Source organism: Artemia sp. Qi Xiang Cuo, chromosome 4 (genome assembly GCF_049724085.1).
Source record: "Artemia sp. Qi Xiang Cuo chromosome 4, ASM4972408v1, whole genome shotgun sequence".
Taxonomy (NCBI): domain Eukaryota; kingdom Metazoa; phylum Arthropoda; class Branchiopoda; order Anostraca; family Artemiidae; genus Artemia; species Artemia sp. Qi Xiang Cuo.
Genome location: NC_142797.1, coordinates 20,000,270 through 20,288,627, shown reverse-complemented (window position 1 = coordinate 20,288,627; position 288,358 = coordinate 20,000,270). Strand labels below are relative to the sequence as shown.

The 288,358-nt window shown below is 34.2% G+C and overlaps 3 protein-coding genes and 1 pseudogene across 6 annotated transcripts in view; 3 read left to right on the top strand and 1 right to left on the bottom strand.

Moving 5' to 3' along the window:
* Window positions 1-76,111, top strand: part of LOC148952867 (phospholipase A and acyltransferase 3-like) — a 161,639-nt gene extending 85,528 nt beyond the window's left edge. For 2 of the 3 annotated variants that reach the window (XM_089087453.1, XM_089087455.1), the window contains 3 exons: window positions 19,306-19,432; window positions 65,043-65,176; window positions 75,838-76,111. In XM_089087453.1, the coding sequence (XP_088943579.1) occupies window positions 19,306-19,432; window positions 65,043-65,176; window positions 75,838-75,966 (390 nt within the window). In that variant the 3' untranslated portion in view covers window positions 75,967-76,111. The remainder of the gene's footprint in view (window positions 1-19,305; window positions 19,433-65,042; window positions 65,177-75,837) is intronic. The other variant, XM_089087454.1, reaches the window with a different exon arrangement.
* A 19,702-nt stretch (window positions 76,112-95,813) lies between these two features.
* Window positions 95,814-233,248, top strand: LOC148952866 (phospholipase A and acyltransferase 3-like). 2 transcript variants are annotated; one of them, XM_089088134.1, is made up of 6 exons: window positions 95,814-95,961; window positions 157,244-157,341; window positions 167,938-168,119; window positions 183,794-183,920; window positions 188,827-188,960; window positions 233,016-233,248. In XM_089088134.1, exons 1-6 carry the CDS (start codon window positions 95,897-95,899, stop codon window positions 233,127-233,129), a joined length of 720 nt encoding a protein of 239 aa, XP_088944260.1. In that variant the 5' UTR covers window positions 95,814-95,896; the 3' UTR covers window positions 233,130-233,248. The 2 variants fall into 2 exon arrangements, with proteins under 2 accessions (XP_088944260.1, XP_088944259.1); XM_089088133.1 differs by lacking the exon at window positions 233,016-233,248 and adding an exon at window positions 221,141-221,546.
* Window positions 233,249-245,004: 11,756 nt separating this feature from the next.
* LOC148952865 (U1 spliceosomal RNA) lies at window positions 245,005-245,152 on the top strand (annotated as a pseudogene).
* Window positions 245,153-248,764: 3,612 nt separating this feature from the next.
* LOC148952864 (tubulin alpha-1 chain-like) lies at window positions 248,765-276,948 on the bottom strand. The gene is made up of 8 exons (XM_089088132.1): window positions 276,790-276,948; window positions 269,480-269,637; window positions 261,524-261,645; window positions 258,482-258,726; window positions 257,096-257,335; window positions 255,580-255,723; window positions 251,452-251,649; window positions 248,765-249,083 (listed from the first exon to the last, which is right to left on the bottom strand). The coding sequence occupies exons 1-8, from the start codon at window positions 276,790-276,792 to the stop codon at window positions 248,841-248,843; spliced, it is 1,353 nt and encodes a 450-aa protein (XP_088944258.1). The 5' UTR covers window positions 276,793-276,948; the 3' UTR covers window positions 248,765-248,840.
* Window positions 276,949-288,358: the final 11,410 nt, after the last annotated feature.

The following is a 288,358-nucleotide window of genomic DNA, read 5'->3' as shown; positions in this document are numbered from 1 at the left end:
AGGGATGACTCAACCCCCCCCCCCCCCCCCAACGCCCTGGGGATAGGGTTATAAGTTATTTTATGAGGACATATACGGTTTTTATTGAATGGGCGGTAGTATAAAAAACAGATGGGGCTTATTTGATTCGAAATTGGAAGTTGTAGGGCCGTTTTTAAGAGTCAAAGCGATTTGAGAGCAAACGATGCCCCCCCCTCCTCCATGGTCAGCATTTGCCTTAACGCCTCCAATATCAAAATTTGGAGATAATAATTTTATTCATCGTAGTTGAAGGTTCCGGAAATTATGTCTATGAGAAAGACGCCTCCCCCCTATAGCTCTCGGGGAAAGGGTTGTAAGTTCTGCCCTTGGAGCATATAAGGTTCTTATAAAAAAGGTGATCGTATTTGCTTTGGAGGGGACTCATTGGATTGGTAATCATAAGTGCTAATGCCCTTTTTAAGAGTCAAAGCGATCGGAGCGCAGATACCCCCCCCCCCCATACGCTTAAAAACGTCGTATATTCCAGAGATGTATCCAATAGATATTTTGAGACAGTTCTTTTATTCAAAATAGTCCAAATATCATGTAACAAGGCTTTTGACGTTGATCCAAACCACCAGAGCCTGAGGGCGAGGGTTGTAAGTTATGCCCTGAGTTATGACATTTAAGATTCTTATGAAAGGAATGGTTGTACAACCTTTAGAGGTGGCTCATTTGGTTGAAATTGGAAGTTCCAGTCCCTTTTGAGAGTCAATATTGATGGATGTCAAGTAGCACCCCACCCAATTACCCCTCTTTTCACCAAATGCATTTGATTGAAATTGTGCGATGGCAACTTTGTTTAAAATAGTCCAAAGAACATATAACAATGCTTTCAGGGTTGGGAAAAAACCCCAGAGCACTGGGGCAAAGGCTTTAAGTTATGCCCTGGTGGCATATAAGGTTTTTATGGAATGGGTGGTCGTGTTAAATTCAGATGGATCTCATTTGATTTCAAATTGGAAGTTATAGTCCCCTTTTGAAGAGTCAAAGTGATTTGAGAGAAACGTCCCCCATCCCACGCCCATCATTTCCCATAAAAAATATCCGAACAAAATTTGAGACATCGATTTTTTTCAGCATCGTTGAATGGTTCAGTAATTATACGCAGCAATAGTTGTAGTAGCATTAGTAGGAGTATGCAAATAGCGCATTTTTTTCCAACACACGATGAAATTTTACACACGTGTGTTACCCCTTTAACACACGATGAAATTTTTAGCTTAATACCATCAACCGGTCCTGAAGCATTGCTTATACGTCCTCTTGACAACCTATATGGACATAGTGTGTTTCGATTTATTTCAATACAGTTACAATATTGCCCAAAATTTTTGCCTTAATATCCTCAGGTTTATTAGTTGTAGCAGTAGTACCATTAAATATAGTAGTAGCATCGAAACACACTACGAATATCAGGTACAAGAGAGGACCAAGAACTGAAGCTTGTGGAACACCGCACTATATTGGAAACGGCTGAAAAGATTTATTGCTCAAACTCACTCGTAGCTTCCTTTACTTAAATATGATTCAAACCAACCTAAAACACTACCCTTTATGCCTAAAAAACAGCCTTTCCAATAAAATCTTAAAATCAACAGTGTCGAAAGCCTTTCTAAAATCAATAAAAATACCCATGCACTGCTCACCTTTCTCAAGTGCTGAGTTAATGTTCTACAGAAGATGCTGGACTGCCTGTGTAGTCGAATGTCCTTTCCGGAAGCCAAATTGACCTTCGCGTAAACGATTTTTATCAAATACTCGTAAAGCCGGTGATGAACAATCTTTTTATAAATTTTTGAATAAATCGGGAGAATTGATATTGGTCTCCAATTACATATGTCAGTTTTGACGCCACCTTTTTGCAACAGTATAACTTTAGCTATTTTAAACGCAGTCGGAAACACCCCCTTTTCATAGGCAGCGCAATAGCGCTGCCTAAGTAAAGAACGATGTTGGCACAATGTATTATTTATTATTTATTTATTTTTTTTTTACCAGGACACTTCGTATCGAAGGAGTTGTCGTAGAAACTTCGAAAAGGGCTCATCCGATTGAAAATTAGAAGGGCTTGTGTCCTTTATAATAGCCGAAAGTGATTGGAAGGCAACTAACACCCCTTCTACGCTCACCATTTCCCTAAACACATTTAATCAAAATTTTGAGATAGCCATTGTGTTCAACGTAGTTGATTTCCTAAGCGAAATTATGTTTTTGAGGAGGACACTCCCCCCACAGCCCTCAGGGCAAGGGTTGTAAGTGCCCTGGGGCATATAAGGTTTTTATAGAAAGCTTTGTCGTAAAAACTTCAAAAAGGGCTCACTAGATTGGAAATTGAAAGGACTAGTGCCCTTTGAATAGTTGAGAGTAATTTGAGGAGAACTAACCCCCCTTTCACGCCCACCATTCCCACAAAGATATCCCATCAAAATTAAGAAACAGCTATTTTTTTCAGCGTTGTCGCAAATTCTAGATATTAGGTCTTTTAGGAGGATAAACCCCCCACACCCCTCAGGACGGGGGTTATAAGTTATGCCCTGGGGATATAGAAGGTTTTTATAGAAAGTATTGTCGTAGAAACTTCAAAAAGGGCTCATTGGATTGGAAATTGAAAGGGCCTGTGCCCTTTTTAATAGTCGAAAGTGATTGGAGGGCAACTAACCCGCCTCTCATGCCCAAAATTTCGCCAAACACATCCATTCAAAATTTTGAGATAGCCATATATTTATGGCTATCTCAAGAGGTCTAAAAAAAACCTCTTTTCCATACTACCCAAGAGATAAAGATCTTAGTACTTTTTTAAAAGGTTTCGACAGTTTTTTTTTCTCGTTAAGATTAGTCAAATATTACTTGCAAATTGTAGCAGAAATTAATCTGAGTAGGGCTCTAAACCCTATGTTTTTTAAAAGTCAGAATGTAATTTGCACTTAACTGAAAAAAAAATTCTTTTAAATGTTTTCACTGTTATAACTTAAAGAAATAAAAAATAATTAAGATTTTAAGGGATAAATATCAGCATATGTATATTAAACTGAAAATGCACATTTTTTTCTAGTAAATTCATATGAATTTTTTTCAGTAAAGTACTAATTATATTTTAGCTTTTAGAAACCATAGGGTTTAGAACCCTGCTTTCTGCTCGTTTTGAGTTTGACTTATTTGATTTCCGTTTGTTTTGGGTTTAATTTATTTATTGATACTGATATGTGGTAGTTGTATGCTTGGTAGATTATTTTATTCTATTTTTGTTCATTTTTGGTTTAATGGAGTTCTTTACTTTTTTTTGAAAACTTATTTTGTGTAAAAAGTTTTTGATGAATTTATAGAAATATTGACAAGGTATACGATGACATAAAGAAAATAAACCACCACCGACTTGAGCGTTCTAAGGCTCATTCCTTCGACTCCTGCACTGTTTGACTTAATCGTGCTAACAATTTTGCGTACCTCCTTTTCAGTACAAGGCTGGAAATTCACTCCGAAATCTCTTTCTCGCTCATCCACAAAACTGCTTGATTCGGAAATATGGGAGATCCTTGTTTCTTCTTGGATCTCGCAGCCAATTTCAGAGAAACGTTGTCCAAATGCGTTGCAGATTTCCTCAGTTTCTTCCAAGGTCCTATTATTTAGCATGATTTTTGGCTCCGATGGCTTCGTAGGACCTTTTAGAAGATCATTCACAACTTGCTATGTTGCTGAACACATCCTAAGTAAAGAAAGTAAAGGGGTTACCTTTACTTTCTTCAAATAAATTTGCAAAATATGCTTTCTTTTTTGCCTTCTTAGGGCATTTGCCCTATTCCTGAGCTCTTTATACATCACATGAGCTCATTATTCTGCGGATGATTCAGATGCTCCTCACACGCCCGATTTCTCATATCAAACAGTTTAAGCAGCTCATCATCACACCATGGCTTTCTCGTTTTATTCTTTCTGGGGTTTATTTTCTTAAGCGGACACGTGCTATCATAAATATTCGACACTATTTGGTTAAACTTTTCAAATGCTTCCGACGGATGATCTTCATTCAGTACTGTTTCCCAATCAATAACACTAATTTGTTCTTCAAAATTTTTCAGATTAACTGGCTTCAGTTCCCACATTGGTATTTTATTCTTTCTATTATTTTTCTTCACTTCAGAATTAAAATGCAATACAACAGGAAGATGGTCGGAGGCTGGGCTTATAACAACAGAGCAGCACGCTTTACTTAGTATCTCCGAAGACATAAGCACATTATCGATGAGTGTTTCCGAATGATCCGTGATTCTCGTTGGAATGCTCATGGTCAGGCATAAATCATTTGACATCATCAGGCTAAAAACAAATCCAAATTCGGCCCACGCATATTTAGCAAATCAAAATTAAAGTCTCCCATACATATAAACTCTTGACTAGATCTATTTACCTTTGCACCGAGACATTCAAATCCTTCAGCAAACTCATCAAATGATGCACTTGATGGTTTGTAAACAACAGTAAAAATCGAAGGTCGGTTTTCAAACTAAATTTGTATACTATCTGTACATTTCTCTATACTTTCTATACTATACTATCTATTTCTATACTAATCGCGCTAGAAGGTAAGGGTTTCTATCTTACCTTCCTTCCAAATGTCCAAATCCTTTCTAATTTTCCAATTCAAATCCAAGAAATCAACTTCAAATAATCTCATTTGATTGAAAATTGAAAGGGCTACTGCCCTTTTTAATAGTCAAAGTGATTGGAGAGCAACTAACCCCCCACTCACGACCACCATTTCCCCAAACTCATCCAATTAAAATTTTGAGACAGGTATTTTCTTCAAAGTACTTGAATGCTCTGGAAATTATGTCTTTGAGACTGACAAACCCCCCAAACCCCTCACGGCTAGGGCTGTAAGTTATGCCCTGGGGACATATAAGGTTTTTGTAGAAAGCATTTTCGTAGAAACTTCAAAAAAGGGCTCATTCGACTGGAAATTCAAAGGGCTAGTGACCTTTTGTGGCAATAAAGTCTGACTGTGCCAGTTCTGCCGGGTGAATTTTGCTTAATTCTGCCGAGGAATTTGCTTAATTAGCTTCAGATACCGCCAGTTCTGCCGGGGGAATTTTATTGGTTCGTGAATTTCAATGGTTGTCGGCCCTGTGCCGCTTATGACTATGCCAACTGTAATGGGGGATGGAAAGAACCGCACCACTTGTACCATTAAGTATCACGCCACTTGTGCCGTTAAGTTTTATTGCGCTGTTACTATTTTAAACTTGTGCCGCTAAAAATTACACTACTTGTAAGGGACAGTAGGATAAACGGGTGACAGCACCCCTTCCTATGGAAGAAAATAAAAATAGATTAAACTTCTATGTTTGAATTGCCTCAGGAGGCAATAAATTTGTTTGGAGAGCTGTGAGATCAGGATTATATTCTAACTTTGTAGAGTTATCACATCCCTTAGGTGTGCTGCCTATGGAGTGCAATTGAACTAGTTATCTACTGTGCAATGAGATACAGGCACATAATAGGAACAAACACAAATAGAAAAGTAATAGTTTTACTGTGACTTAAATTTCAGGTGTACAACAATGTATGTATATGACCAAGGCTTCATTTCAGTCAGAATAATAATTTCATAATTGCTCGCAGAATGGTAGGAACATAATGTCTGTAATCATAATGCCCATAATAATAATGACGCGAAAAACACTTTTCGTCACAATATATCATACTCCTATGATAACTTGAAACTTCCTGAATAAGACATTGTCTAATGGTTTTTTATTGCCAGGTGTTTTCGCGAAATTCAAAACCGTCTTCATTGATTTAATAGTCGATCTGTAAGATAAAACGTCAAGATTGCTGCGAGGCATTTATATCGGAAGTATCTTTAGAAGGAAGGAATTTTATTATTTTTTATATATTTTAAATACATCACATATTACTCACGGTACATATTACCCTTCCCATTATTTAATGACGTTCCGTCATTAGGATTTGCTTGCCCTTGGGTTTTTGAAATATTTGCGATTTATTTACTATTTGTCCTGCATCATTTTAATTGACATTGTATTATTTTATACTTTTATTAAGCTTAATCAAGAGTGCTTAAAAATTTTCTGTATTAGTTTTATTATTTTATTATATATCCCTTTTTAAAGTTCCTCTACCGGACTAAGATTATCAATGGTTATGGCCTAGCTACTATACTAAAGATTTTTTTTTTTACATCTAACACTGATGACTCCTACATTTCCAACAGTATCAAAGATTTTCATGGGAAATGTTTTATATGGTTGGGACTATTCTACTATTACTACAAGATTTTTTTGAAAATTCATCTTTTATAAGTTTTTATCCTTCGCGAACTATAGGATAATTATGCTTCCTATCTACACTAAATTAATGGGGAAATACATCAATTTTACATAAACTCTGTCTAAGTAACTAGCAATTCATATATATATATATATATATATATATATATATATATATATATATATATATATATATATATATATACATATATATATATGAACGACTTAAAGCATATAATAATATTTTCACTACATTCCCTGGTAATCATTAAAACATTTTCACTGGGTTTGTTCGTTATATAGTTCTGATAATAAGTTACTGAAGTTTTTAATTTATCAAAACTATTAAAATGTGATATGTGTAAATTCACACCTATATCACCACCTTACGTGTGTCTTAGCGTACTCACTCCTTCTGTTGTAAATTGTGGTCCTTCACTCTTTTCGTCTTGGCAAAAATTTTAAAAACACTTACAATATAGTTTCTTCACAGAATAGTTCGAACATGGTTGGGTTCATCTTGGACGAAGTGCTTTCTCTAATTATCAAACGGAAAATGATACTTCCAACTAAAGGTGTGTGGAATTTTGCTATCAGAGTTCATTCTCACATGCTGTTTTGGATAGTTCATAAGGTGCTTTATCGTTAAGGGGTTGAACACTGGGACTACGTTGGTAATAGATGGGTTGACTGTCTTCTCAGAATATCGTTTTTGGGATATGTTAAAGTACGAAGAGAATGTATTTCTCGTATACAATTTTTCGTTCGTGCACTTAGAGATTAAGTTCTCTTATAAAATTGTTCGTGCATGGCTTGCATCTATTAGCTTTTGCAGTGATTCTTTGGTTAATCACAGGGGAATTGATGTTTGGATTTGGGATGGTTAGACATCAAACTTAAGTGACTCCTTCAACGTATCGTCTTTAACTTGTGGGAGGAGTATATTGTCACTGAGGGGTTCGTCAATGCGGTTAATTTTGGTTTCTGTAATTCAGTGGTTGGTTTCCTGGTCCATTTTTCAGAAATTATCTCGTAACATTTATGGGATAACAGAGATAGTTACTTTTTGCATTTGATAGAGGTGATAGGAGGGATTCCGAGACATAGTCGAAAGGGATTTGACGCGCGAATATTCGACACGTACACAATTTGGGTTCATTAATTATCACAACTATATAGTTGTATAGTGCATTGGTCCCTAAGGATTATCAAGGGTGATATTTATGTACTTTTATCTTGTACTGGTCGATGGGGTTCTCAGGATTGATGTGTTTATATAGTTCGATAATGCACTGGATACTGAGATTTATTAGATAATGCTACCTGGTACATAATATGGTTCGTGATCGAGGAACAATGATCAAAAAGGTAACCGTAATTTTCGTCCTAGCTTCGTTGCTTGGAATTTTTGTCAAGAACTTTCTATTTGTTGAGGTATAATGAAATTAGGTGCTCTTGGGTTTTACCCATGCTATTATATGTACTCTATTGAGTGAATTCAAATAAAACATCCCATCTCCTTCAACAAAAATAGCGAGGCGAGACTACACTTTCTTTACAACGTTATTTCGTAATACAAAATAAGGAATACGATTGAGTACATTTATGGCAAGGTTTGCGCTACAAGACAATATTGAACAAATACATTAATATTATTACACATATATTGATTTTAACAAAACCACATTATTATCATGTTGGTTTCAAATATATAGAATTTCGATTTGGAAACCTAAAACATAGGAATTTCTTCTAAGTTTTGTTATAGAATAACGACGATATAAGAGATTAACTCCTTTAACTTTAAGTAAGTCCTCTTATTATGCTCCTTAGTATACGCTATTACCCACACTTTATTTTAATTTCCTTCAACACTTATTTAATTCTACCTTAGATTTAAAATAATCATTTTAACATAAGTTACGCTACGTCATTAAGTTTGAGGTCTCAGTTTACAACATATTTCATGCCTTCATTGTTCACGCACGTCCGTGCTGTTTAATAAACGCATGTTGCAGCGTCACAACTGCACGGTTTTACGTAAACGACACTTACAATGAGGGAACTAGACATAGGACGGACGAGAGAACACTTTTATACCAACTGGTCTTCCAATAGCTTTTCCCGCTCTGGCTGTAGACATTTCCATGGGACCCTGAGCTTGAGTTTTGTAGTTAAGTAATATCTACTCTTTCTTCTTTTGTGTCTTATTTTCTTGGCCAAATACTGGTTCATAAATGAAAGTTAATAGATCTTTAACAGTCAGAAATATTGCGAATGCAACATTTACGGTGAATAATATTGTCAACCTAGCATTGTTCGAGCATAATCCGTTTTTATTATCTACGTAATTTAGTCTTTAGTCCTCATTAGTAAAAAGGGGAATCTGGGAGAATAATGGCTCTCTTATTTTTGTAAGCCGTAATGTTCCTTTATTTTTTTCTATTTTGGACCATATTGAGGTTTTCATTTCCTCACTTTCTATTTTCGGAATAGAACACGACAGCTTGATTGCCTTAAAGTTGGTAATTTTAGGACTTATTATATTTGTGCTCGTGGAAATTAACAGCGTTTGAACTGTTGACTCTTTGGTTACAAGTCGACATCCTTGTTTTATGGTTATCGTACCCTCATCTTGTAACAGTAATTCGGTCGTGTATCTTGGATCGATTCTTTCAGTATTATTATAACAAGACAAAGTTCCAACAGTTTCCTTTGGAACAGAAAATAACCAAAGATCATATTTAAGGTGTATGAATATTTCTCGTTTAGTACTCCCTATCAAAATATCGCACGAATAAGGTATTTCTTCTTGTTGCGTGTCTTTTAAAAATATATCTAACATACAAAATCCGGAGTTGACGCTGTAATTAGGTAACGCAAGCTGGCATAATAGGTTTTTGAATGATACGAACTCCTTTAAGTCTCCTGGATTAGCTAGGGCATATTTTCGTCTATCTTGATCAAAAAGTAAATACTCTGCTTCAGGTGTGATAGTCATAAATGAATTTGCCTTCTTAATATTAGCAGGGAAGGTCGAAATTTTGTACAAGTCGTATACGGATTGTTGGTTTATCAATGGAATCGTTACTACTGCGAATAATTGTTCATTTATTTCCGTGATGTGGACTTTTAATTTGGTATAGTAAAGAAATAAATTTGATACTTCTGGCTCTATGGGTAAATGTAAACCAAACGTTATGTGCGTTTTTATTTCGTCTAAAATACTTTTTAGGCTAGAGAGGTCTACCAGGTCGTATGACAAGGTTCCTCCCGTGAGGGCAAATAATGCGAATTCGAACTTACTAACATCTGTCGCTAGATTTAGTAATGACATGGTAATTATATCGAATGATACCATGGCAAGGCGCGCGTCTGTCACAACGCGATCCACTTCGTTCCTTAAATAATTCATTACGTTTACAGTTTATGAGATTTTCTTAGATATCATTTCAACTTTATCTTTCTGGTAATTTGCAATACTGGCTTGTATCTTCTGGACGTGTAATGTTACGTTCATGGCATTATTCTACTTTTTTACATTTTCCCTCAGGATGTTTATGTCTTCCTCTGTTGTCAAACCAAAAAGGTGGGAGGCGAGTTCTCCGATGATGGGAATTAGGCTTGTAGACCTACGGTATTTATTTCTTCGAAAGAATGCTTCAAAAATCTTCGTGGTACTTTGTTTTAATTTTTGTATTTCTTTATTAAATAGTTCAAATAATGCTTGTAGTCTTTCTCTGCATAATATTAAGAAGGCTTGATGAGTTGACACTTTTTGGGCGTTTTTCTCATTTAGATTAGGTAGTGATTCGATACCTTCTTTTGTCGGATCGGCGGCCATGGCTAGCCTAGCACAAGTATGTTTATCGTCTATTTTCCAACATTTATTATGTGCGTAATTATCTTCTTCCTCTTTCTGATGGCAATTTTTGTTCTCTTCTGGTCTAAGCCCTGGCACTCCAATCTTTTGTATTTTGGTATGCCCTACAAATATTATTGACTTTGTGCCTATAAAGAAGTCTTCAATAAAGTTGGTGTGTATAGACGTGTCTTCTGTTGACCCAGTACATTCTATAAATGTCGTGGGTTTTAGATGAGTTAATATAGTTAAATTTCCAGGTGATTCTTTGCTATTTGCGATCAATTCTGGCACTGTGTTTGCCGTGGTTTCCAATATAGATGATTTTATCTCTTTGGTTGGGGTCTCATATGTAGGTGTGGTTAATGTGATTTCTTTTTCATTTCCTTCTGTGGGATTTGCATATTCATGATCTTGTTGGGTGCTTGAGAACTTTTTTCTTGATTTGTCTAATTCCCTTAGGTTAGTATCTTGTCTGTTGTCATTTTCCTTTCTTAGTTTGGAAGATATCCGTTTCGTGACATTTTTCTCAGCATGATTTTGCCTTAATTATTTGAGAAAAGTCCATAGGCTTGGTAGTTCATTTATCATTGCGTAATTTCCATCATAAGGTTTTCCTTTTCTTGTAGTCAGTAATTTAGGGTTTTCTATAGATTTCATTGCAGTAAAGTCTCTCGACAAGTATTCACTATTATTCGCTGATCTTTTCCTTCTGTCTTCCTTAGTGCTCGTTCCAAGTGCCAAGTCAATTTCTGCCATTTCCTTATCACAGTCATCTATTACGAATTTTGATTTTTGTTTGGGGATAACTGGAATTGGAAACTTTTTATTATCTTTATTATGCATTATTTTACTCGTTTGTAATCCTTTATCCGACCTCATGAATTGAAATATCGATTCTTTGAGTTCATTCATGTTTTTCTCTAGTCTTGTTACTTGTTGAAACAAGGTTTCGAAGGGTTTGGGGTCCAGTTTCATAAAAATTTTCAAAGCATTATGGCTAGCAAGTAATGAATTTTCATGCTTGAATATTACTCCATGCTTTACAATATGTTGGGCGGCTGCGTGAACAACGAGGATAATGATGATATTCTTAAGCCTCATCTTTTTGTTTGTTTCTAGAATCAATTTGTTATTAATTTTATCTATTTTTGCGGAATTTGTTTTTTTTCAAAATAGTTTGGGCGTTTTAACTTTTAACTTGGGCTATTTTATTATAATAGTTTATATCAATTCAATTTTTGAATTGCTTTATGGCATTGCTCGAACAAAACTAAATTGTGAACACAAAACAGAATTTCGGTTTATGAATTATATCTTTGGACCACATGAATTATAAACAGAATTTCTGTTCATGAATTATATCTTGGGATTAGAATGGTAAGTCTTATCTTTATTCTGGTTATGCATTAAAGGCTTAGTTAATAATTACTACACAACTTAATTTTATATTATATTTTTCGAGTAAGTAACATATGAATAAGTAAGCAAGCAACATATAAATACGCTGGTAACCTATTTTCATTATAAGCCTTTTAATAAAATTATCGTTGTTATCGCAACTAGAATTATTGGAATCTACACTAAGACAGAATAATTTATATATACGAGATTGTTTTATTCCATAGTTACATATGCCTATTATTGATAACTAATGGGTAGTTATCTAGATGCTAAGTAGATGCTAGGTAGTTATCAATCTCGTAAGGTTATTACTCCTCTAGGCACTGAGGTAAATGTATGGTTTAACTTTGAGTAGAGTACACGCTGTTTCATTAATTTTGATTCACTTGATTCATTATTATTACTATTTTTAGCGAAAAAAAATTCGAAAACAGAGGTTATGAAGTTTTTTTTTGTTAGGTTTAGAGTTTAGAATCTTCTTTTAGTTTTCTTGCTATTATTTTTATAGGCGTCTCTTTTTCTTTGGTGTGTTTTAATTCGTTTTAGAAATAATTTACTACCCAGGAATTTGTATTTCTCAGATTCAGGGTCGAATAAAATTTGTTTATAATATTGAATTTCTGATAAAGGATGATGTATGCCTTCATGTTTGGCACATTGGGGATTTTTATCTAGATTATAGCAAATTTTGGGGGCTTTGCATTTATCAAGGAGTAAAAGGTCTGTTTGAATGGGTTCTTTAGAGTAGAAATATTTGGTATTGAGGTTCTTTTGTAAACGTCTTATTAACAATTGTAAGCAACCAAGTTGTTTCGCGCTTCTTTTTCTATATTTTGTTCTGACTTTCCCTCTAGCCGGGCGATATTTGGGGGTATTCGCGTTTGCTAATCCATACTTATAAGTGTGGGGTGCATACCCTTTAAGATTGTAGGTTAAATCCCGTTCTTTCGCATATATCTGATTTCCTTTTTCGTCAACCACCAACATAGCTGCCGAATATATAACGTTTTCCTTCGCATTCGTTATTGTGATATATTCAGTATCGATTATCGCCTTACGGATAGGCTTTGATTACGTTGCCATGATCTGAAAATGATCAGTTCATAATTAGACGCTTTTGTACTGTTAATTTTTGTTTTTGATAATATCAGCCTTTGTTAGAACGAGGGTTGATTTTTCATAGAAAATCCGAGGTAGAGAAAGGCCTCAACAAACCAAACGCTGCTTGAGGGCGAACTCCACCCCAGGTTTCCTACAATACGTGGCTCATCACTTCATTTTTCGATATCATCCTATAATTCGGAAGGGGGAAATGGATTTAAAGGGCCACTTTATAGGAATACAAGTTGACTGTCATGGAGGAGTCTAGGAACTGTGTCGCCTACGAACTAAACAAAACACCGTTTATAGGCGAAACAGAGCCGGAACTTCCCACGATATAAAATCCGTCATTAATCTCAATAACTGGGTCTAGTTTGGTTTGTTCAATTGATTAGTTCACTTTTGTAGACGTACAGTTGATTCTCGCAAGGGAGCTACCCAGTAGGCAGAATGTGCCAAATAGGACATAAAACACTACATGTCATCATCGGCCGACCACGAGCTTCCTACTTTGGCCTTTTTCATTGGTCACTAATGTTTTGACATCACTTGTATCACTATACATTCACCAATATTGACTTGTTTGATTTTATTCGCATACTTTTAAATTTATTACTGTGGATTATAAGTTGATTCTTCATAAGGGATTTGAAATCCACCTCCATCAACTAATAAAAAAACTACTAGTTGATGGTTGTGGGCACAACCTCCCTACGACAAGGATATTTGATTTTACATTAACTATGGATATTTCCACCTATCAGGTTTTTTAACCGTTCTACCCGATTGTGTCGTTACTTTTTCCTCGGGTTCTTGCAGTTTTTTCTTCTTAGGTTTTGCTAGTGATATAAGATTAAATTTCTTGTATTGTTTTTTAAAAAATTCTTGAACTTTAAATTTTTATTCTTACGCGTGCGCGGCCACTGAAGTCGGTTTTGCTGTCCCGATTTCATGAACTATCTTGTGATCTTATTTGCCGTCACATTCTTCAGAACTGTTTTCCGATGGTCCCACATTAGAACTTTTAGAAGTGGCACTTTGCGTTTTTGAGGTATCACCTGCCCTTCCTTCGTAAATTTCTACTCCTCTGGAAGTCGAGGGTTTATTTTCTACATCCTCGCCTTGAGCTTTCAACTCGGGAGATTTGAAAGATTCTTGAGACCTTTGAGAGGAATTAAAAGTTTTCGCGGGGTTCCTCCACTGTTTAAATGCTATGTCTTAAGGGGATGGGGCATTTTTTGCACCAGTGTGTCCCTCCATGAAGTCCATTGCTTAGGCTTGGTCTTAGACACGGTTATATCATGATACTGTCCTTCCTGGGCGTCCGTGGGTGTTTGATTCCAATGCAACCTACTTTGCCTTGTTTTTATGGGGAAATTTATTAAATCCATAGCTTCTCGCAGATTTGTTTTAATTGAATCTTTGGGAGGAGTTTGCTTTACAGTAATATCCGGATTTTCTACAGCTCTGTTCAATTCCTCCTGTAGCGACAGGGGTCTCTCTATTGGGGTTGCTGGGGAAACCATATTGTCTGGAAATATTTTGGGGGGACAAGGGGTCAAAATTTTATTAGGTAAAAATTGGGTTTTCGGAGATATCGTATAATCTAATTCTCCTGCGCTCTCCGATGATGAACTTTTTGGACTACTCGGTGGTTTTATTCTTACTGGTATTAGGGATTTTCTTGTGGCAATAAAGACTTACCGCGCCAGTTCTGCCGGGTGAATTTTGCTTAATTCTGCCGAGGAATTTGCTTAATTAGCTTCAGATACCGCCAGTTCTGCCGTGGGAATTTTATATGGTTCATAGTTTCAATGGTTGTCGGCCCTGTGCCGCTTATGACTGTGCCAACTTTAATGGGGGATGGAAAGGACCACACCACTCGTATCATTAAGTATCACGTCACTTGTGCCGTTAAGTTTTATTACGCCGTTACTATGTTAAATTTGTGCTGCTAAAGCTTGCGCCACCTGTAAGTGAGATTAAGATAAATGGATGACCACGCCACTTCCTATGGAAAAAAATAAAAAATGGATTAAAGCTCTAGGTTTGAATTTCCTTGTGAGGCGATTAATTAGGCTGGAGAGCCGTCAATCCAGGAGCGTATTCAAACTTCGTAGGATTATCAGATCCCTTAGGAGCGCTGCCTATGGAGTACAATTGAACTAGTTATCTACTGTGCGATGAGATACAGGCATATAATAAGAACAAACACAAATAGAAAAGTAATGGTTTTATTGGGACTTACATTTCAGGTGTACAACAATGTATGTATATGAGCAAGGCTTCACTTCAGTCAGAATAATAATTTCATAATTGCTCGCAAAATGGTAGGAACATAATGTCTGTAATCATAATGCCCATAATAATGATAATGACGCGAAAAACACTTTTCATTACCATTTATCCGAATTCCTGATTCTTTGCCGTGAGAGCTATTTCACGATTGGCCCAACTCCTGTGGAGGGGCCGCTACTTTGTCATTATGTTTACGAACTAGACTCATTATGCTAACTGCCCATCCAATAATTTATGTTCAATAATTTGATGATTAAATATTCATACTCTAATGATAACTTGAAACTTCCTGAATAAGACATTGTCTCGTGGTTTTTTATTGCCAAGTATTTTCGCGAAATTCCAAACCGTCTTCCTTGATTTAATAGTCGGTCTGTAAAACAAAACGTCTAGAATGCTGCGAGGCATTTATATTGGAAGCATCCTTAGAAGGAAAGAATTTTATTATTTTTTTTATATTTTAAATATATCACATATTACTCACGGTACACTTTTTAATAGTCAAAAGTTGGAGTAATAAACTGATTTACTCATCAGTAATAAACTGGTTGGAGGCCAACTAACCCCCCTTTCACGCCCACTATTTTCCCAAATGTCTTCAGGGGGATGGGGCATTTTTTGCACTAGTGTTTCCCTCCATGAAGTCCATTGTTTAGGCTTGGCCTTAGAACCGGTTATATCATGATACTGTCCTTCCTGGGCGTCCTTGGGAGTTTGATTCCAATGCAACCTACTTTGCCTCGTTCTTATGGGTAAAGTTATTAAATCCATAGCTTTTCGCAGATTTGTTTTAATTGAATCTCTGGGAAGAGTTTTCTTTACGGTAATACCCGGAGTCTCTACAGCTCTGTTCAATTCCTCCTGTAGCGATAGGGGTCTCTCTATTGGGGTTGCTGGGGAAACCATATCGTCTGTAAATCTTTTGGGGGGACAAGGGGTCGAAATTCTATCAGGAAAAAATTGGGTTTTCGGAGATATCGTATAATCTAATTCTCCTGCGCTCTCCGATGATGAACTTTTTGGACTATTCGGTGGTTTTATTCTTACTGGTATTAGGGATTTTCTTGTGGCAATAAAGACTGACCACGCCAGTTCTGCCGGGTGAATTTTGCTTAATTCTGCCGAGGAATTTGCTTAATTAGCTTCAGATACCGCCAGTTCTGCCGTGGGAATTTTATTGGTTCGTGAATTTCAATGGTTGTCGGCCCTGTGCCGTTTATGACTGTGCCAACTGTAATGGGGGTGGAAAGGACCGCACCACTCGTACCTCTAAGTATCACGCCACTTGTGCCGTTAAGTTTTATTACGCCGTTACTATTTTAAACTTGTGCCGCTAAAGATTACATTACTTGTAATGGGGAGTAAGATAAATGGGTGACCGCGCCACTTCCTATGGAAGAAAATAAAAAATGGATTAAAGTTCTAGGTTTGAATTGCCTCAGGAGCCGATAAATTTGGCTGGAGAGCTGTCAGTCCAGGATTGTAATCAAACTTTGTAGAATCATGATATCCCTTAGGTGTGCTGCCTATGGAGTGCAATTGAACTAGTTATCTACTTTGCAATGAGATACAGGCATATAATAAGAACAAACACAAATAGAAAAGTAATGATTTTGTTGAAACTTAAATTTCAGGCGTACAACAATGTATGTATATGATCAAGGCTTTACTTCGGTCAAACAATAATTTTATAATCACTCGTTGAATGATAGGAGCAAAAAGTCTGTCATAACAATGCCCATAATAATAAAGACGAGGCAAAAAACACTCTTTTTCACTATATATCCTAAGTCGTGATTATTTGCTGTGAGAGCTATGTCACAATTAGCTCAACTCCTGTGGTGGGGCTACTACCTTGTCATTATGTTTACGAACTAGGCTCATTATGCTAACTGCCCATCCAATAATTTATGTTCAATATTTTGATGATTAAACATTCATACTCCTATGATAACTTGAAACTTCCTGAATAAGACATTGTCTCGTGGTTTTTTATTGCCAAGTATTTTTGCGAAACTCAAAACAGTCTTCCTTGATTTAATAGTCGGTCTGTAAAATGAAACGTCTAAAATGCTGCGAGGCATTTATATTGGAAGCATACTTAGAAGGAAAGAGTTTTATTTTTTTATATTTTAAATATATCACATATTACTCACGGTACACTTTTTAATAGTCAAAAGTTGGAGTAATAAACTGATTTACTCATCAGTAATAAACTGGTTGGAGGCCAACTAACCCCCCTTTCACGCCCACCATTTCCCCAAACACATCCAATCAAAATTTTGAGATAGCCATTTTTTTCAGCGTAGTTGAAAGTTCTGGATATTATGTCTTTGAGGATGATAAACCCCACACACCCCTCAGTGCAAGGGTTGTAAGTTATACCTTGTTGATATAGAAGGTTTTTGTAGATTATTTGATTCTGTTTTTGTTCATTTTTGGTTTAATGGAGTTCTTTACTTAAAAAAACAACTTATTCTGTGTAAAAATTTTTTTGATTAATTTATAGAAATATTGACAAGGTATACGAGGACATGAAGCAAATAAACCAGCACCGACTTGAGCGTTCTAAGGCTCATTCCATCGACTCCTGCACTGTTTGACTTAATCGTGCTAAGGCTTCCTTTTAAGGCTTCCACGTCCCATTGACGAGCGACTTCGAGCAATCAGTTCATAACCTGGAAAGTTAAGGGACGAGAGAAGGGTATCTTGACCAAAAAATGTTTCACATAATGTCATTATATTTAAATTATTAGATCGCGAAATAAAATTAAATATATCTTAGTAAGAAGACGTTAAATGACCATTCCATGTACATGCATGAAATCCAGACCGGTCTAACTCCTCCAAAGCTGATAACTGGCGATATTTACTATCAAGAGATGGACGAAAACTAATTTACGACCCATCATTTCCAATATCCTTTAACAAATAATCATCAACATTAAATGGATTATTTTGCAAATCACTCAATCTTCCACGTATACTAAACTATAATTCATCCCTTTTCCGCCCTCAAACGGGACGATATTTATACTCATAAGAAAGAGAAGAAGATAACCAACAAAATAACAATAAAGAGCAATATATAGCATCTAAACGAGCTAAATACTACCGAACTGCTCATAAACAACAAACTAGACGCAATCTGAAAGCAAGTTCATTCGACGAGCAGCTCGCTCACCCGGAAGCATTGCGAGGACCTGGCCACGATTTGACCATACATTTTTCACGCCAAACTTGTCTCTCGTGGGACTCATAATATCGCGACGGTGCTTAGTTAGAGACTCAGAAAAAAACGTATTTTCAAACCAGCCAATTTTGATTTACTCGTAAACACTCTACCGGCCGTCGCATAGGTAGAAAATCTCACGAACACTGGGCAGCTTTATCATTTGCCGACCCTAAATTATTCAATTTCGACCTGTAAACCATAGCAAAATCATAACCGGAGATACCGGAAAGCCCCAGCTTTTGCGAGGCTATATTCAGAATGGTCGACTTCAAGTCAACACCCGGCTGCTGCTTAACACCATGAAAAACTAGAGTTCCAAGCTATTTTCTTGCTCATAACCATCAATTTTCACTTCTAATTTTGTAATTCGGTTCTCTAAATTTTCAATCAGTCCTTTGATATTCTTTACTGACACCTAAAATTGCTCTAGCTTTGGATTGAACTCAAGTGACACTGACGATTATTATTCACTCACGATAGTCTCAACAGAAGTTTTCAGAGCTTAGTCGTTTCCGCACTTATCGTGAACTTTTTTTGTAATCACGCTCATCATTGATTCGTTTGTCTTTGCGATTTCTTCCTCAGTTACGACTATTTTAGATAGCAAATCCGCGGTAAATGGTTCAGAAGAAACTGCTTTCAGCGATGCAAAAGTTTTGGAAGCCGTCTTAAAAATGTCCGGGTTTTGGTTAACCTCTTTAAACGCACTTCAAACATTTTTATCAGTTTTTTTAGATGCTTCACGGTAATTGTCCTCAAACGAGATGAGACTATTCTCTGTGAGGCGCGACTCTGTGTGATCTCCATACGCAAAAATTAAGTAGTTGAAAATTTCTTTTTTATCCTTTAAAACTTGGATAATTCTTACGGGCCACAGCGGGAATCTTTTGAAATATGCTAATGCAAGCTGGAATTGTTGGAATTGTGACATTACTTGGCTACTACGAGAATAATATTATTTCTGCAATTTCGTTTTATATATATATATATATATATATATATATATATATATATATATATATATATATATATATATATATATATATATATATATATATATATATATATATATATGCACCTTGTTTTTATTTTAGGATTTATATGAAGTTTGGTCTGATAGCCATTGCAGGATCAACAATTTGTTTGATGAAAAGTCTCCTCCATTTCCATGGCATGAGATTTACAACAGGGCTGTACTTTACAGCGTGGCTCCCGACAAAGGTAGGGATTCTAATTTCACTTGAGGAAATGTTTTTAAAATTAGTTTTTATCGTAAAAGCTATAATGCAAAAGGTTTTTTAGGGAAAGCTGTCAATCACCCATGTGTTATCCACAGTTCCATTTTTGAAGTCTGTGGAAACAGTTTGACGTGTTCGGTGAGATTACGTTCCTTGGCGTTTGACAGACATTTGCAAAAAAAAGGGGTAATTAGTGATTGGATAATTTTTAACTAGAAATGACAGAAAAGTGTTTTGGAGGAGATGGGATGATTGTGTACTGTGTAATACACAAGTGATGGTTTGCACAGTGTTGTCAATTTTAAATAGTTTAGAAAAAAAGAAAATAACAAGAAATGTCTGAAAAGTGTTTTGAGGGAGTTGAGTTGCACAAGGGTTCAGTTGCATGGGGGGTTCAGTTACATGCGGATTCAGTTACACGGGGATTAGTTAAATGGGGTCGAGTTGCACGAGGGTTCAGTAGCACGAGGGTTCAGTAGCACGGGGGTTCAGTTGTATGGGGTTTTGGTTATACAGGGGTTCAGTTACATGGGGGGTTCAGTTGCACGGAGGTTTAGTTAAATGGGGTCGAGTTGCACGAGGGTTCAGTAGAACGAGGGTTCAGTAGCACGAGGGTTGAGTGGCACGAGGGGTTCAGTTACATGCGGATTCAGTTACACGGGGATTAGTTAAATGGGGTCGAGTTGCACGAGGGGGGTTCAGTTGCACGGGGGTTTAGTTAAATGGGGTCGAGTTGCACGAGGGTTCACTAGCACGAGGGTTCAGTAGCACGAGGGTTCAGTAGCACGGGGGTTCAGTTGTATGGGGTTTCGGTTATACAGGGGTTCAGTTACATGGGGGGTTCAGTTGCACGGGGGTTTTGTTAAATGGGGTCGAGTTGCACGAGGGTTGAGTGGCACTAGGGTTCAGGTTGGAATATTTCAGTAGTGTTTTGTTGTGCTTTACCTTGTCACAGTTACATTCTATTGATTTTCATAGTTCATTTTGAATTTCCTTCATTGAAATGCAAGATTTGGAATATTTCAGTAGTGTTTTGTTGTGCTTTACCTTGTCATAGTTACATTCTCTTGATTTTTCGAAGTTCATTTTGAATTTCTTTCGTGAAATGCAAGATTTGGAATATTTCAGTAGTGTTTTTTTGTGCTTTAACTTGTCACAGTTACATTCTATTGATTTTTCGAAGTTCATTTTGAATTTCTTTCATAAAATGCAAGATTTGGAATATTTCAGTAGTGTTTTGTTGTGCTTTACCTTGTCACAGTTACATTCTGTTGATTTTGATAGTTCATTTGAATTTCTTTCATTGGAATGCAAGAATTGGAATATTTCAGTAGTGTTTTGTTGTGCTTTACCTTGTCACAGTTACATTCTGTTGATTTTCATAGTTCATTTTGAATTTCTTTCATTGAAATGCAAGAGTTGGAATATTTCAGTAATGTTTTATTGTGCTTTACCTTGTCACAGTTACATTCTCTTAATTTTTCAAAGTTCATTTTGAATTTCTTTCGTGAAATGCAAGAATTGGAATATTTCAGTAGTGTCTTGTCATGGTTTACCTTGTCACAGCTACATTCTCATGATTTTTCAAAGTTCATTTTGTATTTCTGTCGTGAAATGCAAGATTTGGAATATTTCAGTAGTGTTTTGTTGTGCTTTACCTTGTCATAGTTACATTCTGTTGATTTTCATAGTTTATTTTGAATTTCTTTCATTGAAATGCAAGAGTTGGAATATTTCAGTAGTGTTTTATTGTGCTTTACCTTGTCACAGTTACATTCTGTTGATTTTGATAGTTCATTTTGAATTTCTTTCATTGAAATGCAAGAATTGGAATATTTCAGTAGTGTCTTGTTGTCCTTTACCTTGTCACAGTTACATTCTCTTGATTTTTCGAAGTTCATTTTGAATTTCTGTCGTGAAATGCAAGAGTTGGAATATTTCAGTAGTGTTTTATTGTCCTTTACCTTGTCACAGTTACATTCTCTTGATTTTTCGAATTTCATTTTGAATTTCTGTCGTGAAATGCAAGAGTTAGAATATTTCAGTAGTGTTTTGTTGTGCTTTACCTTGTCACAGTTACATTCTCTTGATTTTTCGAAGTTCATTTTGAATTTCTGTCGTGAAATGCAAGAGTTGGAATATTTCAGTAGTGTTTTATTGTGCTTTACCTTGTCATAGTTACATTCTCTTGATTTTCATAGTTCATTTTGAATTTCTTTCATTGAAATGCAAGAGTTGGAATATTTCAGTAGTGTTTTGTTGTGCTTTACCTTGTCACAGTTACATTCTCTTGATTTTTCGAAGTTCATTTCGAATTTCTGTCGTGAAATGCAAGATTTAGAATATTTCAGTAGTGTCTTGTCATGGTTTACCTTGTCACAGCTACATTCTCATAATTTTTCGAAGTTCATTTTGAATTTCTTTCGTGAAATGCAAGAATTGGAATATTTCAGTAGTGTTTTGTGGTACGAATTGCTTGAGAAAAACCCAAATGAATTAGTTGAAAATAAAGTTTTAACAAGAAATGTCTGAAAGGTATTTTTTGGGGGATGGAGCGATGACAGATTGGATGTCTCAGACTAGTGATAGTGCTGTACTGTGGTACGAATTGCTTGTGAAAAACCCAAATGAATTAGTTGAAAATAAAGTTTTAACAAGAAATGTCTGAAAAGTATTTTTTTTTGGGGGGGGGGGGTAGGGGCGATGACAGAGTGGATGTCTTAGACTAGTTATAGTGCTGTACTCTGGCATGAATTGCTTTCGAAAACCCGGATGAATTAGTTGAAAATAAAGTTTTAACAAGAAATGTCTGAAAAGTATTTTTTGGGGGGATGGGGCGATGACAGAGTGGATGTCTTAGATGTGGATGTCTTAGACTAGTGATAGTGCTGCACTGTGGTACGAATTGCTTGTGAAAAACCCAAATGAATTAGTTGAAAATAAAGTTTTAACAAGAAATATCTGAAAAGTATTTTTTGGGGGGTGGGGGCGATGACAGAGTGGATGTCTTAGACTAGTTATAGTGCTGTACTCTGGCATGAATTGCTTTCGAAAACCCGGATGAATTAGTTGAAAATAAAGTTTTAACAAGAAATGTCTGAAAAGTATTTTTTGGGGGGGGGGGGGGGGAATCTGAGCTAATTAGGGTTTTTGACCGTAAACTCTAGTTTTTTTTGCAAGAAAATTATGGAAAATACAATTCTCTGGTTCAAATTTGAAACTTTAGTCCTTTTTAGGATCGAAAAAATTAACTATTTCTGTAAAATCTGAGCTAATAAGGGGTTTTGACCTTACACTCTAGTTTTTGCAAAAAAAATTATGGAAAATACAATTCTCTGGTTCATAGGTGAAACTTAAGTCCATTTTTGGATCGAAAAAATAAACTATTTCCGTAAAATCTGAGCTAATAAGGATTTTTGACCGTAAACTATAGTTTTTTGCAAGAAAATTATGGAAAATACAATTCTCTGGTTCATAGGTGAAACTTAAGTCCATTTTTGGATCGAAAAATAAAACTATTTCTGTAAAATCTGAGCTAATAAGGGTTTTTGACTGTAAACTCTAGTTTGTTGTAAGAAAATTATGGAAAATACAATTCTCTGGTTCAAATGTGAAACTTAAGTCCTTTTTTGGATTGAAAAATAAAACTATATCCGTAAAATCTGAACTAATAATTCAATATTTTTTTCATAAAAACAAACTGTTTTTTAAACTTCGAAATTTTTCAACTTTATTTATTTTTTTCTTTTTGTACGTATCTTAAAATGTCAAAGTATGCTTATGGTTCTAACAATTGTGCTCTATGATTGGTCAGAGACACGATGTGGCTTTCCCACTGGGATTCTATGACCGCTTATCGTCACTACCTAGTCTACTGCATGTATTAAATCAGTATTTTTTACACAGTGGAACGATAAACACATAAGTCATATCTTTTAAAAAAGAAAGTGAAAATGGAATATTTTAATAGAGGGTGTTCACATAAAAAGGTTATTGTAGCATTGAATGCCGACAAGGAGAAGTATTCAAACTATGAAACAAGTACACGCGGTAGCACTATTGGAAATGTATGCATGCATTGTCATGACAGTAAGGAATTAAATTTCTTTGGGATACCGAAAAATTTCACCTCTTATGATGGTGGTTATGCAAGATTGAGATCTCCAGAGATGATTGCACTCAAAGAGAATGCTAACATAAAAATAATTGTTGGTGATAGAGGACAACTCCTCTATCAAAAATTAAAAATTAAATAATTCCATTGTTTTTTTTTGTTAAACACGATTGGTTGAAATAAAAGAGGAACTTTTAAAATCACAACAACTGAAGGTCAGTAAATAAAAAAAACCTAAAATAATGTCATGAAATCAACATGCAAAGTCGACATAGCTTTATTTCATTTTTTTAAGGTTCATTTAGACGAGGTTACGTGCGCGCAGATTTTACGGAAATAGTGTGTCTGACAATAGATGTACGCAAATTCCTTTTCTTACATCTCCGATGTTTTAATATACATTCTAAACGCTTGATATGCTAGCTTACTCTAAAAAATAATGAACACATAACAATGTAATATTTTTAATGAAATAATGCTATGTAGAAAAAACTATAGTTTACGATCAAAAACCCTTATTAGCTCAGATTTTACGGAAATAGTTTATTTTTTCGATCCAAGAATGGACTTAAATTTCACATTTGAACCAGAGAATTGTATTTTCCATAATTTTCTTGCAAAAAAAACTAGAGTTTACGGTCAAAAACTCTTATTAACTCAGATTTTACAGAAATAGTTTGTTTTTTCGATCCTAAAAAGGACTTAAGTTTCACATTTGAACCAGAGAACTGTATTTTCCATAATTTTCTTGCAAAAACAAACTATAGTTTACGGTCAAAAACCCTAAATAGCTCAGATTCCCCCCCCCTAAAAAAAATACTTTTCAGACATTTCTTGTTAAAACTTTATTTTCAACTAATTCATCCGTGTTTTCGAAAGCAATTCATGCCAGAGTACAGCTCTATAACTAGTCTAAGACATCCACTCTGTCATCGCCCCCACCCCCATAAAAATACTTTTCAGACATTTCTTGTTAAAACTTTATTTTCAACTAATTCATTTGGGTTTTTCGCAAGCAATTCGTACCACAGTACAGCACTATCACTAGTCTAAGACATCCACATCTAAGACATCCACTCTGTCATCGCCCCATCCCCCCCAAAAAAATACTTTTCAGACATTTCTTGTTAAAACTTTATTTTTAACTATTTCTTCCGGGTTTTCGAAAGCAATTCATGCCAGAGTACAGCACTATAACTAGTCTAAGACATCCCCTCTGTCATCGCCCCTACCCCCCCCCCCCCAAAAAAAAATACTTTTCAGACATTTCTTGTTAAAACTTTATTTTCAACTAATTCATTTAGGTTTTTACAAGCAATTCGTACCGCAGTACAGCACTATCACTAGTCTGAGAAATCCAATCTGTCATCGCTCCATCCCCCAAAAAAGTACCTTTCAGACATTTCTTGTTAAAACTGTATTTTCAACTAATTCATTTGGGTTTTTCTCAAGCAATTCGTACCACAAAACACTACTGAAATATTCCAATTCTTGCATTTCACGAGAGAAATTCAAAATGAACTTCGAAAAATTATGATAATGTAGCTGTGACAAGGTAAACCATGACAAGACACTACTGAAATATTCTAAATCTTGCATTTCACGACAGAAATTCGAAATGAACTTCGAAAAATCAAGAGAATGTAACTGTGACAAGGTAAAGCACAACAAAACACTACTGAAATATTCCAACTCTTGCATTTCAATGAATGAAATTCAAAATGAACTATGAAAATCAAGAGAATGTAACTATGACAAGGTAAAGCACAATAAAACACTACTGAAATATTCCAACGCTTGCATTTTACGACAGAAATTCAAAGTGAACTTCGAAAAATCAAGAGAATGTAACTGTGACAAGGTAAAGCACAACAAAACACTACTGAAATATTCCAACTCTTGCATTTCACGACAGAAATTCAAAATGAAATTCGAAAAATCAAGAGAATGTAACTGCGACAAGGTAAAGCACAACAAAACACTACTGAAATATTCCAGCTCTTGCATTTCAATGAAAGAAATTCAAAATGAACTATGAAAATCAATAGAATGTAACTGTGACAAGGTAAAGCACAACAAAACACTACTGAAATATTCCAACTCTTGCATTTCACGACAGAAATTCAAAATGAATTTTGAAAAATCATGAGAATGTAGCTGTGACAAGGTAAACCACGACAAGACACTACTGAAATATTCCAATTCTTGCATTTCAATGAAAGAAATTCAAAATGAACTATCAAAATCAACAGAATGTAACTGTGACAAGGTAAAGCACAACAAAACACTACTGAAATATTCCAACTCTTGCATTTCAATGAAAGAAATTCAAAATAAACAATGAAAATCAACAGAATGTAACTATGACAAGGTAATGCACAACAAAACACTACTGAAATATTCAAACTCTTGCATTTCACAAAGAAAATCAAAATGAACTTCGAAAAATCAAGAGAATGTAACTGTGACAAGGTAAAGCACAACAAACACTACTGAAATACTCCAACTCTTGCATTTCAATGAAGGAAATTCAAAATGAACTATGAAAATCAATAGAATGTAACTGTGACAAGGTAAAGCACAACAAAACACTACTGAAATATTCCAACCTGAACCCTCATGCCACTCAACCCTCGTGCACCTCGACCCCATTTAACTAATCCCCGATGCACCTGAACCCCCCATTTACCTGACCCCCGGTATAACCGAAACCCCATACAACTGAACCCCCGTGCTACTGAACCCTCGTGCTACTGAACCCTCGTGCAACTCGGCCCCATTTAACTAAACCCCCGTGCAACTGAACCCCCCTCGTACAACTCGCCCCCATTTAACTAATCCCAGTGTACCTGAATCCGCATGCAACTGAACCCCTCGTGCCACTCAACCCTCGTGCTACTGAACCCTCGTGCTACTGAACCCTCTTGCAACTCGACCCCATTCAACTAAACCCCCGTGCAACTGAACCCCCTATGTAACTGAACCCCTGTATAACCGAAACCCCATACAACTGAACCCCCGTGCTACTGAACCCTCGTGCTACTGAACCCTCCTGCTACTGAACCCTCATGCAACTCGACCCCATTTAACTAATCCCCGTGTAACTGAATCCGCATGTAACTGAACCCCCCGTGCAACTGAACCCTCGTGCAACTCAACTCCCTCAAAACACTTTTCAGCCATTTCTTGTTAATTTTTTTTTATTTCTAAACTATTTTAAATTGACAATACTCTCCAAAACCTCACTTGTGTATTATACAGTACACAATCACCCCATCTCCTCCAAAACACTTTTCAGTCATTTCTTGTTAAAAATTATCCAATCACTAATTACCCCCTTTTTTTTTGCAAATGTCTATCAAACGCCAAGGAACGTAATCTCACCGAACACGTCAAACTGTTTCCATAGACTTCAAAAATGGAACTGTGGATAACACATGGGTGATTGACAGCTTTCCCTAAAAAACCTTTGAGAAAAATGTCTCAAGCATGGGTTTTTCTTGCGCAATTGAAACTGTAGTGTATATTCTTGTGCTCGTCAATGTACTCGTGAAATCTATTACACTTTTGAGCAAATTCTTGTAGGGTTCTTGTGTAATTCCAATGTACCGTTCATATTGTATACACTTTTGACCATGGGTTTTTCTTGCGCAATTCAATGTATTTTTTCATGTATTTTTGAAACTGTACTGTATATTCTTGTGCTCGTCAATGTGCTCGTCAAATCTTATACACTTTTGAGCAAATTCTTGTAGGGTTCTTGTGTAATTCCAATGTACCGTTCATATTGTATACACTTTTGACCATGCGTTTTTCTTGCGCAATTTAATGTATTTTCTCATGTATTTTTGAAACTGTAGTGTATATTCTTGTGCTCGTCAATGTGCTCGTCAAATCTTATACACTTTTGAGCAAATTCTTGTAGGGTTCTTGTGTAATTCCAATGTACCGTTCATATTGTATACACTTTTGACCATGGGTTTTTCTTGCGCCATTCAATATATTTTTTCATGTATTTTTGAAACTGTACTGTATATTCTTGTGCTCGTCAATGTGATCGTGAAATCTTATACAAGCACACTACTAGTACAGGTAGAAATGTATGAATTTTAACTAACAACCAAGGGTACCTTAAGGCTCTGAAGAATGTAAGGGGTCGCCAAAAATTTGTTAGAATGTTATGAAACTTTCCAAAGGAACAATTTCTATGATGCGAGTCCCAAGACACACTGGGATAGAAGGTAATGAGACGTCAGATGAAGCGACCAAGACTGGATCGTAAATGACAGGATACGGACTAGAATCTTCCATCCCCACTTGTGAGAGGTGCTGGAAAGCGGCAAGGGAAAGGTGAGCATAGAAAGAATGGGGCAAAATCAACGTGGGATGCAATGAAAAAAAAGAACTGCTTCAGAAGCTTACCCTACGGTGACTGAATTTACTGCGACAAATCAGAGATAAGAATAGTAATTGAAGGCATAGCTGAAACTGGGAATTTTTTGGAAGCAAGTTACCCCAATAGGGAGGGATGATTCTCCTTTATGCCAAAAGTATATAATGACCGTGGAAGCAAGGATACGTCAGGTTGAAGAATGTCTAGCTAGGAGTAGACACCGGTTGAAGATATTCCATGCATTGAATATTAATATAAAGGACCTAGTGAGGGAAGGAACAGCCTGATAAGTGTTAAAATGTGTAGCAAGATGGTAGGGCGAAGGATCATCATTGGTTGACCAGTCAATAGTGAGTTTTTATTATTATTTCAAGTTGGATGTTGATTCAATGGGCTTTCTAGTCAATGGACTTTTTATGGGTGCGGATTTTCGCCAACGTTGGGTGCTTGCCCCATCGGCAAGGTCGAATCATGCTAACAGCCTCTCGGAAACAGAAGGGCAAGAGGCCTTTTGCCGGGGGGGGGGGGGGGTTAGGCGTTTACCCCCTCCCCTCCGTCCCAGCACAAAATAAGCCATCCCCCGGAAAATACCCTTCGCGGGTATTTTCTGGAACAAAGACTTCATAAGCATTAGGGCCTTTTCATTAGAATAAAAAGCTTTTTCAAAGAAATAGAGACTTTAGTGTAACGAGTAAGGGATTGAGGAGGGGGTAGCCCCCCTCATATATGGGATTATTTTTATTTGTTCAATGTTATTCTGTACTTTCAGCTGAATAACTCATTTTTTCACATTTTAATTTCTGGTCGTTAATCAGATCATTCCAGGAAATCCGGCTCCCCCTGAGGTGATTTCAGGCACCTATCCCCTCTCCCCACTCTGCGCCTACCGACACTCCTTCATAATAGATTATGCAGAATTATACCTCACTGCACAAAATTTCGTCAAACATAACCTAAATCAACTTGGTCACTACTAGGGCACTACTAATCCCCCTCCCCCTAGCACCAATAATAAAGGTGTAGACTGAAAATATACGGGGGAACATTAGAAAACAAGTCCATGTAACTCATTTAGTTTTCATCTGAAGGCTCAATAAGGCTTAGAGAATTAGGCCGTTGAAACGTACTTCTTTGGGTATCTTACCCCCTCCCTACACAAAAATCTAACACCCCTTCTTAATAAAACACCACTGTATTATGAAGCAAAACACTCCAGCTAATTAGAGGATTAATGCAATAAGAAGGGAAATGTCACCTTACATCACCCTTTTGAACATTACTCACATTTTTCCACGGAAAATTCTTGCCAGACAATTTGATCCCCGCTGAAAGGAAATTATTCCCCCGCGAAAAATGTCCATACGTTTCCCAATAGCAAATACTATTTGTAAGCAATGGACAAATTACAAAATTTAAAAAGGTACTTAAACTTCTACTATGGGGTTCTCTGCTTGTTTTTTATTTGGGGAGGGAGGGAAATACCTCAAAGGGTGCATTTTAGTTCCAAAACATCCGAGCTCTCCTTGAGCCTTCAGATAAATACAGGAGTAGTTCTAAGGAAGAGACAGGGGAAGGGTGGAAATAGAAATTGATATGTAATCCCCATGGCCGTAACCAGGACTTTTGTTGGGGGGGGGGGGGGCTACAAAAAAAGTTAAAATAAATGAATCAAAACGTGAATTTGATATTTACTCCCTTATACTTTCTGGGAATATTTCTGGTCTAAAGTAAAGAGTAACATAAAGACTAAAGAGTCTAACACTAAAGAGTAACATTTAACCCCAAAATGAGAAGAATTTATTCAGAATAGGAGGGGACTGCCCCTTTTTTATCCACACCTCTACCTCATGATTCAGAAACTTCGGAGGATGCTGACTAGATCAAAAATTGGGATTTCTAGCCCTTTTTTAAAAGTTGAAAGTGATTGGAGACCTACCACCGTGGGTGGTGTATTTTACGCGGGTGTATTTTCTGGGGAGAGGGGTAAACGCCGGCTACGTTTTGACAAAGACCTTTTGTATTGTTTTGAATTTTCTCCTCAGGTACTTCTTATGGATGGGTGATAGTACACATTTTGAAGGTGGTTAAGAATCAATAGTGATTGGATGGTAGCCTCTCCTCCTCTTTTTCTGCCCAATCCCTCATGACCATCAAGCGATTGAAAATTTTGAGATAAATATTCTGATCAAAATATATCGGAAGGTTCTGTAAATGTGCCTCCGAGTGTGACATGACCCCCACAATCCTTGGGACAAAAGCCTTAAATGACGCAAATTTCTATTTGCTTACTGATAAGTTTTATATTACTGAAATGGGGCATGTTTGCTTTTGGGTGTTCCGTTGCTTGTAGGCATAGTTCTCTCAATCAAAAGTCTCGCAATTTCTTATGGTGGGGGGGGGGGGGGTGTTCCTGATCCGTTAAAATGCCGGTGCGTAATTACTTGGACTTGGAAGAACCTAATACACAAAAATTTGTTTCAGGTTACGTTCCCCCCACCCGACCCCCCAACCCCCAAAAAAAGGATGGCCCAAAAAGGGGTAAAATATTTTTACCGGCTACTTTGTATGGAAGGTGTGGTCATTGTAGAAACCTCAAAGAAGGCTATTTTGATTGGGAATTTATAGCGCCATTTTTAAGTGCCAAAAGTGACTGGAGGACCGCTAGTCTTCTCCCATGCCTTTTCTGCTACCCAGCTCACTTATAACCAAATGTTATAAGGTCAAAACGTGGTGACAGCGACAGCCATTTTGATAAAAAGAAAAAAAAATATTTTTTGATTCCATTTCTGCTCGTCTTAGGTTTTAGTATGGCTCTACTTTTCTTCCGAAAATTAGTTCTTTAAAAATTTGTTTTTATTAATTTAAGTCAAAGCCTCAATTGGCTCCATGTTTTTTAAGTCAAAGCAGAAACGTTTTTTAGAAAAAGCGATATTTTCTAAACAACTCTCCCACAGGTCTATCACGTATGGAAGGGGTATGCCCCCCCCCCCATGTTTTTCGTCACTCGGTAAAAAAGAAGTTGGTAAAATCGTGGCCCTTCGTGCCACGATTTTTCCAATGCCCCTAAAATTCTTTGTTCGGTTCAATAAAGACCACGAAAATACTGACATATCATTTACAGAAATTTTCAACCTGGTCGGTAAACGTAGCAGTTTTACCGACTCTTTTCGTGATTTTACACATGGTGTCACAATTTTCCATTTGGTTAAATAAACAGCATTAAAATAACGACGTGACATGTACCGAAATCTGAACCTCGGTCGGGAAATACAGTGATTATACCGACTCGGAGCAGTGATTTTTACGTATTTTATTCAAAACGGGTATTATACTAATTTTAACAAAAACAGTCGGTAAAAATGACCAGCCAGTCGGTAAAATCTCTTGCTCCCCCCCCTCCTAAACATTTTGGCTAGTAACTACCCTGGTCTCCCATAGTTTCTTGTTTCTTTTTTTTTTCAGGGATCATCATTTATAAAAGATGATCCTTGATAGTTAGAAAAGACCCCACTTGATATTAATTTTGAATTACAACGCCCCTTTTAAAAACCAAATCTTTGAGAAAAGGCTGACGCTCCTGTGAGTAGTAAGGGTGTATAAGATTGAAACTACACATGGAATTACACAAGGAATTGCACAAGAATATGCGGTGTCATTTGACGTATGCATTGTAAAAAGCGACCAATCCTTTACCTACAAAGTGGCCAAGCATGTTTTGAAACTATAGTCTTGGTTATATAAGAAAACCAGACTGGTTTTTTTTTGTTATTGATATGAATTGCACAAGAATGTGCAGCATAGCTTCACGTGGACATTTTTTTTTAAAAAAAGCTTGCAATCTATAAACTGGTCCAACAGGATTTGAGAGTATAGTCGAAATTATATAACTCAACCAGACTGTTATTTGAGGCAACATCCGTTTTTTAGGGGTTCAATCAGAAACATCGAAGGTTGTTCAATATATGATAACTCGACTGGTGATTGGTTACAAATAAAAGGACTGATTTTTTATTCATCCTTAAGATTTTTTATAAAATGCTCATACCTTACGATTAAATTTTCATAAAGATTTGATATATCAAGGATAGAAGACTAAATATTATTGAAAGTAAAGTTATGGATATATCAATTTACAATGTGAGTACAGTTTACTAAAATTTTCTTAATTTATTTCCAAATAAAATCATTTTACGACCACACTAATAACTTCAAATTTCAGGGGCATAGCCCCCCTCCCCCAACAATATGATGACTATAATCGCTAGAAAACGTAAAGTACGCTCTTTTTTCTATTATGTAAATAAAATACCTTTTCTTCTGCTCTGTTTACGAGCTTAATTCCTTAAAAATAGTTATTTCGTTCCTAATATTACTTTTCCCATTATCAAAATAGATTGTCTGCTCTAAAAGTATATGTGTCTAATCCTCTTAATAAGAGTGACAATTTCCAAACAGCCTTTTACATGCGTTATCTGAAATTATTAATACCACATGTTGAAGGATAGCGGCACGGCTCTCCTTGACAAATAGATTCTTTTTATGGTCAAATCAAACGTGAGTAAAGCCGTTGAAATGCGAAGCATAAGAGATGCTTGAATAACGTTGTCAATTTAAAATAGGGTCTAGCGTTATGGTATACTAAAAAAAAATTGATATTAAAATCATTAATTACAGATTACTACATTAAACTCAGAATTGACTTGAGGGTATAATTTATATCATGGAAAGATGTTTTTGAATCCCCCTTCCCCCCAAGCTCAAAATTTTTCAAAATTTTACTTTCGAGGCTTTTTTAAATATTTCTAAGTCACTAAGACACATAGCGCTACACACACCATAATCAACTTTAGAGGACAATTCATGTTATGTGAAGATGTTCTTGAAATCCCCCTTCCTCCCAAACTCAAAATTTTCCAAAATTTTACTTTAGAAGCTTTTTTTTAAATATTTTTAAAGCGCTAAGACATAGAGCGCTACAAACATCATAATCAACTTTAGAGGACGAATTATGTTATGGGAAGATGTTTTTGAAATCCCCTTCCCCCCAAACTCAAAATTTTACTTTAGAAGCTTTTTTAAATATTTGTAAAGCGCTAAGACATAGAGTGCTACAAACATCAGAATTAACTTTAGAGGACAATTTATGTTATGGGAAGATGTTTTTGAAATCCCCCTTCGCCCCAAACTCAAAATTTTACTTTAGAAGTTTTTTTAAATATTTCTAAAGCGCTAAGACATAGAGTGCTACAAACATAAGGATCAACTTTAGAGGACGATTTATCTGTAAAAGAGGGGTTATTATTTCCTTACTAAGTTTTTCTTCTTTTTTAAGGAGGAGGAAGATTCCTACAATTACTCCTCCCCCCTGAAAAGAGAACAAGATGGAACGATTCCACATTGATGCAAGCTACAAGGCCTTCTATTATCAGATATGCTAGCTCCATTACAAGTTCTCTGGACCAGCCAGGAGCCTCTCAAGCCAGTCTCAGCTCTGCAAAAACCTCTATACAACCTGGCAGAAAATTCAAGAGGGAGTGGATGGATTCTCATAATGCATCAGCCTCATCTAGTCAAGATCGGGAGGGCACCCCCTTCGTGATTTTCCAGGGGCTTCAGGCGTACACGTGCACTCTGAATTTGGAAATGTGGGTATTTTACCTCTACCTTATACATGATTATTTACTTAAAAAATGCTAGGAGGAATTGAGTTTTGTGAGTGGGGTGAAAATGGAACTTACTAAATATCCTGGTAAACATACGACTAAAAAAAATGCCTCAGGGTAAATAGGGTATTGTGTCTTTCTGAACTTTCTGTGGGAGGTAGGGGGCGGGGCTAAGTCTTTAGTTTAAATAATTCTAGGAGGAATTGAGTTTTGTGGGTAGGGTGAAAATGGTACTTATTAAACATCCAGGTAAACATACGACTTGAAATGCTTCACCAAAAATATGGCTTTTTGTCTTTCTGAACTTTCTGGGGAGGGGGATGGAGCCAAGTATTTAGTTTAAATAATTCTAGGAGGAAGTGAGTTTTGTGGGTTGGGGGAAAAATGGTACTTATTAAATATCCAGGTAAACATACGACTAAAAAAAATGCTTCAGGGTATATAGGGTATTGTGTCTTTCTGAACTTTCTGTGGGAGATGGGGGGGGGGTAAGTATTTATTTTAAATAATTCTAGAAGGAATTGAGTTTTGTGGGTTGGGAGGAAAAATGGTACTTATTAAATATCCAGGTAAACATGCGATTAGAAATGCTTCAGCATAAATAAGGGTATTGCATCTTTCTGAACTTTCTGTGGGAGGGGAATGGAGCCAAGTATTTAGTTTAAATAATTCTAATAGGAATTGAGTTTTGTGGGTGGGGGGGTGAAAAATGGTGCGTATTAAATATCCTGGTAAACATACGACTAAAAAATAGGCTTCAGGGTAAATAGGGTATTGTGTTTTTATGAAATTTTTGTGGGAGGGGGGGGGTGGGGGTAAGTATTTAGTTTAAATAATTCTAGGAGGAATTGAGTTTTGTGGGTTGGGGGAAAAATGGTATTTATTAAATATTCAGGTAAACATACGACTAAAAAAAATGCTTCAGGGTAAATCGGGTATTGTGTCTTTCTGAACTTTCTGTGGGAGGGGGGGGGCGGGGGTAATTATTTAGTTTAAATGATTCTAGAAGGAATTGAGTTTTGTGGGTTGGGAGGAAAAATGGTACTTATTAAATAAACAGGTAAACATGCGATTAGAAATGCTTCAGCATAAATAAGGGTATTGCATCTTTCTGAACTTTCTGTGGGAGGGGAATGGGTGCAAGTATTTAGTTTTAATAATTCTAGGAGGAGTTGAGTTTTTTTGGGTGGGCTGGAAAAATGAACATTTTTTTATCTTTATAAAATAATGGTTATTTCACATAGAAAATAAACCTTTTTTCTACAGATTAATGAAATAGCAGCGCAATCTTCATTGAGTCATGAAACACCAACATTTAATGAACGTGAACCAGCTCTAGCACCACCAATGGAGTTTAGAGATAAACCTACGTTAGTTCTAGACAATTTGGAATGGCATAGGGGTTTTCTAAATGATTGTTTTGGGGACATGGCCAGCCTAGACGACTTAACATGTGACATTGACATGATGTAGGACCCGTAATGGACAGATAGATTTATGTGTGAGCATTTAGGCGATATTACTAGTGCATCTTAACCGGGTCCTAACAAAGAAAATTCGTCAAAGGACAATACCGGCTGGCTAGATCAGCTATCCCCTAATTCCTTGGAATACATACTAACTGACTTAGAGGACTTCATGCCATCTCCATCCATTGCAATTGAACAGACTGGGGGTGGTGATATTGACAATTCTATGTCACCCCCCCCCCCATTCCGGTTAATGATACAGCCAGTAGTAGTAGTAGTAACGATACAGTGACAACACAAGTACCCCCTCTTCGAGATTGTTTTCTTTCCAACTCTGCCTTGCACCACGAAAAGGTCTACAGCGCCAAATTCGGTGATCCCTTTAACTCTCTTATGTCAGGTAATATCATAAAAGATCCCCAGGCAATTACGCTTTTATATAATAATGGTATTTAATAAAATCTTGAACCAAAACTGCTTGTGTGGGGGGTGGGGGTCAGGTTAAAAGGATCAATAGCACTAAAAATATTTGTTGCTAATAAAAATGAAGGTACGGTGTATTCGAAATACTGGCTCACAGAGATGTTATTAATCTACCCACATTTATAAAATTACGAGGAGATTTTTATTAATGATTCTAATATCATTCAATCTACGGGATAAAATTATAACGAGGGGTAGAGGGCCTGTGGTTTTTTATATTGAAAGTTCAAACTTTAATATATGTATATTCAAAAACGTTTTTATGGTAAGAGGTGGGCATAGGGAGAGGGCTATAGTTTTAAAATATCATTCAGATTTAGAGGGATGTAAGGGGGTACAAGGAATCTGTTTGGATACGAGGCTACAGTGTTTCAAGTATACATTTTTAATTGCCGCATACAGACCTCTTCAAATAGATGCATCTAAGAAAAAGTTGGATGAAATGGTAGTTAATGGTAGGGAGGGTTCAAAGTTCCCCAAAGTAGATTTTAATTGTTTAAATGGTCAATTTCCCGTGACACTAAAAGGAATAGATACTTTCGAGCGGGCTAATGCACATTTAAAGATTGGTGTCACGGTGTTACAGTATGAAACAGAATTTGAGGAGGGTCACCGTTCCGATAAGAAGGGCGTATTATTTCCAGAGCCGGCTCCTTTAATTGAATCAGTGGAATATTGGGTGTTGCTTCTATACACGCCAACCACAGACCCTGATTCAATTGGTCATTTTAATCCAATTACCGATATTAGTAGAGTTTTGGGGGATGGTAAAAAGGGGAATGTGTGTTATTACTGTCCAACATACTTCTCAAGATTTCGCTCTGATTTAAAGTTAAAGCATCACATGAAACACTGTAAACGTCATGGATACCAGGCTGCGGAGACGGTAAGCGGAGATAGAGCGATCTTACGTTTTAAAAATTTTCCAAACATGCTCCTGCAGAGCAATAAGATCGCTTTAGACTGCAAAACGAGATTCACAGAAATGTACGAACCGTCAAATTCAAATCGTGTTAAAATACATGAATCCATCGGAAACCCTTACGCTAACGCGCAACGAAATGCCAATAATACTATGCATATAGTGGAGATGTTGGGAGATAGTGAAGACTACATGCGCTCGGCTATGGTCAGTTTAATCAAAACAGCGAACAGTGCGATTTCGCGCCTTCGTTACACAAACTATCCTATGATCCTATCACCAGATGACAGATTGGCCATTAAAAATCGTAAAATTTGTTGGGTTTGCAAGGGAGAATTTGATGATGGTGTTTGGAATGGGGGGGAGGAGGAAGGTGATCGACCATTATCATTTGTGGCAGGAAATTACATCGGGGGGGAGTAACTTTGGGGGGGTAGCACGTCAGTCCTGCAATTTATAAGTTAGACAAGAGTATTTCATACCTGTTTTTATACACAATTCCAATTGTGACTTAAAGCTTGCTCCACCAGCATTGGCCCGTATTGCAAATGGTGGAGTTGTAGATGACGCATGGATAGATGGTTCTTTTTCATATAATATCATACCCAAATCATCGGAGAAGCTGCTGCTGCTAGAATTCATGTGGAAAACAGTTGACAAGGGTAACACGTGCTTGAATAAAATCCGTTTTTTAGACTCTTTCAGCTTCTTCCCCAAATCTTTAAGTCAATTTATTCAGGTACAGAAAAGTGACAATTTTGATAGCTTCCCTCTCCTCATACAGAGCGTCCCCGATGATGAAATGTATGATTTACTAACGTGTAAGGGTATATATCCATATGATTATTACAACTCTGGCTCGAGGCTAGATGAGGTTTCACTACCGCCCATTGAAGCTTTTTACAATTCTCTTACTGAGAGTGAGTGCACCACTAGCGACTACGAATTTGCTAAGAGGGTTTGGGCAAAGGGCGGATGTAAAAATGGGTGGGATTATTGTAAAATATACTTGGCCAGTGACGTACTCTCTTTTCTGGACATTGTCTGCAAAAATACGGATAAAATCTGAGGAATTTGGGTTGGATTTAGGTTATTATTTTTCCACTCCTCATCTGGTGATGGACTTGATACTTAAAATCAGCAAAGAAGAAATAGGTCTGATCGCCGAAGTGGATCAGCATCTGTTTGTCGAGATATCAATGAGGGGTGGGTATGTTTTCACGGGGACCGTATCATGAAAAATGATCGGACCGGACAGCACACCGATGAAAAGTCAGACGCAGTTTTTTTGGATATGAATTCCCTTTACCCATCGGCAATGTCTCACTACTGTTTGCCGTGTGGCAATTATAAATGGCTTGACAATCCATGTGCTTCGAATTTCCCCGACATTGCTAGTGTTGAGGAGAATGGGGCACAGGGATGGTTTTTTGAAATTGACGGTGAAATACCCATGGAAATCCATGACTCGGTAAAAGACTGTTTTTCCGTGCATAAATAGACCGGTGGGTAGGAATTCTCTGAGCCCCTACAAGTTATCTTTAGAAGAGGATGGGAGTATGCACTGGGTACCTTCAAAACAAAAACTAATTGCCGACCTCAACCCGAAACAGAATATCGTTGTTCATCACGTGCTATTGAAATGGATGGTGTCCAATGGTTTCAAAGTCAGAAAGATTCAAAGAGCCCTCCAATTTGATCAAAAGCCTTACATGAAAACGTTTATTGACACCTTTGTCAGTAAGCGTTCACAAGCGAAAACGAAAGTTGAAAAAGAAATCTATAAACTCATTTTGAGCTCAGCTTTCGGTAAAATGTGCGAAAGCGTAAGAAACAGAAGTCGATGTGATATTGTAACCAAAGATTGTGCTCGAATCATTGCGGATCCAAACTTCACATCGTTCACAATCATAGACTCTGATATGGTGCTCCTACACCGTAAGAAAAGAAATATTGTTTTAAAAAAAAATGTTGCAGATGGGAGTGCCAAAGCTGAAATATCCAAAAAAACAATGGTGTCGACCAATTGTACTTTATGCAATGTAGATTAGCCGATCGAAGGCTGAATTGATGCGTATTATAAGGACACCGAAACACTCCTTTTAAAAGTAGAAAGTAAAAACTTTTTGAATAATTTGGAAAATGGCGAGTACACTAGCTCACGAATGTACTACACTAATTGGGATGAATCCCTCTACCCAGAGCTAGTAAAACGCCAGGCCCCAAATCAATTGTTAATTTTAAAATCTGAAACGGGTAGCGATCTGATATCCAGTGGTGTGTTTCCTGGGCCGAAGGTAAACCGTGTGGAAACGCAAAACAAGGATATCAAACAAGTTTGCATGGGGGTACCTACACCCTTTGTAAAAAATAATTTCGACACGAGTGTGTATAGAAACTGTGTGGAACGTGGTTAATTGCCAGGAGTAAAATGAAAGTTAACTTACTCTTTAAAATTTAAAGACAACACAGTCAGATTGTACAAAAAAAACATATTTGCAGTGTCGAACAACGTCATTATACTTGATAACAGTGTGAAGGTATAGCCACATGTTCACTGTTTAATCTCAGACCGAGTTGAATGTATAGAGTACAGAAAACAACTCGGTCTAGAAAAATTAACTTAAATTCATTAAAAAAAAGTATAAATTGGGTGTCCCTACCGCCCATTGAAGCTTTTTACAATTCTCTTACTGAGAGTGAGTGCACCACTAGCGATTACAAATTTGCTAAGAGGGTTTGGGCAAAGGGCGGTTGTAAAAATGGTTGGGATTATTGTAAACTATACTTGGCCAATGGCGTACTTACTCTTCCGGACATTGTATTCAAAATACTGATTAAATCTATGGGGAATTTGGGTTGGATATAGGTTATTATTTTTCCACTCCTCATCTGGTAATGGACTTGATACTTAAAATCAGCAAAGAAGAAATAGGTCTGATTACCGTTGTAGATCAGCATCTGTTTGTAGAGACATCAATGAGGGGTGGGTATGTTTTTCATGGGGACCGTATCATGAAAACTTATCCGACCGGACAGCACACCGATGAAAAGTCGGCCGCAGTTTTTTTGGATATGAATTCTCTTTACCCATCGGCAATGTCTCACTACTGTTTGCCGTGTGGCAATTATAAACGGCTTGACAATCCCTGTTCTTCGAATTTCCCCGACATTGCCAGTGTTGAGGATAATGAGGCACAGGGATGGTTTTTTGAAATTGACGGTTAAATACTCATGGAAAGCCATGACTTGGTAAAACACTTTGTTTTTCCGTTCATAAAAAGACTGGTGGGTAGGGACTCTTTGAGCCCCTACAATTTATCTTTATTAGAGGATAGAAGTATGCACTGGGTACGTTGAAAGCAAAAACTTATTGCCGACCTTACCTTGAAACAGAATATCGTTGTTCATCACGTGCTATTGAAATGGATGGTGTCCTATGGTTTGAAAGTCACAAAGGTTCATATAGCCCTCCAATTTGATCAAAATCTATACATGAAAACATTCACTGACACCTTTTTCAGTAAGCGTTCACAAGCGAAAACTAAAGTTGAGATAGTAGTGTATAGAGTTATTTTGAATACAGCTTTAGGTATATTAAGCAAAATCGTACGACACAGAAGTCTATTTAACATTGTAACCAATTCCAAGGATTGTGTTAGAATCATTACAGATTCTAACTTCACATCGTTCACAATCATAGACTCTGATATGGTGCTCCTACACCGCAAGAAAAGAAACATTGTTTTAGATAAAAATATTGCAGGCGGAAGTGCAATAACTGAAATATCTAAGAAACTCATGCTGTCATTTTAATAGATTTTCAATTTTTCTTTATAACAAACAATTTTCAATGTGTGTGTGTGTGTGTGTGTGTGCAAGGCAGATCAATTTCCACTATTTAATGCCAGCCCGGCCCCGCGGCGCTTCCCGCTCCGCTTCCCATGGTACGTATCAACCTATAACAGTGGGTCCTGACGTTGCCACAATGGTTACCCCCGGGGAAATCCAATATAAAATGCAGTAAATAAAAGTGATATTATTTTAAGTGTATTATTCTATTAAATGTTGCAGTTTTTATAAATAAAAAAGAAAAAAAAGTGTATCTATTAAAGTGTTTTTTCTAGTGCCTATGTAAATTCTGTATTTTTTTATTATAAATAAATTAAAAAAGTGTATTTTTTCATATTTAATGTGCTTTTTTCAATATAGTATTTTTAAAGTGTTGTTACTTTCTATGTGTATATAATAAAAGAAAATATTATTCTTTATTAGTCTTTTTCTCATTATTATTCTTGAATGGAGTAGTAGTAGTAGTAGTAGTAGTAGTAGGGAAATGATTTAGTCATTAGACTGCTATAGTCTACCGTTGGCTGTCTAGGTGAACTCTTGAAGGGAACATGTATCAATTTAAAACACCATTCAGATCGTTTCTGTGTGGCCCGTCAATGTCGGGCAAAACAATGCTCTTAAGTAAAATAATAAAAAATTGGGAAAAAATGTTTATGGAAAAGCTGAAAAGAATCTACTATTGTTACAGTATTAGGCAGGAGTCAAAAGATAAAATAAATGCAATTGCCACGACAGGATTGGTGCAGATACAATTCATACAGGGACTTGATATTTTCATCATTATTGAACCAACTCTTGGCTGATTATTGACGATCTTGCTGAATCTATTGAACAATAGTCCCAGGAAATGCTACAACTCTTCACTGTTCGCTCTCATCATGAACAGATTTCCGTTACTCTGGTTCTACACTATCTCTTTTATCAGAGTAAATATATGCGAACACTTGCTTTGAATTGCACCTTCTATATCATCTACGAAGTTGTTCGTGATTCTAGCTCGCTAATAACTCTCAATAGACAGTTATAGCCCGGCGCCCCTAAATTTCTGCTCTCAGCAATCAATCAGGCAACTATTAAATCCTACGGCTATATCCTATTGGATCTTAATCAAAATACACCCGAGGATCTACGTGTGGTCATATATATTTTTGACAATGAAATTACAGTATATCTCCCCGTGCACTAAAAAGACCTATTAGTTGCTATCATGACACTGAAGAAACTACATAAAAATAGACATTTATTTTCAGTTCTAAGCCCTTCAAAACCCTCGCTTAGGAAAGCCATACTCAAAAATGGTATTGACAATGATTTCATTAATCTAATATCTGAACTTTGTTTAAATTTGGTCGAAGGTAATGTTCAACTGTCAGAAGTAGTTAAGCAACAGGCAAAGCAACATCGTTCCATTGTACGTACATAAGCCTCTAAAAAGAAAGGAAAGAATTTTAAAAAGAAACGACTTCTTCAGGCGGGCGGTAGCTTTTTCACACTTTTACTGCCAATAAATTGCAGGACTTGTAAACAGTTTTCTCTAGAGAGAGAGAGAGAATGGAAATAGAACTCGCTCTCTCACCCGTGGAACACTTTGAGAACAATTGGAGTAAATTCATTGACAACGAGAATATTGAGGATGATAAAAACTGCTTTAACTACAAGTTGTAGTTCGCCGAGTGGATAAACATAAGTTCTATTCTGTGAAAACCAGTGGTATTGATAACAAAAAAAGAATCATGTCCTCAAGATTCTGATGCTGCTGCTGGAACACAATTAAAGAAGGAGGAATTGTATTCGATTGTTTTGAAAACCGTAAATCTAAGGCCCCACTCATATCGTTAAAAAAGAAAACGACTCCTAACCTATCTCATGGAAAGTGGTCAAGATCATATTCAAGTTGATGGCAATAGGAAAGGGATTATAATTCAGGGCAAGTGCTATAATCTACTTGATTTAATATATGATATGGTTACAAATCCTAAAGGACTGTTATCATTTGACACTTATCTATACAACTTTTTAAATACATTAAACTTCTCCAAAAGCCTTACTAGCAATAGACAAATTCTAAAAAAATTAAATGTACATGCACCATCATCATCATCATCAAGAATGTCATCAAAACATGAAGAGGAAAAGGAAGAAGAAGAAGATTTGATATCAATCTTGGAAAATACTAGCACACCTAGTGGAAACTTGACAATGGTGGTGAGGAAAAAGCGAATACGTATAATGTCACCATCACCCCCAGCACCAACCGCGACTAGCATACAAATAACTGACAGACGTTAAACTAAGTGTTTACGTTCAGAAGCGTTGAAGCTCGGAAAGGTGTTTATGAAAATATTGGCGAAGTAGAGAATTCCAGTTCCACCACCACTCTTTCCAAGGTCACTGGTGTTCACACTAAAAGTGTACAAGACTATCTACAAAATGAATCAAGTTACACTCTGCATATAAATCATAGACTTCGTGCTAATGATTATCGAAAAACTAAAGCCTTTTACCCATTGCATATAATGCAAGCAGATCTCCTAACTCTAAATGAGATTAAACAACGCCACAATACACCGTACAAGTACATTCTACTTGCAATCAGTTTTTTCATTCTTTATGCATATGCAATTCCATTGCGGTCAAAGATAGACATTGTAGTTTTTCAGGCTATAGAAAGTATGCTAAAACAAGATTTGTTTAAAAAAAATCAAACGGATCATGGTAGTGAATTTGTTAATCCCCAAATTGCAAAAGTACTAGTGAAATATAATACACTGCTCTATCATAGTCATAGTCCTATAAAGGCCACATTGGCCGAACGATTGATAAGAACTATTCGGCTTTTAATTTCAAGATATTGTACATTGAGAAATACACTCAACCCCAACGGAAGTTCATCGTTTGATCAAGATTCAATTGCCACTTTTCTTAAACAATATTCCAATGAATGGATTGTCAAAAAGAAAAATAAATTCAATGCTGGTGATACTGTTCGAATTAATAGAACAACTAATGTTTTTGAAAAGGGGACTTACTTGTGGTCCACAGAACTTTTTAAAGTGGCAAAATTACTAGACACTAAACCCATAACTTATCGTTTGCGCAATACCAAAGATGAGGTGATTCTCGGCGGCTTTTATGAATATGACCTACATAAGGTTAAAAATAATAGTGAAATCTATCAAATTGAAAAGATATTAAAGACTCGTACTCGCAGGGGTAGGAAACAGTTACTTGTTCGGTGGCTAGGATGATACAACTCTGATTTTGATTTTTGGATCGGTGTTGAAGATATTGACAATGCCCAATGATTTCTATGTAACATTTATGTCCAACGTTTCCGATCCTCTACAACGACTTGAATAAGACAAGTGATTTTCGGACGAAACTCTCCCCCGCCATCAAATTTGACGGTGCATATGAAGTGGCTCTTGTCGATTGTATTCTCAAAAATACCTATGACATCCTGAGAAAGGATCCTGTGTATTATATAAAAGTTATACCATTCGATTGGTCACTCTTTGTCGACTATGAATTGTTTGAAGCACCTAAATCTAGTAAACATCCACATGTTAGATGTAAATATATTGAATACGATAATATGACAGATTTCTGTCGTAGAATCAATAGAAAAATCTCATATCGTAGGAATGGTACATTCCATTTTAATTATTCATTGGAACACGATAGGATTTACATTACCTCAGCTGTTGACACCAAAATAATTATTCTTAATGATAATCTGAAAGATGTTCTTGGCTTTAAACAGAATATGATCAATGGGAAAAATGCTGGCATCGTTTACGGGATGGATCAAGTTATTTTTGCTGATTATCCACCTGGTTTCGCCTTGGACTCTTGCATATTTCTCAAATGTCCCACTCCTACGTGTTCTTGAACGAAAAACAACTCATGAACTTGTTCATCAGTATAATATAAAGCATCTTCAGTATGTTCCTGTAAGCACTTCGTATTTGGAACTCTGTCAGTTAACACTAAGAAGTGAATTGGGTGATCCTCTAGCAATAACAAAAGGCTTAGCAGTAATTATATGTCATTTTCGACCCATTGTCGGCGACAGCACAATCACCTAAAATGAACAATAGAAGAATTCCATTTTTCAGTCCCGATATCGATTGCTATGTTGGTGCTTTGAGTCCACGTCAAATAGGTAATGGATTGGACTACTACAAGTGGCGTACTACAATGTCTGGCTATGGTCTTGGTAGCTGGTTCGCTAGGCTGTTTCGTTCTGCACTACCCCTTGCCAGAAAATATCTTGTACCTGTTGCATCAAATTTTGCTGCCTTAACACTACAGGATTGGGGGTCGGGCAAGAATTTCAAGGAGTGTGTTAAGGAAAATATTAGATCTTCAGCAAGAGCCGTTGGTGAGCAATTAAAATCCCGACAAAATGGGGAATGATTGAAAAGGATGCGTGCGCGTCATTCACTCATCAGTCTCCACCCAGGCCGGAAGCGAAGGACATCAACAAGGACTTTGAGGAATAAAACAAGGAAGACAAATAAGCAGAAGAAGAAAAAGAAAAAGACTGTTAGATCAAAGAAGGATTTCTTCTCTTAAGATGATCTCCCCCACAAGGAATCATATCCATCAATCAGTTCCTCATTAAATCTATTCAATGCTGAAAATGTTGATGTCAGTGTCAAGTACGGCTACTATGAACAATTTTACCCCCAACAACCCCTCTCGGAAAATATACACTTTCAAATATTTTGTAATGAAGACTATTTCATTGATTTGTCATCAACATTTGTTGATTTAAATGTTGCGGTGAAGAAAAAGTCAGATAATACAACTCCAACTGTTGCCGATGGTCTCTTCTACGAAAACTGTATTCTACACAATCTTTTCAAACAAATTAATGTATTTATTAATGGAACATTAGTGAGCACTAGCAATAATTTATCCAACTATGCAGGCTACATACAATTTATGATGATGACACCAAAGGCATACAAGGATTTGAAAGGATAATCATTGGGTTAAGAATATCGATTAGGTATTGATACTAACGACGAGTTGACTATTGCAGTGAGTCAGGAGCTTCATCTGGTTAGAAAATTAAACCATGCAATATTCAATATATCTCAATGACTACCCCCCAATATCAAGAGTGACATAAAGTTACAGCTGGCTCCGTCAAATTTCTTTTTGAGGCAAACATTTCCTGCAGCACCCGATGCAAATGTCATTATGAAATTGGTAATTCTCCACGTCCGAAAACAACAGGTTATGAGCTCTGTTGCATTGGCAGTGGAAAAGCTAAGAGCCAATGGCAAAAACATTAAACTTCTTGTCCCCCATACGATCACCAATCAACGTCACATTTCGACCGGCTCTCGTAGCTATAGCGATACATCATTTATCAATGGAGAAATCCCATCAAAATTGGCTTTGGCCTTTGTAAAGAGTGGCAGTACCATTGGTTCCTGGACTGCATCCCCCCATGATTTTAATTTTTTTGGTCTATCTAGCCTTGTGTGCAAAGTGAATGGTATTCCACTGTACACTCCATCTTTTGATAAAAAATCCTATAGAAATCTGTATGAGTTGACCATGCAATCCCTAGATCATGACTCTCAACTATGTGAAAATGGAATAACCGATTCAATTTTTTTAAAAGATCATGGGTAATTGTTTTGGACTTGTCGGGGACTCAGGATATGAGCATACTACGAACTGGGACTGTACGTTTAGAGTGTACATTTGCTGATGCTTTGACTGAGAGTATCACGCTAATATCATTGAATCAATTTGAAACCTATTGGGAAATCACACCCGACGGCAGTGTTCTACTAGACCTAGCACCATGAAAACAAACCAAATAATCAACGTATTTAGTATTGATCAATACATGTCCCAGCTCAAGTCCTGTTGCATACCTTCGGACTTTATTTAAAAAATTCTAAGTGTTAAAAATACACTAATCGTGGCTAATAGCAGTCCGTCGAATTTGAAGACCGGCCATTGCCTATGCATCTTTCAAACAGCAAAGAATATTGAATTTTTTGATCCTCTTGGCCTATCGTATAAATTCTATACTCCATACATCAGCAAATTTATTGAGAGCAGTGGGAAAACTATTATTCAAAATCAACGAAGAGTACAGGATTTAATGACTAAGACATATGGCTTTCATGCACTACTCTTTTTCATGTTCAGATGTCGTGGCTATACCTACAAGCAGTTTCTCAACATCTACGTTGACTTACCTCGATTGAACGACTTTCTAGTGGAAAATATACTTACAAGCGTGTTTAATATTGATTTTAGTGCCCTACGAATAAAATGTTCTAAAAATGTATGTGAAATAATTAATTAATAAATGAAATTAATAAATGAAAAAATGTATATACATGATAAAAATGACTTTTCTACTCTTTAGATTTCATCTTCTACTAGGTATTTGTCGACAACAACTAATGCAGGTAGATTTTCCGAATTCACAGTATACTGATCCTGATGTACTGCAATTTCGGGGTCACATTTTCTACAATAGAGTGTAACTTCACTCTTTTCATATCTTTTTGCATAGTCAATGATACTTTTCTCATTCATTCTATAGAATTCACATGTTTCAATTTGCTTATTTGAAGTAATTGCACAAACAGTGTCCTCAAGTGTCGAATCACACTCCATCACAGCCAAATAAAAATCAGTAGGCTTATAATCATGAGATCCATTGTCTTCACAAACATGACGTATAAACTATATTCTTGTGTTGTTCGAACAGTTGAATTGGTGACCCGGCTCTTCCTCCCAGAACAATCTAAAACCACGACGATACCAATCTCTTAGCAATAAACTAAAATCACGCTTAGGATTCTTTCCAATTATACCGGGATATGTATTCTCCCACTGATTACATTTATCATAGTGGCAATTGGAGCATAGGTGGCCTCTAGGATGAGTCACACACCTCTTCAAGACAGGAATTACATTCTTTAATTTGTACAACATATCCTCTATGCAATTTACACGGGTTGCATAATCTACACTTTTCCTCATACTCATCAATCATTGTGCAATTCTCACATGATGACCAGCTGCCCAGTGTGTACATGCATAGCGGGCATGTATGGAACATTTTTTCATGTGTTGACACTCTCACTGCCACAATGAAACTGAGCTACCAACAAAAAAATTGACTGGGATAGAGAGAGAGGAGTAAATCATCCTTGAACGCCATCTTTCTCATGAAAAAAGTCCTAAATTTCTAAACTAATTTTTAAAAGCATATCCACAATATCATTTTGCCGTGTTGTGATCAATATATCAATAAATTTTGTAAATGCATTTGGACCCCGACGTAAAAGCTTCATACAATAGTCTAATGATGGAGAATCAGTTTTCATTATATCGACAAGCATTCCCTGAGAAAATATCTTCCTTTGAATAATCTGTTCTAAAAAGTCATCAACTTGAATCAAACGTTTTTTCATAGGCACAAGATTCTCAATGATTGACTCTTTCTCAAATCTATCCCTTCTTTAGAGTCCTAACACTCTCACAACCAACTTCAGACTAACCAGAATTTTTTCTACTCTAAAAAATATATGCTAGTCTACTATAAAAAGAAAAATACCTTTGATTTAGAAACAATTTTATTGAGCATAATTACAACAATAATATTCACTGATGTATTTTGTTCTCATCAATATATTTCGCTAGCACATCTAATGCTGCCCGAAGTCTATTTATATGCACAATATTCAGTTTCGCAGCAAAACATAGTTGCTCCTCCATTTTAAATCTGCTTAATGATATCACGTATCTAGCATACATATCGTCCCATTCAAGGCATAGTCAGCAGCCTTCGGTTATATCCATAGCACATTGGACACTCGTATATCGTTGCTGCTGCCGGCTCCATCATTAATCTCCAATAACGTAAATGCACCACTCATTTTCTCTACTAATATCCTCTCAAATAAACTATTCTCTCTGAATTCAATTCTCTTACTAATATGAATTGTAATGAAAACCATTCCTTCTATTCAAATCCAATCACCAATCCAGTTATCGTATATTGAGCAACCTTCGCTGTCTCTGATTGGCTCCTAGAAAACGGATGTTGCCTCAAAAACCACTCTGGTTGTCTTATATAACCTTGACTATAGTTTCAAAACATGCTTGGCCACTTTGTAGGTAAAGGATTGGTCGCTTTATACAATGCATACGTCAAATGACACTACATATTCTTGTGCAATTCCTTATGTAATTCCATGTGTAGTTTCAATCTTATACACCCTTACTACTCCTATGGCACCGCCTAGCTCCGTGGGCCCCAAATCCCATGTGGCATCGGATATCCGTTTAGATAAAAATGGGCAAGAAAATATGCGTCTAAGGGATGCTATGATGGTAAGGACAGCCCCAGGGATAAGAGCCAAAAAATTGGCAAACAGACTGTATAAAATTACGGCTTTATTGGTTGATTTAAACCAATAGAAAGGTTTGCATCTTAAGCCTCTCTGAAATCAGGTCCATGCAAGAATCTGCAGTCTCTAAGATCTTCAGTACAGCCAGGTGAGGTTCTTTGGTCCACCTCACTCCAGTTTCATAAACATAAGTGTGTTGCCCTGTTTCTGTACTAACGATCGCATGAACGAATAATGCTAAATATTTTTATATTTATTTTTAAATTACCAAGGACATTTAAAATGAAAATATTCTTTGCCTCCTGGCTCCATCTTAGGTATACTCATACCAGAAAACTGGGATTTCCTACCATTTTTCTTTTGGTTATTACAAGATTATGGGTAAAATCTTGATCGCGCAAGTTTCACGATTGTTGTCACATTGCAGGGTTGACACTCAACAGGTTTTTTTTTATACCACTTTGGGTGGCAACATAGTGTCATCTTCGTATAAACAGTGTCATTTTCCAAAAACTTTCCGCTCACGACGCTTTGCGTCACCCGCGCTGGTATCAACCAGCTTTTCAAATTGAAAATATTGGCCAATCCGCTTGGAATGACCTCCCCGTGGTTTTCCGCATCTTTAAATTCTCCAACCTGAAAAGTCGGCTCTAATGCCATCTATCAACTATAAAAAGGTAATATTGATTTTACTTAGGTACTACTGATTCTCCGCTATGTGCAGCACTTCCACTCTTGTCAACTTTCCAGCCCCCCCTAAAAACCCATTAAAACACAAATGGTGCTTACTGTATAAAATGGGAATTCGTCCCACAGAGTACTTTCTTCTATTTTTTTCCGAGTAGTCTTTGCTCATAGTGTGAAAAAGGAACGAAAAAAGAAAAGAGGAAAAGCCGTCAGCCTTTTTTCTTTTGAAAAAAACGGAAAAAAGGGACCGCAATACTCGTCTACATTGAGACTTTTTCATCCAGTTTTTCCACAAAACGGACTATCTGGATTATTACAGTGCGTTTGGGTACTTGAAACTTTTTTTTTCTCCGAAAATTCTAAAGAGAAAGCCACGAACATAGATCGTAGCTATTGATGACACTTTGATAAATACAACTAATAGTCGATCAGACACTAACTCTTTCAAATAATTTATTTGGCAAAAACTTTAGGATATCCTCCTGCTGAGGTATATGGGAGACAAAATTTAAGGAAATTATGATTTAATACACTCTGAACTTCGTGACCAGGATAAAGCTAAAAGGAGGAAGTGCATCCAAATTCAATTTATGAAACAATGCAACAAACATTTAACATCGCCAAGGTTTTAAAAAAGAAATATGACAAATCAAAATGGGAATGTTGCTTTTCTTATTCTTTCCTTCTTTGAATTGCGGTCGATCCTCAACTTGTACTACATAAAAACTGGATTTGGACCCGCTCAAGAACTGTGAGCTGCTTGGCTGTTTCATCATCTACGAGCCTACAAATTATTGCAAAATTACGAAATAGTTGACAAAAATGACTTCAATAAGACAGCTATATCATATAATCTGTTTATCAGAACCTAAATAGAATTAGTTTCTCGAGAACTCCCGCCACTGCCGGTAAATTTTTATTTCCGACGTTTCCAGAGACTAGAGCGTAGGAATAGTCAACGAGCATTTTAAGTATCAATATGAAAGCACCTTTCGAATAAAAAAACGAGCATGTAGAGTATCAGTGTGAAAACACATTTACAATCAAAAATTAATGGGAATGAAATAACTAAAATGAGAAAGTGCGTCCGAATTCAGTTTATGTAACGATTCAACATAAATTTAAGTAAGAAAAAAAGTGAAATTAGATTGTGATTTTGCTAATGATTGCATTGGATTTAAGATAGTGGATTTTTTTTCATCATTTTGCTTTTAGTATGATGGGTATGTATGTCCATTCATTCGTTCATTTCCAAGGGTTGAAAGAAGAAATATGAAAAATATGAACGGAAATGTTAGAGCGCATTTTTGTGTCGCTGGTCACTGGATATTCTTGCGGGACACCAGTGAGCTCAGTGGATATTAGTAGAATGCATCTATGGAATTTGCATAAAGCTATAGGAATTCCCATACTATTTGCGTGAAGCTAGACACCTTTTTGAAGAGAGTGAGTATCCTCTCACATGGCCTTCCATTTTGCGTGAAGCTATAGGAATTACCATGCTATTTGCGTGAAGCTATAGGAAAACATTTCCAGAGCACGTATCTATGGAATTTGGGTAGATTACGTTCCTTCCAATGTTATTGGGACCTCTGCACGTGATTAAAAATATGTTTTCAAACTATAGTCAAGGTTGTATAAGAGAATTAGACTGATTTTTTTTGCTATTAATATCAATTGCACATGGAATTACACAAGAACCATACAAGAAAACCCACGTCTGAGGCACTACAGTATCACATGGACATTGCAAAAAAGCTGGCAAGGTATAATGTGGTCTAATATGATTTGACAGTATATTCGAAATTATATATCTCAATCAGACTGTTATTTGAGGCAACATCTGTTTTTCTGGGGTCCAATCTGAGACAGCGGAGGTTCCTTAATATACGATAACTCGACTGGTGATTGGTTAAAAATAAAAGGAGTGATTTTTTATTCGTCCTTGAGATTTTGTATAAAATGCTCGTGCATTACAATTAAATTTTCATTATGATTTAACACACTATGGATAGTACACTAAATATTATTAACTTTGAAGCAACGGATACATCAATTTACAATGTGAATACAGTTTACTAAATTTCTTAATTTATTTCCAAATAAAATCATTTTACCACTCCACTAGTAAATTCAAATTTCAGTGGGACATAGCCCCCCTCCCCTCCAACAATACAAACCCTACAATATGATGAGTATAGTCGTTAGAAAACGTAAAATACGCACTTTTTTCCACTATGTAAACCTACATCCCCCCCTCCTATGTTTACGAGTTTATTTCCTTAGTTTTAGTTATTTCGTTCAAAAATATCCGTTTTCCCATTATCAAAAATCTTTTTTCCGGTCTAAAGCCACCTGTGTTTATAACTACAGAAAGGGTCCTTTTTGGAACCAGACTTCAAACGTGTCTTATCTGAATTAAGAAAACAAAAGCTTGGTGATTAAGACGGGGTTTGTGTAATTCTAGCCAGAAACTTAGAATTTATATACAGCCAAATCGTATTCAAATATTTTCTTGGGGAGAAATTTTAAGTTTCGCATTAATTTGGATTTTAGCTCACATTTAACAAACTTAGTCGTAGTTAGATGAAAGTATGCATAAATATCTTAATTTATAGTCTAATTGCGTGGCTACTAAAGGAACAATGAGCATTTTTTTCTGTTTTTTTTGGCAATTGACATTTTTTCTGATAACAAGTATCATTCATTACGATCTTAGCTCTCAAATGTGAAACTTAAGTCCATTTTAGGATCGAAAAATAAAACTATTTCCGTAAAATCTGAGCTAATAAGGGTTTTTGACCTTAAACTCGTTTTTTTTAAGAAAATTTTGGAAAATAAAATACTCTGGTTCAAATGTGAAACTTAAGTCCATTTTTAGATCGAAAAATAAAACCATTTTCGTAAATTCTGAGCTAATAAGGGTTTTCGACATTAAAATCTAGTTTTTGTAAGAAAATTATGGAAAATACAATTCTATGGTTCAAATCTGAAACTTGATTCCATTTATGGATCGAAATATAAAACTATTTCCGTAAAATCTGAGCTACTTGGGGTTTTTGACCGTAAACTCTAGTTTTTTGTAAGTAAATTATGGAAAATACAATTTACTGATTCAAATTTGAATCTTAAATCCTTTTTTGGATCGAAAAATATAAACTATTTCTGTTAAATCTGAAATGACAAGTGTTTTTGACCGCAAACTCTAGGTTTATGTAATAAAATTAGGGAAAATACAATTCTGTGGTTCAAATGTGAAACTGCAGTCCATTTATGGATCGAAAAATAAAACTTTTTCCGTAAAATCTTAGCTAATAAGGGTTTTTGACCGTAAACTCTAGTTTTTTGTAAGAAAATTATGGAAAATACAATTCTCTGGTTCAAATGTGAAACTTAAGTCCTTTTTTGGATCGAAAAATAAAACTATTTGACTTTTCTGAGCTGGATTTCTTAGCCTTTCATTGGTGTGTGTTGTCCGAAACCTATGATTTGGGATGGCTGGTTTCTATTTCTGACTTTTCTGAGCTAGATTTCTTAACCTTTCATAGGTGTTTGTTGTCAGAAACTTATGACTTGGAGTGTTCAATTTGCTATTTCCAACTTTTCATAGTCTGATTTCTTAGTATATCGTAGGTGTGTGTTGTCTAAAACCTATGATTTGGGATGGTTAGTTTGCTATTTCCGGCTTTTATTTGCTAGGTTTCTTAGTCTTTCGTAGGTATGTGTTGTCTGAAACCTATAAAAATAAACTTTTTCTGTAAAATCTGAGCTAATAAGGGTTTTTGACCGCAAACTCTAGTTTTGTGTAAGAAAATTATTGAAAATACATTTCGTTGACTCATAGGTGAAACTTAAGTCCAGTTATGAATAGAAAAATAAACTAGTTCTGTAAAATCTGAGTTAATAGGGGTTTTTGACCGTAAACTCTAGTTTTTTTTGTAAGAAAATTATGGAAAATACAATTCGCTGGTTCAAATGTGAAAATTAAGTCCAGTTATGGATCGAAAAATAAACTATTTCTGTAAAATTTGAGCTAATAAGGGTTTTGACCGTAAACTCTAGTTTTTTGTAAGAAAATTATGAAGAGTACAATTCTCTGATTCAAATGTGAAACTTAAAGTCTAATTTTGGATAGAAAAATAAAATTATTTCCAAAAAATATGAGCTATTAAGGTTTTTGGACCGTTAACTCTAGTTTCTTATACGAAAACTATTGAAAATACAGGTCTCTTGTTCAAATGTGAAACTTAAGTCCAGTTTTGGATACTCATAATGATCAGGACTGATAGTTCTAATTCAATATTTTTTTCATAAAAACAAACTATTTTTTTTAAACTTTTAAATTATTTAACTTTATTTTTTTATTTTTTTTACGTATCGTAAATGAAGAAATATTTTTACGATTCCAAAAATTCAACTCTATGATTGCTCAGAGAAAAGATGTGGTTTTCCCACGAGTATCCTTTGTCTGGTTACTGACACGACCTAGTATATTGCACGTATTAAATCAGTATTTTTTACGCAGTGGAACGATAAACACATAAGTCATATCTTTTAAAAAAAAGTGAAGATGGAACATTTTAATAAAGTGTGTTCACATAACAAGGTTATTATAGCATTGAATGCCGACAAGGAGAAGTATTTTAACTATGAAACAAGTACAAGTGGTAACACTATTGGAAATGTATGCATGCATTATTATGACAGTAAGGAATTAAATTTCTTTGGAATTCCGAAAAAATTCAACTCTTATGTTGGTGGTTATGCGAGATTGAGATCTCCAGAGATGATTGCACTCAAAGGGAATGCCAACATAAAAATAATTGTTGATGATAGAGGACAATTCCTTGCTACTCTTGCAGGTAACACATTACCTACTAATACATCCAATCGTCACCTGTCGGGTATTAGCATTCAACGGAAGATCAATAAAAGAAAGGCCTACTCTTCTACTAATATAGTAAACCACATCTCGTCTACGTGCCGAAACTGTTACCTGTGTAAAAATAATGTGATAATAGACAGTGAAATTGCCAGAAAAATAAAAAGGACATTGTCAGAAAATATCACTATGGAATATAAAGATGAATCGATGAACAACAAAGCACCAGCAAACGTTACTGCCATTGATCAAACAATCAATGAACCAAATAATACCAAAGACGAAATGTATATTGAGCCTGTTGATGACACACCAGTAAAAATTGTGTATGACTCAAAATGAAATAATGATTATTCTACTGATTATGAACTAAGAGAAGAAAATAACTATAATATCAAGAGAGAGCATGGTGAACTATTTTATGGAACAGATTCAAAATGTTTAAAGTTAATCATTGATATTAATAATGTATCGTAATATATTTTTTGTATTAATATTCTACATAGCATTATTTCATTAAAAATATATTTTGCATTACATTGTTATGTGTTCATTATTTTTAGAGTAAGCTAGCATATCAAACGTTTAGAATGTCTAATAAAATGTCGGAGATGTAAGAAAAGGAATTTGCATACATCTATTGTCAGACACATGGGATAACATTCACAAAATCTTCGTATTAGAATGAATAAATTAATTATCAACATCCGTTGTTGGATATGTCATTATGAAAAAATTTAAGTAAGTATGTAACAAACTTTTTTCAATTCACCTCTTGGATACACAATACAGAAATTTAATTCAAGAAATTATGAAAAAAAAATTGTAAGTAAGTAACAAACTCTTTATTGCAGTCACCTCGTGGATACAAAATGCAGAAATTTCATTTAAGAAATTATAAAAAAAATTATAAGTAAGTAAGAAATTATTTCTAGAATTCGGCTCCTGGATAAACAGAAAAGACATTTCATTCAAGAAATTATGACAAAATTCTAAGTAAGTAACAAAATCTTTCTTGAAGTCACCTCTTGGATACGCAATACGATACGGAAATATCATTCAAGAAATTATGAGAAAATTCCAGGTAAGTAACAATCTCTTTCTTGAAGTCCCCTCTTGGATACACAATACGGAAATTTCATTCAAGAAACTATTTAAAAAAACATGGAAAGTAAGTAACAAACTCTTTATTGATTTCACCTCTTGGATACAAAAAAAAACATTTCATTCAAGAAATTATGACAAAATTCTAAGTAAGTAACAAACTCATTCTTGAATTCACCGTTTGCATGCACAATACAGAAATTTCATTCTATGGGACCTCTACACGTGATCAAACACGTTTTGAAACTACATGCTATTTGCTTGCCTTTCCTTGGTACCTTTCCAAACGAGCGGGGATTCCCCACTGGTTCCTACACATTGCAAAAAAGTGAGTAGTACGAACGGGGATTCCCCACACAAGTTTGTTTCAACTCCACGTTTTGTCGCCCTCGCGGTGTGTAACCAATAACCAATCAAGTTATCATATATTGAGCAACCTCCTCTGTCTCTGATTGGCCCCAAAAAATGGGTGTTCTCTAAAAAAACAGTCTGGTTTTACACGTGGAGTAGATACAAACTTGTGTGGGGAATCCCCGTTCGTACTGCTCACTTTTTTGCAATGTGTAGGAACCAGTGGGGAATCCCCGCTCGTTTGGAAAGGTACCAAGGAAAGGCAAGCAAATAGTATGTAGATTCAAAACGTATTTGATCACGTGTAGTGGTTCCATAGAATGAAATTTCTGTATTGTGCATGCAAACGGCGATTTCAAGAATGAGTTTGTTACTTACTTAGAATTTTGTCATAATTTCTTGAATGAAATGTTTTTTTTTTGTATCCAAGAGGTGAAATCAATAAAGAGTTTGTTACTTACTGTCCATTTTTTTTTAATAATTTCTCGAATGAAATTTCCGTATTGCGTATCCAAGAGGGGACTTCAAGAAAGAGATTGTTACTTACCTGGGATTTTCTCATAATTTCTTGAATGATATTTCCGTATCGTATTGCGTATCCAAGAGGAGACTTCAAGAAAGATATTGTTACTTACTTAGAATTTTCTCATAATTTCTTTAATGAAATGTCTTTTTTATTTATCCAAGAGGTGAATTCAAGAAAGAATTTGTTACTTACTTACAATTTTTTATAATTTCTTAAATGAAATTTCTGCATTGTGCATCCAAGAGGTGACTTCAAGAAAGAATTTGTTACTCACTTACAATTATTTTTTTCATAATTTCCTTAATTAAATTTCTGTAATGTACATCCAAGAGGTGAATTTAAGAAAGAGTTTGTTACTTACTTAATTACAATTTTTTCATAATGACATATCCAATAACAGATGGTGATATTTAATTTTTTCATTCTAATACCAAGATTTTGTGTATGTTACCCCATGTGTTTGACAATAGATGTATGCAAATTCCTTTTCTTACATCTCCGACGTTTTATTTTAGACATTCTAAACGTTTGATATGCTAGCTTACTCTAAAAATAATGAACACATAACAATGTAATGCATAGTATATTTTTAATGAAATAATGCTATGTAGAATATTAATACAAAAAATATATTATGATACATTATTAATATCAATGATTAACTTTAAACATTTTGAATCTGCTCCATAAAATAGTTCACCATGTTCTCTCTTGGTATTGTAGCTATAGTTTTTACTTAGTTCATTATCATAAGAACTATTCCTATTCGATTTTGATTCGTAAACGATTTTCACTGGGGTCTTCTGGACAACCTCAATATGCTTCTTCGTCCTGGTTATTAGTTGATTAATTGGTTTTTTGATGATTGGCAATATCGTTTTCTGGTGCTTTGTTTTTCATCGATTCATCTTAATATTCCATAGTGATATTTTCTGACAATGCCCTTTTTATTTTTCTGGCAATTTCACTGTCTATTATCACATTATTTTTACATAGGTAACAGTTTCGGCACGTAGACAAGATATGGTTTACTATATTAGTAGAAGAGTAGGCCTTTCTTTTATTGACCTTCCGTTGAATGCTAATACCCGACAGGTGACGATTGGATGTATTAGTAGGTACTGTGTTACATGCAAGAGTAGCAAGGCGTTGTCCTCTATCATCAACGATTATTTTTATGTTGGCATTCTCTTTGAGTGCAATCATCTCTGAAGATCTCAATCTCGCATAACCACAAACATAAGAATTGAATTTTTTCGGTATTCCAAAGAAATTTAATTCCTTACTGTCATGACAATGCATGCATACATTTCCAATAGTGCTACCACTTGTACTTGTTTCATAGTTTAAATACTTCTCCTTGTCGGCATTCAATGCTATAATAAGCTTGTTATGTGAACACACTTTATTCAATTGCTCCATCTTCACTTTTTAAAGATATGACTAATGTGTTAATCGTTCTACTGTGTTAAAAATACTTATTTATTGCATACAATAGACTAGTTCATGCCGATATCCGGACAAGGAATACCAGTTGGAAAGCTAAATCATGTCTCTGAGCAATCATAGAGTACAATTTTTACAGCCGTAAGCATATTTTGTCATTTTAAGATAACTACAAAAAAAATAAAGTTGAATAATTTCGAAGTTTAAAAAAAATTCGTTTGTTTTTATGAAAAAAAAATTGAATTATAACCATCAGTCCTGATCATTATGAGTATCCAAAACTGGACTTGAGTTTCACATTTGAACTAGAGAATTGTATTTTCCAAAATTTTCTTACAAGAAACTAGAGTTTACGGCCAAAAACCCTTATTAGCTCAGATTTTATGGAAATAGTTTTATTTTTCGATCCAAAATAAGACTTAGGTTTTCAATTTTAATCAGAGAATTGTATTCTTCATTATTGTCTTACACAAAACTAGTTTTTACGGTCAAAAAACCCTTATTATATCAAATTATACGGAAACGGTTTATTTTTCGATAAATAACTTAAACTAATTTTAACATTTGGACCATAGAATTGTATTTTCCATAATTTTTTTACAAAAAAAACTAGAGTTTACGGTCAAAAACCCCTATTAACTCAGATTTTACAGAACTAGTTTATTTTTCGATTCATAACTGGACTTAAGTTCCACCTATGAGTCAAAGAAATGTATTTTCCATTATTTTCTTACACAAAACTAGAGTTTGCGGTCAAAAACCATTGTTGGCTCAGATTTAACTGAAATAGTTTATTTTTATAGATTTCAGACAACACATACCTACGAAAGACTAAGAAAACTAGCTAATAAAAACCAGAAATAGCAAACTAACCATCCCAAATCATAGGTTTTAGACAACACACGCCAACAAAATACTAAGATATCTGGCTAAGAAAAGTCGAAATAGCAAATTACACACCCCAAATCATAATGTTCTGACAACACACACCTATTAAAGGTTAAGAAATCTAGCTCAGAAAAGTCAGAAATAGAAACCAGCCATCCCAAATCATAGGTTTCAGACAACACACCTATGAAAGGCTAAGAAATCCAGCTCAGAAAAGTCAAATATTTTTATTTTTCGATCCAAAAAAGGACTTGAGTTTCACATTTGAACCAGGGAATTGTATTTTCCATAATTTTCTTACAAAAAACTAGAGTTTACGGTCAAAAACCCTTATTAGCTCAGATTTTACAGAAATAGTTTTTTTTTCGATCCAAAAATGGACTTAAGTTTCACATTTGAACCAGAGAATTGTATTTTCCGTAATTTTCTTACAAAAAAAACTATAGTTCATGGTCAAAAACCCTAATTAGCTCAGATTTTACGGAAATAGTTTTATTTTTCGATCCATAAATGGACTTAAGTTTCACATTTGAACCAGAGAATTGTATTTTCCATAATTTTCTTACAACAAATAAGGTCTATGGTCAAAAACCCTAATTAGCTAAGATTATACGGATAGAGTTTTTATTTTTCGATCCAAAAATGGACTTAAGTTTCACATTTGAATCAGAAAATTGTATTTTCCATAATTTTCTTACAAGAAACTAGAGTTTACAGTCAGAAACACTTATTAACTCAGATTTTTCGGGAATAATTTTATTTTTCGATCATAAAAAGGACTTAAGTTTCAAATTTGAACAAAAGAATTGTATTTTTCATAATTTTCTTACAAAACAAATAGACTTCACGGTCAAAGACCCTAATTAGCTCAGATTTTACAGAAATAGTTTTATTTTTCGATCCATAAATGGACTTAAGTTTCACATTTGAACCAGGGAATTGTATTTTCCATAATTTTCTTACAAAAAACTAGAGTTTATGGTCAAAAACCCTTATTAGCTCAGATTTTACGGAAATAGTTTTATTTTTCGATCCAAAAATGGACTTAAGTTTCAAATTTGAACCAGAGAATTGTATTTTCCATAATTTTCTTACAAAAAACTAGAGTTTACTGTCAAAAACCCTTATTAGCTCAGATTTTACAGTAATAGTTTATTTTTCGATCCAAAAATGGACTTAAGTTTCACATTTGAAAGCTACGATCGTAATGAATGATACTTGTTATCAGAAAAAATGTCAATTGCCAAAAAAAAAAAGAAAAGAAAAACAGAAAAAAATGCTCATTGTTCCTTTAGTAGCCACGCAATTAGACTATAAATTAAGATATTTATGATGGATTAATATGATGGATTAATATGATGGAGCATTAACATAGCAATAGAGCGGAGCATTAACATAGCAATCCATCATTAATATGATGGATTAATATGATGGAGCATTAACATAGCAATAGAGCGTTTCTGAATTTGAAAACAGAGAGATGGAAAAATGAAAGAAAAAAGGATATCGATGCATATCTACATTGACAGTTTTTCTTCCGGTTTTTGTCTGAAAATTTTTTTTTTTGTAAAAATGTGCTACTTAGAAAAAAAGTGCCAATTTTGCTAAAAAGTGTTACAATATTGTCACGTTTCCCGAAAACTGCCGTTTAAAAAAAAGTACCAAAAGTGGCACGAAATTGTCACCGATAGCAACCCTGCCACACTGATTAAGTTTTTGTTCCATATCCTTTGAGGAGTTTGTTCCACCTCGCCAAATTTTAAGAATTAGGTCCCGCCCATTAGCAATTTCTGTTCCGTGTTTGTAAAGTTGTTAGTTATTTTAAATTTTAGTTGCTAATAGAATTAAAAATGGGTAGGACATAAGTCTTATCCCTATAGAAAGTTGACAGAATTCTGCGAAATTAATACACTTGAAATTAATTAGTAAGAATTTCATTTCTTATGGATTTTGCTTGACATTTCTTACTCGTGGAAGATAGTTAAAATTTAAGCTTTCATAGGGGTATGTGCTGTGCAAAGCGCTGCACTCAAAGTGAGTTTGTTAGCGTACCTCAATCAACATTTTCTAATATTAGCCTACTAGTGACTGAAGTTTGATTGAACTATAAGGATCTGCGTTCAATTGGGCAAAGACACATTTTGAGGTATGCTCATTTATCACATTATGAATGAGGGACTGTTTGCTAGACCTAGTCCTATCTTAGAAAGAAAATTTAAGGTTAAGGTAGGCTATTTGGTAAGCCTGGTAAATTTCGCGTTTTTTCTTGGCTTCTTGGCTTGGTATGCCTACTAGGTTAACACACTGCTAAATAGGTTGGTTACTTTGATTGATTTATTGTAGGTCACCTTGTGAATTGTTACCAATGTTCTGAATTTTCAAAATACACACCTAAATGGGCCATTTCCCGTCCGTAATTATGATTAAATACATAAAAAAAACGTCACGAAGCTCTGTCTCTTATCATTGTTAACTATAATAATCCGACGTGGAATCTGCCGTAAAACTATTTGATGGCGTTATGAGTTTCTAATGAAACATTCAATGCCTGTGTGTTCTTCATTGTTTGAGACATGTATGGCTGTGAGTTTCCAATCCGCCAATTTAAAGAACTATATTTCATTTTTCGTGGTTTGAATGCTTTAAAACTTAAATATGTCTTTTCAAAGTCAAAACACGTCAAAAACAATTTGCAAGTTTTACCTTATTTGACTCGTGATTGTTCAAAAATTTTCCAAAATGATGGATTATTTAATCATTGAAGCAAAAACTTAATCAGTTATAAAAGACTGCTAAATCAAAGTTTACTGCGCACATTTTTCCAATTTCGTGTCTAATTTCCTCTATAGTTGGTATTTTAGGAGCTTGAGCTTCTTGGTTACTAATTTTTGCCTAACAATGCAATTGAGAAGCAACTTCCAAAACACATTAAGTAGATATGTCACAAATAGTGTTTGGCAGTAGATTCCTAGGTTCCATTTTTATAGAGGCCGGTTCCTTGGCATCTTTCCAAGGCACTTGTCAAGGATATTTCCTAAGGCACTCTTGAGGTTGAACGAACTTTATCAAGGCCATCCCCTAAAGCACTCTTGAGATTGAATGAGCTTTATCATGGCCATCCCCTAAGGAACTCTTGAGGTTGAACGAACTCTATAAAGGCCATTCCCTAAGGCACTCTTGAGTCACTGAACTCTTACAGTGGCATGCAATTAGAAGATAATTGCATTGTGGAAATCTAAAGCGTTTAAATTAGATTGCTTTTATAATTACAGTTTTAAATAAAAGGTAACTATTTCCGGTTTTGGATTGTTCAATCATCTGAGAGGTCAATCATCAAAGAGCATTAGAGGGGGGGAGTCAATTGGAAGACAGACAACTTCTATAGTTTTAAATAAAAGGTAACTATTTCCGGTTTTGGATTGTTCTATCATCTGCGGACACATTGTCATGAGTATTAGTAGTACACCCTTTATGCATACAACAGATCCGCCCTTCCTCATTTTTTGTGAATGTTCTAGAAATGAAAACATGCATTTACCATAATTATCACGACTGGGTCTACATCTCCCCCCCCCCCCATATTTGCTCCAAATTTTTGAACCCAAGGTTTAACATGATTATTAGTAGAAAATGTATTGTGAGTATGACATGGTCTATACCCCCATTTAAAAAAAATTCTGATTGTGAACAAGAAATGGATAGACATGGTATTGTAATGAATATGACTTGGCTGCATACTCCCCCATCACTTAAAAAAAAGTCAAAAAAATGTCTCGAAGTAAAAAAATGAATAGATACAGTATCGTGATGAATATGAATTGGCCACATACCCCCCCCCCCCATTAAAAAACGTCAAAAAAACTTCTCAAAGTTAAAAAAGCTCACATATCACCTTATGAATTAACAATTAAATGCTTTGCTTTCAAGCCAGATTGCATTTAAATGTAGCATTATACTTATTATGGATACTTCAGCTTCGCCCTTCCTCAATTTTTTTGTGAATGTTCAAGAATTGGGAACAACCATTATCGTAATTATCGTGACCCGATTTATATGTTGATAAAGGTACTAGTAATTTTTCTCTAGCAAAGCCAAGATTTCAAGCGGGGCCCTATCCCCATCTCAAGCGAATGTTTTGATTGCGTAATGGTCTAAGATGTTTGCTAAGCAATTGTCAAATGATTTCGGAAGTACTGGTAGTAGGGTGTTACTGTAATTATAAAAGCAATTTAATTTAAGTGCTTTAGATTTTCACTACGTAATTATTTTCTAATTGCAAGTCACTCTAAGAGTTCAGTGACTCAGGAGTGCCTTAGGGAGTGACCTTGATAGTTTGTTAAACCTCAAGAGTGCCTTAGGGGATATCCTTCATGAAGTTCGTTCAACCTCAAGAGTGCCTTAGGGGATTGCCTTGATAAAGTTCGTTTAACCTCAAGAGTGTCTTAGGTAATAGCCTTGGCAAGTACCTAAAGGTGCCAAGGAACCGGCCTCTTTAGAAATGGAACCCAGAACTCTACTTTTGGCTCTCATAAAAACTGGTAAATCAAAATCAGTGTGGTTGTTGATTACAAAATGAGACTGGTGTTGCGCCTGATCGAGTCTTACAAAGTTTTTTTCATGTGTTTGCCTGGTGGGTCCAATGAGAGACGTTAGTCTGTACCCCTCCAATCTATCCTACACAAATAAGAAAAATAAAAAAGCACACATTTCATTGGACATGCTATAGTGCTTGAAGATAAAAGATGTCAATTTGTACGATTGAAGGCCCCAAAGGGAGCCCTGGGTCTGTGCACTCTCCAATATCCCCGCCCTTATCTCGCCATTTCCGACTTTGCTTATATGTAAAATAGATAAGGTTTACCTCTTTTGACTCTTCATCGGTCAGAAACTATTTAAGAAATCTTTCTGAGGTGTTGAAGGTTTTTATTAGCAACTAATAAAAAAACTTTCCGAAAACGAAGTTTTTCAAAGAAAAGTTAAGGTCATGTTAAACTCTATATAGGCGAAAATAAAAATCTATAATAATTCAAACTCAAAACGATAAAAATTTCTATTAAAGAATAATGGAAAGCCAAAACGAATAGAAATTAAATACACAATCATAGAAAACAAACATACAAAAGGTACTAATATAAATGAATGAATAAATGTTAAGACAACTTTAAAGTTATAAATTTTTCGCGGGTGAGTTTTATGCAGGGAGGGAGGAGGATTGTTGTGGGGGAATTTTCAGAGGAGACAACGTTTTTGAAAAGAATTTCCTTTAAGCGGGGATCAAATTGTCTGGCAAGATTTTTCCGTGTAGAAATGTCAGTAATGTCCACAACGTTACTGCAACGTGAACATCTTACTTCTTATAGAAAAAAATGTTTTGGGCGTCTATTTTAATCCTGTATTTAACTGAAGTGATTTACTTCATAATGCAGTTATGCAATATTAAGTAGGGGTGATAGATCTGTGTGTAGGGAGGGGGTAAGATACCAAAAGGAGTACGTTTCAATGGCCTAATTTTCTAAACCTTACTGAGCCTTCAGATGAAAACTAATTGAGTTTTGGGACTTGTTGTCAAGTTCTTCTTAGTTCCCACATATATTTTCAGTCTACACCTTTATTATTTGTGCTTAGACGGGGGGGGGGGGGGAGAGGGAGTAGTAGTGTCCTAGTAGTGACCATGTTTATTTAGGTTATTTTTGATGAAATTGTGTACAGTGAGGTATAATTTTGAATCATCTGTTATGAAAGAGTGTCAGTGGGTGCAGAGTTGGGAGAGGGGGTGGGTGCAGAGTTGTTAGAGGCGGCGGGGGCCTCAAACCACCTCGGATTTCCCAGCATGATCTGACTAACGATTAGAAATTAAAATTAAAAAAAAATTTTCGACTGTAAGTAAAGAACAACATTGAACAACACAAAAATTATATTATATATTAGGGGGGAGGGGGCTACCCCTTTCTCAATTTGCTTTTAAAAAGTTTTTTATTCTAATGAAACGGCCCTAATGCTACACGGGATCTGTGTCCTGTCATTCTTTTCTCAACACCTTGGAAGGGGTCTGTATTATAGGACTTGAATATGCTGCTATTTTCATATCGCAAGAGGAATCGGCATATGAACCTGGTACATCTATTTAGCTGTATTCCCTTAGAGGTACCCGGCTTAGAGGAGTAAAGAAGAAAATGAAAATTATGAAATCTTTAAAAAAATAAAAACTTCTAAAACGATAAGTGGAATTGTACAAGAACTTGACACATCTAGAAAGTAGGCTTTGTATGGTCCTTTTTATGTGTTGTCAGGACAACTTTTGTATATTGCCCGACACTCAATTGGCACTAAGGTGACTTTTCAATGGTCAGTGGTTAACTGTTCAATGGTTAACTGTCTAGACACCGTCCTGACAAATTCCTTTTTTTAATTTAGGATTTGAAGAGTACAGCCTTCTGAAAATGAATTGTGAACATTTTGCTCATTGGATTCGAAATCACCATGCAGATAGCCAGCAGGTGAAAGATTTTTTCCTGAGCGTATATGAAAAGGGTCTTTTTGCTGTCAGTGTAAGTCTATTTTTGTGGTGTTGTAATAAGTAACTATTAGTCTCTCTTGTAAGTCTTCATTATTTATAGGCAATACTATTTTTTAGGAACAATTTGATTTTCCTAAAATATTTATCATTGAAAAAAAATGCTTTTAGGTGCACTAGCAGAGGAGATAAAGAGGGACTTTGGCTCTTTTGAAAATCTTAAAACAAAAATGGCGGCAACAACTGTTGCCATTCAAGGCTCTGGATGGGGATGGCTTGGATACAATAAGACCACCAACAGTCTAAACATTGCAGCCTGCGGTAACCAAGATCCTTCTGAACCAACAACTGGTGATAAAAAGGATTAGATTAGACTGTTTACACGTTTAGAACCAGTTTCACTCCGAATGTTATCACAAAAAAAAGAGTGATAAAAGTAAAGACAAAACAAACACAAAGCTGGATTTCTTTTCTATTTTTAAAATTACTGTGTTTTATGATTTTATTTAACTGAACCGAGTCATTAGGGAAATTAATAAGACTAGAACAGTTAATTAGTTAGTGACGCCATACACGGTTATATACTGTTGTACATACTAGCCCGTAAAACAAAGGTGACCAGCATGGTCTCTGGACCTCTGGGTGAAATAAAACACTCTAAAAGGTACATCTCAATGCTATGATTGTACAAATAGCATAAGGAATGAACACCAGTAAAAATAGTTAATACCAACTGAAATTATGTTTGTCTCCAATTTACTGTCCCAAACAAATACAGAGTGGACATTAGTTTCAAGTACTGAATTCGCAAGGGCTGCTACTGGTTTTGTAATATTTGCTCTGGTGGAGAAACCTACCGTTTTATTTCTAGTTTCTAACCTTTTTGGGGAGCTTTTGATTGAAAGATGTTTCGAACATTATTATCTCTTACATATTATATCTTCACCCATCCCTCCATATTGGAACTGGTTGCTCTCATGAAATTAAGATATATTTATCGAGAAAAGGTAAAGATCAAACTCATATTGCCTGGACGTTTACATGGTGGAAGGGCGGAAGAGTGGGCTTTTTTCTCTGCAAGCAGGCAAAAGCCCACTACCTCAGCTATAAATTTTCAGTGTCAATCCAAAAAACAAAAAAAAATGTAAAAACATATCGTGTATAACAAGAAGAAAGGTAAATAGATTACCGCAAGTATATAAGATTAAGATTATATGCAAGAGGGGGTTCACGTCCAGATAGTCAATGGGCATTGGCTATTCTTCAGGGTAAAGCAGTGGCGGTTCTGGCCACTTCAATTTGCTCATGTTTACAGTATTATGTATTATTATATAAATATTACAGTAAGTAAGTAACTTACTGCCAACTACGGCCTCTACTTTATTTTAATAAAGATAAAATTTCAAAAACTGCATACTGATTATAAATGTTAGATTATTTATTTCAAATTTGCGCCCCTGAAATTTCTACGTCCGGGGTGATTGCCCCCTCTACCCCCTCTTCTAAAACCGCCTGCGGTGAAAAGGGTGTTGGAAAACTTGTGAAAAACACAAGCTTAAATTTGTTTTAAAGATGTCTGAAAATTCTGGTGATTCTGTTCCAAATTATCTCCTTTTAGTGTCAGGGAAAATCAAGTCTCATTGTTGAAAGAAGCCTTCCCAAATATGAGCCAAGGTTGAGACTAGACCATAAATTGAATCACGTTTGTTAATTAATTTGATCGAAGTTGAGCTAATTTTACTGTTAAGATTGTCTTCACTTTTTGTTATTGTGTTACTTTAAGAAGACTTAGATTGGAATCAAATCCCTTTTAATACCTTCTTCAACATGAAGAAGGTATTAATACCCCTATTTAATACCCCTCCTATATTATTTCATTTTAGAGCTATCCTATTTACTATTTTATTTGTTTTTATTATCCTTATTTTATTTGCTTAAATTCTTATACCTGGAAGTAGGTGACAGGTTTTAACGTAAAAATATATTATTTATTATAATTGTGTTCTGTGATAAATAAGAAGAATAATTTGTATCTGCGATATAAATGAGCGGATTTTTAAGAGTTATCAGTAGAACCCTATCATGAACTCGTGACATTACCACGTGGTGTATGGTCCTAATATGGGCATGGAACCCATAGGGGAGATGGATTTCTGAGAAATTGATTGCGTAATCAAAGTGTGTCAATGACCTCTTTTTCCAAGGTCGATTTATTTGATTTTTCTATGTGTAATAGCCTAACCGGGACGAAGGTTGCACATGCGCATTGAATTCTAACAGGAACAATGTTATTGATCTAGGACTCGAGGGGGAAGTGAATTTCCGAGAACTTGATTGTGTAATCGAAGAGGAAGTGGATTTCCGAGAACTTGATTGCGTAATCGAATTTACATAATCGATGGGGGAATTATTGATTCACGAAGGGGAATTAAGAAACAAACATGGCTTCTTTGTTGTTTGGCTAGTCTAACCTGAGAAATTGTTTTACATAATCGGCGGGGGAATGTATTGATTCACGAAGGGGGAATTAAGAAACATTAAGGCTTCTTTAATCTTAGGTCTGTGGGATAAACGTTCATTAGGTCAGAGAGAAAAATTAATATTCTATTTTTAAATAGGGCTTCACGAAGGGGGAATTAAGAAACATTAAGGCTTCTTTAATCTTAGGTCTGAGGGATAAACGTTCTTTAGGTCAGAGAGAAAAATTAATATTCTATTTTTAAATAGGGCTTCATTAATCTATAGTGTCAGGAATTATAAATGACATCACTTGTTATCTTGGAATTATGTGGGAGTCTAAAGAGATAGAAATTCTATTTTTAAATACGCCTTCACGGAGCTTTAAGTCGGAGAGATAAATTGATATTCTAACGAAACCATAATAGTTTAGCTAGGAAAATTTATGAGATGAAGAGATTAACGTAGGAAAGGGTTTCCTAGAAATTTGAAATGTGAAAGCACAGAGATGCCAAACAAAAGGAACACGATGAAATTACTTTTAGGGATTATTTGGGCGAAACGGTTTTAGACAGCTTATGGGATTATTTCGGCGAAACCGTTAGAGACATTGATTTAAAAGAAGATTTAAAAGATGATTTTTGAGGGTGGTCTTTATAATACACAAGTTCCATTGAACAGTGTTGTGAGGTCCCCTAACCCAACCCCAAAGGGTTCCAAACCCCCTACCCCAACCCCGAAGGAAGCCACCGGTCCTCAAAGGTCCACTGGGCTCCCAAAGGGCCCCCCGGCCCTCAAGGTTCCACCAGACCCCCCCCCGGGCCCAAAGGGCCCCGCCCCTCCTCCCCCTCCCCTCCCCTCTTCCCTCTCCCCCTCCTCCTCCTCCCCTCCTCCTCCCTCCTCCTCCCTCGTCCCCTCCCCTCCTCCCCTCCCCTTCCCTCCCCCATTTTTTATACATTTTTTTGTGCATTGAGACACAGAATGACCCCCTCCCCCGGCCCCTCCCCCTCCAAAGGTCTGATTTTTCAAAGTTCATTTTGAATTTCCTTCGTTGAAATGCAAGAGTTGGAATGTTTCAGCAGTGTTTTGTTGTGGTTTACCTTGTCACAGTTACATTTTCTTGATTTTTCAAAGTTCATTTTGAATTTCTTTCGTTGAAATGCAAGAGTTGGAATATTTCAGTAGTGTTTGGTTGTGATTTACCTTGTCACAGTTACATTTTCTTTATTTTTCAAATTTCATTTTGAATTTCCTTCATTGAAATGCAAGAGTTGGAATATTTCAGTAGTGTTTGGTTGTGGTTTACCTTGTCACAGTTACATTTTATTGATTTTTCAAAGTTCATTTTGAATTTCTTTTGTTGAAATGCAAGAGTTGGAATATTTTAGTAGTGTTTGGTTTACCTTGTCAGAGTTACATTCTCTGGATTTTCCATAGTTTATTTTGAATTTCTTTCGTTGAAATGCAAGAGTTGGAATATCTCAGTAGTGTGTGGTTGTAGTTTACCTTGTCACAGTTACATTTTCATGATTTTTCAAAGTTCGTTTTGAATTTCTTTTGTTGAAATGCAAGAGTTGGAATGTTACAATAGTGTGTTGTTGTAGTTTACCTTGACACAGTAACATTTTTTTGATTTTTCAAAGTTCATTTTGAATTTCTTTTGTTGAAATGCAAGAGTTGGAATATTTCAGTAGTGTTTGGTTGTGGTTTACCTTGTCACAGTTACATTTTCTTGATTTTTCAAAGTTTATTTAGAATTTCTTTCGTTGAAATGCAAGAGTTGGAATATTTCAGTAGTGTTTGGTTGTGGTTTAATGTGTCACAGTTACATTTTCTAGATTTTTCAAAGTTCATTTCGAATTTCTTTCGTTGAAATGCAAGAGTTGGAATATTTCAGTAGTGTTTGGTTGTGGTTTACCTTGTCACAGTTACATTTTCTGGATTTTTCAAAGTTCATTTTGAAATTCCTTCGTTGAAATGTAAGAGTTGGAATATTTCAGTAGTGTTTGGTTGTGGTTTACCTTGTCACAGTTACATTTTCCTGATTTTTCAAAGTTCATTTTGAATTTCTTTCATTGAAATGCAAGAGTTGGAATATTACAATAGTGTTTGGTTGTGGTTTACCTTGTCACAGTTACATCTTGATTTTTCAAAGTTCATTTTGAATTTCTTTCGTTGAAATGCAAGAGTTGGAATATTTCAGTAGTGTTTGGTTGTGGTTTACCGTGTCACAGTTACATGTTCTTGATTTTTCAAAGTTTATTTCGAATTTCATTCATTGAAATGCAAGAGTTTGTATATTTCAGTAGTGTTTATTTTCGGTAGGACTTGTCAATGGTTCATTGTTCTGAATTTTTAAAGTTCATTTTGATTTTCTTTCCTTGAAATGCAAGAGCTGTAATATTTCAGTCGTGTATGGTTTTGGTTTACATTGTCACAGTTACATATTCTCGATTTTTTAAAGTTCATTCTGAATTTCATTCATTGAAATGCAAGAGTCGGAATATTTCAGTAGTGTTTGGTTGTGGTTTACCTTGTCACAGTTAAATTTTCTTGATTTTTCAAAGTTCATTTCGAATTTCTTTTGTTGAAATGCAAGAGTTGGAATATTTAAGTAGTGCTTGGTTGTGGTTTACCTTGTCAAAGTTAAATTTTCCTGATTTTTCAAAGTTCATTTTGAATTTCTTTCGTTGAAATGCAAGAGATGGTATATTTCAGTAGTGTTTGGTTGTGGTATACCTTGTCACAGTTACATTTTCTTTATTTTTCAAAGTTCATTTTGAATTTCTTTCATTGAAATGCAAGAGTTGGAATATTACATTAGTGTTTGGTTGTGGTTTACCTTGTCACAGTTACATCTTGATTTTTCAAAGTTCATTTTGAATTTCTTTCGTTGAAATGCAAGAGTTGGAATATTTCAGTAGTGTTTGGTTGTGGTTTACCTTGTCACAGTTACATTTTCTTGATTTTTCAAAGTTCATTTCGAATTTCATTCGTTGAAATGTAAGAGTTGGAATATTTCAGTAGTGTTTGGTTGTGGTTTACCTTGTCAAAGTTACATTTTCCTGATTTTTCATAGTTTATTTTGATTTTCTTTCCTTGAAATGCAAGAGTTGGAATATTTCAGTAGTGTTTGTTTGTGGTTTACCTAGTCACAGTTACATTTTCCTGATTTTTCAAAGTTCATTTCGAATTTCTTTCGTTGAAATGCAAGAGTTGGAATATTTCAATAGTGTTTGGTTGCGGTTTACTTTGTCACAGTTACATCTTCTTGATTTTTCAAAGTTCATTTTGAATTTCTTTCGTTGAAATGCAAGAGTTGGAATATTTCAGTAGTGTTTGGTTGTGGTTTACCTTGTCACAGTTACATTTTCTTGATTTTTCAAACTAAGTTCATTTTGAATTTTTTTTCGTTGAAATGCAAGAGTTGGAATATTTAAGTAGTGTTTTTTTTTTGTTTACCTTTTCACATTTACATTTTCCTGATTGTTCATAATTCATTTTGAATTTCTATCGTTGAAATGCAAGAGTTGGAATATTTCAGTAGTGTTTGGTTGTGGTTTACCATGTTACAGCTACATTTTCTTGATTTTCCAAAGTTCATTTTGAATTTCTTTCGTTGAAATGCAAGAGTTGGAATATTCCAGTAATGTTTGGTTGTGGTTTACCTTGTCACAATTATATTTTCCTGATTTTTCAAAGTTTATTTTGAATTTCTATCACTGAAATTCAAGATTTGTAATATTTATGTAGTTTTTGGTTGTGTTTTACCTTGTCAAAGTTACATTTTCTTGATTTTTCAATGTTCATTTTGAATTTCTTTCACTGAAATGCAAGAGTTAGAATATTTCAATAGTGTTTGGGTGTGGTTTACCTTGTCAAAGTTACATTTTCAAGATATTTCAAAGTTAATTTTGAATTTCTTTCGTTGAAATGCAAGAGTTGGAAATATTTCAGTAGTGTTTGGTTATGGTTTACCTTTTCACAGTTACAGTCTCCTGTTTTTTCAAAGTTTATTTAGAATTTCTTTCGTTGAAATGCAAGTGTTGGAATATTTCAGTAGTGTCTGCTTGTGGTTTAACTTGTCACAGTTACATTTTCTTGATTTTTCAAAGTTCATTTTGAATTTCTTTCATTGAAATGCAAGAGTTGGAATATTTCAGTAGTGTTTGGTTGTGGTTTACCTTATCACAGTTACATTTTCTCGATTTTTCAAAGTTCATTTTGAATTTCTTTCGTTGAAATGAAAGAGTTGGAATATTTCAATAGTGTATGGTTATGGTATACCTTGTCACAGTTACATTTTCTTGATTTTTCAATGTTGATTTTGAATTTCTTTCGTTGAATTTTTAGCCTACGTACGCGCGCGTACGTAGGCTAACCTAGCCTAACCTAACTTAACCTAACCTAACTTAATCTAACCTAACCTAATCATACACCTAACTTTCGCATGTCTCTCACCTAACCTAAGCTAACCTAAGTGAAGCGTACGTAGGCTAACCTAACCTAACCTAATCTAACCTAACTTAATCTAGTCTAACCTAACCATACTCACCGAAAAAGGACCAACTCTTGCATTTCAACAAATGAAATTCAAATGAACTTTGAAAAATCAAGAAAATGTAACTGTGACAAGGTAAACCACAAGCAAACACTACTGAAATATTCCAACTCTTGCTTTTCAATGAAAGAAACCAAACACTACTGAAATATTCCAACTCTTGCATTTCAACGAAAGAAATTCAAAATGAACTTTGAAAAATCAAGAAAATGTAACTGTGACAAGTTAAACCACAACCGATCGCTACTGAAATATTCCAACTCTTGCATTTCAAAGAAAAAAATTCAAAATGAACTTTGAAAAATCAAGAAAATGTAACTGTGATAAGGTAAACCACGACCAAACACTACAGAAATATTCCCACTCTTGCATTTCAACGAAAGAAATTCAAAATAAACTTTGAAAAATCAAGAGAGTATAACTGTGACAGGGTAAACCACGACGAAACACTGCTGAAATAATCCAAGTCTTGCATTTCAACGAAAGAAAATCAAAATGAACTTAGAAAAATCATGAAAATGTAACTCTGACAAGGTAAACCACAACCAAACACAACTGAAATATTCCAACTCTAGCATTTCAACGAATGAAAATCAAAATTAACTTTGAAAAATCAAGAAAATATAACTGTGACAAGGTAATCCACAACCAAACACTACTTAAATATTCCAACTCTTGCATTTCAAAGAACGAAATTCAAAATGAACTTAGAAAAATAAAGAAAATGTAACTTTTACAAGGTAAAACACAACGAAACAAAACTGAAATATTCCAACTCTTGCATTTCAACGAAAGAAATACAAAATGAACATTGAAAAATAAAGAAAATGTAACTGTGACAAGGTAAACCATAAACATACACTACTGAAATATTCAAACTCTTGCATTTCAACGAAAGAAATTCAAAATGAACTTAGAAAAATCAATAAATTGTATCTGTGAATATTTATACCAAACAACACCTATACTTACCGAGTAAAAATATTTATTTACAAATATATACATTATAACTTAAATTTGAAATATCAATATATTGTTACTGTGACAAGGTAAACCACAACCAAACACTACTGAAATATTCCAACTCTTTCATTTCAAGGAAAGAAATTCAGAATGAACTTTGAAAAATCAAGAAAATGTAACTGGGACAAGGTACACCATAAGCAAACACTACTGAAATATTCCAACTCTTGCTTTTCAACGAAAAAAATTCGAAATGAGCTTTGAAAAATCAAGAAAATGCAACTGTGACAAGGTATACCATAACAATACAATACTTAAATATTCCAACTCTTGAATTTCAACTGAATAAATTAAAATGAACTTTGAAAAATCATGAAAATGTAACTGTGACAAGGTAAACCATAACCAAACACTACCGAAATAGTCCAACTATTGCATTTCAACGAAAGAAATTCAAAATGATCTTTGAAAAAGCAAGAAAATGTAACTGTGACAATGTTTACCACAACCAAACACTTCTGAAATAGTCCATCTCTTGCATTTCAATGAAAGAAATTCAAAATGAACTTTGAAAAATCAAGAAAATGTAACTGTGACAAGGTAAACCACGACCAAACACTACTGAAATAGTCCAACTCATGCATTTCAACGAAAGAAATTCAAAATGAACTTTGAAAAATCAAGAAAATGTAACTTTGACAAGGTAAACCACAACCAAACACTTCTGAAATATTCCAACTCTTGCATTTCAATGAAAGAAATTCAAAATGAACTTTGAAAAATCAAGAAAATGTAACTGTGACAAGGTAAACCACAACCAAACACTACTGAAGTATTCCAACTCTTGCATTTCAACGAAAGAAATTCAAATGAACTTTGAAAAATCAAGAAAATGTAACTGTGACAAGGTAAACCACAAGCAAACACTACTGAAATATTCCAACTCTTGATTTTCAACGAAATAAAATCAAAATGAACTTTGAAAAATCATGAAAATGTAACTGTGACAAGGTAAACCACAACCAAACACTACTGAAATATTCCAACTCTTGCATTTCAACGAAAGAAATTCAAAATGAACTTTGAAAAATCAAGAAAATGTAACTGTGACAAGGTAAACCACACCCAAACGCTACTGAAATATTCAAACTCTTGCATTTCAAAGAAAGAAATTAAAAATGAACTTTGAAAAATCAAGAAAATGTAACTGTGGCAAGGTAAACCACAACCAAACACTACTGAAATATTCCAACTCTTGCATTTCAACGAAAGAAATTCAAAATGAACTTTGAAAAAGCAAGAAAATGTAACTGTGTCAAGGTCAACCACACACGAACGCTACTGAAATATTCCAACTCTTGCATTTCAATGAAAGAAATTCAAAATTAACTTTGAAAAATCAAGAAAATGTAACTGTGACAAGGTAAACCACGACCAAACACTACTGAAATATTCCAACTCTTGCATTTCAACGATAGAAATTCAAAGTGAACTTTGAAAAATCAAGAAAATGTAACTGTGACAAGGTGAACCACAACCAAACACTGCTGAAATAGTCCAACTCTTGCATTTCAAAGAAAGAAATTCAAAATGAACTTTGAAAAATCATGAAAATGTAACTGTGGCAAGGTAAACCACAACCAAACACTACTGAAATATTCCAACTCTTGCATTTCAACGAATGAAATTCAAAATGAACTTTGAAAAATCAAGAAAATGCAACTGTGACAAGGTAAACCATAACCAGACACTACTGAAATATTCCAACTCTTGCATTTCAAAGAAAGAAATTCAAAATGAAGTTTGAAAAATCTAGAAAATGTAACTGTGACAAGGTATACCACAAGCACACACTTCTGAAATATTCCAACTCTTGCTTTTCAACGAAAGAAATTCAAAATGAACTTTGAATAATCAAGAAAATTTAACTGTGACAATGTAAACCACAACCAAACACTACTGAAATAGTCCAACTCTTGCATTTCAACGAAAGAAATTCAAAATGAACTTTGAAAAATCAAGAAAATGTAACGATGACAAGGTAATCCACAACCAAACGATACTGACATATTCCAACTCTTGCATTTCAACGAAAGAAATTCCAAATGAACTTTGAAAAATCGAGAAAATGTAACTGTGACAAGGTAAACCACAACCAAGCACTACTGAAATATTCCAACTCTTGCATTTCAACGAAAGAAATTCAAAATGAAATTTGCAAAATCAAGAAAATGTACGTGTAACAAGGTAAACAACAACAAAACACTATTGAAATATTCCAACTCTTGCATTTCAACGAAAGAAAATCAAAATGAACATTGAAAAATCAAGAAAATGTAACTGTGACAAGGTATACCATAACCAAACACTACTGAAATATTCCAACTCTTGCATTTCAACGAAAGAAATTCAAAATGAACTTTGAAAAATCGAGAAAATGTAACTGTGATAAGGTAAACCACAACCAAACACACTGTGACTTTAATTTTCTTTTGAACTATTCGTCTTCTTCTTTATTTCCTTGTTTATTTGGAATGACTGCATTTCGTAAATCAAACAAACTATGTTAAAAGATCAGCATAATGACTAATTTCACCCAAAATTAAACATTTTGTAAAAGAAAATATTTGTTGCGCAGGGGAATATGGGAAATATTATATGATTCAAACTAACGATTTCCGTCAGTTATTTGTTAATTTTTTTCTCTTTCACAGGATATTATATTTCCTGTTCTTCATGCTTTTGGAATTGGTGGCTCAGTTACTGGACCTTCGGCCCAAAATGCAATCAGATTAGCTACTAAAGTGGGACGCGAACCTTTTGCTCGTTCACTGGAGAACTGAAGTAGCATGTGCTCTTCAGCTGATTGAGAAGAACCTCAATCATTTTGTGTTCTTGGATTCTTATGTCCACACCTGTTAATTGTTCGTCATGGTTTGTCATTTTATCTTAATGGAATACAGGAAATTAGTACAATTTCGTTTCTTAGTCGCATATGTTTGTTTTCTATTATTTCTTGGCTATTAAAATGAAGCTAAGACGAAACAATAAAACTTTCAGGGCATGTTAGTAGGGATGTTGAACTAACCAAATAGACCTACTAAGATGAATAGGGCTGACGCCCACCACGCCTTCTAAAGACCAGAACATCATCTGCGCTTTAGTGAAAACAAAATGCATTTTAGATGTTTCTTTTTTTTTACTTTAATAAATTCAAAATTATTAAAACTCAGGAATGAATGTCAGTATATTTATATATTAAACTGTCAATCAACGTTCATTTGTTGTTGTTTTCTTTAGTAGTCTTGGTAATGATGGTAGTTTTTTCAATTTACTTTACTTCTCATTGAAAACTTCTTTGGTGGAATAAGTTTTCTTTTTAAGTTAATTTAAGCTAACAGCAGCAATGTTTTAAACTGTTTAAAGTAAGTGCAATCGATACTAAGAACCAGGATTGCCACAGTTACTTCTATATCTAGCATTATCAACAGACTTTTCGTGCTTATAGTGTTGCCTACAATTGATTTAATGTTAGCCATCCTAAACCTTTCTTAATAATAATACCCATTTAAGACTGTGATCAGACTGGCTCTGTCGTATAGAGTAGTGGCATGGGTAAGTTCGATTCAGATAAAAAGCCACATTACCTCTTTGACAATAAAGATAGACACATAACCCATCGTACCTAATGATAATGTCAACATACGACTATCTTACATATGGAGCTAATTCTGTGACCTCAAACCATAGAAAATCTTCTAGAGGAAGAAGCAGTGAAAAGTATTATCAGACTCCAGTTTCGTGACTGACGCCTAAGAATAACTTAATTCCTTTTGTCAAACATGAGAGGCTATTCCTTATTGCCTTAAAGGACAGAAAAAGAAACGGAGCAGAATATAGAACTGCTCCTTAGAAGCAACACAATATCTTACTTTAAGGATGGTTGGCGACTTAATGGGAAATTGAGAACTGAAATAGTAATATACCAGATTACGCCCGGTCCAAATAATGAGATAATGAGTTGTTTAGCCGTACAGGGTCCTTTTATTTTGAATTTTCTACTTAAATACTCTAAATATATTGTCGATATTTTACAAATCAAACGCCCGCCCAGCTGACAGAGAATCAAATAAAATGCCAAAATCACAATCTTCAAGTCAGAAATGAACATTATGTCGCTATATAATGCAAAGCAGCGTCACACAGCCAAAATAAGACGAAGTTAGACGAAACAAGGTTTAAAATAATGGTACAAAATATTCAGAGATTACTGATCACTGGGTATCTTAAGAGCATGATTTTCCAAAAATTAGGGGATGTTTTCCTAAATCACGTCTCTAATGATCTGAAATTAAGCCGATGGGGGCTCTTCAGCATGGGAAATCTAAAAGTTAATCTTTGATTTTCTAGTTGGACCAGTTTCTGAAGAAAAAAGGTTTTTGCCATTGCAGTGCCGCCATCTGTGATAACTAATTCTTTTTAGGTAAAAATTTACAGAAATCAATATTTGCTTCGAAATAAAAATTTGGCTAAGTTTTAAACTGTGTTAAGAACAGCGCAAGAATTAAAAAAAGAGGAATTACATTTCACTAAAATGAGGGGCAAAGTAGATGAGATTCTTCTAGTAGAAGTTTTTTGACGAGCATTGTAGGATCTTAAAGATACAAAATATTTTCATGTTTTGCAAGCCTGCTATCATCATCACTTAAAATATTATTTCCACTAATGTCATACATTCACAGCTTGAACACACGATCTTAATCGGACTTTCATCTACCTCTGACACCGACGGCTAGGTCAGAACTTTCACCTAGGATTACATGTGCTTTGGCATAAAAATTGCTTTATACAGAATGTGTGTCTGAACGATTCTGCAATGTCTGAATAATATTAATTCACTTATATTGATTATAAATTACCGTTATTTTGTTTTTGTGGAAATATTGTATTAGTATTGTTTAATTACTTTATTTTATATTTACACTCGAGGGACACAAGCGGAGGAGATGTCTTATTCAATTTATTGTTAATAAAGAAATGCTCTTAATAGAGCCTGGAAAACAGAGAAGACCGCAGTATATTTTGAGTCTGTTATTGTTATTAACACTAATAGATTATCAAACAGTTCGTGGTAACGAACTGTAAGTAAGGAGCGACCCGGCTCAATAGTAACTGAAACTCTAAAAAACGGAATTTTGATACCAATAGATGCAAATATATAAGTTTCATCAGGTTTAGTCTTACCCATCAAAAGTTGAGCGCCTGAGAAAATTTGCCTGATTTTCGAAAAAAGGGGGAAACACCCCCTAACAGTCATAGAAACTTAATGATTATCACACCATCGGATTCAGAGGATCAGAGAACCCTACTGTAGAGGTTTCAAGCTCCTATCTGCAAAAATGTGGAATTTTGTAGTTTTTGCCAGAAGAAAGATCACGGATACGTGTTTACTGGTTTTTTTTCCAGGGGTGATCGTATAGACCCAGGGGTCCTAGAATATCGTAGGAGGGCTCATTCGAACGGAAATTAAAAGTTCTAGTGCCTTTTTTAAGTGATCAAAAAAAGGAGGGCAACTAGGCCCCCTCCCATGCTCATTATTTCCCAAACTCACCCGATCAAAGTTTTGAGATAGCCATTTTGTTCAGCATGGTCGAAAATATAATAACTATGTTTTTTAGGATAACTTAATCCCCAAAGTCCCCGGGGAGAGGGCTGAAAGCTATGAACTTTACCTAATGTTTGCATATAATATTGGTTATCGGGAAGTATACAGACGTTTTCAGGGGTGATTTTTTCTGGTAGTGGGGGAGGATGTGTCGGGGGTCATGTGGGAGCATGACCCCCGACATCTTCCCATGGAGGAAATGTTCATGGGGAAGGGACATGCCATGAAGGGGGTGCCGGATTTCCCAGAATTATTTAAAAACGATCAGAAATTAAATTTAAAAAAAGTTTTCCAACTGAAAGTAAGGAGCAACATCAGAACTTAAAACGAACAGAAATTATTACGTATATGATTGCGTTAACCTCCTAGTCAATACCTCGCTCTTTAAGATTTTTTAGTACTTTCATAAGAGGTATTTATTCTAATTAACGGCCTTTGTGATTGAGGGGTCATTTTTAAAGAATTGGAACAAAATTCGAAATTTAGCGTAAAGAGCGAGGTATTGAATAGGGGCGAACCCCCTAATATACGTATTAAAAATATGGTTATGGAAGAGTTGGGGAGTAATTCATCTCAGCTAGTCATTTCACAGTGCTACTTCTACTGATAGCTTAGCACACTAAAGAAAAGAAAATCTAGGGAAAATTAGAGAAAATCTAGGAAAAAAGTCAGTTTAAAAAAAAAAAAAAACCTACTGACAAAGCACCTCCCAATATACTGGTTTAAACTTGACCCGGCAACAGACCGAGTTCTAGAGCAGTGGTCAGCTATCAGGTACTGTTTCCTAAAATTTATTCCCAACAGAAATCATAGGCTACTCTTATGAAGTCACCCGCATAATTTAAAGTCATAATTTTAAGTCACCCGCTTATTCACTTGTTTTATGACAAGTTGAAGTCACTCGTGGCGGTGCTTGCCGAGAGGCTTCTTAAAAAAGGAGGCATCTCTACGTTTGCTGAATATTGGACTATTTCAACATTCGATGGCCGAAATCTGTAAGCTCCACTTTTAAACAATCTCGTCAGTAAAGTAGTATAGAAATGCATCAGAAGCATAAACGAAACTCTTAAGCAGAGTTTTTTTTGCTAAGAATAAGGGATCGCTTCAAGACTGTAGCCCAATATTTGCTAAAAGAAACCTTGAGGGGCGAAAAGGCTTTGAACTCGTTCCTATTTGGTTCTCTGATGCCAGAAAAAGGTCCAGCTACCTCAGTGACACATATACATTTGGTCTGGCAAAACCGTACCCGTGAGGGCTGAAGTCAGACATTGCAAGCGATAGACTTGATCTGCTGAACTTAGAAAAAATAGGTCTCCTATCGTCAGGGTTGCCACCGAGGTTACGTTCGTACTATTTTTAGTACGTTTTAAATACAACAGTACGTTTTACGTTATGGTCCTAAAAACGTTACATTTTTGTTACGTTTTTGAATTTATGTTACGCTTTTGAATAATGAGGAAGTTTTACATTTTTTGAGCAATCTGTTTTTTACGCCGTGAAAAAATCCGCTGTTCCTATTTTAATTACATTGACATGAGTATCGACATTTTTTCACGTCGCGGTCATTTAATCTTATCAAACAATCACTCAGTTATTAGGATGAGAAAATACCCAATTCGCTTGCTCGCATAGTAAGTTAATATAAAATTCCTCTCATGAGCATACGATTATCATTTGTTTAGTGACAAGTGACAAAAGTCAGTTAGTCACCTCATCAACTTTCAATTTCATCAGTTGACTTTGAATCTTGTTCTGTCGACAGTCATACTAAAATTATATGGAGAAGGAGCTAGTTTCATTTGTTAATGCTAATGAAATAAAACAAAATATGATGAAAATATAAAAGTTTAGAACCAAATTTGGGCTATATATTTGCACATTAGGGGGGGGGGGGTAAAGTATAGTATATATTAGATACGTAACCTAATCTAGGTACCTTTTCCCCCCTAAACCCCAAAAAACAATAGTTTAAATATTGTAAACGCAATGACAAACCACGCTTTGCGATCCAATTCTCTACTGACTGATACCCGTTTGACTAGTTTTCCTTAGCATCTATCTTGCGTGTGTATCAGCTAATTGACAAGTACCGATGATATATGTATTATTCTTTCCGTAACAACCTTCCCCCCCTTCTGATTGGTTTGACATAATATCAGGTTATATACAAAAGTTTCTCTCTTTATATGGGATTATGAATAGCTGGTATTGACAAAATACATGAAACTGTAAAAATGAGCCATTTTTGGTTATATCTAAGCATTGAGGGGGGGGGGGGTAGTTGAGCCGGAATTTTCGATTTTATGCTAAAATTTTTCCAAATATCATGGTCACTTTTTTGAAATTATACCCCCCTCCCCATCTACGGTCCCATATATAACTGTATAAATACATTTCATCGTTGTGTCGAATCTTGTGATGACATTCTTTCTTGTTATATTCTTTCGTGTTCTTTCATATTGTAAAGTAAGAATTTTATTGGTTGATTTTTTTTAAATATATTCCTAGGGCTATATCCCAGACCTCCAGGGGGGTGGGTGTGCTTTAAGAAAAGAGGCCATGAAATTTGGACAAAGTATAAAATAAATAATTCAATGGTACAATTTATGCGTTTAACCTGTTTTCTTCAGAAAAGGACACTACGTCAATAATTGGATTAAGACAACAACAACTAGACTAATGTCTATTTTTATAAAGAAGATAAACAGTCTTGTATCTGTATAGCGTAGGCTTACAGTTTACTTAAAAACTGATTCATAGGGACCACGCAAGCTGTACTGGGGCCCCAACCCCATGAAAAAGTAAATTTGTCGGCATTTTTTATGAAATTGTAGATTTTTTACTATTCCCCTTCATTTTTTTAATTAAATCATTTCCAGTTGATTTGTATTACCTCACTGATCCTTTTGTTCTGTCTTCCCTTTATTTCTTTGTAACACAATTTTTTTTTTATTTGTGAATTATTTTTCAACCACTTCCAAATGTTCAGTTACTTCCCACTTTTCAAACAGTTCGTGGTAACGAACTGTAAGTAAGGAGCGATCCGGCTCAATTGTAACCGAAACTCTAAAAAACGGTATATTGATACCAATACATACATCAAAAGAATCAAATTTTAATGCTGATTTCAAATATATAAGCTTCATCAAGTTTAGTCTTACCCATCAGAAGTTACGGGCCTGAGAAAATTTGGCAGATTTTCGAAAAAAAGGGGAAAGACTCACTAAAAAGCTATTGAACCTTATTGAAAGTCACACCATCATATTCAGCGTATAAAAGAACCCTACTGTAGAGGTTTCAAGCACCTATCTACAAAAATGTGGAATTTCGCATTTTTTGCCAGAAGAAAGATCACGGGTGCGTCTTTTTGTTTTTTTGTTTTTTTGTTGTTTTTTTCCCCAGGGGTGATCGTATCGACCCAGTGGTCCTAGAATATCGTGGGAGGGCTCATTCGAACGGAAATTAAAAGTTCTAGTGCCATTTTTAAGTGACCAAAAAAATGGAGGGCAACTAGGCCCCCTCCCACGCTCATTTTTTTCCCAAAGTCATCTGATAAAAATTTTGAGATAGCAATTTTGTTCAGTATAGTCAACAATGTGATAAATATGTATTTTAGGATGACTTTGTCCCCCGAAGTCCCTGGGTGGAGGGCTGGAAATTATGGGGTTTACCCGATGTTAACATATTGGCTTATGGGAAGTATACCGACGTTTTCAGGGGGGATTTTTTCTTGTAGGGGAGGGGGGGGAGGGGTAGGGGTTATATGGGAGGATATTTCCATGAAGGAATTTTCATAGGGGAAGGAACATTACTATGAAGGGGGCGCCGGATTTCCCATCATTATTAAAGAAAAAGGTCAGAAATTAAATAAAAAAAAGTTTTTCAACTGAAAGTAAGGAGCAACATCAAAACTTAAAACGAACAGAAAATATTACGCATATGATTTGGTACACCCCTTATTCAATACCTCGCTCTTAAGCCAAAGATTTTTTAGTACTTTCATAAGAGCTATTAATTCTGAATAACGGTATTTTTGATAAAGGTGTCATTTTTAAAGAATTGGAACAAAACACTAACTTTAGCTTAAATCGCAAGGTATTTACTAGGGGCGAACCCCCTAAAATACGCACTGAAAATCTTTCAATATAGAATTTTGTTATGTAAGTTAATTCGTAAGTTACGTATATTTATTACTAATAAAAACGTTCGTAAATAAAATTAAACAAGTTTCGAGAAAGCCATTTAACCAAATAAAAGTAAAATTTTGTTTTTGTTTTAATTATTCACGTACGGTGAACCAAAACCTGCATTAATTCAAAAACTTTCAAAAATTAAATATAAAAAAACAAGTTTTTTTTAACTGAAAGTAAGGAACGACGTTAAAACTTAAAACGAACAGAAATTATTCCGTATATGAAATGGGCTGTCCCCTCCTCAGCGCCTTGCTTTTTACGCTAAAGTTTTTTATTGCTTAAAAAAATAGGGTTGTGAGAAAGTCAAACTTTAGCGTAAAGAGCGAGGTGTTGAGGAGGGGACAGCCCCTTTCATATACGGAATAATTTCTGTTCGTTTTAAGTTTTAACGTGGCTGTGTTAACTTAGGTTGTAATCTTAGATGATACATTATATATTTTTTTTTTTTAATTTGAAAATTAAAAATTTGAAAATATTAAATATAAGTGTAAATTCGGGGCATAAAATCGATTCGTTTTTGCATAATTTGATCTTTTTTATTTGTTTTCCTCAACTCATCGACTTATTTCCTTTATGCATTTAAAACTTAGATAAATTTGGTGTTTGAAAATTAAATTTAATTTGAAAATTAAAAATTTGAAAATATTAAATATAAGTGTAAATTCGGGGCATAAAATCGATTCGTTTTTGCATAATTTGATCTTTTTTATTTGTTTTCCTCAACTCATCGAATTTTTCCGTTTATGCATTTTAAACTTAGATAAGGTTGGTGTTTTTGTTTTGTAAAATCCAATACTTTTGTGCCCTTCGTTTTCGATTATATTCATATGTTCCGGAGAAAAAAAAATAATTCTCTACTCTCTGGTTCATTTTGAAAATGAATTTAATATTTGTTTATTGTTTTACCTCCTCCCCTAAGAATTCTTTGTACGTGCCTGGACCTGTGAGACCCATCAAAACAGCTTTAGGGTAATATTCTTGGGGTTGAATTTTGTGAACCCTTCTTTTATTTCTGACTTTTTGGTTGGGATTTACGATTCAAATTACAAACGGTAAAATGCATATCATATAAAATAACTGTTGTTTTGCGTAGGAGTTGATGACAACGACTGAAATATTTTTTGTTCTATAAAAAAAAAAACAAAAAAAAAACTCTCTCACTCGGAATTGTTTAGATTATCATGTTAGAACGATGCAAATTTGAAGCTAGAGGAGGTGAGACTGAGACAGAGCCAATATAAAATATTAGACGGGAAGGTAGCGATTAAAATGATTTTTTGGGTCTTTTTAAGAAGCTGGATTTATTAAGATCGTTTTTATTGAAATTTAACAATAAATAAAATAAAAAAACTAGTTAGTTTTCTTCTTTTCTTCAAAACTCTAAACTGTCCTGTGTTTATTGATTTGCCTTTTATTTTGTACGTATTACTCATCAACTTTTGGTTTAAAACACCAGTAATGGCATTAAAAACAACAACAACAAGATAAGCAGAATAGTAGCCTGGTGTTTTATACACGCATCGGGGGGGGGGGGGTGTCTTTCTTTTGTGCAGGTAAACTGGAAGCAGCACTTACAGATTAATAAATAATAATTTCCTGAAGGTAAAGAAGCATGAATTGTTGTTATTCTATAATTTTTAGGCACCTTTTAAAAGTTGGAGGGAGGATTTTTAATGAGATTACGTTAAAATATATTTTTAAAATTATAAAGTCAGCAAATCTCTCTTCCCCTCTTTAAGGACCGCAAGTGAGGTATAAATTAAAGCACCCTGCCTTGAAAAGAGACTGTCTATAAAAAGTTACAATTTCAATAGGTGGAAGGGATGATATTGGTCGATCTGGCGGTAACCCAGCCTATAGTTTTCAAGAAAGATTGATGAGCATTGGAATAGTCTACTCAGTACTATCAACGTTGCCACCCCTTGTAAAATTTTATTAGATCTTGTAAAAAGCATACCCACCTTGTAAATCTAGTAAAATGGGTGTCAGATCTAGTAAAATCGAACAAATCTAGTAAATTTTTTCCAAAACCTAGTAAATATTTTTGCCCTCTCATCTGAATGCATTTTGTTGGGAAAACGTACCAGAGGTAGTTGACTGTTGTCTCACTCTTCCTATAGCATTTATTCTGCGGTCCAAAACACGACAAACTGCTCAAGTCCTTTGGCATGAAATTCAACACTTTTGAAATATGTTTTCATAGGCAGCGCTGCCTAAGTAAAGAACGATGTGGGCACAATGTGTTTTTTTTTTCTCCATACCCGGGCACTTCGGATCGAAGGAGTTGTCGTAGAAACTTCGAAAAGGGCTCATTCGATTGGAAATTGGAGTGACTAGTGCCCTTTTTAATAGTCGAAAGTGATTGGAGGGCAACTAGCTCCCCCCACGCCCATCATTCCCCCAAACACATCCAACCAAAATTTTGAGATATCCATTTTGTTCAGCGTAGTTGATATCCAGATAGAATTTTTTTTTTTTAGGAGGACACTCCCCCACAACCCTCGGGGCAAGGGTTTTAAGTTATGCCCTGAGGGCATATAAGATCAATGTTGACACAATGTACAGTTTATTATTTTTTTTTTCTTTAAAGCGGGGCACTTTATGTAGAAGGGGTCGTCGTAGAGACTTTAAAAGGGGCTCATTCGATTGGAAATCGCGAGTTCTAGTGTCCTTTTTAATAGTCGAAAGTGATTGGAGGGCAACTAGCCCCTCCCCCCTTACGTCAATCAGTCCCCCAAACACATCCAATCGAAATTTTGAGATAGCCATTTTTTTCAGCGTAGTTGACTTCCAGATAGAAAATGTGTTGATTTTCAGATAGAAAACCCTTGCCTCAGGGCAAGGGTTTTAAGTTATGCCCTGGGGGCATATAAGGTTTTTTATAGAAAGCATTGTCGTAGAAACTTTAAAACATGCTCATTCGATTGGAAATTCAAAGGGCTAGTGACCTTTTTAATAGTCAAAAGTGATTGGAGGGCAACTAGCCCCCCCCCCACTCCCATCATTCCCCCGAACACATCCAATCAAAATTGTGAGATAGCCATTTTGTTCTGCGTAGTTGATTTCCAGATAGAAAATATGTTTTTGAGGAGGACACTCCCCCACAGCCCTCAGAGCAAGGGTTTTAAGTTATGCCCTGGGGGCATATAAGGTTTTTATTGAAGGCGTTGTCTTAGAAACTTTAACACAGGATCATTCGATAGGAAATTCAAAGGGCTAGTGCCCTTTTTAATAGTCGAAAGGGATTGGAGGGAAACTAGCCCCCCCCCACGCCCATCATCCCCCAAACACATCCAATCAAAATTGTGAGATAGCCATTTTGTTCAACGTAGTTGGTTTCCAGATAGAAAATAGGGTTTTGAGGTGGACACTCCCCCAAAACCCTCAGGGCAAGGGTTTTAAGTTATGCCCTGGGGGCATATAAGGCTTTTATAGAAGGCGGTGTCGTAGAAACTTCAAAACAGGCTCATTCAATTGGAAATTAGAAGGGCTAGTGCCCTTTTTAATAGTCAAAAGTGATTGGATGGCAACTAGCTCCCCCCCCCCTCTTCACGCCCATCATTCACCCAAACACATCAAATCAAAATTTTGAGATAGGTATTTTGTTCAGCGTAGTTGATTTCCTGATAGAAAATATGTTTTTGAGGAGGACACAACCCTAAGGGCAAGGGTTTTAAGTTATGCCCTGGGGGCATATAAGGTTTTTATAGAAGGTGTTGTAGTAGGAACTTCAAAAAAAGGCTAATTGGATTGAAAATTCAAAGGGCTAGTGCCCTTTTTAATAGTTGAAAGTGATTGGATGGCACCTAGCCCCCCCCCCCACGCCCATTATTCCCCAAAACACATCCAATCAAAATTTTTATATACCCATTATGTTCAGCGTAGGCAAGTTGATTTACAGATAGAAAATATGTTTTTGAGGAGGACACTCCCTTGCAACCCTCAGGGCAAAGGTTTTAAGTTATGCCCTGGGGGCATTTAAGGTTTTTATAGAAGGCGTTGTCGTAGAAACTTCAAAACAGGCTAATTCAATTGGAAATTCAAAGGTCTAGTGCCCTTTTTAAAATTCGAAAGTGATTGGAGGGCAACTAGCCCCCCCCCCCCCGCCCAAAATTCCCCCAAACACAACCAATCAAAATTTTGAGATATCAATTTTTTTCAGCGTAATTGATTTTCAGATAGAAAATATGTTTTTGAGGAGGACACTACCCCAAAAACCTCAGGGCCAGGGTTTTAAGTTATGCCCTGGGGGCATATAAGAAGGCGTTTTTATAGAAGATGTTGTCGTAGAAACTTCAAAACAGTCTCATTCGATTGGGAATTCAAAGGGCTAGTGCCCTTTATAATAGTTGAAAGTGATTGGAGGGCAACTAGCCCCCCACGCCCCTCATTCCCCCAAACACAAAAAGTCAAAATTTTTAAGTGGCCATATTGTTTAGCGTATTCTATTTTTTTTCCAGATCTACAATATGCTTATGATAAGGATATTCCCCCACAACCCTCAGGACAAGGGTTGTAATTTTTGCTCTGGGGGCATATAAGGTTTTTATAAGTAAGTGAGTTCGCATATAAATCAATGGAGGCACATTTAGTTGTGGATCCAATGGGCTAGTTCCCTTCTTAATAGTCAAAAGTCATTGGAGGGAAACTAGCCCCCCTCCCCACGCCCATCATTCCCCCAAACACATCCAATAAAAATTTTGAGATAGCCATTTTGTTCAGCGTAGTTGATTTACAGATAGAAAATATTTTTTTGAGTAGGACACTCCCCCACAACCCTCAAGGCAAGGGTTTTAAGTTATACCCAAGGGACACATAATGTTTTTATAGAAAACATTATCTTAGAAATTTCAGAAAAGGGCTCATTTGATTTGAAATTTAAAGGGCTAGTTCTCTTTTTAATAGTCAAAAGTGATTAGTAATATTTTTTGTTGTTGTTGTTGTTTAGACCAGGGTACTTTGTATCAAAGCAGTTGTTGTGGGAACTTCGAAAGGGGCTCATTCGATTGAAAATTTAAATAGTCAAAAGTGACTGGAGGGCAACTAATCCCCCTTCCACACCCACCCTCCCATTTGTCCATTATGTTTAAAAAATAAATGTTGCCTCAAGATTAAATCAAAATGCACTTAGATAGTGCTAATTCCCAATAAGGCATCTCAGTAGTATCCCAAAAACGACTGAGGGTATTATGTTCAAACTTTCGAGGCTACTTCTGCTCTTAAAATTTAACCAAATCAAAATAGTGTAAGTGTATCAAAGCTATCAAAGAAAGTAAACAGATTTTTTTGCGACTGATATCAAGTTTTCCATTTCAGGTCAACTATAGGAGGTATGAAACTAAGTTAAACAGTACTATTTGTGTCCAGATTTTTAAAATGGTGTCTGTTGTTAATAGTTGCTGAAAATTTTTCTCCAGCATACAAATAGCAGGCCAAACTATAAAGTCTTAAAAAACGAAAAGATTTAAAGTGTTATTTTCTTTTTCCCTGAAGAGACTATGTCAATATAAAACGAACAGAAATTAATTAAAAAAACTTTTTCCACACAATAAGTTTTTCAAAGAAAAGTAAAGAACTCCATTAAACAAAAAAAGAGCAAAAATAAAATCAAATGATCTACCAAGCTCGAAACTACCACACATCAGAAACGATAGATAAATGAAACTCAAAATGAACAGAAATTACAATAAATAACCGATTCAAACTCAAAACGAGCAGAAATTAACATAAGTTGGGGGCAAAACCCCTATGCCTTCCCAAGGCCAGAACAAAATTTGTACTTTACTGAACAAAATATAAATGTATATATATATATATATATATATATATATATATATATATATATATATATATATATATATATATATATATATATATACATATATATATATATATATATATATATATATATATATATATATATATATATATATATATATATATATGTATATATATATATATATATATATATATATATATATATATATATATATATATATATATATATATATATATATATATATATATATATATATATATATATATATATTATATATATATATATATGTATATATATATATATATATATATATATATATATATATATATATATATATATATATATATATATATATATATATATATATATTTTTTATATATATATATATATATATATATATATATATATATATATATATATATATATATATATATATATATATATATATATATATATATATATATATATATATCGGCGCGTACAAACAGCTCCTCTCATTTGATCTGCCATCAGCGGTCCAATTACCCTGGAACACGTATTTTGGCAGAAAGTTTCTCAAAATGCCTTTGAAACCAACTTGAGACTTCGAAACCTATTTTTAATTCCTAAAAACATCTAATAATAACATTACACTACTAACTACCGATTTTCATATATGTATTGGAATAAATTAATTTAAAATTAGTTTCTTCAAAATTAGTGTTCCAACGTTGAAGCCAAGTTTCGCGTTCAAGAGAAATCTGACTTGTCTACCCGTGAAAAGATCTGATGCCGCTTATGTTTATATCTGCAAAAACGTTCTCTGGAGCACTCGCACCCCGGTCCGGGTTTTTATAATGGGTGAGATAGGGAATGATCATACTGCTAATTCTATAAACTCTGGTGCTTATCCTTCTCTTAAGTCACCTCTAGTTGTGTTTCCTTGTAATGCTCACTACTGCTACATCTCATTTAGAGCTTGTACCTTTGAGTTTTTGCCACTGCTAACACTGGTGGGTATAGGTGCAGGTTAGCTACCCCTGATAAAAATTGTAAATTTGAAATTTAGGACCATAATGAGATAGCTAGGAAACAAACTTGCCATTCAATTTAGAGTTCAATCCTCTATCCAAATGTAACAATCATTTCTGGTAGGAATTAATCCCAAAAATTTCGAAAAGTCTGGAATTTCCAGATTCTCGGATAGTAAACCCCTATTTTCAGTTTAGTTTTTGGCTTACTTGAAGTTCAGGGTCTAGGTCACCTCACCTACCACCCTGCAGCCCAGCCTTGAATCCCTTTGTATCCCCAAAAAGCTTGATTTATAGAATCTAGAGGAAGTGTTCCCACTGAAAATGATTCCTTTGTTTGGATATAGCCTTAAACTCTGAGTCAAATGGTATACTTATTTCCTAAATATCTCATTATCATCCTATATTCGAAATTAACCGAAAACAACTCATTTCTCAATCTATGTTATTCAGTAAATTGTACTGTAAGGTTACAAAGATGCTGCCCAGTAGATGCAGGATATGAACAACTCATTTTTTACACTCTGTTCTGGTTCTATCAGGCACCCTATACTATAGGGGTAGCTAATCTTGCTAATCTGCACCATTATCAAAACAACATGCTGGGTAAACATGCAGAACTGCTACCCATGCAGTAAAGGTGAAGAGTTGCTGTGCAATGGACTAATTAATGCATAAGTGGTCGCATATCCTGCTTCTATTGAGCTGCACCGCTGCATTTTTACTGCATGGGGAGCACCTCTGCATCTTTACCATCATATCACAATACTTTTTCAAAGACTGGTTATAACTGAGAATGCTCCGCCAAGACAAGCATTTTTCTAAAAAATACTCTGATATCCTTCTATTGGCTGATTCATGACCCCCATATCTCCTCTATTTTGAACTCTTTTTCTTATTTACTTTTCTTATAATTTCTAATATCAACAATGATTATTTCAATAATTAATCTGTATTTTAATGTTAAATACTAACCACTTCAATTGTATGTTGGCAAATAATAGTTCTTTGCCTTTATTTTCTTTTTTTGAGGTGAAAATGTCAAAATACCTCTACTACTCAAGGGAAATGCTAAGTTTCTATAATGATCACCATCTTCGTACTTTTGTTTCTTAGTGACAGTATGTCTGTTTGCTATTTCATCTAGCTTTTATCATAAATATAGTCATTGTTTAGCTGATGAATGAGGGAAAACATTTTGATATTCTGGGCTTTTCATTCCAAGTCCAATACTAACATAGTTAAATATTATAGTTCTATACTAAATACTTTTTGGAGTCAAAGTTTTTAAATTCAGCAAAATTTGTTTATATACCATATCAAATAAATGAGTGTGAGGCTCCCTAAAGATGAAGTAACCAACAGGATCTCAAGCAAGCCAAAAACTAAACCAAAACTAGGTTTTCTAAATTCTGAAACCTGGAAAATTCCTAAATTTCCCAAATTTATGAAAGGAACTTCCAGTAGACATGTTTGCTATATTCAGATAATGGATTGAACTCTGAACCCAATGGTATGTTTATTTCTTAGCTATCTTTGTAAAGGTACAGATTAGCAGGTCAATGATTTGTCCGTCAAAAAATCAGAAAAAATTCAACTATTAAACTTGTCCACGTAGAGTCCATTTATTTTAATGCTAGAGCTTACCTTTAAGCTAGTATGTCTAACTTACATTGTTACTTTGCTTGGAAACCCTGATTCACCATTTGCCAGGAACTAGTTCTGGAAGTGATGGATATTCGGTGATTGATTTTTGTTTCGGTTTTTCAGAATGTCTGGAAAGAGGAAAGCTCCACTTGTCAGCCAGCAGCAAACATTAGACAGCTTCTTATCAACATTGAACAAGCAGAAAACGCGTGCCAATCAGCAAACTTCGTACCATATAGCTTCTGCTAAAAAGACCGGCCCTTACCACAGACTAGAGATTGCTAACGCTGAGACGGACAATGCTGCCCCAAAAGATGCTGGGCTGGACTGTGTTTAAGAATCAATAGAAATTTGGAAACCAGCGTTTAGCAGGAATCCGATGAAATTGCATCTACATATGCCACAATCGATCTGGCTGAGGACTCAGAGACTCATGTGAAGTCTGTTGGTCACATGTCTAAAAGGACACACTATTCACAGAAGTTTCGAGCAGAGTAATTGACTGATACAGTACTTAAATCTTTCCTTATTCAATCGTCAGACAGAAACAAAAACGCCTATTGCAGATACTGTCAACAAAAGCTGACAGGAAGTTTGGCTGTCATTAAGATTCACGCGACTAATGAGCTTCATAAGAAGAATGTAAAAGCAGCATTGGGACAACTGACAGTTGAGGGAGCAGTCGGAAATGAGCAAAGGTAGGAAAATAGAAGTGAAAGGATGGCGTCAGCTGCTGAATTACGCCTTGCAGCATGGGTTGCAGCTGAAGATATTTCTTTGAGAAAAACTGGTACTCTCGCTCCCGTTTTGAAAAAGTCTTTTGGGGATTCAGCTACAGCCAAGATGTTGAAATGAAGCGAACTAAATTGACATTGTTAAAAATGTTATAGGATCTCATGGCGAGGACACTTTAGCATCTGTTTCCAATAATTACCGACGAAAGCACGGACAGATCAAATACAAAGTCCTTAGTTGTTATTCTGAAGTATGTAGGCAGTGAGAATATCGTGAGGGAAGAATTCCTGGCACTACTAGTGGTGGACGACGCAACTGCAAGTGGGCAAATGAATCTTCTGACGAAGTACTTTAAGAAATTTAACGTTCCATTAGAAAATATGATTGGGCTTGATCTTGATAATGAGTCGGTCAATATGGGGAGTGAAAACGGCCTCGCAGCCCAGCTGCTGTTTGAAAATCCGAAGCTGTTTGTCCTTGGTTGCACTTTCCATAATGCTGCATTGTGTGCTTCGGCTGCAGCGAAGCACTTACCTGCTGAAATCAAAACTTTCGTGAAGGAACTCATCAACTTCATAAGCGCAAACCCTAAGAAACAGTTGGAACGGAAGGTTTTCCAGGATTTTTGTGAAATTGCCAACCACCGACTACTGCAGATTAGCAGCAAACACTGATTGTCTCTTGAAGCCGGAATTAACACATTACTTGAACAGTGGCCACTGGCCAGCCTTGCATTTGTATCTGACAGACGTGTCCCTAACATCGTCGGACAGCTCTACAAGGGATAAAGTCAAAAAGCCGCTAAGTGCGATGGATGTAGGCGTGAATAAGGTCTACCTGTACTTCCTATCGTATATACTGGGAAAGATTAATAAGTTCAACCTTGAGTTCCAGTCACGTGGAACAAGGATTCATTGCCTTCTGAGACGTTCCCGTGAGCTTTACTTGTCTAGTCTGCAGTGTTTCCTTCGTCCTGAGAAGCTCAAAGGTAACTTTACTTCCCTGAACGTGAGCAGTCCTGAAAACTTGTTGAAACTTGAAAATGTCACACTTGGGATGAATACCGAGTTGCACCTTGAAAGCTTGTCAGTGGAAGACCGACGTCACTGGTTGCAAGCCATTTGAAAAGCCTGCCTTGATTATGTTATTGAACTTGCTAAGCAGATCCGTACTAGGATAAGACTGAATTACCCTGTTCTTACATCTTTAGAAGTCCTCGATCCAAGCTATGAGCAACGAAACTTTGTCACTTTTCCCTTTTCTACAGAGGTTTAAACATGTTGCTGTTAGAGACTGCAGAACGGAAGGGGAGAGGATGAAGATGCCGGAGGACCTTAATATTGAGTATGAAGAAATTCAAATCCGAAGCGAATTTATTTCATAAATAGTATCAGAATCAGATTTAGAGTTCAAATTCAAGTTCTTTATTAATCAATAAAAAATTTTTTTTTGACAAAACTATCAAATTAATTACCCACAGTGAGAATAACTCTTGTGTGGGTTTATATACACTCAACAATAAATAACTAATACTATCTCCAGATACCGGAATAAAAAGATTGTTCTTCAACTCTCCGTACGGTAACAACAAACAAAATCCGCAAAAAATTAAAGTAACCAAATAAATAAAGTGAAATGAGGAGCATCCACCCCAGAAAATAAATCAAATTAATAATTACTGATTAAATGATTCATTAATCTAATTTTATTATTAACCAATGAATTATTCAAATCTATAAAACTATGAAATTTATTCCAATTATATATAATACTATGCCTTGGTGAAAAACGGGATCTTTCAGATTTTATTAAAGCCTGACGGACTACAGAACTGCCAAGGGTCCAATATGCATGCAAAACCTGATTATCATCCTGAAAAAAATTATTATGCAAATAAAAATACTCAGGCAAAAGACCTTGAATGTGTTTAATCATATACAGAACAGAATGGAAAGAAGAGAAAAGTCCCAGTGGAAGGATATTTAAATTTTGATACATACTTTTTGTTGACGATTTATCAGGGTAAGAAAACGCGCTAGGCAGGCAATTTTTCAATAAACGCAGAGCTTAATTTTGTTGCCTTTGAAAAGGAAGAATATGATTTTCAAAAGTATTCAAAAAAATAATGGGACAATAATTTATATATGAATGCACTAGAGATTGATGAAGAGATTTCAAGACAAAAAATGGCAGAACAGATTTCAGATGATTCATCATACAAATATTTCTTGCCAGTTTCATGCGAAGATAAATTGCATGGCTTTTAAATGATAAACTTGAATCCAGTATTATCCCGAGATATTTAATATCATCAACTCTTTCAATTTCAATGGGTAGGCCTTGAATATTAATCATCATAATTTCCGGTGTGTCCTCCTTAATTCTGGAAGAGGCTTACCAAACTGAAAGATGGTAGTGGGAAAGCCATTTTCCGAGTGCTCCCTAAGTTTATGTTGACCCTCTGGGCCTTGCCTCATGCTTCGGCCGGTGCAGAGCGGCAGTTTTCCAGTTTAAATATTATCAAGACGACTGGCCAAAACCGATTAAATATCAACACAGTTGGAGCTCTCGTGCACTCCAAGCAACTCTTCCTCAGAGACACAAAATGCGTTTCGGAGTGGGAGATTCCGCCCACTCTGATTGATAGATGCAGAAAATGGAAGACGACGGTGAACAAACCTGGTTCCTGGGAAACAGAAGAGGCTGCAGGACCGGCGGTTAAGCTTGGAAAAATTCAAATTTGTCTTTCAAATCGGACTTAATTATTTTTTTTTACTTTGAATTTCATTTTTCGTGGTCTTTTGTTTTTTTTTTGTGTACCTGAAATTTTTGTGAAGCCTAGTCGTAAGTATATACTGAAACTACATACTTTCCAAAAAGTTGGTTAAACTATGGAGTAAGGCCGAGTCTGTCAAAAATTAGGAGGCTGGAAGAAACTGTTTGGACCTAATGAATAACTGGGAACACATTTCCTACATATTTGAAGGCAAATAAGCCACCAAAAGAAATCATATTAAGATGCTACACAAGCGGAAAGAAAATGCGTACTAGCTACTTTTTAGTTTTGTTTTCATTTTGAAGACCGTTTTACTAGATGTTTTGACAACATCTAGTAAAACGGAAGCCAATCTAGTAAATTTTGTCGCCCAAAACTAGAAAATCCCAAATCGCCAGAGTGGCAACGCTAAGTACTACAAATGCATCGTAAAATGAATCCAAACATATCGATCCATAAACGAATTCAAATTAGTTTAAGTTAGTCTTTGCCTTTTCATGGGAGTGCTGCCGTTGAGCTTGGTTTTTCAAAGTTGACGTTCCAGCAGACAAAAGAAAAAAAATGCATGAGATGTCACTGAATGCTAAATTTACTTTTGTTAATGACACAAAGATCTTTGGAGGACAGGACAATATCCACACTACAGAAAATACACTTAGTTTAGCCAGAGAGACAAGGGCTAGCTACTGGCTTTTCTTCGATTAAGAAGTGGAGGAAAAAGGAAAAGATGCAGCAAGAAACAATTTAGAAAGAGGAAACTATTGTCAGACACAGAGAAACTGAAAAAAGAAACGGACAAAAGAACTCGGGAGAGCAAAAATCTGATTTTTCTGCTAAGCAATAATTTTTCGCATCAGTAAACACTGCTTTATCATTCTTCGTTAATATCACCATCAAAACAAAACAAAAGAACTGGGTCACAAACTCAAGCTGGGAAGACTATCCAACTTCATTTTAGCTTTACTTCAATGGGTTCTTTAGAATCTCCTGATTTTGAGGCTGCAGATGCCTCTGAAGTTTGTACCACGGAAAGGTAAAAAAAGAATTAATGATAATATACCTGTTAAAAACAGGTTAGCCTACATCTAAAAATTTGGTAAAATTCTAGGCTACTTTTGGCTATCTTGGAAAGGCATTAAGTTAGGAAAATGAAACTTTCAGGGATAGGTCAACAGGCTAAATATATAGGCTATCCTGGTGAGGTATTTTGAATTACCTGCTCCACTCCTTCTCCCTCTAGAGGGTCCTGAGATTTGTTTACATAATATTTTGACCCATTGAAATTTTGACAAAACAACATTTGGTGTTTTTTTAGCCTTGTGTCACCTGATAAGGAGACATGTTAAGAAAGCAATTCTTACATTAAAATATGTATAATGATCCTAGTTCTTATATTATCCAAGGGAAGAATCTTTATCATCAAGTCTTTCCTCTAAAAATCCTTCTTTTTCCTGTTTAAAATAAAAAATTTCCAAAACCTAAGCTGCTGAGATTCAATGCTTAAGTCTTTTTAAATTGCTGCCTAATAAGTTCTTTTATAGATAGCGTTCATGCCAGTCTTTAGCGTTCATATTTTGATATTCGCCCTTTGCCACTGCTCTTTTAAAAAAAAGTATTAAAAAGACCAGCATGAACACTATCTATAAAACAAATTATTAGGTAGCAATTTAAAAAGACTTGAGCATTGAATATCAGCAGCATAAGTTTTGGAAACTTTTTATTTTAAGCTGGAAAAATAAGAATTTTTAGAGGAAAGACTTGATGATAAAGGTTCTCCCGTTGAATAATATAAGAACTAGGATCATTATACATATTTTAAAGTAAGAATTGTTTTCTTAACATGTCTCCTTATCAGGTGACACAAGGCTAAACAAATACCCAACATTTTACCTTAATTTTCAGTTATCAGTTTCTTTTTTTTCTTGCTTTAGTGCTGAAAATGCAATTTCTGTTATTTGAGTAGAATTTTAATTCATATCAATGTTTTTTTTTCTTCAAAATTTTGGAAATGTATTTGCATAGGACATCCACCATATGGCTAATATGGGAGTAAAGTTCACATGTGATGCAAATGGATGTTATATTTAGATTGAGGATGGCAATTCTAGGTATATATTTGCACATAGGGGGGTGGGGTATATATTCTGTGAATATATAGGTCCTAAGAAATTCATTAATTTCTTAGAAAAACTGGAAAAACAAGGAAGTTGAAACTTTTTTTTCACAAAAAGCACTGTAATGAACTATAAAATTTATGTTCTTAGTATGGTAAGTTTTTTTCTGTTCATTGCAAGGCATTTTTATGATAGGACTATGGAATATATGATTTATAGGACCAATACCCAGATAATCAATTCTTGTTTATTGTGAAGTTTGCTTTATATAACAATCAAAAGTGTTTTGCCATTATTTCATTTTTATTTTGTGACAAGCTTATAGGACTGTAACATCTATTTTGTTGATGTATTCTTATATCATTTTTTAAAAGAGAAAATACTTTAGCTAACTCAGCTTTTGTCTAAAATAAATAAATAAATAATCATTTATAGTATTAGTTTTGTAAAAGTGAAATCTTAAGAAATAAATGTTCTATGCAAATGTTCCACAAAGAAAATATTTAGAGCCTCATACCTTTGCTCTAAGCTTAGAAAATCTATTTCTTAAATCATAGGCACAGCACAATAGTTCTGCCTAAGTAAAGAACAATGTTGGCACAATATATAATTTTTTTGTTTAGACCAGGAAACTTTGTATCAAAAGAGTTGTCATAGAAACTTCAAGAAGGGCTCATTCAATTGGAAATTCAAAGGGCTTTTGCCATTTTCATAGTCAAAAGTGATTGGAGGAAAACCAATACCACTCTCACACCCACCATCTCCCCAAACAAATCCAATCAAAATTTTGAGATAGCCATTTTATTCAATATTGTTGAAAGAACTGGAAATTATGTCTTTAAGGACAACACTCCCCCCAGAGCCCTCAGGCCAAGGGTTGTAAGTGATGCCCTAGGGACATAAGATTTTTATAGAAAGCATTGTTGTAGAAACTTCAAAAACAGCTCATTTGATTGGAAATTGAAATGGCTAGTGTCCTTTTAATTGTCAAAAGTGATTGGAGGGCAACTAACCCCCCCCTTCTCACACCCACCATTTCCCAAAAAGGTCTGGAAATTCTGTCTTTGAGGATGACAACCTCCTTACAGCCCTTAGGGCAAGGGTTGTGAGTTATGCCCTGGCAGCATATAAGGTTTTTATAAGAAGCATTGTTGTAGAAACTTCAAAAAGGGCTCATTTGATTAGAAATTCAAATGGCTAGTGCCTTTTTTAATGGTCGAAAGTGATTGGAGAGCAACTAACCCCACTCTCATGCCCACCATTTCCCCAAACACATCCAATCACAATTTTGAGATAGGCATTTTGTTCAACAGAGTTGTAAGTTCTGGAAATTAGGTCTTTGAGGATGACAACCCCCCCCCCCCAACCCTCAGGGCAAGGGTTGTAAGTTATGCCCTGGGGGGCATCTAAGGTTTTTATTGAAAGTGTTGTCATAGAAACTTCAAAAAGGGCTCATTTGATAGGAAATGGAAATGGATAGTGCCTTTTGTAATAGTTGAAAGTGATTGGAGGGCAACTAACCCTCCTCTCATGCCCACCACTTCCCCAAACACATCCAATCAAAATTTTGAGACAGCCATTTGGTTCTTTGTAGTTGTAAGGTCTGGAAGTTATGTCTGTGAGGATGTCACTCCCCCCACAACCCTTAGGGCAAGGGTTGTAAGTTATGCCCTGGTGGCATAAAAGGTTTTTATAGAAAGTATTGTCATAAAAACTTCAAAGAGGACTCACTTGATAGGAAACTGAAAGGGCTAGTGCCCTTTTTAATAGCCAAAAGTGATTTGGAGGCAAGTAACACCTATCTCATGCCCACCACTTCCCCAAACACATCCAATCAAAATTTTGAGATAGCCTTTTTGTTCAACATAGTTGAAAGGTGTGCAAATTATGTCTTTGAGGATGACACACCCTTCACAGCTATCAGGGCAAGGGTTGTCATTTATGCCCTGGAGGCATATAAGGGTTTTATAGAAAACATTGTTGTAGAAACTTAAAAAAGGGCTCACTTGATTGGAAATTGAAAGGGCTAGTGCCCTTTTTAAAAGTCGAAAGTGATTGGAGGGCAACTAACCCCTCTCTCATGCCCACCATTTCCCTAAACACATCCAATCAAAATTTTGAGATAGCTATTTTGTTCAACGTAGTTGAAAGTTCGCGAAATTAGGCCTTTGAGGATGATGGCTCCCTCAAAGCCCTCAGGGCAAGGGTTGTAAGTTATGCCCTGGGGCATATAAGGTTTTTATAGAAAGCATTGTTGTAGAAACTTCAAAAAGGGCTCATTCAATTGGAAATAGAAAAGGAGAGTGCCCTTTTTAATAGTCAAAAGTGATTGGAGGGTCAACAGCCCCCCTCCCATGCCCATTACTTCCTCAAACACATCCAATCAGAATTTTGAGATAGCCGTTTTTTTTTCATTGTAGTTGAAAGTACTGGAAATTAGGTCTTTGAGGATGACCACTGCCTCAGAGCCCTCAGGACAAGGGTTGTAAGTTATGCCCTGATGCCATATAAGGTGTTTATAGAAAAAATTGTTGCAGAAACTTCAAAAAGGGCTCATTTGATTAGAAATTGAAAGGGCTAGTGCCCTTTTTTATAGTCACAAGTGGTTGGAGGGCTTGACATTTTTATACTAAAGAGAGATATGGGTACAATGTATTATTTTTTTTTTTTTTTTTTTTTAGACCAGAGCACCTTGTATCAAAGGAGTTTTCATAGAAACTTAGAAAAAAGCTAATTTGATTGGAAATTGAAAGGGCTAGTGCCCTTTTTAATAGTCCAAAAGTGATTGGAGGGCAAATAACCCCCCTCCCATGTGCACCCTTTCCCCAAACACATTCAATCAAAATTTCAAGATAACCATTTTGTTCAACATAGTTGAAAGATCTGGAAATTATGTCTTTCAGAATGACAACCCCCTACACACACAGCCCTCAGGGCAAGGTCTGTAAGTCATGCCCTGGGGAATTTAAGGTCTATATGGAAAAGGTTATTGTATAACCGTTGGAGGGGGCTCACTGGATTGATAATTAAAAGTTCTAGTGCACTCTTTAAGATTCAGAGTGACTGGAGGGCAGATACCCCACACCTGATATTTTCCCTAAATTAATCTGATTCAGATTTTGAGATGGCCATTTGTTGTTGTAGAAACTTCTAAAAGGGCTTATTAGATTGGAAATTAAGGGGCTAGTGCCCCTTTTAATAGGTGAAAGTCATTAGAGGGCAATAAACTCCCCTCTTATACCCACCATTTCCCCAAACACATCCAATAAAAATTTTGAGATAGCCATTTTGTTCAGTATTGTTAAAAGGTCCAGAAATTATGTCTTTGAGGATGACAACCCCCCACAGCCTTCAGGGCAATGGTTGTAAGTTATACCCTGGGGGCATATAAAGTTTGTATAGAAAGGGTGGTCGTAGAAACTTCCGAGGGGGCTCATTGGATTGGTAGTCAGAAGTTCTAGTACCCTATATCGCGGCTGCTGAGTGCACACCCTGTATGATGGAAAAATCAAATTGTTCAGGAGATGATAAAAACTAATTTGTTGGTACAACTTTTAAGACAAGAATTTCCAAAAAAATCCACATGACTCAGAAAAGAATCCTTTATATGTAGATATTAATTTTAATTACCAAAAGCAATTTCAAGTGGTATAAACAGCTCATACAAGGTGTGCATGGCTCCTATTTGCTTTATACAAGATGTGATAACTGACTTTCTTCAAAAATGCAAAATATATGTGGTGTGCACAAGTTCAACATGGTAAAGAGAAATTTTTACAAGGTGTGCATAAGTTCTAAAGGGTTAAAAATCTGTTTATGTGGTGTGTTGGGTATAATAACATTGTAGGCTATAGGCAATAGATTTTAAAATCAGCTATTTTTTTAACTAAATCATTCTGCTATGCTAAGAAAACAAAAATGGTTTACAATCATAATGCATCCCCTAACTTTGATACTTTTGTAGAGAGCATGAGTATCTCGTGGCAACACATCCAGCAACCCCTTGAGGTCGTTTACCTTACATGCATCAAGGCTAAGGGTTCCTTTGTGAAGTGGACGTACTCGAAGTTTCGGTTCTTTTACAGCCCGTTTTGGCAGAATTGTCCATTTGTCCGTGTGTCTGAGCTTGTAATAAACAGATCTTTTGGGACTGTATTTATAAGCAACCATCATGGTGACAGCCGGGTCCCCTTTATTACATCCAGGCCTATAATCAGGGTAATACTTCAATCCTGTGTAGTCCTTGAATTAAGTATGATTCACCTGTTTTACTCGATAAGGGTAAGGTTTGCGCCTTGCATTCTTCATCTCAGATGCATACATACTTGTAATGTAAATGTCTCTTTCTTTGCATCGGGTTTCAATCTTCTGGTGGACACTGTCACACTCCATTTGATTGTACCCTTTTTCCAGATACTTCTGCATTACTGTCACTCCATGTATAGAAGTGAAATGGACAAGTGTATTAGAAAGAATTCCGTTCCTGTTCTGGTATGAACATCCAATTGTCTCAGCATTTGGGTATGACTGTAATTTTATGCCCCCGATTTATGTTGGGGGCAAACATATTTTACCATGAACTTTGGGTTTTTGGTATTATATCCATTTGCTCAGGTTTTTAAAAATTTCACTTTTTATTTCAGCAGAATTTTCAGCCAGATCAAGGTTTTTTTCCTAAATTAATTAAAAAACTTTTTCCACAACATTAGTTTTTCAAAGAAAAGTAAAGAACTCCCTTAAACCAAAAGTGAGCAAAAATCAAATCAAATAATCTACCAAGCATAAAACTACCATAAGTCAGCATCAATAAATAAATGAAACCCAAAACAAACAGAATTTACAATAAATAACTTAGTCAAACTCAAAACGAGCAGAAATTAACATGAGTAGGGCTCATACCCCCTATGCCTTCCCAAGGCCAGAACATAATTTGCACTTTACTGAAAAAAAATAAATGTTTTTACTTTTATAACTTTAATAAATCAAATACTATTAACATTTTTGTTAAAAAATATCAGCATATGTACATTAAACTGACAATGCACATTCATTTGTATTTTTTCAGTAAAGTGCAAATTATGTTCTGGCCTTATGAAGGCAGAGGGGGTTTGAGCCCTACTCATGTTAATTTCTGCTCATTTTGAGTTTGACTTGGTTATTTATTGTAATTTCTGTTTGTTTTGGGTTTTATTTATTTATCAATGCTGACTTGTGGTAGTTTTATGCTTGGTAGATTATTTTATTTTATTTTTGCTCATTTTTGGTTTAATGGAGTTCTTTATTTTTCTTTGAAAAACTTATTTTGTGGGAAAAGTTTTTTTAAAATTAATGTCTATTTGTTTTGTATTGACATAGTCTTTTCAGGGATAAAGAAAGTGATAGTTTAAATAAGACTTTGTAGTTTGGCCTGCTATTTGTATGCTGGAGAAAATGTTCTGGCAGTTTTTAACAACATACATCCTTTTAAAAATCTGGACACAAATAGTAGTGTTTAATTTAGTTTCATACCTCCTCTAGTTGACCTAGAATAGAAACAGAATACGAGGTGTAGGGGGGTATCCATCCTCCCATCACTCTGAATCTAAAAAAAACACTAAATCTTCTGATTGGTAATCCAATAAGCTCCCTCCGAAGTTTATACAATCACCCTTTCTATATAGACCTTATTTACCCCCAAGGCATAACTTACAACCCTTGCCCTGAGGGCTGTAGGAGGGTTGTCATCATCAAATACATAATTTCGGGACTCTTCAACTACATTGAACAAAATGGTTATCTAATAATTTTGCTTGAATGTATTTGGGGAAATGGTGGGCTTGGGAGGGAGTTACTTGTCCTCCAATCACTTTGGACTATTTGAATGGGCACTAGCCTTTTCAATTTCCATTCAAATTGGCCTTTTTAGAAGTTTCTACAACAACAAATGGCTGTTTCAAAATTTCTACCAGATTCATTTCAGGAAAATACAAGGTTTGGGGGGAGGGGTATCCAACCTTTGATCACTTTTAATCTTAAATTGTGGCTGCTGCATGTACAACTTGTATAGTCGATTTTTACCGAAAATGACTTTTCAAATGTGTCCAATGCAGTTTTTCATGCCGTGTTGTCTGGTGGCAACAAAAAAAAATTCTATCTCTAATAATTCTGTGGCAAAAAAAGAAAAACACACCTTGTAATATCTTTGATAACTTTAATCTCTAAATACAAGTTGTGTACAGATAGACTTCATAAGTCTTCATTTATACAAGGTTTGCGCTTGGGCCTATCTGGCTGCATCAATTTATACGTGGTGTGCTTTTGATCGAGTCTTCTCTGTGGCTTTTAATACAAGTTGTGCCGGAAATCTTGTCATATAGTTTCATCAGCATCATCATTGTTTACTAGAAAATATTTTGATTTTACAATGAATAAGAGAGGATCTTTGCATTATGGCACAAAAATGGTGATAGCTGTACTTAGGAAGAAACAAAAGGTGTGATAATAGATTTACAATTTAAGAAAAGCTCTCACTGAAATGCTGATTTCACTACAATTTCTTGAAAACCAGTGTGGATACTTACTAAAGGTAAGTTCAGACAAATGGGAAAACAAATAGGGAAAATGATAAGAAAGAACAGGAAAGTGTTCAAATGTGCAATCCCTTATGGAAGGAAACAAATATTTCAAATTCAGGAAGCATGAGTGACTCAGAAACCTTAGCCTTGGCAGCATTTTTGGCTGCTGTAGCTAGCTTCAGTTTGCTAGAAGCTCAGGAATCACTTAGGGGAAAAAGAAAAATGATGTTGTACTTTGCAGATAATTTATCCTAGACATGTCTTACTGAATTTGAATTTTGCGCTTGAAAATTCCCGTGAATCCAATTCGGTTCGCAGGAAAAATTTGAAAAAAATACAACAGAAAAACGAAAGCTCCTGGATGGAATTCCTATAGGGAATGATGGGAATCCCATTCATATGAACTTACCTGAATTCCTCTGTTTAAGCAGTGTAGCACACTAGCTGTTTTCTTTCATGATGCATCAACATATAAGTTAGGTAGGATAGGATAAGATATTTATTTCAAAATGTCTACCACAAGTCCCGAAGGACTAAATTCGCATTTCGGAGTAAAAAAACAAAAAACTTAAGAATACTACAACAGTTCACAACAACTAAAAAGGCTGGCAAACGAATGCTAAAAACGACAATAAAAAAATGACAAGTCATTTCATTAGTCCTAAAAAAATTTAGCGGCAAAATGTCAGAAACTGAAAAAGGTAAAAACTAAAAGAGAGTGAAATAGAATTAGCATTAAAAAGGTTTAATAGATAACATAAAAAGGAAGAGAAAAAAATTGAGCAAACATAAAACCTGGGTATCACCAGTACCAAAAAAAGGAGGAAAACTAGCAGTTTATTCTATCCATAATGAAGGATACAAAGTTTTTTTCATACCTGGAGGTCAAGCAACAGATAGGGGAAAAGATAGGAATGGGTTCAGAAACAGCATGAGGCAGGTGGTGTCTGGATGGGGAGTGTCTTTTGGGGAAAATGCTTTCCATGCAAGGGTTTATTGTTGCATTTTTTTTGCAAAACAAAGGCACAACGTCAAGTGAGATTTTGCTTTCAATCTCACTTGACTTAATGACAATTCAATTATGAGGCCAGTGAAGGTTACATTACCCAGCTATCTGGGAACTAGAACTCTTCTGTTTTACAACACCCGTTTTGCTAATATTATGCTACCCCTCTACAGATACTGAAACCCTCTGACAGACTCCTTGGGAAAAGAGTTCAGAGCCTTGAACTTAGTATGCTAAGCCTATCAATGAGAGGGTCTCAGTATGTATGGACAGTTTGTTGTTGAAAGTGGTGTTCCATTACACTGTTTGTATGGACATATTTTTTATATTTTTTTCAGTTTGTGATTTCTTAAACCAATGGATTTTGAGTATTTTCATTTTCAGATGGAGAGAGATGAACATTTAAGCAAGAACTTGGAAACACCAGAATGCTCCAGCCAGATGTCAGCTTAGGTCACTAATTCGCTCCTGAAAGAAAAATTAGCCCTAAATGTAAGCATTGTAATGTTGATGCTTAGAAGGTCAGAGTTTTTGAATGTTCAATCCTTCCTGAAAGTGAGAGACAGTGTTTGTTTGGTAGCTTTTGGAAAAAAAATGTCCTGGGAACAAAAGAAGGTCTACATAGCTACACTGGTCACTTACGATGATTGTGAGAAATTCAAGGAGGCTTATCTTGGCCCTTCTAGGAGAAAAGGAACCCTGAAATACAATTTGAAAACCTCAAAAGGGATGCTAAGAGTTTGCAAGCATATGTTTTCAGCACGTTTGGTATTGGTGAATAGCAAGCGAAGAACTGTTCTGAAAAGGCAGCAAAGGATGGCATCCATCCATCACAAGATCCACACCACCCAGAAACCTCAATTCAATTGGATACTAGGAAATCACTTAGCTTTGCAGAAAGAAATCAAAGTGCAGAGAAGTTTTTGGATGATCTTCCAAAGCTCCCATCCCACTACTGTAGAGCCTGGGACAAGAAAAAATACTTTGAGTATCCTTTTGGAACTGTTAAAGAGGTGTTTTATGTTTACAGGGAGAAAAAGGGGAAAGAAAAGACTGATATTGTTTGCTATGACTTTTTTAGACAACTATTAAAAGAGAAAGACATTGGGATTTTCAAGCCAAAGAAGGACCAGTGTGACAGATGCATTGCATTTAAATTGAAGAATCTTGCCGAAGAGGAGTATTCTGAGCACATATTAAAGAAAGAAGAAGCTAGGATTGAGAAAAACAGTGACAAGGACAAAGCCAAAGGGAGTTCAGAGGTGCTTGTAGTGACAACTCATGACCTTGAATCTACGATGCTTTGTCCGAACATAAAAGCGTTTTCTCTCTACTACAAATAGAAGCTTGTTGTATATAATTGGACTTCTTACGCTCTTGTAAGTTTTGACACATTGAATATAGTGTGGGATGAGACTGAAGGGCAGTTGAATGCATCTGAATTTATTTCGTGTGTTATTGACAGACTGGAAGACCTGTTACAGTCATACCCAAATGCTGAGACAATTGGATGTTCATATCAGAACAGGAACGGAATTCTTTCTAGTACACTTGTCCATTTTACTTCTATATATGGAGTGACCGTAATGCAGAACTATCTGGAAGAAGGGCACACTCAAATGGAGTATGGCAGTGTACACCAGAAGATTGAAACCCGATGCAAAGAAAGAGAAATTTACATTCCAAGTATGTATGCATCTGAGATGAAGAATGCAAGGCGCAATCCTTACCCTTATCAAGTAAAACGGGTGAATCATACTTTTTTCAAGGACTACACAGGATTGAAGTATTACCCTGATTATAGGCCTGGATGTAAGAAAGGGGACCCGGCTGTCACCATGACGGTTGCTTATAAATACAGTCCCAATAGATCTGTTTATTACAAGCTCAGACACACGGACAAATGGACAATTCTGCCAAAACGGGCTGTAAAAGAACCGAAACTTCGAGTACGTCCACTTCACAAAGGAACCCTTAGCCTTGATGCATGTAAGGTAAACGACCTCATAGGGTTGCTGAATGTGTTGCCACGAGATACTGATGCTCTCTACAAGAGTATCAAAGTTAAGTGATGCATTATGATTGTAATACATTTGTTTTTTTTAACATAGCAGAATGATTTTGTTTTAAAAAAAAATAGCTGATTTTAAATCTATTGCCTATAGCCTACAATGTTATTATACCTGACACACCTCGTAAACAGATTTATAACCCTTAAGAACTTATGCACACCTCGTAAAAATTTCTCTTTACCACGTTGAACTTGTGCACAACACGTCTATTTTGCATTTTCGAAGAAAGTCGGTTATCACACCACGTATAAAGCAAATAGGAGCCGCACTCACCTCGTATGAGCTGTTTACACCACTTCAAATTGCTTATTGTAATCAAAAATAATATCTACATATAAAAGATTCTTTTCTGATTCATATGGAGTTTTTTGGAAATTCTTGTCTTAAAAGTTGTACCAACAAATTAGTTTTTATCATCTCCTGAACAATTTGATTTTTCCATCATACAGGGTGTGCACTCAGCAGCCGCGATATAGGGTACTAGAACTTCTGATTACCAATCCAATGAGCCCCCTCGGAAGTTTCTACGACCACCCTTTCTATACAAACTTTATATGCCCCCAGGGTATAACTTCCAACCCTTGCCCTGAGGGCTGGGCGGGGGTGGGGTTGTCATCCTCAAAGACATAATTTCTGGACCTTTAAACTAAGTTGGACAAAATGGTTATCTCGAAATTTTGATTGGATGTGTTTGGGGAAATGGTGGGTATAAGAGGGGAGTTTATTGCCCTCTAATGACTTTCACCTATTAAAAGGGGCACTAGCCCCTTAATTTCCAATCTAATAAGCCCTTTTAGAAGTTTCTACAACAACAAATGGCCATCTCAAAATTTGAATCAGATTAATTTTGGGAAAATATGAGGTGTGGGGTATCTGCCCTCCAATCACTCTGAATCTTAAAGAGTGCTCTAGAACTTTTAATTATCAATCCAGTGAACCCCTCCAAAGTTTATACAATAACCTTTTCTATATAGACCTTAAATGCCACAGGGCATGACTTACAGACCTTGCCCTGAGGACTGTGTGTGTAGAGGGGTTGTCATTATGGAGGGGGGTTATTTGCCCTCCAATCACTTTTGGACTATTAAAAAGGCCACTAGCCCTTTCAATTTCCAATCAAATGAGCTTTTTAGAAGTTTCTATCACAATTCCTTTGATACAAGGTGCTCTGTTCTAAAAAAAATAAATAATACATTGTACCCATATCTCTCTTTAGTATAAAAATGTCAAGCACTCCAATCACTTGTGACTATAAAAAAGGGCACTAGCCCTGTCAATTGCCAATCAAATGAGCGCTTTTTGAAGTTTCTGCAACAATGTTTTCTATAAACACCTTATATGGCATCAGGGCATAACTTACAACCCTTGCCCTCAGGGCTCTGAGGGAGTGGTCATCCTCAAAGACCTAATTTCCAGTACTTTCAGCTACAATGAAAAAAATGGCTATCTCAAAATTTTGATTGGATGTGTTTGGGGAAGTGGTGGGCATGGGAGGGGGGTTAGTTGCCCTCCAATCACTTTAGACTATTAAAAAGGGCACTCTCCTTTTCTATTTCCAATTGAATGAGCCCTTTTTGAAGTTTCTACAACAATGCTTTCTATAAAAACCTTATATGCCCCAGGGCATAACTTACAACCCTTGCCCTGAGGGCTTTGAGGGAGCCATCATCCTCAAAGACCTAATTTCCAGAACTTTCAACTACGTTGAACAAAATAGCTATCTCAAAATTTTGATTAGATGTGTTAAGGGAAATGGTGGGCATGAGAGGCGTTTAGTTGCCCTCCAATCACTTTCGACTATTAAAAAGGGCACTAGCCCTTTCAATTTCCAATCAAGTGAGCCCTTTTTTAAGTTTCTACAACAATGTTTTCTATAAAACCCTTATATGCCTCCAGGGCATAAATGACAACTCTTGCCCTGATAGCTGTGAAGGGTGTGTCATCCTCAAAGACATAATTTGCACACCTTTCAACTACGTTGAACAAAAAGGCTATCTCAAAATTTCGGTTGGATGTGTTTGGGGAAGTGGTGGGCATGAGTTGGGTGTTACTTGCCTCCAAATCACTTTTGGCTATTAAAAAGGGCACTAGCCCTTTCAGTTTCCTATCAAGTGAGTCCTCTTTGAAGTTTTTATGACAATACTTTCTATAAGAAACTTATATGCCACCAGGCATAACTTACAACCCTTGCCCTAAGGGTTTTGGGGGGAGTGTCATGCTCAAAGACATAATTTCCAGACCTTTCAACTACAAAGAACCAAATGGCTGTCTCAAAATTTTGATTGGATGTGTTTGGGGAAGTGGTGGGCATGAGAGGAGGGTTAGTTGCCCTCCAATCACTTTCAACTATTACAAAAGGCACTATCCATTTCCCTTTCCAATCAAATGAGCCCTTTTTGAAGTTTCTACGACAACACTTTCCATAAAAACATTAAATTCCCCCAGGGCATAACTTACAACCTTTGCCCTGAGGGTTGGGGGGGGGGGTTTGTCATCCTTGAAGATCTAATTGCCAGAATTTTCAACTACATTGAAAAAAATAGATGTCAAATATTTGTTAGTGGATGTGTTTTGGGAAAGGGTACGCGTAAGAGGGGGATTAGTTGCCCTCCAATCACTTTCGACCATTAAAAAGGACACTGGCCCTTTGAGTTTCCAATCGAATAGGCCCTTTTTTGAAGTTTCTACAAAAATGCTTCCTATAAAAACCTTATATGCTTCCAGGGCATAACTCACAACCCTTGCCCTAAGGGCTGTAAGGAGGTTGTCATCCTCAAAGACAGAATTTCCAGACCTTTTTGGGAAATGGTGGGCGTGAGAAGGGGGGTTAGTTGCTCTCCAATCACTTGACAATTAAAAAGGACACTAGCCATTTCAATTTCCAATCAAATGGACCCTTTTTGAAGTTTCTACAACAACGCTTTCTATAAAAACCTTATATGCCCATAGGGCATCACTTACAACCCTTGGCCTGAGGGCTCTGGGGGGAGTGTCGTCCTCAAAGACATAATTTCCAGTCCTTTCAACAACGTTGAACAAAATGGCTATCTCAAGATTTTGATTGGATGTGTTTGGGGAGATGGTGGGTGTGAGAGTGGTATTGGTTTTCCTCCAATCACTTTCGACTATGAAAATGGCACAAGCCCTTCGAATTTCCAATCGAATGAGCCCTTCTTGAAGTTTCTATGACAACTCTTTTGATACAAAGTTTCCTGGTCTAAACAAAAAAAATTATATATTGTGCCAACATTGTTCTTTACTTAGGCAGAACTATTGTGCTGTGCCTATGATTTAAGAAATAGATTTTCTAAACTTAGAGCAAAGGTATGAGAACCTAAATATTTTCTTTATGGAACATTTGCGTAGAACATTTATTTCTTAAGATTTCACTTTTACAAAACTAATATTATAAATGATCATTTATTTATTTATTTTAGACAAAAGCTGAGTTAGCTAAAGTTTTTTCTCTTAAAAAAAATGATATAAGAATACATCAACAAAATAGATGTTACAGTCCTATAAGCTTGTCACAAAATAAAAATGAAATAATGGCAAAACACTTTTGATTGCTATATTAAGCAAACTTCACAATAAACAAGAATTGATTATCAGGGTATTAGTACTATAAATCATATATTCCTTAGTCCTATAACAAAAATGCTTTGCAATGAACAGAAAAAAACTTACCATGCTAAGAACATAAAATTTATAGTTCACTACATTGCTTTTTGTGAAAAGAAGTTTCAACTAAAGTTGTTTTAAAAGCTGCAATATTATTTTTTGAAGCACCATGGTCAGGCAACAAGTTCCATGATTTAATGGAACAATGTAAGGTTAACTCAATCTTCCAAGGATCCTTGCCTCACAGAGGTTGGAGGAGCATGATGGTCCCAAGTCTGTAAAATGAGGAGGGTTGGGCAATAGACTTACAACCTATCTAAGAATTGATTATCAGGGTATTAGTACTATAAATCATATATTCCTTAGTCCTATCACAAAAATGCTTTGCAATGAACAGAAAAAAACTTACCATGCTAAGAACATAAAATTTATAGTTCACTACATTGCTTTTTGTGAAAAGAAGTTTCAACTAAAGTTGTTTTAAAAGCTGCAATATTATTTTTTGAAGCACCATGGTCAGGCAACAAGTTCCATGATTTAATGGAACAATGTAAGGTTAACTCAATCTTCCAAGGATCCTTGCCTCACAGAGGTTGGAGGAGCATGATGGTCCCAAGTCTGTAAAATGAGGAGGGTTGGGCAATAGACTTACAACCTATCCCTGTAAAATTTCGAATTGTAAAAGAAACATTGATGATAGCCTTGGATTCCCCACTACACCATTCGACGACGACCCCAGCATGTCCACGGACACAATTTATAACAGCTAAAACTATGACGAAATTTGGATTCTGGAATGTAAGGACACTACACCAGCTGACAAAACCAGAACAAGTTCTCAGAGAGATGAAGAAGTATAAGCTAGATCTCCTTGCTCTGTGTAAAGTCAGCTGGATTGGATCTGGACATGAACAACTAGGAGATGATTACTTGCTAATTTACAGCAGAAATGAATCCTGGCACCATGCTGGAGTTCGGATAATGCTATCTGACCAGGCCACCAAAGCACTAATTGAATGGAAGCCAGTCAGTAAGAGTTACTTACTTGCAAGATTTGTAACCACTCGTCTGAAAATCTCAATCGTTGCATGTTATGCTCCTACAAATGATGCAGACATTACTGATAAGGAGGCATTCTACCAAGCTCTTCAGTCATTGGCATCATAAGTCCCATCACATGACCTTCTTTGTGTGGTTGGGGACTTCAATGCAAAGGTTGGAGCAGAAAGAGGCTACTGTCTGCAAGTCCTAGGGAGACATGGTCTTGTTGAAATGAACAAAAACAGAGCCCTTCTGGTAGATTATGCTCTGAGTAATGATCTTATGGTCAGCATACCACAAACAGTCATGGATCTTGCCAGACAGCAGGACAAAGAATCAAATAGATCATCTTCTAATCTCAAGGAGATGGCGGACAAGTCTTCTGGACATACGTGGTTTCAGAGGAGCAGATACCCAGTCGGACCACATCTTGATGGTAGCTTTATGATATAGACAAGTTACATGACCAAGAAACCCAAAGAAACTTTTGTATGGAGTGAAGAACTCATTTGTTTGCTTGAAATATAAAACTGCACAGACAGTCCAGAAACAGCATGGCTAAAAATGAAGACAGCATACAACCAAGTTGCTAAGGATGTGCTCAGATATAAGCAGAAACCAAAGGAAAGATGGATATCACAAGAAACTTGAAAACTAATTGATGAGCAAAATGACCTGAGACAGCAAATTCTCTCTGCTGGTGGCAACAGACCTTTTGTCTTTGCAAATGTCCTGTATAGAATGAAGAACAAAGAATTAAAGAAGTCAGCAAAATCTGACAAGCAGAGATCTGTAGAAGAGAAGGCTAGACTAGCAGAGGAAGCACCTAGAAAAGGAGACTCCAAAGCAGTTTACAGGCTCACAAATGAAATGCTAGGAAAGCTGCACAGCAAGTCCAGCCTAGTCAAAGATGAGAGCAAAAATGTTCTCACCAAAACTGAGGAAATTGACAAGAGGCGGGTATCCCACCAAAAAGGTCTTAAATAGACTGAGACCAGCTGACAAAGAAAGCATCCCTTCTACGCCATTTCTTCTCCTGAAAATTGACGAAAATCCTCCCACATCTGCAGAAATACATGTTGCAGTGAAGAAACTCAAGAATGGAAGATCGCCGGGTAAAGACTGCATAACTTTGGAAATGATCATGGCATCAGTGAGGACATGCTTCTCAGTGTGGATAACACTGATTGCAACAGTCTGGTAGTCCGAAAAGGTTCCTGGCGATTGGACCAAAGGGATAATTGTTAAGATATTTAAGAAAGGTGATGCACTTATCTGCGATGACTGGCGAGGTGTAAACCTAATATCAGTTCCAAGTAAGGTTGTAGCACTTGTAATACTCAAGCGCCTGAAAAAAAAACGCTCAATCCATATCTGAGAGAAGAGCAACATGGCTTTCATACAGGTAGTTCTTGTTCAGACCTCATATTCACGCTCAGGACTCTGATAGAAGAAGCAAATGAGTGGTCCAACAAGATATACATATACTTTATTGATTTTGAAAAGGCCTTTAATTCTGTGGACCATGACACACTCTGGGAAATTCTACAGTCTTATGGTGTCATCAAGAAAATAATAAGTTTGATCATGGCCTTTTACGAAAATACGGAATGTTGCTTAAAGACGGAGAACAGAACAGCTAGATACTTCAAAATTATGTTAGGAGTGCGACAGGGATGCGTTCTATCACCGTTTTTATTTGTCATTTCAATGGACTGTTTTGCAAGAAGCGACTGGCATTGGAGTAACAGTCGGAAATAAAATCCTATCAGACCTCGACTTTGCGGATGATATGGCACTTCTGAAAAGGAAAAAGCAGCGACTTCGCGAGCTCCTTTACAAAGTGAGCGTTAAAGCGGGGAAATTTAGCTTGAACATCAGCATAGACAAGACTAAATCAATGGCAACATCAGGCTCACCAGTCAAGCTCCTGTACAAAAATCGCAGAGTCGGACAAGTCCCGGAATTTAAGTACCTCGAAAGCTGGGTCGATTACACAGGAGAGGTGCAAAATGAGGTCAAGAGAAGAATTGGGATCGCAAACGCTGCTTTCAACTAACTTAAGCCAGTATGGAAATCAAAAAAGTACTCAGTTGCACTAAAGCTGCGACTTCTTAATAGCAACGTTGTGTCTGTGCTATGCCAGTGAGTGCTGGAAACTAGATGTTAGGACAGAGAGAAGACTCACAGCTTTCGAAAATATGTGCTTGAGACGCATGCTGAATATCAGTTGGTGTCAAAAAGTCAGCAACATCGAGGTCTGCAGGAGAACTGGCACGCCACTTATTACTGAAGTGATTAAGAAGAAGAGATGGAGCTATTTTGGCCATGTCCTTTGGATAGAGGACTCCAGAATCCCAAACCAGGTTCAACAATGACAGCCGCGTGGGCGTCAACAGAGGGAAAGACCGAGAAACACGCTCAGACGCACGTACGATCGCGATCTGCGCAGTGCTCGCACATCACTACAACCCTAGTGAGGGGATGTACTCGCCGCAGCGCCAATACGTGATTTTTACCGAGGCTTCGTCGATGCCCTATGTGCCACAGATGGCTCAGGAGGATCTCAGTTCTAAGTAAGTTTCCTGCTCAACTTTTCTTAAAGCTCTTGTCTGGCACAGTTTTAATGAGTTCTGCTGTGTGGATTAATAATAGTTGAACTGAAATAAATCATCACAACATAAATTATGAGTACCTTTAACAATTTAAAAGGTGTTAAGAGATCTAATCTACCCTTCCAGAAATACAGAGATAGTAGGCTCACTCAATTTAACTTCTCCTCTTAAGGATTAAGTATTTAAAATATGACAGAAATCTAGATGCTTGTCTTTGCACTTCTGTATTTTGCTTTGTCAAACATAGATCATGTCTGTTTATCAAACTTCTAGTGACTTTCAAGATAATACTAATCCCTTACAGGATCAACAGATCATACCTCTACATAATCAATGAGATAAAAGTTTGCTAATGCATTCACTAGAAATTTTATTGCTTGACATTTCCCCTTGTTAATGTGACATAGAATTAAACCAGTTAAACCAATGCATTCAAATCTTCCTCTAGAAGAGCCAAATCAGCTGGGAGGGAAATACTCTTATAAAGCTTTACATCAACTGCAAAAAATTTTATTGTGTTATGTTAGGTTATCTGTGGCAAATCATTGATGAATTGACAGAATAAAACTGGTCCCAAGCAACTAGCCTGGGTAATTCAACTCAATACACTATACCCCTCAGATAGTACCCCACCAACCCTAATATTTGCAACCTCTCTATAATGTAATCCATAATCCAAGCCAGACTTCTCTATCCAATCCCATAATTTTAACATGTTTTCAACAGCAGAAGCATTGAAAGGTTGTCAGATGTTGACAAAAATCAATTTAAACCTAATCAAACTTGAGCTGTGGCAACAATCTCTTGAAAATCATCAATTACTTTCAATAGCTGCATATTACAAGATCTATTTGCTCAAAATTGTGTTGTGCTTTAGGCCACAGTTTATTTTGTTTAGAATTATTTCAAATAGATACAGAAAACTAACATAAATTTATTGTTACGAAGTAGTTTATCAGTGCGCTTTTCCCATGAATTTGTGCATATACCAGAGTCTAATCAAAGATTAAAAAGAAAAGCAATAGGGGTGGCAAATTCATGTATAACAACATTTGAAACACCATCAACATCAGGGGCCAAATTGAAGAATATCTAGGTCACCTGGGTGATTTGTTGTAAAAAGGTTTAAAACAGATGGATTTGCTCCAATCCAAAATCTAGTAAGCTTAATAACATGCTAATGAAGAAAACTATCATCCAATGTCTGAAGTAACTTTCGCCTGAAATTCACATCAGAGGGTGTTTTACTGTGTAATAATCAATCCATGTTCTGAGAATTACTCATAATTTTTTACGAGAGTGATGGAATGTAGTAAGTTAACTGAGTAGCCTAGGCTCTCATCTTTTAAAATACTATCAACACCATTAGAAGGGTTGTTATACACAACTAGGCTACTTTATAAAGATTGGAAGATCTTATCTCTTTGAGTTTGAACGCAAAATCACCTTCTGTATATTTGGGAAACATAGCCATAGATTTCTTGTTCATAATTGTCATTATATGTTTTGTCAAAGCCACTTAATTGCTGAAAATAAATAGAGGGATCACTGCAGTTCTCAAGTAAAAATTCAGTCACAGTAGCTGCTTTTTTTTTCTTTTTTTTTTTTAATTTGAATAAGTTCAACAAACTCATTATTCCAGATTTTGATTTTTTCCCGCCTGTTCCAACATCTATCTTCTCAGAAAGTTGCTTTTGAAGCTCATTGCAGTTGATTTTATTTCACTGTATACAGGGGTAGTCCTAGCTTAGTTTATTCAGTCTGTTTCAGAAATTGGTTTTGAATTAGTCTAGGAAAAAATGTAGAAGCTCAGTTTTACTGGTTTTGTGATAAAACTCTCATCATATACTGACTTAGGACCATTATTCCAGATTTTGATTTTTCCCCCTGTTCCTCCAGTATCTCCTGTTCCCAGAAAGTTGCTTTTTAAGCTCTCTGTGAACAGGGGTAGTCCTAGCTTAGCTTATTCAGTCTTTTAGAAATTGGTTTTGAATCAGTCTAGGAAAAAATATAGATGCTCAGTTTTTAATGTTTTAGGCTAGATTTGTAGAAACAAGTGAAGATTGTTAAAACTAAAATACTTCCACTAATTTATCCTGTTAAAACTGAAATATTAAAAAAGTGCCAAACATAAGCTGTTCTCCCTTACTTGAAAACAACATTAGGCAGAGAATTAAATATTTCATTTTCTAAAGAGTGTTGAATGAAGAGTCAAATGGTGTTGTTCCTTTTTATTAATTAATTAAAAAAAAAACTTTCCAAAAAATAAGTTTTTCAAAGAAAAGTAAAGAACTCCATTAAACGAAAAATGAGCAAAAATGAAATCAAATAATCTACCAGGCGTGAAAATACCACAAATCAGCATCGATAAATAAATGAAACCCAAAACAAACAGAAATTACAGCAATTTACCGAGTAAACTCAAAACGAGCAGTAATTAACATAAGTTGGGCACAAAACCCCTATGCCTTCCCAAGGCCATAACAAAATTTGCACTTTACTGAAAGTGCAATAACATTAACATTTTGATTACTAAATATCAGTATATGCATATTAAACTGACAATGCACATTCATTTGTATTTTTTCAGTAAAGTTCCAATTTTGTTCTCGCCTTGGGAAGGCATGGGGGTTTTGCGTCCAACTTATGTTAATTACTGCTCGTTTTAAGTTTGACTCGGTTAATTACTGTAATTGCTGTTTGTTTTGGGTTTCATTTATTTATCGATGCTGATTTGTGGCATATTCACGCCTGGTAGATTATTTGGTTTTATTTTTGCTCATTTTTCGTTTAATTGAGTTCTTTACTTTTCTTTGAAAAACTTATTTTGTGGAAAAATTTTTTTTAGTTAATTTCTATTCGTTTTATATTGACATAGTCTTTTCAGGGAAAAAGAAAATAATACTTTAAATTTTTTTTTTTTTTAAGACTTTATAGTTTGGCCTACTATTTGTATACTGGAGAAAAATATTCAGCAATTTTCAACAACATATACCCTTTTAAAAATCTGGACACAAATAGTAGTGTTTAATTTATTTTCCTACCTCCTCTAGCTGACCTGAAATAGAAAACTTGATATCATTCACAAAAGAAACATCGGTTTACTTTCTTTAATAGCTTGAATACACTTACGCTATTGCGATTTGGTTAAATTTGAAGAGTAGAAATGGGAGGGTGGGAGTGTAAGGGGGAATAGTTGCCCTCAAATCACTTTCGACTATTTAAAAGAGTACCAGCCCATTCGATTTTCAATCAAATGGGCCATTTTTAAAGTTCCCAAGACAGCTCCTTTGATACGAAGTGCCCTGGTCTAAACAACAACAACACAAAATTATACATTATACCCACATCGATCTTTACTCTGAAAATGTTAAGCCTTCCAATCACTTTCGACTATTAAAAAGGGCACTAGGCGTTTCGATTTCCAACCGAATGAGCCCTTTTGGAAATGACAACGCTTTATATAAACACCTTATATGTCCCCAGTGCATAAATTACAACCCTTACCCTAAGGTCTGTTAGGGTGGTTGTCATCCTCTAAGATGGAATTTCCAGAACTTTCAACTACGTTAAACAACATGGCTATCTCAAAATGTTGATCGGATGTGTTTGAGAAAATGGTGGGCGTGAGAGGGGTGGTAGTCGCTCTCCAATCACTTTCAACTATTAAAAATGGCCCTAGTCCTTTCAATTTCCAATCAAATGAGCCCTTTTGAAGTTTCTACGACAAAACTTTCAGTAAAAATTTTATATGGGCATATAATTTTATATAGGCCATAACTTACACCCCTTGCCCGGAGTGCTGGGGGGGGGTCGTTCTCAAAGATCTAATTTCCAGAACTTTCTAGTACGTTGAAGAAAATAGCTATTAGAAAATTTTGATAGGATGTGTCTGGAGGTATGTTGGGTGTAAGAAGGGGGTTAGTTAATCTCCAATCACTTACGACTATTACAAAGGGCCCTATCCCAGTTAATTTCGAATTGAATGAGCCCCTTTTGAAGTTTTACGACAACTCAATCTATAATAACCTTATATCCCCCCAGGACAGAACTTACAACCTTTGGCCTTGGGACTCTGGGGGGTTTGTCATCCTCAAATACATAATTTCTAGAACTTTCAGCAACGTTGAACAAAATAGCTATCTCTAATCTCTGATTGAATGTTTTTGGCGAAATCGAAGGAGTCACAGGGGGGTTAATTACTCTCCACTCACTTTCGAGTATTAAAAAGGGCAATTTCAATTTCCAATCAAATGAGCCCTTTTTGAAATTTCTATAACAACTTTCTATATGAACTTTATATGCCCCCAGGCCATAACTTACAACCCTTGCATTGAGGGCTCTGAGGGGGTTATCATCCTAAAAGACCTTATTTCAAGAACTTTCAACTACGTTGAACAAAATAGATATCTCAAAATTTTGATTGGTTGTGTTTGGAAAAATGGTGGGCGTGAGAGGGGCGTTAGTCGCTCTCCAATCACTTTCAACTATTAATAAAAAAAAGGCACTAGCCCTTTCAATTTCTAATTGAATGAGCCCTTTTGAAGTTTCTACGCTTTCAATAAAAACCTTATACCCTCCCAGGGCAAACTTATGACCCTTGCACTGAGGGCTCTGAGAGGGTTATCATCCTAAATGACCTAATTTCCAGAACTTTCAACTACGTTGAACAAAAATAATATCTCACATTTTTAAGTCGATGAGTTCGGGAAAATGATGGGTATAAAAGTTGCGTTTGTTGCTAGCCAGTCACTTTCAAAAATTAAAACAGGCGTTAGCAATTTCAATTTCCAATTCGATGAGCCCTTTTGAAGTTTCTATGACAACGCTTTCAGTAAAAACTTTATATGCCCCCAGGGCATAACTTACAAACCTTGCCCTGAGGGCTGTGGGAGGGGTTGTCATTCTTAAAGACCTGATTTCAAAAACTTTCAACTACGTTGAATAAAATGAATATCTATAAATTTTGATTAGATGTGTTTGGGGAAAAGGTGGGCGTGAGAGCGGAGTTAGTTGCCCTAAAATCACTTTTGACTATTCAAAAGGGTACTAGCCCTTTGAATTTTAAATCGAATGAGCTGTTTTTCAAGTTTCTACGACAAAGATTTCAATAAAAACCTTGTATGCCCCAGGGCATAACTTATAATCCTTGCCATAAGGGTTGTGGGGGAGTGTCTTCCTCAAAAATATGCTTTCTATCTGGAAATCAACTACGCTGAACAAAATGGCTATCTCCAAATTTTTATTGGTTGTGTTTGGGGGAATGATGGGTGTGTGGGGGGGGGGGGGGCTAGTTTCCCTCCAATCACTTTCGACTATTAAAAAGGGCACTAGCCCTTTGAATTTCCAATCGAATGAGCTTTCTTTTAAGTTTCTACGACATCGCCTTCTTTAAAAACCTTATATGCCCCCAGGGCATAACTGAAAAACCTTGCCCTGAGGGTTGTGGGGGAGTATCGTCCTCAAAAACATATTTTCTATCTCGAAATCAACTACGCTGGACAAAATGGCTATCTCAAACTTTTGATTGGATGTGTTTGGGGTAATGATGGGCGTGGGGGGGGGCTAGTTGCCCTCCAATCACTTTCGACTATTAAAAAGGGCACTAGCTCTTTGAATTTCCAATCGAATGAGCATTTTTCGAAATTTCTACTACAACGTCTTCTATAAAAACCTTGTACGCACCAAGGGCATAACTTAAAAACCTTGCCCTAAGGGCATTGAGGGAGAGTCCTCCTCAAAAACATATTTTGTCTCTGAAAATCAACTACGTTCAACAAAAGGACAATAACAAAATTTTGATTGGATGTGTCTGGGGGAATGTTGGGCGTGGGGGAGGGCTAGTGACCCTCCAATAACTTTTGACTATTTATATGGGTACTAGCCCTTCCAATTTCAAATTGTCTGTATATGTTGTGAAGTTTCTACGACAACAACTTTTGTAAAAATATTATATGCCCCCAGGGCATAACTTAAAACCCTTGCCCTGAGGGTGTTGGGGGAGTTTCCTCCTCAAAAACATATTTTCTATATGAAAATCAACTACGCTGAACAAAATGGCTGTCGCAAAATTTTGATTGGATGTGTTTGGGGGAATGATGGGCGCGGGGGGGGCTACTTGCCCTCCAATCACTTTCGACTATTAAAAAAAGGTACTAGCCCTTTCAATTTGCAATTGAATGAGCCCTTTTGAAGTTTCTACGACAACGCTTTCAATAAAAACTTTATATGTCCCTAGGGCATAACCTATAATCCTTGCCCCGAGGGTTGTGGGGGAGTGTCCTCCTCAAAAATATGCTTTCTATCTGGAAATCAACTACGCTGAACAAAATGGCTATTTCAAAATTTTTATTGGATGTGTTTGGGGGAAGGCGGAGTGTGGGGGGGGGGCTAGTTTCCCTCCAATCACTGTTGATTATTAAAAAGGGTTCGAACCATTCGAATGTCCAATGAACTTAGCCTTTTTTGAAGTTTCTATGACAAAACCTTCTATAAAAACCTTATATGCCCCCAGGGCATAACTTAAAGCCCTTGCCCTCAGGGTTTTCGGGTAGTGTCCTCCTCAAAAACATATTTTCTATCTGGAAATCAACTACGCTGAACAAAATGGCTATCTCAATATTTTGATTGGATATGTTTGGGAGAATGGTGGGCGTGGTAAGGGGGGGGGGGGGCTAGTTGCCCTCCAATCACTTTCGACTATTAAAAAAGGCGCCAGCCCTTTCAATTTCCAATTGAATGAGCTCTTTTGAAGTTTCTGCGACAACGCTTTCAATAAAAACTATATGCCCCCAGGACCTAACTTATAATCCTTGCCCTGAGGGTTGTGGGGGAGTGTCCTCCTCAAAAATATGGTTTCTATCTGGAAATCAACTACGCTGAACAAAATGGCTATCTCAAAATTTTCATTGGATGTGTTTGGAGGAATGATGGGTGCGGGGGGGGGGCTAGTTGCCCTCCAATCACTTTCGACTATTAAAAAAGGCACTAGCCCTTTGAATTTCCAATCGAATGAGTTTTTTTGAAGTTTCTACGACAACGCCTTCTTTAAAAACCTTATATGGCCCCAGGGCATAACTTAAAACCCTTGCGCTGTGGGCTGTGGGGGAGTGTCCACCTCAAAAACATATATTCTATCTGGAAATCAACTATGCTGAACAAAATGGCAATCTCAAAATTTTGACTGGATGTGTTTGGGGAAATGAAGGGCGTCGGGGGGGGGGGCTAGTTGCCCTCAAATCACTTTTGACTATTAAAAAGGGCACTAGCCCTTTGAATTTCCAATCAAATGAGTCTTTTTGAAGTTTCTACGACAACGTCTTCTATAAAAACCTTATATACCCCCAGGGTATAACTTAAAACGGAGGGAGTGTCCTCCTCCAAAACCTGTTTTCTATCTGGAAATCAACTGCGCTGAACAAAATGGCTATCTCAAAATTTTGATTGGATATGTTCGGGGGAATGATGGGCGTGGGGGGGGGGGGGCTAATTGTCCTCCAATCACTTTCGACTATTAAAAAGGGCACTATCCACTCCAATTTCCAATCGAATTAACCCTTTTCGAAGTTTCTATGAAAACTCATTCGATACGAAGTGCCCGGGTTTGGATAAAAAACCAAAAAAAAAACGACACATTGTGTCCTATGATGAGTTTCCTTCAAGAAACAAGTACGGATTGTTCAAAATAAATACTTTCATAAGTTTATCCTGTTAAAACTGAAATATTAAAAAAGTGCCAAACATCAGCTGTTCTCCCTTATTTGAAAAGAACATTAGATAGAGAATTAACTAATTTATTTTATATAGAGTTTTGAATGAATAGTCAAATTGTATTTCTACTTTTTATTAATGAGCTTCCTTCAAGAAACAATTAAGGATTGTTAAAAATAAATACTTTCATAATTTTATCCTGTTAAAACTTAAATATTAAAAAAGTGCAAAACATCAGCTGGTCTTCCTTATTTGAAAAGAACATTAGATAGAGAATTAAATCATTTATTTTCTAAAGAGTGTTGAATGAAGAGTCAAATGGTGTTGATCCTTTTTATTAATGAGTTTCCTTCAAGAAACAAGTACAAATTGTTAAAAATAAATACTTACATAAGTTTATCCTGTAAAAACTGAAATATTAAAAAAGTGCCAAACATCAGCTTTTCTCCCTTATTTGAAAAGAACATTAGATATATAATTAAATATTTTATTTTCTAAAGAGTGTTGAATGAAGAGTCAAATGGTGTTGCTCCTTTTTATTAATGAGTTTCCTACAAGAAACAAGTACAGATTTTTAAAACTAAAAACTTACATAAGTTTATCCTGATAAAACTGAAATTTTAAAAAAGTGCCAAACATCAGCTGTTCTCCCTTATTTGAAAAGAACATTAGATATATAATTAAATAATTTATTTTCTAAAGAGTGTTTAATGAAGAGTCAAATGGTATTGCTCCTTTTTATTAATGAGTTTCCTTCAAGAAACAAGTACAGATTGTTAAAACTAAAAACTTCCATAAGTTTATCCTGTTAAACCTTAAATATAAAAAATTGCCAAAAATAATCTGTTCTCTCTTATTTGAAAAGAAAATTAGATAGAGAATTAAATAATTTATTTTCTAAAGAGTGTTTAATGAAGAGTAAAATGGTATTGCTCATTTTTATTAATGATTTTCATTCAATAAACAAGTAAAGATTGTTAAAAATAAAAAATTAAATAATTTTATACTGTTAAAACTTAAAGATTAAAAAAGTGCCAAACATCAGCTGGTCTCCCTTATTTTAAAATAACATTAGATAGAGAATTAAATAATTTATTTTCTATAGAGTGTTGAATGAAGAGTCAAATTGTATTGATCCTTTTTATTAATGAGTTTCCTTCAATAAAAAAGTACAGATAGTTAAAACTAAAAACTTACATAAGTTTATCATGTTAAACCTGAAATATTAAAAAGTGCAAAACATCAGCTGTTCTCCCTTATTTGAAAAGAACATTAGATAGAGAATTAACTAATTTATTTTCTGAAGAGTGTTTAATGAAGAGTCAAATGGTATTGTTCATTTTTATTAATGAGTTTCCTTAAAGAAACAAGTACAGATTTTTAAAACTAAAAACTTACATAAGTTTATCATTTTAAACCTGAAATATTAAAAAGTTAAAAACATAAGATGTTATCCCATATTTTAAAAGAAAATTAGATATATATTTAAATAAAATATAGTCTAAATTGTGTTGACTGAAGAGTCAAATTTTATTGCTCATTTTTATTAATGAGTTTCATTCAAGAAAAAAGTACTGATTTTTGAAAATAAATACTTTAATAAGTATATCCTGTTAATAAAGAAAAATCAAAAAAGTGCCAAGCATAAGATGTTCTCCTTTATTTGAAAAGAAAATTAGATAGATAATTAAACAATTTATTTTCTAAAGGGTTTTGAATGATGAGTCAAATGGTATTGCTACTTTTTATTAATGAGTTTCCTTCAAGAAACAAGTACTGATTGTTCAAAATAAATACTTTCATAAGTTTATCCTGTTAAAACTGAAATATCAAAAAAGTGCCAAACATAAGCTGTTCTCCCTTATTTGAAAAGAACATTAGATAGAGATTTAAATATTTTATTTTCTAAAGAGTGTTGAATGAAGAGTCAAATGGTATTGTTCTTTTTTATTAATGAGTTTCCTTCAAGAAACAAGTACAGATTGTTAAAACTAAAAACTTTCATAAGTTTATCATGTTAAAACTGAAATATTAAAAAAGTGACAAACATAAGCTGTACTCCCTTTATTTGAAAAGAACATTAGATAGAGAATTAAATATTTTATTTTCTAAAGGTTTTTGAATAAGGAGTCAAATGGTATTGCTTCTTTTTATTAATGAGTTTCCTTCAAAAAACAAGTACGGATTGTTCAAACTAAAAACTTTCATAAGTTTATCATGTTAAAAATGAAATATCAAAAAAGTGCAAAACATCAACTGTACTCTCTTATTTGAAAAGAACATTAGATAGAGAGTTAACTATTTTATTTTCTAGAGTGTTGAATTAAGAGTCAAATGATATTGTTCCTTTTTATTAATGGGTTTCCTTCAAAAAACAAGTGCGGACTGTTAAAACTTAATACTTTCATAAGTTTATCCTGTTAAAACTGAAATATTCAATCACTGCCAAACATAAGCTTTTCTCCCTTATTTGAAAATGAAATTAGATAGAGAATTAAATATTTTATTTTCTAAAGAGTGTTGAATGAAGAGTCAAATGGTATTGTTCCTTTTTATTAATTATTTTATTTCAAGAAACAAGAACAGATTGTTAAAACTAAAAAGTTTCATAAGTTTATCCTGTTAAACCTGAAATATTAAAAAAGTGCCAAACATAAACTGTACTCCCTTATTTGAAAAGAACATTAGATAGAGAATTAAATATTTTATTTTCTAAAGAATTTTGAATAAAGAGTCAAATGGTATTGTTCCTTTTTATTAATGAGTTTCCTTCAAGAAACAAGTACATATTGTTAAAACTAAAAACTTCCATAAGTTTATCCTGTTAAAACTGAAATATTAAAAAAGTGCCAAACATAAGCTGGTCTCCCTTGTTTGAAAAGAACATTAGATAGAGAATTAACTAATTTATTTTATAAAGATTGTTTAATGAAGAGTCAAATGGTATTGTTCCTTTTTATTAATGATTTTCCTTCAAGAAACAAGTACAGATTGTTAAAACTAAATACTTCCATAAGTTTATCCTGTTAAAACTGAAATATTAAAAAAGTGCCAAACATAAACTGTTCTCCCTTTATTTGAAAAGAACATTAGATAGAGAATTAAATATTTCATTTTCTAAGGATTGTTGAATAAAGAGTCAAATGGTGTTGTTACTTTTTATTAATGAGTTTCCTTCAAGAAACAAGTACAGATTGTTAAAACTAAAAACTAACATAAGTTTATCCTGTTAAAACTGAAATATTAAAAAAGTGCCAAACATAAGCTGTTCTCCCTTATTTGAAAAGAACATTAGATAGAGAATTAACTATTTTATTTTCTAGAGTGTTGAATTAAGAGTCAAATGATATTGTTACGTTTTATTAATGGGTTTCCTTCAAAAAACAAGTTCGGACTGTTAAAGCCTAATACTTTCATAAGTTTATCCTGTTAAAACTGAAATATTCAAACACTCCCAAACATAAGCTGTTCTCCCTTATTTTAAAAGGACATTAGATAGAGAATTAATTATTTTATTTTCTAAAGAGTGTTGAATAACGAGTCAAATGGTATTGCTCCTTTTTATCAATTATTTTATTTCAAGAAACAAGAACGGATTTTTAAAAATAAAAAATTTCATAAGTTTATCATGTTAAAACTGAAATATTAAAAAAGTGCCAAACATAAGCTGTTCTCCCTTATTTGAAAAGAACATTAGATAGAGAATTAAATATTTTATTTTCTAAAGAGTGTTGAATGAAGAGTCAAATGGTATTGTTCTTTTTTATTAATGAGTGTCCTTCAAGAAACAAGTACAGATTGTTAAAAATAAATACTTACATAAGTTTATCCTGTTAAAACTGAAATATTAAAAAATTGCCAAACATAAGCTGTTCTCCCATTATTTTAAAAGAACATTAGATAGATAATTAAATATTTTATTTTCTAAAGATTGTTGAATGAAGAGTCAAATGGTCTTGGTTCTTTTTATTAATGAGTTTCCTTCAAGAAACAAGTACTGATTGTTAAAAATAAATACTTTCATAAGTTTATCATGTTAAAAATGAAATATCAAAAAAGTGCCAAACATCAGCTGTTCTCCCTTATTTGAAAAGAACATTAGATAGAGAATTAAATATTTTATTTTCTAAAGAGTGTTGAATGAAGAGTTAAATGTTATTGTTCTTTTTTATTAATGAGTGTCCTTCAAGAAACAAGTACAGATTGTTAAAACTAAATACTTTCATAAGTTTATCTTGTTAAAACTGAAATATTAAAAAAGTGCCAAACATAAACTGTTCTCCCTTTATTTGAAAAGAACATTAGATAGAGAATTAAATATTTTATTTTCTAAAGATTGTTGAATAAAGAGTCAAATGGTGTTGTTAATTTTTATTAATTAGTTTCCTTCAAAAAACAATTACAGATGGTTAAAACTAAAAACTTACATAACTTTATCCTGTTAAAACTGAAATATTAAAAAAGTACCAAACATAAGCTGTTCTCCCTTATTTGAAAAGAACATTAGATAGAGAATTAACTATTTTATTTTCTAGAGTGTTGAATGAAGAGTCAAATGGTATTGTTCCTTTTTATTAATGATTTTCTTTCAAGAAACTAGAAATGATTGTTAAAAATAAATAGTTCCATAAGTTTATCATGTTAAAAATGAAATATTAAAACAGTGCCAATCATAAGATGGTATAACTTTATTTGACAAGTAAATTAGATATAGAATTGACCATTTTATTTTCTATAGATTGTTGAATAAATAGTCAAATGGTATTGATCCTTTTTATTAATGAGTTTCATTCAAGAAACAAGTACGGATTGTTCAAAATAAAAACTTACATAAGTTTATCCTGTTAAAACTGAAATATCAAAAAAGTGCCAAACATAAGATGTTCTCCCTTATTTGAAAAGAACATTAGATAGAGAATTAAATAATTTATTTTCTAAAGAGTGTTGAATGAAGAGTTAAATGGTATTGCTCCTTTTTATTAATTAGTTTCCTTCAAGAAACAAGTACAGATTGTTAAAACTAAATACTTCCATAAGTTTATCTTGTAAAAACTGAAATATTAAAAAAGTGCCAAACATAAACTGTTCTCCCTTTATTTGAAAAGAACATTAGATAGAGAATTAAATATTTCATTTTCTAAGGATTGTTGAATAAAGAGTCAAATGGTGTTGTTCCTTTTTATTAATGAGTTTCCTTCAAGAAACAAGTACAGATTGTTAAAACTAAAAACTTCCATAAGTTTATCCTGTTAAAACTGAAATATTAAAAAAGTACCAAACATAAGCTGTTCTCCCTTATTTGAAAAGAACATTAGATAGAGAATTAACTATTTTATTTTCTAGAGTGTTGAATTAAGAGTCAAATGATATTGTTCCTTTTTATTAATGGGTTTCCTTCAAAAAACGAGTTCGGACTGTTAAAACTTAATACTTTCATAAGTTTATCCTGTTAAAACTGAAATATTCAATCACTGCCAAACATAAGCTGTTCTCCCTTATTTTAAAAGGACATTAGATAGAGAATTAACTATTTTATTTTCTAAAGAGTGTTGAATGACGAGTCAAATGGTATTGTTCCTTTTTATTAATGATTTTATTTCAAGAAACAAGAACGGATTGTTAAAACTAAATAGTTTTATAAGTTTATCCTGTTAAAACTGAAATATTAAAAAAGTGCCAAACATAAGCTGTTCTCCCTTATTTGAAAAGAACATTAGATAGAGAATTAAACATTTTATTTTCTAAAGAGTGTTGAATGAAGAGTCAAATGGTATTGTTCTTTTTTATTAATGAGTGTCCTTCAAGAAACAAGTACAGATTGTTAAAACTAAATAGTTTCATAAGTTTATCCTGTTAAAACTGAAATATTAAAAAAGTGCCAAACATAAGCTGTTCTCCCTTTATTTGAAAAGAACATTAGATAGAGAATTGAATATTTTATTTTCTAAAGAGTTGTTGAATGAAGAGTCAAATGGTATTGCTTCTTTTTATTAATGAGTTTCCTTCAAGAAACAAGTACAGATTGTTCAAAACTAAATACTTTCATAAGTTTATCCTGTAAAAACTGAAATATTAAAAAAGTGCCAAACATAAACTGTTCTTCCTTTATTTTAAAAGAACATTATATAGAGAATTAATTATTTCATTTTCTAAGGATTGTTTAATAAAGAGTCAATTGGTGTTGTTAATTTTTATTAATGATTTTCCTTCAAGAAACAATTACAGATGGTTAAAACTAAAAAATTCCATAAGTTTATCCTGTTAAAACTGAAATATTAAAAAAGTACCAAACATAAGCTGTTCTCCCTTATTTGAAAAGAACATTAGATAGAGAATTAACTATTTTATTTTCTAAGAGTGTTGAATTAAGAGTCAAATGGTATTGTTCCTTTTTATTAATGGGTTTCCTTCAAAAAACGAGTGCGGACTGTTAAAACCTAATACTGTCATAAGTTTATCCTGTTAAAACTGAAATATTAAAAAACTGCCAAACATAAGCTGTTCTCCCTTATTTGAAAAGGACATTAGATAGAGAATTAACTATTTTATTTTCTAAAGAGTGTTGAATGACGAGTCAAATGGTATTGTTCCTTTTTATCAATTATTTTCCTTCAAGAAACAAGTACGGATTGTTAAAACTAAATAGTTTCATAAGTTTATCCTGTTAAACATGAAATATTAAAAAAGTGCCAAACATAAGCTGTTCTCTCTTATTTGAAAAGAACATTAGATAGAGAATTAAATATTTTATTTTCTAAAGAGTGATGAATGAAGAGTCAAATGGTATTGATCCTTTTTATTAATGAGTTTACTTCAAGAAAAAAGTACAGATTGTTAAAAATAAAAACTTCCATAAGTTTATCCTGTTAAAACTGAAATATTAAAAAAGTGCCAAACATAAGCTGTTCTCCCTTATTTGAAAAGAACATTAGATAGAGAATTAAATATTTTATTTTCTAAAGAGTGTTGAATAAAGAGTCAAATGGTATTGTTCCTTTTTATTAATGATTTTCCTTAAAGAAAAAAGTACAGATTTTTAAAACTAAAAACTTCCATAAGTTTATCCTGTTAAAACTTAAATATTAAAAAAGTGCCAAACATCAGCTGTTCTCCCTTATTTGAAAAGAACATTAGATAGAGAATTAACTATTTTATTTTCTAAAGAGTGTTGAATGAAGAGTCAAATGGTATTGTTCCTTTTTATTAAATGGTTTCCTTCAAAAAACGAGTGCGGACTGTTAAAACCTAATACTTTCATAAGTTTATCCTGTTAAAACTGAAATATTAAAAAAGTGCCAAACATTAGCTGTTCTCCCTTATTTGAAAAGGACATTAGATAGAGAATTAACTATTTTATTTTCTAAAGAGTGTTGAATGAAGAGTCAAATTATATTGTTCCGTTTTATTAATGTGTTTCCTTCAAAAAACGAGTTTGGACTGTTAAAACTTAATACTTTCATAAGTTTATCCTGTTAAAACTGAAATATTAAAGAACTTCCAAACATTAGCTGTTCTCCCTTATTTGAAAAGAACATTAGATAGAGAATTAACTATTTTATTTTCTAAAGAGTGTTGAATGACGAGTCAAATGGTATTGCTCCTTTTTATCAATGATTTTCCTTCAAGAAACAAGTACGGATTGTTAAAACTAAATAGTTTCTTAAGTTTATCCTTTTAAAACTGAAATATTATAAAAGTGCCAAACATAAACTGTTCTACCATTATTTGAAAAGAACATTAGATAGAGAATTGAATATTTTATTTTCTAAAGAGTGTTGAATGAAGAGTCAAATGGTATTGCTCCTTTTTATTAATTAGTTACCTTCAATAAACAATTACATATTGTTAAAAATAAATACTTTCTTAAGTTTATCCTGTTAAACCTGAAGTATTAAAAAAGTGACAAACATAATCTGTTCTCCCTTATTTGAAAATGACATTAGATAGAGAATTAATTATGGTATTTTCTAAAGAGTGTTGAATGAAGAGTCAAGTGGTATTGTTCATTTTTATTAATGAGTTTCCTTCAAGAAACAAGTACGGATTGTTCAAAATAAATACTTTCATAAGTTTATCCTGTAAAAACTGAAATATTAAAAAAGTACCATACATAAGCTGTTCTTTCTTATTTGAAAAGAACATTAGATAGGGAATTAAATAATTTATTTTCTAAAGAGTGTTGAATGAAGAGTCAAATGGTATTGTTCCTTTTTATTAATTAGTTTTCTTCAAGAAACAAGTACATATTTTTAAAAATAAATAATTTATTAAGTTTATCCTGTTAAACCTGAAGTATTAAAAAATTGCCAAACATAATCTGTTCTCCCTTATTTGAAAAGAACATTAGATAGAGAATTAATTATGGTATTTTCTAAAGAGCGTCGAATGAAGAGTCAAGTGGTATTATTCCTTTTTATTAATTAGTTTCATTCAGAAAACAAGTACTGATTGTTAAAAATAAATATTTTCATAAGTTTATCCTGTTAAACCTGAAATATTGAAAAAGTGCAATACATAAGCTGTTCTTCCTTATTTGAAAATAACATTAGATAGGGAATTAATTATGTTATTTTCTATAGAGTGATGAATGAAGAGTAAAATGGTATTGTTCCTTTTTATTAATTATTTACATTCAAGAAACAAGTACAGATTTTTAAAAATAAATAATTGCTTAAGTTTATCCTTTTAAAACTGAAATATTAAAAAAGTGACAAACATAAGCTGTAATCCCTTTACTTGAAAATAAAATTAGATAGAGAAGTAAATATTTTATTTTCTAAAGATTGTTGAATAAAGAGTCAAATGGTATTGTTCCTTTTTATTAATGAGTTTCCTTCAAGAAACAAGTACAGATTGTTAAAACTAAAAACTTCCATAAGTTTATCCTGTTAAAACTGAAATATTAAAAAAGTGCCAAACATCAGCTGTTCTCCCTTATTTGAAAATAACATTAGATAGAGAATTAAATATTTTATTTTCTAAAGAGTGGTGAATGAAGAGTCAAATGGTGTTGCTCCTTTTTATTAATGAGTTTCCTTCAATAAACAATTACAGATTGTTAAAAATAAAAACTTACATAACTTTATCCTGTTAAAACTGAAATATTAAAAAAGTGCCAAACATAAGCTGTTATCCCTTATTTGAAAAGGACATTAGATAGAGAATTAAATATTTTATTTTCTAAAGATTGTCGAATAAAGAGTCAAATGGTATTGCTCCTTTTTATTAATGAGTTTCCTTCAAAAAACAAGTACGGATTGTTAAAAATAAATATTTTCATAATCTTATCCTGTTAAAACTGAAATATTAAAAAATTGCCAAACATAAGCTGTTCTCACTTATTTGAAAATAACATTAGATAGATAATTAAATATTTTATTTTCTAAAGAGTGGTTAATTAAGAGTAACATGGTATTGCTCCTTTTTATTAATTAGTTTCCTTCAATAAACAATTACTGATTTTTAAAAATAAAAAATTACATAACTTTATCCTGTTAAAACTGAAATATTAAAAAACTGCCAAACATAAGCTGTTCTCCCTTATTTGAAAAGAACATTAGATAGAGAATTAAATATTTTATTTTCTAAAGAGTGTTGAATGAAGAGTCAAATGGTATTGTTCCTTTTTATTAATGATTTTCCTTCAAAAAACAAGTACGGATTGTTCAAAATAAATATTTTCATAAGTTTATCCTGTTAAAACTGAAATATTAAAAAAGTGCCAAACATAAGCTGTTCTCTCTTATTTGAAAAGAACATTAGATAGAGAATTAACTATTTTATTTTCTAAAGAGTGTCGAATGAAGAGTCAAATGGTATTACTCCTTTTTATTAATGAGTTTCCTTCAAGAAACAAGTACTGATTGTTAAAAATAAATAATTTAATAAGTTTATCCTGTTAAAACTGAAATATCAAAAAATTACCAAACATCAGCTGGTCTTCCTTATTTGAAAAGAACATTAGATAGAGAATTAAATATTTTATTTTCTAAAGATTGTTGAATGACGAGTCAAATTGTATTGCTCATTTTTATTAATGAGTTTCCTTGAAGAAACAAGTACAGATTGTTAAAACTAAAAACTTACATAAGTTTATCCTGTTAAAACTGAAATATTAAAAAAGTGCCAAACATCAGCTGGTCTCTCTTTATTTGAAAAGAAAATTAGATATAGATTTAACTAAGTTATTTTCTAAAGATAGTTGAACGACGAGTCAAATTGTATTGTTCCTTTTTATTAATTAGTTTCATTCAAGAAACAAGTACAAATTGTTAAAACTAAAAACTTCCATAAGTTTATCCTGTTAAAACTGAAATATTAAAAAACTGCCAAACATTAGCTGTTCTCCCTTATTTGAAAAGAACATTAGATAGATAATTAAATAATGTATTTTCTAGAGTGTTTAATTAAGAGTCAAATGTTATTGCTCATTTTTATTAATTATTGATCTTCAAGAAACAAGTAAGAAGTTTTGACTATAAAATCTTCCTTAAGTGTATACTTTATCACAATAAAGCATAAAAAGTGACAAAATTAAGATTGTCTACATGATTTTACAATGAAAGTAGAGATATAATTAAATAAGGTTTTATCTGACTAGCGTCTTCTTTGTTGTCAATTTGTATTGCTAAATTTTATTAATTATCTTAATTAAGAAAAAACTACAGGAGTGTTCAATATAAAACCTTTAATTATTTTATAATGTTAAATCTGAAATATTAAAAAAGTGCAAAACATAAGCTGTTCTCACTTATTTGAAAAGTACATTAGATAGAGAATTAACTAATTTATTTTCTAAAGAGTGTTGAACGAAGAGTCAAATTGTATTGCTACTTTTTATTAATGAGTTTCCTTCAAAAAAAAAGTACGGATTGTTAAAATAAATACTTTCATAAGTTTATACTGTTTAAACTGAAATATCAAAAAAGTTCCAAACATAAGCTGTTCTCCCTTATTTGAAAAGAACATTAGATAGAGAATTAACTAATTTATTTTCTAAAGAGTGTTGAATGAAGAGTCAAATTGTATTTCTCCTTTTTATTAATGATTGTCATTCAAAAAAAAAGTACTGATTTTTCAAAATAAAAATTTCCATAAGCTTATCCTGTTAAACCTTAAATATAAAAAAAGTGCCATCAAACATATGTTATCTATTGTATTAATATAAATTGAGATAGATTTTTCACTTAATTATTTTCTATTGAGTGTCGTATGAATATTCAAGTGGTATTGATCATTTTTATTAATGATTTTCCTTCAAAAAAAAAGTACTGATTGTTCAAAATAAAAATTTCAATAATATTATTCTGTTACAACTTAAATATTAAAATTGTGAAAAACATAATATTGTATACATTTTATTAATAGGAAAATATATATATACTTAACTTTTGTATTTTCTAAATAGTGTCGTATGAATAGTCAAATTTTATTGCTCATTGTTATTATTGATCTTCCTTCAAAAAAACAGTACGTATTGTTGAAAATAAATACTTTCATAAGTTTATCATGTTAAAACTGAAATATTAAAAAAGTGCTAAACATCAGCTGTTCTCCCTTATTTGAAAAGAACATTAGATAGATAATTAAATATTTTATTTTATAAAGAGTGATGAATTAAGAGTCAAATGGTATTGTTCCTTTTTATTAATGAGTTTCCTTCAAGAAACAAGTACATATTGTTAAAAATAAAAAATTCAATAACTTTATCCTGTTAAAACTGAAATATTAAAAAAGTACCAAACATAAGCTGTTCTCCCTTATTTGAAAAGAACATTAGATAGATAATTAACTATTTTATTTTCTACAGAGTGTTGAATGAAGAGTCAAATGGTATTGCTCCTTTTTATTAATTATTTTCCTTCAAGAAACAAGTACCGATTGTTAAAAATAAATACTTTAATAAGTTTATCCTGTTAAAACTGAAATATTAAAAAAGTGCCAAACATAAGCTGTTCTCTCTTATTTTAAAAGAACATTAGATAGAGAATTAACTATTTTATTTTCTAAAGAGTGTAGAATGAAGAGTCAAATGGTATTGCTCCTTTTTATTAATGAGCTTCCTTCAAGAAACAAGTACGGATTTTTGAAAATAAATACTTTCATAAGTTTATACTTTTAAAAATGAAATATTAAAAAAGTGCCAAACATCAGATGTTCTCACTTAGTTGAAAAGAACATTAGATAGAGAATTAAATAATTTATTTTCTAAAGAGTGTTGAATGAAGAGTCAAATGGTATTGCTCCTTTTTATTAATGAGCTTCCTTCAAGAAACAAGTACGGATTGTTCAAAATAAATAATTTCATAAGTTTATCCTGTTAAAACTGAAATATTAAAAAAGTGCCAAACATAAGCTGTTCTCTCTTATTTGAAAAGAACATTATATAGAGAATTAAATATTTTATTTTCTAAAGAGTGTTGAATGAATAGTCAAGTTGTAATGCTCCTTTTTATTAATGAGTTTCCTTCAAGAAACAAGTACGGATTGTTCAAAATAAATAATTACATAAGTTTATCCTGTTAAAACTGAAATATTAAAAAAGTGCCAAACATCAGCTGGTCTCACTTATTTGAAAAGAACATTAGATAGAGAATTAACTATTTTTTTTTCTAAAGAGTGTTGAATGAAGAGTCAAATTGTATTGCTCCATTTTAATAATGAGTTTCCTTCAAAAAACAAGTAATGATTGTTCAAAATAAAAATTTTCATAATTTTATCCTGTTTAACCTGAAATATTAAAAAAGTGACAAACATAAGATGTTCTCCCTTATTTGAAAAGAACATTATATAGATACTTAAGACTTTAATTTTATAATGTGTGTCTTATTTAGAGTAAATTTTTAATGCTAATATTTATTATTGATCTTCATTACATAAACAAGTACGGATTGTTAAAAATAAATATTTCCATAATTTTATACTGTTAAAACTGAAATATTAAAAAAGTGCCAAACATAAGCTGTTCTCTCTTATTTGAAAAGAACATTATATAGAGAATTAACTATTTTATTTTCTAAAGAGTGTTGAATGAAGAGTTAAGTGTTAATGCTCCTTTTTATTAATGAGTTTCATTCAAGAAACAAGTACGGATTGTTCAAAATAAATACTTTCATAAGTTTATCATGTAAAAACTGAAATATCAAAAAAGTGCCAAACATCAGCTGTTCTCCCTTATTTTAAAAGAACATTAGATAGAGAATTAAATATTTTATTTTCTAAAGAGTGTTTAATGAAGAGTCAAATGGTATTGTTCATTTTTATTAATGAGTTTCCTTCAAAAAACAATTACATATGGTTAAAACTAAAAACTTCCATAAGTTTATCATGTTAAAACTGAAATATTAAAACAGTACCAAACATAAGCTGTTCTCCCTTATTTGAAAAGGACATTAGATAGAAAATTAAATATTTTATTTTCTAGAGTGTTGAATTAAGAGTCAAATGTTATTGTTCCTTTTTATTAATGTGTTTACTTCAAAAAACAAGTTCGGAATGTTAAAACCAAATACTTTCATAAGTTTATCCTGTTAAACCTGAAATAATCAAAAAGTGCCAAACATTAGCTGTTCTGCATTATTTGAAAAGAACATTAAATAGAGAATTAACTGTTGTATTTTATAAAGAGTGTTGAATGACGAGTCAAATGTTATTGCTACTTTTTATTAATTATTTTATTTCAAGAAACAAGAACGGATTGTTAAAACTAAATAGTTTTATAAGTTTATCCTGTTAAAACTGAAATATTAAAAAAGTGCCAAACATAAGCTGTTCTCCCTTATTTGAAAAGAACATTAGATAGATAATTAACTATTGTATTTTCTAAAGAGCGTTGAATGAAGAGTCAAATGGTATTGCTCCTTTTTATTAATTATTTTCCTTCAGAAAACAAGTACGGATTGTTAAAAATAAATATTTTCATAAGTTTATCCTGTTAAAACTGAAATATTAAAAAAGTGCCAAACATCAGCTGTTCTCCCTTATTTGAAAAGAACATTAGATAGGGAATTAAATATTTTATTTTCTAAAGAGTGTTGAATGAAGAGTAAAATGGTATTGTTCCTTTTTATTAATTAGTTTACTTCAAGAAACAAGTACAGATTGTTAAAACTAAATACTTTCATAAGTTTATCCTGTTAAACCTGAAATATTAAAAAAGTGCCAAACATAAGCTGTTCTCCCTTATTTGAAAAGGACATTAGATAGAGAATTAACTATTGTATTTTCTATAGAGTGTCGAATGAAGAGTCAAATGGTATTACTCCTTTTTATTAATTATTTTCCTTCAGAAAACAAGTACGGATTGTTAAAAATAAATATTTTCATAAGTTTATCCTGTAAAAACTGAAATATTGAAAAAGTACCATACATAAGCTGTTCTTCCTTATTTGAAAAGTACATTAGATAGGGAATTAAATATGTTATTTTCTAAAGAGTGATGAATGTAGAGTAAAATGTTATTGGTCCTTTTTATTAATGATTTACCTTCAAGAAACAAGTACAGATTGTTAAAACTAAATACTTTCATAACTTTATCCTGTTAAACCTGAAATATTAAAAAAGTGCCAAACATAAACTGTACTCCCTTTACTTGAAAAGAACATTAGATAGAGAAGTAAATATTTTATTTTCTAAAGATTGTTGAATAAAGAGTCAAATGGTATTGTTCCTTTTTATTAATGAGTTTCCTTCAAGAAACAAGTACAGATTGTTAAAACTAAAAACTTCCATAACTTTATCCTGTTAAAACTGAAATATTAAAAAAGTGCTAAACATCAGCTGTTCTCCATTATTTGAAAATAACATTAGATATAGAATTAAATATTTTATTTTCTAAAGAGTGTTTAATGAAGAGTCAAATGGTATTGTTAATTTTTATTAATGAGATTCCATCAAGAAACAAGTACTTATTGTTAAAAATAAAAACTTACATAAGTTTATCCTGTTAAAACTGAAATATTAAAAAAGTACCAAACATAATCTGTTCTCACTTATTTGAAAAGAACATTAGATAGAAAATTAACTATTTTATTTTCTAGAGTGTTGAATTAAGAGTCAAATGGTATTGTTCCTTTTTATTAATGTGTTTCCTTCAATAAACAAGTTCGGACTGTTAAAACTTAATACTTTCATAAGTTTATCCTGTTAAACCTGAAGTATTAAAAAAGTGCCAAACATAAGCTTTTCTCCCTTTATTTGAAAAGGAAATTAGATAGAGAATTGAATATTTTATTTTCTAAAGATTGTTGAATAACGAGTCAAATGGTATTGCTACTTTTTATTAATTGTTTTCTTTCAAGAAACAAGTACGGATTGTTAAAACTAAATAGTTTTATAAGTTTATCCTGTTAAAACTGAAATATTAAAAAAGTGCCAAACATAAGCTGTTCTCCCTTATTTGAAAAGAACATTAGATAGAGAATTAACTATTTTATTTTCTAAAGAGCGTCGAATGAAGAGTCAAATGGTATTACTCCTTTTTATTAATGATTTTCCTACAAGAAACAAGTACTGATTGTTAAAAATAAATATTTTCATAAGTTTATCCTGTTAAAACTGAAATATTAAAAAAGTGCCAAACATCAGCTGTTCTTCCTTATTTGAAAAGAACATTAGATAGAGAATTAAATATTTTATTTTCTAAAGAGTGATGAATGAAGAGTCACATGGTATTGTTCCTTTTTATTAATTAGTTATCTTCAAGAAACAAGTACAGATTTTTAAAACTAAATACTTTCATAAGTTTATCCTGTTAAACCTGAAATATTAAAAAAGTGCCAAACATAAGCTGTTCTCCCTTATTTGAAAAGAACATTAGATAGAGAATTAACTATTGTATTTTCTAAAGAGCGTCGAATGAAGAGTCAAATGGTATTATTCCTTTTTATTAATTATTTTACTTCAGAAAACAAGTACTGATTTTTAAAAATAAATATTTTCATAAGTTTATCCTGTTAAAACTGAAATATTGAAAAAGTACCATACATAAGCTGTTCTTCCTTATTTGAAAAGGACATTAGATAGGGAATTAAATATGTTATTTTCTAAAGAGTGATGAATGAAGAGTAAAATGGTATTGTTCCTTTTTATTAATTATTTACCTTCAAGAAACAAGTACAGATTGTTAAAAATAAATAATTGCTTAACTTTATCCTGTTAAAAATTAAATATTAAAAAAGTGACAAACATAAGCTGTACTCCCTTTACTTGAAAATAACATTAGATAGAGAAGTAAATATTTTATTTTATAAAGATTGTTGAATGAAGAGTCAAATGTTATTGTTCCTTTTTATTAATGGGTTTCCTTCAAAAAACAATTACAGATTGTTAAAACTAAAAACTTCCATAAGTTTATCCTGTTAAAACTGAAATATTAAAAAAGTGCCAAACATAAGCTGTTCTCCCTTATTTGAAAAGAACATTAGATAGAGAATTAAATAATTTATTTTCTAAAGAGTGTTGAATGAAGAGTCAAATGGTATTGTTCCTTTTTATTAATGAGTTTCCTTCAATAAACAAGTACAGATTGTTAAAACTAAAAACTTCCATAACATTATCCTGTTAAACCTGAAATAATAAAAAGTTCCAAACATCATCTTTTCTCCCTTTATTTGAATATAACATTAGTTAGATAATTTACTAATGTTTTTTATTTAGATCTACTAACAAGGAGTAATTTTGTATTGTTACTTTTTTATTAATGATCTTAATTCAGAATAAACGTACGGATTTTTCAAACTAAAAACTTACATAAGCTTATCCTGTTATAAATGAAATATTGAAAAATTGAAATAAATAATATGTTATTCCTTATTTGAAAAGAAAATTAGATAGAGAATTAAATATTTTATTTTCTAAAGAGTGGTGAATTACGAGTCAAATGGTGTTGCTCCTTTTTATTAATGAGTTTCCTTAAAGAAACAAGTACACATATTTAAAAATAAATAATTCCATAACTTTATCCTGTTAAAACTGAAATATTAAAAAAGTGACAAACATAAGCTGTTCTCCCTTATTTGAAAAGGACATTATATAGAAAATTAACTATTTTATTTTATAAAGAGTGTTGAATTAAGAGTCAAATGGTATTGCTCATTTTTATTAATGATTTTCCTTCAAAAAACAAGTACTGATTGTTAAAAATAAATATTTACATAAGCTTATCCTGTTAAAACTGAAATATTAAAAAATTGCCAAACATCAGCTGTTCTCTCTTATTTGAAAAGAACATTATATAGAGAATTAAATATTGTATTTTCTAAAGAGTGACGAATGAAGAGTCAAATGGTATTGCTCCTTTTTATTAATGAGTTTCCTTCAGAAAACAAGTACGGATTGTTCAAAATAAATATTTTCATAAGTTTATCCTGTTAAAACTGAAATATTAAAAAAGTACTAAACATCAGCTGTTCTTCCTTATTTGAAAATAAAATTAGATAGGGAATTAAATATTTTATTTTATAAAGAGTGATGAATTAAGAGTCAAATGTTATTGTTACTTTTTATTAATGAGTTTCCTTCAAGAAACAATTACAGATTGTTAAAAATAAAAAATTACATAACTTTATCCTGTTAAAACTGAAATATTAAAAAAGTGCCAAACATAAGCTGTTCTCCCTTATTTGAAAAGGACATTAGATAGAGAATTAAATATTTTATTTTCTATAGAGTGTTGAATGAAGAGTCAAGTGGTATTGTTCCTTTTTATTAATGATTTTCCTTCAAGAAACAAGTACTGATTGTTAAAAATAAATATTTTCATAAGTTTATACTGTTAAAACTGAAATATTAAAAAATTGCCAAACATAAGCTGTTCTCTCTTATTTGAAAAGAACATTAGATAGAGAATTAACTATTTTATTTTCTAAAGAGTGTTGAATGAAGAGTCAAATGGTATTGCTCCTTTTTATTAATGAGTTTCCTTCAAGAAACAAGTACGGATTGTTGAAAATAAATACTTTCATAAGTTTATCCTGTTAAAACTGAAATATTAAAAAAGTGCCAAACATAAGCTGTTCTCCCTTATTTGAAAAGAACATTAGATAGAGAATTAACTATTTTATTTTCTAAAGAGTGTTGAATGAAGAGTCAAATTGTATTGCTCATTTTTATTAATGAGTTTCCTTCAAGAAACAAGAACGGATTGTTCAAAATAAATAATTTAATAATTTTATCATGTAAAAACTTAAATATTAAAAAAGAGCAAAACATCATCTGTTCTCTCTTATTTGAAAAGAACATTATATAGAGAATTAAATATTTTATTTTCTAAAGAGTGTTGTATGAAGAGTCAAGTGGTAATGCTCCTTTTTATTAATGAGTTTCCTTCAAGAAACAAGTACGGATTGTTCAAAATAAATACTTTCATAAGTTTATCCTGTTAAAACTGAAATATTAAAAAAGTGCCAAACATAAGCTGTTCTCCCTTATTTGAAAAGAACATTAGATAGAGAATTAACTATTTTTTTTTCTAAAGAGTGTTGAATGAAGAGTCAAATGGTAATTCTCCTTTTTATTAATGAGTTTCCTTCAAGAAACAAGTACGGATTGTTCAAAATAAATACTTTCATATGTTTATTCTGTTAAAACTGAAATATTAAAAAAGTGCCAAACATAATCTGATCTCTCTTATTTGAAAAGAACATTATATAGATAATTAACTATTTTATTTTCTATAGAGTGTTGAATGAAGAGTCAAATGGTAATGGTCCTTTTTATTAATGAGTTTCCTTCAAGAAACAAGTACGGATTGTTAAAAATAAATAATTTCATAAGTTTATTCTGTTAAAACTGAAATATTAAAAAAGTGACAAACATAAGCTGTTCTCTCTTATTTGAAAAGAACATTATATAGAGATTTAACTATTTTATTTTCTAAAGAGTGTTGAATGAAGAGTCAAATGGTATTACTCCTTTTTATTAATGAGTTTCCTTCAAAAAACAAGTACGGATTGTTCAAAATAAATATTTTCATAAGTTTATCCTGTTAAAACTGAAATATTAAAAAACTACCAAACATCAGCTGGTCTCCCTTATTTGAAAAGAACAGTATATAGGGAATTAAATATTTTATTTTCTAAAGAGTGTTGAATGAAGAGTCAAATGGTATTGTTCCTTTTTATTAATGATTTTTCTTCAAGAAACAAGTACAGATTGTTAAAAATAAATAATTACATAAGTTTATCCTTTTAAAACTGAAATATTAAAAAAGTTCCAAACATAAGCTGTTCTCACTTATTTGAAAATAACATTAGATAGAGAATTAACTATTTTATTTTCTAAAGAGTGTTGAATGAAGAGTCAAGTTGTATTGCTCCTTTTTATTAATGATTTTCCTTCAAGAAACAAGTTCGGATTGTTCAAAATAAATACTTTCATAAGTTTATTTTGTTAAAACTGAAATATTAAAAAAGTGCCAAACATAAGCTGTTCTCTCTTATTTGAAAAGAACATTAGATAGAGAATTAACTATTTTATTTTCTAAAGAGTGTCGAATGAAGAGTCAAATGGTATTTCTACTTTTTATTAATGAGCTTCCTTCAAGAAACAAGTACTGATTTTTCAAAATAAATACTTTCATAAGTTTATCCTGTTAAAACTGAAATATTAAAAAAGTGCCAAACATCAGCTGTTGTCCCTTATTTGAAAAGAACATTAGATAGAGAATTAACTATTTTATTTTCTAAAGAGTGGTGAATGAAGAGTCAAATGGTATTGCTCCTTTTTATTAATGATTTTCCTTCAATAAACAAGTAAGGATTGTTCAAAATAAATACTTTCATAAGTTTATCCTGTTAAAACTGAAATATTAAAAAATTGCCAAACATAAGCTGTTCTCTCTTATTTTACAAGAACATTATATAGAGAATTAACTATTTTATTTTCTAAAGTGTGTTGAATGAAGAGTTAAGTGGTATTGTTTCTTTTTATTAATGAGCTTCATTCAAGAAAAAAGTACTGATTGATGAAAATAAATAATTTCATAAGTTTATCCTGTTAAAACTGAAATATCAAAAAAGTGACAAACATAAGCTGTTCTCCCTTATTTGAAAAGAAAATTAGATAGGGACTTAAATAATTTATTTTCTAAAGAGTGGTGAATGAAGAGTCAAATGGTATTGCTCTTTTTTATTAATTAGTGTCCTTCAAGAAACAAGTACAGATTGTTAAAACTAAAAACTTCCATTATTTTATCCTGTTAAAACTGAAATATTAAAAAAGTACCAAACATAAGCTGTTCTCCCTTATTTGAAAAGAACATTAGATAGAGAATTAACTATTTTATTTTCTATAGTGTTGACTTAAGAGTCAAATTATCTTGCTCATGTTTATTATTGGGTTTCCTTCAAAAAACGAGTGCTGAATGTTAAAACTTAATACTTTCATAAGTTTATCCTGTTAAAACTGAAATATTAAATAACTGCCAAACATAAGCTGTTCTCCCTTATTTGAAAAGGACATTAGATAGAGAATTAAATATTTTATTTTCTAAAGAGTGTTGAATGAAGAGTCAAATGGTATTGTTCCTTTTTATTAATGAGTTTCCTTCAAGAAACAAGTACGGATTGTTAAAACTAAATAGTTTCATAAGTTTATCCTGTTAAAACTGAAATATTAAAAAAGTGCCAAACATAAGCTGTTCTCCCTTATTTGAAAAGAACATTAGATAGAGAATTAAATATTTTATTTTCTAAAGAGTGTTGAATAAAGAGTCAAATGGTATTGTTCCTTTTTATTAATGAGTTTCCTTCAAGAAACAAGTACAGATTGTTAAAACTAAATACTTCCATAAGTTTATCCTGTTAAAACTGAAATATTAAAAAAGTGCTAAACATAAGCTGTTCTCCCTTATTTGAAAAGAACATTAGATAGAGAATTAACTATTTTATTTTCTAAAGATTGTTGAATGAAGAGTCAATTTGTATTGTTCCTTTTTATTAATGTGTTTCCTTCAAAAAACAAGTGTTGACTGTTAAAACTTAATACTTTAATAAGTTTATCCTGTTAAAACTGTAATATTAAAAAAGTGCCAAACATAAGCTGTTTTCCCTTATTTGAAAAGAACATTAGATAGAGAATTAAATAATTTATTTTCTAAAGAGTGTTGAATGAAGAGTCAAATGGTATTGCTCCTTTTTATTAATGAGTTTCCTTCAAGAAACAAGTACGGATTGTTCAAAATAAATACTTTCATAAGTTTATATTGTTAAAACTGAAATATTAAAAAAGTGCCAAACATAAGCTGTTCTCTCTTATTTGAAAAGAACATTAGATAGAGAATTAAATATTTTATTTTCTAAAGAGTGTTGAATGAAGAGTCAAATGGTAATGCTCCTTTTTATTAATGAGTTTCCTTCAAGAAACAAGTACGGATTGTTCAAAATAAATATTTTCATAAGTTTATTTTGTTAAAACTGAAATATTAAAAAAGTTCCAAACATAATCTGTTCTCTCTTATTTGAAAAGAACATTAGATAGAGAATTAACTATTTTATTTTCTAAAGAGTGTTGAATGAAGAGTCAAATGGTATTGCTCCTTTTTATTAATGAGTTTCCTTCAAGAAACAAGTACGGATTGTTCAAAATAAATACTTTCATAAGTTTATACTGTTAAAACTGAAATATTAAAAAAGTGCCAAACATCAGCTGTTCTCCCTTATTTGAAAAGAACATTAGATAGAGAATTAACTATTTTATTTTCTGAAGAGTGGTGAATGAAGAGTCAAATTGTATTGCTCCTTTTTATTAATGAGTTTCCTTCAATAAACAAGTACTGATTGTTCAAAATAAATAATTTCATAAGTTTATCTTTTTAAAACTGAAATATTAAAAAATTGACAAACATAAGCTGTTCTCTCTTATTTGAAAAGAACATTATATAGAGAATTAAATATTTTATTTTCTAAAGAGTGTTGAATGAAGAGTCAAATTGTATTGCTCCTTTTTATTAATGAGTTTCCTTCAAGAAACAAGTACGGATTGTTCAAAATAAATACTTTCATAAGTTTATTCTGTTAAAACTGAAATATTAAAAAAGTGCCAAACATAAGCTGTTCTCTCTTATTTGAAAAGAACATTAGATAGAGAATTAACTATTTTATTTTCTAAAGAGTGTTGAATGAAGAGTTAAGTGGTAATGCTCATTTTTATTAATGAGTTTACTTCAAGAAACAAGTACGGATTGTTCAAAATAAATACTTTCATAAGTTTATCCTGTTAAAACTGAAATATTAAAAAAGTGCTAAACATCAGCTGTTCTCACTTATTTTAAAAGAACATTAGATAGAGAATTAAATTTTTTATTTTCTAAAGAGTGTTGAATTAAGAGTAAAATGGTATTGTTCCTTTTTATTAATGAGTTTCCTTAAATAAACAATTACAGATTGTTAAAACTAAAAAATTCCATAACTTTATCATGTTAAAACTGAAATATTAAAAAAGTAACAAACATAAGCTGTTCTCCCTTATTTGAAAAGAACATTAGATAGAAAATTAACTATTTTATTTTCTAGAGTGTTGAATTAAGAGTCAAATGGTATTGTTCCTTTTTATTAATGGGTTTCCTTCAAAAAACAAGTGCGGACTGTTAAAACTTAATACTTTCATAAGTTTATCCTGTTAAAACTGAAATATTCAATAACTGCCAAACATAAGCTGTTCTCCATTATTTTAAAAGGACATTAAATAGAGAATTAAATGTTTTATTTTCTAAAGAGTGTTGAATGACGAGTCAAATGGTATTGTTCCTTTTTATTAATGAGTTTACTTAAAGAAACAAGAACGGATTGTTAAAAATAAATAGTTTTATAAGTTTATCCTGTTAAAACTGAAATATTAAAAAACTCCCAAACATAAGCTGTTCTCCCTTATTTGAAAAGAACATTAGATAGAGAATTAAATATTTTATTTTCTAAAGAGTGTTGAATGAAGAGTCAAATGGTATTGTTCCTTTTTATTAATGAGTTTCCTTCAAGAAAAAAGTACGGATTGTTCAAAATAAAAACTTCCATAAGTTTATCCTGTTAAAACTGAAATATTAAAAAAGTGCTAAACATCAGCTGTTCTCCCTTGTTTGAAAAGAACATTAGATAGAGACGTAAATATTTTATTTTATAAAGATTGTTTAATGAAGAGTCAAATGTTATTGTTACTTTTTATTAATGTGTTTACTTCAAAAAACAAGTATTGACTGTTAAAAATAAATACTTTCATAATTTTATCCTGTTAAATCTGAAATATTAAAAAACTCCAAAACAAAATCTGTTCTCACTTATTTGAAAAGAACATTAGATAGAGAATTAACTATTTTATTTTCTAAAGAGTGTTGAATGAAGAGTCAAATGGTATTGTTCCTTTTTATTAATGGGTTTCCTTCAAAAAGCAAGTGCGGACTGTTAAAACTTAATACTTTCATAAGTTTATCCTGTTAAAACTGAAATATTAAAAAACTGCTAAACACAAGCTGTTCTCCCTTATTTGAAAAGAACGTTAGATAGAGAATTAACTATTTTATTTTCTAAAGAGTGTTGAATGAAGAGTCAAATGGTATTGTTCCTTTTTATCAATGAGTTTCCTTCAAGAAACAAGCACGGATTGTTAAAACTAAATAGTTTCTTAAGTTTATCCTTTTAAAACTGAAATATTAAAAAAGTGCCAAACATTAGCTGTTCTACCTTTATTTGAAAATAAAAGTAGATAGGTAATTGAATTTGTAATTTTATAATGTTTGATTAATGTATAGTCTAATTTTATTTCTAAATTTTATTAATGATAGATCTACAATAACATATTAAGTATATTACAAAATAAAATATTTATTAAGATTATATTGTTAAACCTTAAATATTAAAAAATATAAAAACATAAGAAGTTATCAATTTACTTTAAATTAAAATAATATCTAGAAGAAAATATTTTATTTTATCTCGAGTTTTTAATGAATAGTCAATTTTTATTGTTCCTTTTAATTAATTAGTTTCTTTCAAGAAAAAATTACATATTGTTAAAACTAAAAAATTACATAAGTTTATCATGTTAAATCTGAAATATTAAAAAATTGCCAAACATAAGCTGTTCTCCCTTATTTTAAAATAACATTAGATAGAGAGTTAACTATTTTATTTTCTAGAGTGTTGAATTAAGAGTCAAATTATCGTGTTAAGTTTTATTATTTTGTGTCCTTCAAAAAAAGAGTGAGGACTGTTAAACACTAATAATGACATAAGTTTATCCTGTTAAAACTGAAATATTAAAAAAGTGCCAAACATTAGCTGTTCTCCCTTATTTGAAAAGGACATTAGATAGAGAATTAACTATTTTATTTTCTAAAGAGTGTTGAATGAAGAGTCAAATGGTATTGTTCCTTTTTATTAATGAGTTTCCTTCAAGAAACAAGAACGGATTGTTAAAACTAAATAGTTTCATAAGTTTATCCTGTTAAAACTGAAATATTAAAAAAGTCCCAAACATAAGCTGTTCTCCCTTATTTGAAAAGAACATTAGATAGAGAATTAAATATTTTATTTTCTAAAGAATGTTGAATAAAGAGTCAACTGGTATTGTTCCTTTTTTATTAATGAGTTTCCTTCAATAAACAAGTACGTATTTTTAAAAATAAATATTTTCATAAGTTTATCCTGTTAAAACTGAAATATTAAAAAAGTACCATACATAAGCTGGTCTTCCTTATTTGAAAAGAAAATTAGATAGGGAATTAAATATGTTATTTTCTAAAGTGTGATGAATGAAGAGTAAAATGGTATTGTTCATTTTTATTAATTATTTACCTTCAAGAAAAAAGTACAGATTTTTAAAACTAAATACTTTCTTAAGTTTATCCTGTAAAAACTGAAATATTAAAAAAGTGCCAAACATAAACTGTTCTTCCTTTACTTGAAAAGAACATTAGATAGAGAATTAAATATTTCATTTTCTAAAGATTGTTGAATAAAGAGTCAAATGTTGTTGTTCCTTTTAATTAATTAGTTTCTTTAAATAAACAATTACAGATTGTTAAAACTAAAAACTTACATAAGTTTATACTGTTAAAACTGAAATATTAAAAAATTGTCAAACATAAGCTGTTCTCCCTTATTTGAAAAGAACATTAGATAGAGAATTAACTATTTTATTTTCTAGAGTGTTGAATTAAGAGTCAAATGATATTGTTCCTTTTTATTAATGGGTTTCCTTCAAAAAACGAGTGCGGACTGTTAAAACCTAATACTGCCATAAGTTTATCCTGTTAAAACTGAAATATTAAAAAACTGCCAAACATAAGCTGTTCTCCCTTATTTGAAAAGGACATTAGATAGAGAATTAACTGTTTTATTTTCTAAAGAGTGTTGAATGACGAGTCAAATGGTATTGTTCCTTTTTATTAATGAGTTTCCTTCAAGAAACAAGAACGGATTGTTAAAACTAAATACTTTCATAAGTTTATCCTGTTAAAACTGAAATATTAAAAAAGTGCCAAACATAAGCTGTTCTCCCTTTATTTGAAAAGAACATTAGATAGAGAATTAAATATTTTATTTTCTAAAGAGTGTTGAATGAAGAGTTAAATGGTATTGCTCCTTTTTATTAATGAGTTTCCTTCAAGAAACAAGTACGGATTGTTAAAACTAAATATTTTCATAAGTTTATCTTGTTAAAACTGAAATATTAAAAAAGTGCCAAACATAAACTGTTCTCCCTTTACTTGAAAAGAACATTAGATAGAGAATTAAATATTGTATTTTCTAAAGATTGTTGAATAAAGAGTCAAATGGTATTGTTCCTTTTTATTAATGAGTTTCCTTCAAGAAACAATTACAGATGTTTAAAAATAAAAAAGTCCATAAGTTTATCCTGTTAAAACTGAAATATTAAAAAAGTAACAAACATAAGCTGTTCTCCCTTATTTGAAAAGAACATTAGATAGAGAATTAAATATTTTATTTTATAGAGTGTTGAATTAAGAGTCAATTGATATTGTTCCGTTTTATTAATGTGTTTCCTTCAAAAAACGAGTTAGGACTGTTAAAAACTAATACTGCCATTAGTTTATCCTTTTAAAACTGAAATATTAAAAAACTGCCAAACATTAGCTGTTCTGCATTATTTTAAAAGGACATTAAATAGAGAATTAAATGTTTTATTTTCTAAAGAGTGTTGAATGACGAGTCAAATGTTATTGTTCCTTTTTATTAATGAGTTTCCTTCAAGAAACAAGAACGGATTGTTAAAACTAAATAGTTTCATAAGTTTATCCTGTTAAAACTGAAATATTAAAAAAGTGCCAAACATAAGCTGTTCTCACTTATTTGAAAAGAACATTAGATAGAGAATTAAATATTTTATTTTCTAAATATTGTTTAATAAAGAGTCAAATGGTATTGTTCCTTTTTTATTAATGAGTTTCCTTCAGAAAAAAATTACGGATTGTTAAAAATAAATATTTTCATAATTTTATCCTGTTAAAACTGAAATATTAAAAAAGTACCATACATAAGCTGTTCTTCTTTATTTGAAAAGAAATTTATATAGGGAATTAAATATTTTATTTTCTAAAGAGTGATGAATGAAGAGTAAAATTGTATTGTTACTTTTTATTAATTATTTACCTTGAAGAAACAAGTACAGATTGTTAAAACTAAATAATTACATAATTTTATCCTGTAAAAACTGAAATATTAAAAAATTGACAAACATAAACTGTTCTTCCTTTACTTGAAAAGAACATTAGATAGAAAATTAAATATTTCATTTTCTAACGATTGTTTAATAAAGAGTCAATTGTTATTGTTCGTTTTTATTAATTAGTTTCCTTCAAGAAACAAGTACAGATTGTTAAAAATAAATACTTACATTAGTTTATCCTGTTAAAACTGAAATATTAAAAAAGTACCAAACATAATCTGTTCTCCCTTATTTGAAAAGAACATTAGATAGAGAATTAAATATTTTATTTTCTAGAGTGTTGTATTAAGAGTCAATTTATATTGTTCATGTTTATTAATGTGTTTCCTTCAAAAAACGAGTGCTGACTGTTAAAACATAATACTGCCATAAGTTTATCCTGTTAAAACTGAAATATTAAAAAACTGCCAAACATTAGCTGTTCTGCCTTATTTGAAAAGTACATTAGATAGAGAATTAACTGTTTTATTTTCTAAAGAGTGTTGAATGACGAGTCAAATGTTATTGTTACTTTTTATTAATGATTTTACATCAATAAACAATAACTGATTGTTAAAACTAAATACTTTCATAATTTTATAATTTTAAAACTTAAATATTAAAAAAGTGCCAAACATAAGCTGTTCTCACTTTATTTGAAAAGTACATTAGATAGAGAATTAAATATTTTATTTTCTATAGAGTGTTGAACGAAGAGTTAAGTGGTATTGATCCTTTTTAATAATGAGTTTAATTCAAGAAACAAGAACGGATTGTTAAAAATAAATACTTTCATAATTTTATCCTTTTAAAAATGAAATATTAAAAAAGTGCCAAACATAAACTGTACTCCCTTTATTTGAAAAGAACATTAGATAGAGAATTAAATATTGCATTTTCTAAAGATTGTTTAATAAATAGTCAAATGGTGTTGTTCCTTTTTATTAATGAGTTTCCTTCAAGAAACAAGTACAGATTGTTAAAACTAAAAACTTCCATAAGTTTATCCTGTTAAAACTGAAATATTAAAAAAGTGCCAAACATAAGCTGTTCTCCCTTATTTGAAAAGAACATTAGATAGAGAATTAACTATTTTATTTTCTAGAGTGTTGAATTAAGAGTCAAATGATATTGTTCCGTTTTATTAATGGGTTTCCTTCAAAAAACGAGTGCTGACTGTTAAAACATAATACTTACATAAGTTTATCCTGTTAAAACTGAAATATTAAAAAAGTGCCAAACATAAGCTGTTCTCCCTTATTTTAAAAGAACATTAGATAGAAAATTAACTATTTTATTTTCTAAAGAGTGTTTAATGAATAGTCATATGATATTGTTACGTTTTATTAATTAGTTTAATTCAAAAAGCGAGTGTTGAATGTTAAAGCCAAAAACATTCATAATTTTATAATTTTAAACATGAAATATTCAAAAAGTTCTAAACACTATATGTTTTCAATTGCTTGAAAAGGACGATAGATAGAGACGTTAATATTTTATTTTCTAAAGATTGTTGAATGAAGAGTCAAATTGTATTGTTCCTTTTTATCAATGGGTTTCCTTCAAAAAGCGAGTGCTGAATGTTAAAACCAAAAACTTCAATAATTTTATCATTTTAAACATGAAATATTAAAAAAGTGCTAAACATAATCTGGTTTCACTTATTTGAAAAGAAGATTATATAGATAAGTAAATAGTTTATTTTATATAGATTTTTTTCTGTCTAGTAAAATTTTCTTGTTAATTTTTATTAATGGGTTTACTTCAAAAAGAGAGTGCGGACTGTTAAAACCAAATACTTCCATAATTTTATCCTGTTAAACCTGAAATATTCAAGAAGTGCCAAACATTAGCTGTTCTGCCTTATTTGAAAAGAACGTTAGATAGAGAATTAACTGTTGTATTTTCTAAAGAGTGTTGAATGACGAGTCAAATGGTATTGTTCCTTTTTATTAATGAGTTTCCTTCAAGAAACAAGCACGGATTGTTAAAACTAAACAGTTTCTTAAGTTTATCCTTTTAAAACTGAAATATTATAAAAGTGCCAAACATAAACTGTTCTCCCTTATTTGAAAAGAACATTAGATAGAGAATTAACTATTTTATTTTCTAAAGAGTGTTGAATAAAGAGTCAAATGGTATTGCTCCTTTTTATTAATTAGCTTCCTACAAAAAACAATTACGTATTTTTAAAAATAACTACTGCCATTATTTAATACTTAAATAACTTAAATATCGAAAAAGTAAAATACATAAGCTGGTCTTTCTTTATTTGTAAATTACAATTTATATGTACTGAACAAATTTATTTTAGAAAGATAGATTTATATATTGTCAATTTGTGTTGTTACTTTTTATTAATGAGTTTCCTTCAAAAAACAAGTACCGATTGTTCAAAATAAAAAATTTCATAAGTTTATCCTGTTAAACCTGAAATATTAAAAAAGTGCCAAACATCAGCTGTTCTCTCTTCTTTGAAAAGAACATTAGATAGAGAATTAACTATTTTATTTTCTAAAGAGTGTTGAATGAAGAGTCAAATGGTATTGTTCCTTTTTATTAATTAGTTTCCTTCAAGAAACAAGCACAGATTGTTAAAACTAAATACTTTCTTAAGTTTATCCTTTTAAAACTGAAATATTATAAAAGTGCCAAACATTAGCTGTTCTCCCTTATTTGAAAAGAACAGTAGATAGAGAATTAAATATTTTATTTTCTAAAGAGTGTTGAATGAAGAGTCAAATGGTATTGGTCCTTTTTATTAATTAGTTTCCTTCAAGAAACAAGTACGGATTGTTCAAAATAAATACTTTCATAAGTTTATCCTGTTAAAACTGAAATATTAAAAAAGCGCCAAGCATAAGCTGTTCTCCCTTATTTGAAAAGAACATTAGATAGAGAATTAAATATTTTATTTTCTAAAGAGTGTTGAATGAAGAGTCAAATGGTATTGTTCCTTTTTATTAATGAGTTTCCTTCAAGAAACAAGTACAGATTGTTAAAACTAAATACTTTCATAAGTTTATCTTGTTAAAACTGAAATATTAAAAAAGTGCCAAACATAAACTGTTCTCCCTTATTTGAAAAGAACATTAGATAGAGAAGTAAATATTTTATTTTCTAAAGATTGTTGAATGAAGAGTCAAATGGTATTGTTCCTTTTTATTAATGGGTTTCCTTCAAAAAACAAGTGCGGACTGTTAAAACTTAATACTTTCATAAGTTTATCCTGTTAAAACTGAAATATCAAAAAAGTCCCAAACATAATCTTGTCTTACTTATTTGAAAAGAACATTAGATATAGAATGAAATAATTTATTTTATATAGAGTGATTAATGAAGAGTTAAATGTTATTGCTCATTTTTATCAATTAGTTTTATTCAAGAAACAAGCACAGATTTTTCAAAATAAATAGTTTCTTAAGTTTATCCTTTTAAAACTGAAATATTATAAAATTGCCAAACATTAGCTGTTCTCCCTTATTTGAAAAGAACAGTAGATAGAGACTTAAATATTTTATTTTCTAAAGAGTGTCGAATGAAGAGTCAATTGGTATTGTTCCTTTTTATTAATTAGTTTCCTTCAAGAAACAAGTACGGATTGTTAAAAATAAATATTTTCATAAGTTTATCCTGTTAAAACTGAAATATTAAAAAGTGCCAAGCATCAGCTGTTCTCCCTTATTTGAAAATAACATTATATATAGAATGAAATATTTTATTTTATAAATAGTGTTTAATTAAGAGTTAAATGTTATTTTTCTTTTTTATTAATTAGTGATCTTCAAGAAACAAGTAAATATTGTTAAAACTAAAAAATTCCATAAGTTTATCTTGTTAAACATTAAGTATTAAAAAAGTGCCAAACATAAACTGTTCTCCCTTATTTGAAAAGAACATTATATAGAAAATTAATTATTTTATTTTCTAAAGAGTGTTGAATGAAGAGTCAAATGGTATTGTTCCTTTTTATTAATTAGTTTTCTTCAAGAAACAAGTACAGATTGTTAAAACTAAAAACTTCCATAAGTTTATCCTGTTAAACCTGAAATATTAAAAAAGTGCCAAACATAAGCTGTTCTCCCTTATTTGAAAAGAACATTAGATAGAAAATTAAATATTTTATTTTCTAAAGAGTTTTGAATGAAGATTCAAATGGTATTGTTCCTTTTTATTAATTAGTTATCTTCAAGAAACAAGTACGAATTGTTAAAAATAAAAACTTCCATAAGTTTATCCTGTAAAACCTGAAATATTAAAAAAGTGCCAAAAATAAGCTGTTCTCCCTTTATTTGAAAAGAACATTAGATAGAAAATTAATTAATTTATTTTATAAAGAGTGTTGAATGAAGAGTTAAATGTTATTGTTCCTTTTTATTAATTAGTTATCTTCAAGAAACAAGTACTAATTGTTAAAAATAAAAAATTCCATAAGTTTATCCTGTAAAACATGAAATATTAAAAAAGTGCCAAACATAAGCTGTTCTACCTTATTTGAAAAGAACATTAGATAGAAAATTAATTAATTTATTTTCTAAAGATTGTTGAATGAAGAGTTAAATGGTATTGTTCCTTTTTATTAATGAGTTTCCTTGAAGAAACAAGTACAGATTGTTAAAACTAAATACTTTCATAATTTTATCTTTTTAAAACTGAAATATTAAAAAAGTGACAAACATAATCTGTACTCCCTTTACTTTAATATAGACTTATATATAGAAGTATTTTTTGCATTGTATAAAGTGTTTTTACTGATTAGAAAATTTTTATTTCTAATTTTTTTTAATTATAGTACTAATAGACAAAATAACTTATTTATAAAAATAAAAAAGTAAAATAGATTATAATTTAAAAAATCACATATAAAAAAATTAAAAAAAATCATATGTTATCCATTATTTGAAAAGGAAATTAGATAGAGACTTAAATATTTTTTTTTCAAGAGTGTTGAATTAAGAGTCAAATGATATTGTTCATTTTTATTAATGAGTTTCCTTCAAAAAACAAGTGCGGACTGTTAAAACTTAATACTTTCATAAGTTTATCCTGTTAAAACTGAAATATTAAAAAAGTGCCAAACATAAGCTGTTCTCCCTCTTCCCCCTTTTCTAAAGATTGTTGAATGAAGAGTTAAAAACTAAATACTTTCATAAATGTATCCTGTTAAAACAGAAATATTAAAAACAGTGCCAAACATAGGCTATTCCTTCCTATTTGTAAAGAACATTGTATTGGCAATTAAATAGTTATTATTCTAAAGAGGCGTCAGGGGACTATTACACAATTGTTATGGGTAAATCTGTTTTATTTACAAATAGTGTTGAATGAGTAGTCAAATCGTATTGTTCTTTTGTTATTAAAGAGTTTCCTTTGGGAAAGAAATCTTGTTATGAGATTATGCTTTGCTTCAAATCAAGCTAGATCTTTATATATTTTCATTTCAAGTTTCCTTTAATTTCTTATTATTTTGAATAAGTTTCCAGTCAAATCTCTGTTGTTGTAAAACTCTCAGTTCTTTTGTTTGATTATTCTGTAAAGTATCAAATGCTCTTGAGGAGTGTTTAAATTATTCCTAACAGTTTTTTTTTTCAGTTTTAAATTTTTCATTTGTGTCCACATTTTTGAATCCTATTATCCCAGTCTGAGCAGAAGTCAACTTAGGGAATATTTTCTTCTTTTTAGTGACTGCGTGTAGCAACTTATAACTTCTCTACTTAGTTTTGCAAGAGTGTTAGTATTTGTTGTTGCTTGAATGGCAGTCTATGAATCAGAGCAGATAGAAAATCTCTTAAAAATCCTTCAGTAAAGAAGCTAAATGGGAAATCAACCATCAACTGAAGTTGACACACCAACTCCAGTAAAAAAACCTACAGAAGGCAACCACCACCTTAACTTGCTGGCAATGCAATTTAAAGATAAAATCTATTGCTTTTTCAGTGGTAAATGCTTCTGCCTGGAGTAAATTATTATGTAGCTCAGCTACAAGTATGCTAAAATATGGTTTGCATTCAATATATCAAAAAGCGCAATTTTATTTCTTGGTTGGTGCAGACCTGATTTAGGTTATGTGCAGCTAGGTAACCGATTACTATCTATTTCTTAAAGTATCTAGTACCTTGGTTTGCCCTTTGACACTAGCCTTAAATTGACTTACTCTCTCCTGCTTTTTGACTTTGGAGAAAGATTAAGAGAGGCTTTCAGGTAGCTTGTATGGTGGAAAGCATGTTGCAGTAGATTAGTTCTGGCTAAAGTCTAGGGCACATTTGCTCTTCCTTGCGTTCTTGCCTTACCACAGTTGAGGCCTGTATTCAATAGCTGTGCTCCTACAGGCAGCTTGGTAACACAGATTTATCTTCTTGTCTAATCTACATCCCTCCCATACTTTCCTCAGTCCTGATGTGTTCCTGATTTTGTGAGAATTATTTTAACTGTTTTGTCATATTATTGTGTTGTTCCATGTATTTTTTTCCTTTTTTTTTCATAATATTACATTGTGATGAATTTGAAAAATCTGAGGCTTGAATCATCACAGTATAAGTGTGACCACTTAATAATGTCTTTTGGGGAAACGTTGCTTTCCTTACCCAGCACTACCACATCTTAACACCAGATGCTGCAGTGAATGCCCAAACTAGGTCAAACTTTCTTTTATCATTCATTTTTATAGTTTTTTTTGTGACTGGCCATTAATATGTTAATACTATAAACTTCTGTGGTCTTGACTCATATATTATAACTTATTTGTTGACAAAAACGACGCCACCATCCTTGTAGGGTCACCAATTGGGGAAGGGGGAGACAATTGCCTCACTCTAGATTTTGAAAGGAATTTTTTCAGTATTTTCATTAAATAAATTGCCCCCCCCCCACCCCTTTTGTGTTAAGAACTCATTACGGATTTTCATTACAAAAAACTCCTTGTCCTGCCCTTTACATTTTCATGAATCGATACCCCTCCATTCTGGTTCCATTGCTAGGAATGTCATATAATACCTTTTACCTTCAATTGCATGTCCAGCAACATAAGCGGGCATTGAACTTCTTGTAGAAAATCTTACTGGTGGTGTTTTGAGGTTATGATCTGGCATCCCAGTTCACCTCCATTCAGCATTGACCCAGTCTTGATCGACTCCTTTCTTGAAGGCTTCTAGGGTTTGAGACTGGACGCTGGCTTCAGACAGGCTGTTCCAGACTGGGATGGAACAGATTAAGAAGTGTTGTCACTCTCGCCTGGTGCAACAGGGGACCTGGAGCTTCCTGGTTTGTCCTCTTATGGTAGTTGTGAGGGACAGGGACAAAACTTGACTTAACAGGCCATTTCCCAGTAACTTAAGAGTTATTTTTATGCCTCCTCTTTTCCTATGTTATACTAAAGTAGGGAGTCTGAATTTGGTGCCTTCATAACTTTAAGTGATGTTGTATGTGTTGGGGTGTAAACCCAAACCTTGAGGACTCTTCTTTCAGGAGATACTGTAGTGTCTAACAGGGTGTCTCTAATTCTTTCTTTCATCCTTGTACCTTAAAATAATTGTCAAAGGAAATTGACCCTTTATCTTTGTTTTCTGCTGCTATGAGTCCATTGGTCATTTTCAGTGTAGTGTATTGTCAAAAGCTCCTGTACTGTCAAAAAAAAAAACAAAAAAAAAACCGCCAAGACTTATTCATTTTGAATGTTATTCAGTGCCTCTTGCTCTTAGCATGTAAGACTGTCCTCAGTACTTCTATTTTTACAAAGCCCCCATTAAATGACTCAGAGTCTTCTTCTAGCCCATCACAAATTCTAGTCTACTTTTTATCAACCTTTCCATCACTGTACCTATAACAGGGGTAATAAATCTATATTTCAATTTTGAAGTATCTTTGCAACATTTTGGCAACATCCAGGGGCTTTTATGGTATTTTCATAAAAAAAGAAGAAAAATAACTAAGTTTCCCTTTCTCCTAAGTTTTGAAAAAATACATTTGCCAATCCACTTTTCCATGAATTGATACCATTGGCAATATAACTGCTTTGCCATATTTCCAAACACTGGGAAATTCCCCATGTCTAAGCTTTTGTATTATAAATAGTGATTCAAAAAAGCAATTAACTATTTTGGGCACAAGTTTTGTGACAATCATTACCTGCTTGTGGGACTCAATTGTTTTTTTTTCCGTGACAAGGAATGGGAAGCAGATGACTGGTTAAATCCCTTTGATTTGGATCAATTTCTCTGTTATTACTATTCATTGCAATTATCCTTGTTAAATCCCCGACGACTGTTTACCTGATTTCGTATTGTATTGCTTTCCATAATAAATATGGTATCAGTTCAGATAAGATTTATGAAAGAGCCCTGGAATATCTCCGACTTTAGGATGATAAAAGTTACCATCTAGTAGTGGTTTGAGAGGTTTTGAAAGCTAAACTTGAGGAGAGGAATTGCTTACCATGTAGCTATGATTTTGATACATTTCAGAAAGAGCTACTGAGGGTAAGCCAAGATTAGTTTGGGTTTTGATTGATAGATCATATGAAAACATGATACAATCAAGGGACATAGAAATGACATTAAGGTAGTTACAATAGATATGTGGACCTATGGTCTGAAGATGCAGCAAGAAACTTAATAGTGAGATATTGCACTCGTGCTTGCAGGTCATATCCAGGATTTATTTCAGGGGGAGGGGGTACAAAAACACCTTAGAAAACCCATAAAAAATTGGTGTATATTCATTTTTGTTACGTTTTGAAGAGTTGGACAAAAATTCGGGGGGTAGGGGGTGCTCAACCCCCCCTGGATATGTCTTTGCCTACTTGCTTGTTTAAGAATTAAAGATAGTTAGGTAGGCTACAGTAAGCTGCTATAAAGCTCCTTGGAGAAAAATAGTTTTAAAACTGTGTATGCATCCTATAATGTTTTGATTGAGATTTCTTCTTGCAGTTCAGTTGGAGAAGAATATCCCAGCAAAGGATTTGTCTCTGAGTGGTTCTTAAATGTAGAAATTCTTAAAGACATGTTCACTAAAATGCTCCATATTGGTAAGTTATTTTTTCTTATCATAAGTATTTGCACTTTTGTAGTTTTCTAGAGTATTAATAATTAATCTTCATTTTATTTTCTTTAAAGAAAAAGTCAAAAAAGATTATAAAACATAAAAGCAAAAGAATTTAAACCGACAAAAACATAGAAAAAATGGGTATAATATTTTAAACAAAGCTGGTGGACAAAAACAATAAAAAAGAAACTTCTGATAATAATAGAAAAATCTGTACATTTTGGCTTCACATCCAGAAGCCTTTGTCAATGGGAAGAATATATATATATATATATATATATATATATATATATATATATATATATATATATATATATATATATATATATATATATATATATATATATATATATAAGTAATAATTGTGTATGTGTTTATGTATGTATGTATGTTTGCAAAAACGGCTCCATATTTTTTTGGGAAAATTGATATCGTGGGATATTCTCGCATAAAAAAACGATGTAGCTATGTAGCTATATCAGAAGTCTGAGAAAAATTGTTAAGAGCCTTAATTTTGGTTTTTGCAAATGACATCATGCGCTATGTTATCAGAGGCAACGTTGTAGCGTTGCCTATAGTAAAGGCCATACGGCTCCAATGTTTTATTATTATTTTTTTTTTTTTCCCCAGAGGAACTTCATATGGAAGGGGTCGTCGTAGAAACTTCAATCTGGGCTCATTCAATTGGAAATCGAGAGTTCTAGTGTCCTTTTTAAGAGTCAAAAGTGATTGGAGGGCAACTAGCCCCCCCCCCCACGCCAATCATTCCCTCGAATACATCCGATCAAAATTTTGAGACAGCCATTTTGTTCAGCGTAGTTGATTTCCAGATAGAAAATATATTTTTGAGGAGGACACTCCCCCACAACCCTCAGGGCAAGGGTTTTAAGTTATGCCCTGGGGGCATATAAGGTTTTTATAGAAGGCGTTGTCGTAGAAACTTCAAAACAGGCTTATTCGGTTGGAAATTAAAGGGCTAGTGCCGTTTTTAATAGTCGAAAGTGATTTGAGGGCAATTAACCCCCCCACGCCATCATTCCCCCAAACACATCCAATCAAAATTTTGAGATAGCCATTTTGTTCAGCGAAGTTGATTTCCCGATAGAAAATATTTTTTTTTAGAAGGACAATCCCCCACATCCCTCAGGGCAAGGGTTTTAAGTTACGCCCTGGGGGCATATAAGGTTTTTATAGAAGGCAGTGTCGTAGAAACTTCAAAAAAGGCTCATTCGATTGGAAATTCAAAGGGCTAGTGCCCTTTTTAATAGTTGAAAGTTATTTGAAGGCAACTAATCCCCCTCTCACGCCAACCTTTTCCCCAAACACATCAAATCAAAATTTTGAGACGGCCATTTTATTTAACGTAGTTTTAAGTTCTGGAAATTAGGTCTTTGAGGATGACAAATCCCCCACAGCCCTCAGGGTAAGGGTTGTAATTTAAGGATTCTCCAAATCCTTCCCATTATTTCGTATGGAAGGGAAGCTCGTATAAACGTTAGAGAGGGCTCATTTGACTGAAAATTGAAAGTTCTTGTTCACTTTTTAAGAGTCAAAAGAGATTGGAGGGTAACTAGCCCCCCCCCTCCACGCCCTAAATGTATCAGATAAAAAAAATTTTGATAGACATTTTGTTAAAATAGTTCAAAGTTCTAATAACAAAAAACTCCGGTGTCGACACAGCCCACCAGGGCCCGGGGGTAGGCGTTGTAAGTTATGCCATGGGGCATAACTTATTAAGGGGGGTTTATAAATTATGGGAAGGGGTTTTATATGGGAAAGAACACTTAGGAAATCAATTATAATTATCCAATTATAAGGTTAAAATCCATACTCTGTGATAGATGCAAAATTGCTTTGGCACACAAATTCCTATTAAGGTCAATTCTAAACAGTCGTGATACCTTTGTGGTCAGCAAGTGAAATGGTCTAAACCCCCTTATTGGAGCTATTTTTTCAATCCATTCATTTTTGTCAATCGCTGTCCACAAGTTATGCAAGCTGTCTATTGTTCATATATAAGGTTTTTATCAGAAAGGTAATCGTATAGACTTTGAAAAAAGCCTCATTCGATTTAAATTGAAAGTTCTAGATCCGTTTTTTAAAGTCAAGAATAATTGACCAGTAAGCACCCCCCCCCCCCCATGCCATAAAACTTGAAACTTTTTGCAATCAAAACGAACAAAAATTAATTTAAAAAAACTTTCCGAAAAATAAGTTTTTCAAAGAAAAGTAAAGGCCATTTTAAACTTAAGCTCAGGAGATACAAATACCTGTTAAGATTCAAACTCAAAACGAAAAAAATTACTATTAAAGAATAAATTAAAACAAAAACGAACAGAAATTAAATAAGCAATCATCGCAAAAAACATACAACAATTAATAATATAAATGAATAAATAAATCTTAAAGCAAGCAATACTTAGATTGAATATGAAAATCAAGCTTAAAATGAAAAAAAATAGTTTGCTATTGAAGTATAAATGAAACTTAAAACAAACAGAAATTAAATAAGCAATCAATGCAAACAAACATGCAATATATTTTAATGTAAATGAATAAATAAATCTTAAAACAAGTGAAACTTAAATTGAATATGCAAATCAAGTTTGAATCGAATAAAAATAACTGTAAACAAGAGTTTGGGTATCGCCTCACTGCAGAAGCCTAAAACCTACTGCGTCATTGGCGCTTTACTGAAAACGAATTATATTACAAATGTTTTCTTTTGTACTTAATATTGAAAATGAATATTAAAATTACAGTAAAATTTTGAACTGATGAGCTTTTAGCAATTAATATCATTATGCATCAAATAAACAGTTTAATTTATTAGTTCTTTTCAAGATTAGTCAAGACAAATATAGTTTCACTACAAGCAAAATTTGAACACTGCCCCCTTCTTTAATTGTAAAAACCTAAAGCCTTCTGCGTCATTGGTGCTTCACTGAAAAAGAAATATTCGTATATTAAAATTCATTATGTTACAGTTCTTACAGCATTTAAAATGAAAAAAAAAACTTGGAACTGATGGAGCTTTTCACAATTAATATCATTATATATCTAATATTCAATTTGATTTCGTTTATCCTTTCAAAGACTGTTCAAGACTCATATAGTTTTGCCATTTTTTGTAACTCTGCCATTTTTTCTAACTAATCGTGTTAGTTTGTTATGAAAACATTCTATGGCTTCTAGGCATTTCTATTTGAGCGGAAAACTGCACCTCAAACTTTGTGGAACAGGCATTTTCTTCCATGAAACACCAAAATATAATAAAATGTCAAGTTTCGGAGTGTTCCACCACTCGCAAGCAAGTGCCATTGGTATTTTGAATCCACATGGTCAATTTAGGGGGTGGAGGGTAGGCTAATACTCGTAGCAGCCCCAATCGGTCGAGATATGGTTCACATTTGCAACACCTGTCATTCGGAATATCATATAATCTACCAAGTTTACAACTACCTCAAATCAGTATCAATAAATAAATGAAACCCAAAATGAATAAAAATTTAAATAAAGATTATAAACAAACTCAAAATAAACGTAAATTAATGTGACTAGAGTTCTAAACCCCTATGTTTTCTAAAAGCCATAGTATAATTTGTAATTTACTGAAAAAAAAAATCGAATGAATCTTCTGAAAAAAAATGTGCATTGACAGTTTAATGTACATGTGCTTAAATTTATTCCTTAAAATTTTAATTAATTTTTGATTTCTCAAAGTTACAAAAGTGAAAACATTTCAAAGAATTTTTTTCAGTAAAGCGCCAATGACACAGTAGGTTTTAGGCTTTTGCAGTGAGGCAATACTCAAACTCTTGTTTATAGTTATTTTTATTCAATTCAAACTTCATTTGCATATTGAATTCAAATTTCACTCGTTTTAAGATTTATTTATTCATTTACATTGATATATATTGTATGTTTGTTCGCATTGATTGTTTATTTAATTTCTGTTCGTTTTAAGCTTCTTTTATACTTTAATAGCAAAATATTTGTTTTCGTTTTAAGCTTGATTTTCATGTTCAATCTAAGCATTACTCACTTTAAGATCTATTTATTCATTTATATTATTACCTGTTGTATGTTTTTTGCTATGATTGTTTATTTAATTTCTGCTCGTTTTGGGTTTCATTTATTCTTTAACAGTAATTTCTGGTCGTTTTTAGTTTTAATTTTTAAATGTATTTTTATATCCTGTGCTTAATTTTAAATTTGCCTTTAATTTTATTTTAAAAAATTATTTTTAGGAAAGTTTTTTTTAATTAATTACATCATATAAGCATTTCTTACGACATCATATAAGTATTTTATTACATGATGTCATGCATAGCTTAAATAAGATTGTTCAGTTTCCAACGCAACAGTTATTTGTATAATTTAATGTCTGTTGAAAGGACCAAAATAACGAAAATTTGCAGTTGCAATTACTATGATGATTCTTTGGAACAAACACCTGCACTATCAAACGTGATAAGATGGGAAGTTTGACAACCCAGACCATCAATTGTGACAACACCAATACGGAGAGCTAGAGCAAAGGCCATTGCTAAATTGTCTGAAGTAATCAAAATCCAAAAACGTGTCAAAAATGAAGAGCAAAGACACAGGCGGTTAGAAGATATGCGAAAACGACAATTAGGCGCGTTAAAAATGAAAATGAAGGGCAAAGACACACGCGGTTAGAAGACATACGACACTGAACTAGTGATGGAATCAAAAATTAAAATGAAGAGCAGCGAGTCAATGAAAATCAACCTGGACAGTAAGAATCAAAACGTGTCAAAATTGAAAATGATAGCAATGATGATTTGTTTTTGGATTTTGATATGGGTAAGGTCATCAATACCAACCATACCTCTGTTAAAAAAAACTACAAAGGTTTGGCAATATATATTTCATAATGATGAAAAATAAACTGAGGTGTAACAAATCAAACAAACTCAAAATAATAGCAATGGTGTTTGGGTTTTGGATTTTGACATAGTTAAAGTCATCATTGCCTGCCAATCATTTGAAAACCAAAAATATGGACTGAACAAATCAATGGAAAAAAAATAAGTTTTTGTCTCATCATCTCAGGGATTAAAGGGAACAAAGGTTCAATGGCGGATCATTCATGATGTCAGAACTCAAGTCGATGTAAAATTTAAAGGTATAATAAAAAAAAATGCAACTTTAAAAGGGTACTACCTTCAATCTAAGGTTTATTTGTACGTCATGACATCAAAAAAAAGCTCAATTGTCTGTGTTTAGAAGACAAGTGACATTGAGAATCTATATATAGAAGCCTGCCACGTGCCTAATACCTTTGTTAAAAAAACAAAGGCTCGCCGATATGTATTTCATAATGACGAAAGATAAGCCAAGGTATAATGAACAAAACAAATTCAAAATGACAGCGATGATGATTGGGTTTTGGATTTTGACATGGTTAAGGTCATAATGCCTACTATACTTTTGAAAATCAAAAATATGGACTGGATAAATTGCTGGAAGAAAAAGAAGTTTTTGTCCCACCACCTGAACAATTAAATGAAACAAAGGTTCGGCGATATGTCTTTCATAATGAAGACAGACAAGACGAGGTCAAAGAAGAAGTTTTTGTCCCACCACCTGAACAATTAAAAGAAACAAAGGTGGTCGTCAATGCCTTCCATATTTTTGAAAATAAAAAACCTACTAGATAAATCGTTGGAAGAAAGAGAAGTTTTTGTCCCACCACCTGAACAATTAAAAGAAATAATGGTTCGGCGATATATCTTTCATTATGACAAAAAGGAAGGGCGACTTGACTTAAAAAAGGAGAACTTTTGAGAGCTATAAAATTGATGCAAAAAGTTTAAAGCTGCCCAAAAAGGGCTTAAAGAAAAGGAAAGGAAGGGCGACTTTACTAAAAAAAAAAACAGAACTTTTGAGAGCTATACAATTGATGCAAAAAGTTTAAAGCTGCTCAAAAAGGGTTTATAGTGACTGTTAATGACCCGTGATGAGTAACGTACAAGCTTGCATGGTTGTTTAAAGATAGAATATTTTCCTATGATAAGCTTTGGACGATAAGGTTATATATATATGTATATATATATATATATATATATATATATATATATATATATATATATATATATATATATATATATATATATATATATATATATATATAAAACATAAAGGCTCTCAGATGTAAAGCCAAAATATTTCGATTTTTTATTATTAAAAGTATGTTTTTTTATTGTTTTTGTCCGCTGTTTTTGTTTAAAATATTATTGTTTAAGTTTGCAAATAGAAAGGCACTGGGGTCTAAGAAATTATTTAAAGGAAAGGAGGGGAGACTTGACTAAATAAAAGAACTTTGAGAGTTATACAATTGATGCAAAAAGTTTAAAGCTGCTCAAAAAAGTTTATAGTGACTGTTTATGGCCCGTGATGAGTAACGTACAACCTTGCATGGTTGTTTAAAGATGGAATATTTTCCCATGATAAGCTTCGGACGAAAATTTTGCGAAATTATTGAAAAAAAAAACTGCACGAAAATGGATATAGGCTAAAATGAATATAAACGTGTTTTGTGTGTGAAATGCTGCAATGCTGTTTGAAGGCAGAATTACATCTTTTAAGAGGCAGAAGTAAAAGAATCGATCTAGAAAAGAAAGATAGAGGCCCATGCAGAATATTGAATAGCAGCATCTGGTTTTTTAAATGATCATTTTCAGTCAGAATTAGTAAGATGTTAGCAAATTGATTTGCCAAATATCTGCATAATGCTCTTGGTCTTTGCTCACTAGTGCTTATTTAGTTTGTCCTTGAAATGGCAAATTTCAATAGATGTTGTTCAGAAATAACATCCTATCATTCATAATCTCTTGATCCCAATCTTTGGTTGCAGCTGCAGAGGCCAAAGGTTATGAAACTTAAGTTTCTCTTTAGGTTGTCTTAAGTTCTTTTGAGGTAATCAGAGTAGAAAAGTTGAAAAAAGGAAAGAAAAGAACAAAAGAGAAAATAAAGGACACAGAAAAAAGAACAGAGATCAAATTCTTTCTAGTTTTTGCTAGATATTCTATTATAAAATTAGTAAGGTCGTTGTTTAATGGTACAGTTTGGTAGTGAAATTAGGCAGAATCTGATTTCTGTTTTTTTGTTTGTTTTTTTTCATGTGTGTGTAAGCGAATCAACTCTTTAGCTGGAACAGCTGAACTAAGCTCAACTGTTACTCTACATGGATGCTAGATTGTAAAAAAAATGCTATAGATTAAAATAGGGCAGAAAATCTGTCCAAAATCAGTCATACATATTTTAACCATTTAATGTCATTATATCATAAATCAAAAGGATTTCTGTCAAGTTAGTAGCCGTGTTTTGAATGCCTTGTCATGATCATGTAGCAACACTTGCTTTAACTGTGTTGCTTTAACATCTACATTCTGAGACGACTAAAGAGAGTGTAAAAGAGATTTATAGGTGTTTCTTCACTCTGAGCAACAATTTCACCAAAGTTGGTATATACGGATCCTCATAATGTTGGTTACAAGTTAAAAGCTAATATACCAATATAAGCGATGAAATCAAAACCTATTAAGTGCATAATTTAAAAATAATGTTTGATGTTCAACAAAGTGGCTACGTAGTCCCAAATGCGCTAAAAGTCAACATGGCACCTCAGTATATAATACCAGTTATTTGTTTTCTTCCTCGGCTATTTTACACTTACAAATTCATTTTTAGTTTTAAGTTTTTTATATTTAAATTCTTTACAATTTTTACATTTATTTAAAAATAAAAATTGAAAATACCTAGATTTCGTGAGAGGCCAGTTAATAAGTTGTTCCACAAGGAAAGTATGAAAGGATGAAATCAAAAGCCTCGGTAGATGCTGATCAATGCAAATCGCCTTTTATTTTCGAATAAGATGTTGGGTTTGAGAAACGGGGCTCTACTGTAAAGTAGCGAATATGTAGCTCGTGATGTTTTAAGTACATCAACTATGTTATCTGTTTCCTGTTATCGTTGACTGTTTATTTTTCGTTTTAGTTGTTATGCATTAGAATATAGAGACAGATAACAGAACTAAGGCCAAAGTCTTGGTATTTTTCTTTATTATTCCATCCTTTCATTTTCGCTTTCCATTCAAAGTCGTTTGAATCTTGAGTAGCGTGACTTCACGTTAACGGCAAAAATTAACAATTTGAAGAGTATTTTTTAGCTCTTTATTTTTATCGAATTTGTTATAAATTTAGTCACAGCAAGTAAAAAGGAATCGCTACCTTCATGCAGCTTGCGAAATTTTCACTTGTCCATATACAAGCTTGATTTGGGCTAAAGATCCTTTATGTTTTGTATTTTGTATAATTAGTCTGTTTATATTCTGTTTATTTCTGCATAAATATATTCTGTGTAATTAGATATTGTACTGAGTCCTAAAAATTCGCTATAATTTTATTGATTGTAAGGTGCTGGAATCAGGAACTTGATTGGCATATTTTATTCTTTTTCATTGCTAAGAAATAGTCGTACATTTTACCTAGTTGAAATTATAATTAATTTTTAGTTAAAATTTAGCGTGTTTTAAGAACACTATTGAGTTTTTTTGGTAGTAAAATATTCATTTATAAGGTTTATGGTCATATTTTGTTTTGGGTCTCTTGTTGGTTTATCCTCCAGTATTAACAAATAATAATAAGTTATAGAATTTGGTATCATTCGTTGCTTTTGGACTTTTGGACTATTTAGTGCTTGTGTATCACGGTATATTGCTATATACTGCATATTCTTTATATGGTGTATATGCAGTATATTGCTGTGTCGCAGTATCCTTCCCTATTCCCAGTCTAATTAGTTTACCTCTGCCTACGCATATTCAAATATATGCGTGTGCATATAGAATAATAAATGGTTAAACTTGACTGAACCTCCGGGGGGGAGATCCTTCTGAAAAGGTCTATTTCTCTACTTTTGCTCTCTAGACGCTAAATGCTGTACCCTCTTTGGTTCATCTGAAGACTTTTCTTAACCAAGAACCATCTTGGTTTTTTTTTCTACTCAGTGCCATTATAAGTACTATTATATCAGTCAGTGCCGTCTATTTCTGAAAAGATTTTCTGTACTTGCCTTTCAGTTTAACAAACTCGTTACGCTTATCAGACCACTGGGATCTGGGAAACGTTCAACCATTCAGAATTTGGATGTCATTGGTGTTACAATATATAGCTGTAATTTGATGAAAAAAGGGTTACCATAATCTAGAGTAACAGGAGTAATCTTGATTAAGAAAATAATTGCTACGTCATCTAAAAAAAATAAAAATGTATATGTGGATACAGCTATGTGGATACTTTCGGGACAGAGAATTGGCTAATCTTGGCAATTCTAGTTGAAAAGTTATCTTTATATATGCATATATAGTTTCAAGATTAAATACTATAGATCATCAAAATTATATTAAAAATAGTGAGAAATTCCGTCATCTTCGTAAAGAAACTATTTTGAGTTATCCACCTAAAAAAAATCATTTTTTGCTAGTGTCATTTGAATAAATTCGTAACTCAATTAATTAGTGAGACATGGTTGCCAAACGGGACATGTGGATTTAATTTAGTTTTGAACATGAACAAAGAATACATTTCAATTAATCATTTGAATGCCAAATCTTCTATTGTAAAAAAATGATTGTGATGTTGATTTTAAGCTTGATTTAGATTACACCAAGGTTGAATTACTCATAATGAAAACATCAAGCATCTTTGTGAAGAAATTATTTTGAATTTCACCAAGGATCCACCAAAAAAATTCTTTTTTATTTAATTTTTATGCTAGTGTAGTTTGAATAAATTTAAATAAATTGGCAAGACATGAATGTTAAACAGGAATAGTAGATTTAAGCGAGGTTCAAACAAGAACATGAACATTTTTTAATTGAGTCATTGGAATGCCAAGTCTTCTATTGTAAGTAAATGATTGTGAAGTTTGATTTTACGCCGAGCACCGTCTTTTGAGATCGTCACATTCCATCTTGTCTCAAATCACATGCCATCATCCTTTTTTCTACTTAAAAAAAAAAAATCTTTTGGCAATTTCTAAATCTTCACAGGGTTGAAAACTACAAAATTTAATTGATAGTTTTGAAAAAATGTTATTCCTCTAACATTTTTGTGGCCGAAATATTCCCTCTTTATCGTTTTTAGACAGTATATTGATAGTTAAACCAAGATAGTTATAATTCAATTAATAGCTAAAAAAAGTGTTGCTCCCGTAATGTGACCAGACATTGCTTGAAGGTGTCACATTGCCTAGACATCTTAAACCTAGTGCTTGGTTGAACCCATGATAAAGGGCCTAAATAATGTCCCTGTATCATTTTTGCACGGTATATTGATGGGTATTGTTCTATATTCTGACAGAGACTCAACTGAATTTTGTTGAAGCTTAATTCATTCGTAAGGAAGGACATATTTTCTCCATGGTTGGCTACGCCATTTGTTAGAAGTACTTTCTATTTTTATATAATATTAATTTTGTTAGAATGTTCGGAATATTTTTCCCCTTTTTAAGTATCTCTTGTTAAATCAAGCCTTGTTTTTCATAGGAGACCTGCTTGAATTTGAGAGAGGACATTATAGACATTGGGCAGTCTACATCGGAAATGGATCCAAGTATGAAACTGAAGTCGTGCACCTCTGTAATTTGGGGTCAACGAGTCGCTGGTTTTCAGGTGGATCCAAGTTCAGAGAGGGCCAGAACAATAACGGAAATCCAGTACAAGCAGGCGTAAAATATTTCTCTTTTATTTTTAGTTGTCGTTGTTTTTTTTTTGCAACATTTGTCTAAAGGCAAAAGTGTGTATCACAAACTATTCAACTAATAGGCTTACTAAATCGGGCAAATCTGCTACCTTGCAGATTTGCCCAGGAACAAAGCTTTTCTGCTACCTTGTGTTTCACGCGCATAATTTTCTAACACAGGTAAACGCCATCAAAGAATTGCATAACTTGAAATATCTAGAATACCTATCAAAGAATTTAAAATAAGTCTATCAGATTTAAATATGTGTCTACGAGATATTATATATCCATATAAAAATATAGATATCGGGCTATAGATGTAAACAAAATATAGATATGGATATAATATTAATGTCTATCTGATCTAAAATACGAGTAGTATCTAGTATTACAGAGAGATGATGCCAATATTACAGATAAAATGAAGTTCTTAGATGTTTTAGTACACGACGTTACATGTGGCTACTGCAGTGCACCATATTTATTTATTTGGAAATTAATAATAAAAAAATTGATGCAAGTATACAAGGCCGTATCCAGAGGGGGGGGTATGGGGTTTGACCCCCCTCCCCCCTCAAATGTTCTGTCCGACTCGTAAAAACGCAAAAAAATATAAACAAAGTTGTTGATGCGTTTTTAAAGTTTTTTTTTGTAAATCCCCTCCCCCGCCCCGAAAAAAATCCTGCATACGACCCTGTATGCATAGAATGTAGTTCAAACGTAAAAATTATGACTTAGCAGTTTATGCAACCTATAGCTAAAATAAACTACTTGGAATATTTCCTTATTTAGCTATACTTTTAGAATTCTGAAAAACTAGTGCTACTGAAACCACAAAACTAACGCAAAAAATTAGGATTATGAGCAGATAAAAAGCCCACAGAAAATAAAAGACGAATTTTTTAAAGGTTTTCAGTAGTCTTTCAAATGCTAATAAAGTTTACTGTAAAACTTTGCTCCTCTAAAAAACTTCAAGGAAGCTTAGTTTTCTATGAACCGCTATTTTTTCTGAATTCTACAAGCATAGGAGAAAATCATGCTTTAGTTTATTTGAGTTGGTGATTATAGATCCTGACTTACGGATAGAAATTATGTAGATTATCATTAATAATGAAAAAAAAAATAATCATAAAAAATAGCCCAATTTTAGTTGTTCATAGATGGAAATAATATAGATATATAGAAATATAAATAGATATACATGCTGATCGTTAATATACACAGTGTTTAGTAGCTCATAGACCAGAGCTGGTTTAAAGAATAGTTTGACACATGCTCACTGTGTAAAAACAATTTTTAGGCACAAAATGAGTTTTGTGAACGTGGCTCACTTGTCTCATTTGCTTAACCCTCCAGTATCGCTATTTTGCACCAAAAGTTGGCAAAATTGGTGCCGGAGTTTCAAAGTTTAAAAATTATAACCTGCGTTTAATTCTGATTTTATAGTTGAGAACATAGTTTATATAATTATCCAGCATGATCTTTCCCTATCTCACCCATTATAAAAACCCGGACCGAGGTGCGAGTGCTCCAGAGAACGTTTTTGCAGATATAAACATAAGCGGCATTAGATCTTTTCATGGGTAGACAAAGAATAATCACCTACGGAACAAGTACTGACAAAACCACTTGGCCGGCTCAACCAATAAGTGGACAATAAGTGCAGAAATAAGTGGGAGGAGCTTTTTGTTCGCACCGAGAATGAAGAGCCAGAAATCATCTGCGGTAAACTTACTGGTATGTTATATAAACTGTGGTTGAGAAAGAGTGATTTTTATTCGCCGTCAGTGATGCTTTGACTAAAGGCATAAAATACTACTTTCTCTCTCAAAAAGTTTACGTTTGTCACGCCTCTGATTAGTTAAAAGTGGTGTCAAGCGATTAATTTCATCCAATAAAAGTCAACTCATGACCCTTTTGTTTGAATTTGGGACTTTCGGAACAGTTTGTAATACCCGCTATACATACGCAACCGCACTGGTTCAGAATAGTGGTACTGGGGGATACGTCTTCAAAATGACCGTATTACGTCTGAACCACGTTCGCCACACTGAAATTCACAGTTTAAAATGTCTCAGAAATTTTTCATTAAAACATATCTTCATACTCAATATGTGAAGAAGAAGAAGATTAAAATTTTTATTATGTTTCTTTGGAAAACTGTACAAATCTGGCATATAAACTTGAATGAGTTTTTATTCTAATGATAGTTGTCTTCTTGTTCTAATTCGCGTCTAGTTACGTCGAGTGTTAAATTTATAACCTGTTCCTATGAAAAAGAATTAAGAAAAAAATAGACGAAGTCAAACAATTTGTTTTTACCGGTGAATAAACACAAAAAAAAACTAAAGGATATTTTGGTGGAGATCTCCTGTATGGAGGTCAAATTTAGACAGTCGTTATATATACAGAGTAGACAACTCTGGAGTTCTGAAGCCACTTAAAAATTTTCACATAGCTGTTTTGAGTACAGTACCATGAGAATAGTAGTAATATCCGCAGCGTTACATTTTCATCAATGATTAAGTTCACTTGAAAAAAAAAATCTGAATTTAAGTTGAAAACTCCAAAATATTGGACCTTTCGGAGAGTGCAAGGTCTATTGAGGCAACAGTAGCAAGGTCCTTACTCGGTTAGGACTTGGCTTTAGAATTTTGATAACTTAGTGTCAAAATGAGCTAAATCAAAGCTGGAGATTGACTCGGTGCAAAAACAACTCGGTTTAAAGCTCATACTAGAAATTGGAGGGGTTGCTACCCTCACCCCCAATCCCCATCAAGGGTATAGTTTAATTGCACTCTACTGAAAAAACATGTTTTGGACATTTCTTCTTTTTGAATTGTAGCGTAGAACAGTTTCAGTTTCATTGCATAAATTCAGCTTCGTTAGTATAAAGGGGAATAGATTTTCATTAATGTTTTTTTTCTCTCTCTTTTAAAATCTGTTCTTTTCAAATTTATAGCACTTCAATTAGACTATACCAGTTTGTAATAAACAAAAATTGCAGCTATTATGATGAGCAGCCACCTGTTAGAAGACATGAGAGGTAGGGACAATAGGCTGCCGAAATTATAACACTCAAATAACATGGAAATCAATCATAGGCAGCGGGATAGCGCTGCCTAAGTAAAGAATGATGTGGGCACAATGTATTATTTATTTTTCTTCTCCATACCCGGGCACTTTGTATCGAAAAGTTGTCGTAGAAACTTCGAAAAGGGCTCATTCGATTGGAAATTGGAGTGGCTAGTGCCCTTTTTGATAGTCGAAAGTGATTGGACGGCAGCTAGACCCCCCCCCACGACCATCATTCCCCCAAACACCTCCAATCAAAATTTTGAGATAGCCATTTTGTTCAGCGTAGTTGATTTCCAGATATAAAATATCTTTTTGAGGAGGACACTCCCCCACAACCCTCGGGGCAAGGGTTTTAAGTTATGCCCTGGGGGCATATAAGGTTTTTATAGAAGGCCTTGTTGTAGAAACTTTAAAAAAAGGCTCATTCGATTGGAAATTCAAAGGGCTAGTGCCCTTTTTAATAGTCGAAACTGATTGGAGGGCACCTAGCTCCCCCCCCCCCCACGCCCATCATTCCCCTAAACACATCCAATCAAAGTTTTGGGATAGCCCTGTTGTTCAACGTAGTTGAATTCAAAATAGAAAATATGTCTTTGAGGAGGACACTCCCCTAAAACCCTCGGGGCAAGGGTTTTAAGTTATGCCCTGGGGGCATATAAGGTTTTTATAGAAGTTGTTGTCGTAGAAACTTCAAAAAAGGCTCATTCGATTGGAAATTCAAAGGGCTAGTGCCCTTTTTAATAGTCGAAAGTGATTGGGGGGCAACTACCCCCCCCCCCGCGCCCCGCCCACCATTCCCCCAAACACATCCAATCAAAATTTTTAAATAGCCATTTTGTTCAACGTAGTTGATTTCCATATAGAAAATGTTTTTCAGGAGGACACTCCCACAACCCTCGGGGCATGGGTTTTAAGTTATGCCCTGGGGGCATATAAGGTTTTTATAGAAGGCATTTTCGTAGAAACTTCAAAAAAGGCTCATTCGACCGGAAATTCAAAGGGCTAGTGCCTTTCTAATAGTCGAAAGTAATTGGAGGGTAACTAACTCACCTTTCCAGCTCAGTATTTTGCCAAACACATCCAATCAAAATTTTAAGATAACTACATTATTCAACGTAGTCTAAAGTTGTGTAAATTAGATCTTTGAGTATGACAACCCCTTAACAGCCCTCAGGACAAGGGTTGTAAATTGTGTCCTGAGGGCATATAAGGTTTTTAATGAACGCGTTGTCGTAGAAACTTCAAAAAGGGCTCATTCGATTAGAAATTGAAATGCTAGTGCCCTTTTTAATAGTCAAAAGTAATTGGAAGGCAACTAACATCCCTTCCACGGCCACCATTTTCCCAAACACATCCAATCAAAATTTTGAGATAGCCATTTTGTTCCACGCAGTTAAAGTTCAGAAAATTATACCTTTGAGCAGGACTCTCCCCCCAGAGTCTTCAGGGCAAGGGTTATAAGTTATGCCCTGTGGGCTTATAAGTTTTTATTGAAATATTTGTCGTAGAAACTTGAAAAAGGACTCATTCAATTTGAAATTGAAAGGTCTAGTGCCCTTTTTAATAGTCGAAAGTGATTTAAGGGCAAATAGCCCCCCTCTTTCGCCCACCTTTTCCCCAAAGTCATCCAATCAAAATTTTTAGATAGCCATTTTGTTCAGTGTTGTGGATTTCCAGATAGAAATTATGTTTTTGAGGAGGATACTCCGCCACAGCCCTTATTGCAAGGGTTGTAAGTCATGCCCTCTGGGCATATAAGGTTTTTATAGAATGCGACGTCGTAGATACTTTAAAAAAAGCTCCTTCGATAGAAATTGGAATAGCTAATGTCCTTTTTAATAGCCAAAGGTGATTGGAAGGTAACTAATACCCCTTCCAGACCCAACATTTTCACAAAAATATCCAATAAAAATTTTTAGAGAGCCATTTTGTTCCACGCCGTTTAAAGTTCAGGAAATTATTACTTTGAGCAGGACACTCCACCCCACAGTCTTCAGGACAAGGGTTATAAGTTATGCTTAGGGGGCATATAAGGTTTTTATTGAAATCTTTGTCGTAGAAACTTGAAAAAGGGCTCATTCGATTGGAAATTCAATAGGCTAGTCCTCTTTTTAACAGTCGAAAGTGATTTGAGGGCAACTAACCACCCTCTCACGCCCACTTTTTCCGCTGTGGACACAATGTATTATTTATTTTTCTTTTTTCTTCTCCATACCCGGGCACTTCGTATCTAAGGAGTTGTTGTAGAAACTTCGGAAAAGGCTCATTCGATTGGAAATTGGAGTGGCTAGTGCCCTTTTTTAATTGGAGAGCAACTAGCCCCCTCCCCACGCCCATCATTCCCCAAACACATCCAATCAAAATTTTGAGATAGCCATTTTGTTAAGGATAGTTGATTTCCTGATAGAAAATATCCTTTTGAGGAGGACACTCCTCCACAACCCTCGGGGCAAGGTTTTTAAGTTATGCCCTGGGGGCATATAAGGTTTTTATAGAAGGCGTTGTCGTAGAAACTTCAAAAAAGGCTCATTCGATTGGAAATAAAAAGGGCTAGTGCCCTTTTTAATAGTCGAAAGTTATTGGAGGGCAACTAGCCCCCCCCCCCACGCCCATCATTCCCCAAACACATCCACTGAAAATCTTGAGATTTTGTACAGCGTGGTTTATTTCCAGATAAAAAATACGTTTTTGAGGAAGAAACTCTCCCACAACCCTCGGGGTAAGGGTTTTAAGTTATGCCGTGGGGGCATATAAGAACGATGTTGGCACAATGTATCATTTATTATTTTTTTCCTTAAGGGCAGGGCACTTCGTATCGAAGATGTTGTCGCAGAAACTTCAAAAAGGGCTCATTCAATTGGAAATTGGAGTAGCTTGTGCCCTTTTTAATAGTCGAAAGTGATTGTAAGGCATCTAACACCCCTTCCACGCCCACCATTTCCCGAACCACATCCAATCAAAATTTTGAGATAGCCTTTTTGTTCAGCGTAGTTGATTTCCATATAGAAAATTTGTTTTTGAGGAGGACACTCCCTCACAACCCTTGGGGCAAGGGTTGTCGGCGCAGGCGTTGTCTTAGAAACTTCAAAAAAGCCTCATTCTATTAGAAATTCAAAGGGCTAGTGTCCTTTTTAATAGTCGAAAGTGATTGGAGGGCAACTAACCCCCCTTTCACGCCCACCTTATCCGCTGTGGGCACAATGTATTATTTATTTTTCTTTTTTTTCCATACCCGGGCACTTCGTATCGAAGGAGTTGTCGTAGAAACTTCGAAAAGGGCTCATTCGATTGGAAATTGAAATAACTAGTGCACATTTTGTTAGTCGAAAGTGATTGGAGGGCAACTAGCCCCCCTCCCCGCGCCCATCATTCCCCCAAACACATCCAATCAAAATTTTGAGATAGCCATTTTGTTAAGCGTAGTTGATTTCCTCATAGAAAATATCCTTTTGAGGAGGACACTCCCCCACAACCCTCGGGGCAAGGGTTTTAAGTTATGCCCTGGGGGCATATAAGGTTTTTATTGAAGGCGTTGTCGTGGAAACTTCAAAAAAGAGAACTTCGAAAAAGGATTGGGAATTGGAGTGGCTTGTACCCTTTCTAATAGTCGAAAGTGATTGGAAGGCAACTAACACTCCTTCCACGCCCACCATTTCCCGAAACAAATCAAATCAAAATTTTTAGATAGCCATTTTGTTCAGCGTAGTTGATTTCCAAATAGAAATTATGTTTTTGAGGTGGACACTCCCCCACAGCCTTCAAGGCAAGGGTTTGTAACTTATGCCCTTGGGGCATATAAGGTTTTTATAGAAGGCGTTGTCGTAGAAACTTCAAAAAAGGCTCATTCGATTGGAAATTCGAAGGGCTAGTGCCCTTTTTAATGGTCGAAAGTGATTGGAAGGCAACTAACCCCCTCTCCCCCCCAACTTTCCCCCAAACACATCCAATCAAAATTTTGAGATATCCATTTTATTCAACGTAGTTTTAAGTTCTGTAAATTAGGTCTTTATATGCCCTGGGGGCATATAAAGTTTTTATAGAACACGTCGTCGTAGAAACTTCAAAAAGGACTCATTTGATTAGAAACTGGAAGGGTTGGTTTCCTTTTTGACAGTCAAAAGAGAATGGAGAACTACTAACACTCTTTCTACGCTCAACATTTCCCCAAACACATCCGATAAAAATCTTTATATAACCGTTTTGGTCAAAAACGTTAAATCTCAGGACCTGATATCCTTGAAGAGATCAATCCCCCCACAGCCCTCGGGGACAGGGTTATAATTTTCGCACGGGGGGCAGATAAGTTTGTCATTTAAATCAGTGTTCTTGAAAATTGAAAAAGGGCTCATTCGAATTGAAATTCAAAGGGCTAGTTCCCTTTTTAACAGTCGAAAGTAATTGGAAGGCAACTAAAACCCCTTCCACGCCCACCATTTCCCCAAACACATTCAATCAAAATTTTGAGATAGCCATTTTGTTCCACGCAGTTAAAGTTCAGGAAATTATACCTTTGAGCAGGACACTCCCCCCATAGTCTTCAGGGCAAGGGTTATAAGTTATGCCCTGGGGGCATATAAGTTTTTATTGAAAACTGTGTTGTAGAAACTTGAAAAAGGGCTCATTCGATTAGAAATTCAAAGGTCTAGTGCTCTTTATAAAAGTCGAAAGTGATTTGAGGGCAACTAGCCCCCCTCTCTAGCCCATCCTTTCCCCAAACACATCCAATCAAAATTTTTAGATAGCCATTTTGTTAAGTAATGTGGATTTCCAGATAGAAATTATGTTTTTGAGGAGGACACTCCCCCACAGCCCTCAGGGCAAGGGTTGTAAGTTATGCCCTGGGGGCATATAAGGTTTTATAGAACGTGTCGTCGTAGAAACTTCAAAAAGGGCTCATTCGATTGGAAATTGAAATGGCTAGTGCCCTTTTTAATAGTCGAAAGTGATTGGAAGGCAACTAACAACCCTTCCATGCCCACCATTTGCCCAAACATATCCAATCAAAATTTTTAGATAGCCATATTGTTCCACGCAGTTTAAAGTTCAGGAAATTTTACCTTTGAAAAGGAAACTCCCGCCACAGTCGTCAGGGCAAGGGTTATAAGTTATGCCCTGGGGGCATATAAGGTTTTTATTGAAATCATTGTCGTAGAAACTTGAAAAAGGCTCATTCGTTTGGTAATTTAAAGGGTTAGTGCCCAATTTGATATTCGAAAGTGATTTGAGGGCAACTAATCCCCCTCTCACGCCCACCTTTTCCCCAAACACGTCCAATCAAAATTTATAGATAGCCATTTAATTCAACGCAGTTGAAAGTTTTGGAAATTTGGTCTTTAAGGAGGACAACCCATCCCCCCCCCCACAACCCACAGGGCAAGGGTTGTAAGTTCTGCCCTGGGAGCATGTAAGGCTTTCATAGAAAGTGATGTTGTAAAACATCAGAAAGGGTTCATTCAATTGAAAATTGAAAGGGTTAGTTCACTTTTAATAGTCGAAATTGATTGAAGGGCAACTAACCCCCCTCTCACGCCCATCATTTCCCCAAACACATCCAATCAGAATTTTGAGATATCCATTTTGTTCAACGTAGTTGAAAGTTCTGGAAATTAGATCTTTTATGATGATAACCCCCTTAGAGCCCTCAGTGCAAGGGTTGTAAGTTATGCCCTGGGGTTATGTAAGGTTTATATAGAAAGTTGTTGTAGAAATTTCAAATGGGACTCATTTGATTGGAAATTGAAATTGCCCTTTTTAATAGTCGAAAGTGAATGGAGAGTAATAAACCCCCCTCTTACATCCACCATTTCCCCAAAACTTGCAATCAAAGTTTAGAGATACCCATTATGTTCAACGTGGTTGAAATTTCTTGAAATTATGTATTTGAGGATGACAAACCCCCCTGAGTCCCCAGGGCAAAGGTTGTAAGTTATGCCCTGGGGGCATATAAGGTTTTTAATGATAGAGTTGTCGAAAAAACTTCAAAAGGGGCTCATTCAATTGGAAATTGAGAGGGCTAGTGCTCTTTTTAATAGTTGAAAGTCATTGGACGGTAATTAACCCCCCTCTCACGCCCACCATTCCCCCGCACGCATCCAATCAAAATTTTCAGATAGCCATTTTGTTCAACGTAGTAGAAAGTTCTGGAAATTAGGTCTGTGAGGATGACACCCCCTCCCCAGCCCTCAGGGCGACGGTTGTAAGTTATCCCCTGGGAGCATATATGGTTTTTATTGAAAGCGTTGTCGCAGAAACTTCAAAAGGACTCATTTGATTGGAAATTGAAAGGGCTAGTGCCTTTTTTAATAGTTGGAAGTGATTGGAGAAAGAATAACGTCCCTCTCACGCCCACCATTTTCCCAGACACATCCAATCAAAATTTTTAGATAGTTATTTTGTTTAACGTAGTTGAAAGTTCTGGAAATTAGGTCTTAGAGAATGACAACCACCCTCACAGTCCTTAGGGTAAGAGTTGTAATTTATGCCCTGGGGGCATATAAGGTATTTATAGGAAGTGTTATCGTAGAAACTCAAAAAGGGTTCATTCGATTGGAAATTGAAAGGGCTAGTGCTCTTTTTAGTAGTTGAAAGTGATTGGACGGTAACTAACCCCCCTCTCACGCCCACCATTCCCCCAAACGCATCCAATCAAAATTTTCAGATAGCCATTTTGTTCAGTGTAGTAGAAAGTTCTGGAAATTAGGTCTGTGAGGATGACACCCCCAAAGGGCCCTTTTTGAGTAGAAACTCATAAAGGGCCCTTTTTGAGTAAAAACTCAAAAAGGGCTCATTCGATTGGAAATCGAAAGGCCTAGTGCCCTTTTTAATAGTCGAAAGTGATTGGAAGGCTTGAAATTTTTATAGTTAAGATCGATCTGGGTATAATGTATTATTTCTTTATTATTGTTGTTGTTTAGACCTGGGCACTTTGCATCGAAGGAGTTGTCGTAGGAACTTCGAAAAGGGCTCATTCGATTGAAAATAGAAAGGGCTGATGCCCTTTTTAATAGTCGAAAGTGATTGGAGGGAAACTAATCCCCCTCCTACGCCCATTCTTCCATTTGACTTTATGTTTAAAAACTAAATGTTGCCATAAGATTAAATCAAAATGTACTGTGTTAATGCTAATTTCCAATAAGGCATCTCAGCAGTATCCCAAGAACGACTGAGGGTATTATGTTCAAACTTTCGGGTAGTCCCCGAAGCCGCGCCACGCCGAAATGACGGCGGTGAATGTGTGATTGAGTATCGGCGGCGGCGCGCCGCCCGGCGCGCCAAATTTTTTTTTAGCGTGCCGGCGATTTTCGACCGGCAGCGCGCCACGGCGTGCCAATTCTTTGATTAAAAATAATAATAAAATTCCACTTTACCAAGCACGTTCAACCTCGATTTTAGTAAGGATTTTTAAATGGTTGGCTAAAAACAGACAAGAACAATATGATAAAACAGGAATTTGTAGGGCCGTGTGGAAAGTGTTTATGTTCACCGTCGATCAGACCTAGTAGAATTCTCATTTTTAGCCACTAGACCCAGGGAAACCTATGTTGTGTTTATGTTTAACATCGCATTGTTCCTATAAAATCCCGTGTTTAGTCATTTCCTTCTTATTAATTATTTGGGCTAATGCGTGTATAACTTTCAAAGTTTGAAGTTCAAACATCTCCTGTTCATCAAATACATACGAAAAGGAAGTGAAAAAACAAAAAAAAACAACAAATAACAACATCCAAAAAACACTGTATACAAATCAGATACCATGGCTTAACAACACCAACAATTTTAAATCAGCGGTTACATCACTTCAGTTACAATTGATGTAACAAAAGTCAGTTTGTTCACTCTGCCTGGAGCCATTGATCTTTTCGCAGTCACTATCAGTCCTGTCGTGCTAAAAAGCCGTTTAGCTGGGGCACATGTGGCTGGTGCAGCCATAACTTAACGAGCGTAAACTGCCACTCGTGGGATTTGATACTAGTACTGGACCTTGGGGTCCCACAGAATGCCGCAAATGGGCTTCTTCTTTGTATCTGCAGAAATAAGTTGTTTTATAAGGGAGAACAAACCTGCACCTTCACAATAGGGCTCCAGCGCCCTACACTACAGAGGAACTAAACTGCAACTTTACCCTCTTTTCTTATTAACACGGAATAACCCTCCGAAATTCTTTTCTGAAAGAAGTGGTCAAGCTATAACGTTTCAAGTCAAAGTTTAAGGCTACTTCAACTTCAGTGTACTCTGCTAACTGTGCTAACTTCCCAACTAACTTCTCTGCTAACTTCCCAAGGCCAGAACATAATTTTCACTTTACTGAAAAAATATAATTGTTTTTACTTTTATAACTTTAATAAATCAAATAATATTAACATTTTGAGTACTAAATATCAGTATATGTATATTAAACTGACAATGCATATTCATTTGTATTTTTGTCAGTAAAGTACAAATTATGTTCTGGCCTTGGGAAGGCATAGGGGTTTTAAGCCCAACTTATGTTAATTTCTGCTGGTTTTGAGTTTGACTCAGTTATTTATTGTAATTTCTGTTCGTGTTGAGTTTTATTTATTTATCGATGTTGATTTGCGATAGTTTAACGCTTGGTAGCTTATTTGATTTTATTTTTGCTCATTTTTTGTTTAATGGAGTACTTTACTTTTCTTTGAAAACTTATTTTTTGGAAACAGTTTTTTTAATTAATTTCTGTTCGTTTTGACTTAGTCTTTTCAGGGAAAAAGAAAATAATACTTTAAATCTTTTCGTTTTTTTAATAATTTAAGTTTGGCCTTCTATTTGTATGCTGGAAAACAATTTTTAGCAAAATTTAACAACATAGACCCTTTTAAAAATCTGGACACAAATAATAGTGTTTAATTTAGTTTCATACCTCCTCTAGTTGACCTGAAATGGAAAACTTAATAACATTCGCAAAAAAATTTGTTTACTTTCTTTGATAGCTTGGATACACTTACGTTATTTTGATTTGGTCAAATTTTAAGAGCAGAAGAAGCCCTGAAAGTTTGAACATAATACCCTCAGTTGTTCTTGGGGTACTGCTGAGATGCCTTATTGGGAATTAGCATAAACAGTGCATTTTGATTTAATCTTAAGGCAACATTTACTTTTTAAACATAAAGGCAAATGGGAGGATGGGCGTGGGACGGGGATTAGTTGCCCTCCAATTACTTTCGACTATTAAAAAGGACATCAGCCCTTTCTATTTTCAATCGAATGAGCCCTTTTCAAAGTTCCTACGACAACTCCTTCGATACGAAGTGCCCTGGTCTAAACAACAACAACAACAAAAAAAAATGATACATTATACCCATATCGATCTCTGCTATAAAAATGTCAAGCCTTCCGATCACTTTCAGTTATTAAAAAGGGCACTAGGCTTTTTGATTTCCAAACTAATGATCCCTTTTTGAGTTTCTACGACACTTTCTATAAACACCGTATATGCCCCCAGGGCATAAATTACAACCCTTACCTTAAGGGCTCTGAGGATGGTTGTAATCCTCTAAGATCTAATTTCCAGAACTTTCAGCTACGTTAAACAAAATGGCTATCTCAAAATTTTGATTGGATGTGTTTCGGGAAATGGTGGGCGTAGATGGGGTGTTAGTTGCCTTCCAATCATTTTCGACTATTGAAAAGAGCACAAGCCACTCCAATCTCTAATTGAATGAACACTTTTCGAAGTTTCTACGACAACTTCTTCGATATGAAGTGCCCTGGTCTAAAGGAAAAAAATAAATAATACATTGTGCCAACATCGTTCTTATATACCTCCAGGGCATAACTACAAAACCCTTGCCCTAAGGGTTGTTGGGGAGTAACCTCCTCAAAAAACATATTTTCTCTCTGGAAATCAGTTACTCTGAACAAAATGGCTATCTTAAAATTTTGATTGGATGTGTTTGGGGAAACGGTTGGCGTGGAAGAGATGTTAGTTGCCTTCCAATCACTTTCGACCATTAAAAAGGGCACTAGCTATTCCAATTTCCAATCGAATGAGCCCTTTTTGAATTTTATACGAAAACTTCTTCTATACGATTGGCCCTGGTCTAGAAAAAAAAAAACAAAAATAAATAAATATTATATTGTGCCAACATTGTTCTTTACTTAGGCAGCGCGATTACGCTCCCTTTGATAACATCCTAAATTGCCTAATGCTCTTTTACCTATCTATTTTCATCTGAAAAATCAGAAAAAAAATGAACAGAGTTTTAAAGTTGAAGGTAGAATTTTTGTTTCAAGAAAAATTTCTTCTTCTCCTTCCTACGAACCGATATACATGGCGAGCCCAAGATGACAGTATTTATCTTGAAGAAACAGAGTAGCCGGGATGACGGTTGAAGCCTGGAGGTCGATATCGATAACCAAAAAAGAGAGAAAACAAAAACGGCGGCGTCAGCGTGCTGATGCAAGCTCGGCGGCGCGCCGCGGTTTTTTTTCGGCTGCGCGCCGCTGACTTTTCGGCGCGGCTTCGGGGTCTACTTTTGGGGCTGCTTCTGCTCTTAAAATTTAACCAAATGAAAATAGCCTTAGTGTATTCAATCTATCAAAGAAAGTAAACAGATTTTTTTGCGAATGGTATCAAGTTTTCCATTTCAGGTCAACTAGTATGAAACTAAATTAAACACTACTATTTGTGTCCGGATTTTTAAAAGGTTGTGTGTTGTTGAAAATAGCTGAAAAATTTTCTCCAGCATACAAAAAGCAGGCCAAACTATAAAGTCTTAAAAAAAGGAAAAGATTTAAAGAATTATTTTCTTTTTCCCTGAAAAGACTATGTTAATAGAAGATGAACAGAAATAAATTAAAAAAAACTTTTTCCACCAAATAAGTTTTTCAAAAAAAAGTAAAGAATTCAATGAAATAAAAAATGATAAAAAATAAAATAAACTAATCTAACAAATGTGAAACTACCGCAAATAAGAATCAATAAATCAATGAAACCGGAAACGAACAGAAATTACAATAAATAACCGAGTCAAACTCAAAACGTTCAGAAATTAACAGAAGTTGGGCGCAAAAACCCTATGCCTTCCCAAGGCCAGAACAAAATTTGCACTTTACAGAAAAAAATATAAATGTTTTTACTTTTATAGCTTTAATAAATCAAATAATATTAACATTTTGATTACTAAATATCAGTATATGTATGCTAAACTGACAATGAACATTCATTTGCATTTTTTTTCAGTAAAGTACAAATTATGTTCGTGATTATATCGTGATTATCGTGTTATCGTTAACTGGTTATGTAAAGCTCCCCGCAAATTCTTATCCTTTAGCCTATCCGAGTCGTAAATGTCTGGAAGGTGATTGCGCTTGCTAAATTTCAGCTCTAACTGTCGATACCACTAGGTCGTGGTCTTTACTTTTAACGTAAATATTAGCACTTATATGAGTTTTGGTGTTCTGTGGTACAACCACCAGTCTTCAAGATAGAATGATAGAATAGTTGATAAGACTATCCGTTTTAGAATTGTGAGGACTCTATATTAACTTACGAGTCATTTTGTGGACAGATACGATGTTGCATTTTACTGAAAAAACATTTTAAACGTTTTTCAAATTTAATAAATTCAAAACTATTAATATTTTCAGGAAAAAACTTCAGTCTATTAAACTATCAATCCGAAACGTTTTTCTTGCAATATTAGTTTTCATAATTTATTTTTTTTTTTTTTTTTTTTTAATGTTATGGGAAATAAAACATAAGCTCGAGATAAGGACTGTTTTCAGTTAAGGGTAAGTTATGTTCTTGGCTTTAAAAGAGAAATGCACATATTTTGCTCGACTTTAATTCGACCCCCTCAATATTCCCTGTAATTTTCATAAGCAGCGTTATTGCGCTGCCTATGAAAACGACACTTTCAGGTTGGAAAGTCTAATAAGTGTAAACATATTTTAGATATTTATTGAAGTGCTCCTAGCTGAATTTAAGATTAAAATTGTGATTTTAAACGTTTGTATGTGTTTTTTGCTGCAATTCAATTATTCTTCCAAAACCGGTATCTCTTGTTATTCTTTAATTCTACTAACGAATTCAAATAAGGTTCTTAAGCTTTTTCTGGGACACAGCTTTTGTTCAAAGATTTAGTTAAAAAAAATTCATATAGGAATATCAGTTTTTAACTTGTTCTGAATTGATGGTCCTTTTGTTTTCAGCAATAATTCGTATTTTTTTTTTTTTTTTTTTTTGCAGCTATAAGTAGGAAATGTTTTTGGCCCCAATTATGGTGAGTCACCCCTTCGCTGACGTAAATACTCCTCTCCCAATTTGACAAATGGGTATCAATCCAGTAGAGTAATCTTTTTCACTTTCTAATAATACCAAAAAAGTGTATATACGCTTTTTCGTTTTGGGTACAATGATAGTTTTGTACCATTCTAACGAGAGATTCAAAGGAACCCCTACTTCATACGAGGGATGAAAATCTCATTGCAGTGCGGTGCATCAGAAGCTGCACGATAGGTCATCTAGGTCACTTTGTACCGTGTTGCATTGTTATTATTATTATTAGTAGTAGCGTTAAACATGTGCCTTTGTGTCTTTGTAAGATTTCGTTCTTCTTTTAGGATTTATTTGAAGTTTGGGCTGATAGTGCCTGCAGAATTAATAATTCGTATGATGAGAAATCTCACCCGTTTCCATGGTATGAGATTTTCAATAGGGCCATACTCTTCAGCGTTGCCTCTGAGAAAGGTAGTTACCTAAGTCTATCTGGTTCATCTGAAAAATCGTATTTCAAAATCAGTGACCTTATTTTACTAAATTCCATCTTTTGTTAAAATAATATTGAAAAGCAACGATTTAGATTCCCAGCGAAATAGTGTTTCCGGGAAGTGCAATTTAAATTCCTGTGCCCTATATTAGTATCCTGTTGTTCTTTTCTATTCTAAGCTCAATGTCTAATGCGGAGTCTATCCAGAAATGAAATGCGTACGGAGATCGCATAAAATAATTTTATTTGGGGTTAGTATTCTAAGGTTTTTTTTTATCAAAAGCTTTTGAGGATACGCCAGCGGTAGTTTAGAAGAAGTTAGAATTGACTTAGTTAGAAGCGTTAGTTATCTCTCTCTCAAACTTGAAGTTAGTCCGTTGGATTGATCTTTTCTTTCTAGTTTGTTTCCTCTTTTTTGCCCATAACGCATAATTTGACATAAAACTTTCGATTTGAGATTACTATTGATGTTTAAAAAATGCATTCATCTTAAATACACAAGATTTTGACTCTTACTCCAGTTTTTTCCAAGTTATATGAAAGCTTTTTAGCTGAGTGATTGAAAGTAAAGATACTCTCTAATTTTTACCAAAGCCAATTCGGAAATTTCCGGTCTGCATCTCCCAGCCACTATCTTGCTCACTTTATGCACAAAATATGTAACGCACTTGAAAAACCCAATACCTGGCTCAATGTTATCGCAGTGGACTTGCAAAGAGCTTTTTGACTTAATTATTCACAATACATTGGTATTGTGACACATAATTTGATATAAAACTTTTTATATAAGACTTCTATTGATGCTGAAAAAAAAACTCATTCATCGTTTAAAATTGGCAAACAGAGAAATAGAAAGACTTAGAGACATTCTTGTGTTTTTCTGCTTTTTGGTAAATTCTGTTACAATCGTCTCTTAATTACTTTTTACTTTCGGTTGGGACCAGACAATATACTGTTTTTCCCGGCGCCAAAGGATTTTTGAACAATTTCCGATGAGCATTTTGTTCGATCGGGTGCACCTTCTCCAGTGACCGGCTGCTCCTTTTCCAGCGATCTTCAGCCAGTCTTCTTGCTATTCAACTGACTCCGAAAACCCCTTCCTATAGCTCTAGATCTTCTTACAAATCCCACATCCACTGCTCAAATATTTGAACCAATGGTCCCAGATTGGGGGCATGCGCCATTTTGGTGCGTTTGGGACAAAATTTTCAAATTAGTCAATTTTTTCTAAGCAAATATTTTTAGAAATGTTGTATTTTGGACAGATTTTGTTTGCAAACAATGCTCTTATCATGGTCGCTATTATTTTTGTTACTTTTGAAAAGAACAGTGGGCATACCAATGCACTCTAGTTCAGTGTGACTCGTTAAGTTTTCTGACCAATATGTTTCCCCTCCGTCCCAATCTAGTCAAAGCCCCCCTCTTTACTCCATCCTAGGAAGTTTCTATTTCTCTTAAAGTTTGAAATTTCTATCTTCCCACCCTGTTCAGGGACGACCTGCTTTTCGTTTGACCCTAAATCGTTGGCTGATAAGGATAATCTTTAGCAATCTGTCATCCTTCATCCGAAGAACCTGCCCTATCCATCTTAAACTTTCTATCACTATAGGCCTAGAAAGCAGGATAGAAAAACATTTTTCGCACAGCTTACTGTTTGAGATACGGTCAATCAATCGGATAGCCAAAAAAAAACTGTTGGCAATTTCTTTGGAAAATATATACCAAATCTTCCTCCGTTTTTCGGAGCATCCACGCTTCAGAACCATACTTGACCACTGTCATTACTGTAGATTCCAATATTATAATTTTAGTTTGCAGACTTATCTGCCTATTCATCAAAACCTCTTCCAACTGTGAAAAAACACCCCGGGCCCTGGCTATTCTACTTTTAACATCTTCAATGCACCCACCGTCTTTACTAATAATACTACCTAGTTAGGTGAAGCTGTACACTTGATCGATATTGTCGTTACTCAACACCGCCTTTTCACTTATTTCTAGCATTAGCTAATTGGTCTTCTTGACATTAATTGTCAAACCTATTCTTAGACCCTGAACTCGGAAAACCTTTGAAAGTTCATTCATTTGGATAATATTCTCATCTAGGATGATTAAATCATCAGCATAATCTAAGTCCAGGAGAGTTTTACTTCCGCATTTGGTTCCTTATTCTCCCATTACCTTTGTTATGTTCCTTACGACAAATCCCTTAAAATGATCCATATACATTGGGATAGAACGCAACCCTGCTTAACTTCTCGTTTAATACGAAACCAGCTACTAACCTCATTTCCTACGTTAATCGTAGCAATGCTATTCTCGTACATACCACTAATTACTTTAGTGGATTTATCTGGTATACCATACAAGGATAGGACCTTCGTTAAAGCTCTTCTATCAGCTGATTCAAATGCTTGCTCATAATATATAAAACTGATGGTATTTGATGACTCAGGCGCTTCTCCATTATTAATTTACCAGCAGTACCATCATACTAAGTAATTTGCTTCCCACAGAAACCAGGTTTATGCCTCTATAATTACCACATTCACTCTTATCACCTTTCTTATTGAGGGGTTAATTGGAGTTTTCCTAAATAAAGTACCTCCCTCTTTTCAAAAATCATAGTCATAATCTTTTGTAGCTTATCTCTAACCTCGGAACTACCATGTTTAAAAAATTCATTTACTACACTATCAGTATCAGGGCCTTATTATTTTTTAATCTTTAGTACTGTAATTAATTTTTCCTCACTAAATAAATCTTCCTTCACATTCAAAGTGTCACAAAACTTTATCATTTTTTAAAAATAATAATCATATATTGAAAACCCGTCGTATACAGTAAATGTACAATGACAGAGTATACAGAATAGTGCGAAAAGAGGAAACAAAAAGAAAACATACTAAAAAATTACAACAAAAGCAACAACTTCTTAAATAGTATACAAAATAGTATGAAAAGAGGAAAGCGAAAGATAACATACTCGAAAATAACATCAGAAACAGCAACTTTTTCGAAAATAGTAGCAAGGACAACAACTTCTGAAAGGAGAAAAAAAAAGGGAAACAAGAGGTGAAAATTAAACAAGCAAACTTGCCCACTTGTGCTTTAAAATTGCTGCTTTTATTTTTTGCCGGCTAACCCTGGGTTCTTACTGATGCGATTTCACGCCAAAACGTCCGTTTTTGCGTGATCTGTCAAATTTTCTCCGTTTTTTGCTGCAAGTTTCTGCGTCACAACGGTTTAGTGGCTGTTTTGAAATATTTCTACTGAGCCGTTGTAAATCGCATCCGTTATTTTGAAATTGAAAGCATTGTAGAACCATAAATTGCAAGTAACTGAGAAACTGAACATGTTATAGATAAGACTTATGTTTTTCATTAGGCATAGTTAGCCAAGGCTACTACAGGTTAGCCCTTTGAATATTTTTCTTGGCTTCTAGAATTTGATATAGCCTATTCTTATGCATAGGCTTTTTAAACATATCATAATATCTTTGCGCTTCAACGGCTGTAGTGAACCGTCTCTGTGTGAACATTTTTGCGAATTCCCCGCATCCGCTACCCGTGAGCCGTTTTTCGTTAAAGAAAAATCGCACCAGTGGGAACCAAAGGTAATAAGTATCTCAACAGCTAGATTTGGGTCAGCAAGGTTGTAGCGCCGGATCAGAAAACTATTTGTTGTCCGTGGTGGCAATTTTAGTAGGTACTTGGCAAAACAGAAAAACAAAGAGCGGATTTTAGACTTTTCACGATTTGCCAATAATTATATCTTTTCCTGTAACTTCAACATGGTTTAGCAAAGTCTCAAAATGTTCTGTTCATCCCTCTTTAACTTTTTCCTTATCACTAATTGTGGCCTCTTTCCTATCTTTAACAGGACAAGTCTAGTGAAGTTCCATATAGCTCCTGAAAATGGCACTATGGGTGCCATTTTTTGAGTAGAAAGGCTTGGAAGTATGACAAGGATACTGGTACCATGATAATCTTCATAGTTGACAACTCTAAACCTTGGATTTAGAGTTCCACAATCCCTATCTTGTATGCTCCCCCTCCCTGTCCCATAAAAGCCTCATATTGTCCGCTAACTAACACAACTAGACTAGTTGTAGTGACTAGGCTAGTGACGTCAGCGTCAATTCACAAAAATTTATTAGGGAGGTTGCTATATGCATTTTCTAATATCTAGGGGGACGGGCGATTTTTTTCAATATAAATACCAAAAAGGCAATTTTCAATGAAAATACTTCCCTCAATTTTTTCAAAACTAGGAGGGAAGGGGGGGGGACAAAAACAACTTGTGAAGCAATTTTTATGTGACGTATTTTTGAAACCTGTTTTGAATAAACTGGCACGTAATATTTCCATATATTTGTGGAATTATGAAAAACCGGCGCTTTACTGAAGCTTGCTTTTTTTTAGAATTGAAATTCTGTACTAAAATTTATTGATTTTATGGCCTATAAAAGACTATTGAGAGCTTTTTAAATTTATCTTTTATTTTCTGCAAGCTACTTAGGGATTTTTCCGCTTCTAATCCTGTTTTGTTGCGCTCGGTTGCTTGTTTTCAGTGAAGTGTTAGTTTTTCAGAATGGTAAGCCTTTAAGCTTCAAATTCGCTTATTACCTTCATCACAAAACTTTGTTGCTGTTTTCTTTTTATTAATAAGTAGGCTTGATTGGCTGAAAGTGATGATACTTAGATACTGACACCTAAAAAAGTACGCTTGCGAACCGGACATCAACAAGAGTTATCTCTCCAGTAAAACTTGTATTTATGTATTTGTCCCCTGAGTAGACAGATTTTACCCATTATTGAGTACTGCAACAAAAATTTCATAATACAAATTTCAAGATGCTTACCTAATGTTTTTTTCTTAATTTAGAGTTTGAGAGGTACAATGTTCTCAAAATGAATTGCGAACATTTCGCACACTTTGTCAGGAACCATCGTGCAGAATCCCAACAGGTGAAGGATTTTCTTCTCCGTGTTTATGAAAACGGACTTTCTGTTGCCAGAGTAAGTTTTTTTTTTTTTTGCAATAGTTATTCGCCTTAATTCGAGATAGAAAATTAAATGTTACATGTGTTTATTGTTTCATTATGCTTCTGTTAGCAAGACACAGAAAAATTATTCCATCCCTTTCATTTAACACGATCCTATTTTGGAAGTATCTAGCATTTCTTATAGACGCATTTCTAATTTGACTGTGACTAGCTTTAAGGGGATCGCCAGTATACTTTATAAATTCCGTATAGTTTCTGTTAAAGTTTGTAGTCAAGGTGCCAAGATGTAAAAATGTGACACCTCCATGACACATCGGTTTTACTCAATCTGAAAGCGGTTTCTAGTCATAATAAACCCGCTGATTACGATTATTCCCGGGAATAGGTACCTCCGAAGGGTGCTTGACAATTAAAAATTACCTGAAATATTAAATAGTATTATTTAGCGAGTTACACTTGCGGCCCATTACATTTTGGTCCTTTTAGTTTCAGCTCAACCTAAATGAGCAAATATGTAAGCAAGTTGGTTATTGAAACAAAAAGTTATCGACTGAACGTTATTTTTACTCGATAAATCGAATTAAGTGTCAAAATCAGTTAATTGAGAAATCGCTTCTAACCGTTATAAAGCTTATTTATTTATAACCCACAAATGAACATTGGCAAATGAACAGGAACAGTCCTGGTCAAAGGTAAAAATAAAATAAAGTAGAAAGTCAAAAGTACCTATTTGTAATAACAGGTCCTGAGCCAAATCAAAAGTACTTTCTTCCTCTTCTTCACTTCAGTCAAATCAACAGTACATTCTTCCTCTTCTTCACTTCAGCCAAATCAACAGTACATTCTTCCTCTTCTTCACTTCAGTCAAATCAACAGTACATTCTTCCTCTTCTTCGCTTCAGCCAAATCAACAGTACATTCTTCCTCTTCTTCGCTTCAGCCAAATCAACAGTACATTCTTCCTCTTCTTCGCTTCAGCCAAATCAACAGTACATTCTTCCTCTTCTTCACTTCAGCCAAATCAACAGTACATTCTTCCTTTTCTTCACTTCAGCCAAATCAACAGTATATTCTTCCTCTTCTTCACTTCAGCCAAATCAACTGTACATTTTTCCTCTTCTTCACTTCAGCCAAATCAACAGTACATTCTATCCTCTTCTTCACTCACATCATACAGTGTACACTTATCATTTTGAGACTCGTCGGTGCTGCTAATTAGGATTGCTAGTGAGTTCTACAACATTGGTAGAATGCTCCCCATAAGCATGACGAAGATAATTTCTTAAACCACATTGGCCTGACATAACATAAAGAAAAAAACGAGCAAAAAGGGGTTTTTAAAGGCCAAATGAAAATACTGAAAAAACACAACAAAGCGAATATTTCGAGAGGACAAACGCCTCTCTTCTTCAGCGCGAAACAAAATAATTTGTCGAAGCAAAGTGCCGAAGAAAAAAAAAACAAAGAACAAACGCGAAAAGTCAATGTGAAAAGAACCAAAAAACCAAAGAAAAAACCAAACAACTTAAAAGATGAATAAATCTCAATAAAAGCCAAAAATTATAAAAATTAAAACCAAATACCTAACAACCATATAAGCGAGTTATTTACCAATATCCGCGATTTGCACAAAATCCAAAAAAATTATGAACTGCCATTGACGGAAACTAGTGAACAACTGAGAAATAAAAGAAAGAAAAACGATTCATTCACTCAAAAACAAAACGAACCAGCAATTAAATAAGTTGGAGAACTGTGTCATCTGATTTCGGATTTTAATTATTGTATTTCTTGCAGACACTCTTTGAGACCTAAGGGGTTGTTCACGTGTTTGATTATATGACTGGGAAAGTGGTTCAAGGTTTATTTCAGGGATTACTAAAGTATTGGTTTCTCTTTTGAGAAAACCGAAATATGACTCGTTTATTCTTAAATCACCAGAATCTCTGTTTAAAGCTAGACCTAAATGTTTGTATTTATAAAGTTCAACAGCTTCTCTTTAGTGCTGGATAATACCTTTGTCATGCAAAATTGGCTAGCTTGATTAAACAAAATAGTATGGTCTGGTTTTTCAAAAATGTGCTCTGCAAGGGCAGAGTCAAAATTCCGTGAGTCGCTGATCAGTTCTTCCGATATACCAAAGACCACACGAACAAGGAATTCTGTAGACACCGAGTTTTCACCTATCGGAATAGGGTCTTTACCTTGATAAATTTGGGACCTGATAGTTTTTCGGTCTATAATAAGTGTAAATGTTGTTTTTTCTTAGATTTTTTTAAATGTGGTCTGGAACCCCTTTAACGTATGGGAGACCAAGATAAACTGAATTTTCCCTTTGATTTGTGTTTTCTGTGTAACTATCCGTTAATTTTTTAATGCGTTTTGCAATCCCCATTTTTGCTCGTTTTTTCTTTCTTTATGTTCTACAACATTGGTGATTTGCAAACAAGAGACTTATAACAAGAGCATAGTCAAAGATCACTGACATATCTTGTTCTGCTATATGCTATGGTATCTTTGATTTCAGACTTAAGCTGCTTTATGAAGCTTCAATTTGGTCAACTTCGTGGAAAACTTGAGAGCCAAGCCATGGTTAGTTAGAATTAATACACGATAGATAGTCTTTGTAAGAGGAAATCTGGCATACCTTTTTCAGAATTGTACTAAAAATGATTCATTTCACTTGTTGATAGATAGTCTATCATCCATCCTAGGACAGAACTAAGGTAGATATGCGAGTAAGGATAATTCGAATTGACTAATCCGTTGATTTTGGAATTTGATCAACTTGGTGGAAGACTTAAGAGCCAAGCCATAGCTAGTTCGAATAAAGTTGAGACAGATAGTCTTTGTGAGAGGGAACGCTGGCACAACTTTTTCAGAACTGTATAAAAATGATTCATTTCACTTGCTGATTGATTGTGTTGATTGATTGTGTTGATTGATTGATTGATTGTGGTCCATCCTAGGGTAAAACCAAGGTAGATAGGTAGATAGGCACAGAGTAAGAATAATTCAAATTGTCTATCATTTCTGTGAGCCATAAAGTTAGTGTTACATAATCGTCTCGTCGTCGCTTTCAGAAAGGTCACATTTCCAAGCACAAAAACAAAGGTGGTCACACCTGTGGATTCCCGCACAGGAACACTTTTCAGTGCACATGTTTTTACATTTGCAGTGTACGGCGATACAGCTGACAGAAATTGACCACTGTGACAAATTATTTGTCAGAGAAATAACCCCAAAAGCGTAACTGAATACCCATCTAAAATTTAAGGGGTCTAAAACTGTTTGTTCACTTTCCGTAGCCTGTAAAATGTGTAACAATTTAATACTAAAAGACTCAATTGATATTTGCACCCAATTAAATTTAAGAGAACCTATTAACATATCTAATGAAAACCTGAAATAGAAGAAGAACAAAAAATATTACTAGGAAAATATTCTTCCCCAATTTCTTTGGTAATTGTCTTTTTCATTGGTTTCGGCTTGGTTTTTCATTCAGTGTCTGTTCAGATCTTGTGCAGTAAACTCCAAAGGGTTAGATTCTTGTTGTTGTTTTTGTTTTCTTTCTTTCTTTTTCTATTTTTTTTAGCACTGAGGACGAATTGGCGGAGATCCTTGTCGAAATGTTTGCTTGTTTTTCACTTTCATATTTTACCAATGGCTGGTAAAATCCTTTTTTTTTCACCCTTTTTTGGTTTTATTTTTCGTTTATTATTTCATTTCCTCTCTTAGCTTCATATGTAGAATGATTCCTCAATGATATACAACTCTAAGGATGTGGTATCTAAGCTGTTTTTAGTGGGTGGAAGGGTTTTCAACGATTTTTTCGTATGAAATAACTGCACTCGTAAGTCGTTTAGAGGCTCAAAGTCAATAGGATTCTTTCCATAGGCTACTAATGTTGCTTTTCTTGCCACCTCTATCACTCTCTCTACGTAAATCGATATTTTGTGAGGTTAATCTTGACTTTTCGGGTCAATTTCGCCATTTCACTAATAAGATTATACTTTAGTGTTGCTTTAACGAATGTCTTCATACCCACAGAATATATAAAGCTCGTTGTGTCAGTGCCACTAAGGCAGTGCAGAAGTCCAAAGATATCAAAGTCCCTTGGAAGAGAAAAAGCAAGCTCATGCACAGGAAAAATTTGGTCAGGAAGCTGGAGGAATAGTTTCTTCTTTTTACACTTTTCCCTAGCTAACAGTGTGTACCAGTGTTGCAAAAGTATCACCAAAATACCGACGTCATTAGCCCGAACAATTACAGAACTTCCATTTCTAAAGCTAGAAGCAACATAAACTGCAATACGAATGTCTGCTTCTTCGTATGTGATTCTAAGCTCAAGACCAAGAAGAGGCAAAGGCTCCATGTATCCATCTGTGGGCAATATTGCTACCAAATTTGCTCCAGTACTCATAAATAAAAATCACTAAGTTAGCTTTGACCAAAGAACTTTTGAGATTTGATTGCCTGGGATCACCGAGTTTGATGCTTTCACTATATGTCTTAGTGACCTCAAACTTTGGTCACCCCTTCGTCAAAGACAACCACTATTGTCTTTTAAGCACACTGGTGAGTCAGTTGGGTACTTGATTCCACAAATTTCATCACACCGTTCAGAAACCACGTGCAGTTGGCATATATTTTCTGGTAGCTTACTAAAAATCTTACTCATCAACCTTCTTGAAAAATATGATAATATTTCATTCCTTGACGTAGTCATAGTCCTTAAGAGTGGTATAAAGTCCAGAATAAGTGAAAGCTTCGAATCGAAAACAAGAACTGGCAAAGATTAGGTCCCAGAATCTAGGCAAGACAATCCTTCTATCAAGTTTATCAGATCACACTTTTTTCCTGTTCTTAATCTGAATCTGTCGGATTGGACTTCAAGTAATGCTGGGGAATACTAAAAGAGTTCATAATGAAGAATTTTTTTTGGTATGTCGGTTATTGACCGTGTATTTTTACCAACATTCAGCAGAATGTCTTTAACTGCTTCTACTTCTTCTGTAGGGTTGGCAAACGCACATTTTGCTTTTAGGTAGGTTTCAAGCAGCTTTTCATGGTTTGAAACTTGATCTTCAAGGAAGCACCAGAGTTGCCTCTTAGATAATTATCTACTGCATCCAATCCTGTTTTCTCTGCTTAGACAACCCATTCTGCTTTTGCTGTGTCAACACTTTCAACAGTTTCAAAAGTGATAACATTCACCAACGCTGGTTCGTCATACCTAAAAGGATGTATATACTCTTCAAAATACTAACTAAGTTGTCTACGGGGGTACTTGACTTGTCATGACTTTGTAAAATATTGGTGTCAAACTCAGCTACCCCATCTAGTCCTGCCATTGACTGAAGGGAAGAGGATGCTCTCGAGTAAAATGGCAGCGTCAGTGTCCACTTGGCAACTGCTGCTTTGTTTAGAGTAACACCTCTTGATCCATTTTTTTGCTTTGCTTTCAGATTTAGCGATAATTCTAGCGTTTTTTTGGATCGTTCAATCTCAACGCAAGTATAGTCTCATAAAGTTATGTGGGATCACTGTGTATTCCTGATGAAAAAATGAGCTATCTGCTGTAATGTTGCAGATGCTTTTGCAACAACTGCAGGGTTTGAAGTTGAGCTAGGGATTATTGGCAAATATCCAATGTGGGAAACAGGTATTGGGGACCTTTTGTTTTAAGGAGCACAGGAAAGGCAATGGGAGACCACGGAATCAAATGGGGAGGAAAAAGTCTCCTGGACTTGGATTATGCTGAAGATTTAAGCATCCTAGATGAAAGTGTGAGCAAAATGAATGAAGTTTTAGAGGTTTTGCGAGTTCAGGGTGCGAGAATTGGTTTGAACATTAATGTTAGGAAGACTAAGTCACTAAGGCTAGGAATAAGTGAAGATAAAAAGGTGACGTTGGGTAATGAAAAGATTGATCAGGTGGGCAGCTTTACTTACCTTGGTAGTATTATTAGCAAAGATGGTGGGAGCAGTGAAGATATTAACAGTAGTAAAGCCAAGGCTCAGGGTGTTTTTTCACAGCTAAAAAACGTTTGAAAGAAAAGGAAGATAAGTCTGCAAACAAAGATTAGAATATTAGAAGCTACAGTGCTGACAGTGGTCAAATATGGCTCTGAAGCATGGACGCCCCGAAAAGCGGATGAAGATTTGCTAGATGTTTTCCAGAGAAATTGCTTAAGGATTGTTCTAGGTACCCGGCTGACTGACCGTATTTCAAACAATAGGCTATACGAAAAACGTGGTTCAATACCGCTTTCTAGGTCTATAATGAAAGAAAGGTTGAGGTGGTTAGGACATGTTGTGCGGATGAAGGATGACAGATTGCCTAAGATTGTTCTTTTCGGCCAACCATCTAGGGCTAAACGGAAAGCAGGTCGTCCCCGTCTGGGGTTGGAGAACATCATCAAGAAAGATTTACAGGAAATGGTAATTTCGTGGCCGGGTGTAAAAAGGGAGGCTTTGAATATATTGGGACGGAGAAGGAGCATACATAGCTGTGTTGGCCTCAGGCAGCTTGGTGCTGTGGTGAGCTGTTAGTAGTAGTAGTTCTGTCATCTGCAAAATATTTGAAGTCCGGGAGTTTCAATGTATCTTGTAAGTCCACAGCCAGAAATTTGGTTGGCAGGCCATGACAGACTGCCCAAGATAGGAAAATGGGAGCGATGGAAACTTCAAATCTCTAGAATCATTTCAAGCTTGAAATAAGAATGTTCTGTGAGCGTTTTCTCTTCAAAGTAACTTTTTCAAAGGCTTCACTTCAAAAACCTGATTTTGACAATGCATGGCTTCGGCACCGCGAGCTTGGTCGAAAAACTGAAGCAGATGACGTTCTTATCATAGTCAGGTTCTTCAAAGGTTGATGACAATCATGGTGGCTACGTAGGACGATGCCTATCTTTCCTAGCAATCATGTTGGCTACGTAGGATGACATACCATCTACAGTTTGCTCCTAAAATGGAAGAAAACCAGTGAATTTGTTTGCTAGCTAGGAATTAATAAGGATATATCAATTACTAGTGGCGGACCTAATAAGGTTATATCAATTACTGGTGGCGGACCTAGGATTTTGGGAATGAGGGAAGGGGTTTGTCTACAAAAAAAAAATCGTACTCTTGTCACAAGTATTTCTAGCTCGTTACAGATGGTTGGTATCCCTTTTCTTTTTGGAGAGATCAACAAAAATGCATGGACAAAAATAAAAGTGTGCTGATACTTTTCAACTTGATGCAAATAAAATAAAACCGGAAACTGTGCCTCTATAATTTTAGCATTACGAAATGCCATTGTATTTAAAAACTACTAAAAGAAATTATGAATATCCAATCATAAATGATAAAAAAAATTCAATCGATCATTCCTAATTGTGACTAGCCATTTTCAAAGTGAATAAGGCTTAATTCGGGCAAGAAATTCTTGTCATTTGAACTGTTTACTATTACAGGGGGGAGGGTGGCCTCCTAATGGATCTGCCATTCAGACAACCACAGTGTCAAATTTTGATTACGGGAACATATTTTCGATTTTGAGTAGTGTTCTACAGATACTAATGAATAGGTCTGTACTAGTAAAGTCTAACCTCAAAACAAGATTATCCATTCGTATCACAAGCTTGGGATGACAGTTAGTCCAGACACAGTCAATCGCATTAAATTAAAGTGGCCAAGTATTGCTGCAAATACACCTGGATTTACTTTTAACTAAAATCTATTGTCATGAGCCTGCATTAGCACTCTTATTGGGATTTCTTCATGTAAACCATTGATATTGATACATTTAACTAGAACATCTGACTGCTATTATAAAATGTTTGGAAAATGTCTGGGTGATAGACTCACAACTAGTGATTTTAGGAACTCTCAAAGTCACAAAAACGCATTACATTGTATGGTCAATAAAATGCTCTTCATTATTAAGATATATTATGGCGAGTCCCCAATTAAGTTAAGTTTCTCAAATTTTGACACCATTTAGTGTGCGTTGCAGCAAATAAACAAGTGACCATAAGGTGACAGCACTAGATTAATCTAAAGACAAACATCATGATAAAGAAGTAAACAAAACTTCATCAGAATTTTTTGTTCCTGTGGAAGCAAATAAGTGAATCAAACGCTTAATTTTGATGTATTCAATCTTATAACATATGCACTGTAACCCTAATACAAAATTTTCTGTTCCTGTGGAAGCAAATAAGTGAATCAAACACATAATTTTGATACATTCAATCTTATAACATATGCACAGTAACCCCAATACAACACTCTTGTTCTATGATAAATCTCTGATATTCCTAAGAAATTGTAAATATTAACCTGAGAAGTTATTATTATACAATGATTTTATCCCCCATTAGCTTTGGTCTAAAATGTCTTAGCAACAAGAACTTAGTGACAAGTGACCTATGTCCTAAAGTAATCAAACATAAATGCGTCCCCCTGATTCAGGGATAGTAATATTTATCATTTATTTATTTTTTAACACTATAAAAATTAATTCAAAAGTTTTAACTTTGAGAGCAGATTTAAAACCCAAAACAGTGGGAATGGTAGTGGATCAAAATATTTAGCAACTAAGATCACCATGTCTGATAGTGCTATACCTAGGGATCTCATCACCCGCCTTAAAACAAGTTGTAAAACTTGTAGTCTTTAGTTTTGCAACTATGCCCTTTCTTCCATTTTTTTGTGACTCTTATGAGAGACCTGGTCATGAGTAAAAATGAAATAAAGTAGAAAGTCAAAAATACCTATTTGAAATAACAGGTCATAGGCCAAGTTAACAATATATCTATTTTTTTTTTCACTCACATCATAGAGTGTACATAGGTCATTTGGGGGCTCATCAATGCTGCAAATTAGGATTGTTAGAGAGTTGTACAACGTTGGGGATTTGCAAACAAGAGACTGGGCATACTCAAAGGTCACTGACCCATCTTTTCTTGTGCTGTGATATGCTGTGGTATCTTTGAGTTCAGATTTCAGTCGCTTCTTGAAGTAATAAAATCCTCTTTTGTCCTCATGGTGAAACAAATTTGTAGGGGAAGAAATTTTACTTCTTCTGCTGTTCCTTGAAAATGATCTGTCGTTATTTGAAACAATTGCTATCATCATTTTCAGACATTACCTCTGAGGAGGGTTCTTCATCGTCCCATGATGAAAACTCATCAGGCATTATCATTAACGCCTGACTCAGCAGTGGGCTTGTCATATGCTATTATTGATTGTTCACACTCAGAGTTTATTATCAGCGATGGCTCATTTGTACTTTTAACTGAATTGGACACTTTTCTTGTCAAATCACCAACAGAAACACATTATTTCAAGTAAATGAGGCTTTCTTGACCAACTTTTTGTTTGCTAATCATTTCAAGAGATTTGCCATACTTTGGCTGAAGTTTTTTCTTAAGAGTTTGAAAACTTTGGTCCCATTAGAGTTCGTATTTAGATAATGCTTTTTCTAAGCGTAATTTCAGTTCACTAGCTGGATGTATTCTCCCTTCAAGAAACTTGCAATCTAGTTCTTCAAAGAGCTCTTCAGCAATAATCTTCTCCATTTTCAGGCTTTCATTGCTTTCAGCCTTCTTTTTCATGAAGGAGACCGTGCAATTTTGATGGTATTTAGTCTCAAATCTCACTAGTGAAATATTTTTGCATCATCCACAGCTGGGGTTCCAAATCCTTTGTTTTCTGCCTGGTTCTGAATATTCTTCGGCCTTTCCAAGGCTTTTATCTGCTTTGTATTTTTTTTTCCTTTTTCTGTACTGCCTTTGAACCCAGAAAAAAGACAACATGACTTGTATTCAAAAATTTGTCCATGCATGTTGTTGTCTCTGTGAAGTATTCGTTTTCTTTTAATTGACTAGTGATGTAATATAGTTTGGTCAGAAGACTCCTGGTGACTTTTGCAGGAATAGAATTTCTGGTGGCACACTCTGTTCCAGAACAGGTCTGTTTCAGAGAAATTTGGCTTTTTTTTATAAATTTTTCGAAATGCTCTGTAACCAAATGTCCAAGAGCAATTTGATGATAAGAAGGAAATTGCACGTAAAATGTCTGTAAATTTACAGAGGACAACTTTCAGTTTGTTGGCGCAATAGGCATAATTCTGTTAGAAATACTGTATGCTTTGGACAATGCATCAGCTTCAGGCTTGTTGAAGCTAGTTAATCCATCTTTTGAAAGAAATCAGAAGTTAAAATACTGTTAGAGCTGAATAAATCTTTTGTCCCTTAAATGATATTGCAAGGATTTACTTTATAAAGAATCTACTTTATAAAAAAAAAAATAAACAGAAAAATATACTATAAAATGCAATCTTAGATTGGGATAATGGATCTGTAGATTGAATTCGATCTACTTTTGATTATTAGTGCATTTAAAATTGTTAGTGGTATGTATAGTTAAAATGATTCAAGCTAATCAAAAGCTTCTAAAGAAAATTTAGACAAATCTAATGGTAAACAATCCACATTCTATGTGGTATAATAGAGATTCTGTAGTGTACTGTTAAAATAGTAATTAGCTATCCAAATACTGAGTGTCTTACTTTACTTCTTGTATTTTGCTACTCCAAAATGAGATATATTTTCACGCCCAAATCAATAATAGAATCAAGAACAGAATCAGGACCAAAATAGTATCAAAAGGGTGGAGAATGACACAAAAATGGAAGGAAACTGTATGACTATTACAATAGTAGTAAAATTCTAGAGTAAGAGTTTTAACTATTTGGGTGAGTATCCTAATTGAACTAGGTGAATAAAACTTTAAGGAATGGATCCAAAGCCTCAACAATGTCATGGGAAGGTTTTTTGAAGTATCAGCCTCATCACTTTTCTTCTTCAGGGGACATGAGGTTTAATGACTTTGGGTAATTTTTAATTACCCTAATTTACAAAAGTAAAATCTTCAGAAATAAATTCACTCCTTAAAAAAAAGCACTAAAACAGTATTTTGAGCCTTGCTTAATCCTTGACATAATTTGAAACTCTGTTGTCATAATAAATTTTGTGCTTTCAAAACTTAGAACCAGAGAAATCAATAAACTAATGTAGATAATTTCTGTCAAATTTTAGACTGCCTATCTTCTGATCTGGCCTAAATGTCATCTATGTACTCTATTAAGCCCTTCAGATAAGGGCAGGGGGGAAATGGTAGCTTAAAAAGACCTTCCAAGGTTATAGGTTGGCCTATATTACACTCTAAATTTATTCCTGATAGTCCTATTTTTCTACCTAACTGCTACTTTACAAGATAGAAAAAAAAATTCGTCTGTAACTCTGCTTATTGTTGAAAAGAAACGAATTAAGAAAAGAAAAAAGACTGAAATTTTCCTATTTAAGAAAAGAAATAGCCTAAGACTGAATTAGAGGGTTCTGAACCTGATAACAGTTGCTTTCAATGAGATACCTAAGGAGAAATCATACTTTGTTCTTCGGAATTCAATACTCTTATCCAAATATAATAATTGTTTCCAATATTAATTTTCTGCAATAAGTTTAAAACTTTATTTATTACCCATTATTTATTTTTATTCTTTAAATTGCACGCCATGCAGGAGCCTTGTAAGTGTAACAGGTAGAGTTGCAAACTTGGAAAAACTGTAAACAAAACTCGCGAGATAGAGATGTGTTATGACGACCTAAAATAAGCGTATTTTTGTCTACTGGCGTCTGGACTGTTAACCAAACCAAAAAACACACCTGCCCAGAAGCAGTGTTGCGATATTACAGATGCTTTTTTCCAATGTAATTTGTGTACAATTCCGCTGCTTGTCATAAATGGGAAAGTTTACGTAATATTCGCTCAAAAGCTGGAACACGCCAATCTATTTCTTCCACCTAAAGATTTATCTAATATGAGTTAAATGTTTTTTCCCTTGCCTTCACAGTTAATGATTCTCAAAAGCGCTGCTCCACGCCCTCCTCTCTCCATGAGTGAGACTTCAACGTTTCATTTCAAGAGCACTTAAAACTCTGATTTAGACATAATAGAAGATTTTACACCTAATCAGATTCCCGACATCTCCTTCGGAAGCTGGGCGTCTGAACGGGCAGGTCCGTTTACCCTGCTCTTCAAAAACTGTCTACCTGCTGGTTTGTTCCCTAGGGTGTGAGAAGTTGCCTTTACTGTCCCAATCAGACAGTGGTAAACCTATGATTATGGGAAGGGGGTAATGACAAGAATTTTGTGTTTCATTTTTTTCGTCGATTTTTAGGAGGAGGCGGCGTCTTAAAGTTAGACTTGTAAGTTCATAGCGTGCACTTTTCCAATTATTATGACTTTATAATTTGTTTGGGATTGAGAGATTCATATAAATACAATTCAAAATTACATGAATACAAGAGAAAAAATCCTTCCCTGGATCTGCTGCTAATGTCACAAAAGCCGAGACCAGTGCTCCTGATTTTGCTTCATATCAATCCATCTCTCTTTGGTCCTGCACGGATAAATACCTTGGAAAATATTGTTACAAGCCATTCCTACAGATCGGCAGATTCAATCCATTCTTAGTTGACAGGATTTGATTCAGAATTAAACGTTCAGTGTCATGTCTTATAATCAGTGTTGATCAACAGAGATATTTTTGGAGGAGGGGGGACTTATGGCCAATGCTGGGCGTTAAATATCTGCCATAAAGGAGGGAAACTGCTCTGGTTAATGTTGTCTGCGTAAAACTATAAATCTGTAGAGTTGTATCTAAGGTATATGACATTTGAAGCCATCCCAGCTGAATGGATGGTACATTGGAAATGTAATCATACGCCCTTCAGTTGAAGGCTCGAATCCTGGTGTTTCTAAGACCCAAGTCCTGGTTTCGGGTGGAGGTCAGTCGTGTAACCCTGTAAGCTCAGTCGTGTGGGGTGTTGAGACAACGGGTCTTTGATGCCTGAGCCTCGATCTAGTCGGGTCCACTACAAATTTCGATTACAACATGACGGTTAACAGCTTCCTGACAATAGTGCAAACACTTTTTAGTGAGTTTTAGCTTTCAGATGACCAACGCGCTTCATGTAGCCAAACAGTAATGCTAGTATGGACATCAAATCACTATTGGGCCCCTCGCTAATGGCCAAGTGTACCTTACCACAAAATATCCTATGAATATTAAAAAAAAATAACGAAAGATCTTAGTTTCATTGGGGGTTGTATTTTGGCGGAACAGAATAGAACCAAACTATTATTTTGACGAAAAAGAGCTTTCACCGACAGTACCTCTACTGCTTAAAACTCACTGCTGTACCAGACCAACACAGCTGTGTGCGCTCTTCTTCCTTTGCCCCAATCCATTCACTATTCCCCACCTCCCAAAAGGTTCTGATTCCCTGTGAATCTGTCTTTATGACCTCCACATTAAGGGAAGACCTGCTTTTTGTCTTGTCCTCAATGAATGGCCAAAAATAACAGTCTTTGGCTATCTGTCATCCTTCATTTGTAAAATGCGTCCTATACATCTCAATGTTCCTTTCATTATAACCCTACAAAGTAGAATAGAATTATAGTTTTCTTACTGCTTGTTGTTTGACGTACGGCTAGTCGAACAGGTTTCTTAAAAATATCCGTAGACAATTCTTCTGGAAAATTTTTTACAGATCTTCCTCTGCCTTTTGCAGTGCCTAGTTTCAAAACCACACTTGACCATTGTCATTGCCGTAGCTTTCAGTATTCTAGTCCTGGTTCGCAGACTCGTCGTCCTATTCATCCAAACTTTTTTCAACTGTGAAAAAACACTCTTTCACAGGCCTTTGCTTATCTACTTTTCTGTATGTTAACTGTGTCCATGTTCATTACTAATAATATTATCCTGGTAAATGAAGCTTTCACTTGATCGATTTTCCCGTTATCCAATATCACCTCTTTATCTTTATTTTTTCTTGGTTTAAATAACTTAGTCTTCTTAACATTAATTGTTAAACCTTTTATTGCACTTTGAACGCCCAGAACCTCCAAGAATTCATTCATTTGCTAATATTTTTTTTTATCTAGGACCCTTAAAGTCTTAAAAGTTTTTCCTTCTTATTTGACTCCATGCTCTCCCATAGCCTGCTTAACTTCTTCAAATTCTGCTAACCTGCTTTCGAGCTATATTGTACCACATTTGAAAAATAAAGTTGACCCGCCAATACTTAGCTCAGCTATCTATAAAAATAATTGCAGTTTTTGTGTCAAGCTCTTTGGTAAAAATAAAAAAAACATTCAAATCAAGGAGGCACCGTATTAGTAGAACCTCATTGTGAATGAATCATTAAGAACATAGCCCTTTCTTCTATTCTCGGTGGAAAATCTTCTGCAAGTATTCTTTATTCACATGCTGATGTTTTACGTTTTCATATATGAGAGAATAAACAAAAGGTACAAATCGAAAGTTGCTACAAAATAATTCGTTTCTAGTTTGTCAAGTTTTTAGTTATTAACCTGACTAGCTTAGTGACTGTCACTAACTTGCTACCAGTCAGTCTGAGCTAACAGACGGAATCAGTTTTTGCCCTGAATAAAAAAAGACTAATCATTAAAGACTAAAAAGGTTAATCATTAAGACAGTCCAAGTCAGAATTCTCGCTAAAGGTTCATAATTGAAGAAGTTTGTTCTAAAATTTTACCTTTCCAAAGAACCTTGGTTTCTTTGGAGGATTTCTTTTAAATTTTTTGACCTTATGAGATTAAATTACAACACGGCTGATGCAAATTGAAAATTTGAAATTGCTTACAGTCCATCCACCTCCTACTGATTCCATGTGACAATAAAGTTGGTCTCTTCCATGGCTAGTTGGTCTGATTCCATGGCTAGTTGGTCTCCAATCACTATTGACTTATAAAAAAGGGACTAGAATTCTCAATTCCTCATCGAATGAGTATCCTCCGAAGTTTCTACGACCATGAGGCGGAGTTGTGGAACTTTTGATTTCAATTAAATGAGTTCCTTCCAAAGTTCATTCGACCGCTTTTCCCATAAAACCTTATATCTTAACAATAAGCAATTTGCATAGCTTACAGCTCTTGTCCCAGGGCTGTAAGGAGGGTTTTCAAGCCGGAGGCATTGTTATTTGACCTTTGGACTATTTTGAACAAAATGGCAATCTCAAAATTTTGATCGGATGCATTAGAGGAAAAAAAGTGTGGCTGGTCACTTTTTGCCCCAAATTACTTTGACTCTTAAAAAGGGCACTAGAACTTTTGATTTTTGTTCGAATTCCGTTTGATTCCGGACCATGATGGAATTTTTTCCAATCATCTGAAACTTGCCCCGGCTTAATTTTTTGCTAAGCTTTTGTGTTTTTTTAATCTGATTCTTCGGTCTGGGCAAGTACCAATATCTTTTGAAACAAGGATAAACACACCAGTTCCAAAGCATGGAAAAAGTGAGTACCAGACATGCAATTCTTTTCGGCCTATTACTAAGGGCTCTCAATTAAGTAAGATGTTTGAACTTAGTGTTAAATCTCTTTTTGTTTCGCTTGATTTCGGTTCGAATCAATTGGGGTTCACTAGTGGTACGGGTTGTGATCACGCGCATACTACTTTTTTTTCAAATTTTAAATTCTTCATGGCTTAAAGGAGACCCGTTATTTTGTTTATTACTAGATATTAGAGGAGCTTTCGAGAATCTTTCTCAAGCATCTACTATACTTAGCTTACTAAAATATGGTTTACCACATAACCTGGTTATTGTTTTTCCTTCGTGGTAATCTGGACTTAAAGTTCACATTACCTCAGGATCTATAATTTTTGTTGATGAAGTAGTAGTTAGGATGGGGTTAGACAGGGGGGGGGGGATATTATCGGCGTCTATTTTCAATTTGTGTCTAAAAGATTTTTGTGCTTCATTAAAAACCTCTCTGATTTACTTAGCAATTAATTGAAATTAGTAATTTGGCTTACGCTGATGACATTATTTTACTTAGTCGGCCAAAGACTGTGTTGATTGAAAATTTTAAGATTTTAACAAATGAGTTAAACAAAAAAGGACTAGAAATTAACCTCGCGAAATGCCAGTATTTTGTGATTAATGATCCTCTTGGCTCTCCTCCTCTTGATTACGGTAATGATCGGACTTTCTATGCTTTGGATTCGGTGATATATCTCGGTGTCCCATATTCTTCTGTAAAAAGACTATCACCTCTTTTAATAATAAGCCGTCTGGAAGTTAAGATAAGAAAGACGTTCGGTTCCCTCGTTCATTTTCGGGGTAATATGAGAAGGGATATATTGGCTAGACTGCATCAGTCAATGGTTCTACATTCAATTAGCTTTCCAGTTGTGACTGAAAACTTTTCCATCTTCTACTTCATCTCCTATTAAAGTTGTGTATTTTATATATCTTAAATTTCTACTAGGTTTCCCGCTAAGTGCTCGTTTGTCACTTCTTTAAAATATATCTATGGAATAAAGGACCCGCTTGATGTAATAAAGATTAAGTGTGAGCTATTAGTTCAAAAAGCTCGATATTATGTTGAATATAGAAATTTATTCCCGTTTTTTGAAAAAATCTAACCGATGTTAACCGATTGACGCAGATGGTTGTATTAATTGGTAGTTCTGGTTGTGTTAATTGTAAGTTGTGTCTTCATATTTTATATTTATTGAATGTACTCCTCATAGTGTATACTGAGGGAAAATAAAATTATTATTATTATTATGAGCCCTCTCGCGACATTCTAGGGCCACTGGGTCGATAAGATCACCCCTGGTAAAAAGAAAAATAACAACAAATAAACACGAATCCTTGATCTTTCTTCTGGCCAAAAATTGAAACCTACTATTTACTTTTTCTTAGTAGACATTATAAAATCAGCCCCACGGGAAGAAAATCAACTTTTCACCTAAGCGAGATATTCTTCAACCTCTTTTTTTTGCAATGATCAATTAAAAAAAACTTTCTCCACAAAATAAGTTCTTCAAAGAAAAGTAAAGAACTCCATTAAACAAAAAATGAGCAGTAATAAAATCAAATAATCTACTAAGCGTGAAACTACCACAAATCAGCATCGATAAATATATGAAACCCAAAACGAACAGAAATTACAATAAATATCCGAGTCAAATTCAAGACGAGCAGAAATTATCATAAGTTGGGCGCAAAACCCCTATGCCTTCCCAAGGCCAGAACAAAATTTGCACTTTATTGAAAAAAATACAAATGAATGTGCATTGTCAGTTTAATATACATATACTGATATTTGAGTAATCAGAATGTTAGTATTATTTGATTTGTTAGAGTTCCATTACGAAAAATATTCAAAATTACAGATTAAAATTCTCTCTGAAAGAGTGGATTTGTTGAAAAGTCGGTTAGAAATGCTTTGGTAAAACTTCATAGGAATATCCAAAGGAAATGTTGTATGTTTAATGAAAAGCTTCCGAGGTATGAACCGGCAACTATGGAACAGTTTATAGATGTAATGGGATGTATTAGCCATCACTGTGAATATATGGAGGCATAATTGTCCTTCATTTAGTATCAGCTTTATTCGATGATCGAGCCTTTATGTACTACATCTAACGACTATGACGTCATTGATCAAAATTATACATAAAAAATAAAGTTTTTTGTAAGAAATTGATTCTACTTAAAAAAAAAATTAATTACAAATGGCACTAGATCTAGAGATTTCCTTTAAAATGAGCCATTGAACAATTCTCTACGATATTCCAGTGCCAAGCTAGGTGTGGAAAAGAAAATAAGAAAAAAAATACAGTTTGGGCAGAATGCTGTAGTAGCTATCACTTTTCTTGATTTTCAAGCCAAGATATTTCCCTTGTTTTTAAAGTCAAATGACAGAAAGATTCCTATATAGGGATTTTGGACAAGGCAGTTCGAATGTTATGCGTTTTGTTTTGATCTGACTTTTTTTTAGGAGTTATGGGTTTTTACATTTCTTAACATTGGACGTTATCGTCTCTTACTAGGTTCGTAGCAACGGCTGTAACCTGAATTATGTACTACATCCAACAGCTATGACATCATTGATCAATATTGTACATAAAAAATGAAGTTTTTAGTAAAAAATTGATTCTATTTAAAAAATTGATTATAAATGACACTAAATCTTGAGATTTCCTTTAAAATGTGCCATTGAACAACTCTCTACGATGTTCCAGTGCCAAGCTATCTGTGGAAAAGAAGAAAAGAATAAAAGATGCCTTTTGGGCAGAATGCTGTAGTAGCTGTCACCTTTCTTGATTTTCAAGCCAATATACTTCCCTTCCTGTTTAAGTCAAATGACAGAAAGTTTCCTATATAAGGGGGTTTTGGACAAGGCAGTTCTAGTGGTATACGTTTTGTTTCGATCTGACTTTTTTTTAGGAGTTATGGGTTTTATATTTCTTAACATTGGACGTAATCGTCTCTTACTGGGTTGCTAGCTACCGCTGTAACCTGGATTATGTACTACATCCAACGACTATGATATCATTGATCATTATTGTACATAACAAATTAAGTTTTTCGTAAAAAATTGATTCTACTTAAAACAAAAATAATTACAAATGGCAGTACATCTAGAGATTTCCTTTAAAATGAGCCATTGAACAGTTCTCTACGATATTGCACTGCCAAGCTATGTGTGGAAAAGAAAATAAGAAAAAACTGCCAGAATGCTGTTTGGGCAGAATGCTGTATTAGCCATCATTTTTCTTGATTTTCAAGGCAGTATATTTCCATTGCTGTTAAAGTCAAATGACAGAAAGTTTCCTATATAGGGGTTTTGGACAAGGCAGTTCTAATGGTATATTTTTTGTTTAGTTCTGACTTTTTTTTAGGAGTTATAGGTTTTTATATTTCTTAACATTGGACGTAATCGTCTCTTACTAGCTTGCTAGCTACCGCTGTAACCTGGATTATGTACTACATCCAATGACTATGACATCATTGATCAATATTGTACATAAAAAATGAAGTTTTTAGTAAAAAATTGATTATAAATGACACTAAGTCTAGAGATTTCCTTTAAAATGTGCCATCGAACAACTCTCTACGATGTTCCAGTGCCAAGCTGTCTGTGGAAAAGGAGAAAAGAAAAAAGATGCCTTTTGGGCAGAATGCTGTAGTAGCTGTCACTTTTCTTGATTTTCAAGCCAATATGTTTCCCTTCCTGTTAAAGTCAAATGACAGAAAGTTTCCTATATAAGGGGGTTTTGGACAAGGCGGTTCTAGTGGTGTACGTTTTGTTTCGATCTGACTTTTTTTTAGGAGTTATGGGTTTTTATATTTCTTAACATTGAACGTAATCGTCTCTTACTGGGTTGCTAGTTTTTTCGTAAAAAAATGATTCTACTTAAAAAAAATTAATTCCAAATGGGACTAGATCTAGAGATTTCCTTTAAAATGAGCCATTGAACAGTTCTCTACGATATTGCAGTGCGAGGCAATGTGTGGAAAAGAAAATAAGAAAAAAACTGCCGTTTGGGCAGAATGCTGTAGTAGCTATCATTTTTCTTGATTTCCAAGCCAATATATTTCCATTGCTGTTAAAGTCAAATGACAGAAAGTTCCTATATAGGGTTTTTGGACAAGGCAGTTCTAATGGTATATTTTTTGTTTCGATCTGACTTTTTTTTTAGGAGTTATGGGTTTTTATATTTCTTAGCATTGGACGTAATCGTCTCTTACTAGGTCACTAGCTACCGCTGTAACCTGGATTATGTACTACATCCAACGACTATGACATCATTGATCAATATTGTACGTAAAAAAGTTTATAGTAAAAAATTGATTCTATTAAAAAAACAATTAATTATAAATGGAACTAAATCTAGATATTTCCTTTAAAATGTGCCATTGAACAACTCTCTACGATGTTCCAGTGCCAAGCTGTCTGTGGAAAAGAAGAAAAGAAAAAAAAGATGCCTTTTGGGCAGAATGCTGTAGTAGCTGTCACTTTTCTTGATTTTCAAGCCAATATGTTTCCCTTCCTGATAAAGTCAAATGACAGAAAGTTTCCTATATAAGGGGGTTTTGGACAAGGCAGTTCTAATGGTGTACGTTTTGTTTCGATCTTACCGTTTTTTAGGAGTTATGGGTTATTATATTTCTTAACATTGGACGTAATCGTCTCTTACTAGGTTGCTAGCTACCGCTGCAACCCGGATAATCCTGAATCACAAAGGCCGTTTAGTTAGAATAAATAAATCTTTTAATAGATCTTTCTTTCTTGAAATAGTAAGATACGAACCCCAAACAATCAAGTATCTAACTAAGTCCATTTATGTAATATTTTTTTGTTACAATGATCGTCTTTTAATGTTGTATATCTGCATGCTTTTTATAGTGGCAAAATCCTATTTTGATTTTGTATGCAGGAGGATAATAAGAACATTTTCTACTAAAGAGCTAACGAAAAATGCAGTTTTTCTCTGAAAAATCTGATTTATCAACTGAAACTAGAGTAATTCCTGGAAATTGTAAATAAAATAATTTTAGTTCGTCTCTCAGTCCAAAGTTATTAATTCCTAAAGTGTTTGTTGCTATAACGTTGTCATATATTTCCATAAATAAAAAAAAACTCATTTTTTTTAGTTTTCTGTTCAGAATTGCAAAAGCTATTATGCAAACTGCAAAAATATTTACTGTGTTTGAGCAATAATATTCATTTTTTAATTCAAAGTAGAAAAATACCTGAAAATCTTAAATTTTTTTAGTTTTGTTTGATTTGATCAACAAAAGTTTTATTTCATCCCTCACTTCAAAGTTATAATTATGTCCTTGAACCAAAATTTTCGACTCAACTCCTGAAGTGCGTATCTCTGTAACGTTGTACTAACATTTCCGTAGGAAAATGACTTAATTTTTTATATTATCTTAGTCTTCAGTTCAGAATCGCTAAAATTATTGTATAAACTGCAAAAATATTTATGGTGTCCAAGCAACAATTTTTATTTTAATTCAAACCAGGAAAATACCTGAAAATTTGTAAATTAGTTTTGTTTTTTGTTAGGCTCTAACTACTCGATACATAATTTAATGCGTAAGACTTTAAACGTTGAAAATACTTTAAAACTTTGAAAATTCAATATGTTAATCTGGTATTTTACGATTTTTTTCAGCCTTTACGTTGCTAATGCATCTGGTCCTATAAAAAGAGAATTAACCGAACTTATATTTCATAAGGACCAAATACAATGCAAAGGAGTTTTGTGTTTGAGCACTAAGGTGAATTATTTTATTTGTAAGCCACATGATATTGACTGGGATTGCACTGGGTATTACATTTCTAAACATTATCCTAAAGAAGTCGAAGAAGTCAGCAATTGTAAAAAAGAGATCAATTGTGATAATTATCCCCGAGGTTGCCACCTTATTTACACCTGTTATTCTGATACAATTCCTATCTTTGGCTGGGTATTGGGAGTAGTAATTTTTGTGCTAGTTTTAATATTATTATTTATCTTGATTTGGTGTTTGTGTCCAATACTCTGCTGCAGTGCTTGCTGTGCGAGCACTGCAGAATTTTGCGTTTAAGAAGGCTGGTAGACTACATAAAAAAATTCTGAGAGTGATCATTCTTAACAGGCAAACTTTATGCCAGAAAAACTGAATGCTCCTGTTAGAACAATAACTCAAGATTGGTGTGATAAGCCTTTGGATTGTCATGATAATTCTTCTAAGGTTTAATTAAAGGTGATTAAGACATGCCAGTCCTCAAACTCAACAAACAACACAGATTCCAAGACAAGCGGGTTGGGCTCACAAACCCGTGGATGAGATGAAGAGATCAAAGAGCCCTGTCTAAGGGAGAATACAAGTGTGACTTTGAGGACAATAGGGGTGGGCTCTACAGCTATGATACAAATGAAACTAATGATGGTCTAATGATCGTCTTTTAACATAAATGAATTAAAAAAAGTTTTTCAATGAAAAGTAAACAACTCCATTGAACAAAAATGAGCAAAAATAAAATCAAATAATCTACCAAGCGTGAAACTACCACAAATCAGCATCGATAAATAAATGAAACCCAAAACAAGCAGAAATTACAATAGATAACCGAGTCAAACTCAAAACAAGCAGAAGTTAACATGAGTGGGGCTCGTAACCCTTATCCCAAGGCCAGAACATAATTTGCACTTAACTGAAAAAAATATAAATGTTTTTACTTTTATAACTTTAATAAATCAAGTAATATTAACATTTTGATTACTAAATATCAGTATATGTGTATTAAACTGACAATGCACATTCATTTGTATTTTTTCATTAAAGTGTAAACTTTGTTCTGGCCTTGGAAAGGCATAGGGGTTTTGCGCTCAACTTATGTTAATTTCTGCTCGTTTTGAGTTTGACTCGGTTATTTATTGTAATTTCTGTTCGTATTGGGTTTCATTTATTTATCGATGCTGATTTGTGGTAGTTTTGCGCTTGGTAGAATATTTGATTTTATTTTTGCTTTGTTTATTGGAGTTCTCAACTTCTTTTGTGGAAAAAGTTTTTTAAAATTAATTTCTTTTCGTTTTATACTGGCATAGTCTTTTCAGGGAAAAAGAAAATAACACTTTAAATCTTTTCGTTTTTTAAGACTTGATAGTTTGACCTTCTATTTTTATGCTGGAGAAAAATTTTCAGCAATTTTTAACAACATACACCCTTGATTCTATTTAAAAAAAATAATTATAAATGGAACTAAATCTAGATATTTCCTTTAAAATGTGCCATCGAACAACTCTCTACGATGTTCCAGTGCCAAGCTGTCTGTGGAAAAGGAGAAAAGAAAAAAGATGCCTTTTGGGCAGAATGCTGTAGTAGCTGTCACTTTTCTTGATTTTCAAGCCAATATGTTTCCCTTCCTGTTAAAGTCAAATGACAGAAAGTTTCCTATATAAGGGGGTTTTGGACAAGGCAGTTCTAATGGTGTACGTTTTGTTTCGATCTCACCTTTTTTTTTGGAGTTATGGGTTTTTATATTTCTTAACATTGGACGTAATCGTCTCTTACTAGGTTGCTAGCTACCGCTGCAACCTGGATAATCCTGAATCACAAAGGCCGTTTAGTTAGAATAAATAACTCTTTTAATAGATCTTTCTTCCTTGAAATAGTAAGATACGAACCTCAAACAATCAAGTACCTAACTAAGTCCAATTTATGTAATATTTTTTTTGTTACAATGATCGTCTTTTATTGTTGTATATCTGCATGCTTTTTATAGTGGCAAAATCCTATTTTGATTTTTGTATGCAGGAGGATAATAAGAACATTTTCTACTTCAGAGCTAACGAAAAATGCAGTTTTTCTCAGAAAAATCTGATTTATCAACTGAAACTAGAGTAATTCCTGGAAATGGTAAATAAAATAATTTTAGTTCGTCTCTCAGTTCAAAGTTATTAAGTCCTAAAGTGTTTGTTTCTATAACGTTGTCATATATTTCCATAAATAAAAAAAAATCATTTTTTTTAGTTTTCTGTTCAGAATTGCAAAAGCTATTATGCAAACTGCAAAAATATTTACTGTGTTTGAGCAATAATATTCATTTTTTAATTCAAACTAGAAAAATACCTGAAAATCTTAAATTTTTTTTTAGTTTTGTTTAATTTAATCAGCAAAAGTTTTATTTCATCCCTCACTTCAAAGTTATAATTATGTCCTTGAACCAAAATTTTTTACTCAACTCCTGAAGTGCGTATCTCTGTAACGTTGTACTAAAATTTCCGTAGGAAAATGACTTAATTTTTTATATTATTTTAGTTTTCAGTTCAGAATCACATAAAATTATTGTATAAAGTGCAAAAATATTTATGGTGTCCAAGCAACAATTTTTATTTTAATTCAAACCAGGAAAATACCTGAAAATTTATAAATTAGTTTTGTTATTTGTTAGGCTCTAACTACTCGATACATAATTTTATGCGTAAGACTTTAAACGTTGAAAATACTTTAAATTTTTGAAACGTTGAAAATTCAATATGTTAATCTGGTATTTTACGATTTTTTTCAGCCTTTACGTTGCTAATGCATCTGATCCTATAAAAAGAGAATTAACCGAACTTATATTTCATAAGGACCAAATACAATGCAAAGGAGATTTGTGTCTGAGCACTAAGGTGAATTATTTCATTTGTAAGCCACATGATATTGACTGGGATTGCACTGAAAATACCACCGTCTTATTTCCCTCCCTTATTTTCCCGCCTCCGACCCATGCGTTTAATCCCTCGTGCCCACCCTACCAGGGTGACTCTGGTCTGAGACCTTTTGCATTTAATAATTGTTGTTCTCAATATCCAAGTTTAGCCCCCATCAAGAAGTCCACTAGAACCCCTGACCGCATCTGTGATATAAAAAAAGTAAAGTGTAAAAACTGTACCTTCACAAGTCGCTTTCGATTCCCCAAACTTTTGTTGAACAACGCTGAAAGCCTTAACTTTAAAAAACTCAATGAATTAGACACCCAGTCTAAAATATATAGATCAGATGTAATTGCTATTACTATAGTTCAAGCTCAAAATTTGCACATGTTAAAGATTGACAATTATTCTCAATTTATTAAACTGAGACCTGAAAACCACCCTCTGGGTAAGAAAGGTGGTGGAATTCTGTTCTTTATCCGTAATGATTTATATCCAAGTGAAATCCCAATTCCGTGTCTTAATCCCTTTGATGAAGTTATGTGGGTGTGTGTTCGACCTAAAGTCTTGCCACGTCCTTTTAATTTAATTGTCCTTTGTTGTTTTTATTACTCCCCTAATCAGCGATCCGCTGACAAAATAAATTTTATTGAAAAATTACATGCAAGTGCTGACTTTGTACTATCTAAATACCTAACTGCAGGAATTTTCCTGATGGGTGACTCAAACGATATAAGACTTGATTCTACATGTAACGCTATTAATTTAAAACAGGTCGTTAATGTCCCTACTACAAAAGGCAATACTACTCTTGATTTAATTTGCACTAATCTTTCGATGTTTTACAAACCCGTCTCCACTTTGCCCCCTCTAGGCGGTAGTTACCACTTTAGCATTTTCCTATCTCCGCTGGCTAAAGTTAAGCAGTCGTTTTCTATAACTGAAACCGCTTATAGACCCCTCACTGACTCAGGACTTTTCAATTTTGGCTCCTGGATTACTACTGAAAATTGGTCCTCTGTATATCAAACAAATGACGTTGACTACATGGCTTTGTCCCTCCAAAATCTATTGAGGAGTAATTATGAATTCCACTTTCCTGAGAAAAAATTTAAAACGTGTTCTACAGATAAGCCTTATGTTACTGAGTCTTTTAAAAAACTTATAAGAAAAAAAAAATCAACTTTTTCAAAGCAGGTCGCATTACTGAGGCTAATAGTCTAAGGAAGTTCCTAAAGAAAAAAATAAGAAAAGCAGCTTCTAATAATTATAATAATAAAGTCAAAAATCTATATTCTAACAAGCCCAAGCAATCGTACAGAAAAATTAAAGAAATATGCGAAAAAAGTCCTTCCGAAATGGATATTAATCTCCCTGAACCCCCTAATAAGACTGCCAACGATCTGAACTTGTACCTTGCTTCTATCGTGCAAAGTCTCCCCCATTTCACTGGCTTAAGTCCAACTATTCCTCCCAATACTTCCTTCCCCTTTATTTCTCACTCTGATGTTATAAACAAAATTCTTGAGCTTAGAAAATCATGTATTTGTCCCTTGGACATCCCAGTTGACTTAATTAAAGCCTTTTCGGACAAAATTGATGAGCCTTTATCAAATATTTTCAACCACATCACAAAATTTGGTAAATTCCCATGTTACTGGAAACAAGGTTTTATAACACCTGTCCCTAAAAAATGTGCCAGTCTGACTTTCGCCAACATTCGCCCCATTACGCTCACTTCTGTTTTTTCCAAACTTTATGAAGGTTTCCTCTGTGACTGGCTTAAGGATAAAATTTGTCCGCGTATTGACACCCGGCAGTTTGGTAACTTAAAGAAAACTTCCACCACCCATTTCCTTGTGCACTTAATGCATACCATCGTAAGTAACCTTGATAAACCAAATGTCTCGCTGAACCTTGTCTTAGTTGATTTCCAAAAAGCTTTTGACCTGGTTGACCACACCATACTAATTCGTTCACTACTGGTTAATTTTAAACTTGATCCACTGTTAGTAAATATTGTTATATCGTTTCTTTCAAATAGATCCCAAGTTGTTAAATACAAAAATATTTTCTCTAACCCCCTCTCTGTTTACTCTGGAATTCCTCAAGGAAGCTCATTGGGACAAATCTTATTTCTAGTTATGATTAAAGATATTGGTAAGGAATTCCCCAAAGCTGGAAGTACGTGGATGACTTGTCAATCGTTGAAGCATGTCACAGGAATATTATAAGTGACACCCTCGAAATTTTATCCCACATTTCGGATGAAGCTAAGAACCTAAATATGAAAGTAAATTCCACTAAATCAAATATAATGAGGATAAATTTCTTGAAATCTATTCCCGCATTCCTTGACCCTATCCCCCCAGATATTTCTGTGTCTTCCTTTAAATTACTTGGGGTTACAATTTCCTCTAATTTAAAGTGGGATATCCACGTGAAAGATATTGTCGGTAGAGCTAATGCGTCCATGTCTCTCCTTAAGCTCTTGAATAAATTTAACATCCCCCCATCCCATTCTTTTAGGATTTATACTTCCTTTGTTGGCCCGCACCTTGAATATGCTTGTCCAGTTTGGCATCCTGGCATCTCCCGTGATTAATCAGATAAAATTGAATATATTCAAAAAAGAGCCCTAAGAATAATTTTTAAAGAAACTTTGGTACCATATTCACTCCTTCTAAAAATGCCAAGCTGGAAACTCTTGAGCACAGGAGAGGAACGCTGTGCCTCCGTTTCGCAAAAAATGCAATAATAAACCCTCGCACGGAAAACATTTTCCCCAAAAGACACTCCCCATCCAGACCACGCAAACCATGTACTGTCTCCGAACCCGTCTCTATCTTGTCCCCCATCCGTTGTTTAACTCCATATATAAAAAAAAACCTTTGTCCTCTTCCTTACTGATAAAATAAACCCCAAGTTTTTTTTTTTTTTTTTTTTTTTACTGGTGGTACCCATGCTGGTGTCCGTTTGGCTCTTCCGTTCCCTCCCCTTTTTATATATTCTCTTTTAAATCTTTTTAACAATATTTTTATCTCAATTTCCTTTTTTGGTTTTGTTTTAATTTGTGCCTTTTTAACTTTCTTACATTTGACACTTTTTGTTTTTTAGACTAATGAATCGCTCTGCCTTTCTGATATTGTTGTTTTTGGCATTGTTTAGCCAGTTTTTTTAGTTGTTGTGCTATTTCTATGTCTTTTTTTATTATATGACCCCGAAATGCAAATTCGGCCCTTCGGGGCTTGTGATAGTCATTTTTCGAAATAAATATCTTATCTTATCACTGGGTATTACATTTCTAAACATTATCCTAAAGAAGTCGAAGAAGCCAGCAATTGTAAAAGAGAGATCAATTGTGATAATTATCCCCGAGGTTACCACCTTATTTACACCTGTTATTCTGATACAATTCATATCGTTGACTGGGTATTGGGAGTAATAATTTTTGTACCAGTTTTAATATTATTATTTATCTTGATTTGGTGTTTGTGTCCAATATTCTGCTTCAGTGCTTGCTGTGCGAGCACTGGAGAATTTTGCGTTTAAGAAGGCTGGTAGACTACATAAAAAAATTCTGAGAGTGATCATTGTTAACAGGCAAACTTTATACCAGAAAAACTGGATGCTTCTGTTAGAACAATAACTCAAGATTGGTGTGATAAGCCTTTGGATTGTCATGATAATTCTTCTAAGGTTTAATTAAAGGTGATTAAGACATGCCAGTCCTCAAACTCAACAAACAACACAGATTCCAAGACAAGCGGGTTGGGCTCACAAACCCGTGGATGAGATGAAGAGATCAAAGAGCCCTGTCTAAGGGAGAATACAAGTGTGACTTTGAGGACAATAGGGGTGGGCTCTACAGCTATGATACAAATTAAACTAATGATGGTCTAATGATCGTCTTTTAAAATAAATGAATTAAAAAAAGTTTTTCAATGAAAAGTAAACAACTCCATTGAACAAAAATGAGCAAAAATAAAATCAAATAATCTACCAAGCGTGAAACTACCACAAATCCGCATCGGAATTATAATAGATAACAGAAATTACAATAGATAACCGAGTCAAACTCAAAACAAGCAGAAGTTAACATGAGTGGGGCTCAAAACCCTTATCCCAAGGCCAGAACATAATTTGCACTTACTGAAAAAAATATAAATGTTTTTACTTTTATAACTTTAATAAATCAAGTAATATTAACATTTTGATTACTTAATATCAGTATATGTATATTAAACTGACAATGCACATTCATTTGTATTTTTTCAGTAAAATGTAAATTTTGTTCTGGCCTTGGAAAGGCATAGGGGTTTTGCGCCCAACTTATGTTAATTTCTGCTCGTTTTGAGTTTGACTTGGTTATTTATTGTAATTTTTGTTCGTTTTGGGTTTCATTTATTTACCGGTGCTGATTTGTGGTAGTTTTGCGCTTGGTAGATTATTTGATTTTATTTTTGCTTTGTTTATTGGAGTTCTTAACTTCTCTTTGAATAACTTATTTTGCGGAAAAAGTTTTTTTTAAATTAGTTTCTGTTCGTTTTATACTTACATAGTCTTTTCAGGGAAAAAGAAAATAACACTTTAAATCTTTTCGTTTTTTAAGACTTGATAGTTTGGCCTTCTATTTGTATGCCGGAGAAAAATTTTCAGCAATTTTTAACAACATACACCCTTTTAAAAATCTGGACACAATTAGTTCTGTTTAATTTAGTTTCATACCTCCTCTAGTTGACCTGAAACGGAAAACTTGATACCATTCGCAAAAAAACTGTTTACTTTCTTTGATTGCATGGATACACTTACGTTTTTTTGGTTTAGTTAAATTTTAAGAGCAGAAGTAGCCCCGAAAGTTTGAACTTAATACCCTCAGTCGTTCTTGGGATACTGCTGAGATGCCTTGTTTGGAATTAGGAATATCACAGTGCATTCTGATTTAATCTTAAGGCAACATTTAGTTTTTAAACATAATGGGCAAAGGGGAGAGTGTGTATAAGAGGATGGGAGGGGAAGGGGGATTAGTTGCCCTCCAATCACTTTCGACTATTAAAAAGGGCATCAGCCCTTTCTATTTTCAATCGAATGAGCCCCTTTCGAAGTTCCCACGACAACTCCTTCGATACGAAGTACCCTGGTCTAAACTGCAACAACAACAAAAATATCACTATTCACTTTCGACTATTAAAAATAGTACTAGCCCTTTGAATTTCAAATCGAATGAGCCCTTTTTCTAGTTTCCACGACAAAGATTTCAATAAAAACCTTATATGCCCCAAGGGCATAACTTATAACCCTTGCCCTGAGGGTTGTGGGGGAGTTTCATCCTCAAAAATATATTTTCTATATGGAAATCAACTACGTTGAATAAAATGGCTATCTTGAAATTTTGATTGGATGTGTTTGGAGAAATGATGGGCGTGGGGGGGCTAGTTGCCCTCCAATCACTTTTGACTATTAAAAAGGGCACTAGCCCCTTGAATCTCCAATCGAATGAGCTTTTTTTGGAGTTTCTACGACAACGCCTTCTATAAAAACCTTATTTGCCCCAGGGCATAATTTACAACCCTTGCACTGAGGGCTATGGCGGAGTGTCCTCCTCAAAAACATAATTTCTATGTAGAAATCACCTACGATGAGAAACGTAGTTATCTTAAAATTGTTATTGAATGTAGTCGGGGGAATGATGGGCGTGAAGGGGCTAGTTGCCCTCCAATCACTTTCGACTATTAAAAAGGGCACTAGCCCTTTGAATTTCCAGTCGAATGAGCCTTTTTTGAAGTTTCTAAGACAACGCCTTCTATAAAAAACCTTATATGCCCCCAGGGAATAACTTAAAACCCTTGCACTGAGTGTTTTGGGGGAGTTTCCTCCTCAAAAACATATTTACTATCTGGAAATCAACTACGCTGAACAAAATGGCTATCTCAAAATGTTGAGTGGATGTGTTTAGGGGAATAATGGGTGCGTGTGGGTCCTCTAGTTGCCCTCCAATCACTTTTTACTATTTAAACCGGCACTAGCTCTTTTAATTTCCAATCAAATGAGCCCCTTTGAAGTTTCTACGACAACGCCTTCTGTAAAAACCTTATATACCCCCAGGGCATAACTTAAAACTCTTGCCCTGAGGGTTGTGGGGGAGTGTCCTCCTCAAAAACATATTTTCTATGTGGAAATCAACTACGCTTAACAAAATGGCTATCTCAAAATGTTGATTGGATGTGTTTGGGGGAATGACGGGCGTGGGGGGGGGCTAGTTGCCTTCCAATCACTCGACTATTAAAAAGGGCACTAGCCCTTTGAATTTCCAATCGACTGAGTCTGTTTTGAAGTTTCTACGACAACGATTTCTATAAAAAAAAAAACCTTATATGCCCCCAGGGCATAACTTAAAACCCTTACCCTGAGGGTTGTGGGGGAGTGTCCTCCTCAAAAACATATTTTCTATGTGGAAATCAACTAGCCTACGCTGGACAATATGGCTATCTCAAAATTTAGATTGGATGTGCTTGGGTAAAGATGGGCGTAGGGGGGGGGGGGGTCTAGATGCCATCCAATCACTTTCTACTGTTAAAAAGGGCGCTGGCCCTTTGAATTTCCAATCGAACGAGCTTGTTTCGAAGTTTCTACGACAATGCCTTCCATAAAAACCTTATATGCCCCCAGGACATAACTTAAAACCCTTGCCCTGAGGGTTATGGGGGAGTGTCCTCCTCAAAAACATATATTCTATCTGGAAATCAACTACGCTGAACAAAATGGTTATCTCGAAAGTTTGATTGGATGTGTTTGGGGGAATGATAGGCGTGAGGGGGGGGGCTAGTTGCCCCCCAATCACTTTCGACTATTAAAAAGGACACTAGCCACCCCAATTTTCAATCGAATGAGCCCTTTTCGAAGTTTCTACGACAACTCCTTCGATACGAAGTGCCTGTTGAAGAAAGAAGAATAAAAAAAAAACACATTGTGGCCACATCGTTCTTTACTTAGGCAGCGCTAAGGCGCTGCCTATGATAAATAATACTTGAAGAGCGGATGAAAATATTGTTATCAGTTGTTTTTTTTTTCTACATAAAAAAAAACTGTTCAATTATGAACCTGAAATCGTTCAACTTGTCAGTAGCAGGGCTCAGCTTCGACTGGACGATCAATCACTGCCTTTGAAATTTTTGAAGGCTGTCCAATCATAGCCAGCTTTCAAAAATGATTTACGTATAAAACATGCTGCTGGTATGGTGAATAATGGCAATCAATGCGGGGGTTTAGTTATCACAATATTACTTTCTAAGGCGTGAGTGGGTTTCTTCAGAAGTTTATTAGTCAAGGTTGATGTATAAGCGAAGAGATTTTTTCGAGCCAGGCCAAGCATTCCGGGAATTCAAAAAATAAGATCTTCCTGACCATTTCTTCGAAAAGTAGAATTATATTTTTTGTTAATAAATGGATGTAATAACAAATGGGTGTTGAACAAGTTGCCAGAGAATGGAAAGTATTCGACACATCCACTGAATATATATTAATTGATTCCTTTTAATCCCCAGTTGTTACAGTAAAAAAGATGAATATAGGGAATCTGTATAAATGTATGTTATAAATCAGTGCATCGAATAGCCTGAAAATAAGTTTATAAGCCTGCTTAATTTAAAAACAACCTGTTCCTTTAGAATACAGAAAAATGGTTATTAAAAATATAGAAAAGTATCGATTTCCCCCATGCTTTCTTCCAAGGTCACGGTCTTCATGGATATTTAAAAAAAAAACTATATACTATTTTTAGTATCTTATATAAGAGACGTTTTTGCACAAATAGTGTTTATTATTTTTCGTTTTACTTTTTAGAATAATTTAAAAAATCTATTAAAAACTGGTAAAAATCGAAACAAATATTAATTGAAATTGAAATCCTGTCTTGTTAGTTCTATTTTATAGATTACAAGATTCTTAAATTCAGCAAAAGGTTCAGTTTTGAAACCAGGAATAACGATAGAAATAATACTGAAAAGTAAACTAGAGAAATTGTTGCGCAAATTCTGCCATGGAAAACTTCATTTCAAATTTAGTAAAGGTCACAACGAAATTTTGATCGCTTTTGGCTATTCATTTACATTTTCTATTTCAACAGGTTTCTATCCCCATGATTGTTTCTCTTGCTGCCCCCACCTTTGGCAAAGGAATATTTGGACGAATTGTGGTCACAGGAGCTGTATCGCTGATTCAATTGGGATATGATATTACAACTAATCGACTTAAAAATTGAACCCGTGCACGTACACGGGAGTTTTGGGGGGAGGGGCTTCGGAAAGGGTAAATTCTATGGATATTGTAATAGCCTTTAGACTTAGAGGGGACACGGACATCATACCCCCTCCCTACCGTGCTTTCCTGATTGAACTAGTGTAGTTTTTTTTCAAATCTGAGGAGGGGAGGATATCGTCAATTAACTTGTTTTGTCCTTTCATATATCCGTATTTATTATTGCTTTTGGTGTTTTGTCGTTTTATCTCAATAGAATAAAGGAAATTATTTCATCCTGTTGATGGTTATACGGACGATAAGTGTATGCAACGATCAACTTTCCGAAATCACCGTGTCCCTGGGATCTTTCTGTGAGTGCCTAATCATGTCCCAACTCTGAAAAGATTAGGATGGTATATTGAAGACGCAAAATGTTTCAATCTTTATTTCAGCTTTCATTTTGAATTTTATAAGGAAAATTAAATTTAAATGGTATGACGAACATGGTACTTGTTAAATATCCCGAAAACACGACAGAACACGTGAAAACACAAGAAGTTTGATCTATGTGATATGAGAAAAACCGGTTTTTCTGTCTGCGTTTGGATATAGTTAGCTTAGTCTCAGTGAAAAAATACGATACAGGCGTATTTTAACGAAATATTTAATAGAGGGGGTTTAGTATTTAACAATGCGTTTTGCGCGGCCTGCTTTCCATAATTTCCTTCTGTAGTTTTTATAATTTTGTTAATAAAGTATTATGTTTCCATCATATTTTGGTATATTTCATTATGATTAACCTGTCTTTTCTTCTTGAGTGTTTTCGGAATATTTAACAAGTGTGAAAAAAAACTATATACTGCCTGAGACTCCAGGAAGTTTTATTTATTTATATAAAGAGATTATTTTTATAAAAATCAGCTTAGCTTTATAAGTCTAATGCAGTGGTTCTCAAGCTGTTAGCCGCTGTCGTCATAAGAGCCATGCGAAATACTCGATTGAATAATTCAGCAAATTTGTTAGAATTTCCAATTTTTTAAGGCTTTTCGAAAAAATATTTTAGCTGTGGAAACTAAAAATTAATGAAGATGGTATCAATGATCGTTTTTCCTTGTTGCGATAGTTTATAACCTAGAATGAAATTAATGTCTCCCAACGTGAAATCTCTTTTTGAAGATCACTATCGCAACTTATCAGATGGTTTGAAAAATACTTTCAGGGAGATGATACTGAGAAATTTACATGGATTCAAGATCCTTTGAAGGTCAAAGCTCCATTTGAATGAAACCTTGTACCTTGAACCTTTCTAAAATGAACCTTTTTAGAAGAAGAATTTTTTATTGAGTCATCTTGTAATAATAAATTGAAGAACAAATTTTGTTGCATGGAACTTTCTGTTTTTTGGATGTCACTTAAGATATCCACTTCTTAGTGGTAAGGCCCTGCGAATGTTATTTGCAATTGCTATATCCTATTTGTGCGAAGATGACTTTTCGGCTGTCATGGTAGGAAAAAGTAAGAATCGCTCTAAAATTAATGTTAAAAAAGGAATGAGTGCCGCCATATATAATTTTGTTCCGACATTTGAGAAGTTGTGTAGTGAACAACAAGTCCGCCCCTTCTATTAATAATTTTAGTAATGTCAATCATTGATCAGTGTTCAATTAATTGTTTGTTGTTTTAAAATATATGTTTATTCTTAAACTAACCTAACCACTTTAAAATGCATCTCAACTGCTTGTTGAACCCTTGCTGCATGCGTTTTGACCACAACCCGCCGCTGTAACCAAGAACTTGGTGGCTGTCCAAACTCAATATGGATATTGCCCAAATAGTTGAAATTTTATATTTTACATTATCTAAAGGAAAGTAGTATCCTTGTCTAACTTTTCACTATTAAATGACTAATCGATTTTAAATTGGTAAGTTTTACAATTTCCCAAAAAGGTCAATTTGGAAAAATCGGGTGCATTAAAAAAGCTGCTGGAAAATCTGGTGCATGAAAAAATCTGGTGCATGAAAATCTCATATTTTTAGGAAGCCTTAACCTGGAAAAGATTGAGAACCTCTGCTCTAATATGTCATAGATTGTTTCTTAGTTTCAGATGCATGAAACAAACTAGTTAGATGAGCCTCAATTTAAGCAACGTGTATGGTTTTCAGTAAAGCAGAATTAAATAGCAAACCAAGGGGGGGTCCTTGGGTGACGGAACCACTTTGTTTATCTTATTTATGTCTGTTGTCATTTTACTTCATTGTTAATTCTAATTTATGTTGGTTTTTGTGTTATATTTCTTAATCCATGATCGCTTCTGCATCTACATTATATTTTATAGCGAAAATTTCAGGTTTCAGCTGTAAATTTGCTCTTTTATTTTCGTGAAAAAACGATGTATATTTTAAATTTAGTATATCTAGAGAAGATATAGTAAGGTGAAAAAAAACTATAATGGTGATTTATTGAAGGTAATGAGTTTGGTAAGAAACATTATGTTTCTAAGTTCGTTAGATCTGTACCAATAGTAACCGAAACAGTAAAAGCAAAATTTATTTATCAATACAAGCATGAAAGAATTTATATTTTTATGAAAAACATAAATAGTAGTAAAGGAGGAAAAAGAGTAAATAAGAAAAGAAAATATTTTTGGTCTGAAAAAGAAGCGAAATGCTTTCTAGTTTTCTAAGAATCTAAGGGAGCAAAAACTAACTTATCCGTGGTGGCAAATATTTTTAAAAACGGAAATAAAAATTACAAAGTTGCAATAGCATTTCTATTGTTAGAATTTTATCTACGTTTATTTACATCTATTTATTAACATTCATTTTCACATTTACATTACGTTTAAATTTATTTACATTTCAGTCAATATTGTATTTTATTATAGTTCTGTTTATGGCTTTCGCAATGTTATACCTTTCAAGTAATTCTCTTTGTCATAGAGTTTGTGGTAACGAAGGAGTGACTTGGGTTGAGAGTAACTAAAACCTAAAAAAAGGGCATTTTGATAATAATGTATACATCAAAAGAATTGGCTTTAATGGCGATTCCGCAACAGATTCATCAAGGTTCAAAGCTAATTATGAAATGCTTCGTACCATTGTCTAGGCACGGGGGGAGGGTGGTCCTAATGACATGAATGTGCAATTTTATAACTAGAGTTTCTGCCTCTTTTAACCTTCAATATAAAGGAGGGTCTGAGAAGGGGGAGGAATATTAATTACTAAGCTCCTTTTATTTGGACTTAACCTGAATATAGGTGATATGGGATGATAGCTCCCTTCTTGGTGCAGAAAAGTGTTTTCTTTATAACTTAGGGTTGTATTCATATGCTTGCCGGTACAAAAGGTGGAGCGGTGATTGCCGTGAGGGAGTTTCCTGTTAGCCAGGTGTTACCAGGAACCTTTTTTTTTTCATCAATGATTAAATGAATATATTGGGCTTTTATTTACTTTTATATTTTAAACAGCTTGGTATAAGGAACCGTAAGTAAGCAGTGACTTTTGCCAATAGTAGCCAAAACTCTAAAAAAGGACTAAAAACTCTTAAAAATGGATAAAAATATATACACTGAAATAATTGCTTTTTTATGGTAATTCTAAATTCGTTAAGTTAAGAGTTACACACCGAAAGTTCCGAACCTAGTTCAGAGGAAATTTGTCTTAATTTGGAAAAGCGTGGGAAATATCCCTAAAAGGAGGGAGGGTGAATTGATTGAAATTACACCATCGAAACGCAGTATATCAGAGAACTCTATTATTGATGTCTCAAGCTCTTATCTACAGAAATGTCAAATTTCATGTTTTTTTCTGAGAAGGCTGATCACGCATGCGTGTTCATTAGTTGTTTTTTTTTTCTCCTTTGGGGCTGTCGAACCAATGGTCCAAAAATATCGGGTGTAATCTCATTAAACAGAAAATTGAAAGTTCCTCTGAACTTTTTAAATACGACAAAAAATTGGCCCCAGCTGAGTTGCGTTTCTGCTATTATGTGGGGAAAATGACAATTTTGGCCCAAAAGGTGCCAAAAAACCATCAACCGAAATTTTAGATGGCCAATCGATTTGAAGTTCCTGAAAAACTATGTGTTGACCTTTTAACTTTCAGAGACAGTAGTATCGGGTGTTGACGCATTCGTTGCTGAAGATGCACGTAACCTCAGCAGAATAAATCGTTAATATAGAAATGTATTTTCAAGTTTCATTTAACTAATTTTATTTATTTGAGGCTCGATATAAGTCTGTACAGTGATGTATGATTGCGCGTCAGCCATTATGGAGAAAAGTGTTTTCTTTATAACTTAGGGTTGTATTCATATGCTTGCCGGTACAAAAGGTGGAGCGGTGATTGCCGTGAGGGAGTTTCCTGTTAGCCAGGTGTTACCAGGAACCTTTTTTTTTTCATCAATGATTAAATGAATATATTGGGCTTTTATTTACTTTTATATTTTAAACAGCTTGGTATAAGGAACCGTAAGTAAGCAGTGACTTTTGCCAATAGTAGCCAAAACTCTAAAAAAGGACTAAAAACTCTTAAAAATGGATAAAAATATATACACTGAAATAATTGCTTTTTTATGGTAATTCCTTCGTTAAGTTTAGAGTTACACACCGAAAGTTCCGAACCTAGTTCAGAGGAAATTTGTCTTAATTTGGAAAAGCGTGGGAAATATCCCTAAAAGGAGGGAGGGTGAATTGATGGTACAAATTGGTTTTGGTACTTCATGAGCCTTCAGATAAATATATAAGGACATTCGGGGGAGAGAGGTGGGGTAGAAATTAGTCTCTAAATCCCTTTGATTCTTAGGATTCTTTTTTGGCTACATCTGCAATATACGTGTTGGAGGTGATAGTGCTCCCCCCCCCCCTATTGCATTCATGTGTTTTTTATGTAATATAAAAGGTTGCATCCACGTGCCTACCGGGATATAAGGTGGGGAGGGCAACATACGTGCTGCAATAAAATATCTCAGGGAGGGGAGAGTAAGTGCTGCCATAAAATATCTCAGGAAGGGGAGAGTAAGTGCTGCCAGGACCTTTGTTTTCACTGAGACTAAAATGGTATTATTTTTCATATTCCTATTTATATACATTGTTTAATGTCTTCTTGTTTACCAAGGACTCCCCCCCCCCCATGTGAAATATCCCTATGAAAAAGATGGAGTTCGGAGAATTCGTCTTGAAACCCATGGAAATGATGACCTTGTAATCAAATTTTGATATTTCACCCACTCCCTCCTAATAAATATCCTGAGGTGTGCGTATTTTTACAGGGGTGATTGTCATTTTCGAAGAAGTGTTTTACAGATATTAAATTTACGGAAAAGAAAGAAATCAGTAGAATTCTTCAAGATTTGGCAGTGCTGGTAAATCTTCTTAATTTAAGAAAAGCTCTTATTCATAGCAATGAAACCCACGTATATTCAAACCTAAAGTTAAAAAAGGTCCAAAATTAAGCCACTTTTTGGGACACTGTAAGAAGTAAAAATCCAACATTCTCGACAAGGACCATAGCTTTGGGTCCCTTACATGATTAACTCTGTATTTCAATCCAATCATATTAAAGTTGTCCCAAAACTTCTATTAGACTAAAAGCGCTTCATAGTCTTGTGCAGCCCTATACATAACTGAATGGTGTAACTTCATCTTGGCGAAGCTCTTAAATTTGTAGTTTTGTGTCGCTTATTGTACTGCTATGTAATTGACAACCTATTCTTCCTTTTTGAAACAGCTCTCTAAAACATGTAAAGCGAGTTACATTATCTGTGACACAAATCACATGATTTGTAAGCGGATCTGTCCAGAACAGATAGTAACACTGATCAACTTTACAATTCAGGGAACTTTTCTATCCCACTCACCCTGTCAATCAGACTGGATTTAATAGCTAATTAGGGTGCTGTTCCAAAATAAGTATTATTTACAATAGTTATCGGCCCTAAAAAATAGAGTAAATGGATAAAACGAGTTAGTCTGGATTTTGCTAGAAGAATAATTACAGAAGAAGCTAACAAGTTGCATTTTCGACGAGAAGCCCGAATTTGGGGTCCCTTATAGGCTTGCTTCGGTATTTTTCTTCAAGTCACTCATGATAAGTAAGGTTCTTCCAAAACTCCTATTAGCCTAAGAGCTCCGCATTGTCTTATGAGGTCCTGCACATAACTGAACGGTGTAACTTTAGATTTGGTGCAGCTCTAAAAATTTGTTGTCTCGCATCTCTATGTGGTTGTCAATGGAATCTTCTTTTTTCGAACCATTCTCTAAAATATCTGGAACGCGAGGAGCCTTATCCCCCAGTCAAACCTTTCTGTCACAAGATTTGTAAACGAATTTTGTCCAGACCAGACAGTGCCACCTATCAACTTTGTATTTCAGGAACTTTTCTATCCATCTCACTGGCTCTGTCAATCAGGCCAGATTTCAATAGCTAATTTGGGAACTGTTCCAAAATCAATATTATTTGCACTGGTTGTTCATCCTAATAAAATAGAGCGGGCTGGTAAAACAAACAATTCTATTTTGTTTTTGTTGATAGCAGAGCCAGTTAATAACAAGTACACGTATTTCTAATAGGGTCTGGTGACACAAGCTGGCGATGGGCTTTGTGCGTTTGGGTGCTGGGCTCCAGAATAAATTTGCCCAGTAGCTTCAACCGCTCAGACAGAACTGTGTCCTAAGTTTTATGACGTGCAGTGTTTCTTTATGGTCGAACGATTTAGGACATATTACCGCCATTCGCTGCATTTTTTCAAGCTTTGGGAACAATTGCGACTATAATAATAATAATTTATTTAAACCCTCTATACATACAAAAAATGCACTTAGAGGAGTATGGAAAAAGAAATTTATAAACACTTATAAGCACTATATAAACAAAATATAAACACTTATCATCACAAAAACTAAAAAAAAAAAAGATACACTAACAATGACTCACAAACGATTAATACATCCCAACGAAATATCTACGACTGACTGATATCGCTGTCTGAATCTCCCTTCTAAAACACCCAGCTTATCACATATCTTAAAAAAACCGTATCGTTTGGAGATATGACTTGTTACGAGACCAAATAGGAACACGAATAAAACACTTACAAAATTTGAAAAAGACAGACCAAATTTTTTGATGTTCAGACATGGTAAAAAATTTCCATAATGGCACCAGAAAAAATACATGGGGAGCAAAAAACGAGTTATAAAGCTGACCGAGCGTTTTTTTTGTCAAATTGACCTTTAACACTAGAAAAACTTCCATAGGACTTTCTCAACTTCTCTCTCAACATATTTATTGTTAATGACCTTGTTGTTCGAATTGAGGTCCCGAATGCAACTCCTAGGTACTTGAGTGAAGCAGTGGCAGAAATTGAATCAGGGCCAACCTGAATTTTTGAATCGGGTGGGTGATGAAAACCAAAAACGAGAAATTCAGTTTTAGCAGAAGCGACTCACAGCCCGATTTCAGACAACCCGGCATAAAAGCTGTTCGTAGCAGCCTGCAGTGATTGCAAATTATCAGACACCAGAAGAATGTCATCTGCGTATGAAAGGTGACTTGCGTCAATTGATGGCTCGATAAGAAAATGCGGTACTCTGTGGGTTGCGTAGCGGATGGCATTGTTAAATATTGCAGGACTTAACACTGAGCCCTGTTTTGCTCCACGACGCACAGAAATTCGGTTGTTATAAAGATTTTGCACGCGGACACGTATGGAAGAGTTTTGGTACCATTGCCACAGGGAGGCACAAATGAATGGGTTTACTCCACTCCTCAAAAGTGCTAAAACAGCTTGGGAGTGTAGGATTGAATCAAATGCCTTAGAAATATCTATTGCACAAACATATAAAGATTTCTTCATTCTCTCATACCTCTCCAAAATAGACACGAAAACTGCATGTGCATTCCCAACACCGAGACCCGCACGAAAACCAAACTGATGATCTCTATGGTTACACCTATTCGGAATTTTTAAAAGAAGAATCTTTTCAAATAATTTTGCAATAACTGAACAAACTGTAATTGGACGATAAGAGTCACAAGATTGAGGGCCCTTATTCTTTTTTGGGATACACGTCACAATGCCCTCACATAGTGCAGTCGGTACGAATTGCTGCGCAATACAAGCTTGGAAAAGTAGCGTCATATGCTTAACCAGTTTCGCTGTACCATAAATCAGATGTTCTGATTGGAGTCCGTCAGAACCAGGAGCTTTGCCTTTTTTAATGAGACGAATTAGCGTAAGAACTGCCGATGGCGTGATAGAAACATGATTTTGGCTATGATCTAGTTGAGAAAAATGATGTAAGAGAATCTGCCGAAAAGTGGTGTCCAGTGGTGGGGGGCTATCAGAGAATAACAAGGAGAAGTGTTTTTCTCAGGAAGTTACCTCAATAGGGTTAGAATGCGAAAATGACGATGAAGTGAACTTTGATACTTTGTTCCATAGTATCTGCGGATGATTTCGGATATCATGAGATAGAATAGATACTTGCCTTTTTTTGAAGACCTGCAAAGCTTCCCGGTATTCTCTTTTAGTCGATTTCAGGATCCTAAAAGTGAAACCAGATCTGGGGCGATCACAATCCTCAAGATCTTAAACCAAAACTTGTGACGGTTTTTTGCAAGTTTTAGCTCTGGGTCATCGCTCAAGCCCTTTTTCCGTGTACAAATCCTAATTCTCTCAGATGGTACTGCCACTGAGGCGGCTACTTTAATCAAATGACTAATCCCAGTAAGATAACCATCTAGATATAGGCTGCCGCCATTCAGCGTTGTAGAAAGAAGGTGAAAAGGAATTTTGATTTTAGACAGCATGGAATCCAAAACACTTTGATATAGTGATATTATCCCAATTCATCTTCCAAAACCACTGAGGCTGTTGACTGATTTGTGGAACAAACAAATTCATACAAAACTTTAAATGTAAATGGTCACTTGTTAACATATCAGAAACGCCAACGATGACGCTCTGGAGTTCCAGAATATTCGAGAGAACAAAATCAAGATCGGAAGTGGAACCAGAATGGTGAACGTAAGAGAAAGATTTGGACTTTGAAAGCAAAAATATTTCGCTTGGCATTGAAGAAAGGAGGAGCAATTGTGTAAAAGGTGGAGCAGCATCTTTGAGCTCTGAGTTGAAGTCACCACATATGACAAGCGATTTATTTGATGACTCAACTTTATGCAGTAATATTGACAGGGACGCACAAGCTAAAGCATATTATCGGCTAGATGTAGAATTTCGACAATTAGTTGGCATATAAACACATACAAAAAAAAAACTACCTAAATCAACTACGATGTATAGGTCTTTAGATTCAAAACAACTACACTTAAACTTTTTATTTACAGCAACTAATAAGCTACCAGATGGACCGCCAATAGTATTTTTAGCAGGTATAATAAAAAATAAACGGTCAGACGATACTTCTAGCATCGGAGAATTATCCACATTAAGTAAGTGTTCGGCTAAACATACAATATCATGCTTAAATAACATGTTCTCAAGAGTTCTTAATTTCTCCCGGGCACCATTAATATTCTGAAAAAATACAGAAACTATTTCACTAGGACTAGAGTCCATATTAACACACACGGTTTATAGTTTCATTTCTAACATCAGGCCCTCGAACAGGTAGGTGTTTCTGGACTTCTGAGCACGACAGCAACTAATAAGCCACGAAATGGACGGCCAGTAGTATTTTTAGCAGGTATAATAAAAAATAAATGGTCAGACGAGACTTTTAGCATCGGAGAATTATTCACATTAAGTAAGTGTTCGGCTAAACATACAATATCATACTTAAATAACATCTTCTCAAGAGTTCTTAATTTCTCCTGGGCATCATTCATGTTCTGAAAAAATGCAGAAACTATTTCACTAGGACTAGAGTCCATATTAACACACACGGTTTATAGTTTCATTTCTAACATCAGGCCCTCGGACAGGTAGGTGTTTCTTGACTTCTGAGCACGACAGCAACTAATAAGCCACGAAATGGACGGCCAGTAGTATTTTTAGCAGGTCTAATAAAAAATAAATGGTCAGACGAGACTTTTAGCATCGGAGAATTATCCACATTAAGTAAATGTTCGGCTAAACCACAGTTTATAGAATTAGCAGTATGATCATTCCCTATCTCACCCATTATAAAAACCCGGACCAAGGTGAGAGAGAGTGATCCAGAGAATGTTTTTGCAGATATAAACATAAGCGGCATTAGATCTTTTCACGGGTAGACAAGTCAGATTTTTCTTGGACGCGAAACAAGGGGAAACCCGCTATTACGAATAATGCACTTTGTAACCATTTCTCATTGATTGACGGAAACAGATTAACCCGCTAATGCAGAAATAAGTGGGAGGAGCTTTTTATTCGCACCGAGAACGAAGACCAGGAATGATCTGCGATAAACTTACTGGATAATTCTATAAACTGTGGGCTAAACATACAATATCACCCTGTTCTCAAGAGTTCTTAATTTCTCCTGGGCACCATTAATGTTCTGAAAAAATACAGAAACTATTTCACTGGGACTAGAGTCCATATTAACACACACGGTTTGTAGTTTCATTTCTAACATCAGGCCCTCGGAGAGGTAGGTGTTTCTTGACTTCTGAGCACGACAAACTGTTGCTTCGGTGACTGCCATGACACTTGGCACAGGTAAAGGACTGCGCCTAACAACTCCTGTCACGGTTGCTGTGATTGCCAGCACATTTGCTGCATTTAGTTGGATTAGAACACTCTAGCAAAATTACCGAAGCCTTAACAATTGTGACAATGCATCGGCTTCTCGAGGCAACGTAACTCGAAATAAGCCATATTCAATCTTGATTCCGTGTTTAACAGCACGATTTAATTTATCTTTCGATATAAATTTTAGGTGGACTACGGATGTGTTACCGAATCTTTTTGCACTGTTCACAGTGCTAACAAAATGTGAAACTTCATAGTCTTAGTCCATCCTTATAATACCGGCATAGGCCTACTCGTGCCTCACTACCATCGCTCGAATATTTAGCGTGTTCGGTATTGCAGCAAAGCAACAGCCGCTGATTGTTCGTGAGACATATGCATTATTATCTTATCTTTTTTAGCCACAATATGCTGGACCTTATCGGCACAACCTAGTTTTTCCACAAACTCACGTCGATTAACAGGGTTTCGAATATTCAAGTTGGTCGGAACTATACGCCCCACATCTGGGGATTGTGGCCAAAATTGGGAGCACATATGAAATATAAGGCAGCTGACTATCTAAAATGCCTCATGCAAACTAGTGTTTGTATCATAATATTTGATGACTTGACGACATATCCGATGTGTTGATTCAATAGCGAATCATTAGTTAGGGTAACAGCGAGAATTTTTGCTGAATGAACAAGGGGAAAATGTAGTTAAGTCGTAGAAATTGGTTTCATACATATTGACTTTCATTACATATTTTCAATCAAGATTGCACCCTTTTTAAAGAGTTTCATTCACATTTCTAAAATTATGGAAAATTTCAAGTTTTCAGATTCAATTTCTCTAGAGGTTGAAAATTATTGCTTTGTTTACTGTGGCGTTCATTTGGATAGTTAATGCGCATTCTTTTCCCTGCTTTTGTTGTAAATGTTGCAGAGTGTAATATGAATACCACTCTGTTAGTTATACATGTTAAGTAAAGTCATAACTAGTAAAAGTACAGTTATATTTTGCTAGTTATTTTTTTTCGTCAGTTACTTAATTGTTGTAATTTTTGTCTTCGTGTTGTCCGCAGGATGTCCTTATTCCAACTTTGGCTGCCTGGAAATTTGGCCCGTCTGCGACAGCGGGTGCATTTGCCGTTTCAATATTATATGCCATTAGAAGTCGCCGTGCAATTAGAAATTGACCAAGTGTTGTAGATCTCAACAGAGTTGACAAAATTTTTTATTCTTAGTTACTTATCGGTCAGCTTTTTTATGTTTTCTTTAAATTGTATTAACCGAATAAATGAAATTATTATAAATACACTGTTGTTTAATTCGAGTTGTGATTGCCCATCTTTCAAGTGACTATGTAAGGAGGAAAGATTCTAGCTGTAAATTGGTTTATCAGCAGGGTGTCGAGAAACAAGGCTGGATTCTGGGGACGAACTATTTCTTGCTCCTCCTCATTCATCTGGCAGTTTTCTTTACAATACTGTACCTGTAGCGATCATGACTTTGACCGAGTAACACCTCGTTTCTTGGTGCGCGTACATTATTCACGGTTATAAATTCCAAGTGAATTGGATATTGAATTTCATTGATAATGTTTATTTGGATACTGATTTACCTGTTCAAGTAAGAATACTAATTGTATATTACTAAGAGACAATTATTGGTTTACCTACTTAAGTAAGGATACTAATGGTATATTACTAGACCCGATTTATTACTACATCGGTTACTATTATTAAACTTTGGACTGTTATCGTGAATTGAATTTACGGAATTTATTAATTATTAACAATGGGACGGAAAAAACGATCAAGGCATGATGAGGATGAAGGTGGGAATTCAAAAAAATTATTTGACGTATCAGGACCTAGTTCAGCCTCAATCTCAAATATATCGTTGGCAACTTTAGCTGATAGCATCAAAACTGTGATTGGGCTTGTTAGTGACAACGGAAAAAAATTAGACTCACTTGAAAATAAACTTAAGTCTCTTGATGATCGAGTGGCTAAGTTAGAGAATATTCAAAATGATTTTCAGCAATCGTTGTCAAATAATGATACCCGCCTGGGTTCTCTTGAAAAAGAAAATGATGCACTAAAGAACCAAATAAAAGTTCTCACTGATGAGGTTTTAAATCAGGAGACTGAAATTAATGTCACTGGCAAAAGATTAGCCAAGCTGGAATTCGAAAAACTTGATCAAAATCTCATATTGTGGAATGTCCCATGTGAAACTATATCTGCTGCAAAAGATATCCTTGCGAGTGTTGTATCTTCAGGCTTTGAATTTGCTGTGGTGCCTGATTTCAAAATCATTGAACGAAACATTCAGAAAAGGTCATCAAAGTTCAGGTACAAGATAAGGAGACGAAAGTGAATTTATTGAAGAACGCAAAGAAGCTAAAAGGCAAAACACTCTCGTCATTGTCCCATGTCTACATTAGTGATTACGCTACCCCCGAAGTACGGAAAATGCGGAAGAATCTCCTTGCAAAAAAGGCGAAATTACGTGAAGTCGGTTTCGAAGCTTGGATCTCTAAAAATTTTCCCCCAATTCTGCATTTCAACTGTCCAAATGGCACGCATGCAAAATACCTATGGACGGACCCTAACCCTGAACTCACCCCACCGTAAAATTATTATCTGCGATCTAGTTCTGCTAATAAAGTTGTGCCCCATGTTAAACATAACTTGGCTAGTGTTAGTGGAGGTTGATCTGAGATTCAGAATGAATCAATGGAGTGAAGATTTAATATAATATTGCGGGACTTTTCCTACTCCCTCTGTTTGTTGATTATTAATGGAGTGAAGTATACATAATGAAGTGAAGTATATAGTTTTTCTTTTTTGTTAGTGTCCTTATTCGCTTTTTTCATTACATCCTCTATCGTTTTGTACACTGTACTAAAGAAATAAAAAAAAACATTGTTTGGCTGTATTGATTAATTTCATGTTTGATCATTTGTAATGCACCTAATCCTTCGCCAAGATTTTTTTTCTCGTATCGGGTCAATGTTGTATATGTTTTCAATACTTTCATTGTATCCAATAGAGTCATCATTTATTTCAATGTTTAATTCTGTAATCTCTTTATTTCGTAATAGACTCATATCTCACCTGATTTAAGTTCAACACGCTTCATACAAATCTATCTTTTTAAGATGTTCACTGGTTATTTGCCACGATAAATAGCAAGGTATCATTTTTTAATAGGGGTATGGCTGCTCACCTTTTACTCTTTGTTTAATGCACATTTGTTAAGATGAGTAAGTTATTATTATTTTTTTTTTTTTTTTTGTAGCCCATTGTGTGTTTTTATTTTTCAATTTGACACCCAATTTGATTTCATCAAATGAATTATGATTAAATTTCCGGTAACGTTCTATTTTGTTTTTCATGTTTTTCTTCTTTGCAAATTTTCGATTGTGTTTTGTGATATTAAAGTGAAATTTAATTAATTATTACTTCAATTAGTCTCTGCCCCCCCCCCCTTTGATCTATCCCCTCTTGTCTCGTGTATTATTAATGAAAAAAATTATTTTTTGTTTTTATAGAGAAATTTTGTTCCCCGTTCTCAATGATATATTTGTAGTTCAGGAATTTTTTAATTTGTTGGAAATATTTGCGCAGCTTTAGGATATAACAGGGATACGGAATGTGATGCATGGTTAGAAAGGTCGTGTGCGCTAAGCGACTAAACCATAAGCGAAGTATTGTTCTGTTAATAATAGCGAAGTTAAGTTTGAGTTTCTTTTTCTTAGTTCATGAAGTAGTTAGACGATTGATATGTGTATTTAACCTCAGTGTTTATTTGTGTCGAAGATTGAGTCACCGTAAGATAGGGCTTGTTACTCTTAGTTATGGATAGTATATTTCAATCTCCTTCATCACTTCAGAAATTAAAGGAATTAGAGAGTAATAAAATAGATTTTGCACGTAGTTATAATGATGTTTCGAGTGGAATTTCGGACCTTGGTTGCGCTATTCGCTTGCAGCTCGAAGATACGAATTATGTTTTACCGTGTGAGATTGGTCCTATATGCCGTAAACCTGGCAATTATTTCAATATTGTTTATCTGAATTGCCAAGGGCTAAATTCAAGTTATAGCTTTATGGAAGATTTAGCTAATAGTTTTTTTTTTTCAAGTGATAGCTTTAATTGAGACATGGCTTAATGTTCATAATTCAGAGTTGCTTGGTCTAGAGGGGTATAGTTTTTACACAAAAAATAGGGAATTACGTCAACAAGGGGTGCCTTGCCGTATGTATTAAATCGGATATTGAAGTGACCATTCGGACCGATTTAACTATTTATAGGGAGAAGGTGTTTGAGTGATTCGTGCTTCATCTTTGTTTAGGTAATTATTCTTGCTACTAAATAGTTTTCTACCGCCCACCGACTTCCTCATATAATGAATTCTTTGATCTTTCGGAGGAGCAGCTTGATAAGATGCCTGTGAATCTCCCAAGTTTTCTTGTGGGTGACCTAAACTTTGACCTGATTGATATAAATGCAAACACCAGCCGACTATTGAATATTTTCATATCAATTGAATTGCTTCCATCAATTAACTGACTTACAAAGGTTACGGATGTTTCCGTGACATGTCTGGATAATAGATTCTCCAATGTTATTCCTGAGACGCCCCATGGTGTTGTTAGTGACACTTTTGATCAGTTTGGTGTGTTTACTAGACATGCTATTCCTCTAGGAAATATTACTAAGTTGAAGAATGAGTTTTCTTAGCATTATGTGAATGAAGCAATTCTCTTGCGTTATAAGAAGGTTTTATCTCAAATGAATTGGGATAATATTTTATCAATTGCATCTAATAATGAAGAGAGATTTAATTTGTTTTATCAGATTATCCAAAGTGAATTAGTAAAGCATTGTCGAAGGAAAAAAGGACGGCGCAAGACAACCCCAAAGAATCCATGGGTTACTGGAGACCTTTTAAAATTGATGCGAAGGCCTATTAGAGACCAACTTTACAAAAATACGATCGATCACAAATGCGATTTAAACGATAGAATATATAATAATTATCGCAATGCTCTGAATCGATTATTAAGAAAAGTAAAAAGAGAATTTTACTCGAGGAAGTATCGGGATGTCCGTCAAAAACATGGCGGATGCTTAAAGAAGTACTTCAGCAGCCAAGGAATACGATCTCACTTGAAATAGTTAACCAAGAAGGTGCAATGCCCAAAAGTGCTGATGATGTCTCGAAGGTATTCGGAAATTACTTCTCAGTGGTAGGAAAGCGTGTTGCTGAAGGAATCTGTCAAATGTTACAGGATTCAAGCATTTTTGACTACCTTGGTCATTATGAATCTGAGGTTTCAATGTATTTAGCACCTGTATCATTAAGTGGGATGAAACAGATCATCTACAAAATGAAAAGTAGTGCTTCAGTTAGTGATGTCATATCATTAAGAGTGGTTACATTTATTGCGTCACTAATCCAGAAGCCACTTTTGTCCCTAATTAATTCTGTATTAAAGAGGGTTTCTTCCCGTCTTGTTTTAAAGTAGCTCATGGTAGTCCTGTTCATAAGGGTGGTGAGACAAATAATTTAGGAAATTATAGGCCGATTTCTGTTCTTCCTGTACTGTCACGTGTTTTAGAGAAGTGCTTTGCTGTTCGTCTTTATGCATATTTAGAGCATCGTAATGTGTGAAATCCTACCCAATTCGGATTTCAGCATGGTTACATAACGGAACAAGCGGTTGGCTATCTAAGCAGCGTAGTCAATCAAGTGTTGGATGAAAGTTACAGGGTTTTAGCAATATTTTTAGATATAATTAAAGCTTTCGACACAGTAGATCATCATCTCCTACTTCTAAAATGTGAGTTTTATGGCATAAGAGGTCCTGGGCTTAACTTTCTACGTGCATTTTTAGCAGGGTGACTGCAGTATGTTCAGATTGACTCAAAGCGTTCATCAAGCTTTCCTATTGCATGTGGAGTTCCACAGGGCTCTGTTCTTGGACCTGTAATTTTTGTAAATGACCTAACTCAAATCATGTCTAATATAAAAAACAACTTCAGTGAATTATTCAATGATCCACAAGAAGTGACAGTACCGATGTTTGCTGATGACAGGTCGCTTGTTTGTCTCGCAAGAACTGAGAAGGGATTACTTGAATTAAGTAAACAATCGTTAGACAGAGTTTCAACTTGGATGCGCGTAAATAAACTACAAGTTCAACCGGCTAAGAGTAGTTTTATTATATTCTCGAGAAGAGTTACATATTATCCATGGATTCCTCAATTAAGACACAGCTATGGAGGGATTGGAACGAAATCTTGTGTCAAGTAGTTGCATATTGAGATTAATGAACTCTCGTTGTTTAGAAAACATACTGAGGCAATATTAGTAATTTTATTACGAAATATTAGAGCCTATACAAAGCTCACCCAATTTCCACCCTCGCATTTTCAGGTTGTTGCATTTCAGGGTCATACTTCCATATATTTTGTATTGTTCTTCGGCGTGGTGAGGGACATTTCCGTCGCTAGTTAATCCAATTTGAGTTCTCCAAAATAATGCGATCCGTTTACTTTGTAATAAATCTTATAGTGATTCAGTGAGATTGGAGTATAGTAGACAAAAAGTTTCACCAGCTGCTGGCTTTTGGGATTTTTATCACCAGTTATTTATGTTCAAGTATAATAATAATAATCTATCTTTATGCTTCTCAGGCAAGTTTAAGATCAGGTTTGATTGACACAATCATAATACTTGTACAAGTAAGGCGTTGTCTGCTCTACTTGCCATTACTACAATTTCTAAGTTTTCCTTTATTTATCGAGGAATAAATTATGAGAAGGTGATTAAAAGACGATTAATGACAACAAAAGATTTGAAGAACTTAGAAATAAAGCTAATGAAAAAATGTATTCTAATTATGAGTTTTAAATTATTATTTGTCATTTTTATTTGTATTTTATTTATAAATTTATGGACTAGTAATAATATGATTATTAATGATGTAAAATGATTTGGAAAATTTAGAAATAAAGTCAAGGAAAAAATATATTCTATTAATGAGTCCTAAGCTATTATTCGTTTTTTTCTCCTTCTTCTTCTTTTGTGGTAATGTTTTATTTATGGTATTTGGGTTATGTTATTGTAGATACCTTTATTCTCCCTTTATAGGGAAGGTAAACTATGGCCCTAAGGTAACTAAACTTTGGTAGCGTGCCTTAGGCTATGACCGAACTAATGAGGCGTATCAGCTGGGTATATTCGAGGGACTAAATGTAGATTCTAGAAAGGTTGGCTATAACACAATACTTTTATTCAGTTAACATATACTGATGCAAGGTTTGATAATACATATATATTCTATTGAGACGGGTTGTCCCAAGTAGACCGCAAGTCTCAGAAAACTACAATAATATATATAATAAGATACTTAGACACTTACAATAATTCGACAATATTCCAAGGTATTTCTAAAAACAACGGACCAGAGGTCAGTCCGGCATAAAGTTAATATCAATCTCCCCCTTCCAATAAAATGTATCTTTTATACATTTTTATCAACCACACCTTCCTTTACCCAACCGACGCAATAGCTAGGAAGTGGTGATTTCTCAATTTCCCGTTAAGCAGAAACTTGGCAGGATATATTCTTTATCTTAATAAAAAGTGGTATTTCTAAACTTTGTATTTGCGTCTTATTATATTTCTACTAAATTCCAAATTGACTAAATTAGAAGCATTACCACAATACTCCCCATTTAAAGAAGAGTTGCCGACAACTCTCAATACTTTACTTTTAAAAACAACTTGATTTTGGTTACAGCTATTATGCTGCCATCTTGGGGTCATTATGTGCATATACCCTCAATGGGTTTCCTTAGGGTCATGTTTCTGGTTCAATATAGGCCATGTTCTTTTTTTTGTCGAAGGATTTCAATTTGAATTTCATCCTTGTTTCTCTTTTTTTCTGTCTCTAGGACTGAAAAATACTCTTTACCCTTTTCATATGTATCTTCTGTTTTAGCTTGACTCCATGTGGCTTAAGCGTTATATTAGTGGTTCTGCTTAAATTAGATTTCAAGTTATATTCAAAATGTTTATAAATTATTTGATTCTAAATTTAATTCCCCTTACAATTTAATTTGTCTGTGTGATGTGGTTGATATACCATTCATTTTTGGTTTTAGAAATGCCTTGGATAGATTACACATAACATTTTTGGTTTTTTAAATTTTCACATATTTTTCCAGCACAAAGCATTTTCACATATTTCAATAATATAAGCTATTTGGCTATGTAGCACATTCTTTAGGCATCAATTAAGTTCTGATTTTTATCTCACTTTACGATGAACTGTTAGCAAAGTCTGTAATACTGCATACAGTTTCCAAAATATCAGTTTATCAGGTATGGTTTGGTTTCTGATGGTATGAGATCTTATTACCAGGATACATTTGAAGTGCCTTCGAAATTTGTTACTTTCCAAAAATGCGTCAAAAATGATTAAAAAAAGGATCCGAAAGGATGTTACGAAAAATTCGTTTTCTAAAAAAAATAAGGCTGTATCTAAAATAAATATTCACATTAGACTACACATAAAGCATAATTTGTTGCCTATATATAGTAAAAAGAACTACTCAAAATTTGTATATATCACTGCATTTTTTCTTTTTAACAAAATTTAATTACTTTTAATTACTTTCTCCTCTTTTTACTCTTAATATATAAGTATCAATCACTGAACAGATTCTTTCACACTAAAAATGTATTTATGCGTTGACTCAAAGTCAAACATTTATATATAACATTAAATCACTAGTTAAACTTAAAGAAAATAAATATTTAGTATATATATATATATATATATATATATATATATATATATATATATATATATATATATATATATATATATATATATATATATATATATATATATATATATATATATATATATATATATATATATATATATATATATATATATATATATATATATATATATATATATATATATTATATATATATATATATATATATATATATATATATATAAAACACAAATACTCGACATATTAATTCACTATATTTACATGGATAGTTTAGGATATATATATATATACTAACAGAAGTTATGTTGATAAATAACTTAATTGTTAAAAACAAACATTAATTACGTACCCCAACAATTTATTTAGTCACTGCAATATGTATTTCGTTCCTTTTTTCCACGGGTTTTAGAGAAGGCTTTGGGACGACTGATCATATATTTAGTCTGCAGGCTTTAGTTAATAAACATACTAGTAATAAAAAAGGTAGGTTATACACGGCATTTATAGATATTAAAGGACCTTTCGATAATAATGATAATTTATTGTTACCCTATGTACACAACAAAAATGCACTAGAGGAGCATAAGAAAATAAAAATAAAAAGGCATAGACAAAAAAAAAAAAACACGCACAATTCTTGAAAACCTGAAAACTAATTTTCAAACACTTTTCAGCATCCAGTTCCAGTTTAAAAATTTTTTGTAAGGGTATATTGACTACCTAATTAGTCTATTCACCTCTTTGACTCCACAAAAATACGTTCAGATGAAAATGAAATATCCTCCAATCAGCTAACAATAAGCTCTCCTTATAAAATTACTTCATTCTAGTGATGTGCTCTGGGAAGTGCGGGTACTTAAGCTGCCTACCCTCAGCAATTTAAAGCCTATAGGCCGGCCGGTACCCATATGGCTCTTCCCACTCACTCCTGCTCTCTTCTGCCCATTTCATAAATATTACTGAATCAACCCATTTTCCATTGTCTTCTAATGTTTGTAACTTTCTATTAATGGAAAGTTTGTTAGAGATAGGTCCCCGATCCCTTTTGTGTCAGTTTTAGTTCAAATGTATAGGTTTATTACAGTAGTTGTGAGAGTTGGTAGGGAAGTTTCAAGGTTAGTAAGAGGATATAAAAGTGTTAAATAGGGTTGTACATTGTCTCCTAAATTATTCGCCCTGTTTATATATGCGGTAGTGGCGTTTTTGGAAAAGAAGGAAGCGCCGATGGCGAGTTTAGATATTGTATCCATTTGCATGATGTTGTTCGCAGGTGATTTTGTTTTGCTTGCCGATTCACAAAGGAAGCGTCAGAAATTACTTAATACTTTAGGTGATTATTTGGATATGAAAAAGTTAGAACTTTATGTGGATAAAACTGTAGTGTTAGTATTCCATAGATGTGGTAGACTTGAGGAGGATGTTAAACTTAGTTTTAAGGGTAGAAGGGTTAGATTAGTGGAGGAATGGTCATATTTAGGTGTTAAGTTTAAGGCGAAAGGAAATTTATTTAGTAGCCATATAGAAAGTAGGATAGAAAAAGGCAAGGTATGTTGTAATATGGTATTAGGAAGTCAGCTTAGGGATATTAAAAAGATCCAAGTCGTTAAAGAGTTTTTCAGGACTAAAATTTTATGTATGATGCACTATGGATCTGAGGTTTGGCGGTAAGTCGTAGGCTAATTAACATGGTTAGGCTCTGGAAATTTCTTTTATTGATGCCTAGGGTGCGGGTGATGAAGCGGCTTATTTAGAAATGTTGAAAGACAGCTCAGGTAGGGGGTGGCCGTACCAGATTAAGAGTTTATTAGATCATATGGACTAAGTCATATGTGGGGGGAGGGGGCGGTTTCGGGCTCGAGGATAAGGGGGACTAAGTAAGTGGATTAGTTGAAAGGATTTTACAGGACCAACAAATACAGGCATGGCAAGTCCAGTGTTTGCTTTCAAATTCACCGGGTCTTTATTGTCGGTCAAGGAGATTTGGGGTGGTTTTATTTTTTAAGGTGGGTTTGAATAGTTTGCCACTGGGCCAAAGAAGAGTTTGTCGGGAGGGAAAGGTCAGGGGCTGGTCCTTATTTTTGTTCTTTGTGTGGAGGTTTAGATGAGAGCGTATATCACTTGATGGGTGAATGTGAGGAGCTGAGTGATTGGAGACATTCCTTCGTCTCGCGATGAATCTTAGAAGTAGATTTCTGTAGGATTATGTTAGAATTTGTTCAATTTCTTTGTTTATATTTTTTTGCCGTCGCCAATGGGCATTTAGTGCAAATAATTGTATTCTATGATTGTCCATTTAATTTCTGTAAGTTTTTGGGTTTCATTAATTCTTCAATACTTAAAGATTTTTGTTCGTTTTAAGCTTGATTTTTTTGATTAGCCTTTCTTTCATTATAGATATTAAATAAATATACACGTGTTTTCAACTGAAGTCAGAAGCTTAAGTTTGACTTTATGTCCCAATTATTTAAGAAGGACTCCTGAAACACAAGGTTCCGTTTAATTAGAATAATCAGCTTTTTAAAGTTCTAAAAAAAAACTTTAGCTTAAAGAGTGAGGTATTGAGGAGGGGGAAACCCCTCTCATACCCGTAATAAATTCTATTCGTTTTAATGTTGCTCCTTAGTTTCAGTTGAAAAAACTTGTCTCCTTTTAATTTAATTTCTGATAGTTTTTTTTAATAATAACGGGAAATCCAGCACCCCTCCTTGGGAAATTCCCTTACCTCACAAAAAAATCCTCCATGGAAAGATCCTCGAACGTACCCCCCCCCCCCCCCTCTCGACAAAATTTTTATTTATATCTTTATACTTCCAATAGCCAATACTACATGCAAGCAATGGGCAAAGTTCTTAGTTCGCAGATCTTCCTTCTGGGGTTTAGGGAATCAAGTTATCCTCGAAGACTTAGTTATTAGATCTTTTGACGATGTTGAACAAAATAGCTGTCTAAAAGTTTTGATCGGACGACGTTATATCCAGGATTTTTATTGAGGGGGGGGGAGTATAAAACCTTAAAAATGGACAAAAAATTAGTTTATATAAATTTTCGTTACGTTTTTACGAGTTGGGCATATTTTGGGGGGAGGGGGATCAAAGCCTCTATCTCTCGAGAGACGGCCTTACCCCCTTAATTTTCGCGAATTGACGAGATTGATCAATAGGGCAAAAAATATGGGTTGTGAAAAAAATTGCATACAAATTATCATTTGCATAAGAGCAAATCCATCATCAAGCCTCAATGGTGTAATGGATAGCACGACCGGTGCGGTTTAGCGTCGACTAAAATGGAAATGTCCCTACGATGCTCGGAAAATAATATTTTTTTTAGACTTAGTGTCCCTGAAAATAAAATTCTGAAGTAAAAATTGCTTAAATTTGAGAGTACCAAAACAATGGACAGTTTATAATAAATGTTTCTAAAGAAAAAAAGTCAAACTAAAATAAGTACAGTAAAATCTTTAACAAAACTAATTAGCTAAATAAGTAAGCTAGTATTATGTACGCAACACAGGCACGTACATATTTTTTTTTTTAGCCTCAACGGGGCCATGCTACACAAAAATTTGTTCCTATATGCTGCTTTTCTTCGCTAAGACCACAGCCACATATTTGTACGTGCCTGTAATTTCAGATAGTATTGAAATGCTGGTCGCTCATCACGAAAGCCATGCTTTCACTTCAGAATTTTGACCGAGTTTTTCAAAATCAGCTATAATTGTTTCAAATAGTTTAACGATTTCTCTGCTATGGTGATTAAAAATCCAGCTTTTGTGTCCAAACTTTGAGCAAATTTAAAAATGTCACACAATAGCTTGCATTAATACCAAGTATGATATATATCAGTGGCTTCAATTTGAGGAGGGAGATTTTTCTACAAGATATTTGTCCTGCATACCCCACTCCCTAGATTAAAACAAAATCTTTTAGCCGCTCCTTATCTGTACAAGATGCAAGCTTAAAATTTCCCCTGGATACAGGAATCGTGAAATGGAGTAGAAAGTTTTCGTGAAGTTCGTAAAATTCCCAGGAAATGTTTTCTTTTTTCGAAATTTTCTTCCTGACCATTAGGACCTTTGCGTTTGAAATAAAACTGACGTTACTATCTAAAAAAAATAATCTAGAACTCTGAGTTGTTAATGCGAAAAGAATCCACAAAAATGTGTGATGACTAATTTGAGCGTCTGATTAGCATTTTACTCATCACCAATTATGGTAAAAGAAATCGGCAAAAAGTTAAAAAATCATACTTACCTATCTGGGGAGCTGCCTTGATCTTGAAGGAGGCACTCCCAAGATGAGTCCTTTCCATTACACTTCGGATTGCCTCAAATGGGCGTAACTCAACAAGTGTAATTTTTGGTAGCGGGGGACTGCGTTCGCACCGGCCCGTCCTCATATTGGAAACTAGGATCCTTTAGGCCCTATTACATTTCATATATTATGCAATTTAAACGAAAAATTATACAATTTGTTATTTTAACCGTTTGTAGTCAAAGTAAGAAATCATTTACCTGATTAAGTCTCAATTGTTTTGATGCTCTGTATTTTACTTAGATGATACAAAATTCAAATTTTGTGTCCATATTTTTGGAGCATATTGAATAATTTCACAATAGAACTATCACCATAGCGAAGTTAAATGTATCAATGTCATTAGCTTCAATTCGAGGGGAGGAGTACTTTCCCTGCACCCAACCCCTCAATTAAAATAAATCTATTCGTAGTGTTTTCATTGAATTTCGCCATAGAAATTGGAAATAACAAAATTCCCCTCCCTTGATTCTGAAGAATATCCCCCCAAGGGTCGAATCTAGGATTTTTGTTCGGGGGGGGGGGGGGAGGAGGAGGGTACATAAAACTTAGAATTTCATCAATTATTTGTTTACACTTTTTTGCTTTTTACAAGTGATTTTTATTTTTATTAAATTCCCCCCCCCTTCTTGGCGGCAAATTAATTCGTTTACCAACGATTTTTGCCATTAAAGTGTTATTCATATTTGAAATAGCTTACGTATTCTAGCCCCTATCTCCCAAAGGAGTTTAATTGATAACCTATATCAAAGCAAGTAGTAAAATTGAATATTTGGTCAAATACGTGAAAATCGTTAAATACATTAACCACGATTCGGGTTGTAATTCATTTAACTTCGAATAGGATGTCGCTAAGAAGCTAGCATGTCGATAACAGTACAGTAAAAATGCATAAACTAATAGCATATCATCCTTTGTGCACAACTCCAATTCCCCCTCCTTTGGCATAAGTTTATATTTAGGAAATTTGGACACATATTATGACTATAAGATTTTAGAGCTTCAAGTCAAGTCAGGATTATACCACCATCCAAATATGATGAGTGTAGACTGAGATTGCCTCATCACAGAAATGGTGTATAATGAATCAGAGCTCCTAATCGTTTTTTCTTTAGCCAATCGAGTCTGAAATTTTTTTTTGGAAGAATTTCAATAAATATATTACACTTCTTTAATCAGACTTTCTTGTATTTGTGTTCATTTAACTAAACCGGCTTAAAATAGTTTTACTGTCCAGACTAGAACTTTATTTATAAGACATATTGTAAAACAATCAAAGAAAAGAAATTATAAATTTTTAGCGGAGACCTTTTAAGTAATTTTGATAAACAAAGAAGCTAAATGAAAATAGAATAAGGATGAATCAGAACTTTTTTTTTCGAAAATTATTCTTGGGGCAAAAATAGGTCAAATACGTGAAAATCGTTAAATACATTAACCATGATTCAGGTTGTAATTCATATAACTTCGAAAAGGATGTTGTCAACAAGCTAGCATGTCGATAATAGTGCCAGTAAAAATGTATAAACTAATAACATATCATCCTTTGTACACAACTCCAATCTCTCCTCTGGCAGAAAATTTTATATTTAAGGAATTTGGACACATATTTTGACTATAAGATTTTGGAGCTTAAAGTTAAGTCAGGATTATATCATCAGCCAAATGATGAGCGTAGTCTAAGAATTGTAGACTGAGATTGCCTCATCACAATCATAAAAGAAATCAGACAACAGTTCAGAAATGGCGCATTGAAAATAAAAAATGAGCTTTTAAGACTATAAATTTAAGTTTTGACCATAACTTCTTTTCATTTTTCTTAAAAATCTTTACCTCTTTCTTAAGTACAATTCTACCTCTCGCTCTAAGTTATTTATTTTGTCCGACGCGCTCATCACCTCCCTCTGTAGCTCATATGTTCTTCCTTGCAATGGAGATTGCCGATTTTCAGCGGGTTTTTCCTTCTGTACTTGGTCCCAATACTGGGCCTTAGGTATACAAAAAGGGGTTTGATATGTTCCCTAAAAACAAAAATCACAACAAAATTTCAGATTGCTTTGGGTATAAAATTACTGAGTTGAAGATTAAATACTGCTTTTCATAAAAAACTAGAACCCTCCAAATTCGAGGTAAATTACCGAGCTAAATTTATAAAGATAAAAAAAAAAAAAAAACTAATTCTAGTAAACAAAGAAGCCAAATGAAAATAAAATAATATGAATCAGAACTCCTAGTCATTTTTCCTTTAGCCAATTGAGTCTAAATTTGTTTTTGAAGAATTTCAGTAAATATCCAACACTTCTTTAATCATTTTCTTGTATTTGTGTTCATGCAGCTAAACCGGCTTAAAATAGCTTTACTATACAGATTAGAATTTCAATTGGTTCAACTGTTTTTCTGATATCCGATAAAAGCATAGACCGGCCGATATATAGGTCGGGCCCTAATCTTGAAGTTTTGCTATTTTCTAAAATTGATTTTTCGCGGAAAATTAATTTTACGCGTCTAACCATTCTAAGATAGAAAGATGTTTAATATTTGTTTATTAACAGAGATATAATTGAGGTGCCTTATGATCTAGACTAAAATTTATGATCAAAACTTAAATTTAGTTTTATAAATTTTTTATTTTCAATACACCATTTCTGAACTGTTGTCTGATTTCTTGTATGATTGATGAGGCGATCTCAGTCTACAATTCTTAGACTACACTCATCATTTGGCTGATGATATAATCCTGACTTAACTTTAAGCTCCAAAATCTTATAGTCAAAATATGTGTCCAAATTCCTTAAATATAAAATTTTCTGCCAGAGGAGGAGAGATTGGAGTTGTGCACAAAGGATGATATGTTATTAGTTTATACATTTTTACTGGCACTATTATCGACATGCTAGCTTGTTGACAACATCCTTTTCGAAGTTATATGAATTACAACCTGAATCATGGTTAATGTATTTAACGATTTTCACGTATTTGACCTATTTTTGCCCCAAGAATAATTTTCGAAAAAAAAAGTTCTGATTCATCCTTATTCTATTTTCATTTAGCTTCTTTGTTTATCAAAATTACTTCAAAGATCTCCGCTAAAAATTAATAATTTCTTTTCTTTGATTGTTTTACAATATGTCTTATAAATAAAGTTCTAGTCTGGACAGTAAAACTATTTTAAGCCGGTTTAGTTAAATGAACACAAATACAAGAAAGTCTGATTAAAGAAGTGTAATATATTTATTGAAATTCTTCCAAAAAAAAATTTCAGACTCGATTGGCTAAAGAAAAAACGATTAGGAGCTCTGATTCATTATTATTCTTATTTTATTATACAATATTCTAATATAATAATGTTCTAATATATAATATCTAATATAATAATAATAATAATATTTTATTTGAGTTCTTTTGTTTACTAGAATTCATTTTTTTTTATCCTTATAAATTTAGCTCGGTAATTTACCTCGAATTTGGAAGTTTCTAGGTTTTTATGAAAAGCAGTATTTAATCTTATACTCATTTGTTTATACTCAATAATCTTATACCCAACGCAATGTGAAATTTGGTTATGCTCCAATTATATTACTTTAATCTATTGGCATTTTTGTCCCAAACGGCCGGATGGTAAATATTTTATCCCAACTACCCCATTATAAATACAATCTTTTATACTCAAAACTGCATAATACGACTAAATATATTCATTATATCATTATATTCATTAAATGATCAGTCAAGTCAGGCAAAAGAAAAGAACGATTTAACCACAGCGCTTTAATACTCTTCGCCGGCTTCACCCTCTCCTTCAAGAGAGTCCATGCCAACCTCCTCGTAATCTTTCTCAAGGGCGGCCAAGTCCTCGCGAGCTTCAGAGAATTCACCTTCTTCCATACCTTCTCCGACGTACCAGTGGACAAAAGCACGCTTGGCGTACATAAGGTCAAACTTGTGGTCAAGACGGGCCCAGGCCTCGGCAATGGCGGTAGTGTTGGAAAGCATGCACACAGCACGTTGTACCTATAACAAAGGGGTTGAATCTTTTAAAGCCAGCCATAATTGATATCTGCGATATATTAGTCCATATATGTAGTTGCAGTTAGAATAAAATAACTAAAATACATTCAAATACAGATGTTTTTCACTTTTATGATTGTTTTTTTTTTTCTTCGACTGAAGCCCTGAAATCCTATGAGCTATGAGATGTTTCTAGAATGTCAAAGTTTTTATGGTCTTTGTGCAAACTTTTCGTATGTTATTTTTCTGCAGTCCTACAGCTTTTGTTTTCTAAATAAGACGATAATTTTGTTAAGCCTTATCCATCTACCAAAATACATTTTTTAAATTCACTAAAAATTTTTCTTTACATTAAAAAACAAGTCACAAATTGACTGAAAATCGCTGAAAAAAGCAAAATTTTCTTCTTGTTTAGGGAAGGAATTTCCTATGGTTTCAGTAATATCATTATTATGGTTTGGTGTGTGGATGGGTCTAAAACTTAACGAGTATTGATAGTAGGCTTGTCGCAAAACTGCTTGGTAAGAAGGTAACACTAACCTTAATTATCATATAATTAGCATATATACAGGTAAAACATTTTTTAGTCAACAGATTTTAAAAAATTGAATGAATAAAGCACCCTGAACCTTTCTAGATAGAATTTACAGGTCGCTTTTCAGGCGCTATGTTGGACTTTCCTTAAATCCCTGAAAATTTTAAGAAACTAAAAAAAAAGATTTTTGCTGCTAAACCTGCTCCATCCACTTTACATATTATATATTTTTATTTTATGTTATTTTACCTTACTTATTTTTATATTGTGATTAAAACCCTTAACTGGGTATTCCGAAATCAAAAATAAAATTCATAAGATATTTTATTTGCTCTGTTCAAGGACTATAATGTTTCATTAATAGAGAAACTTCCATTTTGCTATGCCATCGAATATACTTATTCAAATTACATTTGCATAGTAAATTGATGGTAGGTAGAAACATTTTTAATTATTGAACCATTTTTTTTTATTATTCCAAACAAGAGCCTAAAGCTCCTCCGACATTACGAATATACCAATGAAATAGCCACAGGGCCAGATAAAGGGCGATTGGAAAGATGGGCTAAAGCGGGCCCCGCGTTTGAAAGGGCCCTGCGTTACCATAAAAAATTAACAAAAAAAAAATTAGAAATTTAAAGCAAATTGTTTTTAACAATTGAGGGATAAATTATGAGTTATTCAAATAATTAAAAATATATCTATTTTGAGTTTGCATTGCTGGATGAGATTTATTAATGTGTTTATTATTATATGATATATACCTTATAACATAGAAAATTTATACCCGTATAAGTTCATGTCAAATTTATTGAATTTAATCAGGATAGTCCTATATTAGAAAGATTTTGGCACTACGTACTTGAACAACTTAACGTACTTGAACAACTTAGTTAACGTACGTTAACTACTACAACTTTACGTACGTCAACTGCTACAGCTTTACGTACGTAAACTACTACAACTTTACGTACGTAAACTACTACTACTACCTGCTATGAAAAATTTGGGTCAAACGTATGGCGGTTATCATTCACAATAGCTTGGATTGCGAAGATGAGTTAAAAATCAGCCACTATTTAAAAAATAAAATAAACTGGGAGCATAGACTTTAAATATGAGCAGACTTTAATGTCAAATTACTGCAAGTTTTTCCTAAAACTTAATAATCACTTACCATAAGTAATTATGCTCATTTCACGGTAACAGAAAACGCGAAGCTATAGATAATTTATATTACTGTAGGTACTAAAAGGACTGCTAGCCCCTGTCATATATTATAAGTATTTTAATGGCTAAATTTTGTATTATCTGCCATTTAAGGCTGAAAATAGAAATAAAAAACGAAATTAGGGGCCGTTAAGGGTTCAGTTGCAGAACACATCTACAGACTTTCTTCAATTTCCGTGGATGCATTCAGAAGCCATGAGCACGTGTCAGAGTTGATATAAGACGTTTTTTTAGATTAGCCAAAACAGATATTATTTCAAATCACACAAAAATAGCCAAGACAAAGAATTCAATTGTTGATTTTTTTTTTCGATTTCAATTATTCGAAAACCACGTCCCAACATTCATAACAAGGTTTTCGAATCTGATTTGCCACTGGGGGTTCCTTTAAACGTTTAAAAATTTATTTAGTGGCAATCCAAGTTCTGTTGATGTAAAAGACTGATAGCTACAGTTGAAAATCGCTAACCCCTTCAAAGGCCCATATTTAATTCAAATCTGGACAACTTCGCCTCTTCCACCCACCCTACTTAGAAATGATAGAAAACCCAACGATAGGACCTTAGTCAGGTAGATGTTGGAACAGCATCACATTTTAAAACATACCTTAGCAAGATCTCCACCTGGGACAACTGTGGGTGGCTGATAGTTAATGCCGACCTTGAAGCCAGTTGGACACCAGTCAACGAATTGAATAGACCTCTTTGTTTTAATGGTGGCAATGGCTGCATTGACGTCTTTTGGTACGACATCTCCTCTGTAGAGCATGCAGCACGCCATGTACTTTCCGTGACGCGGGTCACACTAGAAAAAAAAAATGATCCCGCCTATTTAAGAACACATACAAGCTTATACAAAGCCTACTAAAAAGAATTTGTTTTTCCAGTACTCTAGATTGATGAAGTATTTGGAGCACTATATATTTTGTATAAAAAATCAACGTCATTTAAAAGAAAATTTTTGAGTTACGAAAAAAAAGTATACATGGTATTTAAGGGAGATTTTAGAACACATACACATACATTTAACAACATATACAAGCTTATACAAAGCCTACTAAAAAGAATTTCAAAACCAATACAAAAATTGCTACCAATTTGTTTTTCCAGTATAGAAAAGTCAATGTCATTTAAAAGAAAACTTGTGAGTTACAAAAAACAAAAATATGCATGGCATTTAAGGGAGGCGCCCCTCTATAAAATCGAGATATTAATCTTTCTTCAATAATGTACTTTTTCAAATTTTATTTGAAAATTTGAATAAGCGCCCAGATATTCAAACAAAATTCTTTTTTAGGGGGGGGGGGGACAATTGTCTCAAAACCCTAACATCTAAACAATTTTCCACTTGTTGCAATCCCTTAAATACATATTCAAATGACCCAATGAAGGTTTTGATGATAGTCATGCCACAAGCACGTTTACAGCGTCTCAAGAGGCTCACTTCCCCAAAACTCGCCTTTTCCTTTTCTTTTGTGGGGAGAGGAGTTCACAAATGAGTATTGCAGGTATTTGACATAGCAAAATGGGAGATTCTTTGGGTTTAGGGTGACAGGAAGTGAATTCGTAAGAAAAGCAAAAATGTATTTTTTTCATTAGTAGTTTTAGTAAAACTCCCAAGTTAAAACATCAGCTCTATCCTTACAATTTTCAAGCATTCATCTTTTCTTCCCAAAATTCAAAAATGATAAAATAAATGTTTGTCACAATCACTTTACACAATTACTATCACCCTTAACCCTTTCCGGCACGAATTATGAATTCGTCAGAAAATTCCACTTTTTTTGCATTTCCTATGTCCCTTGACTTAGAAACCAACAAATATTGAACTAAAAAAAATTTATCCCAACTATGAAATGAAATAAGTGGTCTCTGGTGGAGACCACTTTGACAAATGTGCAGAAAAAAACTCATTTCTAGTGAAAAGACCAAAAGCAGTTCTTCCGAGTATTTCATGCACAATAGAACTTTGCAAACTGAACACTGCCAATTTGTGCGATGGGGCTCAATCTTTGTACTACATTGAGCACATCTTCTTTGAAGTACCCGGTACAGGTAAGTGTTTTGATTCATCCAATCTCTTTTCTTGAGGAACGTAAGGCTTGAATTTGGGGATAACTTCCGATTTTCAGGATGGCTAATCTCTCTCACCCTTCCACGAATAACTTCAAACGAAACCAGTGACAATACGATATCTAAAGTCCTACAACGCCATCTTGTTAGCATCTGGTATAGTGGACAACTTAAACAAGACAAAGTTATTGACCATTGTAATGTTGATGAAATACCACAGTAGGCGGTACCACCACTTTCCGCTTTTCCTGTCTATCGCACAGAGAGAATTGAACATATCAGCTTTATTCATGCAGCCCATAAACTTGTTGTACTCGCGAACCAAGATTGGGCATGTAACTTTGGTAACAGATCCATCTTTGTCCTTCCACTGTAAAAAGTGGATTCCATCTCTATCAGAAATCAACGTCGTTTAAAAGAAAATTTTTGAGTTACGAAAAACAAAAATATGCATGGTATTTAAGGGAGGCGCCCCTCTATAAAATCGAGAAACATAAAAATTTTTGAACTGAACAAAGAAAGTCAGCACCACAATATATAAACATATACAGTATGATCATTCGCTATCTCGACCATTATACAAAACCGGACCGAGATGCAAGTGCTCCGCAGAATATTTAAACAAGTATAAACAAAAGCGAGATGACAAGTCAGATTTCTCTTGAAAGCAAAACTTGGCTTCACCTTTGTAACACGAAATTTTAAAGAATCTAATTTTAAATTAATTTATTACAATATACATATCAAAATCAGTAATTAGTAGTGCAATGTTACAAGTAGGTCTGGAAGTCTCGAGTTGGTTTCAAAGACATTTTGAGAAAGTTTCTGCGAAAATACGCGTTCCAGGGTTATATAAACTAGACCACTGATAGCAGATTAAATGGGAGGAGATTTTGGTAGGCGCTGAGGATGCAGTAGCCAAAAATCACTATGCAGTGATCTTACTGTTATATTATTTATATACAGTGGTTACCACAAACCATTTAAAAATAAGAAATAATACTCCTTGACAAAATGATCAAGTTGTTAGACACAAGCAACCCAGTGGCTGTCGTGATCTTATTTTTTTCTTGTCTAATTTAATTGGAGATGAATTTAAATTTAATCTGATCTGAACTTGAGTTTATATTCCTTGTGGAATTTTTAATATTGTTCAGCTATCCAACAGTTTTAATATACCAATGAAATACGACAATTCGTCGCTGATCATTCAAGTGCTGTTTTTTTAATTCATCAGTGTGCTAAGATCTTACATCTTTTGTCAGAAAACGCTTAAAAGTGAAATCTTTGAACTAAACTTCAAAAACTTCACAATGGGTTCATTCGATTGGAAATTGAAATGGCTAGTGTCCTTTTTATTAGTCGAAAGTGATTGGAAGGCAACTAACACCCCTTCCACGCCCACCATTTCCCCAAACACATCCAATCAAAATTTTGAGATAGCCATTTTGTTCAACGTAGTTGCAAGTTTTGGAAATCATATCTTTGAGCAGGATACTCCCCCCACAGTCTTCAGGGCAAGGGTTATAGGTCATGTCCTGGGGGCATATAAGGTTTTTAATGAAAGTTTTGTCGTAGAAACTTCGAAATGGGCTCATTCGATTGTAAATTCAAAGGTCTAGTGACCTTTTTAATGGTCGAAAGTAAGTCGAGGGCAACTAGACCGCCTTCCTTATTCATTATTTCCTCAGGAGCATCCAATCATAATTTTGATATAGCCATTTTGTTCAACTTAGTTGACAGTTTTGGCCATAAGGCCTTTAAGGATGACTATACCAATGAAATACGACAATTTGTCGATCATTCTGTAGCTGAGATACAAGTGCTGTTTTTTTTTTACTCATTAATGTGCTAAGATCTTACATCTTTTGTCAGAAAACGCTTAAAAGTGAAATCTTTGAACTAAGATCTCACATCTTTTGTCGTTTTTTTTATGCAAACGTTTTTCACCATTCTGCTCTGATCAGCGGTCTTGAAAGTCAGATAGACCATCAAAACCTCTCTCATCATTGTTCTACATGGCAGAAAAACGGTGTTCTTCACTTTTTGCTAACATCAGTGAGCTGTTAGATCTTAGAACAAAGATGAGTTAAAAATCGATAATCTTTGCAGAAAGATTCAAGATCTTAGATGCAAGTTCTTAGTGCTTGAAAACGACCCTTGAGTTCTATCCATCTACTAAACTACATTTTTGAACTTCGGTTTGCATGTTTTTAAAATTGAAAATAGGTTGAATATTAGTTGCAAAAGGCAATTTTCCCATTCTTTAAGCAAATTTAGATCCTTTCGCAAGAAAATTCCAAGAAATATCATAATTCTGACTCTGTAAATGAACAGAATTGAGAATATTGAATCCTGTAAATAACTTGTGCATTTGGTATAAATTACAGCTGAAGGCTTGTCGCAAAATCGCTTGTTTCAATGGAACCTCAACTACAAAGGAAATTATATGCGGTTTCGATTCTAGATATTGAGCAAGTAAATAAACTTCAAGCTTATAATTAATTTTTTTATATACCAAAATCGAAGGAAGCTAGAAATTACAAAATATATCTTTTTACAGGACCATTATTTAGAGCTCACCCAAACGATCAAACGACGAAAATAATCAAAAAATTTATTCGAAAAAAAAAAACTCTGAAACCTTCAATGGTACCCTTACCTTAACCATCTGGTTAGCGGGTTCGAAGCAGGCATTTGTGATCTCGGCAACAGTGATCTGCTCATGGTAAGCCCTTTCAGCTGAGATGACAGGTGCATAGGTAACCAATGGGAAGTGGATACGTGGGTATGGAACCAAGTTGGTCTGTAAGAGGAAAACGAATATTAGCCCATCATGAAAATAAATAAGATAGATAACAAAGAGAATAAAAAAATAGTAAAAAAAAACTGAACTGCACCTTAATAATAGAATGCATCTGACAGAATTATTCAAGAGCTATAGCACTATATATTGTGCTCGATTATTTCAGCGTGTACTATCTTTACAAGTTTTAATTGAAATATTAAGACTTTCAGGTCATTTTCAATGGAGTTTGCAATTATTTGATTTGAACCAAACAATAGATAACATTTTAAATCAAAAGGAATGCATCTTATTAATTGGTTTGATAGCTAACAATTTAAGTATATGAAGAAGGTATTATTGCGAACGATTTTAATAGTATAGCTTTACATTCATTATCATAGCTTTTCATTCGTTATCATAGCTTTTCTAATCAGAAGTCAATTTAGACCCCCATTTGGTCACAAAAAAAGAATTTTCAAATTCTACCTTCACCTTCCTCCCTCCCTCCCTTTCTGAATACTTTCTACGAATGCAGAAAGATATCATAAATGAATATACCGTCAATGAGTAAAAGATTATCTTTAAAAATAAAGGTCTAGAAAATCAATTTTTCCTTATATCTGAAAACTTTTGCGAATAGCATAAGGAAAGGAACGATATGGAGCAGAATTCTTGAGGAAAAGTAAGGGTGACTTCATTTTCTTCTTTTCATGCCACGAAACACGTATATTCATACTATTGAGCAAAGCATACTGAAACTTATTGTTTATCAGCCTCCAATAAACCAGGAATTTTTCTACGCTCCATGACCATGACACCAAAAATATATTTTCCTCTCATTATGAAAAGTGGAGTATCGCTTTGATAAATATGTCTACAAAAAAAAAAAAAAAAAAAAAAAAAAAAAAAAAAAAAAAAAAAAAAAAAAACTTACTGTAAAATCTTCGGAAAACATTTTGGGTGTCCCCTTTATTAATAAAGGTCTATTTAAAAAAATGACCCTTATTAAAGTTTTATCCATTTTTTCTTTACAAAATTGAGTACGGGGAGTACCGGTAGCATATTTCAGTAAGTCACGTTTTGAATCTCAGATGAATGCTTGCGTTTTCATCTTTTTTAAGTCTCAAGACAAGCATCTATACCTCAAATTGCATGCAACCTGTAGATTAATTAAAGGCTGACAATTCTAACACGTTTTGATAGATACGCCCTCCTTTAGGTCACAGCTCAGGAATAAAGTTGGAATTAACGAAAAGTTTTCTTTTCTTTTTCTTTAGGTGCTTTACGTCCGATAGACTCTTTATTTATTAACTAAATTTGTTGTTCAGAAAAGAAAGCCCACAAGTGGCATTGCACCATAGGTTCTAATATAAGAGATAAAAGAACAGACCTGGAATTCAGTGAGATCAACGTTTAAGGCGCCATCAAAGCGAAGGCTGGCGGTGATGGAGGAAACGATTTGACCAATGAGTCTGTTCAAGTTGGTGTAAGTTGGGCGCTCAATATCCAAGTTACGACGACAAATATCATAGATAGCCTCGTTGTCGACCATAAAAGCGCAGTCAGAGTGCTCCAAGGTGGTATGAGTTGTCAAGATGGAATTGTACGGCTCAACAACAGCGGTAGAGACCTAAATGAGACATTCTTTTAATTTATGAAATATAATTCTCCTTCAAATAGGATAACGCCGATTTATATTCAGTTACCGAGGTCATATTTCTACGCATAGCGGTTTTTCTTTGTCATACCTCCTCGTCTAAAAAAATATTGGTTTGAAGATGGATTATTGATCATTCAGGGTAAAGGATATCATCTTCAATGTTGTTGGGAGCATGTCACAAAAAAATCGCTACACAATATTTGAAACTACTGACTTTTAAGGGATTAATCGGTTTATAGGTGATTAAAACTTAATTTTGACGGCACACTGCCCTAATATCTGTTCTTCTTCTATATCATTAATCGATTAGTATAAAAATCACCTTTTAGGATATTAATTGATTCGAAGTGCACATAAATAATTTTTTTTTAATTATATTTCATCTATAATTAACATTACTATTTAGGTTGCACCTCTAACGCAAACCAAAAATAACCAAAGAACTCCAAACAAAACGCTGTCAGTAGACAGGTGATTAATCGGTTAAAATAAAAATCGGTAATCAGGATATTAGTTAATTTGAAGTGATCAGTCGAGTTTTATTATAAAAATTATTTTTTGCGGCACACTGCCCTAGTATCTGTATAGTTAACATTACATTTTATGTTGAACCTTTGATGTAAATCAAAAATACCCCAATACATCCAAATAAAAATGCTATTAGAACACAGATGAAGAATAGAACTCACAAAAGACAAAAAAAAACGGATATGTCCGACTTTTGTTTGACCTAAATTTGAAAAACAACTTGGGCTGTACTGCCCCGCTGAACTGAAATAAGCAATACAAAAAAAAATATAGGCTGTTAACTGATATTGAAAGCAATGCGATTCAATAAATACAATAAGATACATATATCGGATGTTCAACAGGACAGCTTCAAATATGATCGACTACCCGTAAGAACCGAGTTGTCTCAAATATTATTTACATTTTATCGTAAAAAACTTAGCCTGTAGTGTTGTTAAACAAAGATAAGCAATAAAAAGAAAAATTTTTATAATAAAAGACCAAATCATAAAATTTATTGCAGATCCCTTTAAATACATCTTAAGAAAGGAATCTTCTTAGTCCCACATAATGAAAAAATTAGGAAAGGAAGGGGAAATAAATGACCTGTGGGGCTGGGTAGACGGCAAATTCGAGCTTAGACTTCTTTCCATAGTCGACACTCAAGCGTTCCATAAGAAGGGAAGTGAACCCAGATCCGGTACCACCACCGAAGGAGTGGAAGATCAAGAAACCTTGGAGACCGCTGCACTGATCGGCCAATTTACGAATACGGTCAAGAACGATGTCGACAATTTCCTTTCCAATGGTGTAGTGACCGCGGGCATAGTTGTTAGCAGCATCTTCCTTTCCTGAAAAAGAGATGTCAGTAGACTAAAACATTTTCCTGGGATAACTAACAATAAAACTAACATATATACATCAGAAGTATATTGTCTGCACTGATTCACTACTGTCACCTCTGGATTACCTTTCACACCAACAACACCAAGCAAAAATGTTGCCATTCAGATTGAAAATTTTGTTATACAACTAGCAAGAAAGCGTATATCAGTTCTATTTATATGGGTTCCAGTACACTCTGGTATAACATGAAATGAACTAGCAGACCAGATTGCAAAACAAGCCTCCCAATTGGGTCTGATCACTCAAACATCCATTACTGATCCTGAATTCCTGTCTCCAATCAGTTCAAAAATTTTGGAGGAAGAATAGGCTTGGCTCCATTCTTCTCAAACCCAGCTTCTACATCTCTATGATTATAAGCAGCCATCAAAAGAAGTGTTTTTCACATTTCGCATCCATCCTTTCAACTTGCCTCTACCGTCTTAGATGTGGCCATGCAAAGACAAAATCAAACTTATTCCATTGGAAAATGGTCCCATCCCCCAACTGCGACACACGTGGAGTGCATGAAGACACGTCACATCATCTTCAAATATAGAAAATATGAAAGAGGAAAATACTAAGGAATTGCTGTGAGAAGGCATTTAAGACATTCACAATGCGTTCTGTTCTGGGATATTACACGTCTCCTCCTTGGGCTAGACGACTAAGCACAAACCTTTTAGGGATTTGATAAGAGTACTGGTTTGGTTCAATAAGTTTTTATTTATCATCCCTATGTTAGATCATTTTAGAGTCATCACATTTACTATTTTATTTGTTTTTATTATCTATGCTTTATCTGTTTAGATTCTTATATTTGTAAGTATGTGACATGAATGATGTAAATTTGCATTATTTACTTTAGTTGTGCTGTACATGTATTTCAATTGCTCTATGACAAAGCACAGCTACATTATTCTGATTCCCGTTTCTTAACGCAGGCATTTGCTACAAGTGAATAACCCCTTATAATCAATCGCCCCCAGAAGTGATACGCGATCTGGTTCAGTGAATATTGACCACAGTTCATATAATTACCCAGTATGATCATTCCCTATCTCACCCATTATAAAAAGCCGGACCGGGGTGCGAGTGCTCCAGAGAACGTAGAAACATAAGCGGCATCAGATCTTTTCACGGGTAGACAAGTCAGACGCGAAACAATCGGAAACAAGTGGAAACCCGCTATTACGAATAATGCACTTTACGCGAAACAATCGGAAACAAGTGGAAACCCGCTATTAATAACTGCGGGAAGAAGTGGGAGGAGCTTTTTGTTCGCACCGAGAACGAAGACCAGAAATGATCTGCGATAAGCTTACTGGATGATTATATGAACTGTGATATTGACTAAAGTGACACCCAAGCAAGCTTGTGATTACAGAAGGCATAGAATAATCGAGTGATATAAACGCATATGACCTATTGGTCGACCGGATCAAACCCCAAACAACAACATCAATAAAACTAACGGTAACAATTTCGACACGAGATCAGTTCAGTGACAAAGCTCACTTGACTTTAGGCAGACATTACTTTTTTCATAGCTTCGAAACAGGGAGAAATGAAGGGGGAGAGAATATCAAGATTATGAGCCTAACTACTCCCTGCGCTGAAAAACAGGTGCGTTAATACATTGTATACTGTTACCCCCCACCCCCCAAGACAAAATCCCAAAGCAAAAAAGAAAACGTTTACTACCCCACCCCACCCTAGGAAATTGGCTTTTATTTCCAAGCATAGACTACAAAAACAGACAACCGCGACTAATTCAGTAGTGGTGGTAGTCACATTCATTCCCCCCTAGTAGAAGTAGTCCGTAGCAGTAATAATGGCACCCCCCCCCCCTATCACTGGTGTTACATATACCTAAGATACCAACATGTTGCGTCCAAAAAAAATGTACAACTCGTCTAGAAAATAAGCCTGAACCCCCCTTCCCCCGCCTATACAATAGCATTTACCAGCTAATAACCTCTTGAGAAATTTTTCCAGCCAGCCATAATATAATTCAATATCGTCAGTGTCATGCCCATAGGTCGTATCTGAACTTTTATTATGATTCCTTCTCATTTGCTAAGCTGTTCTCAAAGCCGAGGATCAGCGGGACAGTGTAAATGTAAGCTTTTAGCTTCAAGATCTAAAATAGTTTCAATAGTCTACGCTTAAATTATCAATATGCACATGTCTTAATATAGAGATGTGGGGGGGGGGGGGGAAGGTCAAAATTGACTACAGTGTACCCAGGAGAAATTTGAAACCAACAAACCCTTTGCAGTTGCAATTGCATGCCAGCATTTACATTTATAAAATGATAAGATATCCACCCCCCCCCCCCTTGAATTTTCAAAATTGTGAGTCTGGGAAGGGTAATGTGTATATTGGAAAATTCCAAACTGGTCTAAGACAGTAAATGAATATAGTACTATCAGCAGTAATAGGGCACAGGGAAACCTAACATCTCTGATTTAAGGTACAGTTAAAGAAGAAAAAATTATTTAAAACGAATCGCGGCAATACTAATTGGCAAAATAGTTTATCCTCGCATCCCCAAATTTATTTTGATAGGGGTGGGGCATAAATAGAAAGGTCTTTTTCCAGATAACATTTTTTATTTCCGATATCTAAATGTTGGACCTATTTTGTCTACCCAAGGAGAAGGGAAAATAATTTTTCTTTACTCCGCGGATACTTTCGACTTAAAACTAAAGGAAAAAAAAATTAACAAAATAAAAAATACAGGAATATCAAGAAACATACCAGTGATCAACTGCTCTGGGTGGAAAAGTTGACGGTAAGTGCCAGATCTCACTTCATCGACAACAGTGGGCTCCAAATCGACGAAAACAGCACGTGGGACATGTTTGCCACTGCCAGTTTCGCTAAATAGGAACAAAGGTCAATGAAAATATATGCATTTAGGATATGAGTCATAAGTTTTTCAAACAACACCATGTTTGCATGTCTAAACGTTAGCTTATAACCAGTAATTCAATACTTTTTATGTGAGAAGGTTGCAAAATTAAACGATATAACCCTGTAAGGACTATGAAATTTTTAAACTCCAATTAATTATTGCAATTAGTCGGCTAAATCAATTCGTAGCCAAAACCACTTAAATGCATAAATTGCGAAGGGGGGGGGGGGGCAAGTGGCCTTCTTTTTCTTGTCAGTTTCATTGAAAAAGTGATTCCCCCCTTAAAATGCTTTTTTTTGTTTTGAAGTCTGAAAGAAATTCTTTTCTTAAAACGAACAGAAATGATTACGTACATGAGGGGGTTCGCCCCCTAGTCAATACCTCGCTCTTTACGCTAAAGTTTTTGTTATTATTTTCAAAAGAGCTATCTATTCTAATTAACCGGCCTTTGTGATTCAGGGGTTTGTGATTCGAACAAAATTCAAACTTTAGCGTAAAAAGCGAGGTATTGAATAGGGAGCGAACTTCCTAATACACGTAATAAAAACATACAAATATAGAAATTCGTTACGTAAGTTAATTCGTAAGTTACGTCAGAACAAAAATTCGAGAAAGCCATTTAGCAAAAAAAGAAAAAGAAAATTAATATACGAAATTCGCGTTAATTATTCATGTACGGTGAGCCAAAATAAAAGCTGCATTAATTCAAAACCGTTCAGAAATTAAATTAAAAAACAAGTTTTTTTTTAACTAAAAGTAAGGAGCGACATTAAAACTTTAAACGATCAGAAATTAATCTGTATATGAAAGGGGCTGTCCCCTCCTCAACACCTCGCTCTAAACGCCAATGTTTGACTTTGTCTTACGACTTTATTTTTTAAAACAATAAGAAACTTTAGCGTAAAGAGTGAGGCGTTGAGGAGGGGACAGCCCCTTTCATATAGGGAATAAATTCAGTTCGTTTTAAGTTTTAATGTCGCTCCTTACTTTCAGTTAAAAAACTTGTTTTTTTTATTTAATTTTCAATAGCGCGCACCTTTCTTCCCAGTGCTGATCTAATATTTGCCTTTTAAGCAATTAAATAAAAAAAAAAACAAGGTTTTTTTCTAACTGAAAGTAAGGAACGACGTTAAAACTTAAAATGAACAGAAATTATTCCGTATATGAAAGGGGCTGTCCCCTCCTCAACCTCTCACTCTTTAAGTTAAAGTTTTTTATTTTAAAAAAATAGATTTGTGAGAAAGTCAAACAGCGTAAAGAGCGAGGAGTTGAGGAGGGGACAGCCCCTTTCATATACGGAATAATTTCTGCTCGTTTTTAGTTTTCACGTCGTTCCTTGCATTCAGTTAAAAAAACTTTTTTTTTGTTTAGTTTTTGAACGTTTTTTAATTAATGCAGGTTTTGATTTTGGCTCACCGTACACGAATAATCAAAACAAAATTTGAATATTAATTTTACTTTTATTTGGTTTAAATGGCTTTCTCGAAACTTGTTTAATTTTATTTACGAACGTTTTTATTAGTAATATATATACTTAACTTACGAATTAATTTACGGAACGAACTTCTATGTTCATATATTTTTAATACGTATATTAGGGGGTTCTCTCCCTTGTCAATACCTTGCTCTTTAAGCTAAAGTTCGAATTTTGTTCCAATTTTTTAAAAAATGATCACTTAATCACAAAGGCCGTTAATTAGAATAAATAGCTCTTATAAAAGTACTAAAACGTCTTTGGCTTACAGAGCGAGGTATTGACTAGAGGGTGAACCCAATCATATACGTAATATTTTCTGTTCGTTTTAAGTTTTGATGTTGCTGCTTATTGTCAGCTGAAAAACTTGTTTTTTTTATTTAATTTCTGATATTTTTTTAAATAATGCTTGGAAATCCGGCGTCCCCTTCATAGCAATGCCCCTTCCCCCATGAAAACTTCCTTCTTGGAAAGATCTTCCATACAACCCCCGACCCACCCCGTACCCCCACTACCAGAAAAAATAACACCTGAAAACGTATGCATACTTCCCAATAACCAATACTATATGTTAACATTGGGTAAAGTTCATAGCTTTCAACCCTCCACCCGAGGACTTCGGGGGATTAAGCCATCCTAAGACATATTTATAATATTTTCGACCATGCTGAACAAAATGGCTATCTCAAAATTTTGATCAAATGACTTTGGGAAAAAAGTGAGCGTGGGAGGGGGCCTTGCTGCCATCCATATTTTGGTCACTTAATATGGGCACTAAAAACGGTAATTTCTGTTCCAATGAGCCTCTCCACGATATTCTAGGACCACTGGGTGAATACGATCACCCCTGGAAAAAAAAAAAATAAATAAAATAGAAAAATAAACACGCATCCGTGATCTTTCTTCTGGCAAAAACTGCAAATTCCACATTTTTGTCGATAGGAGCTTGAAACCTTTGCGGTAGGGTTTTCTGATACGCTGAATATGATGGTGTGATTTTCATTAAGGTTCTATACCTTTAGGGGTTCTTTCCCCCTTTTTTCGAAAATCAGCCAAATTTTCTCAGGCGCTTAACTTTTGATGGGACTAAACTTGATGAAACTTATATATTTGAAATCAGCTTTAAAATCTGATTCTTTTGATGTATCTATTGATATCAAAATCCCGTTGTCTTGAGTTTCGGTTACTATTGAGCCGGGTCCCTCCTTACTTACAGTTTGTTACCGCGAAAAGTTTGATATGAAGAAGTTACGCAATTGAAAATGCAACGAATATATATTTTGGACTATATGTTTGTTCCTTAGTCAGGGAGGGGAAGCGCTAAAGGGAAGCAAAGCCACCTTAAGGAATGATAGAAGTATTTTAGAATGATTTAAGCAGTTTTCAGAATGTTAAGTGTTTCCGTTAAAAATAGTCATGCAAAAGAACTATACCGTTATTTTTGCTGACCAAAATGACATACACTCAGGCATATACCCAGGGTATACTTTTCGAAGGGAGAGATTAGAATGCCTTTTGAGAGAGGAATATTGTAAAAACTGTGTTCATTTGACAATTTGATTAAAAAGTACCCAGAAATTAAATTAAATTCCTGGGGGCCCGTAACCCAAACTCCCCAAACGGGAGTGCAAAATAGACAAACAAAGCGAATATTTCGATAGGGCAACCACATCTCTTCTTTGTTAAAATCAGATGACATAGCTATCCAACTCATTTAATTGCTGATTCGTTTAGTTTTGAGCGAATGAATGTTTTCTTTTATTTCTCAGTTGTTCGCTAGTCTACTATCCGTCGATGGCAGTTCAAAATTTTTTGGATTTTCTGCAAATCGAGGATGTTGACGAATGACTCGCTTTATGGTTGTTAGGTTGGTTTTAATTTTTATAATTTTTGGCCTTTATTGAATTTTTTTTCATTTTTTAATGTTTTGCTTTTTTCATATTGACTTTCCGCGTTTGTTTTGTTGTTTTTTTCTTTGGTACGTTCCTTGAATATATTATTTCGTTTCGCAATGAAGAAGGGAGGTGGTAGTCCTCTCGAAATATTCGCTTTGTTTGTCTATTTAATATTCTAATTTGGCCTCAAAAACCCCATTTTTGATCGTTTCCTTCTTTTACATTATGGTAGGTCGATGTGGTTTAAGAAATTATCTTTCTAACTCCCCTCGCGTAATGATGTAGCTTTGCTACAGTCCTGGCACATCTATGAATTCGTTTAATGTCATTATATCCTCTTCCTCCAATGTAACCGAAAATAAAATCCATGCGCTCTTTATGCGAAGATCATGTGGATCTTCGTAAGTAAAATTTCGACTGCTATTCAAATCAATTACCAATTTGATTTTCCTTAAATAAAAAAAAAATCTTTGAAATAATACTCATGACTAGACCCCGGCGCCACGCCGGCGCATCAACCGAACGCCGCCAACAAGAGGCCAGTTTGACCGCCGCCGAAGTGTCGCAACGCCACCGGCAGAGGCGGCGGCATTCGACTGACTGAATTAATTTTCGGCAATTCTTTAATGGGTCAACCGCAAAGTCGGAGCTTTTCTTTTCTCGTGTGGTTAAGTATTTCGATTTTCCTGATTAGAAATCAAGCAGGGCTCGCACTATAAATTTTCGGGGATTTCCCCGAAGATCCATTGTCACCCCGAAAAAAAAATGGTTCCCCGAAATCGCCCAATCACGGTGCCACCCATAGTGATTTATCAGTAGTGACTATCCCTGCTAAATATTACTTTGCAAACCATAATTCTTCACAACTCTCTTGTTCGTTAATTTTCGTCTTTTGTGTTACTTTACATAAAAACCAGACTGATACAATTGCAATGTACACGGTTCTTCATTTGTTGACAAAAGTATTGTCTTTAAGAAATGAGATTAAACCATATCGAATGCAGTTTCCCAATTGCTATAAGATTCTTACATCTTTTGTAGTTAAGAATTTTATTTTTAAGTTCAACGTTGCGACAGCTGAATCGTAAGTTTGCAGAATTTTGCTTTCTTTTGCCATTTTAGATACATTATCTTAATGTTTAATACACAAATATTGAACGCCTTATAGATTAAAGAAAACACAACCTTTCTGAAATTTTTTCATAGGCTTTCTCATAGGCTACTGGCCTAATTTAGCCTTTGTGTATGTTCTCTTTTAATTAGATTCCTTAGATCTTGTTGAATGCCACGGCGAATCTATGACTCAGTTTTCCAGTAATTTGAGGTATTCCTGAATAATTTCGACATTTTTGTTGTTCGAGCTTTATAATTTTTAAATGATAATACCTCGACTTCCTTTTATTGAAAGCAGGGATGCCGAAAAGTTATTTTTTTTTCATTTTAAAGCAGAGACGACATCCTATCAAAGTGATATCCAGCGGGGAGGGGGGTCGGGAATTGTCATATTTAAATGATAATACCTTTAATTTTTTTTATTGTAAGCAGGGATGGCAAAAAGTTATTTTTTTTATTTAAAGCAGAGACAGTATCCTATCAAGGCAGTAACCAAAGAGGGGACGGGTAGGGGGCTTTAATTTTTAAATGAAAATACCTCGATTTTTTTTTATTGAAGGCAGGGATGCCAAAAGTTATTCATTTTCATAACTTAAAGCATAGAGGGTATCCTATCATGGCGGCATCCAGAGAGGGGGGGGGGTAGGGGACTATCTTTTTTAAATGATAATACCTTTATTTTTTTAATTGAAAGCAGGGATGCCAAAAAGTTAATTATTTTTTTTTAATTGGAGACGGAAGAAAATGATATGAAATTCCCTGAGACCATATAAATATTTTGATAGACGCAAGGCCCCATTGGGACTTGTTCATTGCCTTGGGTATTTTTGGGTTTCTCATTGGCTACTGGCCTAATTTGGCTTTTGTTTGTGCTCCCTTTTAATTAGATTTCTTGGATCTTATTGAATGCCACGGCGAATGTATTATTTCAACTATTATGGAAGGGTTCTGAAACGCCAAAGCCATTTCGTTTCTACCAGACTTGTGCTACTCTTGATGAATAACGAATAAGACCGGTGACTTGCGAAGTTTTTAACTCATGAATAGGCCCGAATTTGTTGTAAATTCAAGCTGGGATTTGAGACTGATGAAAACATATTTGTTGGCGGTCAAACATTGATCGCGCCGGCGGCGCGCCACCGACATCTTACCGGCGGAACGCCGCCAATGCTATTCTTGGCCCCGCCACCACCGGCCTTCCCTCATCGGGGTGGCGCCGGGGTCTACTCATGACAATAACAATTTTCTCTTTCATAAAACTTCAGTGTTGGCGTTCATTGCTTTTATCCAAAAGCGTAGGGGCTTTGTTCAACGGAATACTCAAAACCGAAGTTCTTTATGATGCAAACAGGAAATCAATTCCATCCCCGGAGCTATGTCCCGTTGCGAGACAGACGAGCTTGAAAATCAATACCAACATTCTCAACGGAAAATTTCAAAATGGCTTCCATTTTATACCTTTTCTTTGTCTCATAAGTGAAGTTAGGATAGTCCTAGTGAAATATTCCATCTGTTCGATGTCAACATTCGCCCGGTGAAGGTTGAACATTTCTGAGATTTATATTTTCTTCTCCATAATCTAGTCGCGATGCATTTTTCACCACTCTTTCTTGGAGGAATGACTAAGAACGTAAAACACAGTACATTTTTAATGAGAAAAGAAAATAATAGCAACACAAATTTAACATAGCGCAAACTTCAAATATGACTTGATTACTGAATCCTCTATAATTATCTGATTGCAATATCTTATTTAATAGGACAACTAAAACTATTGCGACACTTTTGAATTACACAAAAGGCCCCTGTTTTAACAACTGCATTTGCTTGTATAGCCTTGCCAACTACTTCTCGAATTAGCTACAGCTGCTTCTCTAAGCGAAATTTCTTGAAAATCAAATCTCGTCCATAGAAAGTAACTTTTCTTTTTCTTTACAAATTACAAACTGATTAGGAACTTGTTGAGAATCCAGTAAACACGCGAAGAACCGAATCTAGAATCTATTGAAATCTCAATGAAAAACAGGTTTCCGCTGCCTTGTGAGGTATTGCTCACTCCGTGAGAAATGTTCAAACTTTAGTTTTTTGAGGTTGAAGGGGGCAAAACAGGTACCTAGGTTAGGTTGCGTATTTAATATATGCGATGATTTACCCCTCCCCCCCTAATGTGCAAATATATAGCCCAATTATGTTCCTAAACTATTAAATTTTCATCCTATTTTGTTGTATTTCATTAGCATTAACGAAACTTCACTTATCGCGTGTTTACTGGATTATAGTCAAGTACCACTCATTACGCTTGCAGATCTGCTTGAGGGTACTATTTGCATTTGCAAGTTTATAGAAGTCGGAGTCTTCTATTCCAACAACCGGTAAAACATTTAGGTTATCCGTAAGACCAAGGTGTCAGTGACTTGCATTCCTACAGTATCACCAATTTGAGCAGGAGGAAATTGTTTTTGTTGATTGCAGCGGAAGATTTCCTTTCGCTGCCCCCCCCTACCATAGAAATTAAGTCGCGATTTTCAGCCAGAACTTGATGCGAAAACGTGGTAATTTGCAAGTCCTCTTCAAAATTTTTCTTTGGAATATGGTTTTCGGTAAGAACACCGCTTAGTCTTTTTCAGATGTATTACTTATTTCTTCAAGCTGATCTTCGGTTTCAAAAGCAATGGCAATTTCTTTCGGTCGCTCTTCGGTTTCGATATTTGCCATTTGTTCGCTAGGCAAACTTGATTATATTAGGCTATGCCACTTGAATACAGAATTCTTCACCATTATCTGATTGCAATAAGGCTGCACACGGTAAAATATATACACTCACTCTCACGCTAAGCTGTTTATCACTGACTACAAATACAGAAAGAAACCGGTTCTGTCAGATCAGAGAACGAAGGGTATAAGAGATAAATACTAAAAAAGGAATTCTCATTTTTTGGGAAATTGAGTGCATGTGCCTTTTTTTAGGAACAGAAATGCCGTTTAAAAAAAAGAAGCTTCGAGTTACCTGAAAAAAGTGCCGAAGGAGTCATCGCGTACTATAGATTTGGACCTTCAAAAAGACGACAAATTAAACTAATTATGAAATAAAATATAAACTAATTCATGGCATGGAATAGCCTTCCCTTGTGAAAAAAGCAAAAGTATTCTGGGTATAAAAATGCGCCAAGCCCCCCTCCCATTCACGAAAAACTAAAATAAGCTATTTTTCCTTACGACCTCCCACTGTTCAGGATTTTGCCCGGGATTCTGAACACTGGACATGATACTTGAATAATCGTTTTTTGGACGAACCCTCAAAAAAGCCAGAAAATTACCTGAAGAAGGTGTTAAACGAGTCATCTCCTCCACCAATCGATTTGTCCGATGGCATTTGTCCATCAGGCTGGATTCCATGCTCAAGACAGTAGAGCTCCCAGCAAGCATTACCAATTTGGACACCGGCTTGGCCAACATGAACAGAGATGCATTCGCGCTACAAAAAAGGCCATTTTCAGTTATCCATAAAGAAAACAAAAAGAGCCATAGCTGTGGGTTAGGCCGAAAGGATTATTATCTAAATTTCGACTGTCTCTATGAAGGGTTTTTAGGTTTATGCCCCGGGATACCTCTTCATGTACTTTCCATCACCCCTTTTTTCTTAAAAATGGAAAGTTCATATAAGGCCTGAAGGAGCTGCCGTACTTTTAACTATCCCTAAATCTCTTCAAGAGATAGATCCTCTCTAACCTTCCCAAAAGTAATTTTCGTACAACTTGACTCGACACATAATACAAATTGTTCATTTTCGGGGCAACTTGAAGGGCCCAGCTTTCTTTTCATTTTTTTCAGACACTGTAGAGAAATGTTATCTCTACAGCGGTTTTAGGACACCCCCCCCCCCAAAAAAAGGGGTACCAAAAAAATTTAGTTCAGGGGGAGGATTACCAGCAGATTGAAGAAGGGTTCTACCTCCTGCAGAATTTGTCTAACAATCTCTAATGATTTTTACCTGCATTTTTAGAATATTTCAGGGGAGGGGGTTCAAACCAGGTACAACACCATCACCCCTCTGGGGGGGATGGTATTTCAGACTTGCCTACACTTCAAGACATAGCCTATAGTAAAAGAAGCTTTCCAACTCAGAATTAGCCTAGGCCATTATGTGAATGAAAATTTTCTGAATAGACCCAAAGTCTCAAATCTAGGATAGCCTGTGGCCTGTATGTTCCTGGAAATCATGTTGCAGCAGTAGCTGCAACCATACCTAGCCAAGAGCGAACCACAGCTCATAGTAACCAAAAGTCAAAAACGGGTCTAAAAAAAACTGCTATAGTAGAAAAAATGGCATCTGACACTTATCTCGGCTCGTCATAAGTGTACCATTGGAATTACCATAATCGAAAACCTATTAAAGGGAAATAACAGTCCCCCAGCTTGGACAACAAGGAAAATCACTTTTGCATGTGTAGGACTGATCTCGTCTCCCGTTTTTTTTTTTTTTGTTTTTTTTTAGTGTTAGCAGTTCACCAGAAAATAATAGAGGTGTTTATTGAACCATTCAAAAGCTTTTTTCCTATCTACGTGCTTTTATATATATTTCGCCATCTGCAAGTACCCTGTGGCACTAAAAATGGCACTTCGTGCCATTTCTCAATGGGTGGGACTGGCAAGCTACCCGAACATCTTCGACTGATTTTTGATAGATCACATAAAAGATACCGATCATATTTACGTCCTTTCTACAAATTCCACCATCAACCAAATCCAAATGGTACTAAAAACGACATTTATGGTACCATGTCTCAAGTGGAAAAGCTGAAACTGGTGGGCTACCGGGAACTTTTTAGGGTGACGTATAATGGCTCATTTGACAGCTTTTGCTCATGTCTACATGATGTTTTATCAATTCTACCATCCGTAAGTTTTATATAACACTAAAAACAACACTTTTGCTGTCACTTCTTAAGTAGAAAAGCTCGCAAGTATAAAACGATATCATTGTAATAATTATAGTCCAAAATCCATAACTGGAGGTTTGCAAAAACACCTCCCGTATGTTCTTCCTCAAAGCCCCCTCAATAAGCTGCACAATTAAGGTACACCAATGTATCAAATTATATTATTAGAGGCGGGGTTCTGTTAGTACAGCATTGAACTTCAAATAGAGTTTCTTGCGTTCGATTCCCGCTAAGTTTTTTTTTTTATTATTTAATCACGATTTTGTCCCTTGTGATTATTTTTAAAACAATTTCACTGTTTTTGTAAATGTGATGCACTTATTTTTTAAAGTATGTCCTGGGAAGGTATTTTGTCAAGCATTTTGATTCAAAAGGGAATAGAGCTCATCCAGTTCATGGTTTGCAACGACATTCTTAGTAGATGACCAAATCTATACCCCAACGAATGGCATAATTTTGCCAGAATCCTGTGGGGGGGGGGGGTCAAAGTTGGAGCCAATTTTTTGCAAATCAAGTGAATGACAGAGAAAACTGAAAAACGAGCCATATAGTAATAATAAAAGTACGCTCGTGTGGAAGCTTGAATTATCAGGCTTATCTTAGTTTTGACAACATTTTTGGAGAAGCTAAACTTCAGCTGGGGGGAGGGGCAGTCGCCACCTCTGCCCCATAGCAAATTACGGCTTGGCCCAAACCCCTTGCCACTTAGGGGTAACCCCTTGCCCTCCCTACACATAGATCTACCAACCCTCCTTAACTATAAACCACTGCATTATGAAGCAAATCCCTATAGTTGAATAAGACATTAAAATAAGGGTCAGAAACACTTTTATGCAATAACAAGGGAGATATCACCTTGCAGCAACCTTGTGGACATTTCCCGTATTTTTCCACGGACTCTTTTGAAGCCTTGTAGCTTCTGCTAGTCAGTATGTGATTTCTAAAGCCCTGTCTTCATTATGGCTTTTTCAGAAAAAGTGGGCACAGTAAAAACAGCTTTTTTTCATCGAACAACAAACGTCCCTGGAAAAAACCATTTCAAATGCGCATGATTTGCATTTTTTAGCCTTAACCCTTTCCGACGAAGCGGTTCCTCAGTGAAACCACCTTTTCATATTTTTTTTCCAATGAACCGTAGGAGGTTAAAATAAGAAACCACTGGTCTAGCATATGCCTAGCAACGGTATCTGAAGGGGAATATTTTGAGCAGCCTTATTGACACATAGTGAGGCATAGCTCAGTATTTCGATGGGACCACGTGCTGTTTTTTAAGAAAAAAAAAGTTCAAAATACTTGATAGTACAGTAAGAGTTAGTAACACCACAGTTTCAGATATGAAGAACGATAAGGATATATTGGTCATGAGGTTGGTCATCCCTGATGACCACCTTGCAACAAATGCTAAAAAGTGGTTTCTTGCTTGTTTGTTTTTTTTGGAGTGGCTTGAGCTTTTGAGACCACTTCGGTAGCTCAAAAAAAAAAAAAAAAATCAGGCAATTTCCACAAAACTGGGTTTAGCATATAAAATCTCAAACTAAACTTGCTCTTTTTCAGCTAAATCATTATGGCACGCCGTCCTTTGCGGACACAGGATATCTCAAATTTATTTGATGACATACCTTCAGATCCAGAATCTGAAATTGACATATCATCAGAGGATGATGCTGATGATTGGCTGCCAGACCTTCCAGTTTCAAATGCTGAATTACTGAGCCACTTACTGGCTGGAGAGCTATCATCAAGTGACGATGAAACCGATAATCAAGTGGACGAAGTAACGGAAGTGAACAACGAGCCAGAAGCAAGTAACGACGATGATTCTTTTCCCCTTGGAGTCATAGTGAAGAAGTGAAATAAGACATTTGAAGTCAAAGATGTCAAGCCCTTCGCCGAGTCCACAGGGCCCATTGGGATAGAAGCTTTACATAATCCAGTTGATTTTTTCCTTGAGCTGTTAGATCTTAATCTGATTGATCACATTGTATTTCAAACGAACTTATATGCACCCAGAAAGCTGTTTCATTCCCCCAACTACTCGAGATGAAAGTGTTTTAAGCAATAAATATTCTTATGGGTGTCAAGACAGTAGGGCCTACCATCTTCTTCGAGATTTTTTCTGGTCAAGTCAAGATGAATCCCTGGGCTGATGAATATAAGCTGTTTCAGCCTGGATTCTTGCCCATATTCATCTCAATGACAATTTAATCTTACCCTGGAAAAGAAGTGACAACTACAACAAGCTCTACAAGATCAGACCTTTGATTAACAAACTACGCTCAAGCTTTCTAAGGACTTACAAGCCTACCAAAGAGCAGGCCGTCAACGAAAGTATGGTCAAATTCAACGGACGCATTGCTTTCAAACAGTATATGCCTATGAAGCCCATAAAACAAGGCTACAGGATCTGGATCAGACACACAATGGTTTTGTTTGTAATTTTCAGGTCTTACACAGTCACAGTTACATTCTCTTGATTTTTCAAAGTTCATATTGAATTTCTTTCGTTGAAATGCAAGAGTTGGAATATTTCAGTAGTGTATTGTTGTGCTTTACCATGTCACAGTTACATTCTCTTGATTTTTAAAAGTTCATTTTGGATTTCTTTTGTGAAATGCAAGAGTTGGAATATTTAAGTAGCGTTTTGTTGTGCTTTACCTTATCACAGTTACATTCTATTGATTTTTTCAAAGTTCTTTTTGAATTTCTTTCGTTGAAATGCAAGAGTTGGAATATTTCAGTAGTGTCTTGTCGTGGTTTACCTTGTCACAGTTACATTCTGTTAATTTTTCAAAGTGCATTTAGGATTTCTTTCATTGAAATGCAAGAGTTGGAATATTTCAGTAGTGATTTGTTGTGCTTTACCTTGTCACAGCTACACTCTCTTGATTTTTCAAAGTTCATTTTGAATTTCTTTCGTTGAAATTCAAGAGTTGGAAGATTTCAGTAGTGTCTTGTCGTGGTTTACCTTCGCACAGTTACATTCTCTTGATTTTTCAAAGTTCATTTTAGATTTCTTTCATTGAAATGCAAGAGTTGGAATATTTAAGTAGTGTTTTTGTCGTGGTTTACCTTGTCACAGTTACATTCTCTTGATTTTTCAGTTCTTTTTGATTTTCTTTTGTGAAATGCAAGAGTTGGAATATTTCAGTAGTATTTTGTTGTGGTTTACCTTGTCACAGTTACATTCTCTTGATTTTTCAAAGTTCATCTTGAATTTCTTTTGTTGAAATGCAAGAGTTGGAATATTTCAGTAGTCTTGTCATGGTTTACCTTGTCACAGTTACATTCTCTTAATTTTTCAAAGAGTAGTGTTTTGTTGTGCTTTACCTTGTCACAGTTACATTCTATTGATTTTTTCGAAGTTCCTTTTGAATTTCTTTCGTTGAAATGCAAGAGTTGGGACATTTCAGTAGTGTTTTGTCGTGGTTTACCTTGCCACAGTTACATTCTCTTGATTTTTCAAAGTTCATTTTGGATTTCTTTCATTGAAATGCAAGAGTTGGAATATTTCTGTAGTGTTTTGTTGCGGTTTACTTTGTCACAGTTACATTCTCTTGATGTTTCAAAGTTGATTTTGAATTTCTTTTGTTGAAATGCAAGAGTTGGAATATTTCAGTAGTGTCTCGTCGTGGTTTACCTTCTCACAGTTACATTCTCTTGATTTTTCAAAGTTCAAAGTTTAAACTTACCTCCCATTTACATCAGAAACAAAATATACCTCCTCCCCCCAAATGTGCAATTATATACCCTGAATTGGTACATATAAGGGTTGGGCTAAAATTCATTTCTGACAAAAATGATTATTATATTTGTAAAGAGCATAAAAAAGGCAACGAGTGGTATATTCACTTTAGTTGTAAGTCAATCCTATGATTTGGTAAAAATTTACCTAGGCCTATATCCTAGTAGGGTTTAAGACCTTTTTTTGGGAAAGACCATTTTTCTCTGGCATTCTGGAAAAATAACAATGGGTTTTTGAACTACCCCTTTTTATTAGGCTACAGCATGATGCAATGTGAGGGCAGTAACAAGAACCCCACCTTCTTGGTCAAATTTTCACCAATAATTTGTCAGCATAAATTAAAAATGTGGTTTCTGTTTTGAAAAGCAATTAAAAAGAAAGATTATATTTAATATTTGTGATTTATAAAATAAATATCAAGCAATAGAGGTGACATTTCTAGAATCAGAAGAAAATCAGCTTTCTTCTGATACTAATAAAATTTAAACACTAAAGGATTTATACATCAAGATAGAAAAATTGATATTTCCAAAGAGGTCCCTGTAGGTAAGTCAATAAACTAGTAATTTGTTATTATTAGTTTATTGCAGAAAGGCCCAAATAAATGGGCCTTTCTGCAAAGATTATTGTTTTTTAACTCATCTTTGTTCTAAGATCTTGTAGCTCACTAATGTTAGAAAAAAGTGTGAAGAACACCACTGTTCCACCATATAGAAAAATGATGAGAGAACTTTGATGATATACTCACCATTGTTCTCAGACTGCTGATCAGAGCAGAATGATGAAAAATGTTTGCATAAAAACAACAAAAGATGAAAGATCTTAGTTCAAAGATTTCACTTTTAAGTGTTTGCTGACAAAAGGTGTAAGATCTGGTCAATATATACCAAATCATATTATTGAGTTATGACTAAAGTGAATACACCATTCAATGCCTTTTTTATGCTGATTACAAATGTAATAAGCATTTCTATCAGAAATGAATTTCAGCCCCCCCCCCCCCTATATATGCCAAGTCAGGGTTAGGTATAGCCTATATAGGGGGGGGGCGGGCTGAAATTCATTTCCGACAGAAATACTTATTATATTTGTAATCAGCATGAAAAAGGCATCAAATGGTGTATTCACTTTATTTGAAACTCAATAATATGATTTGGTATATAGGCCTATTGACCTAAGATCTTAGCACATTGATGAGTGAAAAAACAGCCCTATTGTTCTCAGACTACTGATCAGAGCAGAATGATGAAAGATGTTTGCAAGAGAATACCATAAGATGTAATATCTTAGTGCTACAATTTCACTTTTGAGCATTCTTTGTCAAAAGATGTAAGATCTTAGCACATAGATGAGTAAAAGAATGGCCCTAATGATGAGAGAACTTTGATGATATACTCATCATTGTTCTCGGATGACTGCTGATCAGAGCAGAATGATGAGACATTTGGATAAAAACAACATAAGATGTAGCCTAAGATCTTAAATCAAAGATTTCACTTCAAGTGTTTTCTGACAAAAGATGTAAAATCTTAGCACATTGATGAGTGAAAAAAGAGGCCTTTTAATAATAACCATATTGATGCATAGCTTAGATTTTTAGCTATTCATTAATATACCCAATCTTTCTCAATTCCTCTTTGGTAACAAGATGTGAGGGTTTTAATTTTACATAATTTTGCTGAATTGGGTACTGTTTTTTTTCCTAGTATTGAGGAGGGGGTGCAATTTGTCTGGAAACACCTTAAATAACCAACAATTAGGTTTTCTGTGAACTTGATTTAGGCTAGCCTAGTTACAGTTTAGTCGAAGTAATAGCCTATTCAGTTTACGATGGGACAAACTGCACTGTATCAACAGGCTAGGCCTATTAGCCTACACAACGAAAATAGCATAGGCCTACTTCTAAAATTGGGGCTATTTTAGAATTGAAAACTCAAAAACTTACCATTTTGCTGTATTTAATGGAATGTAACGATTTCCAACACAGGAACTACTAGTTTGGCGAATGTTACTTCACTGAAAATTCAAATTTTGTCGTTATCATCCTATTAAAAATACTATTTTTTTATTGGCCCTGATAAGACTCGGAAAGAGGTGAGCCAATCAAATGTTTCATTTTCGATGCTAGCATCCAACCGTCGGTAAAGGTGTGTCTGCATTTTCGTATGTTGCTCGATAGTCTTCGTTCCTTCATTTCTTCTATAAATATTTTTATCCTACTCTTCGGCCTTATTATGTATTCCTTGAGGAAAACTTACATACTGTCAAAGCTAGTATGATTTGGTTGGGCAACCTTCGCTTTTGAAACCAAAAATGGAATTGTTTTGTTTCTTTATGGCGATTAAGAAGCTCATGGGCCAGAGTTGTTCCTTGGGTCGGTGCACAGTTCATATAATTATCCAGTATGATCATTCTCTATCTCACCCATTATAAAAACCCGGACCGGGGTGCGAGTGCTCTGGAGAACGTTTTTGCAGATATAAACATAAGCGAAGTCAGATATTTTCATGGGTAGACAATTCACTAAGTCAGACTGTGATCTAATCGGAAACAAGTGAAAACCCGCTATTACGAATAATGCACTTTGTTGGAAACAAACGGAAACAGACTAACCCGCATTCCCGCTAATGCAGAAATAAGTGGGAGGAGCTTTTTGTTCGCACCGAGAACGAAGACCAGAAATGATATGCGATAAGCCTACTGGATAATTATATGAACTGTGGGTCGGTGGCACCCGGGGAAAAATTAAATACAGCCGAATCAAAATGAAAATTTAATCAAAGTGGCAACCTCCCCCCCCCCCAGCCACGACGCCAGAGATGCCTTTTCCTGGTCACCCCTCCCCTTTGAACGACTTTGCTTGCATGTGCCTTTGAAAATGCTACGTAAAAGTTTGGATATCATAAAAAACTTTAAATATTTCATACATAAAGATAAAAAAAACAGATTCTGCAAAAATTCCTTGCTCAGACTGGTAAAAGCCTAGACAAGGTACTTTTTGTAAACCCTATCTTGGAATTCAGGTGTATTAAAAAAAAATGAAACTTTCAGGAGTGAAATTGCAGTGACATTATGCCCTGGGAAGCTGTTTTCGGTATTCAATCCCTACTCCATCCGTATCTATAAGTTTTAGAAAATTACATATAATAGAGACCTGTCATAACTTCAGAAAAATTATGCTTTTCCTTACTTTTGGTTCAAATATGCTTTCCTTTTACTAGTCCCCGAAGCCGTGCCACGCCGGCATGACGGCGGCGAATGTGTGATTTAGTATCGGCGGCGGCGTGCCGCCAGGCGCGCCGAATTTTTTTTGGCGGTGCACCGTCGATTTCTGACCGGCGGCCCGCCACGGCGCGCTGATTTTTTCTGATTAAAAATAATAATAAAAATCAAACTTCACCACGCACGTTCCACCTCAACTTGATTTTAGTAAGGATTTTTAAATGGTTGGCTAAAAACATACAAGAACAGTATGACAAAACAGGAATTTGTTGGGCCGTACGGAAAGTGTTTATGTTCCCCGTCGATCAGACCAAGTAGAATTCTCATTTTTAGCCATTAGACCCAGGGAAACCTATGTTGTGTTAATGTTTAACGTCGTATTTTCCTATAAAATCCCGTGTTTAGTCATTTTCTTATTGTTAATGAATTGGGCTAATTTTTGTATAAATTTAAAATTTTGAATTTCAAACATCTCCTAGTTCATCAAATACATCCGAAAAGGAAGTAAAAAAAAAAAAAATAACAAAGTAAAAAAAAAACACTTTATTCAAGTTAGATACCATGGCTTAACAATAATTTTAAATCAGCGGTTATATCACTTCAGTTACAATTGATGTAACAAAAGTGAGTTAGTTCACTCTGCCTGGAGCCATTGATCTTTTTGTAGTCACTATCAGTCCTGTCGTGCTAAAAAGCCGTTTAGCTGGGGCACTTGTGGCCTGTAGAGCCAAAACTTGACGAGCGTAAACTGCCACTCGCGGGATCTGATACTAGCATTGGACCTTGGGGTCCCTAAGAATGCCGCAAATGGGCTTCTTCTTTGTATTTGCTGAATAAGTTCTTTTTATAAGGGAGAACTAACCTGCACCTTTACCATAGGGCTCCTGCGCCCTACACTACAGGGGGAATTAAACTGCTCCTTTACCCTCTTTTCTTATAAACACGGAATAACCCTCCAAAATTCTTTTCTGAAAGAAGTGGTCAAGTTATGAAGTTTCAAGTCAAAGTTTAAGGCTACTTCAACTTCAGTGTGCTCTGCTTACTGTGCAAAAAAAAATGTAATTCATTTGTATAGATATATTTCTATACTCGCTCTAGCTCTTTTCCAGATTATTTAAAAAAAAATTCGACAAAATAAGTTTTTCAAAGAAAAGTAAAGAACTCCATTAAACAAAAAATGAGCAAAAACAAAATCAGTTAATCTACCAAGCGGGAAACTACCACAAATCAGCATCGATAAATAAATGAAACCCAAAACGAACAGAAATGACAATAAATAACCGAGTCAAACTCAAAACGAGCAGAAATTCACATAAATTGGGCTCAAAACCCCTATGCCATACCAGAACATAATTTGCACTTTACTGAAAAAATATAAATGTTTTTAGTTTTATAACTTTAATAAATCAAATAAAATTAAGATTTTGATTGCTAAATATCAATATATGAATATTAAACTGACAATGTACATTCCTTTGTATTTTTTCAGTAAAGTGGGAATTATGTTCTGACCTTGGGAAGGCATAGCGATTTTGAGCCCAATTTATGTTAATTTCTGCTCGTTTTAAGTTTGACTCGGTTATTTATTGTAGTTTCTGTTCGTTTTGGGTTTCATTTATTTATAGATGCTGATTTGTGGTAGTTTCAAGCTTGGTAGAGAATTTGATTTTACTTTTGCTCATTTTTGTTTAATGAAGTTCTTTACTTTTCTTTGAAAAACTTATTTTGTGGAAACCGTTTTCTTAATTAATTTCTGTTCGTTTTATATTGACATAATCTTTTCAGGGAAAAAGAAAATAATACTTTAAATCCTTTCGTTTTTTTAAGACTTTATAGTTTGGCCTGCTATTTGTGTGCTGGAAAAAAAAAGTTCAGCAATTTTTAACAACATAGACCCTTTTAAAAATCTGGACACAAATAGTAGTGTTTAATTTAGTTTCATACCACCTCTAGTTGACCTGAAATGGAAAACTTGATACCATTCGCAAAAAATCTGTTTACTTTCTTTGATAGCTTGGATACACTTACGCTATTTTGATTTGGTTAAATTTTAAGAGCAGAAGTAGCCCCGAAAGTTTGAAATTAATACCCCCAGTCGATCTTGGGATACTGCTGAGATGCCTTATTGGGAATTAGCATTAACACAGCGCATTTAATCTTAAGGCAACATTTACTTTTTAAACATAAAGGCAAATGGGAGGGTGGGCGTGGGAGGGGGATTAGTTTACCTCCAATCACTTTCGACTATTAAAAAGGACATCAGCCCTTTCTATTTTCAATCGAGCGGGTGCTTTTCGAAGTTCCTACGACACCTCCTTCGATACGGAGTGCCCTGGTCTAAACAATAACAACAACAAAAAAAATGATATATTTACCCACATCGATCTTTACTATAATTAAATAAAAAAAACAAGTTTTTTAAACTGAAAGTAAGGAGTGACATTAAAACTTAAAACGAACAGAAATTATTCCGTATATGACAGGGGCTGTCCCCTCAACGTCTCGCTCTTTACGCTAAACTTTTTTATTGTTTTAAAAAATAAAGTTGTGAGACAGAGTCAAAATTTATCGTAAAGAGCGAGGCGGTGTGGAGGGGACCGCCCCTGTCATATACGGAATAATTTCTGTGCGTTTTAAGTTTTAATGTCGCTCCTTACTTTCAGCTTAAAAAACTTGTTTTTTTAATTTAATTTCTGATCGTTTTTTAGTTAATGCAGCTTTATCTGCCTTCCGATCACTTTCGACTATTATAGAGGGCACTAGCTATTCCAATTTCCAATCGAATGAGCCCTTTTCGAAGTTTCTACGACAACTCCTCGATACGAATTGCCCTGTTATGGAAAAAAAAAATACATTGTGCCAACATTGTTCTTTACTTAGGCAGCGCGATTGCGCTGCCTATAATAACATCCTGAATTGCCTAATGCTCTTTTACCTACCTCTTTTCATCCGAAAAATCAGAAAGAAAATGAACAGAGTTTTAAAGTGGAAGGTAGAATTTTTGTTTCAAGAAAAAATTCTTCTACTTCTTCCTACGAACCGATATACATGGCGAGCCCAAGATGACAGTATTTTTCTTTAAGAGACAGATTAGCCGGTATAACGTTTGACCCCCAGAGGTTTATATCGATAAGTAAAAAAAAGGGACAAAAAACAAAAAAAACGGCGGCGTATTAGTGACGCCGCCGCCGATATAATCAGCGGCGGCGTCAGCGCGCTGATACTAGCTCGGCGGCGCGCCGCCGACTTTTCCGCGCGGCTATGGGGCCTACCTTTTACTAAAGGTTTAGTAAATACATTCCTAATAATCTGAGAAGGATTGTATGTAATCTTATAATTTTCTTCAACCTTAAGACACATTTTTCAAAATTCATCAAAATCATGTTTCATTCCAATTATAAAGTTCAGGACACTTTTCCCAGCCTAGGGTTTGTACGAGCTGCATGTCAATTGTATAACACAGTTTCACTTTTACACAGGGGTGAATATCCACCATTTATATGGGGGGGGGCAAGATGGGTTCATATTGGGATATTCAAGGGGCATGTTATATACAATATTTTTTTCTCCACATTATTGGGGGGGGGGGTGGTAACTTCCCCCTCCCAAACGATGCCCCTGCTTTTACACATATTTTGTCTAACTTTATCAGAGGCATTTGCCTTTCGAAGGATGAAGGGACAGAACTAGATACTTCAGAATATCTTTCCAGACCAAAGTCTAGGCTTTAGAAATACTTCTGAAGATTTCATTCACCTAATTCAACTGTTTCAAAGATATCAAAATGTTCCTCGTCTAGAATTTTTCAGTTAACCTAGTTAATAATGGTTCCACATAAATCCTTTTGCAGATTCTCGATTATATCCTCGTATGCGAGAAGAATTCTAAATATTTATGAATTTGAGATAGAAAATGCTTAAAATTCTAACTGATATTAGACTTTAATTAAACTGAATGTCATTGGAAGAAACGTAGTCCTTTTTTAAAGAACACCCATCACATTGTTGAACTACAGGTAGCTTTACGTTATTCTTAAGTTCTAGAAGACTTAACGTTAATTTCAAAGGCATTCCAGAATTCTAGAAAAGGTCTTATGAAATATTAAGTTTGAAATTAGAAAAAAAGTAATATTACTTGAAAACCACCGTCGAGCGCGGCCGTACACCGCCGAGCGTGGCCGTCTTGCTGAGGATCAGACCATGAGGCAGGGTATTTTGAGGAATACTCCAATAAGGTTCGATGGATTGAAACCAGTAATAACCACCAAAATTATACCAGGGGGTTATTTTTTATGGGCGCGTTTGGAAGCAATGAGCCTCTGTGGCCTGAGCCTCGATTTAGTTTTTTAATTCCCCATAATCATAATAATATGAGAGACGAGAAGAAAGAAAATAACATCGACAAGTATGATTATTGATGTTTTTCAGCTTTTTCAATAATTATTGAAGTGGAAATTATTTTGTCCCCCTAAGTTTGAACGGAAACAAGAGCTTATTTTAAAAACCCGGAAAACTTGACGATAAATAATTCAGCTTGCCTAATTCGAGAAAAAAGCTCGATTTCTGGGAAAACAAAACAAAATAATACTTATTAAAATAGAAATTTATTTATGCTAGACATAAATCAACAGAGGCAAAAAATAAATACAACAAATCGTATCAAAAATATTTTTATAAATGTTCTTACTTTTATAACTTTAATAAATCAAATAATATTAACATTTTGATGAGCAAATATCAGTGTATGTATATTAAACTGACAATGCACATTCATTTGTATTTTTCCAGCAAAGTGCAAATTATGTTCTGGCCTTGGGAAGGCATAGGGGTTTTGAGCCCTACTCATGTTAATTTCTGCTCGTTTCGAGTTTGACTCGGTGATTTATTGCAATTTCTGTTTGTTTTGGGTTTCATTTATTTATCGATGCTGATTTATGATAGTTCCACGCTAGGTAGACTATTTGATTTTATTTTTGCTCATTTTTGGCTTAATGGAGTTCTTTACGTTTCTTTGAAAAACTTATTAGTAGAGAGGGAGGTGCTACTCCGATCCCTCATCCGTGCTGCCACCTATAACTTTTTTTTACATAATTCATGCATGTTTTTATGGTTTTTGTCAGTGAGAATTTGAAAAACAGGAACTTTGTCACATTTATAGATGTTTGTATGTTTTTGTCAGTGAGAATTTGAAAAAACAGGAACTTTGTCACATTTATGTCTGTTTTCTTGGATGGTTATGTCTGTTTTATGGATTTTGTCAGTGAAAATTTGAAAAACAGGAATTTTGTCACTTTCATGGATTATTGAGTCATTAATCAAATTGTTTCCAGGGAATGTCTGACAGATGACGTCAAGTTAATTAATGTCTTTGATGCATTTCCAAAGAAAATTGTCTCCGGGGCAAAGTTTAGATCACAGATGATGTCATGATTGATTTATTGACATGGAAGGGGAAATAATTTGTTGTTTCTAAAGAGAATTGTCTCCGGCGCGAAGTTTATTAATGTCTGGAGTTCTTCCAGAAGAACTGTCTCTGTGCGAATGTTTAGATCTTAGTGATGAAGTGATTAGCGCGGGAATCAGGTTTCCAAATAATTTGAAATGCGCCAGCACAGGGATGCCAAACAAAAGGAACACGCTGAAATTACGTTTAGGGATTATTTGGGTGAAACCGTTTTATTCATTTTAGGGAATTATTTCGGCGAAACAGTTAGAGAAATTTTAAAAAAAGATTTTAGAAAATGTTCTAGAAGAGAATTTGAGGGTAAAACTCTGTGGTCGTTATAATACACAAGTTCCATTTGAAAAGTGTTGTGAGGTCCTCTACCCCAACCCCAAAGGGTTCCAAACCCCCCCCCCCAAACCCCAAGGAACCCCCCCGTCCTCAAAGGTTCTCTGGGCTTCCAAAAGGCCCCCGGTGCCCCCAAAGGCTCCGGAGCCCCCCTTATAAAACTTTTTAAATGCTTTATTATATCTTTTCAGAGCAAATTATTATTTTAGGTAACTACTTCGGTGAAACAGTTAGAGATATTTTAAAATATGACTTTTGAAGAGATTTTAGAAGAGAATTTGAGGGTGAAACTCTGTGGTCGTTATAATACACAAGTTCCATTTGAACAGTGTTGTAAGGACCTCTACCCCAACCCCAAAGGGTTCCAATCCCCCCAACCCAACCCCGAAGGAAGCCCCCGGTCCTCAAAGGTTCTCTGGGCTTCCAAAGGGCCCCCCCCCCCCCAAATGCCCACCCCAGACCCCCAAGGGCCCTCCCCGGGCCCCCAAAGGCCCATCGAGCTCCCAAAAGACCACTGGGGTCCCAAAGGCCATCACCCGGTCCCCAAATGTCCCCCAGGCTCCCAACTGGCCCCCCGGTCCCCCAAAGGCCCCCCCCCCGTCCCCAAAAGTCCCCCCAGGCTCCCAAAGGGCCCCGGGCCCCCAAAGACCCTCCCCCGGTCCCAAAAGGTCCACCGGGCTCCCAAAGGACCAATCGCTCTTCAAGGGCCTCCAGACCCACAAAGGCTCTCCCTGGGCTCCCAAAGGACCACCCAGCCCTTGGTTTAGTTTTAGGTAAAAGTAGAGAGTGTTTTAGCTTAGAGCCATAACTTAGAGTTTTTCTTGAAGTTCTAGTTTAGTTTAATTTTAGTTAAGAGTTTGATGTTTTACCTTTGAGTTTCAGTTAGAGTTTTAGTTTGGTTTAGTTTTAGTTAAGAGTTTGTAATTTTAGATTGGAGTCTTAGCTTAGAGTTTAAGTTATAGTTGTTGTGTAGTTTAGTTTTATTTAAGAGTTTAGAGTTTTACCTTAGAGTATTAGCTTAGAGTTTTATTTAGAGTGTAAGTTTAGTTTATTTAAAGTTAAGAATTTATATTTTTATCTTATAGTCATAGCCTAGAGTTTTACTTAAAGTTATAGTTTGACTAAGTTTTAGTTAAGAGTTTTGAGTTTTGCTTAGAATCTTATATTGGTGTTTTTTTTGTTAGATTTCAAGTTTACTTTAATTTTTTCTAAGAGTTTGATGTTTTACCTTTGAGTTTCAGTTAGAGTTCTATCTTAGTTTAGTTTTAGTTAAGAGTTTAGAGTTTTTAGATTAGAGTTTTTGTTGAATTTCTAGTTTAGTTTAATTTTATTTAATAGTTTAGAGTTTTAGCTTAGAGTCTTAGCTTAGAGTTTTTGTCAGAGTTCTAGTTTAGTTTAATTTTAGTTAAGAGTTTGATGTTTTACCTTTGAATTTCAGTTAGAGTTCTAGTTTAGTTTAGTTTTAGTTAAGAATTTAGAGTTTTTAGCTTAGAGTCTTAGCTTAGAGTTTTTGTTGAAGTTCTAGTTTAGTTTAGTTTTAGTTAATAGTTTAGAGTTTTAGCTTAGAGTCTTAGCTTAGAGTTGTTGTTAGAGTTCTAGTTTAGTTTAATTTTATTTTAGAGTTTAGAGTTTTAGCTTAGTCTTAGCTTAGAGTTTTTTTTTGTTAGAGTTCTAGTTTAGTTTAATTTTAGTTAAGAGTTTGATTTTTTTCCTTTGAGTTTCAGTTAGAGTTTTAGTTTAGTTTTAGTTAAGAGTTTGGTGTTTTACCTTAGAGTCTTAGCTTAGAGTTTTAATTTGAGTTCTAGTTTAGTTTAGTTTTAGTTAAGATTTTAGAATTTTAGCTTGGAGTTTTTTTGTTAGAGTTCTAGTTTAGTTTAATTTTAGCTAAGAGTATGATTTTTTACATCTTGAGTTTCAGTTAGAGTTCTAGTTTAGTTTTAGTTAATAGTTTTGTGTTTTACCTTAATGTCTTATCGTAGATTTTTTAGTTAGAGTTCTAGTTTAGTTTAGTTTTAGTTAAGAGTTTGGAATTTTAGCTTAGAGTCTTAGCTTAGAGTTTTTTTTTTAGAGTTCTAGTTTATTTTAGTTTTAGTTAAGATTTTAGAGTTTTTGTTGAAATTTTAGTTTATTTTAGTTTTAGTTAATAGTTTAGAGTCTTAGATTAGAGTCTTAGTTTAGAGTTTTTGGTAGAGTTGAAGTTTAGTTTATTAATAGTTAATAGTTTAGAGTTTTATCACAAAGTCTTAGTTTAGAGTTTTTGTTAGAGTTTTATTTTAGTTTACATGTAGTTAAGAGTTTAGAGTTTTAGCTTAGAGACATAGCTTAGAGTTTTAGTTTAGTTTAGTTTTAGTTAAGACTTTATAGTTTTAGCATAGAGTTTTAGCAGAGAGTCTTTGTTAGAGTTTTAGTTTATTTTATTTTTAGTTAATAGTTTATATTTTTATAATTTAGTAATATATAATAGTTTTTTTTAGATTTCTATTTTAGTTTTATTTAAGAGTTTAGAATTTTAGCTTAGAGTCTTATCTTAGAGTTTTATGCTAGAGTTCTAGTTTGTTTTATCTTTAGTTAATAAATTAGAGTTTTAGATGAGAGTCATAGATTAGAGTTTTTTTTGAAGTTCTAGTTTAGTTTAGTTTTAGTTAATAGTTTAGAGTTTTAGCTTAGAGCCTTAGCATAGAGGTTTTGTTAGAGTTGAAGTTTAGTTTAGTAATAGTTAATAGTTTATAGTTTCAGCATATAGTCTTAGTTTAGAGTTTTTGTTAGATTTCTAGTTTAGTTTACACATAGTTAAGAGTTTGGAGTTTTACCTTATAGACCTAGCTTAAAATTTCAGTTTAGTTTAGTTTTAGTTAAGAGTTTAGAGTTTTTTAGCTTAGAGTCTTAGTTTAGAGTTTTTGTTAGAGTTCTAGTTTAGTTTAGTTTTAGTTAAGAGTTTGGTGTTTTACCTTAGAGTTTTTGTTGAAGTTCTAGTTTAGTTTAGTTTTAGATAAGAGTTTAGAATTTTAGCTTAGAGTCTTAGCTTAGAGTTTTTTGTTAGAGTTCTAGTTTATTTTAGTTTTAGTTAAGAGTTTAGAGTTTTTAGCTGAGAGTCATAGCCTAGAGTTTTTGTCGAAGTTCTAGTTTAGTTCAGTTTTAGTTAAGAGTTTAGAGTTTTAACTTAGAGTCTTAGCTTAGATTTTTTGTTAGAGTTGAAGTTTATTTTAGTGTTAGTTAAGAGCTTAGAGTTTTTAGCTTAGAGTCTTAGCTTAGAGTTTTTGTTAGAGTTCTAGTTTACTTTAGATATAGTTAAGACTTTGGAGTTTTACCCTAGGGACTTAGCTTAGAGTTTTTGTTAGAGTTGAAGTTTAGTTTAGTAATAGTTAAGAGTTTAGAGTTTTAGCATAGAGTCTTAGCTTAGAGTTTTTGTTAGAGTTCTTGTTTAGTTTACATATAGTTAAGAGTTTGGAGTTTTACCTTAGAGACATAGCTTAGAATTTTAGTTTAGCTTAGTAAGATTTAAAAGTTTAGAATTTCAGCTTTGAGTCTTAGCTTAGAGTTTTTGTTAGAGTTCTAATTTAGTTTAGTTATAGTTAAGAGTTTGGTGTTTTACCATAGAGACTTAGCTTAGAGTTTTAGTTTAGTTTAGTTTTAGTTAAGATTTTAGAGTTTTAGCTTAGAGTCTTAGCAGAGAGTTTTTGTTAGAGTTCTAGTTTAGTTTAGTTTTAGTTATGAGTTTAGAGTTTTAAGCTTAGAGTCTTAGCAGAGAGTTTTTGTTAGAGTTCTAGTTTAGTTTAGTTTTAGTTAAGAGTTTAGTGTTTTAAGCTTAGAGTATTAGTTTAAAGTTTTTTGTTGAAGTTCTAGTTTAGTTTAGAGTTTTAGCTTAGACTTAGAGTTTTAATTAGAGTTCTAGTTTAGTTTAGTTTTAGTTAAGAGTTTAGAGTTTTAGCTTAGAGTCTTAGCTTAGTTTTTTTTGTTAGAGTTCTAGTTTAGTTTAGTTTTAGTTAAGAGTTTAGAGTTTTAGCTTAGAGTCTTAGCTTAGAGTTTTTGTTATAGTTCTAGTTTAGTTTAGTTATAGTTTAGAATTTGGTTTTTCAAAATATAGACCTAGCTTTGAGTTTTAGTCTATTTTAGTTTTAATTGAGAGTTTAGAGTTTTAGCTTAGGGTCTCAGCTTAGAGTTTTTGCTAGAGTTCTAGTTTAGTTTAGTTTTAGTTAAGAGTTTAGTGTTTTTAGCTTAGAGTCTTAGTTTAGAGTTTTTGTTAAAGTTCAATTTAGTTTTGATTTAAAGTTTTTGCTTAGACTTATAGTTTTAATTAGAGTTCTAGTTTAGTTTAGTTAGATGAGAGTTAATAGTTTTATATTAGACTCATATATTATAGTTTTTTTTAGAGTTCTAGTTTTGTTTAGTTTTGGTTAATAGTTTAGAGTTTTACCATAGTGTCTTAGCTTGGAGTTTTATATAGATTTGCAGTTTAGTTTAGTTACTTTTAAGAATTTAGATTTTTATCTTAGAGTCATGGC

Coding starts and splice junctions, on each gene's coding strand:
- LOC148952866 (XM_089088133.1), top strand. CDS start 95,897: ATGGGTTCTTTAGAATCTCCTGATTTTGAGGCTGCAGATGCCTCTGAA. Junction 95,962..157,243: donor GAAGTTTGTACCACGGAAAG/GTAAAAAAAGAA, acceptor TTCTTCTTGCAG/TTCAGTTGGAGAAGAATATC. Junction 183,921..188,826: donor CAGCGTTGCCTCTGAGAAAG/GTAGTTACCTAA, acceptor TTCTTAATTTAG/AGTTTGAGAGGTACAATGTT.
- LOC148952864 (XM_089088132.1), bottom strand. Junction 261,646..269,479: donor TCGTTTAACACCTTCTTCAG/GTAATTTTCTGG, acceptor GTTCCTATTTAG/CGAAACTGGCAGTGGCAAAC. Junction 257,336..258,481: donor CCGTCTACCCAGCCCCACAG/GTCATTTATTTC, acceptor TGTCTCATTTAG/GTCTCTACCGCTGTTGTTGA.